Source organism: Dermacentor variabilis, chromosome 3 (assembly GCF_050947875.1).
Source record: "Dermacentor variabilis isolate Ectoservices chromosome 3, ASM5094787v1, whole genome shotgun sequence".
NCBI classification, from domain to species: Eukaryota; Metazoa; Arthropoda; class Arachnida; order Ixodida; family Ixodidae; genus Dermacentor; species Dermacentor variabilis.
Genome location: NC_134570.1, coordinates 122,044,843 through 122,291,821, shown reverse-complemented (window position 1 = coordinate 122,291,821; position 246,979 = coordinate 122,044,843). Strand labels below are relative to the sequence as shown.

The following is a 246,979-nucleotide window of genomic DNA, read 5'->3' as shown; positions in this document are numbered from 1 at the left end:
GAAACAGTTGTGACTGCTCCAAGTCACTCACGACTTGTGAAAAGCAGCATCTGTAGTAATTAATCAATTGCAATTTGCAGCAATCATCTGCATTTACCTAGAAACCACATGCACATCCGCCACCTTGTGCGAGCAACAATTTGATTTGGGCAAGTTGGTTTATCTTCAATGTATGCTGAAGCAGTGCAATAGGATGCTGACTGTCACCTGAACTTCATTCAAAGCAGCACCAGCCTTTTGTTATCTATAGAATAACAAGAATCACCCGGATTGACAGCACGCACGGGAGAGAGGGGAGGGCGGCATCACACATACAGGTATTTAGCCAAAGAAATGCCTCTTCGAATGATAGACACTTTTGCTATTGTTATGCAGTACACCTTCACATTTTTTCTTCTATTTGTCTTTGCAAATTTCAGGAACCTGGTACTACCAAAGAGTGCAGTGCATGCATGTTTCTTACTATTGGCAGCTAGATGGCTACTATACCAATCTTTAACATTGTTATAGTGCTCTCTCGCTCTATCATAGACCATTGCCCATTCTGTACAATGTATACATTTCTGCAGCTTCAACGAATTTCATGGACGACATCAGAAGTGCACATGGTGAATTTGGTATTGCGACTAGCAGAACATTGCGGCTGTATTCGATGTTTATATTGGAGTCTACAATTCTGAAATTTTGCACTGAGCAGAGAACACTAGGTTTATTTGATGTGTGCTGGCTTAAGGTCAACTCATTATTCGAAGGGGACATAACACTGCCAAAGTAAGGTAAGGTAAGCAGACATTGCCAACATAAGCAGATATTCTCTGCAGTGGAGAAGACAATAGCTGATAAACAGAGAGCATTAATGTGCACATAAAACTGAGTGAAACATAAAATATAGTGAATATGCATATACAACAAAAGAATGCCACAACCAAGAAAGTGATTTGCTGGAATAATTTCACATCTTGTGTAACTGATCAGATGTACGGTTTACTGATGTACTCTTTAATATGTGACAGATGGCAAAAATTGTGTGCTTAAATGTGCCTAGTGAGCAAGCTTACCTTGTAGTTGAAATATAGCCTGCCGGAATTTGGAGGTGCAGTGATGGCGACATGCTTTCCATCCACAGCTCCCAAACAGTTGGGAAACTGCCACTGGGAGGCAAAGCCTTGGGCAATTTCTGTCCAGTCTGTCTCAGAGGGCACCTGAATTTATTAAAATGTTTTTCAGAAGCCATTACACAGGCAGTGCATAGGATTACAGTGCAGGGCTTAATACTACTAGATGGTTTTTATTGATGCAGTATATACTATGATCAACACTGACAAGACTAATAATATTATGGTGAAGTATAGGAGTATCCACTAAGTGTACTGGTGTAGATTGTTAAAGAATGGGTTTAGTGTGCTAGGCTGTGCTAAAGAATCTTAAGCTAGGGTGACAATATTGCAAATCATTTTGTACTCAGAATTGCACACTGATTTAAATGAAAGAATGGCTGTTTGGCCAGGACACCACTTAATGGTTTCAAAATAAGTATACATGATTGCATGTATCACAATTAACATTTTATGCACATTACTGCCACCCTTGCTGAAGAACAACTGTTTCAAACAAGCAAGATGAATACATGTCACATGCCTCCTTTACGCACTGCCATCACTGCTCAATGAAACAAGTACAAAAGTGCCAGCAGTGGTAAAAGGCAGTTACATAATGTATGCCTGCATTTAACATGCAAAAAGGTATGTCAGCATATTGTGAAATATGCCGAACAGCATGGAATTAAAATAAGTGCATCCACACTAACACAATCATCAGCAGAATGATACTTTCAGAAAGGGAACTGCAAGGACTAAATGCAGTACATACATCAAGGTAAATAAGGTAATAATAATAACATAGGCACACAAATAAGGTCAGCTGAAAGCCATCCTGCATGTGTAAATGCCAAATAATGATTGGCAAATGAACTGAAAATCCTTTAATGTTATTATGTGCTCCCTACCTTCATGAAGTGATCCTTTAGTCGCGCCCAAATGCTTCGACAGCATAAATGAATGCATAGCCTAGCCGTCTCTACGCCCACTCTATAAGCCAGTGCCACGTCCTTAATTTCCTGGCCAGATGCAAGGTAGCTGAAACAAAAGATGGAAGGCCAGTAAATGTATGCATGGTTAACTACAGGTTTATTAGCAATACTATTACCATTATTTGACAGTAATGATAATGTCAGGGATGAAGTACTCGTTACACAGATGCTCCGACAGCTTGGGAGTTCCTGTTTATTACTCATAATCTTCAATAAGATACTAAGCACATGTTTCATTGCATTAATTGCTGTTGCATAAATAGGAAGTTATAGTACACAGACATCAGTTAACCACCAATCAAGAAATGCAAATCTGACAGCTTACTGAAAGATGGTAATGATTTTTGCAACACCTTGGCTTGTTGTACAGGAAATCAAGTTGTACCACTAGGTTATTTATAGGCAGTGAAAGAGCCACTCAAATTACCAGAGCAGTGCAAACTACACACGTAGCTTGGCTCTTTACGTACAGCAAAATGTACTTGTAAAACTGACTTACACGTCCTATCACCAGCTTCCTTCTAACTAATTATTCTAGTGTTCCAAATTAAATACAAATAAACTGAACTTATACCAACCTTAAGGTTATTGCAAGCCGTTCACCGGGTTCAAGGGGCTCCCTCACAACATACTTGCGTTTGAGGTCTTCGACCACAAATGAAAGTAATGTGTCGAACATTTCTGGGGTCATTCTATAGAACTTAAAGAAAAATTCGTGGTCCCCCTCTCTCATCCGACGCATCTGTAAGTAAAAAATATATGGTGATTAATGCAATGGTGATTAATGAAAGTTTACAAGCTATGGAAAACTGCCAGAAGTAGTTCATGCACATGCCCAATGCGAGTCGTTGACACAAAAATGTAATGAGGACAAAGACAATGCTTGATGTTTGTTGAGGGAAAAATGGTTGGGAGAGGTTGTGAAAAGTGAAGCACATACCCTGTCGCACAGGAATGGGGTAGGTTAAATATAAAAGAAGCAAAGCAGGCGATGTAAAACATGCGCAACTAACTGTTTTGCTAGAAATGTGCTCAATTCTGGTGGTTCTGTGTTGTGAAGTTTTATTTCAAAACATATACTTGCGACGTACAGTGTCAAATTAAATTTTATGCTGACCATTCATGCTTTGAATGGTAGTAAAGCAGAAATATTTGCTCAGATACTTTTTGACAATTGTTATGTAAAACTTCAAAGAAGCACCTCAATAAACGTGAATGCAAGTAATAAATTGATATTTTCAGTATATGCACAAAAAGTAAAAATCTGAAAAATCTGAAGTGCACAAAATATGCGCCTTGCTCCTAGTTCTCCACTTTTGCAAGTTAAACCATGGGGGAAAGAAAGTCGTATTAGGTGGCGCGAATATCAGCCATAGTGAACAAAGTACATGTTTTGCAGGAAAGCTGTTTCTTTGCAGGTATGAAAAGGGGCAGCACCTCTGGTGCAGGGAGCATTTGCCTAGTCTCTCGAAGCAATGGTTCGCAGATTTGGGAGCTTGCACAAGCCTCCTCCTATTTGATTATCGTGTTCAATCAGCTTTTTTGTGCACAACTTGGTCTAATCATGCCCCAAGAACTAGTGCTGGAGCCTTCACACTCTGTGTACAGCAATAGTACTGCACTGTACAGTTATGTACAAGGTTGCACAGTACTGTACAGTAATAAATTAGGGCATCTGCACGGCTAATTTTCTGAAAGTAAGAAATTACACGGCTAGTAAAGCTGCCAAAGGTCGATCTGAAATGGACTCGGTGCTCATGTGCGACGAAATACTTGACACAATGGGAAGGATTGCTCATACTAAGTTTAACATATGCTGTTGAAATGTTGATGGTTAAAAGTAGTCCACAGGGGCAAAAATAAAATAGCACTTCATATTAGGATAACACAATAATCAAAACAATGTACTGCTCAGCATGTACTGTTTGTGACATTGTTAAAAGTTGCGTAAACATCTGCTCCGAAAAATTAGACAGCCTGACAGAAGCTTGTGTGTGTTCCCTGCTGCTGTAATTAAAAAATTATGTTGCATAGCCGATTAAAGCGCTAATTTGATGTTGGTTGTTTGTGGGAGTGCTAGGAGCAGTAAAAGGCTAGTTTTTACGATACCCCCTGTCGAAGTTTTTTTTCTGACTCCTCAGTCTACTTAACACTGTCAAATCTGATCAATAGTTAAAGCGCAGTCATCGCTTCATGCGTTGCATGACATTCCTCATGGAACATTTCTAATGGCAATGTTTAACAGCGTTCTGAAAAACTGTCAATCAAGTTGATCGATTTCTCTCTAATGAAAGAGATAAGATATCGTTGCACTTTAAAAATACCTATGAGCCGACGTTATACTTACATGTTTTATGTACAACTGTGTCTAGTTGCTTAGTCTTTGAAAACACAGAACACTACCCCCTTGGTCACTATTCAATGCTACAAAAACCAGAGCAACTACTTGCACAGTTTTTAAGAATGGAGTAACCCAAATTGTCAAAATCAAGTGAGTTGTTCAGCGTTAAGCCTTGCTCCAATAGGACGCCTGTATTTTACAGATGCTTTCGAGGCTATATTAAATGCAGAAGCATTATGTTGTGATACAGTGTTTACTACACACAACGGTGGTTTGCTCACTGGCGCTACTTTGCAGGTCAACATGCACTGGTATAAGATTCAGTGCGAAGATATAGATCCACAAATATGTCCTGCGAAATAATGAGAAACCGAGCACAGACTTTTTTTTTTGTTTTAGAAGGCGCGTACACAAACACGCACATGCTTTTAGCGGCACTCAGTGACAGCAAATACGCAAAGTCGCGAACATGAATGCACCAATCTTGGAGAAAACCAGAAAAAGAATTACTTAACCTACAACAAGCGGTCCATTTCCGCACTTGGCATCGCGAACAATGCACTTCTGTACAATATACATTTGCCACTTCATATAGCTATTTCACTCGAACACTCTTGTGTCGAAAGCTGGGCCATAAACAAGATAAATTGAGCCCGACGAATAGACTTCAAACAGTATTTACAAGTGCGCAGGAGTTGGCACAACCATAGGGTTGTTGAAAGACACGGTAGTAGCACGTTTTAGGACAATTATTACGGGAAGAAAAACAGCAAATGGGACTCACCGCCGTGTAATACAGCCCTTCTTCCTTTCGGTGCATGAACACAGGTCGCACCCACCAGCGCCGGCGTCGTCGCTCTTGCCTCCTCAAAATAATGAGAAGCAGGAGCTTCTTTTTTAGCAGCAAAAGCTGCTGCATTCTTTCCATGATGTGGCGTATGGCGTCTAGCAATAAAAAGCACCTACTTCTCCCTCTATCATAGAATAAAGAACCCTCGATGCTCAGCTTCGCACGCCGACCCCCGCAGGGGCGTCTGCGTCAGCAGGCGTTTGGTGTGTGGCGACACCACGTACCCGAGCACACGAGGGTTGGACCCTCCCGCGTGTCGCCGTGCGCGGCTTAGCCGTGTCTGGGGAAAGGGGGATCCTGGAGGTTGAGCCAATGCCGGGTGTTTGGACCTTTAAGGCGCCCCGGCGGAGGCAACACGCTTCTTTGGCCTCTGCTTCACATAGACGGCACCTCCAGGCTGACCCACCTGGAGGAAATCGGCAGGCACCTTTTCCTGTCCTTCTCTTCAATCTTCGTCTTTCTCTCTCACTTTAAATCTTTCCTGTCTTCTCTTCGCTTCTTCTTACTTCCAGACTTCCAGGTTGCGAGGGTTAACCTGGTGTAGTTATCCAACCTTGGGTATCGTATATTAGGTTATAGTGACTATGTACAGCTGGCGTCTTCGTAGCTTTTCGGCTTCGCAGCGTCCCCTTGTTGGGCTCGTATCTAAATGGGCAGACGAAAACGGATTTAAAGTGAACCCGAACAAAAGTTCTTGTGTGCTTTTCACAAGAAAGAGAGGCCTCGTTGCAGATCCCAATATCCAAATGTATGGCCAGCAAATCCCTGTGAACAAAGAGCACAAGTTCCTAGGTGTCATACTTGACTCTAAACTAACATTTATTCGACACATAAAATATCTCAAGGTAAAATGCTTAAAAACAATGAACTTACTGAAAATTTTCTCCCATACAGCATGGGCCAGCGACAGAAAATGTTTGATGAATCTTCACAAAAGCCTCATTCGATCACGATTGGACTACGGTGCCGTGATTTATCATTCTGCAGCCCCGAGCGCGCTAAAGATGCTAGATCCGGTTCACCATTTAGGAATCCGACTGGCCACTGGCGCTTTCAGAACAAGTCCCATTGAAAGTTTGTATGTAGAATCAAATGAGTGGTCACTCCATCTTCAAAGAACATACATCAGCCAGACATATTTCCTGAAAGTCCACTCTAATCCTCAACATCCATGTTTCAATACCGTTAATGTTATGACATATGATACACTCTTTCGTAATCGTTCCTCTGTAAGACAGCCCTTTTCACTTCGTGTGAGGGAGCTTAGTGTTGAAATAGATGTCCCAATCCTCAAACATCGCCTAATGCCTCCAGCTAAGCTGCTACCTCCTTGGGAGTGGCAAATGATACAATGCGATATATCTTTCCTACAAGTTAGAAAGGAAGCCCCAGATATCGAAATCCGAATGCATTTCCTGGAACTCCAGTACAAGTACTCCTGCACAGAGTTCTACACAGACGCATCGAAGTCACGCGACGGGGTGTCCTATGCAGCCGTCGGTCCATCCTTCTCGGAATCCGATGTACTGCATCCGGAAACTAGTATCTTTACGGCTGAAGCCTACGCACTGTTGTCGGCTGTAAAACATATAAAGAGATCAAAACTCCAGAAATCGGTTATATATTCGGACTCCCTAAGTGCTGTGAAGGCCTTAACGTCATTTTCTAAGCACAAAAATCCAGTAATCAATGAACTATATTCCGTCCTATGTAAAGCGTATATATGCAACCAACATGTCATCATATGCTGGGTGCCGGGTCATAGGGGCATCGAAGGTAACGTTCTGGCGGACCAGATGGCCACATCAATTGCATCGTATTCTGTTAATCCTACCGCTGCAGTCCCTGCCACAGATCTGAGGCCCTTTTTGCGCAGGAAACTGCGAAACTACTGGCAACGCTCGTGGGACATGGAAAGAAATAATAAGTTGCACGTAATAAAGCCACAATTAGGGTTCTGGCCTTCTGCAACAAAATCACGCCGAACGGATGTCCTATTCTGTCGTCTAAGAATAGGACACACATTTGGGACCCATCATTTTCTATTAACTGTAGGTGAACCTCCAACCTGTGGTAGATGCGGTGAGAGGCTGACCGTCCTCCATGTCCTCCTGGAGTGTCGGAAAGCCGAACCTGAAAGAAAGAAACATTTTGCGCTTGCATACCGTTATTACATCCCTCTACACCCAGCTATGCTTCTTGGTAAGGAACCGCTTTTTAACACCAAGGCAGTCCTCGACTTCTTAAAGGATGTAGTTCTACACGTTATAAGCCCAATAAATTCGTAGAGCATCCTCGCTCCAGAGGATGCCGCTGCGATAATTGTTCTGAATAGCACATGCCTCCAGGCCCTTGTGTTTTCAAGGGCCCTATGGAAGCAGTAGTGCTCTAGCATTTCTTATAATCTGCTATATTTTACCTATCGTATCATTCTTTTTAAATACATCTAAATATTCATAGTACAAGTCATACGTCATCGCCATAATTTTATCATACAGATTTTACGCACTTTAGAGCGTATATTTTAAGGCCTCTTTACAGCCACCTCACACCAACGCCATAGTAATCATAAGTACACTGCAAACTCATTAGCACAGACATGGCGCTCTTTGGCCATAACTGGCCCTTGCGCCACAAAACGCCATACATCATCATCACCGTACAATGAACACCACCCGTGGTGTTGTGTCAGATGATGATTTGCTTGAGCTGACTGAAGCGGAACTCCTGGAGGGCTTCAGCGAACAAAATGTGATCAACGTCAGAAGAATTAAGATGAGGCGGGATGGTAAAGAGATTCAGACGAAGCACCTAATAATTACTTTTGGATCAAGTATCTTGCCCGAGTCAATCGAGGCCGGGTACATCAAGCTCCGCGTTAGGCCGTACGTGCGAAACCCACTGCGTTGTTTCAAATGCCAACGCTTCGGTCACAGCTAGCAGAGCTGGCGAGGCCGCGAAGCTTGTGCTAAATGTAGTGCCCAGGAACACACCTCTGAAACATGCGAAAACGCTCCACACTGCGTGAACTGTGATGGCGAGCACTCCGCGTACTCGCGGTCGTGCCCGTCTTGGAAAAAAGAAAAAGAAATAGTTACAATCAAGGTTAAAGAAAACATATCTTTCAAAGAGGCACGCAGGCGGGTGGCATACCTACCTAAGGCTACCTTTGCCGAAGTGGCGCGTCAGGGGGCAGCGTCACAACGGCCTCCGGCGGCTGTCCGACCCACAAGCCGTGAGTCGGCAGCAACGCCATCTGGCCCCGCGGCGGTTGCAGCTAGCGCTGCTCCGTCAACACAGCAGACGGGGCCACCGACCCCGAAGGTGGGCGCAGCCGAGGCTGCCCGAACCTCCCCGGCCCCTTCCAGCGCTGGCAACGGCCGGCGCAGCCAAATCCCCCAGGGAGCCCCATCGACCTCCGGGCTGGTGGGCGCAGGCGTCTTGCCCTCCAAGGCGGGACCCTCGCTGGTAATTTCCCGCTCACAAAGCACGTGTCCGGAGCCTCACAAGAGGCAATGGACACTACACCTATCCCCAAGGCGCACCAAGCGCCTAAGGAGCGGCGAGGCTCACTCGAACGCTCCAGAAAGGGCAGAACCCCTGTTACAGGGCCTCGAAAGAGCTCTGTAACCTAAGGCATCACCTGTTTCCATACACACAGCACTTTTAACCTTCAATATGGATACACAAACTATTCAATGGAACGTTAGAGGTCTTCTTAGGAACCTTGATGACGTGCAAGAGCTTATCCAAAAACACAATCCAAAAGTGCTGTGTCTATCGGAAACACACTTAAAACCACAACACACTAACTTTCTCCGACCTTATGTTAAGTTCCGCAAAGACCGCGATGATGCTGTCGTATCATCAGGCGGTGTTGCCATTTTTATTCATAAAAATTTCTTGTCAACTTTTGCAGCTACAAACGCCTCTCGAAGCAGCGGCGGTTCGAGCTGTACTCCTAAACAAACTCATTACCATTAGCTCTCTTTACATACCCCCACATTACAAATTCACGAAGCATGAGTTCCAATCCTTTATATATCAATTGCCAGAACCTTATGTTGTTCTTGGCGATTTCAATGCGCACAGCTCTCTATGGGGCGACTCTCGTGTATATGCGCGAGGTCGTCTTATTGAACAGTTCCTTTTTTCTTCTGGTGCGTGCCTTCTGAATAAGAAGAATCCCACATATTACTGTCTTGCAAACAACACCTTTTCTTCCCCGCAGGGGCGTCTGCGTCAGCAGGCGTTTGGTGTGTTGCGACACCACGTACCCGAGCACACGAGGTTTGGACCCTCCCGCGCGTAGCCGTGCGCGGCTTAGCCGTGTCTGGGGAAAAGGGGATCCTGGGGGTTGAGCCGAAGCTGGGTGTTTTGGACCTTTAAGGCCCCCCGGCGGAGGCAACACACCTCTTCGGCCTCGGCTTCACATAGACGGCACCTCCAGGCTGACCCACCTGGAGGAAATCGGCAGTCGCCTTTTCCTGTCTCTCTCTTTCTACAACCTTCGTCTTTCCCTTACTTTCCACCTTTCCTGTCTCCTTCTCTCTTCTATTTACTTCCTTTCTCCTTGGCGGCAAGGGTTAACCCTGTGTGGTTATCCAACCTTGGGTACACCATATTTGGTTATAGTGGCGGCGTACGACTGGCGTCGTGCAGACTTGCATGCAAGTTCTGCCGCGTCCCCTCGTTGGGCTCCGTGGTGGGCGGTCGGCGCTGTTGCCGAATGTATACATTTTTTCATGGAAACTCCTTTCCCCAAACTCCCTGATCGCCCTCAGAAACGAGGGCGCACCGAAGATCTCTTTCAATTTTTCGGACGACAAGTCCACAACTTTCCTCGATTCCACGTGATTCACTCAGAAAAGCCAGACAAACTAGTGCGATCCATTTCACCGTTCCTTGTTTCCAAGTCTTTGACCGAAGTTTTCGGTACAGGATATAAGGTGTCGAGAATGTCAAGTGGTGATCTCCTTTTGGAACTCCAAAATCAGAAGCAGTATGAGAAGCTGCCAAAACTTGTGTCATTTGGGGAGACCCAAGTAACAGTAACCCCGCACCGTACCATGAACACAAGCCGCGGTGTTGTCTCGGACGATGACTTGCTGGAGCTCACTGAAGATGAACTCTTGGAGGGCTTCAGTGACCAGAACGTTATCAATGTTAAAAGAATTAAGATCAGGCGTGACAGCAAAGAAATCAAGACCAAACACCTTATATTAACTTTCGGCTCAAGTATTCTGCCCGAGTCTGTAGAGGCCGGGTACATCAAGCTCCGTGTTAGGCCATATGTGCCAAATCCGCTTAGATGTTTCAAATGCCAACGCTTCGGCCACAGTTCGCAGAGCTGCCGAGGCCGTCAAACCTGTGCGAAGTGCAGTGCACACGAACATAATTCTGAAGCTTGCGTGAACACTCTCCATTGTGTAAACTGTGAAGGCGAGCACGCCGCATACTCGCGGTCGTGCCCGTCCTGGAAAAAAGAGAAAGACATAGTCACAATCAAAGTAAAGGAAAACATATCATTCAAAGAGGCACGCAGGCGGGTCGCATACCTGCCTAAGAACACATATGCCGAAGTGGCGCGTCAGGGGGCAGCGTCACAACGGCCTCCGGCGGCTGTCCGACCCACAGGCAGTGAGTCGGCAGGTACGCCATCTGCCCCCGCGGCGGTTGCAGCAAGCGCTGCTCCGTCAACCCTGAATGAGGGATCATCGACCCCGAAGGTTGACGCAGCCGAGGCTGCCCCGGCCTCCCCGGCCCCTTCCTGCGCTGGCAACAGCCGGCGCAGCCAAATCTCTCGGGGAGCCCCATCGACCTCCGGGCTGGTGGGCGCAGGGGTCTTGCCCTCCAAGGCGGGACCCTCTCTAGTAACTTCTCGCTCGCAAGAGCACGTGTCCGGCGCCTCACAAGAGGCAATGAACACTACACCTATTCCCAAGGCGCTCCAAGCGCCTAAGGAGCGGCGAGGCTCACTCGAACGCTCCAGAAAGGGCAGAACCCCTGTTACAGGGCCTCGAAAGAGCTCTGTAACCTAAGGCATCACCTGTTTCCATACACACAGCACTTATTAACCTTCAATATGGATACACAAATTATTCAATGGAACGTTAGAGGTCTTCTTAGGAACCTTGATGACGTACAAGAACTCATACACAAACACAATCCAAAAGTGCTGTGTTTACAGGAAACACGCCTAAAATCAAAACATACAAACTTTCTCCGACAGTACATAACTTATCGCAAAGATCGCGATGATGCTGTCGCATCATCGGGCGGTGTTGCCATTCTTATTCAGAAAGGCATAGCGTGTCAACGTTTGCAGCTACAAACGCCCCTTGAAGCAGTGGCGGTTCGTGCTGTTCTCCAAAACAAACTTATCACTGTGTGCTCGCTCTATATACCCCCGCATTACAAATTAACTAAGTATGAATTTCAGTCCTTCATAGATGAATTGCCAGAACCTTATATTGTTCTTGGCGATTTCAATGCACACAACTACCTGTGGGGCGACCCTCGTATAGATGCCCGAGGACGACTTGTTGAACAGTTCCTTCTCTCTTCTGGTGCGTGCTTGTTGAATAAGAAGGAACACACATATTACTCTCTTGCAAACAGAACATATTCTTCAATAGATCTTAGCCTAGTTTCCCCGTCACTACTGTCTGAATTTGAATGGGAAGTTAACAACAATCCTTACGGAAGTGACCACTTCCCCATACTACTAAGATCACCTAAAGATATCGAATATCCACCACAGGCTCCTAGGTGGAAGGTTGACACAGCTGACTGGGAGAAATTCCGCACCCTAACTAGTATATCATGGGATGACATGTCCTCGTTAGAAATTGATGCTGCTGTTGAATATTTTACAGCCTTTATAATAGATGCCGCATCAAAATGCATATCAGAAATAAATGGCCTGGCATGCAAACGGCGTGTGCGGTGGTGGAACGACGATTGTAGAATCGCTCGTAAGAAACAGAACAAAGCGTGGGGGTTGCTACGCGCGTCTCCAACTACGGAGAATCTTATTAACTTTAAGAAAGTAAAGTCCCAGGGCAGGAGAACCCGCCGACAGGCTAAAAGGGAAAGTTGGGAAAAGTTCTTATCAAGTATAAATTCCTATACAGATGAGGCCAAAGTATGGAACAAAGTTAATAGGATAAAAGGGCGACAAACATATTCACTTCCTCTGGTAAACACACAAGGTGAAACACTGAAAGATCAGGCCGACTCACTTGGGGAGCATTTCGAGAGCGTGTCGAGCTCAACCCATTATTCTCAGTCCTTTCTCAAATATAAACAGATAGAAGAATGTAAGCCAATAATTAGGAACTCCAGACAGAATGAACCCTATAACCGGCCTTTCAGTATTGCCGAGTTGAGAGCTGCCTTGAACACATGCAAAAGCACTGCACCGGGACCTGACAGAGTCATGTATGATATGATCAGAAACTTACATGCTGACACACAAGTTACACTACTCACATTTTACAACACTATTTTAGCTGCGGGATACCTCCCATCTACATGGAAAGAGGCGATTGTCGTTCCTGTCCTGAAGCACGGAAAAGACCCCTCCTTGACAGCAAGTTATCGGCCAATAGCTCTTACGAATTGTTTGTGTAAGCTCTTTGAAAAAATGATTAATCACAGACTCATACACTTCCTTGAATTCAACAATATACTCGATCCCTATCAGTGTGGCTTCAGACAAGGGCGGTCAACAACAGATCATCTTGTGCGCATTGAAGGACGTATTCGCGATGCCTTTGTACACAAACAGTATTTCCTCTCCATATTCCTCGATATGGAGAAGGCATATGACACAACATGGCGCTACGGGATCTTGCGAGATTTGTCGGGAATGGGCATCTGGGGAAATATGTTGAAAATAATTGAAAGCTATTTGTCCAATCGTACCTTCCGTGTAAAAGTCGGCAATGAACTGTCACGTCCCTTTACCCAGGAAACTGGTGTACCCCAGGGAGGCGTGCTCAGCTGCACTCTCTTTATTGTTAAGATGAACAAACTACGTGCTTCACTACCACCTGCCATCTTTTATTCCGTATACGTAGACGATATACAAATAGGCTTCAAATCCTGCAACCTCACAGTATGCGAAAGACAGGTACAGCAGGGCTTAAACAAAGTGTCCAAATGGGCAGACCAAAACGGATTTAAGCTCAACCACCACAAAAGTTCTTGTGTTCTCTTCACAAGAAAGAGAGGCCTGGTCGCAGATCCTTGTGTAGAACTGGGCGGACAAAAAATTCCTGTCAACAAAGAACACAAATTCCTAGGTGTTATTCTTGACTCCAGGCTCACTTTCATTCCTCACTTAAAACATCTTAAAGAAAAATGCCTTAGAACAATGAACATACTTAAGGTACCATCCCACACAACGTGGGGTAGCGACAGACAGTGTTTATTGAATATTTACAGGAGCCTAGTTCGATCACGGCTAGATTATGGTGCCGTAGTATACCACTCTGCCGCACCGAGCGCGCTTAAGATGTTAGATCCCGTACACCATCTGGGTATCCGTCTGGCCACTGGCGCATTTAGGACAAGCCCTGTTGAAAGTTTATATGTAGAGTCAAATGAGTGGCCACTCCATCTTCAGCGAACCAACATCAGCTTAACGTATTTTCTCAAGGTTCGCTCTAATAAGGAACATCCCTGTTTTACAACCATTAACGACTTCACATGTGAAACACTTTTTAATAACAGACCCTCTATGAGACTTCCTTTCTCACTGCGTGCAAGAGAACTTAGCAAGGAAATGGATGTCCCAATTCTCGAACAACGCCTAATGCCTCCAGCTAAGCTAGTACCGCCCTGGGAGTGGCAGATTGTGACACACCCTTTGTAGAGGTCACTAAACATGCGCCAGAGACACATATCAAAATGCATTTCTTGGAGCTCCAGCACAAGTACTCGTGCACAGAGTTTTACACAGACGCTTCTAAGTCGCATGCCGGGGTGTCCTACGCAGCCATTGGTCCATCCTTCTCGGAATCCGGTGTACTGCACCCTGAAACAAGTATATTTACGGCTGAGGCCCATGCACTATTGTCGGCTGTGAAACATATTAGAAAATCAAATATTCAACAAACAATTTTATTTACAGACTCCCTAAGCGTCGTGAAAGCCTTGAAGTCACACTGTAAACAAAGAAACCCCGTAATTACTGAGCTCTATTCCATTCTCTGTAGAGCGTATATGTCTAACCAGCATGTCATTGTATGCTGGGTGCCTGGACATAGGGGCATTGAGGGTAACGTTCTAGCAGACCAGATGGCCACATCAATTTCATTGCATGCAGTTAATCCTACCGCTTCGGTCCCTGTCACAGACCTGAAGCCTTTTTTAAGAAGGAAACTGCGATACCACTGGCAACGTAAGTGGGACGCAGAAGTAAACAACAAACTGCACGTGATAAAGCCACAATTAGGTTCTTGGCCCTCCGTAACAAAATGACGCCGGACAGATGTCCTATTCTGTCGTCTAAGAATAGGACACACATTTGGCACACATAACTTTTTACTTACCGGAAACGACCCTCCAACCTGTGGTAGATGCGGGGAGAGGCTGACCGTCCTCCACGTCCTTCTGGAGTGTCGGAAAGCCTAATCTGAGAGAAAGAAACATTTTCCCTTAGCATACCGCCATCACATCCCCCTTCATCCAGTAATGTTACTAGGCCCAGAACCGCTCTTTGACTCCAGCGCAGTCCTGGGCTTCCTGAAAGATGTTGTATTACATGTTATTAGCCCCACATGTTCATAGCGGGTCCTCTCTTCAGAGGATGCCGCTGTGATAGCTCTTTCGTATAGCACGCGCCTCTAGGCCCTTGTGTTCCAAGGGCTCCGGTGAGCCAGCAGTGCTCCAGGTAATTTTACTATCTCTTATATCTTTTATTCTGCATCATTCATTTACGATGGATTTTAATGTTCAAAGTATTCGTCATGAGTCACTGCCATAATTTTATAGCACGTAGATTTTACGCACTTTACAGCGACAATTTTTAGGCCAGTTTACAGCCAAGTCACATCTCCATAATACATCGTCAACATCACCACTTGTCATGGCGCTCTTTGGCAAAACCTGGCCCTTGCGCCATTAAACACCACATATCAACACCTTTTCTTCAATTGATCTGAGCATAGTTTCCCCGTCCATACTGCCTGAACTCGAATGGGAAGTTACGAATAATCCTTACGGAAGCGACCATTTCCCCATACTATTAAGAACACTTAAAGAAGACGAATATCCACCACAAGCTCCTAGGTGGAAGATTGAGACAGCAGACTGGGAGAAATTCCGAAACTTAACCAGTATATCATGGGATGACATGTCCTGGTTAGGAATTGATGCTGCTGTGGAGTATGTTACAGCGTTCATAATAGATGCCGCATCTAAATGCATATCTGAAGGAAGTGGTTTGGCATGCAGACGGCGTGTCCCGTGGTGGAACAACGAATGTAGGATTGCTCGTAAGAACCCCGCAGGGGCGTCTGCGCAAGCAGGCGTTTGGTGTGTTGCGACACCACGTACCCGAGCACACGAGGGTTGGACCCTCCCGCGTGTAGCCGTGCGCGGCTTAGCCGTGTCTGGGGGAAAGGGGATCCTGGCGGTTGAGCCGATGCTGGGTGTTTGGACCTTTAAGGCCCCCCGGCGGAGGCAACACACCTCTTTGGCCTCTGCTTCACATAGACGGCACCTCCAGGTTGACCCACCTGGAGGAAATCGGCAGTCGCCTTTTCCTGTCCTCCTCTCCAATCTGCGTCTTTCTCTCCCACTTTTCCATCTTTCCTGTCACTCTTCACTTCTTATTACTTCCGTATTTCCTGGCGGCAAGGGTTAACCGTGTGTAATATATCCTGCCTTGGGTATATATATATTAGGTTATAGCGGCGATGCATGGCTGGCGTCTGCAGGTATTCTTCCAAGCTTGTAGCGTCCCCTTGTTGGGCTCGGTGGTGGGTGGCCACCATCGCCGCCGAAATTTCCGATGCTATATGGCAAGCAACTTTCCACCATTACCTGATCGCTCCCTCAAGAGGGGGCGCACCGATGAAACTTTCACCTTTTTCATGCAAACAAAGCAATCTTTTCCCAAGTACCACGTTGTACACAGTCAGCACAATAGCAAAACAGTCAGAATGATCTCACCATTTGTTGTAGCAAAATGCCTCACGGAAGCAATTGGCCCAGGCTATAAAGTAACGAAGATGGGAAGTGGTGATCTTCTTCTCGAACTTCGCGACAAAGCGCAATATGACAAGCTCTCGAAACTTGTAGCATTTGGGGAAATTCCAGTCTCAGTGGGCCCACACAGATCCATGAACACAGTGCGCGGGGTCGTCTCAGAAGATGACCTTCTCGAACTGAGTGGAAGCGAACTACTAGAAGGATGGCAAGACCAGAACGTAGTAAAAGTGCAAAGAATCACAATAAGGCGAGATGACAAACAAATACCGACCAAACACAATCATTACTTTCGGAACCAGCGACCTGCCTGAAACAATAGAAACCGGCTACTGCAAGCTACGTGTTCGACCATACATCCCAAATCCGCGTCGATGCTTCAAGTGTCAGCGTTTTGGGCATGGATCTCAAACCTGCAGAGGACATGCTACTTGTACTAAGTGTAGTTCTTCTGAACACGCTTCTGACATCTGCACTTCACCAAACCACTGTGCCAACTGTGAAGGAGATCACCCCGCCTACTCGCGATCGTGCCCCTCGTGGAAAAAGGAGAAACAAATAATAGAACTGAAAGTCAAACTAAACCTATCTTTTCCAGAGGCACGTAAACGTTTCGCTTTCCACAACCACTCTAGTCCTTCCTACACCGATGTGGCGCGCCGGGGGGCAGCGCTACATCCTTCGGCGGCCGTCCAAGTCACACGGAGTGTGACGACGGTTACGCCATCAGCCCCCCTGGCGGGAGCAGCCACTGCGCTTCCGCCCCCTACCACGAAGGACCAGCAGACCTCCGAGCCTGCCGGTCCCAGGGCCACTGCCCGTGCAGACAGGCCCGAAAAACTCCCGAGAGTGCCCGCTGAGCGGGCGTCATCCAGCACCTCTGACGAGGCGATGGATGTAACAAAAACTTCGCCGGCGTCTCAGACGGCGAAGGAACGGCGTTGCTCCCTGGAGCGCGCCAAGAAAAAAGAAATACCCCGCATCAAGGGGCCTGGAAAGGTCCCTTGAGCCAACCTAATTCATATCTCTTGACACACAGCACATAAACACAAACAATATGGATACACAAATATTACACTGGAATGTGAGAGGTCTGATCCACAACCTCGATGATATCAAAGAACTCTTACACAAATACAATCCAAAGGTGCTGTGTGTTCAGGAGACACATCTTAAATCTACGCAAACAAACTTTCTTAGGCAATACGCTATTTTCCGGAAGGACCGAGATGATGCTATTGCATCGTCCGGCGGCGTAGCAATAGTAGTAGACAGAGGCGTTGCTTGTCGGCAACTGCAACTTCGAACTCCCCTTGAGGCAGTTGCTATCCAAGCAGTACTATTCAATAAACTAGTTACTATCACGTCCGTATACATCCCCCCAAGTTATCAACTCTCTAGCACAACATTTCAAAGCTTTATTGATGAGCTGCCTCACCCTTACATAGTCGTCGGTGATCTAAACGCGCATAGCCCACTTTGGGGCGACTCTCGCTGTGATGCGAGAGGACGGCTTATAGAAAACATCCTATTCACTTCAAGTTCCTGGTTGCTTAACAAGAAAAACCAACATTTTACAGCTCTACACATAAAACGTTTTCTTCGATAGATCTAAGCATAGCGTCAAGTACAATTGTGCCATATCTCCAGTGGGATGTCATTAATAACCCTTATGGCAGTGATCACTTCCCCATCGTCCTAAACCTTAAAAAACAAAGTGAGTGTCCTGCACATGTTCCTCGATGGAAAGTTGATTCAGCCGACTGGACGAAGTTTCGCGAACTAACGCAGCTGCCCTGGAATAATATCTGTGAACTTAGCCTAGACGACGCAGTAGCATACATAACAGCGTTCATTATTGATGCTGCATCAGTATGTATCCCCCAAACAAAAGGGTCGCCCTCGAAACGACGTATTCCATGGTGGAATGAGGAGTGTAGGGAAGCCAGGAAAAAACAAAACAAGGCTTGGAATCTCCTCCGTAACTCACCAACCACAGAGAATCTAATCAATTTCAAGGCGATCAAGTCGCAAGGGAGAAGAACACGCCGCCGCGCTAAACGGGAAAGTTGGAAAAACTACATAAGCAGCATCAATTCATACACAGACGAACAAAAAGCCTGGAACAGGGTTAACAAAATAAAAGGCCGCGAAACTCATCCCTTACCTTTATTAAATACACAAGGAGACACCCTGGAGGATCAGGCAGATTGTCTAGGAGCACATTTCGAGCACATTTCCAGTACATCTCACTACACAGATACATTCGTAAAATACCAGCGACTAGCAGAACAGATGAATTTGGATCAGAAAAGCACATCCAACGAAGTATACAATGGTCCATTTGGAATGGCTGAGTTCCAGGCCTCACTGAACTGTTCCAACAAGTCCGCTCCAGGAAGTGACAGGATAATGTATGAGATGATCAGACACTTACACCTCGAAACCCAAAAAAACACTACTGTCACTCTTTAATTCCTTGTTCTCTGCAGGCTACATTCCTTCTGTTTGGAAAGAAGCAATCGTAATCCCTATCCTCAAAGAGGGCAAGGACCCTTCCTCACCCAACAATTATAGGCCCATAGCTCTGACAAGTTGTATATGCACGACACCACGTACCCGAGCACACGAGGGTTGGACCCTCCCGCGTGTAGCCGTGCGCGGCTTAGCCGTGTCTGGGGGAAAGGGGATCCTGGCGGTTGAGCCGATGCTGGGTGTTTGGACCTTTAAGGCCCCCCGGCGGAGGCAACACACCTCTTTGGCCTCTGCTTCACGTAGACGGCACCCCCGGACTGACCCACCCGGGGGAAATCGGTAGTTGCCTTTTCCTGTCTCTCTCTCCCTCCAACCTTCGTCTTTCTCTCGCTTTCCACCTTTCCTGTCTTCTCCTAGCTTCCGTTTACTTCCAATTTTTCCAGGCAGCAAGGGTTAACCTTGTGTGAATAACCAACCTAGGTTATCTCATATTTGGTTATAGTGATAACGTACAGCTGGCGTTTGCAGGACCTGTTTTTTACAGTCCTTGTAACGTCCCCTTGTAGGGCTCCACGGTGGGTGGTTGGCGTTATCGCCGAAAATTACATTATTTATGGCTAGTTCCTTCCCTTCCCTTCTTGATCGCCCTCAGAAAAGAGGGCGCACCGAAGATGTATTCAAGTTCTTTGGTCGTGAAAGACCCAACTTCCCACGATTCCATGTGATTCACTCGGAAAAGTCAGAAACACAAGTGCGTGCAATCTCCCCATTTCTAGTATCAAAGTCTTTAACTGAGGCCCTTGGACCAGGTTACAAGGCGACAAGGATGGCAAGTGGTGATCTCCTTTTAGAACTTCATAATCAGAAACAATATGAAAAATTGCCCAGTTTAGTGTCATTTGGGGATGTGCCCGTGACAGTAATTCCACACCGTACTCTGAACACCACCCGCGGCGTTGTCTCGGATGATGATCTGCTCCAGCTGACAGAGGCTGAGCTCCTGGACGGCTTCAGTGAACAGAATGTTGTCAATGTCAAGAGAATTAAGCTGAGGCGGGATGGCAAAGAAATTGCGACCAAGCACCTAATACTCACATTCGGTTCAAGTATTTTGCCCGAGTCTGTAGAGGCCGGGTACATCAAGCTCCGTGGTAGACCATATGTACCGAATCCCCTAAGATGTTTCAAATGCCAGCGTTTCGGCCACAGTTCGCAGAGCTGCCGGGGCCGCCAAACATGTGCGAAATGCAGTGCCCTTGAACACGCCACTGAAGCTTGTAAGAACTCTCTCCACTGTGTGAACTGTGACGGGCATCACGCCGCGTACTCGCGGTCGTGCCCCTCCTGGAAGAAGGAAAAAGAAATTGTAACCATAAAAGTAAAAGAGAATATATCGTTCAAAGAGGCACGAAGGCGGGTAGCAAACCCGCCAAGGAAAAGCTTTGCCGATGTGGCGCGTCAGGGGGCAGCGCCACAACGGCCTCCGGCGGCTGTCCGACCCACAAGCAGTGAGTCAGCAGTTACGCCATCTGCCCCCATGGTGGTCGCAGCTAGCGCTGCCCCACCACCCGAGCAGAAGGGACCATCAACCCCGAAGGTGGGCGCAGCCGAGGCTGCCCCAACCTCCCCGGCCTCTTCCAGCGCTAGCAACAGCCGGCGCAGCCAAATCCCTCAGGGAGCCCCATCGACCTCCGGGCTGGTGGGCACAGGGGTCTTGCCCCCCAAGGCGGGACCTTCCCTGGTAACTTCTCGCTCACAAGAGCACGTGTCCGGCGCCTCACAAGAGGCAATGGACACTACACCTATCCCCACGGCGCGCCAAGCGCCTAAGGAGCGGCGAGGCTCCCTCGAACGCTCCAGAAAGGGCAGAACTCCCGTTACAGGGCCTCGAAAGAGCCCTGTAACCTAAAGCATCACCTCCATTTCCATACACACAGCACATATTTACTTTCAATATGGATACACAAATTATTCAATGGAACGTCAGAGGTCTGCTTAGGAACCTTGATGACGTGCAAGAGCTCATTCAAAAACACAATCCAAAAGTGCTGTGTCTACAGGAAACACACTTAAAACCAAAACACACAAATTTTCTTCGACAGCACATACCTTTCCGCAAAGATCGCGATGATGCTATGGCATCATCTGGCGGTGTTGCCATTGTAATTCAAAAAAGCATAGCGTGTCAATGTTTACAGCTACGAACGGCCCTCGAAGCAGTAGCGGTTCGAGTTGTCCTACTGAACAAACTCGTCACTATTTGTTCGATTTACGTACCCCCGCATTACCAACTAAACAAACATGAATTTCAGTCCTTGATAGATCAATTGCCAGAACCTTATCTTGTTCTTGGCGATTTCAATGCACACAGCAGCTTGTGGGGAGACTCTCGTATTGATGCGCGAGGTCGTCTCGTTGAGCAGTTCCTTTTTTCTTCTGGAGCGTGCCTTCTCAATAAGAAAGAACCCACATATTACTCTCTTGCAAACAGAACCTTTTCGTCAATAGATCTTAGTATAGTCTCCGCGTCTATACTACCCGAACTCGAATGGGAAGTTACGAGCAATCCTTACGGGAGCGATCACTTCCCCGTACTGCTAAGAACATCCAAAGAAAATGAATTTCCTCCACAAGCTCCTAGGTGGAAGATACATACAGCTGACTGGGAGAAATTTCGAACTCTTACTAACATCTCGCTGGCTGATATGTCTTCTTTAGAAATCGATGCAGCTGTGGCGTACTTTACAGCTTTCATCATAGATGCCGCAACTAAATGTATATCACAAGTAAATGGATTGGCAGGCAAACGGCGTGTCCCCTGGTGGAACGACGATTGTAGGATCGCTCGTAAGAAACAAAATAAAGCGTGGGGGTTGCTACGCGCCTCCCCCACTGCAGAGAATCTTATCAATTTTAAAAAAGCAAAATCTCAAGGCAGGCGAACCCGCCGACAGGCCAGAAGAGAGAGCTGGCAGAACTTTTTAACAGGTATCAACTCGTATACAGATGAGGCCAAGGTCTGGAACAGGGTTAGTAGAATAAGAGGGCGACAAACATACTCCCTCCCTTTAGTAAACACACAAGGCGAAACCCTGCAAGACCAGGCAGATTCACTCAGGGAGCACTTTGAGCGTGTGTCAAGCTCAATCAATTATTCCCAGTCCTTTCTTAAACATAAAGAAATAATAGAACGTAAGCCAATCATACGAAAATCCAGGCAGAATGAACCGTATAACCGGCCTTTCGGTATTGCCGAGTTGAGAGCTGCCTTGAACACATGTAAAAGCACTGCACCGGGACCAGACAGAGTCATGTATGACATGATCAGACACCTACATACTGACGCACAAGTTACACTTCTTACACTATACAATACTATTTGGGCTTCGGGATACCTCCCATCCACATGGAAAGAAGCGATTGTGGTTCCTGTCCTAAAGCAGGGAAAAGACCCTTCCTTGGCGGCTAGTTACCGTCCGATAGCTCTAACTAATTGTCTGTGTAAGCTTTTTGAAAAAATGATAAATCGCAGACTTATACATTTCCTTGAGCTCAACAATATACTCGATCCTTATCAGTGTGGATTCCGAGAAGGGCGGTCCACAACCGATCACCTTGTGCGCATGGAAGGAAATATCCGCGATGCCTTTATACATAAACAGTTTTTTCTATCGATATTCCTCGATATGGAGAAGGCATATGACACGGCATGGCGTTACGGGATCTTGCGAGACCTGTCGGAAATTGGCATCCGTGGAAATATGCTGAACACAATTGAAAGCTATTTGTCAAATCGTACCTTCCGAGTAAAAGTCGGCAATGAACTCTCACGTCCCTTTACGCAGGAAACTGGTGTACCCCAGGGAGGCGTGCTCAGCTGCACTCTCTTTGTCGTCAAGATGAACACGCTACGTGCTTCACTACCACCTGCCATTTTTTATTCCGTATACGTAGATGATATACAAATAGGCTTCAAATCCTGCAACCTCACAGTATGCGAAAGACAGGTACAGCAGGGCTTGAACAAGGTTTCCAAGTGGGCAGACGAAAACGGATTTAAGGTCAACCCCCACAAAAGTTCTTGTGTTCTTTTCACTAGAAAGAGAGGCCTGGTTCCAGATCCTTGTGTTCAACTGAGTGGACATCAAATACCTATCAACAAAGAACACAAATTTTTAGGTATTATACTTGACTCCAAGCTCACTTTTATACAGCACATTAAATATCTTAAAGACAAATGTCTAAGGACAATGAACTTGCTTAAAGTTCTATCCCACTCAACATGCGGTAGCGACAGGAAGTGTCTGATGAATGTTTATAAGAGCCTAATTCGATCACGATTGGACTATGGTTCCGTCGTATATAACTCTGCCGCTCCGAGCGCACTAAAGATCCTAGATCCTATCCACCATCTAGGTATCCGCTTAGCCACTGGTGCTTTCAGAACAAGCCCGATTGAAAGCTTATACGCGGAATCAAATGAATGGTCGCTCCATCTACAGAGAACTTACATCAGCCTTACATATTTCCTAAAAATACACTCCAATCATCAACACCCATGTTTTAACACTGTTAACGATATGACCTGCACTACACTATTCCATAATCGTCCTTCTGTAAGAAAGCCTTTCTCGCTTCGAGTGAGGGAGCTTAGTGATGAGATGCATGTCCCACTCCCCGAGCTTCGCCTAATGCATCCAGCCAAGCTGCTACCTCCTTGGGAGTGGCAGCTGATACAATGCGACACATCTTTCATTCAAGTTACAAAGCACGCTCCTGAGGCCGAAATCAGAATGCATTTCCTAGAACTCCAGCACAAGCATTCCTGTGCAGAGTTCTACACAGACGCTTCGAAGTCAAATTCTGGGGTATCCTATGCAGCCGTCGGCCCATCCTTCTCGGAATCCGACGTACTGCATCCGGAAACAAGCATATTTACGGCTGAGGCCTACGCATTACTTTCTGCTGTGAAGCATATAAGAAAATCAAAACTTCCAAAAGCAGCGATCTATACAGACTCTCTAAGCGTCGTGAAGGCCTTGATGTCAGTCTACACACACAAAAATCCTGTACTTAGTGAACTCTACACCGTCTTGTGTAAAGCGTACATATCTAATCAGCGTATCATTATATGCTGGGTGCCTGGCCACAGGAGCATTGAGGGTAACGTTCTGGCGGACGAGATGGCCACGTCAATCGCATCGCAAACTGTTAAGCCTACCGCTGCGGTGCCTGTCACAGATCTGAGGCCTTTCTTGCGAAGGAGATTGCGGGACCACTGGCAACGCATGTGGGACGCGGAAAGGAATAATAAGCTCCACCTGATAAAACCACAGTTAGGATTCTGGCACTCTACAACAAAATCGCGCCGAACAGATGTCCTATTCTGTCGTCTCAGAATAGGACACACGTTTGGCACCCATAATTTTCTACTGACCGGAAGTGAGCCTCCAAACTGTGGTAGATGCGGGGAGAGGCTGACCGTACTCCACGTCCTCCTGGAGTGTCGCGAAGCCGAATCTGAGAGAAGGAGACATTTTTCCTTAGCATACCGCCAACACATTCCTCTTCATCCTCTAATGTTTCTCGGACCAGAACCGCTTTTTAATACACACAGTGTCCTAGGTTTCCTCAGAGATGTCGCCTTACATGTTATTAGTCCCATGAATTCGTAGCGCCTCCTCTCTCGAGAGGATGCCACTACGATAATTGTTTTGCGTAGCACATGCCTCCAGGCCCTTGTGCTTCAAGGGCTCTAAGGAGGCGGTAGTGCTCTGGCATTTCTTATAATCGTTATATATTTTACCTATCGTATCATTCTTTTTATATGCATCTAAATTTTCATAGTACAAGTCATACGTCATCGCCATAATTTTATCACACAGATTTTACGCACTTTAGAGCGTATATTTTAAGGCCTCTTTACAGCCACCTCACACCAACTTCATAGCAATCATAATTACACCGCAAACTCATTACCACAGACATGGCGCTCTTTGGCCACACCTGGCCCTTGCGCCATAAAACTCCACACATCATCAAGTTGTATATGCAAATTATTTGAGAAAATGATTAACTGTCGCCTCATCCATTTTCTTGAAAGCAGCAAGATACTCGATCCCTTACAGTGCGGTTTTACCCCCGCAGGGGCGTCTGCGTCAGCAGGCGTTTGGTGTGTTGCGACACCACGTACCCGAGCACACGAGGGTTGGACCCTCCCGCTTGTAGCCGTGCGCGGCTTAGCCGTGTCTGGGGAAAGGGGGATCCTGGGGGTTGAGCCGATGCTGGGTGTCTGGACCTTTAAGGCCCCCCGGCGGACGCAACACACCCCTTTGGCCTCTGCTTCACATAGACGGCCCCCCCGGACTGACCCACCCGGGTGAAATCGGTAGTTGCCTTTTCCTGTCTCTCTCTCCCTCCAGCCTTCGTCTTTCTCCCACTTTTCATCTTTCCTGTCTTCTCCTTCCTTCCGCTTACTTCCATAGTTTCCAGGCAGCAAGGGTTAACCTTGTGTGATTAACCAACCTAGGTTATTTCATATTTGGTTATAGTGATGACGTACAGCTGGCGTTTACAGGACCTGTTCTTAAGCTGGAACCGCATGGCGCGTTTTTCGCGAGCGAAAAACGCGACGGGCGGCAAACGCCCGCGTTGCCGCCGACGCGCGAGCACCCGTACGAAAAAAAGGAGCGGCGCTTTCGCGCCGCGTTTTCCGGGTTGCCAGACAACATAACTCCCAAAGACCTGTATTGTCTCTGTTACCGCATATATAATATGCCCTTAAACTTACAGAACACTACAATAAGAATAATCTGAGTGTAACTAGACAGCGACATTTCTTTCCGAAGTCTATTTATCAAGCTTAATTTCAAGCAGCAATATTGTGTGCGAAACTGCGACTATGTACCTTCCGCATGCTGAGAAGCCGCTGCTTGTTTACAACTTCACATATAAAAAGGAGGGTCGGCCGCTTACTACCGAGCAGAAGAGGCGATTGCTACTATTAACGGGGATGCTGATACTGAAGCAAGAAAAAATGCGGGTCAGGAGGTACATGTGGGTGCGGCCTGCTTGGTGAGAAGAGAGCTAACACCATACACTGGTAATATTATTAGCAAATTGTCTTGCCAGTATTAGCGATGAGACGCGACGCTTTTCCACTTCAGTTATTAGGGCCTCGTTGAAGGTTGCTTTGTTCATTTTAGGTGAACACGATGCGCGAACGAAATCACGGTAGCACATGTTTTCCTTGACGCGCGCGCCAGTTCTGCCGAGAAAAAAAAAAAAGTTCCGCCGAGGAGGTTCCGTCGAGATGCGCAGAGAGCAAGGCCATCTGGTGGCAAAAAAAGAACCAAAATGCCACGTGACCAAATGCCACGTGACTTACCTGAACTCTGATTGGTGGACGCGCCGCGCGACGCGTTTTTTTCTACTCCGAGCAGCAGCACGCGGCGGCGCGATTTCGTGGCGGATCATGCTGGGCACGCGTCAAAATGACGCGCGCGTCCCACCATCCGCGCGTCAATCGCGCCTGAAATCGCGCCATGCGGTTCCGCCTTTACAGTCTCTGTAGCGTCCCCTTGTAGGACTCCATGGTGGGTGGCTGGCGTTATTGCCGAAAATTCAATTCCTTTATGGCAACATCCTTCCCTCCACTTCCTGATCGCCCTCAGAAAAGAGGGCGCACCGATGATTTATTCCAGTTTTTTGGTCGACAAAAAGAATCCTTCCCTCGTTTTCACGTGATCCACTCTGAAAAACCAGCTAAACAAGTGCGAACAATCTCCCCGTTCCTTGTATCTAAGTCTCTTACCGAAGTTTTTGGTCCAGGATATAAGGTGTCGAGGATGGCTAGCGGAGACCTCCTCCTGGAGCTCCGCGATCAGAAGCAATTTGAAAAACTGCCTCAGCTAGTATCATTTGGGGAGACCCAAGTAGTAGTAACCCCGCACCGCACGATGAATACTTCCCGCGGCGTTGTCTCGGACGATGATTTGCTGGAGCTCTCTGAGGCTGAGCTCTTGGAGGGCTTCAGCGAACAGAATGTCATAAATGTCAAAAGGATCAAGATAAGGCGAGACGGTAAAGAAATTCCGACCAAACACCTAATACTCACCTTCAATTCAAGTGTCCTGCCCGAGTCAATCGAGGCCGGGTACATCAAGCTTCGTGTACGCCCGTATGTGCCAAATCCCTTGAGATGTTTCAAATGCCAACGTTTTGGCCACAGCTCGCAGAGCTGCCGAGGCCGCCAAACATGCGCCAAATGCAGTGCCCTTGAACACGCAACTGAAGAATGTAAGAACTCTCTACACTGTGTAAACTGTGATGGGGATCACGCCGCGTACTCACGGTCGTGCCCATCCTGGAAGAAAGAAAAAGAAATCGTAACGATCAAAGTGAAAGAAAATATCTCATTTAAGGAGGCACGCAGGCGGGTTGCATACCTGCCAAAGAAAAGCTTTGCCGAAGTGGCGCGTCAGGGGGCAGCGTCACAACGGCCTTCGGCGGCTGTCCGACCCACAAGCAGTGAGTCGGCAGTCACGCCATCTGCCCCCGCGACGGTTGCAGCTAGCGCTGCTCCGTCAACCGAGGAGAAGGAACCATCGACCCCGAAGGAGGGCGCAGCCGAGGCTGCCTCAACTTCCGAGGTTCCTTCATGCGCTGGCAACGGCCGGCGTAGCCAAGTCCCTCTGGGAGCCCCATCGACCTCCGGGCTGGTGGGCGCAGGGGTCTTGCCCTCCAAGGCGGGACTCCCTCTGAAATCTTCCCGCTCGCAAGAGCACGTGTCCGGCGCCTCACAAGAGGCAATGGACACTACACCCATCCTCAAGGCGCACCAAGCGCCTAAGGAGCGGCGAGGCTCCCTCGAACGCTCCAGAAAGAACAAAACCCCTATTACAGGGCCTCGAAAGGGTTCTGTAATCTAAGGCATCCCGTCCGTTTCCGTAAACACAGCACCAATTTATTTTAAATATGGATACACAAATCATTCAATGGAACATTAGAGGTCTCCTTACAAACCTTGATGATTTGCAAGAACTCATCCACAAACATAATCCAAAAGTGCTGTGTTTACAGGAAACACATTTAAAATCCAGACACGCAAACTTTCTCCGTACGTATGTTACGTTTCGTAAAGATCGCGATGATGCCATCGCATCATCGGGTGGTGTTGCGATTCTCACACATAAAAGTATAGCATGTCAACCTTTACAGCTTCGAACGCCCCTTGAAGCAGTGGCGGTGCGAGTTGTTCTGCTAAACAAACTCATCACTATTTGCTCGCTTTATATACCCCCACATTACAAATTAACTAAACATGAATTTCAGTCCTTTATAGATGAACTGCCAGAACCCTATGTTGTTCTTGGCGACTTCAATGCGCACAGCTCCCTGTGGGGCGACTCTCGTATAGATGCGCGAGGTCGTCTTGTTGAACAGCTCCTCTTCTCTTCTGGTGCATGCCTGCTGAATAAGAAGGCACCCACATATTATTCTCTCGCCAACAGAACATTTTCATCAATTGACCTCAGCCTAGTTTCCACGTGTATACTGCCTGAACTCGAATGGGAAGTTATGAACAATCCTTACGGGAGCGACCACTTCCCGATACTGATAAGAACATCTAAAGAAAACGAGTGTCCTCCACAAGCTCCTAGGTGGAAGACAGACACAGCCGACTGGGAGGAATTTCGAACTCTCACAAACATCTCATGGGCCGACATGTCTTCTCTAGAAATTGATGCTGCTGTAGAGTATCTTACATCATTCATGATGGATGCCGCATCAAAATGCATATCCGAAGCGAGTGGTCTGGCATGCAAACGACGTGTACCGTGGTGGAACAGCGAATGTCGGACCGCCCGTAAGAATCAGAACAAGGCGTGGGGGCTGCTGCGAGCTTCTCCCACCGCTGAGAATCTTGTCAACTTTAAAAAAATAAAATCCCAAGGTAGGAGAACCCGCCGACAGGCCAGAAGAGAGAGCTGGCACAGGTTTCTATCGAGTATTAACTCGTTTAGGGATGAGGCCAAAGCCTGGAACAGAGTTAATAGGATTAGAGGGCGGCAAACACATTCACTCCCCCTGGTGAACACACAGGGCGATACACTGCAAGACCAGGCAGACTCACTTGGGGAATATTTTGAGAGCGTGTCAAGTGCAACAAATTATACACAGTCCTTCCTCAAATACAAAGAAACAGAAGAACGTAAGCCATTAAGAAGAAAAGGTCGAGAGAATGAGCCTTACAACCGTCCTTTTTGTATTGCTGAATTAAGAGCTGCCATGAGCGTATGCAACAGCTCCGCACCAGGATCTGATAGAATCATGTATGAAATGCTCAAAAACTTACAAAATGACACGCAGGTTACACTACTCACACTTTTCAACACCATTTGGGATGCAGGGTACCTTCCAACCGCATAGAAGGAAGCCATTGTGGTCCCTGTTTTGAAACAAGGCAAGGACCCTTCCTCAGTGGCAAGTTACCGCCCGATAGCCCTCACAAGTTGCATCTGTAAGGTGTTTGAAAAAATGATTAATCGGCGACTCATCCATTTCCTTGAACTGAGCAAAATCCTTGATCCCTATCAGTGCGGCTTCCGAGAAGGGCGCTCCACAACTAACCATCTTGTACGTGTAGAAGCAAATATCCGGGACGCATTTGTACACAAACAATTCTTCTTATCCATATTCCTCGATATGGAGAAGGCGTACGATACGACGTGGCGTTACGGAATCCTAAGAGACTTGTTAGAAATGGGTATTCATGGAAATATGCTTAACCTAATAGAAAGCTATCTGTCCAGTCGTACCTTCCGGGTAAAAGTAGGAAATGTACTTTCGCGTCCTTTTACGCAAGAAACTGGTGTACCGCAAGGAGGCGTGCTCAGCTGCACACTCTTCATCGTGAAGATGAACACACTTCGCGCTTCATTACCACCGGCAATCTTTTATTCTGTCTACGTGGACGACACACAAATAGCTTTCAAATCCTGTAACCTCGCAGTGTGCGAGAGACAGGTACAGCACGGCCTGAACAAAGTCTCAATGTGGGCAGACAAGAATGGATTTAAGATCAATCCTAACAAAAGCTCTTGTGTTCTTTTTACAAGAAAGAGAGGCCTGGTTCCGGATCCTTCCTTAGAACTGTGTGGACAACGAATACCTATCAGCAAACAGCACGAATTCTTAGGTATCATACTTGACTACAGACTCACTTTCATTCCACACCCCCGCAGGGGCGTCTGCGTCAGCAGGCGTTTGGTGTGTTGCGACACCACGTACCCGAGCACACGAGGGTTGGACCCTCCCGCGTGTAGCCGTGCGCGGCGTAGCCGTGTCTGGGGAAAAGGGGATCCTGGGGGTTGAGCTGATGCCGGGTGTTTGGACCTTTAAGGCCCCCCGGCGGAGGCAACACACCTCTTTGGCCTCGGCTTCACATAGACGGCACTCTCGGGCTGACCCACCCGGGGGAAATCGGTAGTCGCCTTTTCCTGTCTCTCTCTCCTCAAACCTTCGTCTTTATCTCTCCCTTTTTGATCTTTCCTGTCTTCTTCTCTCTTCCATTTACCCCGCAGGGGCGTCTGCGCAAGCAGGCGTTTGGTGTGTTGCGACACCACGGACCCGAGCACACGAGGGTTGGACCCTCCCGCGTGTAGCCGTGCGCGGCTTAGCCGTGTCTGGGGAAAAGGGGATCCTGGGGGTTGAGCTGAAGCTGGGTGCTTGGACCTTTAAGGCCCCTCGGCGGAAGCAACACACCTCTTCGGCCTCGGCTTCACATAGACGGCACCTCCAGACTGACCCACCTGGAGGAAATCGGCAGTCGCCTTTTCCTGTCTTCCTCTCCATTCTTCGTCTTTCTCTCCCACTTTTCTATCTCTCCTGTCTTCTCTTCACTTCTTATTACTTCCTTATTTCCTGGCGGCAAGGGTTAACCTTGTGTAATATATCCAGTCTTGGGTATATATATTAGGTTATAGTGGGATTGTACCGCTGGCGTACGCAGAATAGAATGTTTCTAATCCTGTGACGTCCCCAGGTTGGGCTCCGAGGTGGGCGGCGGGCATTCCTGCCGAATACAGTAATTCTATATATGGCTTCAAATTTCCCCCCACTCCTTGATCGCTCCCTGAAGAGGGGGCGCACCGATGAAACATTCAACTTTCTCTTCAAACCAAAAGAAATATTTCCCAAGTACCACGTAATACATAGCCAACACGAAACAAAGACAGTCCGTACAATATCCCCGTTTGTGGTCGCAAAATGCCTGACAGAAGCAATTGGTTCTGGTTACAAAGTAACTAAGATGGGAAGCGGCGACCTTCTTCTGGAAGTACGTGACAAGCTCCAATACAGCAAACTGACGAAACTTGTTGCGTTTGGTGACATCCCTGTATCTGTGGGCCCCCACCGGTCTATGAACACTGTACGTGGTGTCATTTCTGATGACGACCTCCTTGATCTTAGTGAGAGCGAGCTGTTAGACGGATGGCAAGACCAAAACGTGGTGAAGGTGCAACGAATTTAGTTAAGGCGTGACGACAAGGAAATTCCAACAAAGCATCTAATAATAACATTTGGAACAAGTGAACTACCTGATTCATTAGAGACGGGATATTGTAAACTACGCGTACGACCGTACATTCCCAATCCGCGCCGATGCTTCAAGTGTCAGCGTTTTGGGCATGGGTCTCAGAGCTGCCGAGGCCGTGCCACTTGTGCAAAATGTGCATCTAAAGACCACGCTTCAGACAACTGTTCTTCTCCAACCCACTGCGCTAACTGTGACGGAGACCACCCCGCCTATTCGCGATCGTGCCCGTCATGGAAGAAAGAAAAACAAATAATCGAACTCAAGGTAAAACTAAACATCACTTTTCCAGAAGCGCGCAAGCGTTTTAGTGTCCACAATCAATCGAATCCGTCCTACAGTGATGTGACGCGCCGGGGGGCAGCGCCACATCTTCTGGCGGCCGCGCAAGTCACACGGAGTGTGACGGCGGTTACGCCATCCGCCCCCCTGGCGGGAGCAGCCACTGCTCTTCCGCCCCCTACCACGAAGGGCCAGCAGGCTTCCGAGCCTGCCGGTCCCCGGGCCACTGCTCGCGCAGACAGGCCCGAAAAAACCCCACGCGTGTCCGCTGAGCGGGCATCATCCAGCGCCTCTGATGAGGCGATGGATGCAGCAAAAACTTCTCCGGCGTCTCAGACGCCGAAGGAACGGCGTTGCTCCCTGGAGCGCGCCAAGAAAAAAGAAATACCCCGCATCAAGGGGCCTGGAAAGGTCCCTTGAGCCAACCTAATATCTCTTGACACACACCATAAAACACTTCCAATATGGACACACAGATAATGCATTGGAATGTGAGAAGTTTAATACACAATCTTGATGATATTAAGGAACTCCTTCGCAAGTTTAACCCAAGGGTGCTGTGTGTGCAAGAGACACACCTCAAACCTTCACATACTAACTTTCTGAAACGATATGCCATTTACCGCAAAGATCGCAGTGACACTCTCGCCTCGTCAGGCGGTGTTGCTATTATAGTTGATAAGGATATCGCCTGCCAACATTTACATCTGCAAACGCCCCTTGAGGCAGTGGCAATCAGAGCCGTGCTATTTGATAAGTTAGTCACCGTTAGCTCTTTGTATATCCCTCCATGCAATCAACTTTCTACAACAGAATTCCAGAGTTTTATCGAAGAACTCCCCGAACCTTACATTGTAGTAGGTGATTTAAACGCACACAACACCCTCTGGGGAGATTCTCGTTGTGATGCAAGAGGGCGTTTATTAGAAAAGTTCGTTTTATCTTCCAATGCATGCATATTGAACAAGAAAGAACCTACATTCTACAGCGTGGCAAATAAAACATTCTCATCTATTGACTTAAGCATAACATCAAGTACACTAGTGCCATATCTGGAGTGGAACGTGATCAAAAATCCATATGGTAGTGACCATTTCCCAATTCTCTTAAAATTAACACAAGGCGATAAGTGTTCTCCACATCTGCCACGTTGGAAGGTCGACTGTGCTGACTGGAAACAATACAGAGAGCTGACGCATGTGGCCTGGGATAACATCTGTACCCTCTCAATCGATGATAGAGTATCATATTTGACGGCATTTATAACTGATGCTGCATCAATATGTATCCCTCAAACGAATGGATCACCCTCTAAACGGCGTATTCCTTGGTGGAATGAGCAGTGTAAGGAAGCCCGCAAAAATCAAAATAAGGCTTGGGGTCGCCTTCGCGACTGCCCAACTACCGAGAACTTGATCAGCTTTAAGAAAATAAAATCACAAGGTAGAAGAACGCGCCGCCTTGCCAAAAGGGAAAGCTGGCAAAAATACATCTCTAGTATTAATTCTTATACAGACGAGGGAAAAGCATGAAACAGGGTAAACAAAATAAAAGGCCGCGAAACTCATCCTCTACCATTGGTAAATACACAAGGAGACACACTCATTGACCAAGCCGACTCTCTAGGGGTACATTTCGAAAGGATTTCTAGCTCATCCCACTATTCAGACACATTTCTGAGATACCGGCAACAAGCGGAACGACTGCCTCTGGGTCGGAAAGGAAATAGCAACCAACCTTACAACCGCCCATTTAGCATGGCGGAATTTCAGGCTGCGCTGAATGGCTGTAACAAGTCTGCTCCAGGAAGTGACAGAATATTGTATATAATGATCAAACACCTGCACCCTGAAACCCACAACACACTACTGTCACTCTTCACCTCTGTGTTCTCCGCTGGTTACATTCCATCCGCCTGGAAGGAAGCAATAATTATTCCAATACTAAAAGACGGCAAGGACCCAACTTCAGTCAACAGCTATAGGCCTATAGCGTTGACAAGTTGCCTATGTAAACTCTTTGAAAAAATGGTTAACCGGCGTCTCCTTCATTTTCTTGAAAGTAACAAACTATTAGATCCCCTACAGTGTGGTTTCAGGGAAGGTAGATCCACAACTGATCACCTTGTCCGCATCGAGACGATTATTCGCGATGCTTTTGTGCACAAGCAGTTCTTTTTGTCAGTATTTATTGACATGGAGAAGGCTTACGACACCACGTGGCGGTTCGGAATTCTCCGTGATCTGGCCGAAATGGGAGTCCGAGGTAATTTGCTGAATGCCATCCAGAGTTACCTGTCTAACCGCACGTTCCGCGTCAGAGTTGGTAATGTGCTATCTCGTCTATTTACACAGGAAACAGGTGTACCACAAGGTGGCGTGCTTAGCTGCACTCTATTCGTTATAAAAATGAACTCACTCTACACTATCATACCACGTACAATGTTTTATTCTGTGTATGTAGATGACGTACAAATAGGTTTTAAATCATGCAGTCTTTCCATCTGTGAGCGACATGTACAGCTTGGGCTAAACAAATTGTCAATGTGGGCTGACGAGAATGGGCTTAAATTAAACCCGCAAAAAAGTACGTGTGTTCTCTTCTCGAACAAGAGAGGCATATTTCCTGAACCCGCTATTTACCTTAATCGACAACAGCTCCCAGTGAGCCATGAACATAAATTTTTGGGCATCATATTAGACACTAAATTAACATTTATCCCCCACCTGAAATATCTGAAGGCGAAGTGCATGAAGACAATGAATCTTCTGAAGCTCTTGTCCCGTACATCCTGGGGAAGTGACAGAAGATGCCTTTTGAGCATATATAAAAGTTTGATAAGGTCACGCCTTGACTATGGTGCTATAGTGTATAACTCTGCTACGTCTAGTGCCTTGAAGATGTTAGATTCGATTCACCACTTGGGTATCCGTCTTGCTACAGGTGCCTTCAGGACTAGTCCTGTAGAGAGCCTGTACGTTGAATCCAACGAATGGTCTCTTCATCTACAAAGGGCATATCTATCTTTTTCTTACGCCTTGAAAGTTAAATCAGATGTTCAGCATCCATGTCATTTTGCAATTAGTGGCTTGTCCACTGCCAGGCTATTCCGTAACCGCCCAGCCATCAGGCCTCCTCTATCCCTCCGAGTGAAAGGACTGTCAGAAGAAACAGGCGTCCCTTTTCTAGAAAATATCCCAATGGCTCCTACTCGGTTCCCAGCGCCTTGGGAGTGGCAAACTATCCAATGTGACATATCTTTCTTAGAAATATCGAAACGAGCGCCTGAGGCCCACATACAATCACATTTCCTTGAACTACAAGAGAAGTATTCCTGTGCTGAATTCTACACGGATGCTTCGAAGTCTGCTGATGGTGTTGCTTACGCAGCTCTTGGGCCATCATTTTCAATATCTGGGACACTAAACCCATACACAAGCATCTTTACAGCGGAAGCATACGCTATACTCTCGGCTATTAAACACATCAGGCTCACAAACATCGCTAAGGCTGTTCTCTTCACAGACTCATTAAGTGTCGTGAAAGCACTAATTAGTTTACAAAATCATAAGAATTCCGTTTTGAATGAGCTGTATAATTTATTGTGCACCCTATATATGTGCAAACAAGTGATTGTCATATGCTGGGTACCCGGTCACAAAGGTATAAAAGGGAACGAAGTAGCTGACGAAAGTGCTACATCAGTAACCTTTAGCGACAGAGATAGAAATATTCCCATCCCTACCACAGACCTAAAGCCTTTTCTACGCCGTAAATTAAGGAATTATTGGCAAGGCAAGTGGGATACACAAGCAATGAATAAGCTTTACATAATAAAACCAAAACTGGGGAACTGGATAAGTGGGAAAACAGCACGTTACAAGGAAGTACTTCTTTGCCGTTTAAGGATAGGCCACACATACGGTACCCACTCTCATCTCTTGACTGGGGGCGATCCTCCAACTTGTGTTAGGTGCGGCGATAGTCTCACTGTCCTCCATGTTCTTATTCAGTGCCCTGCAATAGAAACAGACAGGAAAAAGTTTTTCCCTGCTGCATATCGCGAGAATTTACCCCTTCACCCTGCATTTTTTCTTAGCGATGAACCGCTTTTTAATCTGCAAACAGTCTTAGAGTTTTTAGCCGAAACAGACACCCTGAAAATCATCTGGCCAGGCAACTTTTAGCACACGACTAACAGCCCTGCATTCAAGGGCCCTCTTGAAACTCTCTTGTCAGTGTTAAGTTTTATTGCATCATGTTTTAACGAAAATCCATTGCCATAGCCCATATCACACCCTAGTCATCGTCATTATTTTAGCACCTATGTATTCTACTCCACTTACAGCGGAAGTTTTTAGGCCCTTTTACAGCCATATCTCATCTACCATGACGAGTTCATTGTGCATGTCATCCACAATACATCGTCAACATTACCACCTGTCATGGCGCTCTTTGGCCAAACCTGGCCCTTGCGCCATTAAACACCACACATCATCATCTCTCTTCCATTTACTTCCTTTCTCCACGGCGGCAAGGGTTAACCTTGTGTATGTGCCCTCCCTTGGGTATAATATATTAGGTTATAGTGGCAGTGTACGGTTGGCGCCTGCAGCCTTACCCGTTTAAGTCCTGCAGCGTCCCCAAGTTGGGCTCCATGGTGGGTGGCCGCCACTGCTGCTGAAAACATACAAAACTACTATGGGAACACCCGCATTTCCCCGCCTACTTGATCGTCACCCTCAGAAGAGGGGACGCACCGAAGACTTAAGCACTTGTTTCAACCGCACGAAAGAGACCTACCCAAGATACCACGTAGTACACAGTGAGAATCCTGAAAAACAAGCTAGATTTATTTCTCCATTCACAGTAGCAAAATCTTTGACCGAAGCCTTAGGGTCAGCTTATAAGGTAACGGAAATGGCTAGCGGAGACCTTCTTCTTGAGATCCCTCAGAAACATCAGTACGAGAAGCTTGGCAGTCTAGTGACATTTGGTAACATACCAATCTCTATTTCACAACATCGTACAATGAACAGCTCACGGGGAGTCGTGTCAGAGGCAGACCTCCTAGACTTGACAGAAACTGAACTCCTGGAAGGGTGGAAAGAACAAAATGTTACTGACGTAAAACGCATTAAAATTAGACGAGACAACAAGGAAATCCCCACTAAACATCTTATCCTAACATTTTCATCCAGCGTACTGCCAGAAACAATCGAAACAGGATACATCAGGTTAAATGTTCGACCATTCATCCCCAACCCTAGACGGTGTTTCCAATGTCAGAGGTTCGGCCATGGCTCGCAGAGCTGCCGTGGTCAAATAACTTGTGCAAAGTGTGGAGTTCAGGGCCACCCCTCCGACAACTGCAGTGGCACACCTCACTGTGTGAACTGCACTGGTGACCATCCCGCTTACTCACGCTCCTGTCCAAACTGGAAGAAAGAAAAAGATATAATCACCCTTAAAGTCAAGGAAAATATTTCGTTTAAGGAAGCCCGTAAAAGGTGCTCTCCTTTCCACAACACACCTTATGCTGATGCGGTGCGTCGGGGGCCGGCGTCGCAGCGGCCAATCCAAAGTGCCATGCCCGCGTGCAGCGAGCAGGCACCTTTGGCTCCTGCCCGCAGGGTGGAAGTAGGTAAGCCTACTCCATCCAACCAGCAACCAGGCCCGGCTACCCTTGGGTTGCCGGTCCCACAAGAGTTATCTGCGGAAACCTGCGCTGCACGCAGCGATCCCGCAGGACCGATAGCGGCCACGAAGGTAGGCGCAGCTGAGGCTGCCTCGACCTCCCCGGCCCCTCCCAGCGCTGGCAACAGCCGGCGCAGCCAAATCCCACAGGGAGCCCCATCGACCTCAGGGCTGGTGGGCGCAGGTGTCTTGCCTTCCGAGGTGAGACTCTCACGAAAAACTTCTCGCTCGCAAGAGCGCGTGTCCGGCGCCTCACAAGAGGCAATGGACACAACACCTATACCTACGGCGCAGCAAGCGCCTAAGGAGCGGCGAGGTTCCCCCGAGCGCTCCAGAAAAAACAAAACCCCGGTTACAGGGCCTCGAAAGAGCTCTGTAACCTAAGGCATCAGCTCCCTTTCCGTAGACACAGTACTTATTTAAAATAAATATGGATACACAAATTATCCAATGGAACGTCAGAGGTCTTCTTAGAAACCTGGATGACGTACAAGAACTCATACACAAACACAATCCAAAAGTGCTGTGTTTACAGGAAACACACCTAAAATCAAAACACACAAACTTTCTCCGACAGTATATAACTTTTCGCAAAGATCGCGATGATGCTGTCGCATCATCGGGAGGTGTAGCTATAGTTATCCACAAAAGCATTGCGTGTCAACATTTACAGCTCCAAACGCCTCTTGAAGCAGTGGCAGTTCGAGCTGTGCTCCTAAACAAACTCATCACCATTAGCTCGCTTTACGTACCCCCACACTACAAATTAAACAAACATGAATTCCAGTCATTTATAGACGAATTGCCAGAACCTTATGTTGTTCTTGGCGATCTCAATGCGCACAGCTTCCTGTGGGGTGACTGTCGATAGATGCGCGAGGTCGTCTTGTTGAACAGTTCCTTTTTTCTTCTGGTGCGTGCCTTTTGAATAAGAAGAAACCCACTTATTACTGTCTTGCAAATAATACCTTTTCTTCAATTGATCTCAGCATAGTTTCCCCGTCTATACTGCCTGAACTGGAGTGGGAAGTTGCGAACAATCCTTACGAAAGCGACCACTTCCCCATACTATTAAGAACACTTAAAGAAAACGAATATCTACCACAGGCTCCTAGGTGGCAGGTCGACACAGCCGACTGGGAGAAATTCCGAACCATAACTAGCATATCATGGGATGACATGTCCTCGTTACAAATTGATGCTGCTGTGGATTACCTTACAGCTTTTATTATAGATGCCGCATCTAAATGCATACGTGAAGTAAGTGGCTCGGCATGCAAACGGCATGTCCCGTGGTGGAACGATGAATGTAGAGTCGCACGTAGGAATCAAAACAAAGCGTGGGGGTTGCTACGCGCTTCGCCCACTGCAGAGAATCTCGTTAACTTTAAGAAAGTTAAGTCTCAAGGCAGGAGAACCCGCCGACAGGCCAGAAGAGAGAGCTGGCAAAAGTTTTTATCGAACATCAACTCGTTTACAGATGAGGCGAAAGTCTGGAACCGCGTAAATAGAATTAGAGGGAGACAAACATATTCACTCCCTCTGGTAAACACACAGGGTGATACGCTGCAACATCAGGCAGACTCACTTGGGGAGCACTTTGAGAGTGTGTCAAGTTCAAAACATTATTCGATATCCTTCCTGAAATATAAGCAAATAGAAGAATGTAAGCCACTCAAAAGAAAATGTCCACAGAGTGAATCCTACAACTGCCCATTCAGTATTGCTGAGTTGAAAGCTGCCTTGAGCTCATGCAAGAGCTCCGCACTCGGATCTGACAGAATCATGTATGAAATGCTCAAAAACTTACACGATGACACGCAAGTTACACTACTCACACTTTTCAACACCATCTGGGATGCAGGGTACGTTCCAACCGCATGGAAGGAAGCTATTGTGGTCCCTGTTTTGAAACAAGGTAAAGACCCTTCCTCAGTGGCAAGTTACCGCCCGATAGCCCTCACAAGTTGCCTTTGTAAGGTATTTGAAAAAATGATTAATCGGCGACTGATCCATTTCCTTGAAATGAGCAAAATGCTTGATCCTTATCAATGCGGCTTTCGAGAAGGGCGGTCCACAACCGATCATCTCGTACGTGTTGAAGCAAATATTCGGGAGGCATTCATACATAAACAGTTCTTCCTATCGATATTTCTCGATATGGAAAAAGCCTATGACACAACGTGGCGTTACGGAATCTTAAGAGACCTGTCAGAAATGGGCATCCACGGTAATATGCTTAACATAATGGAAAGCTGTCTGTCAAATCGTACGTTCCGGGTAAAAGTAGGCAATGCACTCTCACGTCCTTTTACGCAAGAAACGGGTGTACCCCAAGGAGGCGTGCTCAGCTGCACGCTCTTCATCGTGAAGATGAACACGCTTCGCGCTTCATTACCTCAGGCCATCTTTTACTCTGTCTACGTGGACGACATTCAGATAGCTTTCAAATCCTGTAACCTCGCAGTGTGCGAGAGACAGGTACAGCATGGCCTGAACAAAGTCTCAATGTGGGCAGACAGGAATGGCTTTAAGATCAATCCTAACAAAAGCACTTGCGTTCTTTTTACAAGAAAGAGAGGAATGATCCCAGACCCTTGCTTAGAACTGGGTGGACAACAAATACCTGTAAACAAAGAACACAAATTTCTAGGTGTCATACTTGACTACAGACTCACTTTCGTCCCCCACATTAAACATCTTAAAGAAAAATGTCTAAAAACGATGAACATAATGAAACTCCTATCCCAGAGTACATGGGGTAGTGACAGGATGTCTTTATTGAAGCTCTATAAAAGCCTCATTCGTTCACGCCTAGACTATGGTGCCGTGATTTATCACTCTGCCGCCCCGAGCGCGCTAAAGATGCTAGACCCTGCTCACCATCTGGGTATCCGTTTAGCCACAGGAGCTTTCAGAACGAGTCCCGTACAAAGCTTATATGCAGAATCGAATGAGTGGTCACTTCATATCCAGAGAACATACATCAGCCAAACATATTTTTTGAAAGTCCACTCTAATCCTGAACATCCCTGTTTTAACACCATTAACGACATGACATATGCTACACTGTTTCGTAATCGTCCTTCCGTAAGACAGCCTTTCTCGCTGCGTGTGAGGGAGCTTAGTCATGAAATGCATGTTCCACTTCTCGAACTTCGCCTAATGCATCCAGCCAAGCTGCTACCTCCTTGGGAGTGGCAGTTGATACAATGCGATACATCTTTCATGGAAGTTACAAAAAACGCCCCAGAGATTGCAATCCAAATGCATTTCCGGGAACTCCAGCACAAATACTCCTGTACGGAGTTCTACACAGACGCATCGAAGTCACACGACGGGGTGTCCTATGCAGCCGTCGGTTCATCCTTCTCGGAATCCGACGTACTGCATCCGAAAACTAGTATCTTTACGGCTGAGGCCTACGCAATATTGTCGACCGTGAAGCATATAAGGAAAACAAAACTCAGAAAATCAGTTATTTTTACGGACTCCCTAAGTGTTGTGAAGGCTTTGATATCGTTCTGTAAGCGCAAAAATCCTGTTTTAATTGAACTCTATTCCGTGTTATGTAAAGCATATGTATCTAACCAGCATGTGATTATATGCTGGGTGCCTGGCCACAGGGGCATCCAGGGTAACGTTCTAGTGGACCAGATGGCCACATCAATTTCATTACATGCAGTTAGTCCTACTGCTTCGGTCCCTGTGAAAGACCTGAAGCCTTTCTTAAGAAGGAAACTACGAAACCACTGGCAACGCACGTGGGACGAAGAAATAAATAATAAGCTCCACGTGATAAAGCCACAGTTAGGATTCTGGCCTTCCGTAACAAAATCACGCCGGACAGATGTCCTATTCTGTCGTATAAGAATAGGACACACATTCGGCACACATAACTATTTACTCACCGGAAACGAGCCTCCAACCTGCGGTAGATGCGGGGAGAGGCTCACCGTCCTCCACGTCCTTCTGGAGTGTCGGAAAGCCGAATATGAAAGAAAGAAACATTTTCCCATAGCATACCAGCAGCAGATCCCCCTTCATCCAGTAATGTTACTCGGCCCAGAACCGCTATTTGACACCGTCGCAGTTCTAAGTTATCTGAAAGATGTTGTGTTTCATGTTTTTAGCCCCACATGTTCGTAGCGTCTCCTCTCTTCAGAGGATGGCGCTATGATAATTATTTTTGAATAGCACATGCCTCTAGGCCCTTGTGGTTCAAGGGCTCTGGCGAGGCAGCAGTGCTCCAAGTAATTTTACCATCTTATATATTTTATAATTTGCATCATCCTTCTACGATCGATTTTAATGTTCATAGTACTCGTCATTAATCATCGCCATAATTTTATAGCACATAGATTTTACGCACTTTACAGCGACTATTTTTAGGCCACTTTACAGCCAAGCCACATCTCCATAATACATCGTCAACATCACCACTTGTCATGGCGCTCTTTGGCCACACCTGGCCCTTGCGCCATTAAACACCACAAATCATCATCATCATCATTCCACACATTAAATATCTGAAAGAAAAATGTCTAAAAACAATGAACCTAATGAAACTCCTATCCCAGACTACATGGGGTAGTGATAGGAAGTGCTTAATGAACCTATACAAGAGCCTAATTCGGTCTCGATTGCATTATGGTGCTGTAGTATATAACTCTGCCGCCCCGAGCGCACTAAAGATCCTAGATCCTGTCCACCATCTAGGAATCCGATTGGCCACTGGCGCTTTCAGAACGAGTCCCATACAAAGTCTATATGTAGAATCAAATGAATGGTCTCTCCACCTACAGAGATCATACATTAGCTATACATATTTCCTTAAAGTACGCTCTAATCCTGAACATCCATGTTTTGATACCGTTACTGATATGACGTGCGCTACACTTTTCAGCAATCGTCCCTCCATAAGACAGCCTTTCTCGCTGCGTGTGAAGGAGCTTAGCGATGAAATGCATGTCCCACTCACCGAGCATCGCTTAATGCACCTAACCAAGCTCTTACCTTCTTGGGAGTGGCAGATGATACACTGCGACATATCTTTCATGCAGATTACAAAACACGCTCCAGAGATTGAAATCCAGATGCATTTCCAGGAACTGCAATACAAACACTCCTGCACGGAGTTTTACACAGACGCATCGAAGTCACGCGAGGGGGTGTCATATGCAGCCGTCGGTCCATCCTTCTCGGAATCCGATTTACTGCATCCGGAAACTAGTATCTTCACGGCTGAGGCCTACGCAATATTGTCGACCGTGAAGCATATAAGGAAATCAAAACTCAAAAAGTCAGTTATATATACGGACTCCCTTAGTGTTGTGAAGTCTTTGATGTCGTTCTGTAAGCACAAAAATCCTATAATAATTGAACTCTATTCCGTCTTATGCAAAGCATATGTATCTAACCAGGATGTGGTTATATGCTGGGTGCCTGGCCATAGGGGCATCCAGGGTAACGTTCTAGCGGACCAGATGGCCACATCAATTGCATCACACACTGTTAATTCTACTGCTGCAGTCCCTGTCACAGACCTGAAACCCTTCTTAAGAAGGAAACTGCGAAACTACTGGCAACGATTGTGGGATCTGGAAACAAGTAATAAGTTGCATTTAATAAAGCCACAATTAGGTTTCTGGCCTCCTGTAACAAAATCACGCCGGACAGATGTCCTATTCTGTCGCCTCAGAATAGGACACACATTTGGCACACATAACTTTTTACTCACTGAAAATGATCCTCCAACCTGCGGTAGATGCGGGGAGAGGCTGACCGTCCTCCACGTCCTCCTGGAGTGTCGGGCAGCTGAATCTGAAAGAAGGAAACATTTTTCCCTAGCATACCGGCAGCACATCCCCCTACATCCCGTAATGCTACTCGGCCCAGAACCTTTATTTGACACCAACACAGTACTAAATTTCCTGAAAGATGTCATCCTGCATGTTTTTAGCCCCACATGTTCGTAGCGGGTCCTCTCTTCAGAGGATGCCGCTGCGATATCTCTTTAGTATAGCACATGCCTCTAGGCGCTTGTCTTTCAAGGGCTCTGGCGAGGCAGCAGTGCTCCAAGTAATTTTAACATCCTACATATTTTTGATTTTGCATCATTCTTCTACGATGGATTTTAATGTTCATAGTAATCGTCATTAGTCATCGCCATAATTTTAGAGCACGTAGATTTTACGCACTTTACAGCGACAATTTTTAGGCCACTTTACAGCCAAGTCACATCTCCATAATACATCGTCAACATCACCACTTGTCATGGCGCTCTTTGGCCAGGCCTGGCCCTTGCGCCATTAAACACTACATATCATCATCATCAGTGCGGTTTTAGAGAGGGTAGATCCACGACAGATCACCTTGTCCGCATCGAAACAAATATCCGCGATGCCTTCGTCCACAAACAGTTTTTCCTGTCCGTATTTTTAGATATGGAGAAGGCATACGACACAACCTGGCGCTTTGGAATCCTCCGCGATCTGTCTGAAATGGGAGTTCGAGGCAATTTGCTACACATCATTCAGAGTTACCTCTCCAATCGCACGTTCCGTGTTAGAGTCGGTAACGTTCTGTCTCGTCCATTTACACAGGAGGCTGGTGTTCCACAAGGAGGTGTGCTGAGCTGCACTCTCTTTATTGTCAAAATGAACTCCATCCAGACTGCCATACCACCTAGTATGTTTTATTCTGTATATGTAGATGATATCCAGATAGATTTTAAATCATGTAATCTAAGTATCTGTGAGCGACATGTACAGCTTTGCATAAATAAATTGTCTAAGTGGGCGGACAAAAATGGTTTTAGGCTAAATCCGAGAAAAAGTACGTGTGTCCTGTTCTCTAATAAAAGAGGGATACTGGCGGAACCCGTAATCAGTCTCAATGGAGAACGGTTATCTGTGAGCCATGAACACAAATTCTTAGGGATCCTTCTAGACAGTAAGCTAACTTTTGTGCCACACCTGAAGTATCTTAAGGCAAAGTGCCTCAAGACTATGAATCTTCTGAAGCTGTTGTCACGCACAGCTTGGGGAAGCGACAGGAGGTGCCTAATAAAGCTGTACAAAAGTCTAATATTAACACGCCTTGACTATGGCGCCATAGTCTATAATTCTGCAGGACCTAGTACTCTAAAAATGCTAGATCCTGTCCACCACTTAGGCATCCGCCTTGCTACAGGCGCCTTTAGGACTAGCCCTGTGCAAAGCCTCTACGTCGAATCAAACGAATGGTCATTGCACTACCAAAGGACATATTTAACTTTCTCCTACGCCCTAAAAGTTAACTCAGATGTTGAACATCCTTGTCATTCCACTATATGCGACCTGTCCACTGCCAGGCTGTTTCGTAACCGCCCAGCCACTAGGCCTCCTCTGTCCCTCCGGTTGGAAGCACTCTCAGAAAAAACAGGGGTCCCTCTTTTACACAATGTCCTAATGGCTCCTACACGGCTTCCACCGCCTTGGGAGTGGCAGACTATCCAATACGACATCTCTTTCTTAGAAATATCGAAACGAGCCCCGGAGGCGCACATATATTCGCATTTTCTGGAACTCAAGGAGAAGTACTCATGTGATGAATTTTACACAGATGCTTCGAAGTCTCCAGCTGGTGTTGCTTATGCAGCTCTGGGACCCTCACTTTCAACATCAGGACCACTAAACCCACACACCAGTATCTTTACAGCGGAAGCATACGCCATTCTTAAGGCTATTCAACACATACGGCTCACAAATATCGCCAAGGCTATTGTCTTCACAGACTCATTAAATGTAGTGAGAGCCCTAATTAGCTTCCGAAAGCATAAGAACTCGGTTTTTAATGAGCTGTATAGCTTGTTATGCTCCGCATATATGTGCAGCCAAGAGATTATACTATGCTGGGTACCTGGCCATAGAGGCATAAAAGGCAACGTAGATGCTGACGAAAAAGCTACGTCAGTGAGTTTTAGCACCACAGATGGAAATATCCCCATTCCTGCCACAGAACTAAAGCCCTTTCTGCGCCGTAAATTGAGGAATCATTGGCAAGAAGAGTGGGATACACAAACATTGAATAAGTTACACATTATAAAACCAAAATTGCGGAATTGGATAAGTGACAAAACAGCACGGTACAAGAAAGTTTTTCTATGTCGATTAAGAATAGGACACACTTACAGTACTCACTCCTACCTCTTGACTGGCGGGGATCCTCCTACCTGTAGTAGGTGCGGCGATAGCCTGACTGTCCTCCATGTTCTTATCCAGTGCCCTGCAATAGAAACAGAGAGGAAAAAGTATTTCCCTTCTGCATATCGCGAAAATATACCTCTCCATCCTGCATTTTTTCTTAGTGACGAACCGTTTTTAAAACTGCAAACAGTCTTAGGTTTTTTAGATGAAACTGACATCCTGAAAATCATTTGGCCAGGCAATTTTTAGCACGTGACTAACAGCCCTGCATTCAAGGGCTTGCTTGAAACTCTGGTGTCAGTGTTATGTTTTATTTCATAATGTTTTAACGAAAGCCCATTGCCATAGCCCACATCACTGCCTAGTCACCGTCATTATTTTAGCAACTATATATTCTACGCCATTTACAGCTACAGATTTTAGGCCCTTCTACAGCCATGTCACATATACCATGAGGAATTCATTGTGCACGCCATCCGTACTACATCGTCATCATTACCATTTGTCATGGCGCTCTTTGGCCAAACCTGGCCCTTGCGCCATAAAACACCACACATCATCATTGCTCGTAAGAAACAGAACAAAGCGTGGGGGTTGCTACGCGCCTCCCCCACTGCAGAGAACCTTATCAACTTTAAGAAAGTAAAATCTCAAGGCTGGAGAACCCGCAGGCAGGCCAGAAGAGAAAGTTGGCAGAACTTTTTATCAAGTATTAACTCGTTTACAGATGAGGCGAAAGTCTGGAACCGCGTAAATAGAATTAGAGGGCGACAAACATATTCACTCCCTCTGGTAAACACACAGGGTGATATGCTGCAAGACCAGGCAGACTCACTTGGGGAGCACTTTCAGAGCGTGTCAAGTTCAACAAATTATTCAGAATCCTTCCTCAAATACAAACAAATAGAAGAATATAAGCCACTAATAGGAAAATGTCGAAAGAATGAACCATACAACTGTCCATTTAGTATTGCCGAGTTCAGAGCTGCCTTGAGATCATGCAAGAGCTCCGCACCGGGTTCTGACAAAATCATGTATGAAATGATCAAAAACATACACAATGACACCCAAGTTACACTACTCACAATTTTTAACACTATTTGGGCTGCAGGATACTTTCCAACTGCATGGAAAGAAGCAATTGTGGTCCCTGTTTTGAAGCAGGGAGAAGCCCCATCTATGGCGGCAAGCTATCGTCCGATAGCTCTTACAAGCTGCCTGTGTAAGCTTTTTGAAAAAATCATAAATCGGCGAGTCATTCATTTTCTTGAACAAAACAAAATGCTTGATCCCTATCAGTGTGGCTTCCGACAAGGGCGCTGCACAACCGACCATCTTGTACGTATTGAAGCACATATTCGTGACGCGTTTGTACACAAACAGTTTTTCTTAACAATATTCCTCGATATGGAGAAGGCGTACGATACGAGCTGGCGCTACGGAATCTTGAGAGATTTGTCAGAAATGGGCATTCATGGTAATATGCTAAACGTAATAAAAAGCTACTTGTCCAATCGTACCTCCCGCGTGAAAGTAGGCAATGTGCTGTCACGTCCTTTTATATAAGAAACCGGTGTATCCCAGGGTGGCGTGCTCAGTTGCACACTCTTTATTGTTAAGATGACAACACTTCGTGCTTCCTTACCACCGGCCATTTTATATTCTGTCTATGTGGACGACATTCAAATAGGCTTCAAATCCTGTAACCTCGCAGTATGCGAGAGACAGGTACAGCATGGTTTGAAAGGTGTCAGGGTGGGCAGAGAAAAATGGTTTTAAAATCAATCCTCAAAAGAGTTGTTGCGTGCTGTTTACAAGGAAGAGAGGCCTGGTTCCGGATCCTTGCTTGGAAATGTGTGGACAACAGATACCTGTAAACAAAGAGCACAAATTTCTAGGTGTTATACTCGACAATAGACTCACTTTCGTCCCACACATTAAACAGCTTAAAGAAAAGTGTCTAAAAACAATGAACATAATGAAACTTCTATCCCAGACGACGTGGGGTAGTGACAGGAAGTGCCTAATGAATCTCTATAAGAGCCTCATCCGGTCACGATTAGATTATGGTGCCGTGGTATATAACTCTGCCGCCCCAAGCGCGCTAAAGATGCTAGACCCGGTTCACCATCTAGGCATCCGTTTAGCCACAGGAGCTTTCAGAACGAGTCCCGTACAAAGTTTATATGCAGAATCGAATGAGTGGTCACTTCATATCCAGAGAACATACATCAGCCAAACATATTTTTGAAAGTCCATTCTAATCCTGAACACCCCTGTTTTAACACCGTTAATGATATGACATATGCTACACTGTTTCGTAATCGTCCTTCCGTAAGACAGCCTTTCTCGCAGCGTGTGAGGGAGCTTAGTCATGAAATGCATGTTCCACTCCTCGAACTTCGCCTAATGAATCCAGCCAAGCTGCTACCTCCTTGGGAGTGGCAGTTGATACAATGCGATACATCTTTCATGCAATTCACAAAACACGCTTCAGAGATAGAAATACAAATGCATTTCCGGGAACTCCAATACAAACACTCCTGCGCGGAGTTCTACACTGACACATCGAAGTCACGCGAGGGGGTGTCCTATGCAGCCGTCGGCCCATCCTTCTCGGAAGCCGATGTACTGCATCCGGAAACAAGCATCTTTACGGCTGAGGCCTACGCACTGCTGTCGGCTGTAAAGTATATAAAGAAATCAAAACTCGAGAAATCAGTTAAATATACGGACTCCCTAAGTGATGTGAAGGCCCTAATGTCACCTTCTAAGCACAAAAACCCAGTCATCAACGAACTCTATTCCGTCCTATGTAAAACGTATATATGTAACCAGCATGTCATCATATGCTGGGTGCCCGGTCATAGGGGCATCGAAGGCAATGTTCTGGCGGACCAGATGGCCATATCAATTGCATCATATTCTGTAAATCCTACCGCAGCAGTCCCTGTCACAGATCTGAGGCCCTACTTGCGCAGAAAACTGCGGAACTACTGGCAACGCTCGTGGGACATGAAAACAAATAATAAACTGTATGTAATAAAGCCACAATTAGCTTTCTGGCCTCCTGTAACAAAATCCCGCCGGACAGATGTCCTATTCTGCCGTCTAAGAATAGGACACACTTTTGGCACACATAACTTCTTACTCACGGGAAACGAGCCTCCAACCTGTGGTAGATGCGGGGAGAGGCTGACCGTCCTCCACGTCCTACTGGAGTGTCGGGAAGCCGAACCCGAAAGAAAAAAACATTTTCTCTTAGCATACAGGCACCACATCCCCTTTCATCCTGTTATGTTACTTGGTCCAGAACCACTCTTTGACACCAACGCCATCTTAGCTTTTTGCAAAGATGTTGTGTTGCATGTTATTAGCCCCACACGTTCGTAGCGCTTCCTCTCTTCAGAGGATGCCGCTAAGAAAAATTTTTTTGAATAGCACATGCCTCTAGGCCCTTGTGGTTCAAGGGCTCTGGCGAGGCAGTAGTGCTGTAAGCAATTTAACGTCTCGAATATTTTAAACAATGCATCATTCTTTTACGATGGATTTTAATCTTCACAGTCTTCGTCATTAGTCATTGCCATAATTTTATAGCACGTAGATTTTACGTACATTACAGCGACTATTTTTAGGCCACTTTACAGCCAAGTCACATCTTCCATACTACATCGTTAACACCTCCATTTGTCATGGCGCTCTTTGGCCAAATCTGGCCCTTGCGCCACAAAACACCACACATCATCATGTCTTCTTTAGAAATCAATGCTGCTGTGAAGTACTTCACAGCCTTCGTAATAGATGCCGCATCTAAATGAATACGTGAATTAAGCGGCTCGGCGTGCATACGGCGTGTCCCGTGGTGGAACAATGAATGCAGAATCGCACGTAGGAATCAGAACAAAGCGTGGGGGTTGCTACGCGCTTCGCCCACTGCAGAAAATCTTGTCAACTTTAAAAAAGTAAAATGCCAAGGTAGGAGAACCCGCCGACAGGCCAGAAGAGAAAGCTGGCAAAACTATCTATCGAGTATTAACTCGTTTAGGGATGAGGCCAAAGCCTGGAACAGAGTTAATAGGATTAGAGGACGGCAAACATATTCAGTCCCCCTGGTAAACACACAGGGCGATACACTGCAAGACCAGGCAGACTCACTTGGGGTATATTTTGAGAGCGTGTCAAGCCTAACAAATCATACACAATCTTTTCTCAAATACAAACAAACAGAAGAACGTAAGCCATTAACAAGAAAAAGTCGAGAGAATGAGCCTTACAACCGTCCTTTCAGTATTGCCGAATTGAGAGCTGCATTGAGCGCATGCAAGAGCTCCGCACCAGGATCTGATAGAATCATGTAAGAAATGCTGAAAAACTTGCACAATGACACGCAAGTGACACTACTTACACTTTTCAACACTATCTGGGACGCAGGGTACCTTCCGACCGCATGGAAAGAAGCCATTGTGGTCCCTGTTTTAAAACAAGGGAAAGACCCTTCCTCAGTGGCAAGCTACCGCCCGATAGCCCTCACAAGTTGCATGTGAAAAAATGATAAATCGGCGACTGATCCATTTCCTTGAACAGAACAAAATCCTTGATCCCTATCAGTGTGGCTTCCGAGAAGGGCGCTCCACAACCGACCATCTTGTGCGTATTGAAGGAAATATCCGGGACGCATTTATACATAAACAGTTCTTCCTCTCGATATTTCTCGATAGGGAAAAGGCCTATGACACAACGTGGCGATACGGGATCTTGCGAGACTTATCTGAAATGGGCATTCATGGTAATATGTTAAACATAATAAAAAGCTACTTGTCCAATCGTACCTTCCGGGTGAAAGTCGGCAATGTGCTGTCACGTCCTTTTACACAAGAAACTGGTGTACCCCATTGGGGCGTGCTCAGCTGCACACTTTTTATTGTTAAAATGACAACGCTTCGTGCTTCCTTACCACCAGCCAATTTCTATTCCGTCTATGTGGACGACATTCAAATAGGCTTCAAATCCTGTAACCTCGCAGTATGCAAGAGACAGGTACAGCATGGATTGAACAAGGTGTCTTGGTGGGCAGAGAAGAACGGTTTTAAAATCAATCCTCAAAAGAGTTCTTGTGTGCTGTTTACAAGGAAGAGAGGGCTAGTTCCGGATCCTTGCTTACAAATGTGTGGACAACAGATACCTGTAAACAAAGAGCACAAATTTCTGGGTATTATACTTGATTACAGACTCACTTTCATTCCACACATTAAATATCTGAAAGAAAAATGTCTAAAAACAATGAACTTAATAAAACTTCTATCCCAGACTACATGGGGTAGTGACAGGAAGTGTTTAATGAACCTATACAAGAGCCTAATTCGGTCTCGATTGGATTATGGTGCTGTAGTATATAACTCTGCCGCCCCAAGCGCGCTAAAGATGCTAGACCCGGTTCACCATCTAGGCATCCGTTTAGCCACGGGCGCTTTCAGAACAAGCCCGATTGAAAGTTTATATGCCGAATCAAATGAATGGTCTCTCCACCTACAGAGATCATACAACAGCTTTACATATTTCCTTAAAGTACGCTCAAATCCTGAACATCCATGTTTTGATACCGTTACTGATATGACGTGCGCTACACTTTTCAGCAATCGCCCCTCTATAAGACAGCCTTTCTCGCTGCGTGTGAAGGACCTTAGCAATGAAATGCATGTCCCACTCCTCGAGCATCGCTTAATCCACACAATCAAGCTCTTACCTCCTTGGGAGTGGCAGGTGATACAATGTGACATATCCTTTATAAAAGTTACAAAGCACGCTCCTGAGGCCGAAATCAGAATGCATCTCCTAGAACTTCAGTACAAACACTCCTGCGCAGATTTCTACACAGACGCTTCAAAGTCAAATGCCGGGGTATCCTATGCAGCCGTCGGCCCATCCTTCTCGGAATCTGATGTACTACATCCGGAAACAAGCATCTCTACGGCCGAGGCCTACGCATTACTCTCTGCCGTGAAGCACATCAGAAGATCAAAACTTTCAAAAGCAGCGATCTATACAGACTCTCTAAGCGTCGTGAAGGCCTTAATGTCACCCTACAAACATAAAAAGCCCGTATTCAATGAACTGTATTCGGTATTATGTAAAGCGTACTCATCTAACCAGAATATCATAATATGCTGGGTCCCTGGCCATAGGGGAATCGAAGGTAACGTTCTCGCGGACGATATGGCCACGTCTATCACATCGCGAGCTGTAAACCCTACCGCTGATGTGCCTGTCACAGACCTGAGGCCTTTCTTAAGAAATAAACTGCGAAATCACTGGCAGTGCACGTGGGACGCGCAAACAAATAACAAACTGCACGTTACAAAGCCCCAGTTAGGTTTTTGGCCCTCCCCAACAAAATCTCGGCGAACAGATGTCCTATTCTGTCGCCTCAGAATAGGACACACATTTGGGACCCATAACTTTTTACTCACGGGAAACAATCCTCCAACCCGTGGTAGATGCGGTAAGAGGCTGACCGTGCTCCATGTCCTCTTGGAGTGTCGGAAAGCCGAACCTGAAAGAAAGAAACATTTTCCGCTAGCATACCGTAATTACGTCCCTCTACACCCGGCTATGTTCCTTGGTAAGGAACCGCTTTTTAACACCAAGGCAGTCCTGGACTTCTTAAAGGATGTAGTTCTACACGTTATAAGCCCATTAAATTCGTAGAGCATCCTCGTCCCAGAGGATGCCGCTGCGATAATTGTTTCGAATAGCACATGCCTCCAGGCCCCTGTGCTTCAAGGGCTCTAAGGAGGCAGTAGTGCTCTAGTATATCTTATATAACCTGATAGATTTTTAGACATCGTATCATCCTTTTTAAATGTGTCTAAATGTTCATAGTACACGTCATAAGACATTGCCATATTCTTATTATACAGATTTTACGCACTTTAGCGCGACCATTTTTAAGGCCCCTCTACAGCCACGTCACACCAACTTCATAGAACTCATGATTACACAGCACACTCATAAACACAGACATGGCGCTCTTTGGCCATACCTGGCCCTTGCGCCACAAAACCCCATACATCATCATCATCATCACAGATGAGAGAAAAGTCTGCAAGGGAGTGAAGAAAGTTAATGGGCAACAAACGTACTCCTTACCTCTAGTAAATAGCCACGGAGAAAGCCTTGAAGACCAAGCCAACTTTCTCGATGCACATTTTGAATGCATATCGAGCTCTTCACACTACTCCGAAACCTTCCTAAAGTACAAAACGCAAATAGAACAGCAAAAGTTAGAAAGAAAATCTGCTAAAAGTGCGGCGTACAACGAACCATTCTGCATAGCATAACTGCAGGCAGCACTGAACTGTTGTAATACATCCGCCCCAGGTTCAGACCGCGTAATATATGAGATGTTAAAACAACTACCATCCGAAACACAGAAAACCCTCCTTTACCTATACAACGTTATATGGTTTTCCGGCGAGATCCCCTCTGTTTGGAAGGAGGCTATCGTAATTCTAATTCTGAAGCACGGGAAGGATCCTTCCTCTGTATCAAGTTACCGACCTATAGCGTTAACAAGTTGCCTCTGCAAAGTATTCGAAAAAATGATTAACGGTCGCCTACTACATATCCTCGAATCAAATAAATTTCTCGACCCATAACAGTGCGGTTTCGCGAGGGTCGATCCACCAGTGACCATCTCATACGTATCCAGGCACGTATCCGTGAAGCTTTTGTTCATGAGCAGCTTTTTTTATCAGTATTCTTAGATATGGAGAAAGCTTATGATACTACGTGGCGGTTTGGGATATTGAGAGACCTCTCACAGTTTGGTATACACGGCAATACGTTTAGTGTTATTGAAAGCTATCTGTCTAATCGCACATTCCGTGTTCGAGTGGGCAATGTTCTGTCACGGAAATTTGTTCAGGAAACAGGAGTGCCGCAGGGCGGTGTGCTCAGCTGCACGCTCTTTATAGTAAAAATGAATTCTCTTCGTCTACACATACCACGTAACATCTTCTATTCAACATATGTTGACGATGTGCAGATAGGATTTCAATCAAGTTCTTTTGCAATCTATGAGCGATAGGTCCAGCTTGGCCTTAACAAGGTCTCCAAATGGGCTAATGAGAACGGTTTCAGACTGAACCCACAAAAAAGCACATGTGTCACTTTCTCTAGAAGAGGAGGCCTGCACCCTGATCCTGAAATTGTCTTGCATGGAGAGCATCTGCCTGTAAATAGGGAACATAAATTTTTAGGCATAATCTTAGACGCGAAATTAACCTTTGTACCGCACATAATGTATCTTAAATACAAATGTATGAACACAATGAATATCTTAAAGGTGCTCTCACGCACAACCTGGGGCAGTGATAGAAAATGTCTCATGAACTTGTATAAAAGCCTCATATGCACACGACTAGACTATGGAGCCATAGTTTACCAGTCGGCTACTCCAACTGCTCTGAAGATGCTAGACCCTGTCCACCACTTAGGAATTCGCCTATTAACAGGGGCTTTTAGAGCAAGCCCAGTGGAAAGCCTTTACTTTGAATCGGATGAGTGGTCACTTCATCTGAAGAGAACATATTCGTCTTTCATGTATTTTCTGAGAGTGAACACAAACAGTGAGCACCCCGCGTATTCCACTATAAATGATTTGTTCAGTTCTCAACTTTTTCGCAACCGGCCCACAGTGGCAAAGCCTTTCTCACTGCGGGTTAGAGACATAGCTGAAGAAGCAAGGGTTCCACGGCTTGAATACCACCTTATGCCCCCTGTTATACGGCCCCCGCCCTGGCAGTGGCAACCTATACATTGTAATACATCTTTCGTAGCTGGTACAAAGCGCGTGCCTGTCGCGCATATCCTAATGCACTTCCTCGAATTACAGCACAAATACTCCTCTCCTGAATTTTTTACAGATGCATCGAAGTGTTATTCTGGCGTGTCTTACGTGGCGGTCGGTCCATCCTTTTCGGATTCCGGTGTTATGCACCCTAGCACAAGTATTTTCACGGCAGAGGCCTACGCGATATTGGCCGCCGTTAAACACATTAAAGAATTTAATATCCAAAAGGCAGTTATACACACAGATTCTTTGAGCGTCGTCAACGCTTTGAAAACTGTCAAAAAGTATCAAAACCCTATCATTGTATCTCTTTACTCAGCATTACTAACCACCTATACGTCTAAGCAGCATATCGTGGTATGCTAGGTGCCGGGGCACCGAGAGATAGATGGAAACGTGTTGGCTGACCAGCTAGCCACATCCGTCCACACGAACGCTTCCAACGCTTCCATGGATGTCCCTGTAATGGACCTCAAACCATCAATAAGGAAAAAGCTAAGGGCTTTCTGGCAGCGCTTGTGGGACAGAGAATTGGAAAATAAACTACAGGTTATCAAGCCGCACCTTGTCAACTGGCCGCCGGTATCAAAGAACCGCCATGCAGAAGTAACACTTTGCAGACTCAGGATAGGACACGCATACAGCACACACGCATACCTCTTGTCCGGTGGTGATCCACCTATGTGTGATAAATGTGGTGAGCCACTTACTGTGCTTCACATCCTGATGCAATGCAGGGAATTAGACGCAAATAGGAAAAAGAATTTTCCTTTACCACACCGGCAGCGAATTCCACTCCATCCTCAAATGTTCATAGGCATAGAACCTCTCTTTAAATACCAATCCCTGCTTCAATTTTCAAAAGATATACATAGTTTTCGTGTTATAGCCCCAGGAAATCCGTAGCACAGCCTCTGAACAGAGGTTTTTGCTGCGGTAACTGCAATAAAAGAAAGCATCTGCCTCCCAGCCTTTGGGCTTAAAGGCCCCCCGGAAGCATAGGGGCTATTTACATATTCTTGGATTTTAGCTCCATGATCACTTATCACGCGTACTATATCCACAGACTACTACATGTATTAAAATACACCTGTATTAAAAATACAATCATCGTAGTTAGAGACAAAGACAACACATTCAATACCTAGCACATTTGTTGTTGCTGTTTAAGTGGTTTGTTTAAAAAGTGCTAAGGATACCCCCCAACGAGGATCTGTATAAATATATTTATCACGTGATTTGTGAGCATTTTGTCATCGGTTTGCCAAAGTTTATAATAATAACCTAATATTTGCAGTGGTTTCTGAAACGGCAACAGAGTGGAGCCCTGAGGTTCTCAGGAAATGCGTGTTCGAGTCCCGCGCTGCTTATGCCCATCGTGTGAAGCACGACAGCCATTGAGCTGTGTAGTGAAGTGGTGGCAAGAAACTATGCCGAGTGTGGATCAGGCGGCCAACTGAATATTCGTAATATCTCGCTTAAAACAAGAAACAAAATGGGATAATGACGGAAATGAAACGCCGACAAACAGGCATGTCTAATGTTTTTTGTGTCATGTTCTTGCATGGAGCGCTTCATAGCGAAAATTAGGGCGGAATGTGAATAAAAACCCTCTTCATGTTCTTTTCAGGAAATTCGTACAGTGTGCAGGTGCAACAAACATATTGCTGTAAAAATCAGCTTTAGGAAGTTCAAGTAAAATAATCACGTTGAACAAATTTATAGTCAATGTGGCTTGAAAAATGGTCGATTTCGCAATTTTTCTCTCAATACTAACGGCTCTGAGCATTTCTTATAACTGAAATGGCCAATGAGCACCATTACGTGTATACTGAAGACAAACTTTACTAGGTTCTGCAGGTGAAATTGTGCAGCTATACACATCAAAATAACTGACATTGAAAGCATGTTTAGCGCCAACGAACAAGGACAGAAGAGAGACGACTCCACAATGCGCTAACTTCAACAACTTTATTTTCAGGAAACAACCACCTATTTAACCCATGCAGAGTGGCGCCACATCATCCAAATTTTTAACCATTCAAAAAAGCCGCCTCCTTATCTAACAAGTCGACCAAAGGGGCGCTGACACACGCATCACTATTCCAACAGATAGCCAGAGCCTCAATAATTTCTCGTACTCTTTATCTTAGTGCTTCGCAAGAACATGGCCGGACCCATACACCGGCGCACAGAAGCATTCCTGACAGTGAGTTGACAGATGACCGTACTGCTTATGTCATATATACAAACGTATGGCAATGCAAAATAACATGTCTTTTTTTTCGCAGATCCGTGTTTCACGCATTTCAGCAAACTATGGAAGCACGTAACTTGACAATTTTTTCCAGCAGAAATATACAGTGAAATGGGTCTGAAAGAGGACAGTAAATAGCCCCGATTCTTTTACAAGGCAATCTGAAATTCTCGAGCGACACGTATTGGGTATCTTGCGTGGTCTATATCGTTTATATTCACTACTCACTTGGCCTGGTGCTCAAATCCCCTGAGCGCACCCCTGATATCCTGCAGTGGAACTGCCGCGTTCTACGCCAGAGTACGACAGAGCTTCCGCCTTTTGGGGTGGCCGGCAGCTCTTCTACTGCAGGAAACAAAGGGAACGGAGCCAGGTGTCAGAGGCTATAATGGGCCGTTTTATTCTACTATTGGGCTTAAACAACGGGACTCTAGACAAGAAACTGTAATTGAGGCTCAAGCAGCGGTGTCCATCCTTCTTGACTTTCCGCAAGCGCGGGTTGATACCGCGGCCTACATCAACACAGTTTAGGGAGTGGTAGCTGTGCGATGCACCTTGGACAAGTGTGGGCTACTCTTAGTGTCGTACTACAGCCGACTAGAACCCAGCTGTTGCAGACGTGGTGGGGCGCGTCGTGCAAGCTTTCATGGATAATGGACTCCCGGCTGTGCTACCCCAGAGACAGAGTGCTTGTGGTGGGCGACTTCATTGCCCAGCAATGCGAATTAAAAAATATATATATATATGGTATTTTACGCGCCAAATCCACGACCTGATTATGAGGCCGGCCGTAGTGTGGGACTCCGGAATAATTTGGCCCACCTGAGGTTCTTTAACGTGTATCTAAATGGGGTGTTTTCGCATTGCGCCCCCATTGAAATTCGGCCGCCGTGGCTAACACCAGGAATAAAACTGCCAGAATATAAACGCGGAGGTCCTTCGAATTCGGGAAGCGACCGCTGCAGCTCGTTCAACGCTGGTCAACAATCTGGACTATATCCGACGTCATGTGCTTGGACAGATGAAGTTCTAGTTACGAAATGGGGGTGCGGTCCAGACTCTGTTGTCGGACAGTATAGCTCCGGCTTTAAAAGGTTGGTACGCTCACTGGTATACTGCACGCTCACGGCTAACCAAGGCAGTCCATTCCGAAAGGGAATGGTGAAGCACCGTGGACACACTTCCGTCACAATGGGACTCTGTCGACCGGCGCAAGCAACGACATGATACTTAGAATTGGATGAGACAGTCCCAACTCCTGACAAGCGTCTGGTAAACATATGCGCTGCGCGCGAACGTCTTGAAAACATAAGCTCAACGGAAGACGTCAGAAGGACCTTATCCGGTGACGCAAGACGACAGTGCAAGCACGTCGGTACGCGAAGCAGCTCGGCCGTATCATGACTGGAGCACTGCAAAGTTTTGATAGACGCATTGGCATCTGCAAACTGTGGCAGACTCATAGATCTCGGGCAAGCGCAAGGCACCGAACACCGCGCTCAGCATACAACTGGTAGCTGACATGACGCCGGGAGAGTTTGAGGAAGCAACTTCCAAAGCGTTCTTTCTGGAGCACACCGCTCCGCCAGATTCGTGCCTACATAAAGCAAAGAACCCGGAGAATAACATAGTACCCGAGACGCCTTTTATCATTCAAAAGATTACCGGTGCCTTGGACACAGCCAATATGCACAGTTTTCCTGTCAAAGACGGCATAACCTGACGCTCCACGATCTTGTCGAACCATAGAAGCTTAGACTGCTGGACGACCTGAACAGCTATTGGCGTGCCGGTGACCTCGCCCTGGAATGGAGGCATTCTGTTGTGCATCCCTTTACGAAAGCAGGGAAAAAAGTAAAAAAAAAACAGGCAATATTCGGACGATGTCGCTGACATCAACGTTATGTGAGCTCCTCGGGCGCATATTGCGGTCGCGGCTCCGCACTACCTCAAGGAAGAGAACTACGCCTTTCTCAATCCGGTCCATGCAGGCTTCCGTCCGCGCCGACGCCCACAGAATACCATTCTCCTATTGCGCCGGTTGATGGGAGACGAGCGCCATGGCCTCTGGTGTTGCAGTGGCGGTAGACATAAAGCACACATTCGATACTGTGGAACACTCGGCGGTTCTAGAAGGTCTGGCGAATGGCGAGATCAACACACGGATTATAAACTTAGTACGGTCGTTCCTCGCAGCGTGCACGTTCGAGATCAACTCCGGCTTGAAACAACCCAAGATAGTTACGAATGCCGGGGGTGTACTGCAAGGATCCGCCCTACTGCCGGTACTCTTCAACCTCGTAATGAGAGGCGTGGCGGCATATTTCAGGCAAATTTCGCACCTCGGCCTAACGTTCTACACAGACATCACATTGTGGGTGGACCCCAAGGAGGTGAACCCCATGGAGGTGGACCACAAGGACACGACACTAACAATACAAGATGTTCGAGACATCATTCAACGCTCCTTGCATACCATTGATGACTGCTTGCCCTACACTGACATGCCAGAAAATACCAGAGAAGACCAACTTTCTCCTCGTGGGAGGCTACGACCTTGAACGTGCAAAGGTGAGCCTTTCAGTAGAATGTCTGCCGATCTCACAACCAACCGAGCAAAGGGTCATGATCCTGGGGGTTCCAGTATGTGGAGAGGGCGGACCAAAGGAATGGATACGACAGCTGAAGCCGACGTGGCGCCAAGAGCTCCATCTCATTTGCGGTATCGGACACCGTTTCGGCGTTGCCGGTGCGCGAACCATGAAGATATTGTGCCAGGCGACTTTAACATCGAAACATGTTACCGAGCGGCGTGTTTCGCGTTGAACAAAACTTATTACATACAGCCGGAAGTTCTCCAGCTAGAATGAGTGCGAGATATATATTCGGCCTGCCGAAGCAAACTTAAGTTGAACTGCACAAGTATTCTGGTCTGCCAATACTGACAGCCTTCATCGAAGCATGCAACAAGCGCCACGAGCTGTGCCGACAAAATACGAGAAAGTTTCTTAGCCTCATTCCCTACCCACCAGCTCTAGACGCGTCGGTTTTTCCTTGACTACTGGAACCAGGGTGAGACGACTTCGTTAAATTTCCAAAACCTCTTTCAAAAAGGTGCACTACTGCAGATTATGACGAAGAGCGTAGAGCAATGACTTCCCGCACAAATATTAAGAATAATGCAGTACTTACAGACGCAGCATGGCATAACTTATGCCGACTGGCAGTACTGGCCGTTGTTACGGCTGGCGTCTAGCACCTCCTGCAGAAAGAACTTTCACCCACCATGCCTCGTCGAAATGAAGCGTGACTTCCTAATTCGTCATGGTCATCTCGAGTGTCTGCCGGTCTGGCGGGAGCCCCGCAGTGTTTACAGGCCTCTTTTGTGTGTGTGTGTGCGACTTCAGAGGCACCCTTTCCTCGAACTGTCGAGCTCTACAGGGTAACTTCCGCGAACCAGCAACGCCCAAAAGAGAAGGACAAGCGTCTGCAGTTCCCGGACCTGAGGCTTGGTATAACCGCAGGCGGGACGCCCTCCTCCTTGCAGCAGGCACGATATAACCAGAGGCTCGGTATGACCGGAGGAGGATGGGCCCTCTTTTCGCGAATCACTCTGTGCCGGTCACGTGACGTCGACGGAAGCAAGATCCCTCCCACGATTGTATAGAGCCTATTTAAGGGGCTCCCGAATGTATTCTTTTAGAACACTTCATTCTCTTCTCTTCATCTTTCACCAACCTTCGAATAAACCGTGCAAGTTTCGCACTAGAAATCGTCTCGTCCTTGCCCGGTCGCCATGGTCTACCGGATGCCTGCAGCCCGCCGACAACGCCATGCTACCCAACAGTAATGTCGGTCGGGCTTCGATAGGCAGGCGTCGCTACAACTCGGCAGCAGTACGATACGCTACCCTGGAGTACGCAACACCGTGCTGTCACCGCACGGTAAATACAGGTACATACAGCAGTATGCCTGAACCTAGCTCGGGTCAGCACGAACTGTCCGCTCTCATACACTGTTCATAAGGTGCATAAGGTGCACTGGAGAACGTGTGGTGACAGACAGCAGGAGAAGCGAGTGTGTGGCTCAGCAAGACGCCCAGAATTGGCACAATCGTCTGTGACATGAAGATAGTGACCTTCACGCTTCGACGAGAGAACGGGTTAGATGTGAGTATAGTGTAGACTGTGTGCCGGAACACGCTGCCAGCACTGGCAATGAAGGTGCACATGCGTTGGTGAGCGAGAGTTCTGACGACCACTCCCTCTCAGCACCCAGGTGCTGTCTGCACCGGATGACCCCGACCCTGCGGCACGAAGTACTGCAGCAAAGCAAAAACGATGCTGCACCCTCGAGTCACAAGTTCCCTTCAACGAGCATGCGCTACCACAGAGGCTGCCACGCGGCGTTTAGGTACTAATACATAAGCTCCGGACAGGAACAAGAGACACACAAGAGACGCCAGCCTGGCACAGCCGTCGACAGCGACGACGAAAGCACGCAAGAAAGCGAAGCCATTGACCCTGTAGCCTGCTCCACGTGCACAACTGCAGCCCGGCCTACGGATAGGCACATGCTAGGGGACTGTTCCGGGTACAGAGATCTCCTGGAGAAATACCCGAGACCAGATATCACCTATTTTGAAAACTGGTTCTACCTAAACAATAGCAGTCGAGCCCGAGAAACGTTGCTCTGCCTCTTTGAGTTCGCACATGATGCTGGCATGTATTGTCGTACGTGATTCGTTTCCCTGAGCCCTGCCCCTATTAGGCTGAAGAGTCGTTCCGTTTGTAACAACGATGTTGCATTCATTCATCTAGCCGAGAGCCCGGTTGAGAGCGCTCAGGAAGCAACACAGGCGTCGACTTCGTCGGGGTTGTGCCAAACAGCAAAGCGGCGATACTGAGACAGCTCAGCGCGATTTCAGACGGCGCCTTGCGAGCAGCCCCTTCAGCTGCGCCGTTGTTCCAAGTATGCAGTAAGCGTACGGCAGTACGTAATCCCTGTGAGCAAATAAAGTTGTTCAGCGGTCTGAGCATAGGCAAGATTGGGCCATTGCTCCATACTTTCTTTCTTTATTTCTTTCTTTCTTTCTTTCTTTCTTTCTTTCTTTCCTTCTTTCTTTCCTTCTTTCTTTCTTTCAAGCAAGCAAGAAAAGACTGGAAGAGAAATGTACGAGGGCTACTTGCACGTCCTGCAGCCTGTGCACCGATAGAGAGGACCGAGTGAGTATACATGCGTGCGCTATGCTTTGACTCGTTTGTGCATCCAGGTGTTCTCGGTGCAATAATAGCCAAGGTCCATACAAACAGGTCGCGAAGCTTCGGGCATAAGAAGGTTCAGAACAAATTGTCACCGACATCTGCAAGGGTGGTTATGGGAGCAGCGATTGAAGTGGGACTGTGTTTGAAAGGAACAAACATTAGATAAGAAAAAACGTTTTTTAATCAAAACGAGACACAGTTAGATTCATACAATGCAAATATTACTCCTGGTCAATTTTATATACGCGTAACGAGTAAATACAAGTTTATTTTACTTTGTTATTATCAATAAATACATTTTTTCAGCGCCCATCGTATGAGGGGGCGTGAACGCCGCTATCACTTGCAAGACAATGCAGCTCTTGAAGAGTGCAGACAGGCGCACTCGTAAAGTTCACCGGTTACAATACGCACCCCTGGCATGTCGTGATGATTTGCTTGTCGACGTATGTATGAAATTGGTGACGCGGGTAGCTTCATCGTTTCTTAACCTACTTAGTGAAAAGTAGCGAGGTACGACCGCCAGATAATTGTTTAGTTTTTTCGTGCGACTGAGCTGGCCGACGGGCTTGGCGTCCGATGATAGTACAAGCACCCTACACCTAAAGCTTTTGTCGGCCTCCAAAGAAAGTACGTTCTGGGCAGGGGTGCGATTTCGACAACCGTACGGCTGCGTCGCTTACCGCGCTGAAAGCTTGTAACGCCCGTCAAGTCGAATGGCGGGGCATCTTAAAATACAGCTCTAAAGGCAGGCCATCAAAACAAATTTCGCGTCTTCGAGAACAAAATGACGTCACTTCTGTTTTTAACGGATATGGCGTCACATAATTTTTTTTCCGACGGAACAGTTCCCTGGTCACAGAGATGGCGCTGAGCCAACATCCTCTAGAGAACTTAAGACCTTTTGGCTATACCCTCTCCCCCTGAGCTTCGTCACGCAAGAGATGCCCACATGCATATAAATTTCAACTTCAACTTCAAGTTCAACATGGAAGTTCCATCCAGCGTGCTACGAAGCTACAAGCGGTGCACCTGTGTTGAAAATGAAACGCGGAAGACCAAATGGGCGACGATGGCGATAAGAATTCGATTAGTTCCGGGAACCCTGCCGCTCCTTGGATAGCTTCGGGGTACGAAAAGTCCTGGCATGCTGCGACATGCTTCCGAGCGCACTTTTTTTCTGGACGTGATCCGTGCCTGTAGTCGCTGCGCTTGTGCTGTGATTGCGGTTGTGTGTCCGGCAAGCCTTCATTGCCGCGGAATGTAGATTACGTTCATGCCAGAATATGCCTAATAATTGTTGCGTGCCCAATTGCTGGAGCAATTACAAATCGGCCGAAAAGTCATGCGTTCATATTTCCGCAAGATCAATGACAGAATATTGGGTGCCAAATGCTAAGGCAAATAAGAGAAAAGCTGGAGTTCTGCGGAATAAGGCAGTTGTTTCTTTGTAAATAGTTGCACGAATGTTTCGTATCTCCATTGCTAAGCTCATTTGAGGCGTTGTAAATATGTGGACTGCGGTACTGTATGTAATAATGCCTCGAAAGCAAAATTATTCGTTTAGGGCCTAATCTAGACTGGAAAAAATACATGTGTCCCGAATGTGAAGCGCACCAGTGAAATTGTCATGAGATATGTGTTTTATGGTGCTGTGCTAACATTTTGTTGAAGAACTTTTGTAGTTGCATGAACGGCAAACTCTTTGACGCCGACGATAAATTAAGGCAAGGAAGCTACTCTCAAGAAGAGGGCAGCACTATGACTTTTCAATTTAAGTCATGCTCCCTGTCATCATTTACCCGAAATTCTTTCTTTTTCATAAGGCTGAACCATTCCAAATTCTATGGACGGGTTTTTTAATTATACAGCGCGTAAATAGTTTTGCATAATTAAAGTAATCTTGAAACACCCTCTGTTCTCTGCTGGCCATCTGCTCAACAATGCCTAAATAGAAAACAATAACTGCGTTCTGGTTAACTTTGCCCATAAGGGCGCGATCCCTTCATTCAACCCGTATCCCCGAGCCCGCCGCCGGCCTCTTCTCCGTGATGTCACTCGCAGAGTGCTCAGGCCTTCTGTTGTCTAGGTAGTGTTGGCTACGCCCCATGAACCGCCAGTGTCCCTGTATATGCTCCCGCAGGGAGCAGAGTTGCGCATAGGTCCACCAGTATGTTCCAGACATGCAGTGAAGCCACTTCTCGCGCGCACAGGAGGCAAATGCCGCGCGGTGTTCCATTTGCTTTTTTGTCTGCTGGTCAGGAGCTACGTGCGCCAATTGCTCGCAAGCGCTGAGAAAGACGGCGCTTCTTAATGTAGACTACGCTCGAACCATTGGCGTAGCCGGAATGGGGTAGGGTCCCAACCCCCCAGAAATTCTGTTTGTATGTACATATATGCGCGCATATACAAACACACTCACGAACGTACATACAGTAGGCAGGACCCCCTGATCCCCCGAAATAAAATCCTGACTACGCCCGTAGCTCGAACAGCTCAAAATTTCGCTTCCACCCAAAAAGCGGTGCAATGTTTTCCACCCCCGCAGGGGCGTCTGCGCAAGCAGGCGTTTGGTGCGTTGCGACACCACGTACCCGAGCACACGAGGGTTGGACCTTCCCGCGTGTAGCCGTGCGCGGCTTAGCCGTGTCCGGGGAAAAGGGGATCCTGGGGGTTGAGCCAATGCCGGGCGTTTGGACCTTTACGGCCCCTCGGCGGCGGCAACACACCCCTTTGGCCTCGGCTTCACGTAGACGGCACCCCCGGACTGACCCATCCGGGGGAAATCGGCAGTCGCCTTTTCCTGTCCTCCTCTCCAATCTTCGTCTTTCTCTCCCACTTTTGCATCTTTCCTGTCTTCTCTTCACTTCTTTTGCTTCCGTATTTCCTGGCGGCAAGGGTTAACCGTGTGTAATGTATCCAATCTTGGGTATATGCATTAGGTTATAGTGGCTGGGTACTGCTGGCGCTGCCCCGCAGGGGCGTCTGCGTCAGCAGGCGTTTGGTGTGTTGCGACACCACAGACCCGAGCACACGAGGGTTGGACCCTCCCGCGTGTAGCCGTGCGCGGCTTAGCCGTGTCCGGGGAAAAGGGGATCCTGGGGGTTGAGCCAATGCCGGGTGTTTGGACCTTTACGGCCCCTCGGCGGCGGCAACACACCCCTTTGGCCTCGGCTTCACGTAGACGGCACCCCCGGACTGACCCACCCGGGGGAAATCGGTAGTTGCCTTTTCCTGTCTCTCTCTTCCTCTAATCTTCGTCTTTCTCTCACTTTTTATCTCTCCTGTCTTCTCCTAGCTTCCACTTACTTCCAATTTTTCCAGGCAGCAAGGGTTAACCTTGTGTGAATAGCCAACCTAGGTTATTTCGTATTTGGTTATAGTGGTAACGTACTGCTGGCGTTTACAGGCCGTGTTTTACGGATCCTGCAGCGTCCCCTTGTAGGACTCCACGGTGGGTGGCTGGCGTTACTGCCGAAATTACAATCTCTTATGGCATCTTTCCCCCCATTACCTGATCGCTCCCTCAAGAGGGGGCGCACCGATGATGTCTTTGAATTTTTTGCCCGCCAAAAAGAAACTTTTCCTCGTTTCCATGTAGTGCACTCTGAAACACCAGGCAAACCCGTGCGAACAATCTCTCCATTCCTCGTGTCCAAGTCTCTTACCCAAGTTTTTGGTACAGGTTATAAAGCATCCAGGATGGCAAGCGGCGATCTCCTCTTGGAGCTCCGCAACCAGAAACAATATGAAAATCTACCCAATCTAGTTTCATTTGGTGACGCCAAGGTAACAGTAACTCCTCATCGTACCATGAATACCACCCGTGGCGTAGTCTCCGATGATGATTTATTGGAGCTGACTGAGGCTGAGCTCTTGGAGGGCTTCAGCGAACAGAATGTCATAAATGTCAGAAGAATCAAGATGAGGCGAGACGGAAATGAAATTGTGACCAAACACCTAATACTCACCTTCAACTCCAGTGTCCTTGCCCGAGTCAATCGAGGCCGGGTACATCAAGCTTCGTATAAGACCGTATGTGCCGAATCCCTTGAGATGTTTCAAATGCCAACGTTTTGGCCACAGCTCGCAGAGCTGCCGAGGCCGCCAAACATGCGCCAAATGCAGTGCCCTTGAACACGCCACTGAAGCATGTAAGAACTCTCTACACTGTGTAAACTGTGACGGGGACCACGCCGCGTACTCGCGGTCGTGCCCCTCCTGGAAGAAGGAAAAAGAAATTGTGACTATAAAAGTAAAAGAAAATATATCGTTCAAAGAGGCACGAAGGCGGGTAGCATACCTGCCAAAGAAAACCTTTGCCGATGTGGCGCGTCAGGGGGCAGCGTCACAACGGCCTCCGGCGGCTGTCCGACCCACAGTCAGTGAGTCGGCAGTCACGCCATCTGCCCCCACGGTGGTTGCAGCTAGCGCTGCTCCGCCAACCGAGCAGACGGAGCCATCGACCTCGAAGGTGGGCGCAGCCGAGGCTGCCCCAACCTCCGAGGCCCCCTCCAGCGCTGGCAACGGCCAGCACAGCCAAATCCCTCAGGGAGCCCCATCGACCTCCGGGCTGGTGGGCGCAGGGGTCTTGACCTCTAAGGCGGGACTCCCCCTGAAAACCTCTCGCTCGCAAGAGCACGTGTCCGGAGCCTCACAAGAGGCAATGGACACTACACCTGTCCCCAAGGCGCACCAAGCGCCTAAGGAGCGTCGAGAATCGCTCGAACGCTTCAGAAAAAACAAAACACCTATTACAGGGCCTCGAAAGGGCTCTGTAACCTAAGGCATCTTTCCGTTTTCCGTACACACAGCACTAATTTGCATTAAATATGGATACACAAATCATACAATGGAACGTCAGAGGTCTCCTTAGAAACCTTGATGATGTACAAGAACTAATCCACCAACACAATCCAAATGTGCTGTGTTTACAGTAAACACACTTAAAATCCAAACACACAAACTTTCTCCGACAGTACATAACATTTCGCAAAGATCGCGATGATGCTGTTGCATCATCGGGCGGTGTCGCCATTGTTATCCATAAGAGCATTGCGTGTCAACTTTTACAGCTACAAACGCCTCTCGAAGCAGTGGCGGTTCGAGCTGTTCTCCTAAACAAACTCATCACCATTAGCTCTCTTTACATACCCCCCCCCCATTACAAATTAACGAAACAAGAATTTCAATCCTATATAGATCAATTGCCAGAACCTTATGTTGTTCTCGGCGATTTCAATGCGCACAGCTCCCTCTGGGGCGACTCTCGTACAGACGCGCGAGGTCGTCTCGTTGAACAGTTCCTCTTTTCTTCAGGTGCGTGCTTACTGAATAAGAAGGAACCCAAGTATTACTCCCTAGCAAACAGAACCTTTTCTTCAATAGATCTTAGCATAGTTTCCCCGTCCATACTGCCCGAACTCGAATGGGAAGTAACGAACAATCCTTACGGGAGCGACCACTTCCCTATACTGATAAGAACATCTAAAGAAAACGAATATCCTCCGCAAGCTCCTAGGTGGAAGATAGACACAGCCGACTGGGAGAAATTTCGAACTCTCACTAACATCTCATGGGCCGACATGTCTTCTTTAGAAATTGATGCTGCTGTGGAATATCTTACATCATTCATAATAGATGCCGCATCAAAATGCATATCCGAAGTGAGTGGTCTGGCATGCAAACGACGTGTGCCGTGGTGGAACAGCGAATGTAGGATCGCCCGTAAGAATCAGAACAAGGCGTGGGGGTTGCTACGCGCTTCTCCCACTGCAGAGAATCTTATGAACTTTAAAAAAATAAAGTCCCAAGGCAGGCGAACCCGCCGACAGGCCAGAAGAGAAAGCTGGCACAAGTTTTTATCAAGTATTAACTCGTTTAGGGATGAGGCCAAAGCCTGGAACAGAGTAAATAGGATTAGAGGGCGGCAAACACATTCACTCCCCCTGGTAAACACACAGGGAGATACACTGCAAGACCAGGCCGACTCACTTGGGGAATATTTTGAGAGCGTGTCAAGTCCAACAAATTACACACAATCCTTTCTCAAACACAAAGAAACAGAAGAACGTAAGCCATTACCAAGAAAAGGTCGAGAGAATGAGCCTTACAACCGTCCCTTTAGCATTGCCGAACGAAGAGCTGCCTTGACCACATGCAAGAGCTCTGCACCGGGACCTGACAGAGTTATGTACGACATAATTAAGAACGTACACACTGATACACAATTGACTTACTTGCACTTTTTAACACTATTTGGGCTGCTGGATATCTTCCACTTGCATGGAGAGAAGCGATTGTGATTCCCATTCTGAAGCAAGGTAAAGATCCTTCGTTGGCGTCAAGTTACCGCCCGATAGCCCTCACAAGTTGCATTTGTAAGCTGTTTGAGAAAATGGTTAATCGGCGACTCATACATTTCCTGGAATTAAACCAAATGCTTGATCCCTTTCAGTGTGGCTTCAGGGAAGGGCGGGCTACAATTGATCACCTTGTGCGCATTGAGGGAAACATTCGCGACGCCTTTCTACAAAAGCAATATTTCCTATCCGTGTTCCTCGATATGGAGAAGGCGTACGACACAGCGTGGCGCTGCGGAATCTTGAGAGACTTGTCGGGAATGGGCATCCGTGGCAATATGCTCGCCCTAATAGAAAGCTATTTGTCCAACCGTACCTTCCGAGTAAAAGTCGGTAATGCACTGTCACGTCCTTTTACGCAGGAAACTGGTGTACCCCAGGGAGGTGTGCTCAGCTGCACTCTTTTTATTGTTAAGATGAACACACTACGTGCTTCACTGCCACCGGCTATTTTTCATTCCGTATACGTCGACGATATACAAATAGGCTTTAAATCCTGCAACCTCGCAGTATGCGAGAGACAGGTACAGCAGGGCCTGAACAAGGTTTGCAAGTGGGCTGACGAAAACGGATTTAAGATCAACCCCCACAAAAGCTCTTGTGTTCTTTTTACTAGAAAGAGAGGCCTGGTTCCAGATCCTTGTGTTCAAATGAGTGGACATCAAATACCTATCAACAAAGAACACAATTTTTTAGGTATTATACTTGACTCCAAGCTCACTTTTATACAGCACATTAAATATCTTAAAGAAAAATGTCTAAGGACAATGAACTTGCTTAAAGTTCTATCCCACTCAACATGGGGTAGCGACAGGAAGTGTTTGATGAATGTTTATAAGAGCCTAATTCGATCACGATTGGACTATGGTGCCGTCGTATATAACTCTGCCGCTCCGAGCGCACTAAAGATCCTAGATCCTATCCACCATCTAGGTATCCGCTTAGCCACTGGTGCTTTCAGAACAAGCCCGATTGAAAGCTTATACGCAGAATCAAATGAATGGTCGCTCCATCTACAGAGAACTTACATCAGCCAAACATATTTTCTGAAAGTCCACTCAAATCCTCAACATCCATGTTTTAACACTGTTAACGATATGACCTGCACTACACTATTCCATAATCGTCCTTCTGTAAGAAAGCCTATCTCGCTTCGAGTGAGGGAGCTTAGTGATGAGATACATGTCCCACTCCACGAGCTTCGCCTAATGCATCCAGCCAAGCTGCTACCTCCTTAGGAGCGGCAGCTGATACAATGCGACACATCTTTCATTCAAGTTACAAAGCACGCTCCTGAGGCCGAAATCAGAATGCATTTCCTAGAACTCCAGCACAAGTATTCCTGTGCAGAGTTCTACACAGACGCTTCGAAGTCAAATGCCGGGGTATCCTATGCAGCCGTCGGCCCATCCTTCTCGGAATCCGACGTACTGCATCCCGAAACAAGCATCTTTACGGCCGAGGCCTACGCATTACTCTCTGCTGTGAAGCATATAAGAAGATCAAAACTTCCAAAAGCAGCGATCTATACAGACTCTCTAAGCGTCGTGAAGGCCTTGATGTCAATCTATACACACAAAAATCCTGTACTTAGTGAACTCTACACCGTCTTGTGTAAAGCGTACATATCTAACCAGCGTATCATTATATGCTGGGTGCCTGGCCACAGGAGCATTGAGGGTAACGTTCTGGCGGACGAGATGGCCACGTCCATCGCATCGCGAGCCGCTAATCCTACCGCTGAGGTGCCTGTCACAGATCGGAGGCCTTTCTTGCGAAGGAAGCTGCGAGCCCACTGGCAACACATATGGGACGCGGAAACAAATAATAAGCTGCACCTGATAAAACCGCAGTTAGGATTCTGGCCCTCTACTACAAAATCGCGGCGAACAGATGTCCTATTCTGTCGTCTCAGAATAGGACACACGTTTGGCACCCATAATTTTCTACTCACCGGAAGTGAGCCTCCAACTTGTGGTAGATGCGGGGAGAGGCTGACCGTACTCCACGTCCTCCTGGAGTGTCGGGAAGCCGAATCTGAAAGAATGAAACATTTTTCCTTAGCTTACAGACAGCACATCCCTCTTCATCCAGTAATGTTCCTCGGCCCAGAACCGCTTTTTAACACAGACACAGTCCTAGGTTTTCTGAGAGATGTGGTCCTACGTGTTATTAGCCCCATGCATTCCTAGCGCTTCCTCTCTTTAGAGGATGCCGCTGGGATAGTTGTACGGTATAGCACATGCCTCCAGACCCTTGTGTTTCAAGGGCTCTAAGGAGGCAGTAGTGCTCTAGCATTTATTATAATCTGATATATTTTACCTATTGTATCATTCTTTTTAAGTGCATCGAAATGTTCATAGTACAGGTCATATGTCATCGCCGTAATTTTATTACACAGATTTTACGCACTGTAGAGCGTATATTTTAAGGCCCCTTTACAGCCACGTCACACCAATTTCATAGTAATCATAGTTACACTGCACACTCACTACCACAGACATGGCGCTCTTTGGCCATTCCTGGCCCTTGCGCCATAAAACCCCATACATCATCATCATCATCAATGTTTTCCAGCATGCATATGAAGTTTTTTCGCCGAAGTCGGAAGGCAATGAATGTTTTAAAGGATGTTTAAAGAAAACTTCACACACGTAGGGTGGACAATTATGTGAGCGCATTTTGGCTTCCGAAATGAGTCGATTAATGATCGTTGCCAAGAAAACTATCCTGCCGGCAGTTATGTCAGGGACCGTTACCAGAGCATCATTTATCACGAATCACGGACGGTCGTTCACAGCATTGCAGCTACATGTTTTCGATATATGCTGCGCCGACACGTATATTTAAACGCATTTCAAATGTTCACATGCGCACATTTTACGCAAAGATTATTTTTACGATTCATTCATATCGCAGACTAACCAGATGCCTCGTAGCAGCAACACTTCAAGTGGAAAAAGATTCAAGATTGACGAGCGTCTTGATCAAATTTATTTCGTATATGTATACAAGGAAATGGATGACCAATGGCTGCAGGCAGAAGAGCGAGAGTGCTGGTTCTTGGAGCCTTGGGGGGGCAGAATGCAACGTGAAAGGCAACAGGTTATAAGAGTAACAACAGGTTATTTTTGTTGCACTGATCAAGTCAATATGGCCAACTTGCAAAGTAATTATTAACACATTGCAGACCGTGGTATGACAACACATCTTTCTTGATCTTTTCATACTACTCGGGTCAATTTACCATAACACAGCGCTTACTAAACATACAGGCATAATTTTACATTGCTCACGTCGACTAAGACCAATCGAAAAAGCAAGATATTGCGGGCGGTAAATGCTGAAGCTATCACAGCTTTCTCACAAGCAGGAGCGCGTGAGGTTATCGCTTACTATAAAACAATGAACACTAGCGCATCAACCAACGTTACATAAAAATCATAACGCCGACTAAAAATAAAAAAAACAGAGGAGAGAAAAACCAGGGTGCAACATGCAGGCAAATTGTATCCACTAGTATTTACTCTGTTCTGAAAACATTGCTCTAGGGCCGCTTTGTCAGAACAATCGTACAAGCAACACAGCGAATTGGGCGAGCTGGCAGGTTAACATTCTTGGCGTATACGTGCAGTGCGACACAGGCGTGCCGTTTGTTCTTTGTCTGGCGTTTGTGTCGCGCTTTACATATACGCCGAAACTCGTACAAGTGAACAACCTTTCATACTACCCGTACTCATCTCAGCGTTAACAGGCCCGTTACTCGAGATAAATGTTGCTTTAGTGCAAACAAGGCAAACTCACCTCTGTAAACAAGGCGAACGCATTTCGGAAGGTGGCATCTTTGCCACCTTCCGCGTGGTTTGTGCATTTTGGTGCGCTGCACCGAGTTGTACTCGAATACAAGTGCCAATAGACCTCAGACTATACCCGGGCGGCGCTCCGGAAAAACCCGTCACCAGCGCCCCCATCGCAGCCTTGGCGCTAACTGAGTAGTGCAAGGAGAGCTGTCCGCAAGCGAAGGTGCATAGGCCACAGTGGACCCTTTCGTTTGTGTTGAGGCATGGTTTCCTAAAAATCAAGGACCTGGAAAGCTTCTTCCGCTCATCCACGCTTCGGAAAGGAAGCTCGGCAGGGCCAAGTACGTGTACAATGTAAAATAAAGTCTCAAGTGTTATTTCGGCGTGCTGGAACTCGCAAGTACAGAGAGCATCATGTTTGTTTATAGGCATATCAGCATAAAAATCTAAGCATTTCAAATTGTTTCATATTGAATATGTCCTGAACACAAGACTTAAGTATCGCAGATATTTTTATGTATTTTATCGTAATGTTTTGTCTCGCAATTATTTACAGAGAGTAAATTCTTTCATAGCCTTTTCCAGGGCAGCAAACAGAAAACGCTTTCCGAGGCAGCAAACAGCGTGCGATCATAACAAAAGTAAGCTTCCTACAGTGCCTGCGCGCTGCATCTTTCTTTCTCGCAGGAGCGGCAGCATCGCTCAGTACCTTAATTTGAACTTTTCGCAGACGCTTCGAGCAACAAGCGCGCAGAAATAAATGCAAATAAACGCGACATTTTTTTCTTTACACACGTGCGTTACTTCTCAACTACTCATACAGTGCTCCTACAGCAACTTTATTGTTCACATTTGAAAAACGCAGTCGAGCGGGCTCAGCACATTGCGAAGCGGGCTTTTGTATCAGTGCAGGACATACAAAATACCGAAAGTAGAAATGAGCTCGCGATACAACGATTCTCTACAACAGAATTTTGAATTCATAAACGAACAAAAATGTTTGGTTAAGCTGACCTGCCAAATCTCTCCGTTCCCCTTGTTGAGTCAAGCTGAGGCGGACGTCTGTTACAAGGTGGAGATATCGATGGCACATAAGCAGGACGGTTCGCAACGTTGTTTTTTTATTTCTGTTACCAACGAAGTGGCGGCTGCAGATTCTTGAGTTTTCGCTTGATTACCACGGTCCTCCGTCAGGACTACGCAACACAATTACAGAAGAACAAAATTGTCGCACTTTCCCATGCGAGCTGCTGTGTTGTGGGGAATGCAAGTAATGCGATTACCCAACAGGTTCAACGGCCCCTATCCAGCGCTCTCGCCTTTCCCCTTCATACGATCGCGATGGAAATCAGTAAAACTAAACTTTGTTATTCCGTCCTTCACGTTCATGGCAATTTACAACACAACAGTAGCGTCGATTGCGGCGTTTCTCCGTAGCGCGCGGAGCTATCGCGGTTGCCGTCGTTTCCGCCATCAGTCAGAATAGTGAGCTAGCAAGCGCTTTATGGCAGTTCGGCGGCGCGTCTGACTAGCGTACAAATTCATAGCTCTATGTTTGGGTGTTAAATGCGCAAAACACTCGCCATATGGACCAAAATCTAGTTAAATCGTCGTTTCGCAGTCGCTAGCTGCATAGGCAACTTGGCAAGGGAGTCGGGCTTCGCACTACTCAATTACTGCCTCTTCGCAACGGCAGGTGGCGCTACGCGTGTTGCAAAACTCCAGAGTCTGAAGTCCATAGGATGCGTTTCGTAGCACTTCACCAATGTCCATGACTTAATATTGTTACGGGGACGTTAGAAGTATAGACAGACTCTATTGACCATCTATATACAAGCAGAGTCAATGTGGTTAAGATGGCTGACCAGCAACAACACGCAGCAGCCAGCGTCTCGCGATCTGCTGCTTCCTTTCTCTTCTTTGATCCTTCTGTAACAATATCGTCGAATGCCGTACCTAGAGCCCGGCGCCGATGAATGCAACGCTCGCTCGGCGGTCCGCTGATTGCAATGTCGATGCCACTGACGGAAACGACAAATCGGCATCGCGCCCGTGAAGTTGGCTTCGCAGAGGCGCAGTAGAACATTGACGTCATTTTGCGCCACGTGATAGCGCTCGGCGATTAGCGGTGCAAGCGGCGCCGGAAAAGTTACGCGCATCTCTGCTTCCTGCGGGAGCATATATAAGAACACAATGAACCGCCGATGAACCGTCATGTTTATAACGTATGGGCTTCAAGAAAAGCTTCGCTACCAGGTATATTTACCTTGTGATAGCTATGGGTCGCGCAAGCCAACACGTGAGCATTGTAATGCCCATAGACAGATCCGCATCAAGAAAAATTGGAATCACGTGCTCTTCATTTCTGGTTACGAAGACTGCCTACGACTGGCAACTCAACCTTGACTCAAGCATATGACAAGCACAACCAGCGTCGTTGCTGAACCATGGACTTCACGGCCGAGTGTTCGAGGTTTAGAATGTGAATTGAATACTACACACTTATGTGTTTCGATATGTTCGAATACTCGAACCTAACAAAATGTTATGTTAATGCCTGATTACTGCTGTCCGTTCGCTAAATGAAATATGGCAAGTTAGCAGGATTGAATCAACGGCAAAAGGTGTCGAAGCAATGTAGGAACTAGATGTGTAACGCAAACTTCGTTTTAAGTTTTCAGTTGTGAAACTTCGTTTCCCAAGCTGTTTCCAGAGCTGTGGAAAGTAGGGGGCCGCTTAACCAGTAAGGCAGGAGCGCATCGGAAAATTCTGTCCCTACGAATCTGTCGCCCCGTGGTAATAATGACAGGTGGCTTCATCTATGTTAAAGAAGTGTACTAAATTTAGCTTCTTTATTTTTGTAGCAGGTCACGATGGTTTGATCTGTTTTTTTTTCTTTTTGGGCGGTGACGCCCTTTCCAAAGGGACTGGCTCCATTTATTTTTCTACACACAAGCAGCCAAAATTAACGCCGAGCCCTCCACTACGGCGTCTGCCATATAGTTCATTGGAGCCGTTCTCGTCATTATTTTGGCGTTACGATCTGGACTTGAGTGCACACAAAAAATGAATCAAGTTGTCCCGTTAGAGCGATGTCTTGCCTAACCAGAGGCGCGTCTAGAAGCTTAAATGGCCTTTGACGTCTCCAAACAAGCTCTAAGGGTTCAAACACAACGAGGTGACCAGCAGCTACAGCGATACAGTCCACACGGTATCGGTCCCTGCCTGTGTTTAGGCTGATGACAAGCTTCATGAGCTCCGCTTTCACCATGCCGCTACTCCACGCAGCACGTGCATTGAAACGCTGCATTACTTTGGCGAGAGTCCTGGAAGCAGTTGTGCTTCCAGAGTTGCGCATCAGAGGACCTCACCTCCACCTCATAGACTGCTGGTTTGTTTCTGTGCGGGAGAGGAGTCACTTGAATAGCCCTCACCTCACCGAATAACCCTCAGTGACACAAGCTGGTAGGCAACTCGGGCCAATTCTCACTTGGGTCACTGGGCTGACGTAAGATTAAGATTCAAGATGCCCCTTAAAACGTACATGGATCGCAATAAAGGAAAACGGCTCATCGAATGGCTTGGAGTCCGCGGTGGCGCCAAAGATCACCGACACCCAACGGCGGTTAACCGGAGTGCTCCTGCGGAGCGCCATTTCCAACAGGCCTCGAAACGCACTTGGTCTGGCTGAAGAGTTACCACGGTGGCGCCAATCACCTACACCCTTGAGGCTCTCGCCTAAGGTGCTCCTGTGGTCTGCGCCGCGTAGGGTCTGGAGTGAAGACAAGCGAGAATTGGCATGGAGTCCGCGGTGGCGCTAATCACCGACAGCCAGGCTCTGCCGCTCCTGCGGGTAGCCGTTTCTTTCGAAGCGGCCATGGTTCAGCTCGGTACCCACGGTGGCGCTAGTCACCGGCAGCCAGGGGCCCGCCCTGCTGCTCCTGTGGGCCGGTCGTCTTCAACCCGGGCCCGACACGCGCATATCTGGCTCGGAACGCGCGGTGTCGCCACTCACCGACACCAGAGACTTTTGTCCATTGTGTTCCTGCGGCGTGCTTGTTTGGAGGACACCATTGGAAACGCACATTAGCTCGGAGTCCGCGGTGACGCTAATCACCGACACGCGTACGCAAAGTCGTGCTCCTGCGGCTGTTGCACCTGGGACCTCGTGTGGACCCGCAATTTATGTGCGAGACAACAGACGAAACAACCTGGATCATAGACCAGGTTGTGGGTGGCGCAGCGTTGAATCACTTTATTTGTGCGCCTTAAACATTCGCCTACGGTCTTAACGATGTTTGAGTGGTTAGGGCGTACATATATGCATTGACATTAATGCCAACTGTTGGGTGTTTTCTCGTTTGTCCGGTGAGCTTCATGTACTAAAGGAAAAGGATTTGCCTTCATTCATAGCAGCTTCAAAAGGAGCCAAAAATAATATCAGCCCAACAAGTTCTGGCTTCGTGATATTTGGTATATAAAGTGTTTGCGACAATATTTATCTACAAATGGGAGAGAGATACGCTCATTACACACAATGAAATTACAAAACATTACTACATGGAAAGGGGGGAGTTTCCACCCCCTCACTATAGGCTAAACAGAGCACAAGCAGTTACACTTAGGCAATTACAAACACAGTCTTATTATTCACCTGCAAAAATAAAGGAATGGTATGACATTAAAGACATGAATATTTTATGCAAAGAATGCGAAAAGGAGATATGCACGCTTAAACATCTGCTCTGGGAGTGTGGGTCGCTCGGCCCTGGCATTTCCCGGAATCGGTTTTTAGGAATGATCAGATCTTCAGATCATATCCGTCATGTCCTGGCTATCCAGTACGCCCGTGATAGGGCTAGGAGGCTTGACCTCCCGGTCCCGACATGGGACTTGCCAGGCAGGTGGCAACATCTTGTACAGGACCAGAATACAGTTTTTGCCTCCTCCTCCTCCTCGATCTACAAATGGCAACACGGTCAATTTTTATCGTGGGTGCATCGGTGTTACGGATATGATGAAAGAGGAATATGAAAAATTAGTGAATCACCCATCCTTTAGACATGATTGGTGACATTAATGTTATTAGCAATGTATCTTATGTTTAGCGCATTATATGCATGTTTTATGTAATGATTAGAACTGCTACGGATGATTGCGTATTTCTTTATAGATAAAGGCTATAGTAGAGACGATCGATTGGGAAGATAGCCGTTTAAAGGGAAGCTGAAAGGTTTTCCCTGAAAAAATGAGTGAAGAGCAGTACGCCGTGGTTTTCGACCCTCTGAATTCGAATATCGCATCGAAACTGAGTGAAATAAAGCGCAAACATATTTTACTTCGACGAAAAGTGCAGCAGCAGACACGCCCAGCTCGCGCGCCTCGTGACGTCAACAATGGTGTTCGTCCGGACCGACTGCTGCCGCTACACACGAAGCACGGTGCAAAGTAGTTTGGTGGTGTTTTGCTGAGACGGTCATGGAAATTTTCGAGAGCCTGCGTTTCTCTGAGGAGTTCGGCGTTAAGTCCAAACTCTACGAGAGCGATTTTGCGCGTGACGGTGACGGGCGACGGCTTCGAGCGACACAACGGGCCGTCGCTTGAACAAATCGCTCAATGTTGTCGCTCGATCGCTCGTTTCTAGAAATCTAGAACTCGTCGCTCGTCGCCCGGAAATGCTATCAGCGACTAGCCAATTATGCGAAGCCGAAACTGGATGTACATAACTCAAATACTTCTGTTTGTCGCACGGAAAGAGCAAACTATTGAATTTTACACGTGCAAGAATAAAAACCTAGTGCAGGACCTTCAGAAATATGTTATGCTCCTTCTTCAGTAAAATACATCAACTTAAATTGATAAAGCATGCGTCACGCTAGTTTTGGCGCGTATATTGCTGCCCTCATACCGGGAAGTCGTCGCTCAAAGCCGTCACTCGCGTGGAGTTCGGCTTGCAGACGACGAGTGAACGCGACAGCCATCGCCTCGCTCGTAGCGCTCTGACTGTCGCGTGCAAGATCACTTGTAAGGGGTTTATACTTGTAGTACATACTACACGTACGTACATACTTGTACATACTACATGTACGAGCCGATTGCGAAGAGCCGGCCTCTCCAAGAAGCAAAAATTTCTGGTGCAAGCACTGCTTTCCACGCGAGCGAAGGCGAAGTGTTAGCATCTCCTTGTGTTGGAAATGTTCTTTGGCAAGTATGTTTTTTGCTAATCTGCATTCAGCGTTCCAGTGAGTACGTTTCCGGGCAAACAACCGTAGTGTTATGTTACTGCATGCCTCCTCGTAGAACGTAAGCGGTGATGCGATCTTCAGCATTTGTGCGCTGCCCCAAAGCTGTCGGCAATCTACACAGACGGTTTAAACGCGGGAAAAGTTTACCGGCTGTTGTAGCACGTGTAGTATAGAACCTTCATCAGCGCGCCATCCGCACGCTACTCGTAACCGGCGAATTCCGTCGGCTACGTGAGATGGTCGGTTTCTTATGTGTGCGAGAGAAGGGGGAGTGCAGCGTCTTGGCGTGAGCAGGCTTTCCAACACTTGCAAACTTTACGCTTGCACGCTTGCACGCTTGCACTGCGTTATGGTAGCTGCATGCAGGGTGTTTCACAACACACGTGCGAATAGAAAATACGCGGCGCTTGGCGATGAAAGCTGCGTTAAGAGTGGGCGATAAACATGCACCTTCCGTTCAGCGTGCTAACTATTTCTTTAGGAGAAGCCAAAGCACGCATTATTGATAAACTCCGGTAGTAATCGTCACGGAAGTGGTTAGAGCACTACACTTGTTCTTGAGCGCTTGAAGTTGTTTCGCTTCACAGCAGCATCCCACTTAGCTGAAGGCTTCTTCTCTTGCAGGAACTAATGGAACATCGGAACATCGTCGCGGCCGCTGGTGTTCATGCAAACGTAGGCTGCACAGAACGCCGGCATGCTGGGCCTACAAGTTCAATTGATGCTGCGCACGTCAACTACCAGTCCTATATATACACACAAATAAAGGAACGCAGGGTCGAGCGAAGCAGATTAGGACTAAGCAGATTAAGAAATAAGCCCGGTTAGGCACGGTCGCGGAGACTGCGAAGGAGCGGAACACCAGTGTTGACGTCACTATACGCCGCCATTTCCGGTCTCCGCTCGCATCGTCAGCGTCAGCAGCAGCGCGCGGCGCTCGACGGGGGGCGGAGCTACAGCGCAATTTGAACCGACGATGGCGTCGCTCCTAAGCGAAAAATCCCCCCCCCCCAAAATTTTACCTTCGTGGTTTACAAGTTTCCCGCATCCGTATATGAGCGTCTTATTGAATTCGACAGACTCTTCAGCTTCCCTTTAACTGCTGCCGCTCGCCCAAGGAACCGTCATCGTCTTCCTCCTCAAGATCTTTTTCCGGACGGTGTTCATCAAACACGCTAAAAACAAAAACCAAAGGAACACATGCGAGAGAAGAGAACAGTCTGCAACGCCACGCGACGTTCGATCGCTGCATTGGCGTTTCTTGTCTAGGATGACGTGACGGCGGCCCAGTGAGCCGCGCCGTCGTCCCTACAATTATTTCGGCAGGCTTCCCGGACGACTCTGCGCGTGCCGAGCTTGCGCCTCGAGCGCGCCCCGCCCGACTTTATTCTTTTCCGAACGCCGAAGAAAGCGCCCCATGGCGTCTCGCGCTGCGGCGTCGGTGGTCGCTACTAAAGGTCGCTACAGGTCTCCACGCCGCCATACAGAACGGCGATAAAGCAAGGTAGCGAAAGCGGATTTCAGAAGGGTCCATGGTCAGTCCAAGTATTCAGCGTGAAGGGCATCGCAGCTCAGCCAGGCGGCACTGCGTCTTACGTAACGGACGAAGCTAGGACCCGATGATCGGACACTGGTGGGACGAACGCGCCATCTGTACGAGACGGCGGACGACAGATTTGTCCCGAGGATATAGGAACGACGAAACCCGTAGGTTGCGCGACGAAGTGGGGTGCGCGCTCCAGCAATTCAGTCGAAGCACTGGACGGGCCACGAAGCGTGCATTGCGTGTGGACGTGTCACACTCTGTCGGAAGGCGAGCACGATCGGTCGCCGCCGGCGACGGGGCGCACCGTGAGCAACCCGCAGGCCGGCCGGGCAATGGGGAGTCAATGTCCGCAGGATTGTCCTGTGGTTACGTGAGGACGCTAACAGCCTAGCCACGTGTACTATGCTGTCTGTATTGTAGGGGTGCGCGTATACTAACTTTTGACACTGAATCGAATACTGCCAGAGACGAATCGATAATGATTATTCAATTCAACAACCGAATCGAATAGGACATAGTTATATACTCTATTCAAATTCTGCACACCCATACTAATATTTTATTTCCGGGAAACTTATCCCCACGGTACACCTGCAACCGTGGAATCTATAGCTGCTGTCCCGTTTAGAGATTGTAAGAAGTGTTGAAATTGTAAGACATCGATTATATATCGTATACCCTTATCGTGTGGGAAGAATTACGTCGGACAGCCGGGCAGATGCATTAATGATAGACTGCGCGAACATAAAAATAAAGTCGACAAACTTGCATCAGATGGCTTTCTCTCCCCTCATTGTAAGCAACATAAGTGTTCCCCTCTCTTCGAATGAGCAACCATTACTGGTAGAAGCAAGTGCGAACTCAATAGACTTATAATAGAAGCCGAGCAGATTGATGCCCTAGGGGATTCATGTATCAGTAAACCGTCATTGCCTCTCTCTGAAAAAGGATTGAAATTTTTGCGCGTTGCTTAACTTATCACTTAAAAAAAGGTTTCGCTCTAATTGTTTATCGGTTCAAGTGGCTGTGACTCATGTTGGCTGAGTGCATAAGTACGACCTGGTTTTCGATAGTAAACATTGTTGAAAGTTAGCGCTGTATGTGCCCCTGTGTGTCTTCTTTTGTCCCGTCGTTTAATCGCGCTACCGTACACTTCTTAAAGATGTCTGCACTAGTTAAATTTTCTGTATTCCGCACTTCGCCGCGAGACGGATGGCCAAAGCGGCGCGGCCACGGAGAGCAAGCCGCAGAACTACTGTTCGGCGCCATTTTTTAGAGCGCTTCCGCTAGTTTATCTCGGAGTCTTTTTCGAGAATGTTCGTCAGCATGACATAGTGGAAGTTTACCACAGTCGTGCCAATCTCATTAGGTGACGAATGCCACAACAACGCTTCAAACGACTGGAACAACAAGCGCGCGCATTGATTCATCCGCGGCGCCCGGCGGCCACAGGAAAAGCGTGGCATGCGCATAACGCCGGTCCGTGGGCGAGTGAAATCCGAGGAGAATTGAGGAGAAAAGCACGCGCGCGAAGGGAAATGTCGCTACTCTCCAGAATAGAGGGTTTTTACAAGCGTATCCTCGTTCTTCCGCTATTTCTCATCGCGCCTTCGTCGCCACACTGGCGTCGTCATTCCACCGTCGTCATCACGTGTTCGTCATTCCGTCGCGTCATGCCGTTGCCATCGTTGCATCGTCGCCGTGCCGTCGTGGCCATTCCTCGTCGTCATTGCTTCGTCGTCGTGCGTGGCATGTACATTATCGAACGCAACGAGTTTGCGTTTGGCGAGCCGGTTCGCAGTGAGAATCTGTCCAACTGGTTTGTGTGGTCTCTGCACTTGCACACAGTCGCTAGGCAAGAGCAGCGTTCTTCACAAAGTGCAATGAAAGTTATATTCCCATAGTGGGTGCGGGATGAAAGGGAATGCGGGGCGCAGCGGCAGATGAAAGACGGCGATAGCGAAGAAAGTGCGAGAAAGAAGTGTAGCGAAATCTTGAGGTGGAAAGCAGAGGAGGAGGGTGTGGCGAAAGCTTGAGAAGAACGAATGCCGCGCAAGACGGGCTCTGCGGCGCCTCTTCCTCTTCACAACCACTCTCTCTCTATCCTTCTCTCTGCGGCGACGGTGGCTAGAAGACGGCGCCAGAGTAGCACGCGTCCTCGGGGAGGCCTGACTGCGGCCCGGCTGCCGTTGCACCACACTCACTCCGCTTGCGACGTGCCGCACGAGACACATTGTCCGCGCCAGCCAATATATCGCGAAATGAAAACACGTACAAAGCTGCGCTCAAATTTCGCATTAGAGAGTATTGCCGCCAGCATTGCGAGAACACAAGTCGACCGCCACATCCCAATTGCGTTTAAAAGAGCCGCCACACCGCAAGGAAACGCTGGGCCGGTGCTGACAGACCGGCGGCTCGTGCACGAGAATCGGACTGGCACGCGACAGCAGGCGATAAAGAGGAGAACGACGTTAGAAGTAGCGAAGTTCAAGGGACGTTTTGTTGACGGGCATAGGTTCGCCCAGAATAAACTAGTTTTCATAGAAACGGCCGTCGTAACTATTGGTTACATATCTGGTGGAGGTGCGGGGTATGACTTCAAGCCCCACACGCGCCAGGGAAGGTAGCCCGGATCCCCGAAGTTTGGAGCCAACGGAATTAACGCCGGTCCACCAACGCACGAGCCGCCGCATACGAGGTAAGGCCCCCGAGTTTGGTCCTCTCGCCGATTCACCAAGGGCAGCAGCAGCAGTCAGCCTAGGTACCAGTGCGATGGCTACTCAAGTGATGCCTCCTCACGTAGTCGTTGATTCACCCCGGACGCCAGAATCCTTTCACGGAGACACATTCGAGGATGCCGAGGACTGGCTCGAAAACTTCGAGCGTGTCGCCAGATGTAACGGTTGGGACGAAACAAGGAAACTCCGGTATGTGTACTTCGCCCTGGAGGAATCTGCGCGCACGTGGTTTCAAAACCATGAAGCGTCGTTATCATCGTGGAACGACTTCCGACGAGAGCTGCTTGCTACGTACCCTAGCACGGACCGCAGAGAGAGGGCAGAAGCCGCTCTTCAGACGAGGAACCAGAGAAACAACGAAAGTGTGACCATGTACATTGAGGATATGACCCACCTCTTCCGCCGAGCTGATCCAAACATGGCTGAGGACAAGAAATTGCGGCACCTAATGCGCGGTGTGAAACAGGAGCTTTTTGCCGGCCTGGTTCGTAATCCGCCCCGCACTGTAGCCGAATTTCGATCAGAGGCGACGACGATGGAGAAGACGCTGCAGCAGCGTGCGAGGCAGTACAACAGAGATGTAAGCCTCGCATCATTTGACGTTGTGTCAGGAGCCCTCTCCAACAACATGGACATCCTACGCGAAATGGTGAGGTCCGTCGTAAGGGAAGAGCTGCAGAAACTGCAGCTGGCTCAAAGCCCTCCGCCAGTGTCCTCACTTGCCGATGTCATACGCGAAGAAGTCCGGCAAGTAATTTGTGAGCCAGAGCCTCAGGTACGGCCCCGCGCACAGCCAGAGCGTCAGCCGCGGATATCGTACGCCCAAGCTTTACGCCAGGACCTAGGACGCGCCGACTTTGGACGAACGGCCACAATACCCCAGATACTTCCTCGCAATGTGCCGCCCATGGCAGAAGGAAGGCCACGTAAAAGCGATGTATGGCGCACTGCAGACCGGCGTCCCCTTTGCTACCACTGTGGAGAGGCTGGTCACCTATACCGGGAATGCCAGTATCGCCGAGTAGGACTGCGTGGTTTCTCTGTGAATGCACCTTGTCCTCGAAATGGTGAGCGCCCTGATGAAATCGAAGCATTTTTGTCCACACGCCAAACTATTCGAAACCCCCCGCAACATGAACCTCGATCGGCAGCGCCCATGCGTTATAGGTCGCCCAGTCCGCGCCCCTCTTCCATTTCACCGAGGCGTCGCTCACAAAGTCCACGACGGGAAAACTAGAGCCAGCGACCTGTGGAGGCAAGGCCGCTGACTCCCGGAACACCGAATGCCCTCCATCGCCAATCCGACAAGACGACGGCAGTGACGAACCGACGAACCAGCGCAGTGATGAAGCCGTTACTTCTGAGTTGCGCGTCATCATCGACGACTTTGAAGTGACTGCGTTGATAGACACTGGTGCGGACTATTCAGTTATTAGCAGTGTACTCGCCAGAAAATTGAAAAAGGTATTGACCCATTGGACCGGACCCCCAATACGTACAGCGGGGGGACACTTAGTCGACCCCGTTGGAATGTGCACAGCAAGAATCGGCATTAGAGGCTTTACATACGTCAGCAGCTTTATTCTTCTCCCCGAGTGTTCCCGTGAGCTTATACTGGGCATGGACTTTTTGCAAACGAATGGCGCAATTATCGACTTACAAGAATCACGCGTGTTGTTTTCCACAGAAAATGCTGTTAACATTTCTGATACAGAACAACCACATATTTCCTCTCTCCGTATTGTGAATGAACACGTGACGGTGCCGGCACGGTGCAGTGTGACTGTCGTTGTAAGGAGCGACGTATTCCGTGACTATGAGGGACTTGCAGACGGAAATATCGGGCTGCTACTGGAAAAGCAAATATGCGTGGCAAGAGGCCTAGTTCACCTGCGTAACGGATGCGCGGACGTCCTCTTGACTAACTTTGGCAATGAGGCACAACACGTGGCGAAGGGAACAGTCATAGCGTCTCTTCATGACTATGTACAACTCGCGGATGTGTCAACCCTCCATGCAACATCACCAGCTTCTGTCACTTTAGACAGTGTCCTTACCTCCATCGACATTGACCGAGAGCTGTCATCACCACAAAGAGATAAGATTGTGAGCTTGGTCACAGAGTTTGCTGAATGCTTTTCGACTTCATCGAAAGTCCGCCGTACTCCCGTCGCAAAACACCGCATTGTGGTCGAAGAACCTGCAAGACCAGTGCGCCAACACCCGTACCGAGTGGCTCCAAAAGAAAGAGAAGCGATAAGAAGTCAAGTACAGGAAATGCTCAAAGACGATGTGATACAGCCATCCAATAGCCCGTGGGCATCTCCGGTAGTCCTGGTCAAAAAGAAGGATAACACCCTACGATTTTGTGTTGATTACAGGAAACTCAACCTCGTCACGAAGCGAGATGTTTATCCACTCCCACGCATCGACGACACCTTGGACAAACTACGCAATGCTTGCTTCTTCTCTTCTCTGGATCTCAAAAGCGGATACTGGCAGATAGAAGTGGACGAGCGAGATCGCGAAAAAACAGCATTTGTGACACCGGATGGTCTATACGAGTTTAAAGTGCTCCCATTTGGTCTGTGTTCTGCGCCCGCCACCTTCCAGCGGATGATGGACACTGTTCTCTCCGGACTGAAATGGCAGTCGTGTCTCGTCTACCTGGATGATGTGGTGGTCTTCTCCACTACATTCGAGCAGCACATGCAGCGACTGAGAGCAGTTCTGGATGCTATTCGCACGGCGGGATTGACCATAAAACCCGAAAAATGACACTTCGGCTTTCGCGAGCTCCGCTTTCTCGGACACATTGTCAGTGCTGAAGGCGTCCGCCCCGATCCTGAGAAGATCATTGCAGTAGAAATGTTTCCGAAGCCAAGAGACAAAAAAGCTATTAGGCGTTTCCTGGGACTGTGTGCCTACTACAGGCGTTTCGTAGAAAATTTCTCTAAGATTGCCGAACCACTCACGCGACTGACAAAAGAAGATGTCCCTTTTGTGTGGGAGAAGGAACAAGAAGACGCCTTCTCTGAGCTACGACGACGTTTGCAGAGTCCTCCTATACTTGCCCATTTTGATGAAAATGCCGAAACGGACATCCACACCGACGCGAGTAACGTTGGTCTCGGTGCCATACTTATTCAGTGGCAGAATGGAGAAGAAAAAGTTATTGCCTATGCGAGCCGTACCTTATCAAAAGCCGAGACAAATTACTCAGCTACAGAAAAGGAATGCCTGGCGGTTATATGGGCCATCAGTAAGTTCCGGCCATACTTATATGGCAAACCGTTTCGAGCCATCAGCGATCATCATTCATTGTGCTGGCTGGCGAACCTCAAGGACCCTTCTGGGAGACTCGCTAGATGGAGTTTGCGTCTGCAGGAGTATGACATCACGGTCGTTTACAAGTCCGGTCTCAAACACAATGATGCTGATTGCTTATCACGTGCACCAATCGAATCTACGTCACCTGAATACGAGCAAGATTTCCCATTTCTTGGGGCTGTAAATATGGCGGAAATGGCTCATCACCAGCGTACAGATCCGGAATTACTCCTGCTCATCGAGTACCTGGAGGGTCGACAAGTGAAAGTGCCCCGAGTTTTCGTCCGCGGATTGTGTTCGTATGTCATCCGGAACAACGTCCTCTACAAACGAAACTTCGAGCACACTGGTGAGACGTTTCTACTTCTCGTACCATCATCGCATCGAGCTATGATCTTAGAAGCTTGCCATGATGATCCTGCAGCTGGCCACTTGGGCGTTAGTAGGACTCTGGCGAGAATCTGCCAGAAATATTACTGGCCGAAGTTGATGAACTCAGTGCAGCACTATGTCAAATCAAGCCGAGATTGTCAAAGACGCAAAACACCGCCACTCAAACCAGCAGGTTTTCTGCAACCGATACAGCCACCAGCAACACCCTTTGAACAAATAGGAGTGGATTTACTTGGACCATTTCCCGTATCAACGTCAGGAAAGAGGTGGATTGTTGTAGCAACCGATTATCTGACTCGGTATGCTGAGACATCTTCTCTTACAAAAGGAACCGCCATTGAAGTGGCTCAGTTTTTTGTCACACACATAGTGTTACGACATGGCGCACCTAAAGTACTCATAACAGACAAAGGAACAGCTTTTGTTGCCCGTTTGATGCAGTCTGTTATGAAACTAACACATACTGCTCATAGAAAAACCACAGCGTACCATCCGCAAACAAACGGCCTGACTGAACGGCTCATTAGAACGCTCGCTGACATGATCTCAATGTACGTGGACATCGAGCATCGGACATGGGACAGTATTCTACCGTATGCTACCTTTGCGTATAATACTGCACTACAAGAGACGACACATTTCACGCCATTTGAACTTGTTTACGGTCGGACAGTAACAACGACACTAGACGCGATGTTACCTGTAAACAACAGCAGTGAAGACGACCCTAACGTTAGTGAGTACGTAGAAAGGGCAGAAGCAGCACGGCAGTTGGCCAGGCACCGTATCATACAACAGCAAAACGTCGACGCCAACCGGTACAACCTAGGGCGAAGAGTGGTACAGTACAACCCCGGAGACAAAGTGTGGGTATGGACGCCAATACGTACGCCCGGTCTTTCGGAGAAGCTACTGCGCCGTTACTTTGGCCCCTACAAAGTACTTCGCCGGCTAAGTCCCTTAAATTAAGAGGTAACTCCTGAAGGCCAAGTCTGCTCCACACGACGCAGGACTCGCCCAGAGGTCGTACACGTAGTACGAATGAAGCCTTACCATGAAAGGCATTGACAACCGGAATTTGCACGTACGATCAAGCCTAGCACCAGCCATCCCCTGACCACTGTCCTTTTAAAGCAGTTGGCTTCTCTATAGGCCTTTTCTACGCATCGGGACGATGCTTCTTCGGAGGGGGCTAATGCCGCCAGCATTGCGAGAACACAAGTCGACCGCCACATCCCAATTGCGTTTAAAAGAGCCGCCACACCGCAAGCGTCAAGAAAAGCACCGCAAGGCAACGCTGGGCCGGTGCTGACAGACCGGCGGCTCGTGCGCGAGAATCGGACTGGCACGCGACAGCAGGCGACAAAGAGGAGAACGACGTTAGAAGTAGCGAAGCTCAAGGGACGTTTTGTTGACGGGCACAGGTTCGCCCAGAATAATCTAGTTTTCATAGAAACGGCCGTCGTAACTGTTGGTTACAGTATCGTAATCGCTTTCCGTCGCTTATCCGCTATCTTAGCTAATTCACCTATAAAGGTTAAATTTACGGCCAGTTCTTTCAGTGAGAGCTGCATCTCAAAACATATGTTAGTTGTTTCCAGTGCGCTATACCTTTAGAACAGAGTGTACTCTTTAGAGTAGCGCTTTCGGGGTTACGACTTTCAGTAGAAATACCGCCAAATTTGGGGGTGGGGAGAAAGAAGAGAGGCGCGGCTGCCCGCTTGCGTGCTGCAGCAGTGCGAAGTGCGTGGTGCTCTTGGGCACCTTACTTACTCAAGAATTAATTCCGCTCTTGTAATGACCGGTGTCGACAATAAATATGACATTCGTGTCACTGTTTGGACGGGCGCCTGACGTGGCGAATCGACAGCCTATGCTGTCATTACTTATTGGCTCTCGCAGACAGCCGTCGCCTGTGTGCCGTGCTCGTGCTAGACGCGAGACTCGGCTAACGGGAATTCAGCGACCAAACCAAGATAAATGCTGCGTTAGTTGGACTCATACGGCGTACGGCAATACGGCAGTACGCATACGGCAGTACGTAATCCGTGTGAGCAAATAAAGTTGTTCAGCGGTCTGAGCATAGACAAGATTGGACCAGTGCAGCACACTTTCTTTCTTTCTCTCTCTTTCTTTCTTTAAAGCAAGAAAAGACTGTGGAAGAGAAGTGTACGAGGGCTACCTGCACGGCCTGCAGCCTGTGTACCGATAGAGAGGACCGATTGACTACACATGCATGCGCTGTGCCCTGGCTGGTACAATTCCTCGTATGTGCAGCATCCCGGTGTTCTCGGTGCAATAATAGCCAAGGTCTATACAGACAAGTGGCGAAGCTTCGAGCGAAAAAAGATTCAGAACAAATTGTCACCGACATCAGCATGGGTGGTTATGGGAGCAGCGATTGAAGTGCGACTGTGTTTGAAAGGAACAAACATTGGGAAAGAAAAAACGTTTTTCAATCAAAACGAGACACAGTTAGATTCATACAATGCAAATAATATTCCTGGTTAATTTCATATATGCATAACGAGTAAAGACAAGTTTATTTTATTTTATTATTATCAAATAATACTTTTTTTTTCACATCGTAAAAGGGGACGTGAACGCCGCTATCACTTGCAAGGCAATGCAGATCTCGAAGTGTGCAGACAGGCGCCCTTTTAAAGTTCACCGGTTACAATACGCACCCCTGGCATGTCGTGATGCTTTGCTTGTCGACGTTTGTCTAAATTGTTGACGCGGGTAGCTTCATCGTTTCTTAACCTATTTAGTCGAACGCAGTGAGTTACGACCGCCGCATAATTGTTTAGTTGTTTTCGTACGACTGAGCTGGACGACGGGCTTGGCGTCCGATGATAGGACCAGAACCCTACACCTAAAGCTTTCGCCGGTCTCCAAAGAAGGTATGTTCTGTGCAGGGGCGCGATTTCGACAACCGTACGGCTGGCCTTTTCCTGCATCGCTTTCCGCGCTGAAAGCTTGAAACGTCTATCAAGTCGAATGGCGAGGCATTTTAAAATCCAGCTCTAATGCATATCATATTGACCGCAAATAAAGACGGGGACAAAGGGAGAGAACACATAAACAGCACGGGTGGTACTCTCCCTCTGTTCGCGTCTTTATTTGCGGTCAATATGATATGCAGTGAACACCAACTAGGCCAAAGTGAAGTTCTTCTGCAGCTCTATGGCAGGCCACCAAAAGAAATTTCGCACCTTCGAGAACAAAATGACGTCACTTCTGTTTTTAACGGATATAACGAATAGCGTCACATTAGTTTTTTTTTTTTTCGCCGGAAACGTTCTCTGGTCACACAGATAGCACTAAGTCAACACCCTCTAGAGAACGTAAGGCCTTCTGGCTATACCCTCTCCCCCTGAGCTACGTCACGCAAAAAAGGCCCACATAGAAGTTCCGTGCAGCGTGCTACAAAGCTACGAGCGGCGCACATGTGTTGAAAATGAGGCACGGAAGACCGAGCGGGCGACGACGGCGGTAACAATTAGATTGGTTCAGGGAGCCCTGCCATTCCTTGGATAGCTTCAGGGTTAGAAAAGTCCTAGCATGCTGTGACATCCTTCTGAGCGCATTTTTTTTTCTGGACGTGAACCGTGCTTGGTAGTCTGTGCATTGCAGTTGTGTGTCCGGCAAGCCGTCATTCCCGCGGAATGTAGATTACGTTCATGCCAGGATATGCCTAATAAGTGATGCATGGCCAATTGCTGGGGAAATTACAAATCGGGGCCGAAAAGTCATGGGTTCATGTTTCCGCAGTATGAATGACAGAATATTGGATGTCAATGCTAAGGCAAAGAAGAGAAAAGCTGGAGTCCTGCGGAATAAGGCAGCTGTTTCTTTGTAAATAGTTGCACGAATGTTTTGTATCTCTATTGCTAAACTCATTTGAGGTGTTGTAAATATGTAAACTGCAGCACTGTATGGAATAATGCCTCAAAAGCGAAATTATTTGTTTATAGCCTAATCTAGACTGGAATAAATACATGTGTCCCGAATGTGAGAAGTGTACACCTGTGAAGTTGTCATGAAATATGTGTTATGGTGCAGTGCTTACATTTTGTTGAAGAACTTTTGTGGTCGCATGAACGGCAAGCTCTTTGACGCCAACGATAAATTAAGGCGAAGAAGCTACTCTGAAGAAGAGGGCAGCGCTGTGACTTTTCACTTTAAGCCATGCTCTCTGTCATCACTTACCCGAAATTTTTTCTCGTTCCTAAGGTTGAACCATTCCATATTCTATGGACGGGTTTGTTAATAATGCAGCGCATAAATAGTTTTGCATAAATAAAATAATCTTGAAACACCCTCTGTTCTCTGCTGGCCATCTTCTCAACTATGCCTAAAAAGAAAAGAATAACTGCGCTCTGGTTAACGTTGCCCATAAGGGCGTGATCCCTTCATTCAAACCGGATCCCCGAGCCCGCCGCCGGCCTCTTCTCCGTGATGTCACTCGCTGAGTGCTCAGGCCTTCTGTTGTCTAGGTAGTGTTGGCTACGCCCCATGAACCGCCAGTGTCCCTGTATATGCTCCCGCAGAGAGCAGACTTGCGCATAGGTCCACCAGTATGTTCCAGATATGCAGTGAAGCCACTTCTCGAGCGCACAGGAGGCAAATGCCGCGCGGTGTTCCATTTGCTTTTTTGTGTGCTGGTCACGAGCTACAAGCGCCAATTGCTCGTAAGCGCTGAGCAAGACGGCACTTTTTAATGTAGACTATGTTCGAACCATTGGCGTAGCCGAAATGGGGTAGGGTTCCAACACCCCCCCCCCCCGAAATTTCGTTTGTATGTACAGATATGCGCACATATACAAACACACTCACGAACGTACATAAAGTAGGCAGGACCCCCTCGATCCCCCGAAATAAAATCCTGACTACGCCCGTGGCTCGAACAGCTCAAGATTTCACGCGCACCCAAAAAGAGGTGTAATGTTTTCCAGCATGCATATGAAGTTTTTTCGCCGAAGTCGAAAGGCAATGAATGTTTTAAAGGGTGTTTAAAGAAAACTTCACACACGTAGGTTGGACAATTATGTGAGCGCATTTTGGCTTCCGAAATGAGTCGATTAATCATCGTTGCCAAGAAAACTATCCTGCCTGCAGTTATGTCAGGGACCGTTACCAGAGCATCATTTATCACGAATCACGGACGGTCGTTCACAGCACTGCAGCTACATGTTTTCGATATATGCGGTACCAACACGTATATTTAAACGCATTTCAATTGTTCACATGCGCACATTTTACGCAAATATTATTTTTACGGTGCATTCATATCGCAGACTAACCAGCTGCCTCGTAGCAGCAAAACTTCAAGTGGAAAATGATTCAAGATGGACGAGCGTGTAGATCAAATTTATTTCATACTACAAGGAAATGGATCACCAATGGCTGCAGGCAGAAGGGCGAGAGGGCTGGTTCTCGGAGCCTTGGGGGGCAGAATGCAGCTTGAAAGGCAACAAGCTATAAGAGTAACAACCGGTTATTTTTATTGCACTGACCACGTCAATATGGCAAACTTGCGAAGTAATTATTAACACATTGCAGACCGTGGTATGACAACACATCTTTCTTGATCTTCTCATACTACACGGGTCAATTTACTATAAAACAGCGCTTGCTAAACATACAGGCATAATTTTACGTTGGTCACGTCGACTAAGGCGAATCGAAAAAGCAAGATATTGCGGGCGGTGAATGCTGAAGCTATCACAGCTGTCTCATAAGCAGGAGCTTGTGAGGTTTCGCTTACTATAAAACAATTAACACTAGCACATCAATCAACGTTATATAAAAATCATAAGGTCAACAAAAAATTAAGAAAATAGAGGCGAGAAAAACCAGGGTGCAACAGGCAAATTGTATCCACTAGTATTTACTCGGTTCTGAAAACATTGTTCTAGAGTCGCATTGTCATAACAATCGTACAAGCAACACAGCGAATTGGGCGAGCTGGCAGGTTGACATTCTTGGCGTATACGTGCAGCGCGACACAAGCGTGTCGTTCGTTCTTTGTCTCGCGGCTGTGTCGCACTTTACATATACGCCGAAACTCGTACAAGTGAACAACCTTTCATACTACCCGTACGCATCTCAGCGTTAACAGGCCCGTTACTCGAGATAAATGTTGCTTTAGTGCAAACAAGGCAAACTCACCTCTGTAAACGAGGCGAACGCACCTCGCATATCCTGGTCCCTTTCAGAGCCTGCCGGTCTCGGCTGATGCACAGTATTTATTTATTAATTTATTTATTTATTTATTTATTTATTTTACCCTCAGGGCCGAAGCATTACAGAGGGGAGTGGGTAGAGAATAAACACAGTGCATAGTAACATAATATTAACAAAATAATAATGAACATAATAAACATAATATCACAAAGCATGCTAAGGTATGGTAAATCCTAATTATACAATGTTAGCTAAGGCATGTTTAAGTCGGGTATTATCATTAATGGAAACAATGTCGGAAGAAAGGTGATTCCAATCTTGTGAGGTTCGAGGTAAAAAAGAGTAAAGAAAGGTTTTAGTATGACATGGCTCGATACCAACCTTAAAGCGATGGTCAACACGGTTGGATATATAATGTGGCTGAAGAATGAATTCGTCACGAAGGGTAGGGTGATAGTAAAGCCGATGGAAAAAGTTCAAGCGAAAATTTTTTCGGCGGGATGCTAGGGATCGAAGAGATATATCAGACTTCATAGAAGTTATACTAGCAGTGCGGTTATAACAGCAACAGATGAAGCGAGTAGAGCGATTCTGCACCATTTCTAGTGAGGCAACCAAATTGTTAATGCTTGGATCCCAGACTGGAGTGGCGTATTCTAATTTAGATCGAATGAGTGTTTTATATAATAAGAGCTTTAAAGACGAAGGGGCTGCAGAAAAGTTACGGCGTAAGTAACCTAACATGCGGTTAGCGTTGTTAACGATCTTCTCTATATGCAGAGACCAGTAGCCACAGCAGTCGCCGGCGCACGTCTGTCCGTCTGCGCGGCACCACGTAAAAATCTTTGCCACCTTCCGCGTGGTTTGTGCAGTTTGGTGCGCTGCACCGAGTCGTACTCGAATACAAGTGCCAATAGGATGCGTTTCGTAGCGCTTCACCAATGTCCATGACTTAATATTGTTACGGGAATGTTAGGAGTATAGACAGACTCTATTTATAATATATGTACAAGCAGAGTCAATGTGGTTAAGATGGCTGACCAGCAACAACACGCAGCAGCCAGCGTCTCGCGATCTTCTTCTTCCTTTCTCTTCTTTGATCCTTGAGTAACAATATCGTCGAATACCGTACCTAGAGCCCGGAGCCGATGAATGCAACACACGCACGAAAGTCCGCTAATTTCAATGTCGATGGCACTGAGGGAAACGACAAATTGGCATCGCGCCCGTGAAGTTGGCTTCGCAGAGGCGCAGTTGAACATTTGACGTCATTTTGCGCCACGTGATAGCTCTCGGCGATTAGCGGTGCAAGCGGCGCCGGAAAAGTTATGCGCATCTCTGCTTCCTGCGGGAGCATATATATGAATACTATGAACCGCCGATGAACCGACATGTTTATAACGTGTGGGCTTGAACAAAAGCTTCGCTACCAGGTATATTTACCTTGTGATAGCTATGGGTCGCGCAAGCCAACATGTGAGCATTGTAATGGCCATAGACAGATCCGCATCAAGAAAAATTGGAATCACGTGCTCACCTTCATTTCTGGCTACGAAGAGAGTACATTTGTAGAAAAAAAAAATTGAATTTTGCTTGTGCCGTCACTTAATTATGAAGTACGATACATTCGCACTTCGTTTGTAGAACGACTGGCAACTCAACCTTGACTCAAGCATATGACAAGCACAACCAGCGTCGTTGCTGAACCATGGACTTCACGGCCGAGTGTTCGAGGTTTAGAATGTGAATTGAATACTACACACTTATGTGTTCGTATTCGTATTTCAAAAGGAACTAACTATTCGATATGTTCGAATACTCGAACCTAACAAATTGTTATGTTAATGCCTGATTACTGCAGTCCGTTCGTTAAATGAAGTATGACAAGTTAGCAGGATTGAATCAACGGCAAAAGGTGTCGAAGCAATGTAGGAACTAGATGTGTAACGCAAACTTCGTTTTCAGCTTTGCGCAGGAAGCGTACATGAGAACCTGTGATTTCTTGCTCGTAGTCTGTAACTTACTGTTTTTTAACTCTCTACTTCGTTTCACAAGCTGTTTCCAGAGCTGTGGAACGTAGGGGCCGCTTAGCCAGTAAGGCTGGAGCGCATCGGAAAATTGTGTCCCTACGAATCTTGACAGATTCATCTATGTTAAAGAAGTGTACTAATATTTAGCTTGTTTATTTTTGTAGCAGGTCTCGATGGTGCCTTTCTTATCTGTGTCTTTTTTTTTTTCTTTTTGGGCCGGTGACGCCCGCTCCAAAGGACTGGCTCCATTTATTTTTCTACACACAAGCAGCAAAAATTAATGCGGAGCCCTCCACTACGGCGTCTGCCATATAGTTCATTGGAGCCGTTCTCGTTCTTATTTTGGCTGCTCTCACTGCTGCAGTAATGAATGATCTGGACTTGAGTGCACACAAAAATGAATCAAGTTGTCCTGTTAGAGCGATGTCTTGCCTAACCAGAGGCTCCACGTCTTGAAGCTTAAATGTATTATTTCCACTCGCCACGAAGCACTTGACGTCGCTCCAAACAAGCTCTATAGGCTTCAGTTGGCAATGGTACATAGAGTGGCATGCGCACAACGAAGTGACCAGCAGCTGCAGCGATGCAGTCCACACGGTATCGGTCCCAGCCTGTGTTTAGACTGTCAACAAGCTTCATGAGCTCCGCTTTCACCATGCCGCTACTCCACGCAGCACATTTTCCCGTATGTATGTCCTGTATGTCCTGTATGTCCTTTTTGAAGCTGCTCATGGGCGGCAATTTACCCTGCTTCACAGAACGAACTGGCCCGTTATCCATGACGATAACACTATCTGGTGGTAGTTGTGCAAGACGTTTCTGTGAGTACCACCTTTCGTAGTGGTCTCCGTTCGTTTCGTCGTGGTAGTCGCCTGAGCTGCTCAGAAGATTTCCCCAGCGCCTTCGACAAAACCGCGGTCGTCGCCGCAATGCGTCACGTTCTGAAGACAAGTCGAAGCCCGGATCGACGAGCTTCTTGCGCAGACTGGATGACACCGTCAATCCGCACCCGACTACGCGTGTGGCCGGCGTTGATTCACGTTTCATCGGTGAAAAAAATTACCTACCCATGGCGTCGCAGCTCCGCTATCTGGCGCAGGTGCCGGCGGCGACTGCGCCAGATAGCGGAGTCGGCTTCTGCAGCATCCTTTGCAACGTTGCTCTGGATCGGTAGCGCGTTTCTTCGGCCGAGAGAACCACGAATGCCTCCATAGACTGCTGGTTTGTTTCTGGGTCCCACTGATACAGCCATTCTCATCCCCTGTCACAAGGCGGGAGAGGAAATCGTCTGGGTCACTTGAAGGGCCCTCATATACCTCACCGAATAACCCTCATATAGCTAGTGACACAACAAGCTGGTAGGCAACTCGGGCCAATTCTCAGTTGGGTCACTGGGGTGGCGTAAGATTAAGATTCAAGATGCCGCTTAAAACCTACATGGATCGCAATAAAGGAAAACGGCTCATCGAATGGCTTGGAGTCCGCGGTGGCGCCAAAGATCACCGACACCCAACGGCGGTTAACCGGAGTGCTCCTGCGGAGCGCCATTTCCAACAGGCCTCGAAACGCACTTGGTCTGGCTGAAGAGTTACCACGGTGGCGCCAATCACCTACACCCTTGAGGCTCTCGCCTAAGGTGCTCCTGTGGTCTGCGCCGCGTAGGGCCTGGAGTGAAGACAAGCGAGAATTGGCATGGAGTCCGCGGTGGCGCTAATCACCGACAGCCAGGCTCTGCCGCTCCTGCGGGTAGCCGTTTCATTCGAAGCGGCCATGGTTCAGCTCGGTACCCACGGTGGCGCTAGTCACCGGCAGCCAGGGGCCCGCCCTGCTGCTCCTGTGGGCCGGTCGTCTTCAACCCGGGCCCGACACGCGCATATCTGGCTCGGAACGCGCGGTGTCGCCACTCACCGACACCAGAGACTTTTGTCCATTGTGTTCCTGCGGCGTGCTTGTTTGGAGGACACCATTGGAAACGCACATTAGCTCGGAGTCCGCGGTGACGCTAATCACCGACACGCGTACGCAAAGTCGTGCTCCTGCGGCTGTTGCACCTGGGACCTCGTGTGGACCCGCAATTTATGTGCGAGACAACAGACGAAACAACCTGGATCATAGACCAGGTTGTGGGTGGCGCAGAGTTGAATCACTTTATTTCTGCGCCTTAAACATTCGCCTACGGTCTTAACGATGTTTGAGTGGTTAGGGCGTACATATATGCATTGACATTAATGCCAACTGTTGGGTGTTTTCTCATTTGTCCGGTGGGCTTCATGTAATAAAGGAAAAGGAGTTGCCTTCATTCATAGCAGCTTCAAAAGGAGCCAAAAATAATATCAGCCCCAGCAAGTTCTGGCTTCGTGACATTTGGTATATAAAGTGTTTGCGACAATATTTATCTACAAATGGGAGAGAGATACGCTCATTACATACAATGAAATTACAAAACATTACTACATGGAAAGGAGGGTGTTCCACCCCCTCACTATAGGCTAAACAGAGCACAAGCAGTTACACTTAGGCAATTACAAACAGAGTCTTATTATTCACCTGCAAAAATAAAGGATTGATATGACATTACAGACATGAATATTTTATGCAAAGCATGCGAAAAGGAGATATGCACGCTTGAACATCTGCTCTGGGAGTGTGGGTCGCTCGGCCCTGGCATTTCCCGGAATCGGTTTTTAGGAATGATCATATCTTCAGATTATATCCCTCAAGTCCTGGCTGTCCAGTACGCCCGTGATTAGGCTAGGAGGCTTGACCTCCCGGTCCCGACATGGGACTAGCCAGGCAGGTGGCAACACCTTGTACAGGACCAGACTAAAGTTTTTCCTCCTCCTCCTCCATCTACAAATGGCAACACGTTCACTTTTTTATCGTGGGTACATCGGTGTTACGGATATGATGAAAGAGCAATATGAAAAATTCGTGATTCACACATCCTTTAGACATGATTGGTGACATTAATGTTATTAGCAATGTATCTTATGGTTAAGGCATAATCATATGCATGTTTTATGTAATGATTAGAACTGCTACGGATGATTGCGTATTTATTTATAGATAAAGGCTATAGTAGAGACGATCGATTGGGAAGGTAGCCGTTTAAAGGGAAGCTGAAAGGTTTTCCAGAAAAAATGAGTGAAGATAATAAATAATAATATTTGGGGTTTTACGTGCCAAAACCACTTTCTGATTATGAGGCACGCCGTAGTGGAGGACTCCGGAAATTTTGACCACCTGGGGTTCTTTAACGTGCACCTAAATCTAAGCACACGGGTGTTTTCGCATTTCGCCCCCATCGAAATGCGGCCGCCGTGGCCGGGATTCGATCCCGCGACCTCGTGCTCAGCAGCCCAACACCATAGCCACTGAGCAACCACGGCGGGTAATGAGTGAAGAGGAGTACGCCGTTCGTACGCCGTTCGTACGAACGCTGCACCGCACGCAAGAGCGCTTTTACTGGCACAAGATGTACGAAACAACCAAGCGCTATGTCGCTAGTTGTGAAACATGCCAACGTCACAAGCGACCGACCACTGCAGCCCCGGGTCCCCTTCGGCCGTTGACACCGTCCAGTACGCCGTTCGAGCAAGTAGGCATTGACCTTCTGGGTCCATTCCCGTTATCTAACAAGAACCGTTGGATAATTGTCTGCGTAGACCATCTTACACGGTATGCAGAAACTGCAGCCATACCGTCTTCCACCGCTGCTTGCGTGGCGGTCTTCCTGCTGCGTTCCGTGGTCCTTCGTCATGGCCCACCACGTGTCATCATCAGCGACCGTGGTCGCCAGTTCACTGCTGATGCCATTGAAGAGTTACTTCGTTTGTGCACTTCACAGTTCCGTCATTCCACGCCGTATCATCCACAGACCAATGGCCTCGTTGAAAGGACGAACAGAACGCTGACCAACATGCTTGCCATGTACGTCTCCTCCAATCATAAGAACTGGGATGACGTGCTTCCATTCATCACTTACGCATACAACACGGCGAAACACGAAACCACGAACGACAGCCCATTTCATCTCCTGTATGCAAGGTTACCACGAAGAGCTCTGGACACTTTCTTACCCTTCGCACTGCACAGTGACGATTCTGTATCGAAGACATTGTGTCTCGCCGAAGAAGCCCGTCGAATAGCTCGTCTTCGTACTCTGGCCTCGCAAGGTCGCTCAAAAGAGGGATACGACGACCGTCACGTGCAAGTATCGTTGGAAAAAGGTGACTTGGTCCGTCTTTGGACACCGCAACGCAAGCGTGAATTGTGCCAAAAGTTCTTGTCACAATATTCAGGCCCATTTGTAGTTGTGGACTGCCTGAGCGAACTCACGTACGTCATAGCTCGCCTCCTGTGCAATGGTCGGCGATCAAACAGAACTCAGTTGACTCATATTGCTCGCCTGAAGCCTTTCTACCCTGGTTGTCCATCCTGACTCGCCCCACGGACTTCGTCTGCTTGCGGGGAAATGTAACGGATACGAAAGGCGCGGACAAGAAGAGAGAAGAGAAGATGATGATGTTTGAGGTTTAATGGCGCAAGGGCCAGGTATGGCCAAAGAGCGCCATGCTAGTGGTAATGAATATGTCGTGGTCTGATGGGATCTGTGAATTTAATGTGACGTGGGCTGTCAAGGGGCCTAAAAGAGTTTGTGTTGTTTCATAAAAAATACACGTAATAAAATTATGGCAATGATTAATGACGTGAACTATGATCACTAAAATGCATTAAGAAAGAATGATGCTATATATAAAATATGTGATTATCTAGATGTATTATATAGTCTAGAGCACTACTGCCTACCCGGGGCCCTTAAAACCCAAGGGCCTAGAGGCATGTGCTATACAGAGAATCTATCCTAGCCATATCCCCTGGAAAGAGGATGCGCTACGAAACGAATGGGCTTGTAACATGTAGTACAACATCTTTTAAGAAAGCGAGGACTGCTTTGGTCTTAAAAAGCGGTTCTTCACCAAAAAACATAGCCGGATGCAGGGGAATACAATGGCGGTATGCAAACGGGAAATGTTTCCTCCTGTCTCTTTCGGCTTCCCGGCACTCCAGGAAGACATGGAGGACGGTCAGCCGGTCGCCACATCTGCCACAGGTTGGAGGCTCGTTACCGGACAAGAGAAAGTTGTGAGTGCCAAATGTGTGTCCTATTCGCAGTCTAGTGAATAGGACATCTGTTTTTCGTATTTTCGTAGTTGGAATGGAACCCTAGGGACGGCAAAAACGTGGAACATCCTCAGAGGAATGATTGACCCGCTCAAAACCAGACGCGAAGGACAAAAGAACTTGGAGAGATTGCTACACTCGTACCCAGGCACAAAAGAAGAACTCCTTCAGGCAGTCCATAGAAAATGCTTCGGTAACAAAGCCCCGATACCCCCATACCAAGCTGATTACACCGGACACCCAAACCCAGAAATGGATGAACTCTTCACGGTGGCAGAAGTTAGAGCAGCGATCGCCAGTACAAAACGGAACACAGCGGCAGGGGCGGACCAAATATCAAGTACCATGATTAGAAACATGAATGATGAAACCATAACAGCCCTTACGAACTTTATAAATGACCATTGGGTCAAAGGAACGATACCACAGCAATGGAAACACGCTGTGATAATCATGATTCCGAAACCAGGGAAGAAATTTACTTTAGACAACCTTAGGTCCATCTCTCTTACATCATGTCTAGGAAAGGTGTTCGAAAGATTAGTAAACACTAGACTCCAACGTCATCTTGAAGAAAACAACTTAATACCTGACACCATGTTTGGCTTCAGACCACATCTGTCAACACAGGACATACTCCTGCTTTTAAAAGAGGAAGTATTGACGAACGTCCCCAAGGCAGGAGAACACATTGTCATGGCTGTCGACATAAAAGGGGCCTTCGACAACGTAAGTCACAAAGGGATACTGGATGGACTTGCAGAGACCAGCTGCGGTCAAAGGACGTACCAATACATCCGAAGCTTCCTCAACCAGAGAACAGCTGTTATCAAAGTAGGAAACGATCAATCTGAAGTCATCCATCCTCCTAACAAAGGAACGCCCCAGGGTGCGGTGATTTCGCCTACACTCTTCAACATAGCCATGATTGGACTAGCTAAAAAACTACAAGAAATCCCCGACGTCCGTCATTCCCTGTACGCGGATGATATAACGATATGGATAACCAAGGGCAACTTGGGAGAGAAGGAGGAAAAGCTCCAACGGGCAGCCAATATAATAGAAAACTATACGCAACAAAGAGGACTGCAGTGCTCTGCGGAGAAGTCAGAACTCATTCGCCTCACAAAAACCAAAAAACAAAGAACTGACCCGAGACTCAAACTCGAGATCAGGCTGGAAGGGAAAATTATTCCTGAGAGGTCAATAGTAAGAGTGTTGGGGATGTGGCTGCAGTCTAATGTCAGATGTTTACACACTTTAAACACGATCAGAAAAACAACGCAACAAATTAACCGGATGATAGCCCGTGTGGCTCATAATCGGACAGGAATGGGGGAACAAGACACCCTCAGACTTGTGAAAAGCCTGGTCATTAGCAGACTAATGTACTCTCTACCTTACCATACCATGAACAGGGAGGAAGAAGAGACGGCTGATAAAATAATAAGGATGGCATATAAGACAGCCCTGAGGTTGCCACGCAACACTTCATATGAGAAACTTCTAGCCCTCGGCCTCCACAATACATTTGATGAGCTGGCTGAAGCCCAACTCATAGCGCAGAGGAGTCGATTGGCGCAAACGACAGTCGGCAGAGCTCTTCTTCAAAGAATCGGCCTTGGAGAATGCATACAAATATATCAAAACGCCAAAGTTCTACCTTGCCAGATTAGAGCTTTATATGGGGTATCACCAATACCACAAAACATGGATCCGACATTACACGCAGGAAGGAGAAAAGCTAGAGCAGAATACATAGACAAAACTACAAAATACTCGGACACTGCACGATTCACGGATGCTTCACCATATCAGGCCAACGCAAAGAACATGGTGGCAGTTGTCGTAAACCGTAAAGGGAAAATCACGGCCTGTGCTTCGGTTTCCCGAGCAACCATTTTAGAAGCCGAAGAGATAGCCATCGCCTTAGCTATAAGAGAAGGCATAGAGCGCAATGCTCCACTAACAATAGTCACGGATTCTCAGGCCGCATGTAGGAACTATCAGAGGGGACAAATCGGCGCGAAGGCACGCCGGATACTTACCGAAATCAACAGAGACCTTGACATCAGGTATACCCAAACGATAACATGGGCCCCGGGATACGAGGGTGTTACTGGGAACCTCCATGCAGATGAGGCGGCTCGAGGTTTCACTCATTGCCGAGCTGCCCATGGCAACATCGTAGAGGACCCGACACCCATCGATCCAAATTATAAAGCGATCTTGCAACACTACAGGGAATTCAGAAGGCTCTACCCAGCCCCGCATAGGAACCTTTCAGCCGTGGACTCAGCGATGTTACGCAGGCTCCAAACGGACACATACATAAACCTACATAAGTTGCACATATACTACCCAACAGCATACAAGGACATATGCCCGTGGTGTGGGAGCACACCAACGCTCTACCACATCACATGGGAGTGCACAGCTCACACAGAAGAACAAGAAGATAATAACACGAGAGCAAGGTGGGAGGCATTGCTATCCAGCTCCGCCCTCGGGGATCAGCTCAGGCTCGTTCGGAGGGCAGAAAGGATGGCGAGGGCCAGCGGTGCCTTGGAATAGGGGCCCGACCACACGGCGTTACCCCGTTTTAGGGGCAACGAAGTTCTTTCTACTAATAAAGTTTTGTTCTTCTTCTTCGTAGTTGGGTGCCAGGGACCTAACTTCGGCTTAATTAGGTGAAGCTTATTACTTGTTTCTGTGTCCCACAAGCGTTGCCAGTGGCTTCGGAGTTTGTGTCTTAGGAACGGCTTCATGTCTGTGGCAGGGACAGCAGCAGAACGAATACCTTGCGATGCTATTGATTTGGCGATCTCGTCGGCAAGCAGATTTCCCTCGATTCCTCTATGGCCAGGAACCCAGCATATTACTACATGTCTATGTGACAAGTAGATGTTACATAAGAGTGAGTAGAGTTCATTGAAGACAGGATTCGTATGCTTTTGAGAAGAAATAAGTGCTTTTACAAGACTTAACGAGTCTGTGAATATGATGGCTTTCTCAAGTTTCAGTTTCTTTATATGTTTTACTGCACACACTACTGCGTAGACTTCTGCAGTGAAGATACTTGTTATGGGGTTCAACACGTCAGATTCAGTAAAAGAGGGACCCACAGCAGCGTAGGATACGCCAGCATGTGATTTTGATGCGTCTGTGTAAAACTCGGAGCAGGAGTACTTCAATTGAAGCTCCCGGAAATGCATGATAATTTCAAGCTCAGGAGCGTGCTTTGTGACCTTTACAAACGATACGTCACATTCTATCACCTGCCACTGCCAGGGCGGTAATAGCTTAACAACAGGCATTAGGCGATGTTCGAGAAATGGGACGTCCATTTCTTCGCCAAGTTCTCTTACATGCAGTGAGAAAGGTAATCTCATAGAGGGCCTATTACGAAAAAGTGTTTCACACTTCAAGTCGTTCACGGTTGTGAAACACGGATGCTCCTTATTAGAGCGCACTTTCAGAAAGTAGTTAAAGCTGATGTATGTTCTCCGAAAATGGAGTGACCACTCATCGGACTCGACATACAGACTTTCAACAGGGCTTGTTCTAAATGCGCCAGTGGCGAGGTGGATTCCCAGATGGTGAACGGGGTCTAACATCTTTAGTGCGCTCGGGGCGGCAGTGATATACTACGGCACCATAGTCTATTCGTGGTCGAACTAGGCTCCTGTAAAGATTCAACAGGCACTTCCTGTCGCCACCACATGTTGTGTGGGATAGGAATTTAAGTAGGTTCATTGTTGTTAGACATTTTGTTTTTAGACATTTTAGGTGTGGAATGAAAGTAAGCTTAGAGTCAACTATAACACCTAGAAATGTGTGCTCTTTGTTAAAAGGAATTTGTTGTCCGCCCAGTTCTAGAAAAGGATCTGGGACCAGGCGTCTCTTTCTTGTGAAGAGGACGCAGGAACTTTTGTGGGGGTTGATTTTAAATCCATTTTGGTCTGCCCACATGGACACCTTGTTTAGGGCCTGCTGTACCTGTCTCTCGCCGACTGTGAGGTTGCAGGATTTGAAGCCTATTTGTATATCGTCTACGTAGACGGAATAAAAAATAGCTGGTGGTAATGATGCACGAAGCGTGTTCATCTTTACGATAAAGAGTGTGCATCTGAGTACGCCACCCTGGGGTACCCCAGTTTCATGTATGAATGTACGCAACAGTGCAGGACCTATTTTCACCCGAAATGTACGGTTCTCTAGGTAGCTCTCTATGATAGTTAACATATTGCCGCGGATGCCCAGCGCCGAAAGGTCGTGCAGGATTCCGTACCGCCAGGTTGTGTCGTATGCTTTTTCCATATCCAGAAATACAGATAAGAAGGATTGTTTGTGTACGAAGGCATCGCGAATGCTCGCTTCGATGCGCACGAGATGGTCGGTTGCAGATCGCCCTTCCCTAAAACCGCATTGAAATGGGTCAAGCATTTTACTAGACTCTAGGAGATGTATCAGACGGCGATTGATCATTTTTTCGAAAAGCTTACAGAGGCAGCTTGTAAGCGCTATGGGACGGTAGCTAGTGAGCAATGAAGTGACTTTACCATGCTTCAAAACAGGGATCACAATAGCCTCCTTCCACTTCGATGGGAGATAACCAGCAGCCCAGATAGTATTGAGAAGTGTGAGTAGCGTGGTTTTTGTGTCGGAGTGCAGGTGTTTAAGCATATCATACATGATTCTATCGGGGCCCGGTGCAGAGCTCCGACATGCTGACAAGGAGGCTTTAAGTTCAGCAATGATAAAAGGGTGATTATAAGGATCGTTTGGCGTGCATTTCCGATTCAGAGGCTTGAGTTCTTCTATTTCTTTATATTTAAGGAAGTTCTCTGAATAGTGAGTGGAACTAGACACTCGCTCGAAGCGCTCACCCAGTGCATCAGCCTGGTCTTGCAGGGTATCGCCTTGTGTGTTTACCAAAGGTAGGGAGTATGTTTGTCGCCCTCTTATGCTATTTACCTTGTTCCAGACTTTGGCCTCATCTGTATAGGTGTTGATACCCGATAAAAACTTCCCATTCAAGTTCAAGCAGTACACACGGGGAGACTATGCTAAGATCTATGGAAGAATAGGTTCTGTTTGCAAGAGAGTAATATGTGCGTCCCTTCTTATTCAACAGGCACGCACCAGAAGTGAGAAGGAACTGTTCAACAAGTCGTCCTCGCGCATCTATACGAGGGTCGCCCCACAGGTAGTTGTGTGCATTGAAATCGCCAAGAACAATATAAGGTTCTGGCAATTCATCTATGAAGGACTGAAATTCATATTTAGTTAATTTGTAATGTGGGGATATGTAGAGCGAGCACACAGTGATAAGTTTGTTCAGGAGAACAGCACGAACCGCCACTGCTTCAAGGGGCGTTTGTAGCTGCAAACGTTGACACGCTACGCCTTTCTGAATAACAATGGCAACACCGCCCGATGATGCGAGAGCATCATCGCGATCTCTGCGAAACGTAACATATTGTAGCAGGAAATTTGTGTGTTTAGATTTTAAGTGTGTTTCCTGTAGACACAGCACTTTTGGATTGTGTTTGTGGATGAGTTCCTGCACATCATCAAGGTTTCTAAGGCCTCTGACATTCCATTGTATTATCTGTGTATCCATATTTGAAGTAAATAGGTGCTGTGTGTACGGAAACAGAAGTACTAATTACAGAGATTTCAGAGATTAGATTACAGAGCTCTTTCGGGGCCCTGTAATCGGGGTCTTGCCCTTTCTGGAGCGTTCGAGGGCACCTCGCCGCTCCTTAGGCGCTTGGCGCCCCTTGAGGATAGGTGTAGTGTCCATTGCCTCTTGTGAGGCGCCGGACATGTGCTCCGGAGGTCGATAGGGCTCCCTGGGGGATTCGGCTGCGCCGGCCGTTGCCAGCGCTGGAAGGGACCTGGGAGGTTGAGGCAGCCTCGGCTGCGCCCACCTTCGGGGTCGATGGTCCCTTCTCCTCGGTTGACGGAGCAGCGCTAGCTGCAACCGCCGCGGGGGCTGATGGCGTAACTGCCGACTCACTGCCTGTGGGTCGGACAGCCGCCGGAGGCCGTTGTGACGCCGCCCCTTTACGCGCCACATCGGCAAATGTTTTCTTGGGCAGGTAAGATACCCGCCTGCGTGCCTCTTTGAAACTTATATTTTCTTTTACTTTAACTGTTACTATTTCCTTTTCTTTTTTCCAGGATGGGCACGACCGCGAGTACGCGGCGTGCTCCCCATCTCAGTTTACACAGTGGAGAGCATTCTCACAAGCTTCAGAGGTGTGTTCGTGGGCACTGCACTACGCACATGTTTGGCGGCCTCGGCAGCTCTGCGAACTGTGGCCGAAGCGCTGGCATTTGAAACATCGCAGTGGACTGGGCACGTGTGGCCTGACACGGAGCTTGATGTACCCGGCCTCGATTGACTCGGGCAGGACACTTGAACCAAAGGGGATTATTAAGTGCTTCGTCTGAATCTCTTTACTATCTCGCCTCATCTTAATTCTTTTGACATTGATCACATTTTGTTCGCTGAAGCCCTCCAGGAGTTCCGCTTCAGTCAGCTCAAGCAAATCATCATCCGACACAACACCGCGGGTGGTGTTCATTGTACGGTGCGGGGTTACTGTTATGTGGTTCTCCCCAAATGACACTAATTTCGGTAGTTTTTGATATTGTTTCAAATCGCGGAGCTCCAAGAGTAGGTCATCGCTTGCCATCCTGGACACCTTGTAACCTGGGCCAAAAAGATCAGTCAAGGACTTTGACACAAGGAATGGTGAAATGTTTCGGACTGCTTTGTTTGGCTTTTCAGAGTGAATAACATGGAACCGGGGAAAATTCTGGATTTGGTGTCCAAAGAACAGAAATACATCTTCGGTGCGCCCTCGTTTCTGAGGGCGATCAGGAAGTTTGGGGAAAGAAGTTTCCATGAAAATATTTAAAAATTCGGCAACAGCGCCGACCGCCCACCACGGAGCCCAACGAGGGGACGCGGCAGAGCTTGCATGCAAGTCTGCACGACGCCAGTCGTACGCCGCCACTATAACCAAATATGGTGTACCCAAGGTTGGATAGCCACACAGGGTTAACCCTTGCCGCCAAGAAGAAGGAAGTAAATAGAAGAGAGAAGGAGACAGGAAAGGTGGAAAGTAAGGGAAAGACGAAGGTTGTAGGAAGAGAGAGACAGGAAAAGGCGACTGCCGATTTCCTCCAGGTGGGTCAGTCTGGAGGTGCCGTCTATGTGAAGCTGAGGCCGAAGAGGTGTGTTGCCTCCGCCGGGGGGCCTTAAAGGTCCAAACACCCAGCATCAGCTCAACCCTCAGGATCCCCTTTTCCCCAGACACGGCGAAGCCGCGCACGGCTACACGCTGGAGGGTCCAACCCTCGTGTGCTCAGGTACGTGGTGTCGCAACACACCAAACGCCTGCTAACGCAGACGCCCCTGCGGGGGGAGAAGACGAAGAGAACGAGGAGTTTGAGAGGCCGGGCTGCGCTGCGATCACGCTACGATCATCGTCCAATTCTCCTGTAAATAAAACCATTTCTTCGCAACTCTTCGTAACAATATGTTAGTTGTTTCCAGTGCGCTATACCTTTAGAACAGAGTGTACTCTTTAGAGTAGCGCTTTCGGGGTTACGACTTTCAGTAGAAAAACCGCCAAATTTGGGGGTAGGGAGAACGAAGAGAGGCGCGGCTGCCCGCTTGCGTGCTGCAGCAGTGCGAAGTGCGTGGTGCTCTCGGGCACCTTACTTAATCACGAATTAATTCCGCTCTTGTAATGACCGGTGTCGACAATAAATATGACATTCGTGTCACTGTTTGGACGGGCGCCTGACGTGGCGAATCGACAGCCTACGCTGTCATTACTTATTGGCTCTCGCAGACAGCCGTCGCCTGTGTGCCGTGTTCGTGCTAGACGCGAGACTCAGCTAACGGGAATTCAGCGACCAAACCAAGACAAATGCTGCGTTAGTTCGACTCAACTACAGGGCTAGGCACGCAGCACGTTTAGATAATTCGCTGCATACTTGAGAGCTAGTGGCGATGACATGGCGCGTGAACGGGAAGCCGTGACATTTTTTCTTCTTTTTTTAGTTTTGAGATATTTCTTGTCTAACTGAAACGCGTGCTTTCATGCGTGCTCTAAAAGCTCGTATTGTCATACTGGCTGTGAAATTTTAGATTTTAAGCAAAGATGTTTACTTACTGGTTAGTTAACTATAATAAAGATATTGCAATGTATACTGGAAGCTTCATCAAATTTCTTTTAACAAGACATGGTCGTTCATTTTCTTTTTGAGCTCGCTACATATGTAGCTGAAACTGTTTCTTGTGAGCAGTTAGAATAAGCATTTCAGTTGCTCCTAATTAAATCACATACTTTAACATGTTGCCCGCATATGACCGGTCCGTTGTAAATCTCGGCCACATATAACTCGCTCGAGCACTTCTTAAGGAATTTCTGCGACGGCCAGTAATTTATCCATACATAATCCACTACCCAAGAACTTATGGCCATAGTGGCACCTTCCCCCTCACCACAGCCTCCTTCGTGATTTCCAGTAAATCTGATGTCGGTGGCGTTTACGGAAGAGCGTGACAATTTCTGCGTTGTTCGTAAAACACTTATAAAGATCCGGATTGCTTGCATACGTATGGTACCACTACAAAGGCCGTGATTCGTCCGCACACTTTCAACTATATGCCGACTCCATTAGCCATAACGTGCCCCTTATTTTTGCCAAATGTAAAGAAGGTGCCGGGCCCGTCGACAGTCCATCCACACCAATGCGGCTCGTGCAGCGAGCCTCGAAGTAGGAACCTCGAGGCCGGCGGTTGGCGGCGTGAAATGGCGCGCGACTGGCCGCTCCAGCCACTTTGGGTGTATTCGCGGGGTCCTTTCACGCTCGGAAAAACACACTTTTATGTAGCACGTATTCAGGAACAGAAGATAACTCCCGATACAGCTAACGGGAGTTTCTTATGGTGGTCTACAATTTTGTAATTGACACTTTTCAGCTAATTATAAGATTTGAGAAGATGTTGGATTAACTAAGGCTAATTATGTAATTAGGCGGAACGCAAGATATAATCTCTGAGTATTTCCAAGCGACGGCAAACAACATTACCTTTGTTCTGTCCAGCTAAGCAGCATTTGCATCTTTAAATCTTGGTGCACGATAGTTGGAACGCCCTGTATACCATGCACCGTATACGCCCAAACAACTCCAATGCCGCTTATTCATCATCATCATCATCATCAGCCTAGTTACGCCCACTGCAGGGCAAAGGCCTCTCCCATGCTTCTCCAACTACCCCGGTCATGTACTAATTGTGGCCATGTTGTCCCTGCAAACGTCTTAATGTCATCCGCCCACCTAACTTTCTGCCGCCCCCTGCTACGCATCCCTTCCCTTGGAATCCAGTCCGTAACCCTTAGTGACCATCGGTTATCTTCCCTCCTCATTACATGTCCGGCCCATGCCCATTTCTTTTTCTTGATTTCAACTAAGATGTCGTTTACCCGCGTTTGTTGCCTCACCCAATCTGCTCTTTTCTTATCCCTTAATGTCACACCCATCATTCTTCTTTCCATAGCTCGTTGCGTCGTCCTCAATTTCAGCAGAACCCTTTTCGTAAGTCTCCAGGTTTCTGCCCCATATGTGAGTACTGGTAACACACAGCTGTTATACACTTTCCTTTTGACGGATAGTGGCATCCTGCTGTTCATGATTTGAGAATGCCTGCCAAACGCACCCCAGCCCATTCTTATTCTTCTGGTTATTTCAGTCTCATGATCCGGATCCGTGGTCACTACCTGCCCTAAGTAGATGTAGTCCCTTACGCCTTCCAGTGCTTCGCTACCTATCGTAAACTGCTGTTCTCTTCCGAGCCTGTTAAACATTACTTTAGTTTTCTGCAGATTAATTTTCAGACCCACCCTTCTGCTTTGCCTCTCCAGGTCAGTGAGCATGCATTGCAATTGGTCTCCTGAGTTACTAAGCAAGGCAATATCATCAGCGAATCGCAAGTTGCTAAGGTATTTTCCATCAACTTTTATCCCCAATTCTTCCCACTCCAGGCCTCTGAATACCTCCTGTAAACATGCTGTGAATAACATTGGAGATATCGTATCTCCCTGTCTGACGCCTTTCTTTATAGGGATTTTGTTGCTTTCTTTGTGGAGGACTACGGTGGCTGTGGAGCCGCTATAGATATCTTCCAGTATCTTTACATATGGCTCATCTGCACCCTGATTCCGTAATGCCTCCATGACTGCTGAGGTTTCGACTGAATCAAACGCTTTCTCGTAATCAATGAAAGCTATATATAACGGTTGGTCATATTCTGCACATTTCTCTATCACTTGATTGATAGTGTGAATATGGTCTATTGTTGAGTAGCCTTTACGGAATCCTGCCTGGTCCTTTGGTTGACAGAAGTCTAAGGTGTTCCTGATTCTATTTGCCATTACCTTAGTAAATACTTTGTAGGCAACGGACAGTAAGCTGATCGGTCTATAATTTTTCAAGTCTGGCGTCCCCTTTCTTATGGATTAGGATTATGTTAGCCTTCTTCCAAGATTCCGGTACGCTCGAGGTTATGAGGCATTGCGTATACAGGGTGGCCAGTTTCTCTAGAACAATATGACCACCATCCTTCAACAAATCTGCTGTTACCTGATCCTCCCCAGCTGCCTTCCCCTTTTGCATAGCTCCTAAGGCTTTGTTTACTTCTTCTGGCGTTACCTGTGGGATTTGGAATTCCTCTAGGCTATTCTCTCTTCCACTATTGTCGTGGGTGCCACTGGTACTGTATAAATCTCTATAGAACTCCTCAGCCACTTGAACTATCTCATCCATATTAGTAACGATATTGCCGGCTTTGTCTCTTAACGCACACATCTGATTCTTGCCTATTCCTAGTTTCTTCTTCACTGTTTTTAGGCTTCCTCCGTTCCTGAGAGCCTGTTCAATTCTATCTATATTTTAGCTCCTGATGTCCGCTGTCTTACGCTTGTTGATTAATTTAGAAAGTTCTGCCAGTTCTATTCTAGCTGTAGGGTTAGAGGCTTTCATACATTGGCGTTTCTTGATCAGATCTTTCGTCTCCTGCGATAGCTTACTGGTTTCCTGTCTAACGGAGTTACCACCGACTTCTATTGCGCACTCCTTAATGGTTCCCATGAGATAGTCGTTCATTGCTTCAACACTAAGGTCCTCTTCCTGAGTTAAAGCCGAATACCTGTTCTGTAGCTTGATCCGGAATTCCTCTAGTTTCCCTCTTACCGCTAACTCATTGATTGGCTTCTTGTGTACAAGTTTCTTCCGTTCCCTCCTCAAGTCTAGGCTAATTCGAGTTCTTACCATCCTATGGTCACTGCAGCGTACCTTGCCGAGTACGTCTACATCTTGTATGATGCCAGGGTTCGCGCAGAGTATGAAGTCGATTTCATTTCTAGTCTCACCATTCGGGCTCCTCCACGTCCACTTTCGACTAACCCGCTTGCGGAAAAAGGTGTTCATTATCCGCATATTATTCTGTTCTGCAAACTCTACTAATAATTCTCCTCTGCTATTCCTAGAGCCTATGCCATATTCCCCCACTGACTTGTCTCCAGCCTGCTTCTTGCCTACCCTGGCATTGAAGTCGCCCATCAGTATAGTGTATTTTGTTTTGACTTTACCCATCGCCGATTCCACGTCTTCATAAAAGCTTTCGACTTCCTGGTCATCATGACTGCATGTAGGGGCATAGACTTGTACCACCTTCAATTTGTACCTCTTATTAAGTTTCACAACAAGACCTGCCACCCTCTCGTTAATGCTATAGAATTCCTGTATGTTACCAGCTATTTCCTTATTAATCAGGAATCCGACTCCTAGTTCTCGTCTCTCCGCTAAGCCCCGGTAACACAGTACATGCCCGCTTTTTAGCACTGTATATGCTTCTTTTGTCCTCCTAACCTCACTGAGCCCTATTATATCCCATTTACTACCCTCTAATTCCTCCAATAACACTGCTAGACTCGCCTAACTAGATAGCGTTCTAACGTTAAACGTTGCCAGGTTCAGATCCCAATGGCGGCCTGTCCGGAGCCAGGTATTCTTAGCACCCTCTGCAGCGTTACAGATCTGACCGCCGTCGTGGTCAGTTGCTTCGCGGCTGCTGGGGACTGAGGGCCGGGGTTTGATTGTTGTATTCATATAGGAGGTTGTGGCCAAGTACTGCACCAGGGTGGCCAATCCTGCTCTGGTGAGAGAGTGCGTTACCGGTTCTGGTCACCGGGATAAGGCCGCACTCCAGGCCTGTTTGTGCAATTTTCTCAACACACGTCATTTTTTCTTTTTTTTTTGTATTTCCCGGTGGAGAATTGCGCGGCACCGGGATTTGAATCACGGTCCTCTTGCACTGGAGACGGATACTCTACCGTCCCCGCAGGAGTTAAATTAAAAATTGAATTATGGTGTTTTGCGTGACAAAACCACTTTCTGATTATGCACGCCGTAGTGGAGGACTCCGAAAATTTCGACCACCTGGGGTTCTTTAACGTGCACCTAATTCTAAGTACACGGGTGTTTTCGCATTTCGCCCCCATCGAAATGCGGCCGCCGTGGCCGGGGTCCGATCCCGCGACCTCGTGCTCAGCAGTCTAACACCATGACCACTGAGCAACCACGGCGGGTCCCGCAGGAGTTGTACGCCTCCTTTAACCTACAGTGGTGCCCTATTTGATCAGTCAAGGTGGACCAATCTGAGCTCGGTTATACCGCATGGATGGCACTCGGCTAGAGAACCTGGTATTTATGACCTGCACATGTGTGGCCACACATAATTGAGGATATATATATATATTTTTTTAGGAGGGTTTCCGTACAGTGATAAAAGGAAGGAAAATACATTAAAAGAAAAAAAAGGAAAAAAAAAGGAACATAACATGTGATTTGAACTCGTGATCCTTCAATGTTGCCCGGAAAGGTAGCTCAGTCGGTTGGTTCGTCAAGCCAACGGTTACATTCAAGCGCCAAAGCTCCTGCTCCGAGCCTCATACTTATGTGGAAAGGGACTGATGTCCGCGGCAGTCGATTTTTGCTGATTCCGAGTGGTTGGAAGGTATACTTGGAGAAATTGCCGCCCGAGGAGAAGAGCGGACTTGAGCGGCTTTAGAGACTAGGAAAACTGCCTTAAAATATTTAGACTTGAGGGAAGCTTCGTTAACAAACTATAACACGGCAATCAGCACTCGAATACGACAAGAGAAATTATTGAGACGTGGAAAATTCCCTTGAAATAAATCTGGTTTGCGAGACAAATGCTTGTATGTATTGAATCTCTTAAAAGATGAGGGGGGAAATATGCGCTCACCGAGAGGGCATCTTCAGCACGAGACCACCGCGAGGCACCTTACTGAGATGTAGAGAGCTTCGCGGCCGGAACGAAATCTCCCCTCTCCGCCGGCCCAGGGTGGAAAACGCGCTTTCCGATCGCTCAAGGTTGCGCGGATATTGTATATTGTATGCGCTTATTCAAGCGCATATAACGCGCAGAAACGGTTTTCTGAGATAACCACATGGTCGATTTTAATGAAATTTGTTGCATTTGAGAGAGAAAGTTAAATTCTAGTGACTGTTGGAAGGAGTATTGTGATATAAGTCCTGAATTTCTTAAGCAATTTTCAAGAATTGGTAAGTATGAAAAAAATAGAAGCCCGAAGTTTGCAAATGCACAGCTCTGAACTGAAAACAGATATCGCAGTTCTGTAAACTGCATCAGTTAAGAGCGTTCAAAGCAGACCAACTTGGTTTATCAATGTTTATCTTACATGGACATGTTACAGTGTTTACAAGAGTTTTGCAAATGTCTTATTCACATATCAATGGTGTACTTGAGAGCCATGCATAATAACTACATCAAATTTGTCCTCTTTAGATGCACCATCAGATGCAATTAACAGAATTGTGATGTCGTTTTTGATTGCTGAGTTACAGAGTTCTAAACTTGATAGTCACGTTTCCTGAAAATCTCATTTTCAACATTTCTCTGCCTCTTCTCCCTACCTTCTCTCTACCGTTCTATGTAGCTCCCCTCCGGGCTGTTGCGCGTTAGTACAAAGGTAAGTGCTCCAGTTTCTGCAATGCTTTTGCGGTGGTCACAGATAATTACAAAAATCTAGAGGGTACTGCGGCGACGTGATGAAGAAGACCAAACGAGTTTCTCGCGTCGCCTTTCCTTTCTGCCGCGCTCCTGCCATGTATGAGGAACCAGCGCAGGAGTTTCGAGCTAGGGTGCCTCAATGTCCTCCTCCTCCGCTGCTTCTCGCGCGCATTGTTTAGCCATATAAACAGAATAAATGGCCCCGCGGCCGCACGTAGGGGACGCGCAAAAGCTGTGCAAAAAATAGTTTGGATGCCGTCGTTATTCCTGCATGGTTAGTTACCGCAACTAGAATATCCATAATATAGCCCTATCATATTGGTATTTTTCTTGAGAACTATACGAGCATGCCCTAATGGTCTAACCTGCGCATGACCTGCCCGGCTCCATTTTTTTTCTTAATGTCAATTAGAATATCGGTTATACCTGTTTACTCTCATGCAAACCTCTCTCTGTCCCCTAACGCTATGCCTAGCATTCTTCGTTCCGTCGCTCTTTGCGCGGTCCTTAAATTGTTCTCAAGCTCCTTTGTCAGTCTCCAAGTCTCTGCCCCATATATCAGCATCGGCAAAATGCACTGATTGTACACCTTCCTTTTCAATGATAACGGTAAGCTTCCAGTCAGGAGCTGGCAATGTCTGCCGTATGCGATCCAACCCATTTTTATTCTTCTGTGAATTTCCTTCTCATGATCAGGGTTCCCTCTGATTAACTGACCTAGGTAAGCGTACTCCTTCACAGACTTTAAAGGCTGACGGGTGATCCTGAACTCTTGTTCCTTTGCCCGGCTGTTGATCATTACCCTTGTCTTCTGCACATTAATATTCAATCCGACTCTTACATTCTCTCTGTTAAGGTCTTCAATCACTTGTTGTAACTCGTTCCCAGTGTTGCTGAACAGGACAATGTCATCTGCAAACCGAAGGTTGCTAAGATATTCGCCGTCGATCCTTAGTCCTAAGCCTTCCCAGTTTAATAGTTTGAATACTTCTTCCAAGCACGCAGTGGGCAGCTTTCAAGAGATTAAGGCTATAGAGTGGGTACTCGGATAAGGAAAGCGCAGTCGAGGACGGCAGAAGTGTAGGTAGGGCGACGAAGTTGGGAAATTCGCGGGCGCTAGTCGGAATCGGTTGGCGCAGGACAGGGGTAATTGGAGATTTCAGGGAGATGCCTTAGTCCTGCAGTGGACATAAAATAAGACGATGATCATGATGATGATGATGATACGTGCATAAGTGACGGCGCCGTTCTATTCAGGCAGGCGCGATCGCACGCAGTTTCAGCTATTTCTACAGCTTCTCCGGCCAAATATTATCCGTGTGCATATTATGGCATTCAAAAAAAAATGGCAATGCCTCTATAGTACAGATATATATGCACGTATGTAGTACCAGAATATACACAGCCGGCATTTTTTCTGCGGCGCTGAGAGTAATATTAGTGCCAGCCGCCGTACAAATGCCCACTGGGTTTCCGGTGGTGCTCCCGTCGACAGTGCCTGGCGACATTATGAAAAGGAAGAAAAAGACGATGCTAATCATACAATCTCGCAGCGAACAAAAACGCTGAGCAGTTCGTGTTTACTGCAGAAATAGCGCATCGACGCTGCACCAGAGCGTTGCCGCGACCGGCGACACGAACACATTACGGCCTGTCCCGCTTCTATGCCAAGCAAGATGATGCCCTCTGGAATTAAGTGACGCCTAATCGCTTTATTAAAAACCACGTGCACGATTAACCGTACGTTCAGCGACGTTCAACTGCAGTGAATGCTGTATACCGACGGTGCACAGCGAACCGCCTCGGCCGTGCTCGCATCGCAGCTGGCGGCGCCGCAAATAGCAGATGTTTTCTTCTCCGGCTGAAATTATTGCGAGGAGGGGGTAAAGAGGCAGCAACGGTAATAAAACATTGCGGCTTGGGAGCGCACGTCGGCTCGATCAGCTACAGATTCGAAGTGAATCGGAAAAGGCTTATAGCGACTGGTGGCAAGCGATCAGCGGCGTCGAGGCTGTAGTGCACAGTAGTGAGGCTGCCGGCGACGCGAGAGCGTAGCCGCGACCACTCGCTGACCACGTCGCTGTGCCGTGTGTGACGGGCAGACCTCGCCGTCTGCCAGCAACGCCGGGCGGTCCGCGAACTGCAAACGGTGAGTGGCCGTGTCGCTATAGCGGGGACGCGCCGCCTTCAATTCCGGCGCCGTGGACACCAGAATTGAGCGGCTCCAACGAAATCAACGTCGCTGTGCTTACGAAGAAACTGTCATTTGCGTCTGGAATATGCACAAGTGGAACGAGTGATCATTTGTTTGAATTCCGACAGCGTTTATAGCTTCTTTTCACTCGTAAATTGTATTTCACTGAAACAGCTGAACCGCCGTTGTCAGGTGCAGTTTTCTCAAACTAGAAAATCTAATCTATGCAGTCCTCGCCCTTTTCGAGTTATTTCGGTCAAGGAGTTCTTACAGCGAGTCGATCCTTTTGAAAACGTCTACGGCAACACGCGAGCGGTGGTGGACGCTTGCTGCTGCTGTTGCACGGCTCTAATGCAGTTTTCTGCGCAAGACATTTCTGGGGCGTTTTTCGCTAATAAATTCGTCCTCGGTGATCGTAGCCTCTTCACTGTTTTGAATAATCTCACTGAGAGAAAGAAAAAAGGAAAACAGGCCGACCTCGCTAAAGTTACAGTTTCGTAAAACGTAAAAATGTGCTCGCTGCGGCCCCGCAAATACCGTAACCGCCACACGAGCGCCCTCGACGGGAAAGAAGACTACGACGGCCAAAAGAGCAAATGGTGAGGCACAGTCAGAGCATGTGAATGATCCCCGAATCCAATCACTTGAGGCGGAAAATTGACAGCTCAGCTAGACGCGAACTTGCAGCGCTTAACGAGGCCTTAAATAGCATTATAGGGCAAATCTCAAACCGCCATGACGATAAAATTAAAGCACTAGGCCTGCTTCCCGACAAATCCAAGCGTAAAGCTCCCAACAGCCTACAACAACAACAAAAACAACCCAGAACCGGTGAGCGAGACAGAAGACGAGGATCAGATGGCGGAACTTAGCGAAGCCCCAGCTACAGATGCCGATCTTCCTGCCAAAATAAAGAGCAGAGGTAAGCTTGCTTCCACAGAAAAGACCCTAGGACGCATGGTGGAAATGATCTCCGAGATGAAGACGAGATTAACTCAACTAGAGAGACCCAAAGCCCAAGCTAAAGGCAGGCTTACGGTGTCGGCAGTACAAACTCAGGCAAACCCGAATCCCGAAGGTGGGGCTAAAGAGCTAATTGATCATCCTCAGTAGGCAAAATAGCGAACGCGGACAACAACAATCTGAAAATCTGGCAGTGGAACTGCGCAAGTTTCCAGAGGCGCAAGGCCCCATTTGGACAGCTTATCAGGTCTATTGCGGACAAGCCGCAAGTTATGTTGTTATAGGAAACGCAATGTAGAGCAGAAATTGCTCTCGCCGGGTACCGCACGGTAGCATACAGGGGAGAAAAGGGCAGAGGTATCGCACCCTAATCAGAAAGAACATATCGTTCGTTGAGCACGAGGTCCCCGCGTACAAAGCGGGCCTCGAGGCCCAGTTAATAGAGGTCGTACCCAATAGAACAATCAATTCTAACGTTTTCATTCTCAACGTGTACAGCGCACCATAGGATAGGAAAAGAGACTTCAAAACATCACTACGCACCGCGTCTAGGGCGGCGAGAAACACGCCTCTCGTTGTGGCGGGTGACTTTAACGCCACCAATACGGAATGGGGGTAGGGTTATAAATGTGAACAAGGGACGAACTAGGTCTTCAACGCTCCAGAGCTCGGCTAAATACTAGTCACAGACCTAAGGCTCCCTATCAGATCCGGTAATTCGGTATGTCGACATAGGACCCCCGATCTCACCTTCCTCTGAGGTATCGAAGGCACGTAAGACAACCCCCAGGAGGGGCTAGGCAGTGACCATCACATACTCGAAATTCTGTTGCGTGTCAAACCCAGACCGCCCGCGAGATATGAGTATGTGGACTGGGACCTTTTTCGAAAAATTAAAAATGAAACAGTCCCACCAGACGCGACGTATGAAGATCTGTTAGAGAATCTCAACATGGCAGTTTAAGGAGAAACCAAAGAATCATTACGGATCTGGAGGCTTCCTAAAATGGGCTGGAGACTCGCTCACCTTCAAGAGTCAAAACACGCTCTCTCGGCCAGGTGGAGGAACCAAAAGCCTAATCGTAGACTCAGAGCCAAAATCGCGCGTCTTAACAAGGAGATCGAGTCCTATTCAGCCCAGCTCGCCCGGCAGCAATGGGATGAGACGTTTACCGAAACGGACGGGCGTATGCAAAGAGGTAGCAAATGGAGCTTATTGAAAAGTCTCCTCAACAATAAACAGTGTAAGGGCACCTTTAGCCTTGCGACAGATAGGCTCATAAAGAAGCAAATCGCAATCGGTCTCAGGGAAAGGGAATTAGCCAACAACTTAGCACATACTTGTCTCCCCCTTGCCAAAGACGGCGATGGCCCGGTAGAGCGTGTAACCTACATGGACTCTCGGCACCTGATCTAAACGAACCCTTCACCGTGTCAGAGGTCAGACATGTTCTCTTCAATCTAAATGGCAGATCAGCCCGGGACCCGATGGAATCACGAACAAACTCCTCACGAACCTAGACGATAGGGCAATCGAGATAGCCGCGGCCGAAATTCATGAGGTATGGAACACTGCGCAGGTCTAGGTAGATTGGCGTACAGCAAAACTGGTATTCATACCCAAACCAGAAAAAACACCCACATATTGATAACCTGCGCCCAATTTCCCTTACGTCATGCATCGCCAAGGTTGCGGAGCACGCGATACATAACAGGGTCACTGAACATTTTGAAAACAAGGAGCTCTTTAGACACATCCTAATCGGCTTTAGACAGGCGCTGTCCACACAGGACGCTATGCTTTTGCTTAAGAGAGCAATCTTTGATAACCTTACTTGCGACGTGAGAGGGATCCTCGCACTGGACCTCTCCAAGGCCTTCGACAGGGTCGCGCATAAACACATCTTGACGGAGATTTTCTCTCTTAACCTGGGTCAGTGGTTTCATGACTACACCAAATCTTTCCTCGCGAATCGCAAGGCACACCTCCGACTAGGCAGGGCCTCGGGAGTACCCCACGAGCTAGACACCTGCTGCATCCCGCAGGGCTCGGTCCTCTCCCCACTCTTATTCACTATAGCCATACACAAGCTCTCCACTCACCTCGATGCAATCCCGAACGTGGGTCAGGCCATCTATGCGGACGACATCACGATCTGGGCGCCAGGCGGCTCACTTGCCATGCTCGAACACTCGATACAAAGCGCGTTGGAAGCCACGGAAGACTTTCAAACACGGGCCTTGAACTCTCCCCAGCTAAATCATAGCTACTGTTATACCGACAGTCCAGACAAGGGGTCAGAAAACCTTGCTCCTCTGGAAACTCTGCCGATAGAAATTCGAGCTAAGAGTGGACATCCCATACCGAGGACGGACTCCGTCAAGGTTCTAGGCCTCCTCATTGATGCCAAGGACTGTCACTCGACGGCCCTCAACAGGCTCACTGGTCAGGCTAGTAATGTCCTAAGACTTGTAGTCTTCGTCCCAAATCGAAGAGGTGGTCTCAAAGAGGACAATCTGCTCAGAGACTATCAGGCATTCTTCCTGAGTCATGTTATCAACATCGTATCTTACCTTAATTGGGGTCAGGCGGAAAAGGTCAAACTCGTCTCCTAATGAGAACCGGTCCGCAGTCCTCGAGCACCGAGCAGCTGCTGGAGCTAGGACTGAACAACACCATCGATGAGCTAATATAAGCTCACACACCGGCTCAAGTAATGAGACTATGATCCACTAAGCCAGGGATCAAGATTTTAGAAGAAGCGGGTGTCCAACCGAAACATAAACTGGCGACCAAAGTTAGCTTGACCCGGAGAACCAGAACTCGCATCATGGCTGACCCTGTCCCGCGAAAGATCCACCCAGTGCACAACGAGGGTAGATTGGCGACAGTCAAGTCCATCCTTAAAAAGATCAATCAGCAGAAACTAAATGTCCTCTTTGTTGATGCTGCCAGATATGACAGTGGGGATAAGTTCGCTGTCTCGGTTGTAGACGCGGAGGAGGGGGGGGGAACCTGCTTAATGCAGCCTCTGTCTATGTGAAGTTTGCCCATTTGGCGAAGAAAGTGACGATCTCACTGGTTCTTCACAGCTCAAAATCGTCTTCGTCTATCGTCTTCTAGCGCACGGCGGTTAGATCCTTCTCGTCCGCCCTCGTGTCTGAACAGGCGAGCAGTATTACGAACAAAGCATTTCAAAGAACTCGGGAGAGCAGCGAAGGAGTATACGACATCTCGTCGTTCCCAGCCCATCTAGATGGCTCAGTTAACCCGCTAAAATGTAATCCTAAAGAGCAGGCCCACCGGAGAGCGCACGATTTCACGTACTGTGCTGTCGCCGGTAGCCAGGCTTGGAACGAGGTCAACATCCACAAAGATCCATTATGTACTTTCCAAGAAATTGTATCGCATTATCGACTGGGCAGGAGGACATTTCCACCCCCCCACCCCGAATTGAACAAACATCAGGCTAGCACACTCAGACTTCTGCAAACCCGTTCCTATCCCACTACACGGTCCCTTAACAGGATAGACCCTGACCACTCACAGTAGTGCCCCAAATGTGGTCATGACTCATGCTCTTTTGAACACCTGCTCTCGTTGCGCCCAGCCCTTAAAGGGACCCTGAAACAATTTTGACGATTTTGTACAAACGTAGTGAGTCGTTAGAGTAGGTCCTTCTGATCATTAATGGACGCATCTAAGTGCTCCACGTAAAGCGTGTAATTTATTATGAGGTGTTAAAAATCCACATCGCTGCCGATCGCAGCACACTGCTCGGCGGAATTTTCAGCCGCCCCTACCCATATGACGTAAATCACCCAATTGACGTGAGTAGGCGAGCTATCCAATTGGCTGCCCAGGGCGCGCCATCGATAATTTTTCCACCTTTATGGTGAACAAATGATGTTCGTAATAGTTGGATTGTTAATTTGTTTCTATCAAAAGAAAGTAACACAAACAGAATGCACAAGAACAATTTCTCACTACACTTAAGCACTTCCGGCACACCGCAAACGTCGTCTGCTTCTGTTACAACGTGCTCCATTTTGACGAGAGCTCCGTGGTCAGAGTCGGTCTCAGTCTTTTTGCGAGCACCATGATTCGACTTTGTTGCGTTGTGGGCCGCAAATGTAACGACTGGCAATACGTCAAGCTGTGACATCGTGCCCCTCTGCAAGGCAGCAGACAAGCGGACTGGCTGCAGCTCATCGGACTGGCGCTATCCGGTCGGCGCCAGGATTTGCGCGTTTGCGGCCGTCACTTTACACCGGAGGATTACTACCGCGCTGCTGCGATACTTGAAAGACACGGGACTTTCTGACAAATTGTGACTGTACACTCTGTGACGTAGGACTGTACGGTGACACTGCGTAAGACAAGGAACGCCTTTGCGGGCTGCGTGACAGCGCCCACAGAAATAGTTCGCGTGCACGTGCGTGTGTGTGCTTAGGTTTTTTTTCCCTTTTTTTATCCTTCTTTCTTTCTCATCTATTGCATCCCCTTGCCCCTCCCCCAGTACAGGGTAGCCAACCGGAGTAATCTCTGGTTAACCTCCCTGTCTTTCCTTTGCCTTTCTCTCTCTCTCTCTCTCTACTACCGCAATAGCCTTTCGCGAGTCCGGTATTAGGGTAAACGCAAGCGCAAGGGGACATGGCCTGGCCGTTTCACCGTGCCGTTTAACGGGATGAGCAGAAGTGCAAATGTGAATGGTCTGCACGGTGTAGCCACCTGGTGGCACAGAGCTCAACCACACGCAGTAGCAGTCACGAAATGATTTCTTCTTTGCTGCTGGTGTGAATTTTTCGCAGGATTGTAATCATCAACACGTTGTTTTTGTAAATGTTTAAAATGTTCCACGTTTGGTTAGAGCAATATGAGCGCTTTGTTTGGCTGGTTAAGCTCTGCGCCAACAAGTGGCTGGACTGTGCAAACCAATCAGGCCATAGAGTCTAATGTAAATATAACCAACTCTAGAGGAAAAGCTGGCCCGAAAAAGTGGGAATCGCTAAGGCGCCGCCCTGTTGCTACTAGTCAATGTGGCCAGCGCAGTTACTATTGAAATAGTTGAAAACAAGTGCAGGTCCACTTATGATTTGTCATTTAAAAACGTATACCTGGTGGCTTTATGAAGGTGATGCGTTAATAAGTTTACAGAAAGTACTTGCTAAGTGCGTGACTTATGCGAATCACGATGTACGCATTCATGCACTAAAGCATGGCGTGAATTTCGGTATCGAATCTGTTTTTTGGACGCGTAGTAGCTTCGTACATTTTAGGTTTGACATGTGATCGCGCGACATCGGAAGCTGTGGCACATCCATCCCTTTTGTGCCACCCAAGCCCCGAATCGCTCTGGCGTATACCTTCACATGTAAGTAAACGAATGTATCTTCTTGTTCAGAACATCACGCGAGTAGACAGCTCTCGTGATGCATGACAATCGTTTGAGAAGCGTCACAGTAGAGCATTTTTTTACATGCGGAGTGGTGTTTTATTTGCAGGTTTTCCTTCGGTAGGGAATTGCTGGACAGGTGGACCAGTGCACTGGAATTGTACTGGCGAATCTACAAGCAAGTCAGAATCTGTTTAATTGTTGCATATTGAACAATCATGCTTCTACAAAGGCCACAGCAGAAAAACAGCTTTATGCCGAGTATTTCTGTGTCAGGAAGCAATAAAGAGGCGAGTGCCTAATACGGACGAAATCGAGTGCATGAACCTACATATTGATAGCGTAGGCGTTTTGTTAAATGTGCAATAGTTTCAACACTTCCTTGCATACCATTTCATGTGTCACATCTTTTCTGGTCACAAATGTGTGCAGCGAATCTATTTGCATGAGCAACTACGGGCCTGTGCGACCGTTCACTTGCACTTGATGCTGAGTCTTTTACATGCATCCATACACTGCAGATATGCATATCAGGTTCCTACGAGCATTTTCAAAATTCAATTATTTTAGACAACACGCACATATGCGATACCGACATAATCTGAAATACCACTAAGCAGCTGGGAAAAACATTTTTGTTGAGTATACTCGCAAGTAAAATAAGTAGATCATGCGGACAGCTCCAGCTCATTTTCCTTAAATCAGTGTGCACAAGGGGTACGCAAAACTATTTTTTTTTCGGGCACCGATTATTTTGCTGTATAAGCAAGAGAACCTACCACATAAGTGTAACATATATTGTACGTCACGCTAATATGTGTTTTTATTTACCAAGTGAGATGAGTTACTTTTATGGCTCGTTCAGTCAAATCACACTGCAAGCTGCATTCATCAAGGAATAAAGCTGGGCAAGTTGGTGTGTCATCATTATTCAAAAGACTAGCGCAAAATGCGCTAGTCTTTTGAATAATGCATTCATCAATCTTCTATTGGATTTTGCAAATGTTTAATAAGACATGTTTCCTTGTTATGCAGATATGCAATGGCAATCCCTTCTATGTGTTTCAAAGGTAAAATTTAAGCTCTAAATTAAAGAAGACATTTCTAGTCAGAAACAACAAGCAAAAATGGTGAAGGCATAGTGTCAGAAACGCAAGGTACAAGAATTATGAGAAGTGTCGAATGATTTTAAGGAAATAATGGTATTTGAAAATGCAACACTCTTTAGTGGAGGTCAAGCAAGTCAATATAGGTAGAATACTGCGCAAAATTATGCGAGTAATTGGATAGCAAACAATGGGTCAGGAAATGCGTTGTTTTTCTGTAAAACAAAAACTGATGATTGTCATTACATGAGTCAATTTAGCATCATGAGACTGCTGCTTGGTAAATTCAGAAACAAACCAAAAAACAAGCCACGCAAAAATAAAAAAGAACAATTTAATGATGCTCTTTCCACACTGGGATAAATGAAAAGAAACGGATCACATCTAATGTGGATATTTCAGACACTATGTGAAACACTAAAGGAAAAATTCAATTTCGAGCTATGGCACTTTCCGCATAGATGTGGGGGGCCTTGTACCAATAGTGATAGTTACCACTGCATTTAGAAATTGAAATCATTCATGCAGACAAGGATGATTATATTTTTGGCTACTACTTCAAATGCCTCCACCAAGTGTTACAATGCTACACGCAGCCATACTAAGGATCTCACAGCAACACCTGCATCTTTCAAAACTTTTTAGGCAAGAACCGAGCAAGAAGCAGACATAAGAACTGCATTTATTTTCAGAATTACCCACTTGAATGGCCTTTTCTTTTTTTCTTAGGCGATGCCTACGCCTAGCCACAGCAGCTCCATCATGCAGACTCCGCAAGCCAACAGGTCATTGAGGCAAATGCAGGTAAGAGGCAAGAAGCAATAGCACTAGTATGGGCAGTCATCCAATTTCTTTCGTTCTCTTGCGTTTAGGCAGCCAGCACACCTCGAACAGCCACCTTGACTGTGGGTGTGTCACCCAAGTCGCCAAGGAAGCAATTGAGGGAAAGCTACAGACAATGTAAACAGCCACTTCTCCGTGTAAACGATACACTTTCTCTCAGATGACTTCTACGCCTCGCCGTGCCAGCTCACCTGTGCAGACTCCACCAATAAAGATGCCGCGGAGGCACGTGCAGGACAGAGGCAAGAAGCAGTGGCACTGGTGTTGACATTAACTCAATTTCTTTCTTTTTCTTACGCTGAGGCAGCCAGCACACCTTGACTGCGGGTGTATCAGCAGATTCCTGTTGTGCATATACTCATAATAAACTTCTGTAAACTAGAACTTGATAATAAACTTGAAGGCAAATGGGACATTGATGCATTGCTTTTTTGAACATTTAGTGTACACATACATGTTATACTTTGCAGTGCTACAGAGCGTATTTTGAAGCTTCCCTCTATATTTTTCACCTTTAATTACGTGTGTGTTGCGTGGCCCTCAATACTGCAGTTTTTGTTGTAGCAGCTAGCTGCTTTGTCTGTGTATTGCACACTGGATTATTGTGATATCCACATGTGCAAAAGGCCTATGCTTCTCTCACATATACAAAATAAGGTTCTGTGTAGTTCTCAGTGTTACAATAAAAAATAAAAGTAACAATCCGATCGTGGAACTGCGTTTATTACAGTAATTCATATAATAGTTATTGACAAGTTGACAACTTGCAATGGTCAATCTGTCCTGGGAAGGAACGGTATGTATACATACAGAAAAAAGAAGGGGTATGTGTGTGTGTTTGTAGGGGGGGGAGGGTATAGGATTAGGGCGGTACGAAAAAAATGTACCAACACCGTCCTCTAGACCCATTCCTCTAAGGTACCGTAACAAAGCGTATTATGCATAAAGTTCATGCAACTAACTCTGATATTATACATACGCCTGCCGACGGGAGCTACACATGCCACGACTCGCATTCGCGACTGCACCGGATTCCTCCATATTATTCTGGTTATTAGTGCTCACTGCACCGAGGCAAAGGATAGATCATCGGCGCAGGTGCCTTTAAAGTATTTCGACCTTGCGAGACACCACTGCGCGTGCCAGGGGAGCTGTCCGTGCGAACGCTCCCTGGTACACACCGGCCTCGGCGGCCCCAACCTCCGGACCGCCCTGATTCGAGCTTTGGTCCCCCCATTGCCCCTTGGGTGCCCTGGAGATCCTGCGCCGCCTGCTTTATTATAATCTGAGGTGTTCTCCTGAGACTCGTTTGTCGGTTACATGTGCCCTACCAGCTGGATCAGTACCTGTAAAGAAAAATAACCCGATCTATCGTCGTGACTAGAAAAGCACCCCGCAACGAAAAAGCGCGCAGCGGCTTCTGCAACATACCGCGCCCGTGCGAAGAGAATTACGGAACGCGAACGAGGAAGAAGTAAAGAAAGCATGGGGAGCTATGCAAAAAGGGAAGGCAGCTGGGGAGGATCAGGTAACAGCAGATTTGTTGACGAATGGTGGGCAGATTGTTCAATAAAAACTGGCCACCCTCTATACGCAATGCCTCATGACTTCGAGCGTACCAGAATCTTGAAAGAACGCTAACATAATCCTAATCCATAAGAAAGGAGACGCCAAGGACTTGAAAAATTATAGACCGATCAGCTTACTGTCCGTTGCCTACAAAGTGTTTACTAAGGTAATCGCAAATAGAATCAGGAACACCTTAGACTTCTGTCAACCAAAGGACCAGGCTGGATTCCGTAAAGGCCACTGAACAATAGACCATATTCACACTATCAATCAGGTGATAGAGAAATGTGCGGAATATAACCAACCCTTATATATAGACCGTTTTTTCGTAGGCGCCGCCATATTGTGAACGCAGTGGCGCCGCCTCTGAGCAGCGCCACTGGCTTGGGTGAAAGCGGTCTTTTGCATGCCAGGTATACGCTCGGTGGTAGGTTCTGGCGTTTGTTTTCGCGGTCGTGCGGTCTGTTTAAGTATGACGTGCGTCTTCTACGTGGTAAACGGTTCTGTGAGACGTGCTGAAGTGGTTTAAGCCGTCATGGCCGGAATTTCTGCTGGCGTTGAGGTGGACGGAACACGCAGCGCGATGTGCGCGCGCATATTTGAGCGTACGATCAGCCTCGGAGATCAATTGTGTATTTCCGAATGTTCCAATCACTAATGCGACCAAATTGCAGTACTCTCCGCTATTTCTAGGCTGCGGTTTAGGAGCCATGAAACATACTCGACGACCGTAACAGCGTGGGTACCGTTCTGCTACGATAGGAGCTGTGATGTTATACTGTGACAAGCGTTCAAACTGGTCGCTGCAGGTTGCATTGCGTGACTACTTGGTTCGATGGACGAGGTTTCCGCCCCTGAATAAAATAGTTTTGGCAAGTAATAGCAGCATACCTTACAGTCTGAATTAAGCTTGTCCAGCAAAGGGACTGTTTAGGAACTGCGCGAGCGTCCTAAGCAGTGGTAGGTGCTGGATTACACATATCTTCGTTCTATATACCGCATGGTCCAAGCATACCGCATCAGCGGTTATATATTCATGAACGTTGTGCTGCGTGACTATGCGAGGTCGTATTGCGGCGTTAGCCCGTTTTCTCTTGCTTTTTCGAGAAAGACGATGATAACCAAATTTTTCTTTCAGTTGTGTTCGTTCCGTTCTCTACGACGCACTCACACGTATTAATTATTTATTTATACACGTACCTCACAGGCTCAAACTGGAGTATTGCGTGAGGGGGGGGGGGGGTAGGAGAAACAACATGTAGCGAAAACAGGAGCAAAAAACATAGCTAACAACAAATCAAACAAGTGAAAAAAAAAAGAAAATTGAATCGAATAATAATATTTGGGGTTTTACGTGCCAAAACCACTTTCTGATTATGAGGCACGCCGTAGTGGAGGACTCCGGAAATTTTGACCACCTGGGGTTCTTTAACGTGCACCTAAATCTAAGCACACGGGTGTTTTCGCACTTCGCCCCCATCGAAATGCGGCCGCCGTGGCCGGGATTCGATCCCGCGACCTCGTGCTCAGCAGCCCAACACCATAGCCACTGAGCAACCACGGCGGGTCAAAAATTGAATCGAAAGACGCCGAGCAACATCAAGCAAACGAAGAACAACAACAACACTCTGGACGATCAGAAACGCGCATGGCTCATCGAACTGCTGCAAAGAACTGCAGACGCATGTATATTTATAAACTGCTTGCAAGGATAGAGAATGACAGTCAAGTGACATGGTACAAAAGAAACGTATGCGCATAACTACGGAATCAATTTTTTTTTATGTTTCTCTAAACGTGTCCAGATTATTAATTTCAACAATGTGGCTTGGAAGATCGTTCCAAGCTGCTATTGCCAGAGGCAATGCAGATTTCTTAAATGCATTTGTGTGTCCAAAAACACGTGTGAAACTGTGTGCGTCATATAAGCGGCGAGATGTGCGAAATGGGCGGGAAAGGGGTAATGTAGTTGCGTGTTGACTGCGAGTGATTTTGTGCAGCAAGCAAAGCAGAGCTATCGTCCTTCTATAGATTAAAGAGATGGGATCGATAGTGATTTCTTTATCGCAGTTACGCTAGAATGCCTACTGTAATCTTTCGCGGTGAAACGCGCGGCACGGTTTTGAACAGATTCGAGAGAACTTATTAAATATTCCTGATGTGGCGACCAGATGGTGGAAGCGAATTCGAGCTGAGGACGAACAAAGGTTCTGTACGCTATTTCACGAGTGGCTGAAGGGGCTTCATGTAGGTTTCGTTTTAGGTAACCAAGTGTGCTAGATGCTTTTGCTGTAACATGTTTTATATGCGCCTACCATGATAAGTTTGTTGTAATATAAATACCGAGATATTTTTACAAAGGGGTGACAGTGACAGCACTGTTATTAAGCGAGTAAGTGTAAAGAGAGTTTTCTTTCGGCTGACAGTCATTAATTTGCATTTTTTTCTGTATTTAGTGACATTTGCCATAGCGTGCACCAGTTTGTAATCTTATCTAGATTTTTGAAGAGCGATGTGGTCGTCGGGTGTCTTAATTTGGCGATAAACTACGCAATCGTCAGCAAATAATCTGATTGCTGATGTTATGTTGGATGGCAAATCATTTATGTAGATGAGAAACAATAGCGGACCCAGCACGCTACCTTGAGGTACACCAGATGACACATCGGCCAAGGAAGAAGAATGATTGTCAGTAAACGTAAACTGTTTGCGGGATGTGAGGAAGTTCCTTATCCACGATATTGTAAGGCTGTCTAAATGTAATGATGATAATTTGGCTATTAATCTAGAGTGGGGAACGCGATCAAAGGCTTTGGCAAAGTCAATAAGTATACTATCAATCTGGAAACCATTGTCTATGTACGTGAATAGCTCGTTAGTGAATTCGATCAGTTGAGTCTCACAGGAAAGTCCTTTCCTAAAACCGTGTTGCTTCGGATAGAAGAAATTGTTAGCTTCTAAGTGCTGCACAATAGTAGATGCTATCACATGCTCTAGTAGTTTACATGGAATGCTTGTTAATGATATGGGTCGGTAATTACTTATCTTACTTTTATCGCCCGACCTAAAGATGGGAATGATTTTCCCGATTTGCCAGTCACATGGTAGTTCCCCTGTGGCTAAGGATTGCTCAAGAATGCGTGATAGAATGGGGGCTGTATATGTGGATGTATGCTTTAAAATTTTATTATCTATACCACCAACGCCGACTGAGGTAGAGACCTTTAGTTTCTTAATTAGGGATGAGATGCCGGAGGCATCAATCTTTATTGGTGCCATATAACTGTAGTTTACGTCTGTGATTGCGGGAATGGTAGAGTAATCTTCGCGCGTAAACATCGAGATACAAAATTATTAAAAGCAACTGAGGATTCTTTTGAAATAGGTGTCGTCTTGGAGTGAAATTCGGGTCGAGTCTTTTCAAGGGGAAATCACTGCCAAGAATTTTTTAGGGTTATTTTCATCATGGATTGGAGGTCATGTGAAAAGAATTTGTGCCTAGCGCTACGAATGTTACAGCAATAATCTTTTTCGGACTCTTTATGTTTTAACCACGCCACTGCGTTCCTTGCCGCTTAGCAATTCTGAACAGACGTTACTTCTTATTTTTTAATGAGCATAGCGTCCTGTGATACCATGGTTTTGAACTATTTACCCGGAAGTGAATTAGTGGAATATAAGCATGTGTAAGCTGCATTAGTGTTTCCTTAAAGAGCTTCCAGTTTTCCTCAACAGGTCAGGAAACAAAATTACATATGAACGAGCTGTAGAAATTCTCCAAACCTATGTTGATCGCAGTGAAATCAGCCTTCTTATAATTAAATATGCGCTTAGGTGTCGTAGTCCGTTTGTATAAGGGTAGTTCTATTGTGAGGTTAACGAGTAGATGATCACTAAAACCAGGCATCAAAGAAGCTGATGCAACTGTTTCAGGGATGGATGTGAAAACGAGGTCAAGAACATTATTGCCACGAGTGGGTTTCTGAATCATTTGCACTAGAGAAAAGTCTAGTGCAAGCGCTACGAAATCGTTGGAATGTTGGCAGGGTGACGTTAGGTTAGCCCAGTGAATTTAGGGACAATTAAAATCACCAAGTAAGAATAAGTTAGCTTTAAAATATTTCGTAGTAATTTCGCAAAGATTTTCATACAGATAAGACGTGAACGTTTCTGTACTGTCTGGTGGTCGATAAGATATTCCAAATACGTTCTTTGAATGCGAAGATGGAATGCAGACCCAGGTTATTTCAAGTGGGTTTGAAATTTCAAGTGGAAAGGCAGTAATGTCTTTTTACGGCTATCTATACCCCGCCGCCCCTTCTTCCGTCCCTGTCTTTACGATAGATGCTGTAGTCAACTGATGGTTGTAAGACTTCGTCATCAGTGATATCGGAGTGGAGCCATGTTTCTGTGACTAGTAGAATATCACAATTGCTGTTTTCTAGATGCGAGCAAACTTCGACACATTTTGGGAGTAAACTGCGCATATTCGTGAAAGATATCGAAATCTGCGCTACTTCATTATGGACACTTGGATTACGAGGTAGATAACAATCAGATGAGACTGCCGGCCTTTGAAACTGCTATCTAGATGATTGAATAGCACTGTCCGTGTCAGCGCAGTAAGTGAACACGGTATTCTCTGTGTGCAGTTTATCGACGGCTAGTTTAAACGGCACATTTTTTGGACTTCGCAAATTCTGTTAACTTTCTTCTGGCTACTCGTGTTTGCAATAAAAAGTCTTCGCGCACAGCAAAATTTGTATTTTTGAACTTATAACCTTCTTCTATTACTCTTTGCTTATCCTTGAAGAAGGTGAATTTAGTAATAATCGGTCTACATTTACCCACTTGATATTTGCCAAGACGATGCGCACGGTCGACTTGCGAACATTCGATTGTAACACCAAGCTCTTTTGAACAAATATCAATGACTGCCTTCTGACGCTGACCATGTTTCATTGGAATCGTCGGGGATGCCAAGAAAGAGGAGATCACATCGCCTTAGCCGATTTTCCGTATCATCGCATCTTGATTCAATAGTCTTAATTTGCTCAGATATTGAATTAATAGCTTCAGGCGAGCGGAGTGGCAATGCACTTTGTTCTTTTTTTTCAGCGATGACGTGTCAACCTCAAGAACACTTATTCTTGAAGATAGCTGTTGCAGTTCCTCGTTGACAGATGCTTGCCAGTGCTTAAGTGCGGGTAAATCACTACGCATATCTGCCTGCCCGCTCTCAATCCTTGTTACGGTTTCCAAAACAGTAGTTAACAATTCTTCGGTAGAAGGTCCTGGATTTGTCTCGACATCGCCAGATAGAAGCAGAGCCATTTTTTTAACACACATTGCTACACAGCTGCTACAACGCTTACTCAAGTTAGATAGCTCAGTGGGGCACAACACCACGAATAGGCAACGGTTGCTACTCCGAACGGAAAAACAATCAAGGTATCTAACCTGAAACATTATTAAGGGCGAGTGCGCCATTCCTGCAGCGGTGTTGTGCCCCAGTGAAGTGCTTGCCGAGGAATCCTTATGTAGACTGAGGCCACGATTGATAGCGGAAGCGGTAGATGTAGATACAGGTTGCCAGCTAACGTGGGAAGTCCGGCCAAAAAGCACTGGTGGCGTCCAATAGCCGAAAAGTTCCGCGGGAGGCCAGCTTGATGATGCATCCGCAGTGCATGCAGTAGCAGTCATTGAAGCTGCCGGGCACGCAGCCACGGGCACAATCGTCAGCACGGCCACCTGAAACATTATTAAGGGTGAGTGCGCTATTCCTGCAGCGGTGTTGTGACCCCGGAAATTTTGTCCTAAAAAAATAGGCATCGCATTCTTTTTATGCGATCCCTCTAATGTATTATGGCTGCATACAGGCCAAAAAGGCAATGCCGAAGCGCTCAACTTACATATGTATCGTGCTGGTTAACCAACCGCACTGATCGCTGATTTGAGCTGCGCCATCGGCCTCATGCAGGAAGGCTAGCGTAGGCATATGGTAATTTGAAGCATACTAGGCTTGAAATGCGCGAGAACAATGTCGTTGCATCACAAACATTTGATAGCGCCTGCCGCTTAGATGTTTCGTGGTTGCCTTAGGTTGGCTGTGCACGAGCATGCGCTCTTATGCTTTGTTTTACTCCCTACGTCAAGCGATCAGATAGTGAGCAGATTTAGAATTTCATGCTGCTAATACAGAGACACCGGTTTTCTTTGTTTAATTAATACCGATATAAGCAACATAGTTCACAAGACATACACACACCGCGGCTGATAAAGCGCGTCACATTTTTGCGCCCCCGAGAGATATTGCTTTTGTTAGTAACTCAAGGGACCAACTGCAATGCATGCTCACTGATCTGGAGAGGCAAAGCAGAAGGGAAGGTCTAAAAATTAATCTGCAGAAAACTAAAGTAATGTTTAACAGTCTCGGAAAAGAACAGCAGTTTACGATAGGTAGCGAGGCACTGGAAGTGGTAAGGGAATACATCTACTTAGGACAGGTAGTGACCGCGGATCCGGATCATGAGACTGAAATAATCAGAAGAATAAGAATGGGCTGGGGTGCGTTTGGCAGGCATTCTCAAATCATGAACAGCAGGTTGCCATTATCCCTCAAGAGAAAAGTGTACAACAGCTGCGTCTTACCAGTACTCACGTACGGAGCAGAAACCTGGAGGCTTACTAAGAGGGTTCTACTTAAATTGAGGACGACGCAACGAGCTATGGAAAGAAGAATGATAGGTGTAACGTTAAGGGATAAGAAAAGAGCAGATTGGGTGAGGGAACAAACGCGAGTTAATAACATCCTAGTTGAAATCAAGAAAAAGAAATGGGGGCATGGGCAAGGCATGCAATGAGGAGGGAAGATAACCGATGGTCATTAAGGGTTACGAACTGGATTCCAAGGGAAGGGAAGCGCAGAGGGGACGGCAGAAAGTTAGGTGGGAGGATGAGATTAAGAAGTTTGCAGGGACAACATGGCTGCAATTAGCACATGACCGGGGTAGTTGGAGAAGTATGGGAGAGGCCTAAATTTACCCTGCAGTGGGCGTAACCAGGCTGATGATGATGATGAACGAGGAATCTGACCACAGCTTCGAGCTCCTAACTCGTAACCTCGTCGAGTGACACTCCTGCAACAGGCGTGACCGCTGAAAACCGAATTCCGCCGGAAACTTCAACAGGATCTTCCTTCGGTTGCATAACTGCCACCTGCACGGCCAACATCGACCACACCCACACCATCCCGCAACATAGAATAAAGAAGCAACTTATAAAGCACAAACACACGGCTGCACGCACATAACATCACTACACTACAAGCGGGACGCCGCTACGTGGGCTACGTGGCTAACTGCTAGAAGTTATCGGTTGCCAGATTAAAACTAACTACTGTCGCCAAGTCTAGCAAGCATCACAGGAGCTGGCAACCTCATCGCGTAGTAAGATGGCGGTGCTCTTGCGGTTCCCGATTTCAATACATGGGTAGCCACCTTAACATGGGCCCTATGATTAGCTTGTCCTCTAGAGTCAGTATATTACCTCTATGGATCAGGCCTCTCACGTACGTCTACGCTAAAGTTCCTTCATCATCTTGAGTTTATGCCTCCAGTCATCTGTCGAAACGCCCAGCTCGCCTGCGGTTACCGGAATACCAGGCACGTTCGTCGCTGCGATAGAATGCTCGCAACGCACGCTGCTCTGATAGCTCTCGCTTGGGGTCGACTGCCAAGCAACTAGCGGAGAGTTTGGAGAGGTGGCCGAGCAAGTGACCATTGCACTCGCGGTGCCAGACGGTCGGAGAGACAGTGTGCATTGGGGCGAGCTCCACCACTGGAAAAGCTGGCGCCACCGTCGGCGTGACGTGGCATGAGTGATGACGTTGACACAGCGGCCGCTTCGGCTGCTTCGGAAGTGAGCTGAAAACGAAAGTTTAAAGTCCCACCTGCGCCGCGGTTCTGATTAAGTGGTGAGGCTTTACCGTTTTGGGTGTCTGCTTGACAACATTTGAAAGTACTATAATAGGTAGTGGCTGCCTTTGGAGGCGTGCAGCATGGTAGGCTACTGCTCGGTACCGCAGTGCCGGACGTACGCAACGGAGCCCGGTGTCAGCCTTATTCACACGTAGCCGCAAGACAAGGAGCTGCATGAAGCTTGGCTGCCGAAACTTAGAACCGGCAGACAGCCATTGGCTACAACTCGGGTATGCAGCAAGCACAGACGCGATGAACATTTCTGCTACGGCGCCGGGACTGCGCGATGTTCGGTGAGTAGCAGAAAACGTGCACTGAGGCGCTCGCCCGCGTCCGCTGCCTGGCTAATGTCAGGACGGTTTGGTCTATGAACTTGTTGATGCTAGATACTGGCAAGTTCACTGGAACGGAGAGGGAGCGGTAAGACGCACATTAAAGAAGGGCATGGCATATGGTCATGTTTGTGTTATGAATTAATGCACCGGATTACAAAAAAGAAGCAGAGGGAAATCGCACGCTGAGAAGACCGATAAACATACAGTGCGACGCAACTTGAGAAATAATATTGAAATGTCCAAGAATTTAGAAGACAAAAAAAAAGTTTGAATCGTCGCGACGGCACATCACAGTTGCCGTAGGCGTCGAAGTCTCTATAACGAAATTATTTTTGAACAGTCCTGATAGCGTCCACGCAACAATGGTTGCTAGTGTACTGTCGAATGCGCGTATTCTGCGGCCTAAAGCTCACGGCACGGTGCGAAAACGCGCTCACAGCGAAAGCAAAACATCGTGCGCGGACATGCATGCAAACGCGCAGTCAGTCGCTGTGAACCCGTGCGATCGCTGCAATGAGGCTTCATTCTGTTATGTCCCATTTGTTTACACAGACAACCCACTATCAGAACATATTTCACATAGTTTACTTTCAGCGTTTGCCTATCTTTCACGCAAGAAGCCGGTTCGGGAGGCTCCATCACGGCGACCGCGCATAGTGGCGTTCACTGTATGTATTCGGTAAAGAGATATCGTCTGTAAACGATTCTGTGCTTTCAGTTTGCCTTAGATTATTATATCGACAGTCAAAAACTTCCCTCGTTTTGAGAGTACTTACATATATGTCCAGAAGGGCTGCCGCGTGGTGTTTTTATTAGAGAGTTTTAGCTTAGGGGACGCAAGCGGCTTGCGTACGCAAGCCGCTTGCGTCCCTTAAGCTAAAGCTCTCTATTGAGCGCCGTAAGCGAATTCAACCTGTGAGGAGCGCGCCGCGTGATCCCTCATACTACGCAAGGGAGGCGCTTCCGACAGATAGCGACTCCGTTAACTCCTCGCCCCCTATTATATGACTCGCCCCGCGACTTTATTTCAATGTATGCGGCCCGTGCGCTACTGCTCCCACAGAAAGATCTGTGATGTTATTTACAAGGTACATCGCCATAAGGCGCGAGAAAGCTATGATCCGCCACGACTGACAGCACGAGAGCCGCAGGTGCGAGACAGTATGTCCGACACAGCGGTCGTCAGTGCCCGCTGCTTCAGCTATTTTACAGCGCCGGCAGCTCAGCGTCCGAGCGTAAACTTGACCCCACTACGCAATGCCGGCACGCCTAGGGAGACATGCCTACACAACACGCGCTAGGAAACCTCCTCCGTAGTGCCTAGGCAGAGTCATATCATTGAATAAAGAACCAACAATATTCAAGGAGCAAAAGCACCCAGATTTTCTCTCTCGCGACATGCCTACACAACACGCGTTAGGAAACCTCCTCCGTAGTGCCTAGGCAGAGTCATATCATTGAATAAAGAACCAACAATATTCAAGGAGCAAAAGCACCCAGATTTTCTCTCTCGCACCCGCTTTTACTCGCGTCTGCGCGCAAACAGCTGGCGATCCCTCAAATGAATGTTTCATAAACGACCAGAACGAAGCTTATGAATTTAGGCGCTTTATTACGAGCTGCGGACGCATCGGCATGGGCCCTCGGCCTCGGATAGACGGCCGGCGAGCTAGGCCTACACAGTCTCCCAGCGATCGCAAGCTCGCCTGGCATGCTCGTTCGCTTCCGTCGGCGCCAATAAAATCAAATGTGCTGCAATTTAAGCGTGAGATAACTGTGTACATGTTGTGCCGACTAACATAGGCGCTTCGTTATACGAGCTGCAAGCGATCGTGTCACAAGCGCCACCGGTGTCGGATTCTATGGCCGAGCGAGCTATGCCTGCCGGCTCCTATAGCCATCGGCGGCTGTCAAAGGAGCCGTTACAGCTAACGCGGCCTTGCGGAAACACGTCTACAGTGCTTCCATAGGCGTGTTTATATTGTCATCGTTTGTTTCAAACAAGAGAGCTGTGCAAATACGTTTGCTTTCACTTTCTGTTCGAAGTTATGCAGCATTCCGAACTTCCACGCAGGGGCGCCGGTTCTGGGCGGAGCTACCCGCCGCTCGCTCATTCGTACCATGTGTTCCGAATCGTCGCATGCGGCAAGTCGCACACGACGCGCCGTACGACAGATCGCACGGAAAATCGCACCATGTGTCTCCCGTTTTAGACCAGAAACGACCACCTCGCCGCCGCCGGCGCCTTGAAACGTAGTACGTGCGGGTGGCGTATGGCGGCGCAACGGTGAGAACACGCTGCCCGCGCCTCCCGCGCTCTCGGACAGCGCTTGAGTGATCGACATCACGTTTTCATGGCGTCGCGCATGTAGTATCTGTGTGAGCCGTGTTGATTTTGAGAAATTTGATTATACTCGCTGACATTTCGCGAAATGTACTGACAGCTCGCACGTATGACTTGTGCATAGCTGCTCGATCGGTGCCAATCATGAGCCGGGACAAGAAGGTGAAGCGGTCAAAGACCGGTAACGATGTCTCCAACTCCAGCTCGGGGCCGGTGAGTTGGGTGTCTCGTAGCAAAGTATACGGTTGCTGTATTCCTGTCACCGCTGAAATTGCCGTTTTCGTTTGCAATCAGTAATGCTGGTGTTAGAGGTTGCGCACTGAAATCGCTTCTCTTATTGTACTAGAGATACGCTTCTGTTACAATCCAATCAATGCTAAGGGTAGCTATGATGTCCAGATCGAGAACCCCGCCGCTTCTAACATGCAGCAACAGCCTACAATGTACCACCGCGTTCTCCGACTGCATCTCCTAGAGGCTATTCTATAGCGTGGTGCTCTAATTGAGGTACTGTAGAGACGTATGTTGAGGCTAGCTCTCTGTCTCTAATATGCTGCAAGGGTGTTGGTTCGGGGCAGCTTGTCTCGTACTTTGGTTTTTATGCGCAGAGGAACCAGAGAAAGTTGCTCGGTTCTGCCGTGGCGTACGTGCTACACCACATCACTCCAAGAGTGTACGTCCTGTAGTGCTGAGGGCTGTGCTCGCGGATAACTTTCTGTGGTTATGAAGGGAAAGCTACGGAGGCAAAGCGCACGCAAGTGAGAGCGCTTCTGAAAAGAGTCCCGCGTTTTAATCCACGTTCGTTTAGGCTGGGGAAGACAAAACGTTAACATCTTATTAGCAGTGGTTAAATAAGATAGAACACACCACTGAGTGTAAATGTTTGCTTATTTTGCGGCTTTTCTCATCCGTGCCTGGGGAGAAGCGAAACCCTCGCACGTGGAAGCTACGTCGATTCAGCGTCTGTTCCTAACAACCAAAAGCACTGTAAAACGCTGGCGGACTATTCGGCACGGTAACGCATGTGCACCAGCCACGCGTCCGTAGCTTTCCCTTCTAGCCACGGAAAGTTGTCCGCAAGTATAGACTGCTTTCAACACAGGGACAATCTGGTCATCTAAAACACATATCATGGTGATAATACTCGAAACATTAGGGAAAAACTGCGAAAACCGTCGATAATGATTATCAAATAAAGCAAGTGAATGAACGCACTAGAAAATTATTTGCTTTATTAAAGCATTGATGTTGTGGAAGGCATACGTTGGTTACAGTGAAGATAATTAGGTACCATTTGTTGTTTCATTGCTTTCTTAGAGTATAGAACCATTAACCAGTACATCTCTAGCGGTATCATAGGTGGACAGCATGTCCAAAGTGAAGAGATATCAAGGTTCCATAAGTGCCCCGCAACTCAGTTGCACTAGAGTGGGCACCTTTCGCGTTGGTGCTTTTGTATTTGTGTGGACCACTGGCTTCCAATGCTAAGCATCTTAGTCCTATCATGAACTTGCAAGACTTGTAACTTGTAATCTTCTGCTCCAGTACATTTGTTTATACGCAGAGCTTGCCTGAAGCATATATGTACTGGTAGGGGCAAACCTTGCACATAGAGTACACGCCAAAGATGAACCGAAGGTTTTAGTTTGCTGCGAAGCAGATCTCTTTTTATTTTATGAGTTGATGCTGCATAGCACCCACAATGTAGCCAATAAAAACATGGTATCATTACAGTTCTTATTAGCGCAACAAATCCAGCGGGTTGTGCTGTCGCACACATATGGCAGCAACATGCGGACACCATGGATAGAGGAAGTGGCAGGACATATAGCACAGACGATGTGCTTGGCACCCCTTGGCCCTCACTTACATTCTTACCTTTTTTTTCATTCGCACGTACAAGCACCCATTAATGCTTGTATTCGTGTCAACTCACACTGATCAGTACTCCTGTTTATACTAACGCCAACTCACACTCGCTACACATTAACCAGCACTCATCTTTGTACTCCCATACACCCACACTCACTGGCACTCATTCTGCTTCATGCCCCTGTCCAATCATGCCTTTCGTCACTGCTCACACTCTATCCCACATCTGTGGAATCAGTGTGTAGTGAATATGATTCTGAAGCCGAGCGAGTATGTATGCCAACCTATGGAAATGAAATTGCACCAACTGGATTTGCTGTTTGCTACAATACTTCCACTGATGCCACTTGTGGCCCCTCTTTTTGTGCAGAATCTCCACATGGACTACTTCCAAATAGAGGAGGAAGAGGCAAAGACACGCGACCCACAGGATGACGAGGCTCTCTTCCGGAGGACCTGCAGCGAGATTCAGGCAAACATGAGGAAGATCCTCGAAATGAAGCTGCAGCGGAGATCCGTGGTATAAGTGCAACACTTTGACACTACAGTGGTGCCTCGCTCAGTGATTATTTCACAGAGGGAACCCAGTTTCTCTCGATCAAATAGGACGTGTCTGCGCATAAGCACGCCTGCGTATTTCCTAGGCCACCGTTCTTCCTCGCATAGCCTCTCTCTCTCTCTCTTGTCAGCTCATCAGAAATGTGCTGAAGAAAAAAACAAAGCCAGGTGATTTTGGCTCGGTTCTTTGCTCCTGGATATTTGAAAAAAACACCAGAAAGGGACATAAAAGTTCTTCACAGCACTGTCTTTTGCCTAATCTAGCTGAATGAGATTGACTCAGACTGAACTGAGAACTCTTTCTTAAAGTGCAGATGGGTGTAAACTCTGTTGTAAATAGTCTACTTTTGTCCATCCTCCACAACCTCTCTCCAGATCTATCCCGGCCGTGGCGGCCACATTTCGATGGGAGCGAAATGCAAAAACACCCATGTCCCATGCATTGGGGGCTCTTTGAAGATCAAAATTAATCCAGAGCCCCCACGACGGCGTGCCTCATAATCATATTGTGGTTTTGGCATGTAAAACCCAAGAATTAATTCATTCTCTCTAGATCTCAAACGTTATCTTTCCGTAGTAAATAAATTGACAAATCAGTTATAACATGTACGCGTAATTTTTGTTTTCGCATGATCAGCTAAGGTCTTTGTACATATTAATGGGTTTCTCTTGGGAAACAATGTGAAAATGTGTGCCACAGAATGAACTTCTTGCAGAACAAAAACCCACTCGCAAAACAAATTAGGTTTGTTATGCGAGGCACCACTGTACAATGCTTTCTTAGCTGTTTACTTGCTGAATTAGCTTAGCAGTTGTAATAAAGAAAAAGTATTTGTTGGTGTAAAAGGAACAGTAATGAGAAAATGTGAATAACAGTGGAACTGCAATTGAGCCTAACATATGCTTGGCAAGCTGAAAAAATTCAAAAATGCATTCCAGCGTCCACGAATGTTTACTACTTTGGCAGGGCTTGCTTGGCACTGCTTAATTACTGATCAGTGTAGATGCACAATGCTGCTTTTAAATGTAAGTTAAATGCCAGCTGCAACAAAATTTGTTACCATGTAAAGGACTCAGTTTCAGAAAGTGCAAGGTTTTGTGTTTGAAATTCAAGGGGATGGAAAAACAGCGAAAATAGGAATTTTTGATACCAAAACTCATAACATCTTCATTACTGCTGTCTGAAAATGACGCAGAATCCAGGGCATCGCAAACAATAGAGGGTGCCATGGTATCGCCTCTGAGATCTCTTCGTTCTGTTTTTCTGTTAACTCAGTGGGATCATGCGCTCGTTTTTTTTTCTTTTTCAATCAGGCTGACATTGAAAAACTTCGGGTGGAGACGTCCTTGCTGTTCCTGGGACTCAAAAAGATCAACCGCCTGGACAAGCATCGGCTCAAAGTGGCAAAGGATGCTGTCAATGAGGTGCTATTTCTCTCTTTGATCTGAACAGCTGTGCTAACTATGTCAGGATTTAAATATCCTTGTTAGCGAGGTGCTTCGTATTGTGTGTTTGGCTGGCCAAAGAAAGAGTGTCACTGCTGGTCAGATGAGCAAAATGAGAACAAGGTAAAAGTGGGAGCCAACGTTTCGACAAGTGGACTTTTCTTTACCAAGACGACGTATACCCTTTTAGAAGAACCCTACCTATGTATACTGTGCCAAGGAATGCATATGTAGCCTTGAAAAAGACAAGCCCACTTGTCAAAACTTTGGCTCCTGCTTTTACTTTGTTCTCGTCTTGCTCATCGTCTTCAATTTCCATCTCCTACCTTGGGGCCCTATTTTTTCTCTGGATTACTAGTCACAATAGCTTAGTTGCAGTTAGGCCTGGCAATTTTTGTGCCGGTCACTCCTTCTCAGAGAGTGCTTCTTAAAACTCTTGAATACAGTCGGATCTCGATAATTCAAGTTCAGAGGGGCCCGAAAATATGTTCAAATTAAAAGAAGTTCGAATTAAAGGCAGCTAATAGTATAGAGGACTTGCAGTGGTGCATGTGCACTGAGCTAACACGTGAATGGTAAGTTCCACATGGTTTATTCACATGTATTTGCAAATTAAAGTCAGTTATTAGGCAGATCTGTGCTCGTGCCGTGATAGGAAACTGCGGGTGCACGCATGTATAATTAAAGCAAGCACACCATGTGCCGTGACAATGGGCCCTTCGAAATTTTGCTATGCTTTACCGCGTAAGATTACCGCGTAAGACTGTTGTATTGCGGCGAAGTTGACTTTTGGGAACCTATATTATGCAACGTGCCATGCTTTCCCCGCTCTGAAGCCATTGGCGAAAATTACATAGGCGGAGTTGGCACCATTCCTAACAGCATTGAGTTGGTTCAATGAAAAACACAACATCAAACAGCAAGAAGCATAGTAGCGAGTGTCGAAGTCGCTAGGTTTAGCGTTGCCACAGTGTGGCTACGGCTGCCAGCGAATCTGCGTGCGAGAACACTGGCTCGAGGAGGCGTGATGCTCAATATGGCGGTGGTGATGGCTTCGAATAATGCCGTTTTGGACCTGCGGTCAGGATAAAAAGTCCGGAAAATCAGACGGTGAAGGTTTTTTGCATCTGCGATTTCAGATGTCTTATATGTACATGGACTCTGTGGGGCACATGGCAGTGTCGCAACACTAACAGAACTCGCTAACCCATCACTAACAGAAGTAATCGGTGATGCGCGCCTGCATATGTCTGTGCACAAATTTCCGGCACGGTCTTTCCGACGAGTCTCTCCTAAGCTCTTCCTCTATTGCGGAGTCAGAGGAATGCTGGTTGGAGGTGCCACCGCGGGATTTCGTGCGCTGCTGAGAGCATTGTCGGAGTGCAGTATGATTGAATTAACCATCACAAATGCTTGCACGTTCAAATTACCGGGTGTTTTTGCTCATTGGAATACACATAACTTTGACGGGACCGCGGTGCCAGTTTGAATAAACCGAATGTTTGAATTATGTTTGAATTAACAAGATTTGACTGTAGTTGTAAGATAAGCTAGCACACAGCACGTGACCCTTGTACGACCGGGGAACTACACAGGGCAGAGCGGTATGGAACAGTAGCATCGTAGTCTAACACGGGGCTTGCTGAGTTGTTGTCATGCATGCTCTGTTAACACTGTGATGATTGTTTGAATGCCATGATAATGCAGCAGAGTTGAAGGCTCTCTTAGGTAGACTTGCTAAAGACAAAAACTAAATCAATATAGATTGTTATGCTGCATTTCTAGAAACCTCACAATGTTTGTTTCATGACAAGTGATTCATTGATTGATTCTTTACAAAATGAGATGACCTAGTCACAGGAGAAATTGCCACTGAAAGAGCCATACAATTTTTCCACAATACCAATTACTTTCATTGTATTTGGTCTCATAATTAACTCCACTGGGAGTCTCAGCGGTCATGCTCCGCTGGGTACTTCTACAGTCGCCGACCGATTTCCCGGACTCCAAAAATTCGGACATGCCCGATTATTCGGTCAGCTTCGCGGCACCGCCATTCTCCCCATAGATCATAATGTATAACAACTGCCGAAAATTCGGACACCTTGCAACCTCTCGTCTGATTTTTCGGACACTCCTTTAGCTAACTCGGTCGAGAGCACCATGCACCGACTCTGACCGGTGCATGGTACAACTTGCTGAACGCCATTTTTGTTTTGAACGGAGCTTCCTTGCTGCCCCACGAAGTGGCGCTACTAGAAATCCCCGCTCATCATCATCGTTTCTGCCTGGTTAGATAGAGCGGCTCTGCAGCTCTATGCAGCTCTGCAGCAGTTCCGGTTTCAGCTTACTAAGCCATGTCAACACAATCCAGCAGCTGATTTGTTTCCTCGCGCAAGACGCTGCGAGCAGGCCGCATTTTTCGTTTGTGCGACTGGTGTCGGCACGGTGGTGTTTGCTTAGTGAGCTGTGTCGAGGTTTCGGTGATCCAACGCGGCATACGTAAACATCGCGTCAAGGGTCTAATGGCGCCGACAGTGCCCGCGCAGACTGCGCTGGGGAATGCCGGCAAGCGGGTGCCGGGAGGCCTAAGATTTGTCGCCTTCCGATGTGCTCCCTACTGACGCGGAAAATGTTCTGCCGAGACCTGCGCAGTGGTGGCATTGCGATCCCGGACACCGTCTCATTTGACAGTTTCATAGGTGCTGACACTGCTGTATTGACATGCGCAGAACTCGACGACGGCAAGATCATTCGTTAGGTTTCTGCTGCACCGCCGGACGATGACTCAGAGTCGGAAGATGACGCACCATGTGCTACGCTGCCGTCGCATGCGGAGCGTGTACAAGCAGTGACTGTGCTTTCAGCCGCCAATAGTGACCGTACGACCCTCTCCGAGATTCAGGCTTATCTGATTGCGCGTAAACGGAACAGCGTGCAACGGCGCATTCACGATTTCTTCCAAGGCTACTGCCGAGCCCGAATAAGTGCGTGGAAATAAAGGATTTCATTTTTTTTTTCTTAATCTGCTTTTTCGGACACCTGTTTATTCGGACATTTTCGCAGTCCCCGTGAGGTCCGAATAAACGGTCGGCGACTGTACTTGCTTTGAGTCAGAGGTCAGCACAAAAAGTGAAAAAAAGAAAGAGCACAAACAGAGCAGCGTCAAAAGGTAGCTCTTCTGTGAGTAACATCTTCCACAATAAGTTTGGGTAAATTTAATCATGTTTTCTTCGACGTTCTAAAGCAACATAATAAATTTTTATAATATGAGGTTCACTTTGGTCCCTTGCAAAAGCTCTGATCTCCTTAAAGGGCCCCTCACCAGGTCTGGCCATTTTGAGCAGACAAGCGCAGAGCATACAGTGTGCGATAACAATTGTGTCTGCAAATTATTACATCATCACAAGCCGCGAAAGATCTGAAATTTCAAACCAAACGCCGTTTGCCCTTCTACTCGCGGCTGCCACACTCCAAGCCGGAGGATGACGTACACGTGCTAGTGCACCTACATACACGTGTTTGTGCAGTGACGTCGCTTGTGGTGATGCACGCCTTCGAGAATTATTCAAGGCAACATCTCTTATTTGTATAATATGTTGCTTTAATAGACGAATTAAAGCTTAAAGTAATAATAAAACGCACAAACTGAATGGCTGCGTGCTTTTTGTTTTACTTCGCGCTGCAGCAAGAGAGATGCAATTCCATTTCGTCTGCTTGTACCCACGTCCTGCAGTTGCGTGCGCAGACACCGAAAGTATGTTATTTTTTACCGTGTTCCAGCACCTGATCGTGCTCTATGATCCGCTTGTGTCTGCCTCAGTGTTCATGTAGCACTGACTTACGCCGCTAGTCAAGTGTCCTTGTGCACAGCGCACTAAATCGCGCACGATGCCGTCAGCGGAAGTGCGCCGCACCGCAAAAAGCGAGGAGAAAAAAAAAACTGAAGATGGGGTCCGTGATGTATGCATCATGCGATCCTTGAGCTCAGATATGGGGGAATGCAGGGAAGAAATTTCACTTGTAGAGGCTAGACAGAGCGTCTATGTTTGCAGTGAAGCTCAGCTCTTGAAATAAAGGGTTCTCAGCACTGAAATACTTCTATCTCAGCTAATAATGAGCCCATTAAAAAAATTTTTGTGGCGGAACACTCTCTAGAGGACACGTAACAACTTCCAGCGTATAACCGAAGTTTGCTGTGTAGCCTGGTGAGGGGCCCTTTAAAGGTGACTCTTTGATAACTCTGGAATGCTAATCTATCACTCTAGCTTGACTTCACATTTGCCTTTAGGGCCCTACTATGTGTAGGGTGGCTTTGCACACAAGTTGCAATTGATGTGGTGTTTCCATGGGGGCACTTCATAATGAGGAGGGAAGTGTCCCGGCTCTTCGAATTCCTGCATGACTCATAGCGAATGGTGAGTTAGAAGGAGGTTGGTCATGGAAGTTAAGCCGCATGGTATGGTATGGTATGAAGAACTTTATTTAGGTCCTGAGGGATCAGTCTGGGACTGATGCAGGCCGCTCCCACGTCGGTACAGAGGGGCCGAGCCCCTCTGCCGTCACGCGGGCCCTCTGGACAGCCCTAAGTTGGTCTGCCAGCACTTCGCTGTGTAGCATCCGCTGCCACCACTGTTCACGTCGAGAGCCACCACCGGCCAACGCCAAGCAGCGCCAAAACATGTGTTCTAAATCGAGCAAACCCCCACACTTACTACAACGGACTGAAACCCCGCAGTCTGGATTAATTTTATTCATGATGACCGGGTTAGGGTACGTTTGTGTCAGCAGAAGCCTTAACGTAACCGCCTTTGGCCTATTTAATTTAGAATGTGGCAGGGAGAATGCCCTGCGCCCTAAGTAATAGTGCTTGGTGATTTCGTTGTAGGTTAACAGTTGGTCCCTGTACTCAGGAGCGGGACATCCAGCCCCTTCAGGGAGTGCACGGCATGCTAATCCTCGTGCCTCCCTGTGCGCCACCTCATTGAGGTTATGCGGGGCTCCCTCGATTGTCCCCATGTGCGCCGGGAAACGAGCAACTATGTGAGAAGTGATATCCATACCCTGCAGCAGTCTGTTAGCTCGTTCCGCAACAAGTCCTCTCGAGAAGGCTTTAATCGCAGATCGCAAGTCACTAAACACCAAAACTCTTCTTCAATCAATTAGTGCTAGAGCAATAGCCACCTGTTCGGCAACCCCTGGATCTCTGGTATAAATGGAAGCGGCATTTCTAGCGCTCCCATTGCCATCTACCACCACCACCGAATAAGCATTTTTACCATTAATCCAGGCGGCATCAACAAACGCGGACTCCTCCTCCTGATCCTTTGCCTCTCGCAACAAAGCCCTAGCTCTCGCGACCCGCCTCCCTACATTGTGCATGGGGTGCACATTCTGCGGAAACAGCGGCATGGTGAGCATATGCCTTTACCATTGGTTGGGCCATTGGACCACAAGTGCTTTTAGGCATATACAGCTTCGCTGAAAAAAGAATGAACACTTTTCCGCTAGAGACCAAGACGATCATAAGGTGCACTAACAAATGAAAGTTTATTGAACATGCCGAGTAAATGCTGGTTGACAAGCAATAAATTGAAGTTACACAAAAGGGAGAAGCAAAAGCTGATGTCTGTCCATACAGATCCCAACAGAAAACACATCCATCTCTGGAAGTGTAACAGAGGCCATGCAAACACAAGATTCCCCCAGCATCTTTACATCTACAGCTTCCATAATGCTCCTAGGCAGCTGATCTGCACAGAATGCCAACTTCTTCTACAATGCACTCTCCATATCTGAGCTTGCATTGTAGAGGAAGAAATTTGCATTCTGTGCAGGCGAGCTGCCTAGAAAAATTATGGAAGCTGTAGATGTAAAGAGGCTGGGGGCTCTTGTCAGGATGGCTAGAGATGGATGCATTACTTGTCAGGAAACAAACATTAGTTTTTACTTCCCATTTTTGTGTATGTTTGGTTCATTTCTTGTCTACCAGCATTTACCTGGCATGTACGGTAAACTTTGGGTGCTTAGATCAGCTCGGCTTTCTTGTTCGTCCTATGTGTTTTCTGATGCCGTTTGCCGCCAGGTGATTATTTTTTAGACTGCAACAAGTCACTTTAATGACCCTAATGATGATTTTGTTTACGTTATATAATTTTTTATTTGGGCAATGTTGCAAGAGCGCATAGTGTGAAGCAGTAAGGATGGTACGCTAACTTATAATTCAAAGGTTTATGTGAAAATGCAGTGATTTATAAATGTTACCAGAAAGTAGTACAGCAAGAAAGCCTGTTAAAAACTAGTGCTTGATGAAACCAAACATAATAAAAAACAGGAAAGAAGAAAATACAAATAAATATACAAGTCCAGGGGAAAAAACATTGTGATCACCAAGTGCGCATGCAACTACCTTCCAAGAAACTCAAGTTTTTTTTCCAATGGCATGGAACTAGAAGAGTGTGCATGCATAGGCAAGCTGTCAATCTGTCTATTGTAATAAGAACCATGTTTCTTGAATTGTGCTGGCATGCATGATTGGCGATTGTAGTGATTTTTTTTTTCCTGCACATGGCATTTTTATCTCTAATTTTTTTTTGAAATGTTTTTATTTATGTTTGGTTAAATCAAGCACCAATTTTTATCTAGCCTTCAAAGCTGTCTTCTTTTTTCTTTTTATCTGGTGAACTGTATAAATCGCCACATTTTTACAATGAACCTTAGTTAGAAGTTAGCCCGCATCCTTCTCTAGTGTCATACTGCTTAATGCTATGCACCCTTGCAACGTGTGTGTGTGTGTGCGTGTGTGTGCGTGTGTGCGCATAGATTTGGATGTGAAATAGGGGACTTGGGCAGGGGTTCTTCTCTTGGGCAGCCTCATGAATTCATTTACAGTGTAACAGAAATACAATGGGACGAGAACAAAGTGAACACACAGAGCACTTCATTCTTGACCATTGTCTATCTGTTGTGCTGTAGTTAATGAATACATGCCAACTCGTCCAGTTTTCAGTTTTTATGTCGGGCTCATGAGCCTGGTTGTGTCCTGGAATATCTGCATGGCTATGTATCCTGTAATTTAATTTTTGGCCATGTGCTTGCAAGTCACGTGTCATGTCAATCTCACAATTTTCCTGACAGTCTTGTGTGATGTGCAGGCCCCAACAGTTTCTGGTGAATCCATGCAGGCATGCAGCATGTTGTAGTCTGCAAATTCGCACTGCAAGTTCTGCTTTAATTGCTTTTAGTTCAGCTTTTCTGGTTGTAGGGCATTTCATATTATGTAGTGTCATACTACTGTTACACTGCTATTGCCACATCAGTGTACTATATGTGCCTGATGTTTGTTTGTATCCTCATGATTAGCAACCTCCTCTGTGTGTTTGGCAGTTTCACATAGTCTCCTGGCCTAATTGTTTACCCCCATATTGTGTGGTATGGGCCTGTTGTGTTTCAAGTTCAGGTGCTCCCGAGGTTGTGTTTCTGAAGGAAGGGTAGTCGTCTTTGCATCTCATATCCTAACTGGCATAGTATCTTGGGGCCAGGTTCCGAGCTCTTGAGGCAAAGAATTTGTGCGACAGGCTGCAACTCTACTCTGTCTAGGTGCTTGTTCGTTTTCTCTTTCTCGTAGAGGTCTTCAAGCATGGTAAAGATGGAAAGCCATGTCAATACCCGATGCCTGTATTCGATGAGTCGTCTTTTTTGTGCGACGCTGGTAGTTCATACCGTACAATACCGGGGACACAAGCATAGCATCTGCGACTTTCCATAGTATGCACTCGTCCATCCCCATGCTTTCAAGATTATTCTTTTCACCAGGTGTAGAATTTGTGTACACGCATGGCATAATTGGTACCACGTGCTGCTCATCCACGTGTTGGCTCTGCCGTCTTGGTCTTAGGGCTACCTGAGGATTTGTAGGTGTTGGCTTGTGGGTATATGTTTCCAGCTATGTGTAGCACAATGTGCAACCTGGGATATTTCTTGATTCTAGTCTTTTTTTCCAACGTCGATGTAAGCGGACTTATCGAAAAGCGAGAGCCGAGACTGGCCAAGAAAGTCTGTAGTGTTGTCGAGAGCTTGTTACATCATTCTTGATTCTGTATAAAATAGCTTTCCCATAGATTGTAGTACTCCATAGACTAGTTCTTCCTGTAGTAGGCCTGTGTTGTTGGTGTGGGTGAGCCGCACTCTAAAAACAGTTGCACCCTTTGGGGTGTATATTTGCCACACAACAATAATTGCCATCTGTCTTGTCTGCATTTCCTTTCTTTAACGTGGCGAGCCCAGTACTTTCCAGTAACGAACAGCATCCGCGTTATCAGCATGACATAGCATTCCCAACAGGAAAGTAATGGGCGCAGCGTTTTCAAGAAAGTAAATGCGGACAAGGTAGATGACGCTTATTGTTGTGTGGCAAATATGCACTCCAAAGGGTGTAAACTTTTCTTGGAGTGCAAATGTACCTCCAACTCTCACCTGGAATCTTTCAAAAATCTTTCAAAAAGTTACGGTTGAACTTAAGCGCTGTACCAGAAATTTTCTTGCTCATCATTCCTCCTATTATAGTTGTATGAGGTAGGTAACATATTAAAAGCCTCTTCACTCTCTTTATTCTTTCATAAGTGGTATTACACAATGCCCTCTAATAAAGTTTCTGCTGCTTATGACCCACTCATATCTGCAAGAAGGAACAACTCTTGAAAAAGGTTTTTTTTTTTGTGCTGTGTGCATGAGCATTCATGCCTTGACATTTATACATCTGTAGAACCAGCTTCCTGATAGAGTATTTACTATGCTTGATCATGCTTATTTGTGCAGTACTGTTGAACAATACATACTGATGCAATGAATGTTTGCACACTCGAAGTATCATGAAAGATGCGTTTTACAACTGTGCCCTTTGCTTTTGATTGGTGTTAGTATTGCTATGTTAGATATTGCATAAGCATGCCCCCCCCCCCATGCAATAGTCTTCGGAAGTTGAAGGGTTCAATAAATGATGATGAACTAAATCTAAGTACAACCACTTTTTTTTTTTTTTTGCCTATGACCCCCATCAAAATGTGACTGCCGCGGCTGGCAATTCAACCCCTCACTTTCTGTTAGCAGCAGAATGCTATAGCCACAGTGGCAGGTGAATAAATTGAACAACAATTTCGTCGTCTAAAGATTCTTTTCTTGCCTGTATGTAGGCAAAACTTGCAATAAGTGTGTCATGGCAAAAAAAGAGTTTGTGGTCTTTTATTGAATAAACCGTATACTATTGTGAATGGTTTAAATGCACAAATTTCTTTTAAAATCCGAGGGTGATATGCTCTTGCAATTAGCATGGTACTTCCTTACTTATGAAGGTAGTAATCACATAGGATATTGTTAATGGGTTTACTCACTAAGAAATGTTATCACAAACTTATAAACTGTTATTAGAAACATACAAGGCACGAATGTTTCTGCACACTTGATTAGCTCTGGACGTGCAAGAACCGTTTGTGCTTATAAGATTCAAAGATTCGCAGGAAGGGATGCAACTGGCTGACTTCACTGCGCAGTTTTGATTTACTTTTCTTCAACGTGTTGTCTTCTACTGTTTCGTCTACGCAAGGACAATCTGTTTGCCTGCATTTCGCATTGTTGCACGAGTTTTACATGACAGTGCAGGAGGGTGCGTTGTCACTGTGCCACTATAATAATCCAGTAATTTACTAACTGTAGAGTTAATTACCGTTGAAAGCAATGGTTAATACAGGTGCAATAAGGATACAGAGTCCACAACATATTCAAGGTTTATTAGTTTCTGCGCAGGAAAAAAAGAAAAATTCTCCATCAAAGAAGAGATGCAACTTAATGTGCATGAAACATTCAAAAACAAATTGACGATGCTGTTTATTCAACAGTTAATGCTATCATACCAAATTCATTAACATAGCATGCACATTTGGCATGTCAAATTTAATAAGCAATTGCGGTAAGATAACCTTTCAAGATGCATCGGGAAATTTATGCGACAGGAAAGAGTGCAACTAAACGGTCCCATGTTCAGCGCAACATTGAAACTTCGGGTACTTTGCCATCTTATCATTTGCCCTTGTCTAGGTTGAAATGATTTAAACTGCTCCGTACGCATGATTTTTGTATGCTACACAACAAAGAAAAATTGTGGCGACTCCAAAAGGCCATGTCGTCTCGTGGGGATTGAACACCTCGTAGTATTGACAACTCGCAAAGGTGTATGAAGCAAACGTGAAAATGCACTTTGTTTGCTACGTAGCATGTAAACGAACGCATACAAATGGGAGAATGGAACCTGCGACACAAGTTTTTTAGTCTCCCTTTGCGTACGTGCCAAATTTGGCAATCCACGTCTCCGTGCATTGCACCTGTAGAGTGAGACGCCATTTGCCAAAACAAACTACAAAATACCTCTCAGCACAATTTCGGCAGAAAATCACAGCGATCGCTGCGATGGTGCAATGCTGCGACCAACCAGTTGGTTGCAGCCGAAAAAGAGAAGGGGATCATCACTGCAACTGCAGTTTTCTTTGCATGCGACAGAAATCGCAGTCGCAGTGCCGACCCTCCCCTTGTTTCGGTTTCTGTCGCATGCGACTGAAATTGCACTTCCAGTGCGACGAAAGTCGCATCATATGAAACAGGCTTGACTGTCATAATGTGTTCTTAAGTTTTTCCAAGCAGTATTATACCTCTGTCACACGGGTACCCGCGAACTTCATTTAACTCCTTCGTCTTTACGTCAAGGGAGTTGCGCTCTGTGTCACACGGTCTCCCTTGCGCCAAGGAAATTCAATGGAGATTTGGCGACTCACTTACAAATTTAATATTTTTTTTTGCCTTGGTTTATGCGCCACGTAATGGGAGTTTTAACTTGTTTTTAAGGGCCTGTGCACTCTACACCAATGCTCCGCCATGCTGCATGGGGAAATGTTGTCCCACCATTTCTTTTGTTTATCTGCTTCGTCACTCATCTGGAAGCAGTTCAGCTCACCGCGAACACATGCACACACACGATTACACAGCACAGAACCACAACTCGAAGCACACCGGTCAACCATGACCCACGCTGCCCACGTACAAAAGCAAGAGTGCAGTGTGGCCAGCGTCGCTTTCAACTTCGCTATGCTTAGAAAGCAAGTCTTGCGGTAACGTACAGCAAACTTTCTTGCTGCGACTTTGTTAGATTACATACTGCGCTAAAAAAAAAAGAAAAAAGAAGAGCCATGTTTAGCGGCGACTGTATTTGTGAGCAGTTGCACGCGAAAGTAAGTGCAGAAACACCGTTTCTGTCTATACGGTGCCCATCAGAAGCTCGCACTGTGCCGTGTAGCACGGCCGCAACTCCATTGTTGTCAATCTCCATTAGGGAGTTTCATGTCAACAGAGTTCGCGGGTGTCCGTGTGACAGGGGTGTTACAGTGCGTTTTTGAAGCATTCCTTCAACCTGTGTCAGCAGGCTTGAGGCACCTGCTTCAATGCTTTTCCCGCATATTCAGGGAACACATGGCTCCTTCGTTTCTTCTCTGTGTTTTGTGGTTTCCCAGACTTCCTTTCATGCAACCTACCTGTCCCTTCCATTTTGAGGAAGACGGGCAGGCAGGCACTGTGCCTCTTCCAGAGGTAGTTGCCAGCATTTTAAGAGAAGCAGGAGCACATTCTCGAAACCCTTCAAAATCCCTGAATTAAAAAAGAAAGATTCAAGGGCCCTTAAAACTCCTTGAAAATAAGTGTGCTCCTCGAATCCTTGAAAACTGAAGCTGTGGGTGACTTTTGAACATTCGAAGTAGCAAACTGCGCATAGGGACTATGCCATGGACACTGTCTATCGTGAAACAGTCCTAGATGTTTTCTTTTGAGAGTGCCGCTGAACGGCTGCAATATGGGTATGTCCACAGCCACCCACGATAGGCCTGTTTAAACCACTTCTGCCGTTGTGAAGCTAGACAAAGCCACATGGCGCGACCTAGCCGCCATTTTGTTATCCTATTCGGTTCACACTGCAGCCGTCATGGCTCCATTTTAGAGCTGTATGCTCTGAATATGCCTGGTGGAAAGTAAATTTCAGCAATATAACTTTAACAGAAGTAATAACTGGCTAAAGTAAAGTAAACTTTGAGAAGCCACCTGAAGAGAGCTTGGAGTGTGTGTCCAATTCAGCAGCTGCTAGAAATTGCACCTAAGAAAAAAATTTTACTACTTCCCAGTGTACATGTGCGAATAATATTTGTTTCCCTCTCTTTCACTTTATGCCTTTGGCATTTTTGAAGTCCTTGAATCCTGAGTCACATGTTCTGCACAAGTCCTGCTTAACTTTTTAGCATATGCACTTATCTCACATATATACGTATGTATGCGTCATTGTAAATGAAGCTTTATTAATGAGATCAGCACACATTCTTTTTCTCTCACAATCTTGTTTAACCTTCCTTGATGGTTTCTTTCAAGATTTATGTGTGCCCACTCGCTGTATTTTCTTTGCTTCTGCAGTTTCCAGCCTGTCCTTGGTACTTTTTCTCACATTACAATATTTTAAGAAAGATAGGCATATCATTCCTTTGCAAGTTTTTACTCAACAAAGCTCCTGCTGCTGCTCACTTTCCATTACAGAAGAAGCAGAAAGTGGACAACTTCCACCTCCAGCTGCAGAACCTGACATATGAGGTGATGCATCTGCAGAAAGAGGTCACCAAGTGCATGGAATTCAGGTGAGGCACGCATTCCGTGTTTCAGATTCTTCCTAGCTTGACTTAATTAAGGCTGCCACAAGCTATACACCACATATATTATGTACTTGGTGCTCGAGGTATTTGTGAACATAATGACAACATGAATAACAACAATGTTTCAGATGGGAATGAAAATATTCGTTCCAAAATGTTTAGGTATTATTTCTTTTACCATTGTTTTCTGAGACTGTTAAGTTAAACCATTATCAGCATCAATTATAGACTAAATTTGATTTCAATAACAGCTACATGCTCAGATCAGATAGTGCAGGTTAATGTTGGGTATCGGTTCCACAATAGCAACTTTTAGCACGTTTTTAGCATGGTGTGGCTGTTCGTTGGTATCTCTCTCAGTCTTGCAAACCATACATACATACCATACAGGACAGAATGGTACTTAGAGGTAGCAGCATTGATTCCTGCAGGAAAAAACATATATATGCATATATTTTATTTGATCTTGAAATGTGATGCAATTGGTGCTTTTTTTTTTCCTTTCTCTTTCATCTATAGCCTCACTAGTTGACTAAATGTTAAGAATCATAAGATTATGTTACATAATGGGCCCTGCTAGCATACTGCCAGTGGCACCGTCAGTCGTGACTTATGTTAACTTCATTTTTTAGCTCGCGAAGTGAATGTATGTTTGTACACCTTGGAGCACTTATATGCCATATTGGCTTGATTATACTATTTCCCTTTAGCGTGTCTTTAACAGAGCAGTGAAGTGGCGTTCAGTAACCATCGTTCAGTTTTTCACCGGTCCATTAAGGCTAAAAGCAGGCCATAAGTATTTTTGCACCACAGTTTACAGTAATGCATGAACCACTACAAAGTCAGTAAAAGGGATTTTCTAGTCATCTTGCATGTCATGTTAAAAATTAATGTCGAAGGTGAACAAATGGCACAAAACAACAAGGACTGGAATGCGGAGTGACAGAACTTACAGCGCTCAGCAATTTAAGGGCAATAATTGGCCCTCACGGAGCCTGGAACTTCTTGTGCCATCGGCAGGTGCTGGGGACACCGAGCTGTTGCAGTACAGCGTACGAGGAAAATGAAAACATTTGTGATGCATTGTGATGGAATTTGGCCAGCCAGCAATTACCCAGCTCTCACTGGTGGTGCAGAAAGTGTTGACCGCAATGTGGGCCAATTAATATGTTTAAATTGTTGAGGACTGTACACTAAAGGCGTGTTGGCTAACTTCCTATGTCTCCTTTTCTTCTTGACAGCAAACAAACACTCATCAAAGTTTGAGGGAAAAAAAAGAGTTCACGACATTTTGAGTCCCCTACAGGTCTCTTGTTCACATAAAAGCGAGACAGGTTGCGCCGTGCCAATTTGTCTCGCTTTTATGTGAACAAGAGACCCATAGGGGACTCGAATCATCATAAACTAATTTTTTTTTCAACTTTGGTGAGTGTTTGTTTGCTGTCAAGAAGAAAATGTACGCCCCTCACCAGATAGTGTTCCGTCGAACCCGGGACTATTTCCTATGCCTCTGTATTTTAGTCCTTGTCATTTGTGCCGCACGTTTCCTTTCTAAAGCCTAGTTCCTCCGGCACTTAAAAACTATCTCTTGATGAAAAAAAGGAACATGTGTTTACTTGATTTATTGCTTTAACAAACTATACTCACTGGCATGAGCTTATATAATCTGATTATGATCTCTTGTAAAAGGCGCATGCAAGCAGCGCTTGTGCCTCTATAAAACAAGTCATGGAGGTTGCCCATCTAGCTGAAGTTGTATCCTCTGTTTTGCTGGAACGGTAACATTTGTACTACACTGGCTTTTCTTCTTTTTGATTTGAGAAATGTTGGCATATGCATTAGCTGCCTGTCCAAAATAGGGTCCACTGAGTGCTGGTTTTTGGTGAAAATGTCGCACTATGTTCTAGGGCTGTCACTGAAGGATGTTTCTATCAGTCCTCAATTGTCATGGTGCTTACTGCATCTGTATGCCAGTTGATATTTCTTTATAGAGCTAAATTTCATTTCTTTTTCCTACTTGTTGGTTAAGCTTTGTACAAAATGTGACTGAATGTGTGACAGCATGACATGTCTGAGAGTCTAACTTTTGCCTGTCTACCTCTGAAGGTCCAGAGATGAGGAGATTGATCTCGTACCTGTAGAGGAGTTCCGCAGGGAGGCACCGGCAGAGGTTCGCAAGAAGGTGAGAGCAGGCATTGCCACTTCATTTATTTTGCAAATTTGCTTTTGCCTTCAGGTCATAAAAAAAAGACAATGCCGTGCAAAGCGACGAAAATTTTTTTTTAAACACTCTGAAAGGCATCTTACAGCCATTGAGATGTAGCCAATGGACCGTGGTCTTAAACACCATGCTTGTGCAATGGAACAGATCATCAGAAAGCAGACTCCTCACATTTATCTAGCAGCTATGACCACAAAAAGAGTTGGTTTGCTTGCTGGCGAGCCATAATCGTTACCAAAATTCATTCCATTCAGATATTTTACGTCATTATGAAGCATTTCACACTGTTGTTACTCTTGATAGCCACTTACACGACTGTCAGTACAAGGAAAGCACTGTCAACAAGTCGCGGTGGCAAGCAGTGTAAGAGAGTGCACTGTTAGTGAGCTTGCACTTTGTTGTGCATTGTGAATGGGTCACTGCCATTGCTTTGGTCAGTCAGACAGCACTCCTCGGCTATCGGAATCAAAACACAGCCTCCGCTTGCACCATGTGTCATGAATGTATGCTTGTCAAATTGCCTGTCAAGGGTCGCTACTGAGTGTCGTTTTGTATAAGTGCAGTACGAAATGCATTACTCTGATCACTCTGGTTCCCAGGACCTGACTGATGGTGACCCACATCAACTGACCCTGGCAAGGCTTCAGTGGGAGCTTGTACAAAGAAAAGAGTAAGTCTGGCATTGAGCATAGGTGGACAATCTTATGGTCAATTGCCTTAAAGCAAGGGTCTGAGGCCCAGGTTAGGTTGGGGAGCCACATACATGTCATGTGGCTCCCCATGGGTTGTAATTTGATGCTCTGATGAAAGGACAGGTTAATAAAGGAGCCATAACAGATTTTACAATGCTTTCACAAAGTGTTGGTTGCCGTCGCAAAAATAATTGTATGACAATTGTTAGATTTTGGTTTGTTAAACTTTTGTCCATTACACTCCTTACTGTTACTAAATGTTAATTAATATCACCCAGACGTTGTCATGATCTATAATGCCTTAGCAGACTGGTAACATAGTCTGTCTGTATTCTCCCTATGTTTCTCTTACCCAGCTTCATTTACTTGTACACAGGCCCTTTCATTTAAATTAAATGTCACAAATTTGATATTCTCGTAACATGACCTGTACGAGACCAGATTGACCTCATATATGTTCCTCATTGTTTCTTTAGATGCGCCTGAAAGCTTAAAACTCATAAGTGTGCCGTGTTTGCAAACGGCACTCATGTGAACAGTACACATAATAGGTGGAGGTTACACAAAGACTATGAAAGACCAGAAAAAATGGTGCAAAAATGAAAAAGAGTGAAATGAAAACACAAGTGAAGGGCATGCAGATGCTTTCAGTGCACGAGAGTTAGGAAAAAGTGTGAAAAGAAAAAAGGAAAAAGAAACACCGCTAACTGCAAAATTGTGCAGAGCAAATGCTGCCCCACGTGCATAGCTTTGGGAGAATATTTTAATGTTGTATTACACTGGTGCCAAAATTAAATGGAACATGATTTGGCGATCAAAGCGCATTGTTGTGCAACCTTGCAGAGCTTAAAGACGTGGCCTTGTTCTTGTGTGAGAACAAAAATGGCACAGATGTAAGTGAGCAGTGAGCATCTTAATTCCCATTAGGCTGCATGACAGTGCACCAAGTTACAGGAATTCAGCTCCATTTACTTTCATTGTGCATAGTGTAACAAACCATGAACTTCGGTGTATGAATTGCATTCTGTACTCAGTACACTGTAGTGAAGACAGTTGATTGCGTGCCACATGTAAATGCTGCACTATTTAAGGCATTCAATGAATGTCTCTCTGCCTTAGGCTGAGAACCAGGCATCTAAAAAGTTGTGTCTATGGCTGCTGGAGCTCATCAGGCGAGAAGGCCATTGTAGGTATCTTACAAAAGGAGAAACCCAATGTGTAACTCTAAGGAGATATTTATCATCAACATTCTCTTCCTTGGCTTATCTTTCATCCGCACGTAACCAGCACCAAGTAGCTGGCAACGATACTTTGATCCAGGCTGAGCTCCTGGCTTTTATCTAACAATAGGTCTCCTTCTCTGGAGAGCATTGTCCATAGTGTGGGTCTCACTGGAATGGATTTGGTCGTGATGCTTTACCGATGTGATGTGTTGCTCTTGAGCGGCAGTTGGAAGGCATATGCCCTCACTTGCTCAGGCTGTCCCAGAAGCTGCGGGGTCTGGAGTCGATGCGCGAGCAGTACGAGCACGAGATTGAACGAAAGCGCGAGTGCCTGTCCGGCATCCAGCCAACGCTGCAGGCCGTGCTGGAGGCAGCACAACCCTTGCAGGCTGACCTGGGCCTCCCGCTGCAGGCTCGACAGGGAGAGCACGCCAATGCCCAGTACCTTGCACGACCCCTGTACGTGCTGTACGTGCAGGCAACCGCCTACCAGCATGCCTACGGTGAGGGCGCCAGAGCCAGTTCTGATCGCAGGGCCGCTGCACTCTCATTTGTACTTATATTGCAGGCAGCTAGTAGTGCTTTGTTCGGCCACGTGACCACCACCACCACTTACTCCTGCGGTGAAAGTTATGGGCTGCTTCATACTCAAACCTATGCTTTACTTGGCAAGCGTCTTGAATAGGGGAGTGTGAATATTTGAAATTTTGAAATATTGCTCGTATATTAAATTTGTAATATTTGTATTCGTTTTGAAAACTACGTATTTGAAAATTTCGAATATTCGGATATCGTAGAATATTCAGAGCAATTTGATAATGTGATTTTGTGAAACTTACTGAATAAGCCGACAAAGCCCAGTTTGTCGGCACAAAGGCAGGTAGAGGAATACCAAAAACAAACAGGCAAGGATCCCCTTTGTCTGGTGCAAGATGGGGAAACCAGAGGGAAGAGCCAGTACCTGATGCTGCTGCGCCTCTTGGACTTGAAGGAAGCAGTCACTGTTGAGCTAGCCACATCGAAAAACAGCATTGATGGCCTAAGCTCACTAGAATGGAAGGAGGCCTCTGAATACATCAAAGTACTGAAGCCATTCTATGATGCTACTGTGATTGCTAGTGCAGACAGATAGCTGTCACTTTTTGCTCAAGTACCAATTATTTTTGGAAGGCTTAACTGTCTGAGCAACTTCAGTGGCGTAACTGAATTGCCTAGAGAACTAGCTAGTTCCATCAAAGCAAGATTCCCTTTGTATGCAGAGGACAAGGAAGCACGCTTGGCCATGTTTTTTGACCCACGTCTCAAGTCCACAATATCCAAAACCAACAAACAGAAGATGATGTGTTTAAAAGGTCTGGTGCATCAAGATCTGTCCTTATGTCCTACTGGGGATACGACTAAACCAGAAGCTAGAAACCAAGAGCCAAAACAGTCTGAGCAGGCCTCCTGTGATGTTTGGGATGCTTTTGATGAACTTGCAAGTAGCCAAGCGGGAAATAGTCTTCATCAGAATGGGAAAAATCTGCATATTCTGAGGAAGTGTAACTAAGAAAAGACAGAGATCCATGTAGCTGGTGGCAGACTGTGGGCTCCTTCAGGTACCCCAGTCTAGCCAAGCTTTGCCTTAAATACTTGGCAATACCAGCAACTTCGGTTCCAAGTGAAATAGCATTTTGTGTGGCAGGGGAATTTGTGTCTGCTAAAAGGGAGCGGCTGCTTCCTGACTACATAGAACAACTCATCTTTCTGCATGACAACTTTTAATGCTTGTTGCCAATTGTATTGAATTAAAATTTTGTGTGCAATACATTTGTGATTTGAAAAGCTAGTGTCAGTTGTCTGTCATAACAGTAGTTTTGCAGATATTGATATTTTTGTGCAATCACATTTTATTCTAGTAACACACTGTTTTCAGCGTAAGTATATGGTGAAATAAAAGTTTATTAGCGAATTAGTCAAAGAAGCTTCTGTCTTTGATTATTCAATATTCGAAGCTAGATATTCGTATTCAATTCGTATTCGAAAAATTTGACATTCGCACAGCCCTAGTTTTGAACTGTTTCCTTTGGAAGACGGTGCTATCAATTCACCATCAACTCGTATGAAAATGCCGGCACACACTGTTTGCTTTTCCAGCACAGTGTGTGTATCTTCGTTCCTTGCTTTTGCTGTGTCTTTTACATGAAGCGTTATATGCGATAAGCATCTTCAACTATCTGTTTCACACCATGTGTGGCGTAGTGCCGTTGCATGCATACTGCACACTTTTAGGTGATAACCCAAATGCCGCCATTCCCTGTTGCAAGAAGTGTGAAGTGAGTGTCATGTTTCGATCTGGTGGCATTGTTGTCTTAAACAATACACAATAGGCAAACGACAAGGCATGTCTCAGGTTGCTCAGGCTGCACCAGCTCGAGACGCACGTCTCCTGCTGCAGTGATTTTTGCCGAATGCTGTTGGAAACCAGCACCGTATCCATACTGTTGTTTTATTTATGCTAAAGTCTTTCTCTTTAAGACTAAGCAGTGGAAATGTCTCAGATGTATAGTTTATATCTAGCCCATCTTTATGCCTTGAATAAAATAAACCCGGGCTTTATGTGCAAAAACCACGATATCATTATGAGGCACACCATAGCGATGAAATCCGGATTAGTTTTGACCACCTGTGGTTCCTTGACATGCACCCAGTACAGAGGCATTCTTGCATTTCGCCTCCACCGAAATGCGTCTGTTGCAGCTGGGATTCGGGCCCGCGCCCTCCAGCTTAGCAGCGCAACGCTGAAGCCACTACACCACCATGGTGGGTCTTCCTACCGCCTAAATGAGGATGTCACTTTATTGCAAGAAGTGTCTTGCTTAAACAGTCGTCCAACTGGTGCTGGAATTGCCTGGAGTATCATTGCAGTGTGTAACATCCATTGCATTCTTTTTTCCTCACACGAGCGGGTTTTTGTGGCCTACCCCATGCAGGCGATTGTTTCGAGGTTGGCATGGAAGGCAGCGTGGAGGAGTCCAAGGCACTCCTCGAAATGACGCAAGAAAATCGAGGTATGTACTTGCACGAGGAATCCATGAACCCATTGAGAAAGTTTGCTTTTCTTTATTGGTGATCTTCAGCTGCCATATTTTTAGTGACCTCTTGAAAAGTCGTATAACATCGATACATTGATTGAAATTTGTTGTTGATACTGCATTTACACCTATGTACAGGGTGTTTCGACGAACACTTCAAGAAAAATTTGAAAAAAATTGCGTGTGGCAGATAGCACAAATGGATGGTCTGCTCAAAGAGGCAGAGATTACTTGCACAAGAAATTGAAATGCACAATCGACTAATTAATGATGATGACTAATTATGTTATTAATTAATCATCTTATGACGCATCTTGCAATTTACAAATGCTAGCAGGTGAGACTGCAAGGCATATCCACTTGGAAGGAATTGCCTAGATGAGACCATCTACGAGATATGCACAGTGAAACTTGTGGTCAAAATTCACTGTTGTTCCACTTACTTTCATAACGAAATGTCGTTTTATGCATTGAAGCACAAAATTAACTGAAACACCAATGCATTTCTCTGCAAAATTCTGGAATTAATATCCCGAAACTGGTGTCATCCTGAGAATTCATTCCAAGTGGATCCGCCTTGCGAACTGCCCAACTATAATCTCTAAATTGCAATACTATGTGCCATAAGGTAATTAGTCATAACATAGTTAGTACTTTTTTGTTAATTAGTCAAATATGCATTTCAATTTTTTGTGCAAGTAATGTCCGTCTTTCTAAGTTGACGAGCTCATGGACTAGAATTGCGCTATCCGCCACAGGCAGTTCTTTAAAATTTTTGAAAGTGTTCACTGAAATGCCTTGTATAGGAAAGGATAGTTGGCTACTGTTGACTTCCATTAATTTTATCCGGACGGGACCGACGAAATTTATCTAATTATCTAGCAGAGTGAATTGAACAAGATGTAGAAACAATGCCAAAAGAGTATTTTGCAGTATTTGCCTGAATATAACATGTTCCCAAATCAAATGCATGCCCACTTTCTTTGTGTGTGTCCAAAGTAGGAACCCAACTTAGAAATAACACTAAAGCTCCTAAACGAAGTATAAATCTAACGTACACTCGACTTTTTAGCTAGAAAAATGGGCAGGGGTCTAATGTGTTCTGCTACAGTAGCCAGTGTCTTAGTCAACTTTGCCACGCGGTATTTTAAAGTCAGCTTTGCTGCTGTACAGTGGTATTATGCGGGAAAGCATACGAACGCTGCGAAGGTGGTTCTTTTTCATATCCGATTGTACGGTGCAGACAATTTTCAGACCAGCTTCCTTGAAGAAAAAAAAAAGTGTGCGTTACAATTAGATAAGTACCATAATCAGACATTGTGAGCTACGGTTTCTGCTTGAAAATTTTCCCAGGGCCGACTGGTCATGTTCGAGTTATCCGTCGAAAGCCAATTTTAGTAACCAAATGACAAAACTTTATGCCCATAGAAATGCATGGGTGCCGACCGAAGCCTTCAGTCGGGTTCGAATTAACCGAAAATTTGAATTAACCAGAGTCGAATTAACGGAAGCCTACTGTATACCGTAATGGAGTACCCTTGATGGCCATTCAAATGTTTAATTGCAGTTATAACTTGGTTATGCATACAAAAATATTACAACACAAGTAGTAATAGAATATACTAGCACAGCATAGTGTCTGATGTGCTATGGCCTCTGTAAACCCAGCTGCACATGTACCAAGGTCGTTACAGATGCGCATCATGGTGCGCATCTGCATTTGTACTACAGACCTCCCATTCACAAGTGTTGTGTCATGACCAGTACGCAACAAAAGAGGAATGAAGGGGGAAGCTTATTCCTGAGTATTTATCCATGGCCGTATACAGTGGAGCTCATCTAGGGACAAAGAAGTGCAAATCCGCCCGGGTCCTTAGTACCTAGGCACAGTTCCCACATTTTTCTCTCGCAACTCGCACATGCACACGTGAGTGAGGAAAATGCAGCGCATCTCTCTCTTGTCTGGGCCTTTGACAAAACGGAAACTTGGTAATCATCACGGTAATATCATGCTCATTGCACTGTAAACCTCATTGCAGTTAAACTTCAACCCAACGAAGTTGGTAGAATTGGCAGTTTGCTTTGTTATATTGAAATTGGACCTTTTATACAAATAGCAACAGTGGTAGTTGCAATATGACTGTGATCCATATTCCAAAGGTGCCAGCTGTGCATGTGCAGGGCACCTGCATTTGGGCCGGGAAGGCTGCCCGGCTGCAGCATCGGCACCTCTGTCTTTGATTGTGCCCTCCTTGCTTCCGAGCAGACACTCGTCCTGCCCCATGCCTGTGTTCCACCTAGGACCTTTTGAGCGCAGCTTTTTGGTGCTCGTTTTCGCGTTTCACGTCGCCGTTGGCCTCGCCGTAACCTAGGTCATAATCAGTGCGCTGCTGTAGCTGCGCACGCTCTTGCTGCCATCTCTCGCGCACAGTGCGACGAGCCTTGTTCTCCCCTTGTCCTCCGAAACCAGATCACGTGTTCTCGCCTATCCTCTCGCCTCTTTCCTCTGCACCGTGCTGTTGCGGTGACTTTCGCTGCTAACGCCCACTCTGCCTTCGCCGTCCCATCTACCGCTGTCACGTCACTGCCACGGTGCCAGCGGCGGGCGCTCCTTGCCGCCTCGCACGGGATCCACAGCTCTCCGCTCCTCCGTCTCCGCGTCACGTGGCTGTACGGCTCTCAGCCGTGTCTCTCACTTCCCCATTTGCGGCGCGCGTTCCTCAGTGGCATTTGTCGCCTCTAGCAGTGCTTGCACCTGGCTATTTTGCTTCCGCCTCCACTCTTGCCCTATACCTCCCCTTACCTGGTGCAGTGCCAGTACGGTGACTCGAAAGACAGTTATAGCATTTCGTCCGCTTACTTCTACTTCCCATCCCAACCTTGCGCGGCCACATTGAGGGCTGTCTGTGAGTAAATGAGTGTGTGACCTCTACTCAATGCCCCTGTTCTCCACCCGTTTCCTCATCTTACCTCAGAAGAAACATTAAATAATAATTGCTAATCTCCCCCCGCCTCTCCGCGGCGGTGACCCACTATAAGATGGCGCGATGGCACGTCGCCAGAGCGCCAACTCAATGGCGGCAGATTGCGGTGTGTGCTGCCCAATCCGAAATGCAGAACCGCCTCCGTACAGCACTGCATGTTCTGTACAGTCGAACCCGACTATATCGAACCCGTTTACATCGAATTATTCTATATATCGAACAATTTCAGGACACGATATAGTTACAATGAGTATATATCGCAAAAACTACGCTTACATCGAACAAAAATAGCAGCGACACCCGATATATCGAACGTCAAGCGGCGGAAAGTGCCCCCGGAAGTTGGCTTTCCCTCGCGGTAGCGGAGAAAACTCGGCTGCGCGGCTTCATCCAACCACTCTCCCTACCGTGACCGTGCCCGACCGCGCTGCCTCAGACGAGCCGTCGGCACCCCCCCTGCAAAAAATGATCCTGGCCCGCCCACAGCGCTTGCTCAGACAGCCAATCAGATGCTCTTGTGCCCTCGTCGTGCAAGATGGCGAAAGTGCGAATTGTCTCGCTGTTTTTGTGTGCGCCTTGTAGGCCTTCTCCCACAGTGTTGCCATGATGAAGCGGCAGAATTTGCCTTTCGTCGTGAAGCTCGCAATCATAAATCGTGTCGAACGCGGTGAGAAGCCGGATGTCCCCGCAGAGCACAAGATGGATGCTCCACGGCCATTGCCTATCTCTTGAGGCTGCAGCTGGTTGTTCATTTTTTTGAAGCTCTCGCTCTCGGCACGATCTTGAAGAATAAGAGGGAGATTAGGGCTAAAGCGTCAAAACTCGCGACCCGGTGCCCGTGGCGCCCGACCCGTACGCACGGCCGCGTACGAGTGGTTAATCTGAAATTGCTTCAGCCGTGCCGACTTCCATGTGCTCGGTGATGACCGTAAATTTTGATGAATGCGACGAAGCCGTTGCCAGTGTTGCCGAAGTTTGGAGCGAACTGTCAGAATTTCCGGAAGCTGTTGACGAATCAACGGTGGATGAGTTTGTGAGCGCAAATGATGTGTCGCGACCACGGGAGAGCCCGAAAACGAAGACTACATTGCCAACATCGTACCGAGCACAAGTGAAAGTGTGCACAATGAGGAAAGCAACGACGGTCCCACATCCTCCGAAATGATTGGTGCGCTCGCAATAGTCCGGTGCTTCTGCGCGAATGCGGAAAGTTGCGGCCTCAGCTGCTCCGACTCCTTAATGTGGAAAAGTGCGTGCGTCGCAGGCAGCGAAATTGCCAAAGCAGAAGAAAATGCAGGACTATTTCGTGCGAAACTAAGCTAGTTTAATCAATAAAGTGATTTTATAAATGGTATGTGCTTTTATGACATCCAATTATTTAGCAGGCTTATATCGAATTATGCTCTATATCGAACTGATAGGCGTTTTTTTGCGAGTTCGATATAGCCGGGTTCGACTGTATACGATTCCCTGTTGTTGAAATAAAGCAGCAACCGTGCTCAAAGATTGCATTACCAAAAAGCGGAAGGTTCAGCTTTTTTTTTTTTTTTTTTGTCAGCTTTCTAGTCAAGCTCAGTCGCCCTGTGGTGCAACTTGCCACATTTCTTATGTGCAGATTCATCTCACATTGTATTTGGAGTGCCTGTCCTGTCGTCTTTCTTCCGTGTCGTTTTCATCTTCTGCACTGTTAGAATGCAGTAAAAGCACTGTTTGCCGTATATAATAAATAAAAAGGAAACCATCGCAGTAGTCAAGATAGCTTTGCAGGGCAACAAATGTCCACCATGACTGAGCAGTTGCTTCTGTATGACATCTTTTGTGTGTCGCCTGTCAATATCTCATGTGCTTTATGGTGCTTCAGTTTGCTGTTTGATGTGTTGACAGAAATTGGAGACATCTTATTCTTTCTTTTTCCACGATAATCTTCCTCACAACAGAGGAGGACAGCGGGGAGTCGGACCAGGAGGAATCAAATGCTGGGGTGAGTAAGCTGTTGTCAATGTGCACGTTCTGACCAGTTATAACGATTTTCATGCATAACACTTTATGACTGTGAATATAAAATGGGATGCTTAGTACAGAGAAACCTGCCATTCTGACTATGTGTTGTTGTCCAACGAGAATACACATCAACATGTGACCATGTGTCTCTTGGACAACAAAGCCTTATTCATCGATTTTTCAATGAGGTGTACGTCATTGTAAGGCTCACTTCTGCAGTACCAGATGCTGGGTGTGAGAATATGCATTTTGCAAGATCTCGGATATATTGAACTCGAAGGGGATCATGAAATATCATATTTACTGTATTGTAACTCGAGTTTCTTTAATGATTTTCATCGCTTCAACTTGATCCTCGCGTTACTCTGCAACTGCAAAATTGACCATTTTAAAAGAAATATTCTAAATCCTGCTACCTGTGCCTGTTTAACGTCTTGATCCAAACCATAGACAAGTTGACCAAAGTCAAAACTTGCTGTTTTTTTTTAGCACTCTTTTTGCTGTGCTTGGGACTGGTGTCATGGTTATGGTGCCACGGTACCCTGCAGCCTTTCACACTTTGACCACGTTCATCTGCAAAGTTTTGGAAACGGAGCGCTTTCAATATAAGCACTACAACTGTATTGAAATTTACTTCCTCGCCGTCACCAAATAAGTAGTCCACTGGTACAATTGTTTCTTGCCTCACAATTCTGCTCAAGGTTGCCTCGATTCTGAGTGTAGCTAATAGGCAGTCAGGAGAGCTGCTACGGTCATGCCAGCAAGACGTATGCATGCATGCTCTGCGCATAGTGGTATCGACCTATTAACCGCACATTATTTGCTGTGAGTCAGCTGTTTGTGCATCTTACTGTGTCTACGGAGGAAGACGGTGTATTCATCAGCTCCTGATCCTTGTTACTATTAGAGAGTTTTAGCTTGCCCAGTATTCAGCTAAACGCGGGTGGACTGGGCGTTTTACCGGAGGGGCGGAGGCATAAACACGAGTGACTTGCACAGTGCAGCCACCCGGTGGAGCAGAGCTCAACCAGACAAACACAGCTAATATTGCAGTAATTGCTGCCAAAAATTTACACCAGCAGCAAAGTAATATACATTGGTTACTGCAGTATTAGCTGTGTTTGTCTGGTTGAACTCTGACCCACCAGGTTGCTGGCGCTGCGCAGGCCATGTGCGCTTACATCTCCACCCCTCCGGTAAAACGCCCAGCCCGCCTGCTTTTACCTGAATACTGGACATGCTAAATCTCTCTATTCTCAGAAGAAAATGAATGTCTATCACACTGACTTTTTTTCCCAATTTTGTGTGTTTCCAAATTACACTTTTGGAAGTACGAGAAAAAAGGGGGTTTGCCGAGGAGCCCGATTTTTATTAATCATATCGTGAGAAGCCAAGAAACAAAGACACAGAGGAAAACATAGGGGAAATTACTTGTGCTTACTAATTGAATTTAAAAAATTATGAATTAGTGGCAATGAAAGTGGATGAAAAAGCAACTTGCCGCAGGTGGGAACGATCCCACATCTTCGCATTAGCGTCTCATGCGTAATGCGAAGACGTGGGATCGTTCCCCCACCTGCAGCAAGTTGTTTTTTGATGCTAATGCGAAGACATGGGATCGTTTCCCACCTGGGGCAAGTTGTTTTTTCATCCACTTTCATTGCCATTAATTTATCATTTCTTTAATTCAATTAGTAAGTACAAGTAATTTACCCTATGTTTTCTTTGGTGTCTTTGTTTGGTCGCTTCTCAGTATATACTTTTGGAAGTAGTACTAAAGTAATTAGTTATTTGCCCTGTTTTTAGTTTCCTTTGCACTCTGAGGAAGGCCAGCCAGGCTGCTCTTTCAGCCCCTTCCCCTTTTTTCGCTCATTTTTGATGGGAACAGCAGAATAAAAGCAGTCTGTTGCTACTGCAAGCTTTCCGCCATTACAAGTTGAGTTCTGCCTGCTCCTGCGCAGAAGCGACATAGAAGGCTGACCCGCAGTGGAACTGGCACATCCAACGTGGCCAAGTGTCTGCAAAAACATCCACTCACCGTGGTGCTCACACTCCAGCACAAAGGTTAGTCAGAAAGTCACCTGGATCCGCCCATGCTTCATTCTGTGTGATGGGATCAAGGGTGCGGTGCTTAGGGAACCACAATGTCGAAGGAAGCATTGTGCTAAGCAGGTTGACAGCTGAAATGTTACTGTGCAGAAAGATTGCTTCTATCAAACTACCGTGAAATCCTGAGCAAGCACCCCCCTCCCCCCCAGCCAAGCAAGTTTCACTTACCAGCAAGCGGGGGGGGGGGGGGGGGGCTATCCTGGAACAGCACCAAAATTCAAGATGCCAATAACAAAGGTTTCCCACCATAATATAGAATGCAGTGGACATGGATTTCAAATTTCATTTAACATGAACTTTATTAAGCCAAAGATTAGTGCTGTTCTTCACTCTCAAATTCACTCTCTTCCTGGAACGGTGTGGAAATTTGACAGTAGCAGCCAAGTTGGGGATGGGGGGCCACTGCACGGATGGGGATGCTTGCTTGGAATTTTGCGGTAGGGTGTTTTGAAATTTGGTGTACTCAGTCCAATTAACTTATAACAATTCCAGATATAATGAATTATAGATTATAACTACCACATATAAGTGCATTAATGATTTCCCAACCCTTCCTATTGAAACTGCGTCCAGATATATAACTAACATTTTCGAATGCACCAAACTGTTACAACAAATACTTCAAATCCAGTCGTGGTACAAGGAGGACGCATGCGAAGTTCTGAAGCACGGAAGCACCCCCCGAACTGGGCAAGCACGGCAGTGCCCCCACCACCCTCATCAACTCTCCCCATTCCAGCCCAACTGCAACAAAAAATGTGACCACCACAAGAAAAGTTACTAGGGTGACCATGCTTTCAAGGCACGTGTGCGCATTTTGAAGGGCAAGTCTACGTATAAAACTGCTGATATAATCACTACCGCTCACGTAACTGTCGAGTTCATTGTAAACGGGTTCGACCTTACTGATCAGTAGAAATGGTGCCCTTGAATGTTGCATACACAAATATGTAATCGTTATGCACGAGTATCTGATATCATCTGCCAACTTAGTCGCTTGATGCATAGAATGCCTTTCTAATACAGCAGACTTGCGGCAGTTTTCGCTCTGGTTAATTCAATATTTTGGTTCATTCAATCCTGACCGAAGGTCCCAGCTGGTGCCCGTACACTTGTATGGGACAAACATTTCATTATTTTGATCCTGAAATGAGCCTTCGCCGAATAATTCGAACTTGGCTGGTTATCACGCACACGACTGACCCCAATGGTTACAGCAGTGGTGACTACAATAGTGGCAGAGTCCGTCTTGGCAGCCCTTAGAGTACAGTCAATCCATCGCACACAAATAATCTCCTGTTGAAAATGCCTATTTTCGGCCTACCCCAGGAATATTTTAAAGTGTAAATGGTAACCAAGGTTAAATGCCGCGCATTGAAATCCGTGAAAACCCTTGAATTTGAAAAAATAAATTCAAAGGCCCTTAAAATTTCTTGAAAATAAATGTGCTCCATGATTTCCCTGGAAACAGGCTGAGTTGCCAGTTTTGAACATTCAAATTAACAAACTCCACATCAGCGCTATGCCATGGACTTTGTCTATTGGAAAAGAATCCTTGATATTTTATTTCAAGTGTTAATGAATGATTGTAATGTGGCATGTCCACAGCCACCAACGACAAGCTTGTTTAAATCACCGTTGCTAATGTGGAGCGAGACAATGTCAGCTCAAACAATCAAGCCATGCCACCATTCTCTTGTTTTGCTACAAACAAAAAAAGCTTTGGTTTACACTGCATTCATCACGATTCCATGTTTGAGGCTTAGGCTTTAGAAATGCCCATTGGAAAGTAACTTTCAGCTATTTGGCTTTCACACATCTTTGGCTGGAGTCACACACTACAAACCATCATGCCAGGATGTGTTGACATCATTACAAAGTTACCTAAAGAGCTTGAAGCACGTGGCCAACTTGGCAGCTGGTTTTACAGCTAAGAAAAAGATTTAACTGTTTTTCAGTGTATATGTAAGATTGAGGATTGTCTCTCCCGCCTTTAATTTTGGCCTTCAACATCTTTGAAGTCCTTGAATTGTCATTGAATTTTAGTCAAATGTTTTGTACAAACCCTGGGTCACTCACAATTAATTGTTACCGCAGTTAGCTGGCTCTAATGACTGTCTTACTTAAGAAGATTTGTCTAAACATTGCGTGGACGGTGCAGTCTGATACGAAACAAAAACTGGGTTCGCAACAGCCTACTGTCAAAGCCAGCCTAGCCAGTGTCATTGCTAGTGCAACCACAAGATGGCAGTCCGTGCATTTCATTACCACAGCGATGCACCGCTCTCACTCTGGTTACGAAAGCACATCCAAACGATAAGTGTTTTTTTTTTTTTTACATGCTAGACTAGTGGCAACAAGTTGTGTCACATGTTCTTAGAGTACTGGAAAATTGCATGTGTGAGAGGATGGCCTAGCGAAGTGGTTAGTTAATCTAGGCTTGGGCCACCATTCGGTTACGAAGTGCTTTCAGAGTGGTCGGTGTGCATCTCGGTCGTGGCTGCGCATGGCTTTGCGCTTCACATACACAGCGATGCACCCTGCTTTAGAGGTAATCTGCCACGTGTGCAAAGAGTGGGTGTGCTGAGACGGCGTGGCATCACGTAAGCCGTCTTCTCATGCATTTATTATTGAAGGTTGCATAATCTCGAGTTTCAGTGACCCGTTGGAGTAAGCGGCTGATGACGCATTCACTTTCCGCTGCCGGCACTTTTCATGATAGCGTCGTCCCATTGTGGGCAACGCTATTAGCCGCTGGGGCGGAGTGAATGCGAAAGCGTGGCTGGCGTCGCCTATGTAAAGATGTCGTCGACGTGGCGTGAAACCGTATCATTCGTTGCGAACTCCCATATTCATCAAAACAAGCTGTTTTCTCATTCAAATTTGCTTTTTTCGATTGCCCGATAATTAGGAAAATTCTGCGGCCCCTTACCGTGTAAAAAAAATCGATCTGCAACTGTGCTTATTTGCATAAAATGTCAAATTTCAATACAACGAAATTTCGATATAACAAAGCAAATTGCTGATTTTACCTGCTTCATTATATCGAGGTTTAACTATATATTGAAATCTTGAAGGACTTGGAGCAACAAGCACAGACACACTCGTCAATAGTTTGTTTACGCTAGTGCAGCGTAAGATATGCATTCAAGAGAATAAGTGAATACTAAGAGACTGTTTGCGTCATAAAAAATTTGCATTTTTTTTTTACACCTGCAATGAAATGTTTCATGCCATAACAGTAACAGGGCAGTCAACGGTGCTGCCAGAGCACCTAAAGTAAACAGACAACAGTCAGTGAAGAATGTACAGATGCGACAGTAGCATAACTAAAAATTGTATATTATTTCAGCGGGTCAACTGCAAAGCTTGTAGCAAATTCTAAACATTTAGAATAATGTTCCAGGCTGGTCACTTTCTGGGATGCAGAATTGTCGCTCGCACCGGTGACGCCACAGGTGCTTGGGGTTAGATTATGGAAATGTTTTCATGGCCATTGGGCTCACCTAATAAAAGCAATGCAGCCCATTTGAGTTCCGTAATATTTGTGAACCTCAAAGGCCTTCAGCTCGGTAGGTTTGAAACATGCCCATTTGGCACATTGCATAACATCTGCTTTCCCTCGGTGTTTCTTCATTCACATCGGTGCTGTGACAGGTAATCAATTGCTTCAGCAGCATTCCTTTTCTAATACACTCAGGCACTCAGAGTCTTTACTCCAGACATGCGCATACTTGTTACATTGTGTGGCTGAAAAGATGAGGGTATGGTGAGGGGAAAAACGTTGCTGCTTGTTGCTATATCGTGGGTGCCCACTAAGTGTAATTTCTTTTTTTTTTATTTTGCTGTGCCACAGACAATAACCAACCGTCACTTTTTTCACTGCAAAGTAAGTTGTTTTTATGACTAGTCTCTGTTTTCCTTGTTTATTTCCCAAGCTTAACGATTACACAAGCAGATTGTACAAGCAGATTACAGAGAATACATTACTGTGCCTTTTAAGGAGAATAACATAGAAGTTTAGCAGCAAGTTATGGACCTTGCAACAAGCAATAAAACAGAAAATGGCAGGCATAACATTAAACGAGGTAGCAAGAGTATGGCTGATTGCACATGAATAGATATTCTAGCTGAGGAGGAGGAAGTGCGCCACACAGATAGATGGACTATCATGTCCTTCTGAGATCCCTTGCACACTATACAGTCAAACCTCCCTATAATGTGTTATCTGATATGTATAGCGAAATAAATGAAAAATTGTCTCACCACTGTATAGTATGCTGAAATATGTTTGTAACACCTACCAGATATTACGAAGATATTTTTTGTGTGAGATGCAACTTCGGTTCAACTTTATTGGCCATTCGGTTTGGGGCTTTTTAAATTTAAGTTGCAAGCAATCATGTACAGTGGAACCCCGTTCATACGTTTTTCACCGGACCGGGGAAAAAAAACGTAACAGCCGGGAAAACGCAACAGTGAGGAAAGCTCCGAAAATGAATGAAAAAAAGTGCAGCTTCAACTATAGACAATTTATTTCGTCAGAGTGCGCTTAGGACCTAAAAAAAAGTCCAGAATTGTGGCTTGCCGTTTCTTTCGCTCGCTAGAAATCACCACACGTTTATCAATAGCCTGGAAGGCCGCATTGCTGTCAGCGTCGCTGTGAGGTGCGACGTACCTGCGGAGGAGGTCCAGAGCCGCAACGGCTTTTCGAAAGCTACGATTTGGCAACTCCCCGGCATCATGCGGCTCGTGCATCGCAGTCTGCGACTTCACTCGCGACCGAGATCCCAACGATCTCGGCGATGCTCTGACACTCTGATGTCCCGACAACAACATCCACGGCGACGTAGTCGTCGTATGTGACCGCCATTTTGGCTTTTGGCGAGTTTTGGCCGGGCTTGGCTATGGAGCTGGCTGCAAGAAGCCGCACGCCAGTTCGATGGCGGCCTCTCGAACTGGCGTGCGGCTTCTTGCAGCCAGTTCCATAGCCAAGCCCGGCCAAAACTCGTCAAAAGCCAAAATGGCGGTTGGAGCGCGTTGCCTACTTTAGCCCAGGCGGGTTCGGGGGGCTAAGTTGCGACGTATCATGCGGGAACGTTTTCACAGCTACGACGTAACAGCGGGGTTCCTTATACATTGGATCCTATGGAAGCTATGCCGGGACCGGATGAAAACGACGTAGCAGCCGGGAAAACGCAGCAGTGAGGAACGTAACAGCGGGGTTCTACTGTAAAATGTTTTTCCCAGATATGAAATCATTTGCATGTGGAACTGTATGGAAGTGGCTCAGTCACTTTCTGTCCCTCAGCTGTCAGGAAAATTGGCACTAATTTCAGTCATCATGGATGACAAAAAGTAACCTTGAAGTGCCTTTAGAACAATTTGGAATGACAGGAAAGTCCCGGATGCAGCCTAGCAGCAGCAGCAACATGAAAACTGAGCTCACAATGTTGCATCTTCCTACTCAGTCTTCAGGCAAAGAAAAGCATTTTTTTACTACCATATTTACTCGAATCTAGGCCGACCCCGATTCTAAGCCAACCCCCTAAAGTCCGAAGCCAACAAAAAAAAATATATATATGTTACCTCAAATGTAGGCCGAACAAAAAAACGAGGACAGCGCTCACAAAATGCAAACAGCATTTATTGAATCTGAACGTGCAGAGCTCATTCAACGTCGTCGTCGCTGCTAGACTCGTCGCTGTGTTCCTTGCCACTGTCACCTTCAAACAGTGCACTATCTTCGGTACCGTCAAGCGCATTAGATATGCTGCACTTTTTAAAGGCGCGCACGATCAAAGTACCTGGGTTGTCATCCCACACTGCAGCTACCCAGCCCGCCAGCTGCGATAGCGATGCACGTTTGATGCGGCCCATTGCCGTTAGCATGTGGTCTTCGTCAGTCAACCAGTCCGTGTAATATTTCCACAGACGATCCTTGAAAGGTTTGTTGATGCAGACATCAAGTGGCTGCAACTGGCCTGTCATGCCACCCGGTATGACTGCAAGGTCTGTGTTCGCTTGGGCGAGCGCAGCCTTCACGTTGTCGGTCAAGTGCCCACGGTAAGAGTCGATGACAAGGAGCGAGTTCTTTGTCAAAAGGGCTCCTGGACGCCATCGCCACGCAATCTTAACCCACTCTTCCACCATCGCACCCGTCATCCACCCATTCTCATTTGCCCGCACAATGACATTTCTTGGGAAAGTTTCTCCAGCAGGCAGTGTCTTCCTTTTAAATATCCTATAAGGAGGGAGTTTATGTCCTTCAGCTGTGCAGCACAGCATCACAGATGCGCGCTGCTTCTCATAGCCCGCAGAGCGCATCTTCACCTCCTTGGCACCTTTTTTCATTCACGGTGCACGCCACTGGCATATGAAAATACACAGCCGTCTGGTCGGCGATGCCGATTTTCCCAAGGTTGTAGCCTGCCGCTTCTCTCTTTCGCAGCACATTGCGCTGAAAAGCTATCAGCTTCTTTTTTATTTATATATTTTTAAAGTTGCTTGGCAGCTTCTGGGTCATTGAAGTGCGACGTCGGAGGCTGAAGCCAAAGTGCTTCATGAATTTCTGAAGCCAGCCCCGGCTGGCTTTGAAATCCTTTGGCGTTAGGCCTCGCTCCCTTGAATGTTCCCTAGCTTTCGCTTGAAGTACTTCTGTTGTCACTGGAAGGGCAGCTGCTCTCTGCGTCCTAACAAAGTCGGCCAAAACTGTCTCCACTTCGGGGTGACAGCCTTTCTTTGGTCCACTAAATGCTATCCTCGTTGCGGCGCACGCAAAAAGCTGCTGTCATTTTCTCCTCCAACGACGGACGTTTTGCTCGTCAACGCTGAAGTCCTGCCTGGCTTGAAGGTTTGACGATGCCTCTGCAGCTATCACAACTTTTCGCTTGAAAGCAGCACTGTAGTAGCATCTCCTGCTTGGTGCCATCGCGATAACACCACGCTGCACACCGACACGGCCGACACGACACAGGTCAAAATGGCGATCTCGCTTGTGTACGGTTGGCTACTGGCACGGCTAGTAGCGGCTGCGATACTGACTTTTCTAGATAACACTAGCTATGCACCATATTTAGCAGTTTCAATGAAAAACTGGCGCGCTTTTTAAGATCCTCAAATCTAAGCAGACCCTAGAGTTTGGAATGTGATTATTTGAAAAAAAAACTAGCGGCCTAGATTCGAATAAGTACGGTATATCAAATGCAAGGAGACAGTCACTTTCTCCACATACAATGGCGATGATGCTTTACATATCTAACCGTGGCATATGAGCTAAAGATAGCTTTTCTGTGTTCGTAACCTAACAATCGGTAATAAGAACCAACTTGAAAAGCTGTTATGTGCCTGAGCTGCCTTCAGATTTCAGGAGGATGTGAATGAAATATAACGCATGGATAGATATTCTAGCTGAGGAGAAAAGGGGAGTAGGGCAAATTGTAGAACACACAGAATTAGTGATCCATTGGAGTGGTGGAATAGGTGCTGCAGGAAGTAAAATGCAGTTAGCGGCACCAGTGGTGAGATTAGAGAATGAGATTAAATCTCAGTTCAAGCAGAACAGTACATCTCTGTAGCTTGTAGGTTTTAAGGATGTGCCTCTATGCCTGCTTTGCATTACATGTAAATGGACTTTGTTAGTTCACATGTTTGAGATGATGACTCCTCACGATAAATACGGTGTGAATTGTGTTTTTCAAAGCTCTGAGCTTACTGCGTCAATTAGTCTTGCCAATTTGCACTTGATTTGTAATTTGCTGCTAAAGAGACAAATCATCTTTGTGTCTTTCATTCGTACTTCAAGGCTACTTGCTGTCCTTCGGTCCTCTGTTTTGGGTTCAATTCTGGGACTTGCCTTTGTCTTCGTATATTCCTGCTTATTGATTAAGAATTGGTCGATTGATTTGATCAATTGACTTTATGTGTTCCAGGGTACAAACTGCAGATTACGTTTACGTACATCATCCCCCTGCACATTGTCACCGTCACGGCCAAGGTCACCGAACCTCACGGTGTCTCAAGTGGTGTCTCTGCAAGGTAGGCTTTTTTTTTTTTTCAGTGCCATATTAGAGAGTTATAGCTCAGCGGGTTTACGGGCCAATGGGCCCAGCAGGCGTGTGGAGACGGCAGCGGAGCGCCGCACGAGAGGAAGAGTTTTAGCTCAGCAATCCCTCGCTCGGTCAAGTGGAGCGCCTTGCTGCTCCACCTGTCGAACAAGGTTGGGGTTGCTGGGGAAAGATCAGTAGACTCAGCTCAGGTTCTTTATTGCGGTCATCCACTTCAAATCGTCGCCAAATGGCCTCGTTGCTGAAACCTCTCGCAGGATACGGAGATCCGCTTCAGTGCTGAAACATCTCCGAGGCCTTTTCGCCTACAGGCGAGCCAGCGCCACGCCTGAAGACTACGCTGACGAAATGCCACTGCTGTTCGTGCGCATAATCGCCATTCGTTTCGCAAAAATGCTGGTCCGCTGTGCACGCTCCGCTGTGGAAAGGATATCAGGGAGCAAGCGACGCACTCCGTAAAAATGATGGCTGCCCCAGCATACCGCACATGCGCAGTTGTGTCTAGACTGGCCTTCTGGGCCCACTGAGCTATAACGCTCTATTAACTGTGCTGCCATAGCAACTCATTATTTTTAACCATCTTCTTTTTCTTTGTGTAGTGCCTTAGTCTATTCTGCAATAATGACCCCTTCGAAAGAAATGTTCATCTCCTGCAGATGACATTGTCACTGTTACATTATGTGAGATAAGTGAATTTGCTCAACATTTCCTCGAAGGGGAGGTATAAGCACTTCTACATATCCTAGAAATGGAGTCGCACTGTCGCGCACGTTAATGTACCATTTTTAGCCCATAACAGTCGATCCCAGATATACCAAACCTGGTCATATCGAGTTGTCTTAATACAACAATCGTAACATCCTATGCAAAAGTTTAGTGCTGTGCTACGCGTGTATTGAACTCCCTTTCACCATCGCATTCGACATATAGAACACCGCATCGTGTTGTGGCAAAGAATACTTTGCATTAAAAAAGTGTTCACATGTCTCTGCCTTTGTCTGGGTGATCCTAAATACATATATTGTCACATAAATATGTTATCTGTAATCTTCTGTTCGAAAATAAGAAGGTGCTTACAATGCGCATTGTTTCTTTGCCCTTCCTTGCCAGCCCAGCTATGTCCCCGTCCACGATTCTTGACAACTTGTTTGGTGATGACAACGGCCTCTGTTCTCCGAACCCTGCCAACCATTTTCAGCTCAAGAAAAATGGGTGAGATGTCATAAACGCTTCACGTTGACTTCTCATTGCTCCTTATAATCTTATAGTCATAACGTGGGATGGCATTTTTCAAGTCCATAATCTGTGCATTGGTGCTTAGAAAAGCATTTGAAAATGAGATAAGGGTTGCACAGCAAGTGATTGAAGAGAAAAATAGACATGTAATGTTTTGGGACAGGGAGACAGTGTTATGGATGAGAGAGAAAATGTGGGCAACTGATATTCTAATTTGAGATTGCAAGGGAGGAGGGCAGTTAGGCAAGTCATGTGATGTATAGAGCTGATAATTGGCGGTGTGCTACCATAACAGATTGAGGGCAAAGGAAAGGTAAACATAGTTGAGGGTGGCAGAGGATTATGTGGTGTGATGCAATTGGTAAGTTTGCTGCTCCCATGTAACTCTACACCCTTTAGATCATGTATAGTAAGTCTGGCCGTAGCCTGCCAGGCCTTAGAACAGAGTGTGCTACTAATATATCTGTGCATCTTCAGCACAGGTGTGTCAAGGGATGCCCATAGAGAGGGGCATAACCCCTCTGCAGCATCCTCTCTACCCCTGTATGTCTCTTCAGCCATGTAACGTTCACCTGACATGAAGGACAAGATTGTGTTCACCTTTTCATGCTTATTAAGGAGCACTGACGTCATATTTGGAGCACTTCCTTTTTCTTTTTTTGTAACTGAAGATTTATGTCCTGGAAAAATGCTGGCAAGCATTGAGCACCCTAAATAGTTTACTATAACATACTTAATTCTTCAAATCACTTCTGGTTTCAGCACCCAGGAGGTGGGTGTGTCATGACACCATGATATACAATTAAACCTCATAATAACGAACTTCAATATAACAAAATTCTGGATATAACGAAGTATTTTACATTTCATAACCTCTTGTCCATAGAACACCATGTATTTAGTACCTCAATATAATGAATTGTGTTTGTATACGATTTCAGTATAACAAAATTTCACTGGCACCGCAAAGTAATGCCGAGACAATAAATTGAAACTTCTGCAGATGCAGATACTAGTCAATTAATTTAATTACAAGCAACGGCTTGTAAATGTGCCTCTCAAATTATGCGCCGTGCAACAAGAGCGACTGCCAAAGCGGAGACACATCATATTCCGTATAAGGCCCAAGTGCAATAGGATCCTTTTGCACCCAACGCACTGTGTGCTTTAGATGCGAGTGAAATTGTGCGAGGGTGAGACAAGAAAGATGTTGGCTTTACGAGTGCCGCCTTCCTGTGCAAACAAAGGAAAAAAAAGGGGAAAGGGAGCGAGCTCTTAGTAACGCAGTGAAGTGCACACAAGGGCACTAGGAATAGGGGGGGGGGGGGGGTGTAAGTTTCTGCATGTCTCGATTTGCGGCGCACATCTCTGCTGTGGCTGCGCATGATTGTAAGCACGGCTGAGTGCACACGCAGCTGTGCACCCTGCTTTTTGCACCTGTACGAAGAGCGGGCGTGCCGAGACAGCGTGGCATCGTGGAAGCTGTCTTCCAGCGCATTTAGTATTGGAAGTTGCGTAATCTCAAGCTTCCCATTGCGGGTGATGCTATCAGCCGTGGGGCAGAGTGCATGCGAAAGCGTGGCTGGCTTCACTCAATTTATAACGCCTATTTAAATATATCGCCGACGTGGCATGAAACCGCATCATTCGTTCCAGACTCCCAAGTTCATCGAAATGAATTGTTTTCTCATTCAAGTTTGCTTTTTTTCAATTGCCCGATACGTCGGAAAATTCTGCAGCCCCTTCCCATTTAAAATAAGATCGATCGGCGACGGTACATTATTGCATAAAAGGTCGAATTTCAATACAACGAAATTTCAATATAACAAAGCAAATTGCTGATTTTACCGACTTTGTTATATCGAGCTTTAACTGTATTGTCTTGCCCCATTCCTGCAATTGCTGCAGCTGCCAGATGCGAACGCAGTCAGGACAACTGTTTGTAGTAGAGCACTGCATGTGCCCGGGCAGACCTGAAATCCTGGGCCCGGCCTGTGGGCCGGGCCAGGCTGTCCGAAGCTTTCTTCAGCGGGCCCGGACCAGGCCCAGGATTGAAGCCATGGAGCTGGGCTGGGCTCGGGCTTGAAGCCATGGGCCCGGGCCAGACTAGGGCTCGTGAATTGGCCTATATATATACATACATACACACACACACACACACACACAGTCGAACTCACTTATAATTATACCAGTTTTAACAATATATCGATTAGAACAATGAAAAGCTGTAGCACCATCAACTTTTGTGCGTTTTTTATAGGGAAATAACCCGCTTACTACAATGTCCCCATGCCGCATTATTGGTTATAGTGATGAAGTCTGGCTGTTGGGTGTCCGGGCTGGAAGGTAAGGGAATGCGAAATTCTTGAAAAGAAAAAGGAAAATGTGAGCCACTGCACGATCGCCCACCACCCCAGCTGCCTCCACGCACTTCTCTCCATGAGAGATGCATGCCAGCCTCGTGCGCGTCTCTCCCATCACCCTTCCACCCCTCCGAACACGAATGGGCTGCGCCCATAGCTCTGCGTCACACCAAGACACGAATGGACCACGCCAACTGCACTGACAACACTGCCGGTACTGCATGGCACTGCTCCCAGATTGCTTGTAATTGCTCACTGGGCCATCGCTGTTGGTTCTTTATTCTATGGTACTCATTCTGCACAATTGTGCTAACGGATTAAGTCGCTCACGCTTGTCTTAGTTCGTTGCGTCGAAGTCGTTCTTGGCCACATTGTTTCTCAGCCTCATTTGACTTGCCGCCATAAGGAAGATGGCTGATCCGCCCGCTGATCATGGGCAATGCACGACGTTGCCAGTGAAAAGAAAGCGCACTGCTATAGATTTAAAAAGTAAGTGCTTTTAACCAATGAGGCAATCGTTGCGAGTGTGCTTGCATCGGATAGCAACAGTGATGGCCACGACAGCAGCGATGATGCGGTAGGGCAGGTTGCCTCAAAATTGTCTCCGCAAGAGGTCCTGTAGACAATTCAGTCCCTCATGGGCTTGTTTTCGTGAAGGACCTTCCGCTTCACTACGTGGAACAGCCGGATGCCTTGGAGAAGGATGTCGGCAAGCTTCGCGTAAAGAAAGCAAGGCGGCTTTCTCGTGCAAGCCAGTGGAATGTATGTAGCGAGATGCTTGTGGCAATCACGTCCCAGCATTTCTTTTGGATTTCTCAAGCTGAGATGCTGCCATGGCAACCTTCCCGCATCTTTTAAAAGGCACCTTTTGGGGCCACCAAAGCGATGCCTCGGCAGAGCTCGTATGTCGCTTGCCGCCCGTGACTCCTCTTTGCAGTTATAGCAGTGCCATTCTTGAGCACCGACAGCCGCAGCTTGTTAACAACACGCAATCGGAGTGCGCAGGAACCAGAGTTAAACAGTTAAACAAGTCAACACAATCAGAAGATGGATGGAGGAACGTGGTGGGGAGGAGAGCTGGCCTCTTCGCCATTATAGTTTTCTGGGAACTGCTATGCCATCGCCCATTTTGATTTTTTTTTTTCATGCGACCCAGTTATAACAATTATCAGTTATAACAATGTAATTTTTGGGGCACTTGAATATTGTTATGTTTGTTCGACCGTATATACTCATAAATTCACATGCTAATTGTCCTCATAGGACGAAATTGTGCTATCAAGGAATTTGCATGCGCACCAGCAGAGAAATAACACCACAGGCAATGTGCCAGGTCACTGATGTTCCCATGGGAGAAACAAAAATTTTGGTCTTTTATTGTTTATAGATTGTAGCTGATAGACCTCAAGTAGGCAAGGCTGACACATTCGGTACATTCTGTATGTAAAATATATATATATATATATATATATATATATATATATATATATATATACGTAAAGGCCAAGCCTGGTCATGTACACGCAGGCCCTGGCTGAGCTTAGTTGAATTGAATTGTGGCGTTTTATGTGCCAAAACCCCAATATGATTATGAGGCATGCCATAGGACTCAGGATTAATTTTGATCGCCAGAGGATCTTTAGCGTGCCCCCAATACACCCTACATGGTCTAAGCTTAGTAAAGAACGCCCGGGCCTGGGTCGGGGCCCGGGCTTGGGTCAGGGCCCAGGCTTGGGTCGGGGCCCGGGCTGGGCTCAGTCATGTACGCTTAGTTTGGACTGGGCTTGGTATCATGGGCCTGGGCTCGACTGGCCCAGCCTTGGGATTCATAAAGTGGGCCGAGCCCAGGCCGGGCCCAGGCCAGGCCCAGGCCGGAAAATCAGGCCGTGCAGTGCTCTAGTGTGTAGTACTAGCTTTTTCATCAGCATTGTCACACTTAGTTGTAATGCTGCACAGTGCCAGAAAATTTTGCCTTGTGTTTTGATGTCAATATAATGTCAATGCCAGGTCGACACTTTCGAGACCAAATTTAGTATCAAATTTTTTATCTGATAAGTGTTTCTGTCACTCATGATTGATTAGTGTGCGAGAAGTGTGTAGTAGATGTTCAACAACTCTGACAATAAGAAGGGTCAACATTTCTTTAATGCTCTAATGCAACAGTATTTAAAGGTCTTCCTTAAGTTCGAGCAGCAGCAAACTAATACAGTTAAACCTCAATATAATGAAGTCGGCAGTTTGCTTCGTTATATTAAAACTTGATCTTTCATGCAATAGGTGCAGTCCCGTCCCCCTCCCACGATGGATTTTTGTTGTATTGCAGAGGCTGCAAAATTTTTCAAATTATCAATCTGTTGGAAAAAAAGTTAATTTCAGTGATAAAGTACAACACTTTGTTGAATTTGAGCACCAGTGACAAAAGGTACGGTTTCATGCCGTGTCGACGATATCTTCACATTGGCGGTACCAAGCGGAGCTTGCCACCCTTTTGCATCTGTACCGCCTCTACGGCGGATTGTGCTGCCCGCAGTGGGACAACGCTATCATAAAAGTGCCGGCAACGGGGAGTGAACTCTTTGTCTGCCACTTGAGGTTACACAGCCTCTGGCACTGATCACACAGGAAGACAGTGCACTGTGCCACACCACCTCAGCTCTCCCAGTCTTTTCATACGGGGCAGATTACCTCCAAAACAGGGCGCGCGGGCTGTGTAGGCTCTCAGCCACACTGACAGCCACACTAGAAAAAGAGGTGCACATCAACTTGACAGCCCACTTCCTCACTCCCCCCCGCCCCCCTGCCCTTGCACATGCTTGACCATGTTACTCACTCCCCTCTCCACCATTCCCCTTGCTCACGTGGGAACGTCATCAAGCCACCATCATTCTCGAGTGCACACTTTCACGTGCACTCGAAGCATACAGCAGTGCGCTGGGCGCGATAGGATCCTTGCACACTTGCTTAGATATTGTATGGAACATGACACTGCTCCCCTTTGGCGGTCGCTCCACTTTGGGGTAGCATTGTGCAAACTTGGTGTGACCATGAAGACTGTTGAATCTTTGACAGGTGGCCAATCATGTTGCCCCTGACAATGAAATGGAGTGGACGGCGCCTGCTCTTTACTGTTGGCACCATGCGCAGGCCTTTTTTCTGTTGCGCAGATTGACCTTGCGATAACCCACTTGCCGTAAAGTTGGGATTGCCATTCTGCATTTTGGAGAAAAGCTAGAAAGCAAAATTTTGTATTCAATAAATAAAATATTGGCACAAAATACAGCTTTACTATTAAACTGAGAGCATCACTAATTCGTTAGTAATTCATTAGTTTTAGAGGGAAAAAAGCACTTGATTCTATTCAACAGAAATTCTATTGATAAAAATAATATTTTCCAGATCTTCATAAACTAGAACTGAGCTGTAATCATTGCTGACATATTAATTTGGTGTTTGCTTTAATAAGAGTATAATGTACTGTATGTATTGATTTCTATGTATCTATGCTACTGATAGCTTGCTATAGTCTAGTTATGCAATGCTAGGAGAATCCCAAGCATATGCAGCACCATACTTTCTTGCCGGAAATTTGTAAGCGTCAAGCTTTGTGAAAAATTTTCTGATATTTCACGTTTGATTCGATATTTGGCCTTCTTTTTCTTTATTCGATTCAGAATCTACTATTTAGTATTCGCACATGCCTACTAATGACCATTTTGCAGGTTGGAGGACTTCTCCACAGTAGTGGCCGAGGTGGGCAAGGCTTATCGCTGGGCACAGCGCCTCGCAGGCCTGGAGTTCCTGCAGGGCTCCGGAGCCTCTGTGGTGGCCAGCCACGAAGTTGGACGGGCTTTCGTGGAAGAGTTTGCGCGCTCCATCACAGCCCGCTTTTCAGCCCGTGTTAGCCTTTACGAGCAGCTTCTTTCCCTAGGTGAGAAACACAGCCGTGGCACTGAAGCCATCTGTTTATTCACAATGCTTCTGAGCAGAGCTCTGTTAGGTGAGAACGAAAGGATTCATACTGTGCATGGCAGGGTTCTTAAAAAAAAAACTTGTGTGGTGACTAACCAATGCATAAGTGCAGGTTATTTGAAAATTTTGTACAACTTGAAAGAAAGAATTGTCGTCTGCCTGACTGAGGCTTCAAATAAAATCCATATTGGCAACTCTGAAAGGAAGCTTTGCAGTCAAAGAAAAATTCGCCCTGGTCAGAGGATCAAACCAGGGACCAATGCCTTTCCGGGGCAGTCACTCTCTACCATCTCATATAACCAGGAGACGAGCAGGTCACACAGTGAGGGCAAATTAATTGTCAACACAAAGAACAGAGACACTGGATGGGGCCAGTCAGTTCTGCAAAAGCTTCCACGGAACTGATTTGCCATATTCAGAGTCCTTGTGATAACTTAACCAGTGTTTGTAAACAAGAATTCAAGATGCTTAGTTTGCTTTAAATGAACACTGATCAAGCAAAGATGTTTCAAGTATCGTGCATGAGTTAGACACAAGTACTTTAAGATCCCACTAATGTGAAGCTGTACAAAAAAGAAAAAATTGCAAGATAAGCGGAATTTCAAGATAAGTGAAATCACGAACATATAAGCCCGCTGACCACAAATAGACCGCATGGAGCCTCTTCTAAAGGCCACTAGTAGTTTTCTTTGTCACTTTGTCACAAATTGTGAAGCAGAACCATTCAATGCTGTGCTTGTAGTCTTCAAGGGCCAAGCTCAAATGTCCAAGAGGCGTTCTGAGTGCAAAAAGCGCAAAAGTGCAGTCTGTGTTCTTGCACATCTTAAACTTTTTTATGCGCAGTTTCTAGTTTTTTTTATTTCCTCTGACTCGGAAGTCTTCCGTGAACAAAATAAATCTGACATTTTGTCAATGTGATGTCTGTAGCAGATTTTAGAGCAGTTTTCTTACAATGCGGAACACGTTGAACGCAGAACCCTCAAAGGGCTAAAAGTAAGGTGGCCAGTACATTCGAATGCACATAGCGTTTGTCAGTATAATGGCTGCATACTTTTGTACAGTCTAATAAGCCCGTACAAAATTCAGAGACGGAGTACGCTTTGATATGAATGACAAAGTGAAGCTGTTTGATACTGTAACTAATAAGCCTGTGCAAAATCCAGAGACAGAATACTCTCTGATATGAATAGCGAAGTCAAGCTGTTCAATACTGCCTTTTACGAGGGATTAGGTAACCGAAATTTGCGGTTAGGGTCAAGGCATTTAGCCACCTCCCCTAGAGATCTGTGCCTGCTGTCATGCTGTCCTAAGTACTACGTCCCGTTCGTTGCACTTCTCACATTTAAACTCTCCGGTGAACTGCTTGTAGTGTTCCTGTTACTGAACTCCTGCCTCACACTGTTTGCCTGTACAAACTGCGCAGAAAAAGGCCTGGTGCAAGTTCCTGCGTTGCTGGCAGATCATTTTCCCAGCAAAGTGACCTCGGTGCTGAAGCAGTGGACACAGGTGACCCATGCCGACGTTGAGGTGAGCAGTCAGCGTCCCTTGAACTCTGGATGCGTCTCTTCTCGCTACTTAGTTTTGCCAATATAATCATGAAGTCTGGCCAGCATGGTGGGGTTTCTCGTGACTGATGCTTGGTGGCAGGGCACAGGCATTGTTTTGACTCATGCCCTCGTGGAAAATGTTCTTTGGTGAGAGTAAAAGAAAGGAAATGGCTCACATGCGAGATTGCGCATCATGCTTTTGAACAAAAGTAGAATGCAGAATCAAGTGACAGAGTGTTGTTCACACCGTGCTGTAATTTTCATATGCCTATTTACCACTGGTGACTCTTTCCACTCATTTAGCTATTTTGCATTACCGCTGATGATTTTCTCTGATTTCATTGTAGTATTGTAGTGTTGCCTGTATTGTAAGTTACCTTGTGACTAAACTCCTTGTGTAGCATTGTTACTGTTCACACTTTGAATAGCCTTTCTATGTATTGTTCTTGAGTCTAAACCTTTGTATTCCACAACTGCTTGGGCCTAAAATATTGGCTTGCGCAATTCTATACATAAATACATGCAATCAGTCAATAAATCATTCCATCTAAATACATAAATGAAGAAACGAAGGAATAGATTTTTCTTTAAAATCTATTGGGAAGAAAATATTGGGAGGTCAGCTGGCCCCTCTCGCCCCTTATAGAGCTAGCCATGCATCACATTCATTGTAGTTATCTTATTGTTATCACTTCTTGGCTACTTTACTTACCAATTTATAAATAGGAGGTAAGCTCTCATTATATCATACATCTTCAAATTGCTAGTGCCAATCACATGCCATATTTAGGTACATCATTTTCTCACTTCAGAAAAGTCTTTGTTCAGTAAAAGTAATGCTTTTTGCATTCTGGAACAACAAATGTAGTTTGACTTGACATTTGTGTTTAGTGTGAGCCCAGTGTAAGCCCTCGTTCCCTGATACTCATTTTCGCTGTGCTAGTCGTTGCTGTGAGTTTTGCTTTATAAGTACGCTGGAATCTTGATAAGCGGAAATCAGTGGAACAGAACTGCTGCTTGAACTGAACACCATCCTCAAGGTTGGTTGGTTTTGTATTCATGCAATGCTCAAGCATTGTTTCTCAGTAAATAGAACTCTCTATAAACAAAACCAATTTCCCTGGTACCTTGAGGTTCCGTTTAAAGAAAGTCCACTGTACAGCCGGACCTTGATGTAATGAGTGTAGTGGACACAAATATAAAGAATGATCAAATGTATCACAGTAATCCTGAAATTTGGTCAGCCATGCATATTCTACTGCTATAATGAAACTGAAAGCACTTGATACAAGGCAACATTGGTTATAACAGAGCAAATATTTGTTCACATGCAGCCTAAAATATGGCTTCCGGTAGTGAAAATGTCAAGTACTTGGAAAGATAAAATCAAAATGGCACATTTGGACACACATGCACGTCTTAGGTGGCAGCTTGGCTTGCATACAGTCAGCAAAGTAATGTGCCAATCCCATGGGATCATATAGTTGCATGTTAACGCCAGTGGAAAGTACATGTTTGTAGGTGCACACGTGCTACGTATTGGCGCGGCAAGCAACCAACAGGCCATCAAAATCGACAGGAGTTTACCTGCCTTTATACTTTGTTTTTCTTGCACTAGTCTGATTGTGAATGTTTTTATTAATAACAGTGTATAGAAGTGTGATAAAAATCTGATATAGTGAAGGTATTTTTTACCAGATGTGACTTTGTCACAATGAGGCTTGGCTGTATAACTTTAGGCGGAGTGGGTCACACTGGGCTGCGCTGTGGTGAGGTTTCGACACGAGTGAAGCAAAGGAGCTGTCAGAAAACGCAAACCTTTACGCATGTTTTTTTCCCGGATCTGTTGAAGCTTGACACTAGAGACTTATTATTAGTAGTAAAGGGGCATAGTCAGAAGTTGCGAGCACAGGTACTTGCTGGCCATGGCAAGGGAGCATAGCCTCTCTTTAAAAAAACTTTTTTCTTTTGTGCTGTATTCTCAGGTACTGCACATATCCACTGGTCGTTGAGAAGATGTCGCTTTGTCGTTTCAGAGCCACCCATCGCACAAGGAGATGGAAGAGCTTGGCCTAATACGAGGGGATGAGCTCGTGTACCAGGCTGTGCTTCGCCGGGGATCTGGTATGAGGACATGCTTTGCAGAAACAAGGAAAATGCTCCATATCAGCAATGAAATGCCGCCGTCCTGTTCTGCATGGTCGTTTAGTTAATCCTGAAAACCAAAGGGCTGGATTCAGCAGAATTACAAGAGAAGCTAATGTGTGCGGATGCAGTCGGCTGTAACATCCGGTTCATGTTCCAAGTGCATAAAAAACCTGTTTTCTTTTTTCTTTTCTTTTTTTTTTCATTGGCCGACTGTTTGTGCTGTGCAAAGTCCAAGGATGGCTTCACCTTTAAACAGTGGGCTACTTGTAAACCATGCTCCAGCTGCTTCAGCTCTGAGGCTACATTCCAGAAATGATGACTGAAGTTTCCAAACAAAGCTGGAGATTACTTTCTAAAGTCATTGCATATAGCAGCACAAGCATTTGTTTTTTAAAGGAAATATGCATTTATTTACTTTTTGTTTTCGTATGGGCTGCAACTGATAAATTTGGACCCAAACATTAGAAAAAAGGTTGTGACCCTTGCTTATTAATATATGGTGTTGCTTGAAGCCAGCTTCGAAAAAATACGAGTAAGGGCCACCGAACAGGAGTCCCAGTGCTGTCTTTAATAGAAGAAGATGCTGTTCTTTCTGGCTTCTAACTATGCACGAGGTTAGCAATGAGGTAACCATAACAACAAGTTATGGCAACAAGTCATATAAAAGCAGGCTGTTTCAAAGTACATGTACACCTGCCAACTCTCCCAAACATTTTGTAAATTTGTGAATTTGGGATCATTCGATGATTTTTCAAATGTTATGTTAATCCTGTGAAAAAGAAATTCTGTTTGCAAAAATGTTTTGGAAGATCTTGAAAGATGGGACAGGTGCAAAATTGCAAAAAAGAAAATGCATATAAGAATGAAATTGCAATGGCATCTGCACCACCCTGTTGTTGCCACGCAAGGCACTGTATAAAACACAGATGACTTGCAGTGATAGGTCTATTTCGGAAAATTGCCGAAGCAGGTGAAATCAGCAAGAGCTAAGTCACTGAAAATGTCACTGTGATCTAAACACAATGTGTTGCTATTTGTCAGTAGCTGCTGGTGCAGGATGCGTCCCCCTCCCCTCCCCCGCCATACCACCACTTCTCTAATGCTCATGGAATTTTGATGAATTTGGGAGTTCACAGGTTGGCAGGTATACAAAAGCCATGGGGCAGAACTGCTGCCGCTGTTAAAAGGGCCACCAAGTTTCTGCTTCGGGGCCCTTTATTAATGCAGTTAAACCTTGATATAATGAAATTCCCATATAATGAAGTCCTACTTAACTTTTTATAACTTGTTTGTTCATAGAATGCCATGTATACTGATCTACAGTGTAATGAAGTGTGTTTATACACGATTTTAAGACAGTTGACTTCTGTTAATTTGACCCTGACAGTACCAACGAAGCTGATAGAATTATCTGGTGGGTCAAATTAACCCAGATGCAGAAAAAAATGTCACACCACACCGCTAATTCATTTGGCATTATTTTCCCAATCCAAACGTGCCCTCTGAACCAAACATACACCCACTTTTTGTGTGTCTAAAGTGGAAAACTAACATAGAAAGGGCAACTGAGAGCATACCCTGCCTGTGTGCCCTGATATTAATTTAGAGGTGACCAGCAGTGCCGAGATGTCCATGGCTTCGTGTGCACTGTCTTCCCGCACATTTAGCGCTGGAGGTTGTGTAATTTCCAGTTTCAGACACATGTCGAAGCAAGAGGCAGATGAAGCATTCACTCCCGCTCTGCCTGTGCTCTTCATGATAGCGTCGTCCCACTGCAGGCAACACTAGTAGTCACGGCAACAAAGTACACACGAAGGTATTGCAGGCCTCGCTTCGCAACTCCAATGTGAAGACATCGTAGACACAGCATTAAACTGTATGTTTGGTCGCCGACTCTCGAATGCAACAAAATACTATTTTTTTTTCATTCAAATTCGGTTTTTCCAATTGTCCTATAATTTGAATAATAATATGGCCCTTTTTGCGTAAGACATATTCGTTGGCAGCTGTACTTAAAGGAACACTAAAGGCAAACATTAAGTCAAGCTAAAGTTATAGATTAGTGCTTGGGAATCTCTAAGGCGTTAATAATATTGCGAACAGGGACTTAGTAATCGAGAAACTGAGGTAAATGCAGGACATGATTAGAGACTCCCCTGGGACATTCAAGCACTTGCGTGATGACAGAAGCACTCCTCAGTTAAATTCTCTCACTAGTACTCAACCACTCGTTGGAAAAAAGATCATTGTATTGTATTAGAAGATGAAATAAAATGCTACTTATGCAGTCCTATTTCATTTTTAGAAGAAAGAACAAATTGAAATTACCCTTGACAATGACACGTGCGGTCGAAGTGTTTAGTTTTCGCTCGACTCTGCACCACCCACGTTTTCGCGTTCCAGTACTTTCCCGATAGCGCACTGCTGCACTGGTTTTGCTGGCTCGCGAAACTCGCACAAACTGCAAGTAGCAGAGAATTCAACTTCCATATTATGCCCGAACAGTCTACGCCACTTGACCAAAAAGCAGCTGTGGCGGCGAATCCATCTTGGCTCGGTGCGGCTGTCTGCAGGGCGCTGTTTTACTCACAGACGGCAGCAAAGGGCGGTGATGGCTTATGCAACATCACCACTCCTCCGGTTGGGTGGCGGGAGATCTGAATTTCTAAAAAGGTATTCGGACCCTTCAGATGCAATTTTCTTGTAAACTAAATCCTTTCTTGGCCGAAAACAAGCGTTGCAAGGTTTCTGGAATGGTATTTAAACAGTCCACGTCGACTTCTTATTTGCCTTTAGTGTCCCTTTAATTTAACAAAAGGTTTAACTTCAATATAACGAAGTACCGATTTTACCGACTTCATTATATCGACGTCTAACTGTATACATATATTTTCTTTGTTCTTACAACCCCTTCTCTCTTGCGTGCAGCCATGGTGAAGGCCTTGGTGCTGTTACGTGACAACTACCCTAGGGAGGCACCCCTATTTCTGCTGGTGCTTCAGCTGCGAGAGGAGTGCTCCAGCCGCGATGATGATGCGGTCAAGGTAAGCAGCACATTGTTTATCGTGCACTGAGCCTCGCACAGACAAGCCTGCACATGCGAGCAGCTCTTTATCTTAAGGTAAGATAGGGAGTGGGAGGTAATTACAAAGCAGTTGTTATTAATGGGAAGCATTCTTGTTCGAGTCCAGCCACTTTTTGGCAGGCAAGCCTATCTCGCCATTTTCGTAGGCGGATCTCGGTGACAGTTCAGTCTTAAGTTTTGTGCTCCTGGGGCCACTGGATATGTGTGACTGGGTTTTAGTGTGATTTCAGTCTTATTATCTTGCCATTGCAAACATGCTGTCTTGCTTAAGGTAAATATAAACACTACAGCATGTAATCTCTACTTAACCATTTGCTTCACAAAAGTTACACTGTGAATACAACCGTTCTCTGCAAATCATAATGCTGCACATTACGTAGGTGTCACCTACAGTTGAGTCTGCCAAATTTTTGTGTTGCATTGCCAGCAAGTAAAAAGAAAGACTCGCCTGAAGTAAACAAAGCAGCCCATCCACTTTATTTCACAATGTGTTTTTGTTACAAAGTAGAACCCCATTCAGCAGACAAAGCATGGCCCCACGTGTCCTTTTTGGCGCTGTTGCTTACATGCATTTACAGTAGAACCTCGTTCATGTGTTTTAGAAAGTGTCGGAGATGTGTTGAAACAAGACAGACGAAGAATTCGCTCCCCACTATTGACACTTTTCATGATAACGTCCTACTGGAGGCAACAATATCAGCCATGGAGGCATTGTGCAATGAAAGCATGGGTGGCTTTGCTTTGTACTGCCAAAGTTAAGATACAGTCGCCGACCGTTTATTCGGACTTCACGGGGACTGCGAAAATGTCCGAATAAACAGGTGTCCGAAAAAGCAGATTAAGAAAAAAAAAATGAAATCCTTTATTTCCACGCACTTATTCGGGCTCGGCAGTAGCCTTGGAAGAAATCGTGAATGCGCCGTTGCACGCTGTTCCGTTTACGCGCAATCAGATAAGCCTGAATCTCGGAGAGGGTCGTACGGTCACTATTGGCGGCTGAAAGCACAGTCACTGCTTGTACACGCTCCGCATGCGACGGCAGCGTAGCACATGGTGCGTCATCTTCCGACTCTGAGTCATCGTCCGGCGGTGCAGCAGAAACCTAACGAATGATCTTGCCGTCGTCGAGTTCTGCGCATGTCAATACAGCAGTGTCAGCACCTATGAAGCTGTCAAATAAGACGGTGTCCGGAATCGCAATGCCACCACTGCGCAGGTCTCGGCAGAACATTTTCCGCGTCAGTAGGGAGCACATCGGAAGGCGACAAATCTTGGGCCTCCCGGCACCCGCTTGCCGGCATTCCCCAGCGCAGTCTGCGCGGGCACTGTCGGCGCCTTTAGACCCTTGACGCGATGTTTACGTATGCCGCGTTGGATCACCGAAACCTCGACACAGCACACAAAGCAAACTAAAGCCCCACCACCGTGCCGACACCAGTCGCACATACGAAAAACGCGGCCTGCTGGCAGCGTCTTGCGCGAGGAAACAAATCAGCTGCTGGATTGTCTTGACATGGCTTAGTAAGCTGAAACCGGAACTGCTGCAGAGCCGCTCTATCTAACCAGGCAGAAACGATGATGATGAGCGGGGATTTCTAGTAGCGCCACTTCGTGGGGCAGCAAGGAAGCTCCGTTCAAAACAAAAATGGCGTTCAGCAAGTCGAACCATGCACCGGTCAGAGTCGGTGCATGGTGCTCTCGACCGAGTTAGCTAAAGGAGTGTCCGAAAAATCAGACGAGAGGTTGCAAGGTGTCCGAACTTTCGGCAGTTGTTATACATTATGGTCTATGGGGAGAATGGCGGTGCCGCGAAGCTGACCGAATAATCGGGCATGTCCGAATTTTTGGAGTCCGGAAAATCGGTCGGCGACTGTATTGGCGACACAACATGAAACTGTATCTTTCATTGCAGACTCAAATTCAGTTCTTTTTTTTCTTTCAGATTTGCTTTTGCTGATTGCCCAATAATTTGCAAAACTTTGCTGCTTCTTCGATATAAGAAAAATCAATTGGCAACTGCACTTATTTGCATAGAAGGTAGAATTTCAATAAAACAAAGTTTCAATATATAATGAAGCAAATTGCCGATTTTCGTGGCTTCTTTATATCAAGGTTTGACTGTAACATGCAATTACGTGCTGCACTCTTTGCAAATTGAAGCTGCATACCGAGATTACTGTGCGCTGCATTGCACGATTAACGAAAAAGCCAGCCATTTCTTCTATAGAGACCTCTATCTTGGTTATGTCAAAAAGCACCAGAGCCATGACTTCACGTGCAGGAGCTGGAGCGCGAACTGAACCTGCACTGCGTGGAGCAGGAGCAGGCGCAGGCGGGGGACCAACTGCTGAGCTGCCAACTCCAGCAGCTTCTGGTCTCCATGGACGTATTGCTCGAGTCACTGTGTGACCACCTGGATGCACCGCGCGAGTTCTCCAGGGACAAGGTGCTTGCCCGGACGGCAAGGCGAGTGCTGTCGTGTTCTCGCGTCTGCCACACATGGATATTTACTTGCCTGTCTATCAGTCGAGCTGATGGATGCATTTGCATTGCTCTTAGGGCTTTGCGACAGGGAATGAGAAAATATGTCAAGACAGACGAATAAAACAATTCTTGTTTACGTTTAAATAAAGCCTCTTTGAAGAGCACATATTGTGCCATGACGGCATAACAGTTTTGCGAACTTTTTTTTTTTTTTTAAGCACAGAAAAAAACACAGCTATGCAAACGGTAATTTGTGACAAACAGCTGAGAGAGCTATTCTCAAATGTTCTTGACAAAGCATGTATTGACATTGTGGCACTTAAATTATTAATTGAAAAGTTTGTTAATTATTCAGTGTCAATTACGTAGTGAAAATACAAATACTCTAGGCTTCTGTTAGGAGGTTACTGGCCATATGGTTGGTAAACCCACTGGTAAAACCAACCATATGGTTGGTTTTATCCACACAAGAGACTTCTGTTTGTTTAAAAGCTTGCTCCAAGTTAGCTCGGGCACTTGGTATGTATGGGAGTGCTGGGATGAATAGTATGGTACGAAAACCAAATTGATCGACCATGTTTACCCAAATCAAGTGCGTACCTTTTTTTTTTTTTTCCGAGAAAAGGGGTCCGCAAATTGCCTGTGCGTTACAATCGGATACAACACCAGAACCACATTTGCTGTGTTGGCAACAGCCTACCATCAGAGGCCATCAGACGCAGCATCAATTCCATCACAAAAATGGTGACAGCATACTTTTGTGAAAGTGCTGTTGGTTCGTTTTGTGCTCGACTGCGATCTAGCCAGGCTAGTAGATCTACCGCTGCATTCTCAGTCAATAACTTTCGGGGATAGTGCTATCACTGTTGCAAGGTTTCACACAACTCAGCACTGGATGCCTGGGTGTATACAGAAGCTGCCTGTGTTTCTGGCGTTGTTCCAAGCTCTCCATCTGCAGACCGTACCGGCAACGTTGTCGGCCGTATACTTAGAGGAGTCTGATGCCAAGCATCGTGAAGGGGATAGCACTATCGCTAAGAGTGATCAGTCAAGAATTACTGTCCTGCGTGCATAGTATCGTGGACAGTGATGTGCAAATGGCAACAATTATGTGCTCCTTTCATTATGAATGCTCATTTAAAAAAGAAACTGTCAGCCCAAACACTCCGTACAGATAGTCAACCAGCGAAGCTGAAACGTGCGGCCCTGGTGTTTGTCACTGGGTAAATGCCGACAGTTCATTAAAGTATTTCTCAATTATTGGTTATGTTATTGTGTTTGTTAATTAATTAATTAATGAAAATGACGAACGCGGGAGCAGTGGCACGAGCGCGTTTGCATGGTAGTGCCGAGGGGCTCCAGCGAGCCAGCTATGGGAGAAGATGACGAAGCTGGAACCGATGCTGATGATAGTTTTTTTTTCTACACACAGACATTATAGTTGGGAAAGTAGCCCTTAACGTTTCTCCCTGTAAAATTTTTCCCCTTTGTGAAGGTCAATTCTGCATGTCTTGTTTTTTTTTCTGACCGTGACCATGGGTGGCACGCTAAATCTTTCTTTTATATATCAGCAACATGTTCCATTCAGGTCCACTTTTGCTTTCTTACTTTAAACCCACAAAAGTTGGGTGCGCGTTTAGAGTTGAGGGTGCATTAGGATTGGGTAAATACGGTACATATAAGTAGATAGCATTGTGAAAATTATCTTGCATTGTATTGTCTTGTGAAAAGACAAATAAAAATTTGGTATCCCTCTGAGCTCAGACAAAGGGTACCAATGCAGTATGCTTCACTGGTGATTAATGATTACTTTGCTATGTGAGCTGTCGTCACTCACCCTTCACACTTGTGTTTTATTTTACTTTTTTTTCCAATGCAGGGGTCCAGGCAGAAGTCGGCCATACAAGTTCCTTCCAAAGCCAGGCATTTTCACACAAAGGACATGAGCAGATGTCTATTCCTCATAAAAATCTGAATAAAAAAGACTCAATATCACCAAACTTTATGGATTTTTTTTTTTGATTTTGCCTACCAGTAACTGCACACTTGACACTCGCTGTAACAACACCCCCCCCCCCCCCTTTTTTTTTCTTGGTAGCAATGTCTGTTTCACTTCTCTGGAGTGCCTCCATACAGAAAATCATGCACGATTATGCCAAATTAGATGATTATTTTTGCATCGCTGTCTCGACGAAGTTTGTCTTTTTGGTAGCCTCTGCAATAAGGATGCATGTTAAAGTGGCTGGCAAAGTACATCTCCTTAATTAAGCAGGGGACGCATGTTCAACATGGCATTTGATAGAATGCGTGGCATGTCTGAAAAATGGCTGCTTAGGCTGTTGGAAAATGATTGAATCGGCCAGATACCGTTGTATGTGGTTTGTGCAGCAGGTCATACATTGGCTCACACATGGAATTTTACAATATGTCTTATGCTTTAAGGTTTCCAGTCGTCCTGTATTTCCTTGACTTGACCACGAAGAGGCAGTAGTATGTGACGTACCAGCATTAATGTTCCATATAACATACTGGAGTTCATGCTTTCTTTTCCAGATTGAGCTGCAGTAAGATTTTCAGCCAGAATTCCTCTCAAAGTGCAGCTATGCTACATTAATGTTCATCAATGTTGCTCACAACTTTCTAAACATATTCAGCTACTCTGTTCGTCCTTTTCACGTCCGCAATGTTTTACCTGAGAGAACGCTGTCTCTCCTTTGCTTGTTTTAAACATTCTTTATTCAGTTCATGCTGATTGAAATTCACAGTGAACAGTTTATGATGGGAGCTTAAAGCCAACGGGTTAATCTGCTTTAAAATCTCAGATATTTCGCAATTACATTTTGCAGGAGCATCATCTTTATGGTGCTCCAGGAATTAGATAGCTCAAAGAATTACAAAAACAAAAGTAGAGCTTGAGATGAGCAAGACACATGTTTGATCACACATTTTTGATCAGTAAATTCATCACGTAAACATTAACCCATTAGCCCCCCCCTCCCATGATGAGTTCTTGTAGAGTTGGCAGCTTCAGTATTAGTGTTCCATGGGCCATCCTGGAATCTCAGTAGTACCTGCACTGGTCGCTTTCTGTCAATGTTTAAGAACTCGTGAGTGGGACCACATCGAGCTTCAACGAGCTGACAACCAATCCTGGACGTGGCTGCATACGGCGTAACATAAGCGGCAGAGTAGTATGTGACATAGCAGGCATCGGCCCATCGCCCAATCTGTAGCAGCTGATAGGGAAAATTGTCATCCATCCAACTGCAGCACAAAACCACAAAAGAAACCCATATAGGTCTTTCAGAAAGAAAGCTTTGCAATTAAACATTTGTATTGGTCCATAAATCAAGTTTGGGACCAATGCTGTTACGGGTTGGTTGCTCTGCCCTCTGGGTTAATCATGAGGCTAGCAGATTGCAGAGCGAGGCCGAATGAATCGACAGCTTGAAGTACAGGGACGCAGTCCCAGTGCGCACGACTGCAAACTTCCGTGCACGTTGTTCCGCACGGCCTTACCTGCGGTTTGTTACATTTTTATGAGTATTTCCCGCCTAACCGGAAAGTACCTTTGTGTAACCAGTGTCTGAGCAGGAATGAACTGATGTCTTGGCAAGTTAGAGTCTTCGTGCCCATTAATACAGCAGGTGAATTCGTATTGCCTTCTATTGTCAGGGATGTACGCATAAACAAGCACACAGCATGAACATGCCCTGGGTGCATACCACATGAGGATACTGATCAGCACTCGTATTCTTAAGAGGACAGGTGCCGATATGCTTCCTGATTTGTTACATTTTAAAAGCAACTTCTGAATGCTTTAGCACAAATTACTCTTCAATAAAAGTGAGATAGTCTTGTTTCAAATAAAAGTGCTTGTAACTAACCCTGTCCTTTACCACCTCTGTTTGATTCCGACTGTAATTAACCAAGAGTACATTAGTCTAGTAGAAATCTAGCTAAAGGAAATATATATAGTGTGGAGTGGTGCTATTGTGAAGGACACTCATAATAGTGGTAGGCAAAGCTAGCCCGATGACAATTACAAGAACAGCGATGACAGAACAGTGAAATCTTCAAAGACAGCACAACTGCTCCCTTGTCTGATATATAGGATCAAATCCTCGGTATAAAAAAAAAAGTAAAGCCAGTTCCATGCAGTGAAAGCTGCCAGAACAACGAAGCTGGTGGTCGTTTTCTCAAGTTCGAACTTGTGTTTACTGCGATTTTCATGAAAGCCTTTTGTCTCGTCGTCGTTTTGCTAGATTCGAGCTTCAGTTCCGTATTGTGCACACCCTTCAGTTGTGTGAGGTTGTGATCAAACCATAGTCTGTCACACACCTTGCAGCTGTGGCCGCACTCATGGTCAAGAAATTCTCGAACCATCCATTGGCACCCTCCGATAGAAGAATTTCTCTGCGTCGACGTCTCTACTCGGCCTCCTACTCTCGAAGTTGGGGGTTAGCTTGGCTTGGGTTGCCTTCTCTCGAACGTGGGGGTTGGCTTGCTTCCACTGGCGGTTGGCTTGCGCTTCCCGTTCTCGATCCTCGGTGGTAGCGGCTTCCTTCTGCTGGCACTTTGCTTGCGCTTCTCGCTCTCGAAGCTCGGGATTTGCACGACGTCGGCGCTGCCGCTCTCGCACAAGCTCGCGCCGAGCGGAATTCATGGGGCGAAAGGGGCGCACGCCGGCGTAACACCCGCTCCTATACCCTTCTCCCCCAGCGCGCACTCTCGTTGGTCCGGTCCCGTCCCGGCGGGGCCCCGCTCCTTGAAATCCCTTGATAATTTGAAAGTACCGACATTCTGTGAACTCTGCCGGCGCGCCGAAGGCACTCGCACGCCCTCCTCTCCCGCCTCTTGAATCGGCGCTTTCCTGAGCGATGATTGGCCCCTCGGGCCGTCGCCCGGGAAGCGTGCGTGAAACGACGCTTCGCTTGTGTTTTCATTTTCATCGCGCCATTCGCAGGCCGCCTCCCTCTGTTGTGAGAGTCAAGCTCCGTCGGGGTGCGAGGGGTAAACTCTGCAACTTTCGAAGGTCTGCCTTTTATGTCTTTTTCTATGCCCGGGGGCTGCGTGCTTCAGTGCATCAGTCGGCGTGAAAATGGCTTCACGCTGTTTGCCATCCCTCGAAGCGAAAATGACACCGCGCGTAGAAAGAAGTGGATTCACAGCATCGGCCGTAAATGACTTCGTTTCTACCAGCATACTGTGCTCTGTGAGCTACTGTGCGTTCCTTTGTACTTAAACGGCTGTGTCTACTTAAAGCTCATTGCGAGTTCATGAGAATGCGGACAATGTTACTAAATTCGCTTATCATTTTGCGTCGTGTTAAACGTTATTCTTTTAATTTAATCGCATTGCCCTGTGTGTTGTAATAACGATTGCTGGTGCGCTGAATTCGCCTACAATAGGCTGTTGAATTAATCTCGGTGTGAATTTCCTGCGAAAATGCTTGCAACGCACACGTTTATATTGTTGCTAGCGAACAGGTGCGCTTCTGGTTTGGGGCATGATAACAAACGTGATTGTCAATGCAACAGCAACCCGCCGTGGTTGCTCAGCGGCAATGGTGTTGGGCTGCTAAGCACGAAGTCGTGGGATCGAATCCTGGCCACGGCGGCCGCATTTCGATGGTGGCGAAATGGTGAAACACCCGTATACTTAGATTTAGGTGCGCGTTAAAAGAACCCCAGGTGGTCGAAATTTTCTGAGTCCTCCACTACGGCGTGCTTCATAATCAGAGAGCGGTTTTGGCGAGTAAAACCTCATAATTTAAAAATGCAACAGCATTGGGAGGAGAGTTTAGCTATTTTTAAGGGGCTTTAGCGCTCCTCCCCTCGGTGAGCTCAGGAACCTGCCCCCCCCCCCCCCCCCCCCCTGCGTGACACCGAGCGGCGAAGGCTCACCGACTTTGAACAGCTCCGCCGTTTAACATTAGCTTTTCTTTTACGATTCTTATACGGAACTATCATACTGATAAATAAGAGGACGACAGCTATATATCGCGGTGAACGGTACCACAATAACTGCCTGAAGTGCCTCGGCAGTCGACATTGACAAAAGATAAAAACTGACAGTTTTGATTGACTATTGCACCAACCCAAAACAACAAATGACGACTCCGGCGATTTCCTTTTTCCTGTTGCAATCACTTCCAACCCTCTGATGAACATAGGCTGCGCCGAAAACATTGCGATTAACTAATGTTTCGCAACCATTTAGGATATATGGCGATATCTTCCTGGCCACGTACAATATTGTAATCGTTTGTGCCCATCATGCGGAATTAAAGAATTCAGGCCTTTTTTCACGCGCTGTTCCTGAAGGACACGCATATGACCTGCTCCCCAGTTCCATTTTACGAGAAGGAAAGGAAGCATAGTTCCCTCGTTATTGAGCCAGCCATCGCCGTAGCGCCTGTTGTCCACAACTTACGTCCGCCCCCCATTGAAGTATGCCTCATCCGTTTGGGATCCTCATCAGACCACACCAATTAACGAAATCGAATTAGTAAAAAATCGCTCTGTTCATTTCATCCTAGCTAACTACCATATCGCACTGCTACTGTTACATTAATGAAGAGTACCCTTAAAATCTCATTATCATCTGTTCACAGAAAGGAATCACGCATTTCCCTTTTTTTATGAAATATACTACCACAACGCATCTCTTAGCGCCCTTTGAATCCACCTTGCGCCTTATTCAGCTTGTCGGGATCACGTACATAAAGTCAACGTACCTTGTCATAACACCATCGCATGCTCACAATCCTTTCTTCCTAGGACTTCCGTCGACTGGAATAACCTACCAACATTATCGAATCCCGGCCATCGTGGCCGCATTCCGACGGGGGCGAGATGTGAAAACACCCGTGTACTTTGATTTAGGAGCGCGTTAAAGTACCTCAGGTGGTCCAAATTTCTGGAGTCCCCACTACGGTGTGCCTTATAATGAGATCGTCGTTTTGGCACGTAAAACCCCATATTTTAATTTTTTTACCTACATTATTAGTAAGCATCAGTGACCCGACTTGTTTTAAGAATGCACTAGTTAACGCGAAATAATGTACGGTAGCAAATGGTACAATTGCGTACTTATTCGTGGACATTGCTTGGTAAAGTGTACTCTTTGTGTACTTAATTACTTCATATTACGTGAGTGTTTTTTTCCCGGTTGTTATGCAAATATATTACTAGTTTCTTTTTTCAATATCTTCTTTTGTTCCCTGCATCGTGAATTTCTAGAACTAATCCTGTATTTTTTTTTACTTTTGCAATGTATTCTCGCCCCTCCCCTCTGCAATATACAACTATGTACTTTTAGGGTCTCGCAAATCAAATAAATAAATGGCAGAGCTCCGGTAGAGCGCCTGCTGCAGTTTAGCGGAAGCACCGTCGGCCGTGGAAGTTGTAGAGGCAAGTGCAACGACGCACTACGGTTCAGCGACTCCCCATGTCAGCCGCGGAGACTCGAGACACGAGTGCGTCTGAAGCGGGCCCAGTGCAAGTTCGCCGCTCAACGCAACCAAGATTCCCACCGGAGCGACTGGGCTATTGAAGGGGGAAAAGGTGCAGCGTCGAGGATGATCAGCTATTAGGAAGAAACGATGCAGTTAGCCGTAGCGGCTGTCGCTACCCACGTGGTTTTCAGTTACTTGAAGCTCAAGTGAAGAACAATAAATGGTTCGCCACTATTGTCGCTATTTAGCTGCGTCACTTGACTTTGTCCTTGTCATTTTTTTTTTTTTTTTTTACGCTGCGTTCTCAGTAGTATGCTAGAAGATTGTTGCAGTGCAAATATAGGCACTCGATGATTACGAGCAGTGCTAAGTTGTCCGAACAATTGAGCCCGGCTCTGTTTGCAGCGCTGAACTGCACTTTCGAATGCTAAAACAACGGCCTTCAATGTAGCGTCATCGTGATTCGCGCGGTCTTATAGCTAGTTGTCAAGGGAAGTCGAACGGCTCTGAAGCTTGCACGCCGGAAGCTGCACATATCGTTCGCTACCTGTATGGGTGAAATACGGCGTGGAAACCGGGGCAGAGGCAGGTCGTTTCGCAAACCTAATCTAGCATTTGCTGTAAAGCGACCGCTTTGAAGCTAAATCATACGGGAACTTCGGCTTTTAAATCACATGTCGAAATAGTTTGGCAGCACTCCTTCGAAGTTGGCTTTTTCACAAGCATAGGCTTTCTGTGGAGAAACGACATTAGCAGGAGCAGCCCAGCGGTATCGCTCGTTCCTCATGTTAATCGGCGGCGAATAAGCATGCTCTCCCGTATTGCACTCTCATCATCAACAACGTTTTCCTGACGCTCACTTTAGTTTTTGTCGCGCATTACTGAGAGCCAGTGGTTTCAAGGCTTTCATCTTTGTTTTCTTGCACAAGCGTGCGACTTTTTCTTTTTTTTTTGCTGCATTGTTTTCCATTTTTTGTCTATTTCGAGACAGTGCCGCCTTTTTTGGTCCTTGGTGTTGCCCAGACGGGTCGCCCATGGATTGCGTGCCTGATTGTATTAACTAAAGCTTTGATTGCACCAGCTGCGTGATGCGCCCTCTGTCGGCTAACAACAGACCCAACACTCGCAACGAAGGCTGCCCGAAAAATGGCACAAGATAGAAAACCTAAACGTACATAGAAGAACAAAAGCGTTCGATGGAAAACTGAAACGTTGGTGAGAATGGCTTAAGGTCGGGTAGTTCGGAGGGTAACGCAAGATATTTCCAGCTTTCGTTTCCAGCGTCTTCGGAGCCCGGAAAAAGAACAACCGCAAGAATATTACGTCACGTTTAGGGTGCAGGGCGTTCACAAAGTGCACAAAGCGTGCAAAGTGGGGACAATTTTGTTAATTATGTAGTTATCGGACATCGTTACTGACTGCTACGATACTGAACGTCTGTTTTCGTTGTAACGCTCGTGTTTGATGTTTGAGAAGGTGGTCACGTGGTAGAGGTAGACTAGGGATCATTGGGTGCTTCTGAGCGTGCACTACAAGTTTCCAAAACGAACTCCGCCCCCAAACGAATAGGAAAAAGTGCACAATGAAACCTTAATTACCAAACTCGTCGCACTCAAAGAGCTCCCGCAGAAGCCACGTCCCGGTGAATGTCGTCGTTAGTGCGATTAGCATTGAAGTAATGTATGCACAGCGACACACCGTATAGCCGCCGGGAGGACACGTCGTGTTTCACTTCCTTTTCTCCGTTTGCTGGAAGGTAGGAGGAGCATGCGCGTGCGTGCGTGAGCTTTCGCTCGGGATTTACTTATGTAGTCACGAACAATCCCGCAATGGCTGGCATCTACGGGCTGTCGCACGGACCTATGACAAAACAGAAGCGGCAAATTGGAAGAGGCCTTGAAAATCGCAGGAGAGAGTGAGCGATGTACATGCAGCAGAATATTTGCAAAAAAACACTCGCCTACCGTGCTTTCGGTGTACGTCAAAGAAACCCGCGTGGTCAAAATTCATCCGGAGGTCTTCACTATGGAGTTCCTGACGAACAATTATCCATTTCCGGGAAGTTAAAAGCCCACAGTTTAATTTAATTTTAACGCTACACATTATTACAGATATAGGAACGTAGGTGCAATCTTTGCTGCAGCAGCCGAAAATTATTTTTTTTTCTTAAATTTAACTACCTGCGCGTGCGTGCATTCGTTTTGCACGGCGGCTTCGGAATTCCGGCCTCAGCGTGTATCTGTGCTTGGTCCCCGAGATCAGACGGCGCCCAATATCAAGAGGTTATTATCTGTACATCGATGTGGCCGTCGGCTGAGCTCCCCAGTGCATCGCATATCTACGTTTAGTGTTGTGTGTGCGCGTGTGTGTGCGCGCGCAGTAAGCGCTCTCCGCTCCCACGCCCCATTTTATATGCGGCCCCTCGTGGCTTTCGTGCGCTCGGTACCCGGGATCCGTTCAGTTTTATTTTTCCCTCTTGAACAACTTAACTGCATGGCCTCGACTTAGCTTGTGCGAGCCGTAACTAAGAAATCTGCTAGGTTATGGTGAGGCCAAACTAGACTCGGGACAAAGCCGCGACCTTTTAAAAAAAAATTTCGTGCTTCCGTCAAGGTAAATATACCTGGTAGCGAAGCTTCCATATGAGCCCATACGTTCAAAACATGGCGGTCCATCGGCGGTTCATAGAGTTACTGTATATGCTACCGTAGGTAGGGTAGCACATACAGTAACTCTAGCGGTTCATGGGGCTTAGCGCCATCTGTATGTGGTGGGAACACTTCCGGCGGAAGAAAAAATAATGGGACGCCATGTCCGTTAAAAGCAGAAGTGTCGTCATTTTGTTTTCGAAGGCGCGAGATTTGTTTTGTTGTCCTGCCTTTGGAGCTATATATTCAAATGCCCCGCCATTCGACTTGATGGGCGTTTCGAGCTTTCAGCGCGGAAAGCGATGCAGGAAAAGGCCAGCCGTACGGTTGTCGAAATCGCATCCCTGCCCAGAACATACTTTCTTTGGAGGCCGACGAAAGCTTTAGGTGTAGAGCGCTGGTCCTATCGTCGGATGCCAAGCACGTCGACCAGCGCAGTCGCGCGAAAACTACACAATTATCTGGCGGTCGTAACTCGCTACTTTTGACTGAACACGTTAAGAAGCGATGAAGCTACCCGGGTCACCAAATTCAGACAAACTTCGACAAGCAAGAAAGCACAAACTGTGAGGGGGGCGTATTTCAACAGGTGAACTATACGAGTGCGCCTTTCTGCCCATTTCAAGACGTGCATTGCATTGCGAGTGATAGTGGCGTCAACGCCCCCTGTAGCGATGGGCGCTGAAAAGAAATGCATTTATTAATAATAATAAATTAAATAAACTAGTATTTTCTTAACTCTTAACGAATATATAAAATTGACTAGGAATTTTATTTTCGTTGAATGAATCTAACTGTGTCTCGCTTGAATTAAAAAAACGCGTTTTTCTTTCCCAATGTTTGTTCCCTCCAAACATGGTCGCGCTTCAATCGCTGCTCCCATAACCCCCCTTGCTGATGTCTGTGACAATCTGTACTGAACCGCTGTTCGCCCGAAGCTTCGCGGCCTACTTGAATCGACCTTGCTTCCGTCATGGGCGTATGCTTCTGTTACATAGAGCATTTAGGCCGTTTTCAGAGGATGAGAGTCAACTAGCTGACTTTGGTCGCCTACCCATGAAGTCGCACTAAAGATTATTTTGGGTAAGGACAATATTCAGATTTTACGAACACGGAAATACACGCTACGTTTTTATTATCTTTGTTATAGCAAAAGCGTGGCAGTTTGGGCGAGTTGGTATTTCATAACTGTTTAAGGCTATTAGCGCAGCTCAGGACGAGCAAAAAAGGAAAGGATTACCCCTACCTCTTTCCTTTTTTGCTCGTCCTGAGCTACGCTAATAGCCTTAAACAGTTTTGTTATAGCACTATTTTATTGCGATGCTGATTATAAGGACACTCCAGGCGAATTTCCGCCACCGTGGTGTTCCGTATAAAGTCTAGGTGCGATAACACCACGGTCACGCGTCGTATGCTGTGGGTGCTTGCGAGGGTTGAGCCGAGGAGGAAGGCTGCGAGGGTGCACGCCGTTTTCTCACGAGCGCGCAAGGTGGGTGGCGGAGATGTGCGCGCGCTAGGCGATGGAGGAGCTGACAGGTTAGTGGCGCACCTCATCTTCTTTTAATCGTTTTTTTTATTGCTCTACTTTAAGCGCTGTTATTCTAAAGGGTGACACACCAGCCCATGCTCGAAGAAAATCAGGGAGGATGATGGCTATGTATAGGTACATATTAAAACAGAAGGTTCGTAGTGCTTACAATATATATATATATATATATATATATATATATGTATATATATATATATATATATATATATATATATATATATAGAAGTGCAGGCGAACGTATAAAAGCATAAGGAAACATTTAATTTCGATGTTTAAGCCGGGATGCGGTCTACATCAAGAGTACGACTGCAAGCACCCAGAGCTCAATTTATACATTTTGTCTGATGTGTGGCCTGATGGAAGAACTGGCTCGCGGCCTGAGTTTGAAGATGCTGTTGTCGCTGCATGGTGGTAAGTAAAAATAAGATCTCTTCGTTGCCTGCTCGCAAATAAAACTTGTCTGTCCATACGCGAGCTTTAGTGAGAACTAGGCAGTTTTAGTTTAGCGTCAGCGTAATATTGGGGTTAAGGGAAATGGCGTTATCCTTCCGCAAACTTTGCAGAAAGCGTTTTTCTTCTTCTGCTATAGCGTGATAGCGAGCTTACGTGCGGGACGATATTCCATTACGCTTTCAATTTTTGCATACGTAGTGCACGTAAGTCTATTCTCCTAGCGCTGCGTATCCGTCCGAAAAACTGCCAGAGGCAGTGCAATGGCAGCAGGGAGCGCGTTGCATTTGTATTTTCCATGTCTGCCGATCCGCGGCGAAGTCAGTACAAGCCAACTAAAAATCATTGGTACAAGCTGTACAAGCTGTCGACCAATGGTCTCTGACATCTCCCAATCTCAGAGGCCATATGCCGACTCGCCTATGTCCCTACTTAGCCGAAGGTGGCGCTATCATCGCGCACATTTCTCTCACTAGGTCCCGACGTGTACGAAACGGGAAGCGATCTTGGTAACTCTGCAAGGTTATCCATAATGCTATTTCGTCGAAGAGGCCTGAGACTAAGCGAAAGTAGTTTACACAGTCACTTGCGACGAACGAAGTGAATTCCACAAAACCAACGCCAAATTCAGTTCCAAGCGGCGGCCGGGACCACCGACATGTTTTACGCAAACTACACAGCGTGCGTACGCCATGGGTCGTTTAGCGTTCTGCGCATGCTCATTGCGATCCCGCTGTTCCGCTTATTAAAGGGAAGCTCTATAGCTCGGGTTAAAGCCCCTTGATGATTTGAAAGTAGCGACACTCTCCTGCCCGCGGCGCTTTCCTCCTCGATTCTCCTCACCCGCCGTCTGCGCATGGCACGCTTTTTCTCCTGGGCTCCCGCGGACGTACCGCAGGATTCTGTGGAGGCGCGTTATTTTGGGCCAGTTGCGCGCCCCAGTGGCGTTGAAAAATTTGAGAAATCCTTGTTCATGACCTCAATCCTCCTTTGTACACCTTAATCCCTTAATCTGCCCTAATCCTCCTTAATTCACCCTGATTGGTCTTAATACCCATTCATTAACCCTAATTCACCTTAATCCCCCTACTCAATTTTATTCCACCCTAATCCACCTTAATCTTTATTCAGCGACGTTAATCCACCCGATCGAATCCTCCTTAATACACCTTAATCCTTGATATACCTAATTATTAATACACCCTAATCAACCTTAATCCTCCCTAATACGCCTTAATTTAATCACTAACGAATCATTAATTAACTAGGCTAATCATTAATTTCTTAACACGGCTGGACATCCTTTAGGCCGCTTCTAGGCTTGCTGGGTCACGTCATATTTTCTGTTCACAACGCGACCTTGAAACGGAGGCCTACAGCTTTCGCGTTAAAATTTGAAAAAAAAAACGCAATGTCGACTAGCTAGCGCTCATCACCTGCAATACCACGGGTATACTTGCCACTAATTTTGTCAGGGCCTTAAGTCATTGTATGAGTGACGCACAAATCAACGCAAGCTGAAAATAATAGCTCCTCTACAAGCCGCTATTGAAGTTTTCGGTAAAACAGACGAAAAGTTCGATCGAGAGGCTGTATCTTCACGCATAAATGTTTGCAGCGGAAAGCAGAATCCATAGTGCTGCATTTCCGACTGACTAACAACAGTTAGCGATGTGCGAGGTGATGCAGACCCAGCAGAATGCTAAGCATACTACAACGTACAAATTGCGACAGCAAAAACGCTGGTGAGCAGGCCGGAATAATTTTTTTTAAAAATGTGGCATTAGGGGATGCTTTTATACGAGCAATAAGAAAGACGCCTCACCTCTAAAGCAACACTGTTCTTTGTTGGAACAAAGTTTTTTCGGCCAATGTTCTGCAGTCACTGCTTCCTGAGCAAGCCGTCACGCTTTCCTTGTGGTATCATAAAAACGGCATAACCATCTTCAGGCTCCTAGCGCTATGTCATGCACAACAGCATGGCATAGCGCTAGCACAGAGATCAGGAAACACAGCGTATAACGTTCGCTACGCCGAGCTAAAGCGCCGAGCCAGCCGAGCTTAGGAGAAAAATGGCGCGGACGAAAAAGAAAAACACAAGCAAAACACAATACCCGCGTGTTTCCGAGAGCAACGGCAGGGAGATCAATCGTCGTGCAGAAAAACGGGCGCAAGACCGCTTCCCGCGGGGGGTGGGCGGGGGGAGGGTGGGGGGTTGAGGGGGGTTGAGGACGCGCAAGGGGCGAGGAGGTCGCGCAGCGGCGACAGAGTTCAAAGAGTGGCGGTATCTTCAAATTATCAAGGGACTTTAGCTCGGGCCAACTCACGCGCCGCCTATTGAAATACATGTAAAACACAGAAACACTTATCTGAAATAACCACTTCGCCGATTTTAATAAAATTTGTTGTTGCATTTGAGACAAAAAGTTAATAGTGACTGTTAGAAGCGGAATTTTGATTTAAAGCCGAAATATTTGAAAAGGAATCTTTAAGTAAGTTTTACTAAAAATAGAACAAGAAGTTTACAAATTATTAGCTTTGCACCAAGAATAGATATCGCAGTTCTGTAAGCTGTACCCGTTAGAGCATTTAAAGCGGACAAGTTTGCTATATCAACTTATATCTTACGTGAATTTGTTGCATTGTTTACAAAGGTATTGCAAAAGTCCTACTCCCATATTAGTGGTATATATGAGTAATAGAGTAAAGTAAGATACATCAATTAGTTGCAATTCACAGAATTTTGGTATCAATTTTCATTGCTGAGTTACAGAGTTGTAATGTTGATAGTTTCCTTTCTGAGAATTTCCTATTTTTGAAATTTTTTATTAAAAGCATGACGGCCTAAATAAAAAAACCGCTACCAACCACTTTATTTCATCGTTCTTTTAAACGCAACAAACCTCACCAAATTTGGTGCAGTGAATACCGAGAAAAACGATTCTCCTTTCACGTGTATTTATATAGGAGCCTCCGAGCTAAAGGCCCCTCACCATGCCTCGCCATTTTGAGTTGACAAGCGCCGTGCATACAATGCGCGCTAACGATCGTGTCTGCAAAGTATTGCATCGATACGTATCGCGGAAGGAGCTGAAATCTCAAACCGAACGCCGTTTGCCGTTCTCCTCGCGGCCGCTGCGCTCCTAGGAGGAAAGAGGACGTATCTCGCGCTAGTAAGCCTACCTACATGTGTGCTGTGACGTCACTCATTCTGACACGTGACTTCGAGAATTATTTCAAGCAACATTAGCTATGTGTTTAAGCTGTCGCTAAAATAGACGATTTAGAGAAATAATACAACATACAAACTGTATGTCTTTGTGATTTTGTTTTACTCCTTACTGTAGCGAGAGAGATGTACATCCGTTTTGTCTGCTTGTTGCCACGTCGTGCAGTCGCGCGCCCAGAGAACGAAGCCACGTCGTTTTCTACCGTGTTCCAGCGCCGCGATTGTGCTCTTTCATCCTATCAGACATGCCTCATTTCTCGTCATTGTAACACTGACTTGCACCGGTAATCGCGTGTTCTCGCGCAGAGTGCGCAAAATCATCAGCTGCGCGAAACGAGAAAACAGCAACAGCTCGCGCGCGATAACATCACATGAAGTGCGCCACACAACAAAAATGCGAGAAAAAGAAAAGAAAAAAAAAAGTCGGGGCCCGTGACGATTTCGCCACGCGATCCTCCGGCTCTGGTATGGCAGAACACAGGGAAGGAATTTGGCTTGCAGAGGCTAGACGGGGCAGGTGGAGACATTGTCTATGCTGATGGCGACGCTCGCCTTCTGAAGTCATAGGTTCGCGGCCCTTCAAATATTTCTACATCTGCTATTAATGAACTAATTTCGAAATTTCTTGTGGTGGTACACTCCTCAGAGAGCACGCGAGAACTTCCAGCGTGTCACGAGAAATTTGCTGTGGCCTGGTGAAGGGTCCTTTAGCTACCATATTAGTTTTACAGATTTAAATCAAACCTCCGTAAATTTTTGCACTCGATCTAATATGCCATATGTTACTGTTTTTTGTCGATTTTCTGTGCAATACCATATATTCTGTATTGTGTGTGTTGGCTAGTGACATCAACAGTACGCTGCTTGATTTTTTATAGTCATGAATAGTTGCTGCATGCATTTATGCTTTCTAGTTAGCACTAACGGGAGGTGCCCTCTACACTTTGTTGACTCTGTGACCTCAATCTGTATGTATATATAATCCATATTTGTAACCTTCTTGTATACAATAAACTGAAAATGAAAGTGATACAAAATTGTATCCTATACACTATTCGGGGAGGGGGGGGGGCTCCAACGCTATTTTTATATACCATGGCAATACAACTCCATACCTCGAAGCTGAGGTTGTTTTTCACCACGTTCCTTTATTTCATCCTGTAATAAAAAATTATTTGAGATGAGGCAAAATACGTGGCTTATGCAATGTATGATGTCGTGACTAGGAAAGTATGAATATATGACCTGGCCGAGAAACAAAAGAAACAAATAATAGCAAATTTGGCTATTACACCGAAATTCCCCGAGACGCTGTAGAATCTTCGGATCGCCTGTGTGTCAAAAAAGGCCCCTAATTTCTTTTTATTTTTTTACAGTTTATTGTGGTCGACTCGGCCAAGTGTAACCATTTTTTGAAAGATTCATAACTGCAAGTTCACATGAAAAAACCAAAAGTAGATAAACCATTTGTAGCTAGAGATTCACGTCGGTGCGAATCAGAACGGTTTTATTTTTGTCATAACGCCCGTGTCAGCGAGATATTACGACTACCAACGGAACAAACAACATCAAGATTGCAAGGTTCTGGTTGTTTCGAGGACAAAACGTATTTGATTATTATGATTATTTTCGCTTTTATCCGCAACTTTACCGTTATCCCTTTTTCAGTCTGACAATATGTGCAGTAGGTGAACAAGTGAGAACTCATATGATGCTGCACTTCTTGTCTTGGTAAATGGCGAGGTTGTCGTTGCACGCGAAGTACTTTCCAAACTTGTCAAAGTGGGCGAGTGCTGTTTCCACCCTGCAAGAGAGAAAAACAGCGTTCGTAAAAGTATCCGCATTGTACGCATAGCCGTATACAAATGCCAAGTGCGCATTTTGAAGCCATTCCACTGGTCATCCACAGAAAACAAATGGATTTCAGTCGCAACGGACTCCTCGATTCGTCATGCCGAGACAAGGGCGCTTCCCTGTGGCACGGCTTCCGAAGTAATCCAGTTCTTCGTGCACCACGTCGATCCGAGGCTCGTCGCCCAGTCACACGTCACAGATACAGGATCGGCATTTATACAGCGCAGATTATGGAGGACGCTTTCAAACCGCGTTGTACCAATCAGCGCAAGAAAACCGCCTACCGTCCGTAGACTAATGGGCTAACAGAGAGTTTAAATTGTAAGTTGTTTGCCGACACGCGATCACTGTAGACGTACAACAAAGAACCTATAGGGCGAAATCCTCCCCTGTGTCACGTTTGCGTACAATAACGCTTATGCAGGAAACAACTTGCTTTGCGCCGTTCCGGTGCACTGTACAAACTATGCTGGACGCTATGCTTTCTTGACAAGGACGAGGAACTTGAACATTATGCCGAGCAACTTATTCGAAACGCCGACGAAGCCCGTCAAAAGGCCCGGGTGTACATCAACCACCAACGAAATGCAGATTCTCGCCCCTACGACGTGCGCCACCGAACCGCGTCCTATCAACCTGGCGACTGAGCGTGGATATGGAACCCCCTTCCCCGATCTGCCGCCTAGGACTGTCCGCGAAACTGCTAAGCGGGTATTTTGGGCCGTGTATGTAGTCGTCGGAAGCCTCAGTGGCGTTACGTACAAGGTCCTTGTGGAGGGCGCCGTGTGTACGCCTCGACAGCATCGTCACACATTTGCCCTGGTCGTACGCCTCAAGCACTACATTGCACAGTATAGCGCTTGTTTGTCTGAGCGTGGGACAGCTTGTCATTTTTTTTTTCGTTCCTGTTCCCTAGTGTGGGTTAACTTTTATTCCCTCGTGTTACACGCACGCACTCACACACACACCTTTCGAAGTAGGTGCGGGGTTTTCAAGCGTCGAGTAGACGCTTTTCAATGAGGGGGCTAACCAACCGCTGTCACGAGGCAGCGCCATACAAAGAACAGGAGCGGAGTTCGCGTGTTTTGGTACACCAAACGAGTGGGAAGATTTGGTAGTATGGGACGCCCAAACTTAAGACATGCTACTTCTAAAGTTGAAGCTAAACATTTTGACAGAATTCCCTGTCTAGTTGGGTAAATAATTATGACTTTCAAGTGGCTTTAAAAAAAGAGGTTGGAATTACATCGAAGTCATGCTGTTAAATTTGCCTACAAAGTCGCGCGTCGAGAAAATTCCCCTCTCTTCCACTACCATGATTAAGTGCATCTACAACAGAACTCCGCGACGATTCTCTCAAGTTTCACTAGCTTGTCGTGGAAGACCTGGTGAACACAAAGCTGGGAATGAATCACTACGCATGAGCAAGAGCATAATCGCCTACGTGTCGCCACCGCAGCGGTGGCGTAACAGGGAGCTCACACTAGTGGGCAATAACAGCGTTTCGCTGAATATACAGTGGGTACATATTCAGGCGCTGGAAATTGAGGTGCTCAATGTCGCAGAGACCATTGCACACTCGTTCATATATGCTGCGCCCCATATTTAGCTGAGAACGTGAAATAAATGTTCCAGTAGAAATTCAATACATGTGGCAGCTTACAAACACACTTCAGTGGTGAGAAGATGCCAGGTGCCTCACCTGTATTGCGGATCCGGCTGTGACGTCACAAGATTGACGATGTCTCGCAGCTGGGTCGGCACGCTTTCGCACCACGTCTGTGGAAGTAATAGCCCACACACAGGATCTCGCGTTACCACTCTCGACATCAGCCGAAGCGATCCAACAGTGCGAGTCAGTGTCCGCATTCATCAACAAACATATCAGGCTGGAATTGTTCGTAAGAGAATATTCTACCGAACCCTGATGCTGCACATATCATTTACAAAGGCGATCGACCAATGGCGACGAGCACTTATTCAGCTGATTCAACTGTATTCGCAACAGCTTTGCGAATACAGTTCCAGAATCGTAATTCGTGGTGTATAAGGAAGCCACTTTTACGTTGACCGTGGGATATTATTTCGTATTTAAATATTTAACAACCGGCGTCAGTGTACAAACCATTGCGAATGAGATGAAGAACAGTTGATTCTGCGTGAGATCCAGATTCTTGAGGCTGCTGTGCTCGAATTCTTCCTCGAATTTGCGCATGAACAGACGGAAGCCCTGCGGGAAACAAACACAGTTGAAGGTTTCAGTGTTCTCGACTCATAACTACGCGTGGCGCTTGGTTCCAGCCGTTGGCGCGGTCGCAATGAATATTATTCGTGCAATACGCTAAACTTATAGTTTGGTGGTATAGCAGGAGCTTGAAACCTTCGTTAATCTTACTGGCGACAAACTTTGACTGTGATGCGAACAGCTGTTGGGAGCAGTGGCGACAACTTGATTCAAGCGAGTTGGTTCACGCTGAAGATTGAAGCAGCCTCATGGGACGAGGACAGAAAACATGTGCTACAGCATCACCACTGACTAGCGACTAAATTTCATTGGAAAAAGCACCAGTCATTTAAAGTAATATCAAAAACAACAACTGAAAATAATTCGGTTTGACAGGCACGCGCATAAAGCGACGCTGCAGCTTCAAATGTTGTTACAGAAATGACGTGTCTTGTTTAGGTAAGCTAAGCATCGCCGCACTGATCCACTTTTTTTCTCGGTTTATTTTTACAGCATCCCTCTACAATTTATTTCAGGTCTTCTTTTTATTATTGCATATTCGGAAACCTGCCCATACGCATTAATTGCCAGGGGCGGCTAAATGACTACCGTAGCCCCCTTTAACATTGTTTTAATGACACAGTAAGACAACGCAAAAACTATGAGAAACAAATTGTTTACGGTAGCCATTTAGCCTCTTATCGTGAAAAATACGAATGCACTGTTCGTATACTTATACAATGCTATAGTTCCAAAGTAACCACGGAGGGCTCGTTTAAAGAAAGGCTCGCGTTATTTTAATAGCAGATATCTCCAAGAAGCTTGAACGAAATCGGGTGCCAAGTTCCCCACCCTGCTTGCACTCACGGTTTTGTTAACCCTGTAGACATTTAATGAATATCGTAGTGCATATTGTATGGTTATATGAGGGAGGGAGGTGAATCTGCCGTTGTTTGCAACAGTGAAACTAAATTTTTACTGCCAAAAGAGCAAACTTTATTGCGACGTCCCCTCCCTATGGCACTTTCCGACAGCTCGCAATCATAGGACGTCAGGCGCCTCTCACGTCAAGTATATTCAGGACGCTAATTTTATGTTCACTGCTCGTGCACGTGAAAACCTTGGCTCATAAATTTCATGTCAACGCGCTAACCACGACTTCCCCTTACGTTCTGCACTTTCGCTGCGCCCCCCTAAAGCTGGCTTTTTTACGGCCAGAGTTGAGCAGAGGCGAAGCTACATCAGCGGGAGCAGTTCTGTAAGAGTTGCTTGTTCCTCCTCTCGACCGACCAGATGCGAAAAAGAGATGCTCTCTCATCTTTCGCTGGCTCCATTATCGACGATGACCACAACGACCTCACGTAAGACACAAGTCTTTCCCGTAATAAAAAACGGAAAAATAAAAAAGCGATTGCCGTTAATTCTGTATTATATTATCTCATTCAATATCTGCAGGAAGGGCAAGGCGCACCTTATAGGCGAGGCCCACGGCTGCCATGCTCGTGACCACTTCCTTTCGGAACGTGTTGATTTCCGTCTGCAACGCAAACGACAAACAACGGTTACCAGAACTTTCCGGTGCGCATTCCGAAGCGAGCTCGAAACACGTCCAAGGCTACTCGCATCAGTGAGTGTGTGTCGCATATTCTCTTGAACTCGCAACGAGTTGCGCTAAACAAGAAGTTAATTACGTTCTGGGGGTTTACTCCAAGCCACGACCTGCCTTTGAAGAGAGCTTTAATTGGGGCTCTGGATAAATTTTGATCAACTGGGGTTGCGTAACGTGCGTGCAAAGATTGGCATATGAGGGTTCCTTTTTCTCTTTTGTTGCGATTAGTATTCTTAGGATACTTTACACGCTTTCCGGTATGTACGCACATATGTATGTATGTATGTATGTATGTATGTATGTATGTATGTATGTATGTATGTATGTATGTATGTATGTATGTATGTATGTATGTATGTATGTATGTATGTATGTATGTATGTATGTATGTATGTATGTATGTGTGTGTGTGTGTGTGTGTGTGTGTGTGTGTGTGTGTGTGTGTGTGTGTGTGTGTGTGTGTGTGTGTGTGTGTGTGTGTGTGTGTGTGTGTGTGTGTGTGTGTGTGTGTGTGTGTGTGTGTGTGTGTGTGTGTGTGTGTGTGTGTGTGTGTGTGTGTGTGTGTGTGTGTGTGTGTGTGTGTGTGTGTGTGTGTGTGTGTGTGTGTGTGTGTGTGTGTGTGTGTGTGTGCATGCATGCATGCATGCATGCATGCATCTACGTACGTACGTAACCGTTTCCCTGTCAACTCCGGTCCCTGGGTAGTTCATGGTCTAATTTTAGAACATTAGCTGCTGTGCTCACGTAGGTTCGAAACCAACCGTCGGACGAACTTGTGCCATTGGGCATGTGCCACCGGGTATGTCCCCCTCTTCAATGACTATTCATATGTTGCGGCAAATGAAAGTCGCGGAGCTCTAAACGTTGGGAAAAACCGTGCCAAGCCTCAGAGCGCCGTTATAATTTAACGGTTTTTCCACAGTCAGTTTCGTTTTCGTTTCCCAGGTGGATACTGTGTCGTGACGTTACGGCACAGTATGTGGTCACGTGGGGGAAGTTTACTGAAACGTTGTAACATTCGCGCCGGCTCGATCGGTCGGCTCGTGCGTTGCTACTGGTCGTGAGTGCCGATGCACCAGCATAACGGACGACCGAGCGAGACAGAGAGAGCGTCAAAACGTGCAATGTCTGCTATGTTGCTACATCAGGCCTCACAACGAGTAGCAGCGTGCGAGGCGACTGAGCGAGCCGGCGCGAGTGTCACAACGTCGCGAAGTCGTGCTCCCGGGTGCCCACATACTGTGTTGTGACGTCACGACATAGTGTCCTCCCAGGAAACGAAACCGAAACTGGCTGTGCAAAAGTTGTTAGATTATAACGGTGCTCTGAGGTTTGTCACGTTTTTTTTTCTGGTTTAGAGATCTAGAGACTTGATTTAACGCAATAATAATAATAATAATAATAATAATAATAATAATAATAATAATAATAATAATAATAATAATAATAATAATAATAATCATCGAAAATATTATGTTGAGTAGAAATACCGCACACGTTGAAATTGCGTATTACCTGTTTGTGTAGTTACCGAGAAAATGCGGCACTGTCTTATGTTTATAAAAAAACAGTGGTCGCAATTTATTTATGGAACACAACCGGTAAATGAACCATACTATTCCCTCTTCATAGAAATACAAAAAAAAAGAAACAGAAGAAAAGGTCAGAGGTGTTTTCGAAAAGTAACCGCCGAATACTCTGAACTACCCTATATACATGGAATACCTTGTTGACGGGCTTGAAGAGGCTGTTGTAGCAGCGTTCCACAGTGTCGCTGTAGTTTCGTATCGTGGACGAGTCCCACCAGCACATGTACGTGCCGTTCTGGTCGAAGCAGCGACCTGGAAGTTAGCGCAAGACTAGTCATTAGGCTAGTCATCATCAAGACTAGTCACTTAAGCGATGCACTCTCCTACCGCGGAACGATGGAGAAATGCAGTTAGACAGCGTTTTAAGAATTTTTATTTTTTTCAGACGGACCACTGAGTGCAAAGGCATTCCCAAAACCGTTGTTACTACCAGCTGTTCAAAAATAATGATCTGCGTTTTACAGAGAAGCTGTTTATGGTTAGGGTTCCGCGAAATTTTAATGTGTGCGAGCAAAAACTATCATCATCAACGGATCGTGCCACTGCTCGCGCATTCGTCGTCATCTTCCTCCATAGCTGCCGTTATTCAGGTTAGGTCGTTATACAGGTCACTTCATTGTAATGTTCGCGCGCAGCATCGCTCGTACTAGAACCGGGCCATAACTATTCCTTCGTTATACAGCTCATTTCACTTGCAAAGGCGCTCAACTGAAGAGCGCAAGAGTGTCTCAGGACGCCTATGTACCCTCATTCGCAATTCACCTTCATGCGTCACTTTCTCTCCTGCGGGCACGCAATGTTCCAGTGGCAGATATCAAGGGGTACGTCCGATACCTTCGCTTCTGTGCGCGCACTGGAATGCGCCGTTGCAGTTGTCGATCCCGTTTGTACCGTCTAGCTAATTAGTCGGTAAAGAAAGTATTATAATTCTGCTGATAGAGCTTCGAAAGGAACGCACTCAATAATCGCTCCCATGTGCCCCTATGTATACTGCCGCGTTGCAGCGATGGTGAAGAAGTAGTCAGTGGCAAACTGTCAGTCACAATTGTAATGGCGAGCACACTCGTCGGTCATCGAAATCTGATTCGTGCACGGGTCAAGGGCACCGGCTATTTGTACCCGACTCCATCGTGCATTTCAGTGTAATCGCTGGCGCTCGCGTATACGTTCCACAACGTATACACCGATACTCACGTAGCGCGCAATCTGATTTAGATAAGATTCTTTCGGTATACAATCGGCGACAGCATTCGGAAATGTTCCAATATGCGCAGGTGCGCCTTGCGCTGAGCAACGAATTGCTATATGCGGTAGGTCGGTGAAAAGGATCCCCGGAAATAGCCAAACAATGCATACGCGGGTCAATATAAACGCTTCGCGTGATATCCGAGTTAATACCTGAGTTTATTTGTGATTGCGGACCTTCTTTTTTTTTCCCGAGAAGAAAGCTTTTTTTTTAAGGAGCTAAGTTGTCAACGAAAATATGCGTTACGTGGCTTGGCCAGCGAGTTCGGAAACGCCGTTGTTGGTTATAAGATACGATTTTTCGTCACACTCTCATCCCTGGAGAAACAACTGCCAAAAAGAGATGCAAATAACCAGGTCGGCATAAAGTTCATGAGTCTGCACAGCCATAAAAGGCGCACTGTGTCAATATTGTGCGTGTACTATGTACAATTCTATATTAGCTTATTAGTATATGCTAACGATATAGTATTTTACGGTTAGCCCGTACTTGCGGTAGAGGTTGCATGCACAGACTGCAGGCGTATGCAACATTTTCTCGAATTCGGCAGTCCGTGAACATTTGACGCCGACTGCACGCGGCACTCGACACTGAGACGCGCTATTTCGGGGCGGCTGAAACGTGCGGCACTCGCCACGAGAGAAGCAAGCACTCGCCTTCGAATATTAGGGAGCTCATCATCTTCGAAGCGATGAGAAATCCAAGTGACCCGAAGTTCAGCGCACTGCACGAAGAAAGGAACAACCGTGTATACACTTACAGTTCCCTAAAGTGGCTGTTTGGGCGTGTTGGCAAGATACGAATAAAAAATTCAAGCGCAGCCAGACTAGAGATGTAAGCGGTTGAAAAAAAAAAAGCATTGAAAATTTCGAAAACTTTTTTTCATTTTTTTTCAACAAGGATAAATTTGTAAATGAAATAGAGCTGCCCGGTGGAATTCCTCTGTTGCGATGCGACTCCTTTCGACGTATGTAAATGTTTATTTTTCAAAGGCTGTCGTCAGCACTGTCATGCCGAGTGAGCTAAACCTCTGGCTACACTAACTCGATTCGGATTGTTAGACCGTGTAGCGGCGGTCGTGACATGAAATCATGCCTAGATTTTGAGCGCGGAAGCTGTTTTGAGAGTTTTGTGATGCAATAATGTTACAGTTACATTGTTTTCAGTGTTAAATAAATGAATGCGTCTGGTTTTTCATAGCTCTGTGCGCAATCGTCTGTTTCTTTTTTCGATTTTCCGTATTTTTCCGAAAAGCAAACATGAAAGAAACCAGTTTTTTTCACGTCTCTCAAAATTTCAATGTATTTTACTTCTCTGTACCAGACGAGGACGGTGACCGAAGACGAGAGACACACGAACGCTAACTTGCGACAATTTATTGAGAACCGCAAAACGCAATACGAAGGCAGTTCGTGGCCCTACATCACGCAAGCGCAGACAGGAAAAAAACAATTAGTGGCAACGCAAGTAATGCAGTTCTGTTGAAGACAAAGCAGTCGACGGCTGGGACACGAATTTATTCCCGAAACTATCAATCATCTCTGTCTCGATGATTTCACGCGTCAGTTGGCAGCTGCATGTCGTGACAATGGCACCCTTTTGATAGATTAGTACGCAGCTCAATCTTCTAAAACGCATAATAAACTGCTACAATGTGGCGGCAGCAGACAGCTAAGTCACGTTTATGAGGGTTCCAGTAAAACTCGTGCGGCAGTGCTTTTCCTCTATCTTGTGATCTTCCGTCCCTTTGGGCCAGAGTCCCGGTACGACACCTCGTCATTGCTTAAAGCCCGTCGACTGGGTGTGAAAGGCACGGTCAGCAGACTGGTTCCTTGAACAAGGATGGCTAAACGCGTTTGCAGTAATATCGGCGAAGCGTTGAAAATTTCGCAAATCAGACAATACGTATTCCCGCACGTCTGTAGCTCATGATCGTGCCTGGCACAACCGTTCACGGGAGCACTCTAAGACTCCAAGGATGGTAAGTTTTACAAAGATGCATGTTTTGACAACGTTGTATAGGTAACCGCAGTACAATCGTGTATACGCCCACAGTGCCCTAACGTGACTGTTTGGGCGTGTTGGCAAAATAGGACAAAAAATGTAAGCGCTACCAGACTAGAGATGTAAGCGGTTGAAAAAAAGAAACATTGGATATTTCGAAAACAGTTTTTTTTTCGTCTTTGTTTATTTTTCGGCCGAGATAAATATGGAAAAAAGAAAGAGAGCTTCCCCGCGGAACGATGGCACTATCCAACCTTTTTTTCTTGTGTGTGCTTAACATTCTTCATCAGTCCATCAGTCGGAGCTAAACTCACAGAAAACTGTATGCAACCACATCACCAGCTTTTCTACGGCACCATGCCTGGCGCAGAGGTGCATATATTGGACCTTGTAAATTTGATGCCACCTTGGAACTTGACAAAAATAAGCAAAAACTTCCAAGCGTGCACGACTGTGCAATTAATCAAAGTTCGGGAGAGCGTCCGTTTCTTAGAATTCAAGATTTACACCTTGATAAACGTGACTGTGTTCGGACTGCTATGTATACATATAATTGATGACGGTGGCTTTCGTATTGAGTTTTCATTCTAAATACTCATCTCGATGCCATGATATATGTGACGAAACGTTTGGTGGCGTTCCATTCCCCAAAGCTACACCATGGACTTCAGTGGAAGGTTTCAGATCGCTCATCGGATAGGCTCCTCCTCAACGGTTCTAATTATAATCACACTAATCGTGAAACTAAATTCGGTAGCGTGAAAACATCGGCTAGTTTGGTTACTGTGTCGCTTTCGATGTGCCTTCACCTTTGTCCGCGTCTTTAGCGCGGTTCCCTCCTAAACGACAATCCAAACGCACGAATGTTTTGGCATTCCGCGCTCCATCAAAAATAATGTTACTGCCGAAGCAGTAGAGATTTGAAATGGCATACTCGTTCACAACGGTACAGTCACTAAGCCGCGCAGCCTTGGTGCACAGAAGGGACGCTTAATGGTTCGCGCGATCTATAGCGAGGTGGCGCTTTATAGAAGTGCTTTTGGGTGACCCGAAGCAATGGGTGCCGGGAAGGTATGCAGCAGTTCGACGTAGGTTTCCTGGGTGAAATTGGTCTAAATAAATTGCTCGGCAGAAATGAGCAGCTCCTGCATTTTGCGTGTCCGGAGCCGGTCATGATGACCTCACGGAGCTCGGATGATGACCTTCAAGTCTTGCATTATAACAAATTGGCTGACCATCTTACGGGTAAAAGGTTAATAATTTAATAATTGCGTGTCTATATTTACAACTTCGCGTATTTCATGTATGTTTTCTTTCAGTTAACCTAGCACAAGCTACATAAGCCAGCTCGCGTAAGTCCTCGTGTGATGATCGCTGAACAAAGCCTCCATGGGTTGTTCCTCCACTGGTGGATCTTAATTTCGAGCCCTGATAGTGCTGCAGGACGATAATATGATGCAACTTATAGCTTGTCTGTGGAAACACCTTGATATGTTTGTGCAAGGTATACATCCGTTCCCAACTGCCTCCTTTTTGGAGTCGACTAGGGAATGCATTGAGGAAATTATTTCTCGCGTGGCATAGGGAATGACTTACGGGCTGAGGCCGTCCGTGTAGAGAGGTGGTTCAAGCATCGCACCTGGAACGACTGCGATGAATGAAAATAAAAAGAAAGGTGGATATGGGCATCTTACTTGCTTCTGACAGGTCTCCAGTACAATTTCACTGCTGTATAGGCTTTATGACGGAAAGTATTTCACATTTCAAGGTAAGACATTGCTTCGACACCGTGTTTATTTTTTTCTCGCCGTCTAAAAGGAACGATAAAGGGCAGCACCAAGCTGCAGAGTAAACACACATGGGTTTCCCAGCAAAATAAAAAAAATAAAAACTTCGCAGTTGAAGAAAACATTCGTCCGGGTCCGGAACTCAAACAAAGGACCAACGTCTTTCCGGGGTGGTCGCTTTACATTCAGAGCTCAGTATTTTTTTATTTGTATTATTTTTTTGCTTCAACTGCGAAGCTTTCTTTCTGGAAATCTTGTGTGTGTTTATTATGCAGCATTGTGCTACAGCCAGCGGATTACAATTTTCCCCTCTTCTGAACTTTCCTCCATCTAGCGGACTTCCCACAGATCTAATTGGCCATAAAAGCAACACAATTCTGGAGTGAAATTGACAGAAGCGGTTTATAGGTAAGCTTCACACTAAGCGTCGTACTTTGTGTACGATGACATGATGCCTGGCGTCACAGGCACCTATAAATAACGCCTTTAGATTACATTCCTATCGATGTTATGTTTGAACTTTAGAGTGAAATAACGCACGAACGAAAACTAGCTCAGCCGTTACTATAGAGAATATTCGAAAAATAAACGCTTTGTAAAGGTCACCGAGCCAAAAATGCACTATAAACCTCAACGCCGTTCTGCGCTAAATGCAATGAACAATAAGTATTTTCTTTTAACAGTGCACAAATTGTAACGAGGAAAACTCCAATTTGTGTGGGTGCGTATCGGAAGCCTGTAATTCGGATAGCCAAAGCGCGAGTGTTCTCGGTGCGATAACAATGGATAAGGCGCTGGTAGTTTGATAAGTGTATAGCTGCAATGGGCAAGTCATTTAAAGCACAACAGATTGGGAAGTTACAAGGCTTATGGCGTATTCAGAATACGGAACCGACCGCACTGCGCGTGCGCAGACACATCTGCTATGCGCCGAGCGGATCCCTTGACGCATAATGCCAGCAATTTGTGAAAATTTGTAATATGTTTCTGGCACTACGTACATCGGGATTCGTTAAAAATGTACCCTCGCGCATAGTATGAAACGGAACACTTAAAAGTGCTTTCGAGAAGCCTCGGTGGCTAAACGCACATGCAAAACAAAAGTGCCTCACAAACGTGCTCAATAAAAAACACACAAAAGTGCTCGATGATACTAACGACACAGCATACTTATTACTTATTACCTTGTCAGATATGAATTCATAGATCTCGAGTAATTGTCGTTTGACAACGAATTCAACGTTTCCGCTCGTATTACTCGCGACTGTAGTACGTGTATGTTGTCGACAAACGTGTATCACACCGTCCAACAGAAGGAGAGTAACTTACCTACTGTGTTGTATATTGGGTCGTAAGAAACTTCTAACGAAGAATACGGCACATCGCTGGAATGAAAGACAACACAGTTGGAGATGAACGTTAAATGCGAATGTGCACTTCTGCATACAGTTGACTCCGCTTAAACGGAACTAAAAGATACATAAAAATGTGTTCTGTTTATTCCAACTTTCATTTAGGCGAAGGACGAAACAATCCCCAAGAATTACTTCATTACAAAAGCGTCCGAGTGTGTTGATAATGATGTGGTGAAAAAGAAAGACATTACAGCGCTCTGATCCTAATATTGTAACTTCTTTCGCTCAAGGCAGCGCTTGTGCGCGAAATAAATTTCCAGTAACTTTCCTCAGTCTTCCAGCTCAAAATAGCGCAGCAGACTTTCAACTGCATATGTCTTGCCATCAGGCCTGATGCAGTAATGCGCGCTGGAACAGTAATATCTGTGCTTTCGTTAACAGGAGCATAGCTTTCGCCACGAATTTTACCGATTATATTTTCACCTGTCTCTTCAAACCAAGCAACAAGGGCATCATCTGAGGTTTCATATCGCTACTGGGTGAACAAACAGCATTGGCAGCCTGACTATAAGGTCCTACTATAAGGTCCTAATTTTCGGTGAACTGCCTGGTGGATTGCATTTCCTTCGTTATTTATGGCACGTCGGTTTGGGATGTCTGGCGGATTTGCTGTTGCGTGCGCTGATGCTAGGGGATATTTCCAGTTAAAATTCCGTTTAACCAAAATTTACAAAACGATTGGATCCGTTTGTCCGAAATTCGCCAGCGTTTGGCCTTTGGGCGGCCAACCAAATTTGATACCATTGTTCCGCTTATCCGGCATTATCGTTTAAGCGGATTTCGTTTATCCGGAGTTCACTGTATTTTTAATAGCATTGAATGGCGCTTGAGCAAAGACACCAGACCAACAACGAAAACAACCATACATAAAACTCAAACAGCAATTAAGACAACAACGACGATAACAACTGTAAAGTTGATCCTCGTAATGAAACAAAAGCAATACCTAAGCGTTTATATATTCGTTTTTTTTCCTCATAAAGAAATGGCTGTTCTTTGTATTTATTTGAGGCTATTACAAAACTTAACAGAAGCGTGCGCGAGGTGACAGACGAGAAAACTGCCGCCATATTGGTGCACGTACCTGAATATAACGCGAGTCTGAAGCCGGAAATTTCGGAAGGGAGGGAAGGGGTGCAGATTGAGTTATAGTTAGCGCAAATGCGGTGCGTTATTACGAAACATACAAACTGGGACACATAGCGCATCAACATAGCGCACCATCAAACATCGCACCAAAACGCCCAAACTTCTTTCCTGCTATTATGAAACGCCGAGAGCACAGAACTATGCCGCAGTGTTTGTAGATACCGTAGGTATACGTGCATGCCACTCATGACAACCCCCTGCCAAACACACACACACAGAAAGAAAGAAAAGAACAAACCAGAAAACTCAAAAAAATTATGGGGTTTTACGTGCCAAAACCACTTTCTGATTATGAGGCACGCCGTAGTGGAAGACTCCGCAAATTTCGACCACCTGGGGTTCTTTAACGTGCACTTAAATCTAAGTACACGGGTGTTCTCGCATTTCGCCCCCATCGAAATGCGGCCGCCGTGGCCGGGATTCGATCCCGCGACCTCGTGCTCAGCAGCCCAACACCATAGCCACTGAGCAACCATGGCGGGTAAAGCAGAAAACTAGCCATGTTCGTGCATAAGAACAATGTGCTCGCTTCGATAGTCATGACAGCGCCTACTGTTCTTTGTGGTTCTTCATACGCTAGCATTCGCACTGAGGCCAACGAGCCATCCTTGGATATATGAATGATTACTTATTTAATGCGTGCATTCACCGCAATGGGACATTAAATGCTCGACTCGTACACCGTGTGTATGACCATCCACACCCTCACTGGACTCACTCGATGAACTCTGGTCGGTTCCATGCGAGCTTCTGCCACTCTCGTTCGGCTTCGGAGACCATCAGCTTGACGACAAGAATGACGTACGTGTCCTGGTATTCGGTCTGCAGCGAGAAACAAGTGGTTAGGTGGTATAGGCCGTTGAAAAAAACGTCACGGTATGGTGTTTTCCCGACACCGCTCCACAAAAGGTCAGCAAACTGAGCGACTCGTCGTGTATACGCTTGCTTAAAGAAATAAGACTAGGAAAAAAAAAAAACGTTGTGAAAGGTCACACGTGAAACCCCGACGCATTCGTGAAAGTATTAGCAACCAGTATTAACAACCAATTAAGACGTGATAATGGTAAATAATGCTGGCTGCCTCCGTCGGTTGCTTGGAGCTCGCCGCCAAAGATCACGAGGCTCTTCTTGGTTTAACAATATATTTACGAAAATTATATACAAAAAGAAAAAGAGGAAAGTGCGCTCGATATGCAGGGGGTACGTCTAGCTCGCTTCGCCAGTTCGCCGAACCTACAATAGAGCTGACGGGTGTGGCTTGGGTATACCCATTCCAAAGCTCTGTAGTAGAGAATTGGCAAACAGGGGACCCAAGCCACGCCCAAACATTGGGGGAGGCAACCTCCATTGTGGGTCCCACGTGCTCTGTCGTGCTTGACGCGTGCTGTTTTGTACACGCCCGATACGGTGTGCGTCCGCCAACGCCTGGACGCCCTGGTCTAACTACAGCTTTCGCGAATGGATTCCCGCGATAACGTCGCGATATTAGGCACTTTTATTGCGCCATATCGAGTCGGGAACATCGAGGGCGACGGCCTCTCGAGGCGTAATCCAGCCTCCCCTGATTTCGATTCTTTTTTTTTTTATTGTGCACCTAAATCTGGTTACACGAGCGTTTCTTTATTTCGCCCCGTGGGAATGCCGCCGCCAATGAGTAATATTGAAGTGGCCACGACCTAGCTCTTGCTGTAAGTCGACGCACCATACATGCAGTGAACTGTACCACTCCGGCTGTTTCCTTCTAGACTTGGTGGAAATTAGTTTTCCAGCGCACCGCTAGGAAGAATTCATGCATGCGATGGTCGGGTCGTTTGTTCTGCCTTAATTGGCTTCCGCAATTGCTGAGTTGCGCGGGCTACCCATTAACCTAATCTTCGCGAATCAGCCCTATCAGGTCTTGCGGTAGGAGCAGAGTCCGTACTTACGAAAGGCAACTCAATCGACATGATCTAGTCAAAAGAAGGAAATGAATTTTCTGTAGAAAACCGAAAATTCACGACAATTAAGCAGACAAAAGAAAATTTTTTATAGAGACAATATATCACTACAAGTACTCGTACTGGTGTCTTTAAATTACTGGTAGATTGAGTTCTCCGTCCGAGCAAACGAGGAAATCGCGGGAAAAAAACTTTCCATGCAGCATCGGAGCCGTAACTTAATCACCAAAGAGCTTAATTTTACATTGCAATGGAGTGAGTCAGCGGTTTTCGTGCTTTCGTCCCTGCTCACGACTTTGTGCATTGCCTGCCGTTTCGGCGGCGTCTGTATGTGATATTGCACAATCAACGAATTGTATTTTTTTCTACTTGTTCGTTATTAACCGGGGCATTACCTGGGCAAACAAAGGTCACAAAAGGAGGCGCAAAACTTTAACGGGGCATTTTAAGGATGCATTACCAAGAAAAGCATTTATTTCACTACGGGAACTTAGCGTGAAACGATAGAAGTGAAACAAGTGTCTAAACAACTACACACGTGTTCGATTTCAGGTAGATGTATTTTTGTTTCTTTTTTTTTCGGGGCGTGGCCAGACAGCGTGCTGACACACGAGTCACTACTCAGTGCAATGCAAAAAGTCGTGCAGCTCGCGCGTGTACAAACTGTTAGTCAGCACTGGTAATGTTACTTGATCAAGGACTAACTAGAACTACTGCACATTTCGCTAAATTATTATCATATTAACCAGCAAATTATATATCTGCCACCTGTCACTAAAGACTCTGGGCCGTAGTCGCCAGACTCGGTAATAATCAACGCCGAGCGAATTAAGGATACTGTTTTGAAAGAATAGTTTACCAGTCTGAGCAGAATAAGTTGCCTTCTAGTGTCCTTTTAAGATAAGGGAATAGGTGACGTCCAAGACGTGCTTCCTGTTCCTGCAACCGATTCCGGCGCTTGAAACCCGAAAAGCATAGCCTTCGAGATTTGTTTCTGTTGTTCCGAGGGAACTGACGTTAGGGGCTGGACTTGGACATCACCTATTGAGCTAAACGGTAAGACATACGTAAGAAGGCATTCCTGTTGCACATTTGTGGCACGTGCTGAATAGCTTAATTAAAAGCATGGAAGTGAACTGAATGCTTCCTGAATGTGAATCAAAACTGAAACTACGTGTAAAGGCTTTGGATTTTGGTGACGTCTACCGGAATGCAGACGCTTAGGAGATTGTAACGAATTTCTGGTACGTCTAAAATCAAAATTTTACGAACAAAGTATATTCAGTATTTAAAAACAATGTAAGATCATACTATATCGAAACATTTAACAGGCGTTCAATGTGCTTCCTGAAAACCACATTCTCTCTCTCTCGGGGTGGACATGAATCTTAAGATACCTTCAGCTTTGTTTTTATTGCGGCGGCATTGTTTGAGGCGACGTTCAGTTTCGTGCCATAGCCGAACAAGCCACAGGCCGGTCAGCTCGCAAAACTTACGTCTTCCACGAGGGCCTCGTTCTGGTCACCGACAACGAACTTCATGCGCTGAACCTGTGGGAGAGAGCGTGAGGCACGCGAGGGTCACGCGAGGTGTTGCCACGTTGCTGAGACATCAGAACACGGCAGTGTACACGCGTGTGTTGTGGGGAAACGCGACTGAAAGCGCTCATATTTTCCGAAAGCATCATTTTTTTTTTCTTTCGTTGCGTATGGCGCGGGCCATCATCGGATCCCTGAAATAAGAACCGCGTTAAATATAACGTCGCGAGAGCAACTTCACTGCGTGTTTGTGAACACGTTCTAGAACTTTTCAAATACAGCTTACGCCCTAAAACGAAAATTCAAAAGATTGCACGCGTAAATGGAACTAATAAACTAAAAAATTGTATTTCGAAAAAAAAAATTGCCTCGGGTAACTAAAAACGACTGCGCACAATATTTCGTCGGTCCCATTTCAAGCTGCACCACTATATTTTTATAGTTGGCATTAGTTATGTGAAAAAAAAAATCAGGTACACTTGCTTACTGTATGGCCTTTACGTCAGCTTTGTGGCCTCAACTTTTTCCGACATCGACAATTACGGATGGCGAAGGTCTATAAGGCGAAGGTCTAAACGCTCTATGATTCGGAGTGACGGGACCTGGCGTTAAGAACGCATACAAAAATTGGAGGACGCTTAAGCTTCGCCTTCAAGAGTGGAACGCGACAGCGTTCCCATCGACCCGCCAAGGGGTCTAAGACAAAGCGCTACGGCGCAGGGATCACTTACGAGGCGCCCCGCATCGGACTTCGCGCCCACCTATCACACGGAGAGCGTCGAGCAACGCAGCGTTCTGCGCAGCAACGAAACGTGCGCCTGAGCAAACGGAACGAACCAAAGAACTCGGTGTCTCGGAGGGGGAAACGATCTACGCCAGCCAAACGTCGTGATCGGCACGGGCAGAGAGATAGACAGATAGTAATCTAAAGAAAGGAACGGCGCTTGATTCTGCAACCCGCGTGGGAGCACGGCGAAGCGTCGCCAGGGGAGAGGGAGTCGGGGCCGCAACGCGCCTGGCACCGGTCCGCGCACAGCACAGCCCCAATGCGCGCATGGCGCGCCCCCTGTCGGGGCAGCGCCGTACATTGAGAGGAGGGGTCTTCTGTGTTTGCCGCAAGATGGCTCTCCGTGTGTGGTAAGCGCAGAAGAAATGTAGCGGAAACGTACTTCGCTATTCGTGTAAATGCGACTTCTGTAAGTTACGTGCTCATAATTACCGATATACACCGCAGTATAACATTCTACGGCACGTTTTTAAGGCAACACCGCGTTCACTAAAAGCGCGTTTGTACCGATTTCAAGCATCGAACTCGTGGCTGAGTGGTAGCGTCTCCGTCTCACACTCCGGAGACCCTGGTTCGATTCCCACCCAGCCCATCTTGGAAGTTGCTTTTTATTTATGAAGTGCCTGCCATGATTTATCGCTCACGGCCAACGCCGCGGACGCCGACACCCGACGCCGACGACACCGGCTTTTCTGCGACACGAGCTCCTTAACGCTATCGCGTTAAAAAGACCTGTGTAAGCGCTCACGCGTTACGGACTCGCGCCCGTAAATCTACCCTCGCCTGGCGCAATAATGCGATGCGCCTTCCTAGCGCATTACTGCTGTTTACATGAATGTGATGCGCTAGAAATGCGATGCGACGCTGCCAGGCCTTCCATGTGGCATAAGGAAGTTACTGAACTCATTGCATTGGCGCCTGGAAAAGCGTGGCGCGAGAGAGAGTGGCCCGTGGCGTGAGCAGTGCGCGAGGTTCAGCGTTCGACGGCAAAGAGCTTCCTCGTTGGGCGTCCGGCCCGTAGGAGCTATCGCTGGCCGCGTCACTACGCCACACCCGAGTCAACGCTGTCACCCGCTGAGGGGCTACCTCGCCCCGCTCTTCCGCTGGGCAACTGGCCCAGGAGGGCTGGCGGTCCTGAACCGGGGCGATCGAGCCGACATTGCTGCCCGATCCCGCTGGCCGACATCGGTTCCACGAGGTCTCCGACACGGCGACACGCGCTTCCGCCTGAACTGTAGGCCGATTATAATTGACCGATATATATATATATATATATATATATATATAGCTGCATGTCGTCTGAGAGGTATTTTAGGGTACTGTCGCAAGTCTGTGCCGTTTTTTTTAACGCGATAGCGTTAAGGAGCTCGTGTCGCAGAAAAGCCGGTGTCGTCGGCGTCGGCGTCGGTGTCGGCGTCGGCGTCCGCGGCGTTGGCCGTGAGCGATAAATCACGGCAGGCATTTCATAAATAAAAAGCAACTTCCAAGATGGGCTGGGTGGGAATCGAACCAGGGTCTCCGGAGTGTGAGACGGAGACGTTACCACTGAGCCACGAGTTCGATGCTTCAAAGCGGTACAAAAGCGCCTCTAGTGAACGCGGTGTTACCTTAGAAGGCTCAGGCGTGCGTTGCTTGCTGAGGCGCGCATTTCGTTGTCGCGCCGAACGCTGCGTTGCTTGACGCTCACCGCGTCCGATGCGGGGCGCGTTGTCTCTGCGCCGTAGCCCAATACCCATTGGCGGGTCGACGGGAACGCTGTCGCGTTCCACTCTTGAAGGCGAAGCTTAAGCGTCCTCCAATTTTTTTGTGTTATGTGCGTCAATACAAGTCTGATGTGCGTTTGCACTTCTGCGCGCTGCTTCTGCCTCTTTCTGGAGTGATCCTGCACCCAATAACATCACATATATACCTTAGACAGGGCGTGCTGCCTCGTGGCCGGGGTCATCCACTCGTTGTAGTCCAAGTTGTGAGCCATTGTGGCTTTCAGTTCCTCGCACATTCTCTCGACTTGTTTCTACAATAACGAAGAAGAGGAAAAAGCCATCGATGTAAGCACAGTTACCGGCGATGTGATCCAAATCTGAGCCTTCAAAATGCGGGGCCAGCGAATGACAGTATATTTAAGGGCCGATTCACGCTCGAGCCGCCCGTAGCCGCAAGCCGCACCGCACGCTTGCGGTCGCGCGAAAAATTTCACGTATCCAGCACTTGTGCAGAAATTACCATTTACACTGTGTGCACAGTGTATGCCTTGCACATTGTAAAGCGAAATTTGTGCACAAGTGTTTGATACGTGCAATCTTTATCGCGACCGCACGCGTGCGGTGCGGCTTGCGGCGATGGGCGGCTCGAGCGTAAATCGGCCCTAAGGCAGTGTTTTTTTTTTTTTTGTCCAAACTGATACAGATAAGTTGTCATACTACCTTATGCCCTGCGGCTGTAGCATTGCTTTTTTTCCCTTGGCTTTTTGTTTGTTCTTGTTGTTGTTAGTGTCCCCTCTTTCAAGACAACCCATTTTTCAAAAGGAGCATGCGGTGATCTCTATTACGTGCACGCCAGGTTGCCGTTAATGTAAAGCAGCAATGTCCCATACGGATTCAAAGAGTTCTTGCAGGCAAGAACGTTTCAGACGTTGGGCCCGCTTCTGTGTAGGTGCATGCTAGGTGCATATTGTCTGCAGAAATTTCGTAACCACCTTATTTGCTTGGAAAGTTCTTTTTGTTTTATTCTACGCTAATGCGGGCTGACTGTGAACATATGCAGTCAAGAACTTGAACATTTGTCTAAAAATATTCTCTGTAAATAAAAGAAGAAGAATAAGGGATAATGAATTAAGCTAGGACTAGCGAACCAGGGACGACGAAGGCGAAGCTACATTTTTTTTATTGGCTTTTGACGCCATGTTTAGGGTATCTTTTGCGTGCGTGTCTGAACATTCATGCCTGTTTCTGCCACGTAAAATAATATATATATAGATTAGCGAATATGGCATGGTTGAATGCTGTCCCACTTAGTCTAGCATTGCAAAGCATCCTTAACTGCTGCTTTCTTTTATTGCACAAGTATCCTTGTCGAAACAATGTACCCAGCGACATTCCCTGTTCGACCACTGTTCATCTCATCAAGTCCCCACCTTCCTGCGAACGACTGTCTAGTCTGGATTCATGAGCGAGTATAGTGTATACACATGAACGGACTCTCCCGCATGTACTAAATTATTTTCCACGTTCTAGCATTTTATTTTGTAGTAAAAGATCGAAGCCCGCGCAATCGACTGCTCGAACGGTTGCATTCTCGCTTGTAATTTGCGTTCACTTGCAGCAGCGCCGAACAGCTTGTTGGTACATTGCAATAACACCTAGAAACCGCGCGAACAGATTGGTCAAGTATAGACTTCAGGAGCGAATACTGACAACTTTTGTGTGAGAGAACGTGTATGCCGTGTGAACATGCGGCAGAACAGTTAAAGTCGGTATTCAGTGCGACACCATATTAAAGCAAAGTATGAGCCGCGGCACACATTTAAGTTACCCGGTCAGACGACCAAATAATTGAATGCATGTTTAGCGCCAGCAAACAAGGACGGAAGGGAGACGACAACACAATGCGCTGTCGTCTCCCTTCCGTCCTTGTTTGCTGGCGCTAAATATGCATTCAATTTACCAACACGCTGAACAAATGGCAAGACCAAATAATCTTGATAGTCGAAGACGCAGGTGGCACTTGTTGCATCAGATTCAGAGTGCGTAAGAAGAAGGCCACCCGCCGCGGTGGTTATGGTGTTGCGCAGCTGAGTAAGAGGTCGCGGGCTCACTCTTAACCATGGCTGTGGTTAAGAGTGAGCCCCCGTCCACGTCCCCACGTCCCATGCGACGGGGGCGCGTTAAAGAAACTCCCCGGTTGTCGTTGAAACTAATCCGGAGTCCCCCAACTACGGCGCGCCTCGTAGTCAGATCGCAGTTTTGGCCCGTAACGTCCCCGCAATTCGTTTCCGCCTTGAAGGGCGAGGCCGAGACCTGCGAGTTCCGCAGCGGGCCGGACTCGTTCCTCAGCAGCCAGCCCGCCGTGTGCGGCAGCGCGGCGAGCAGGTCGTGCAGGCAGTGCTCGGAGCGGGGCGCGTTCGCGGCGAGCCCGACGCGACGCAGGAACTCCTGCCGGATGTCCAGGAACAGCTGGCTCGTGTACGGACCCAGCTCCAGGATGACGCGCCACGTCATGTAGTTGATCAGGTGGCGCCTGCGGGTGGCCACGCCCGGCAACTTTTTTTACCGCGGCGGCCAACTGGCGCTTTCGGACCTTTTTTTGGGCGTGTCACCATGGCTACGACAATTTCGTCTTCGTCCTGTACTGGATATCTTACGGCCAATTATATGTCAACGGTAGTATAGAGTATGTTAATACAGGATATATTTTTTCTTAAGATTCCGAGCAATGACGATTCTTTTAGCACACCTGCACTCATAACATCAGTTATAGAGGAGTCGTGTTTGACCCGCGTGGGCAAGTTTCATGAGAGGGGTGGGGTTAGAGTAGAAAGACAGGGGCGCCTTCTCTCCCCATCCCCTCCCTCGAACTTGTCTACGCGGGTCAAACTCTTTCTCCATGACTTACAAAATTTGGCCAAGTAGTGACTAAGTTATCTTGTGTGCTTACCTAAAAGCACAATTAGTTGGGTTTCTACACGAGTCCCGCCCGGCCAAAAATGGGAACGAAATACAATGAATTCTTGGTGTCCCCTTCCGAACGGGGCGGTGGAAAATAGTCAGCTAGCCTACTTCAGTTAATCAGGTAATCTACAGATATTTATCAGTGCAGCATTTGGCTGTGTCTCATTAACCTTTTAACTCTTCCTTAAGACCTCTGTATCTACCTTGTATAGTTACCTGTGCCTGTAACGGATGCGGTCGTATCAATTTCTTTCCTGCTTTTTTTCCACCAATACTCTAAACGTCTCTTGCTTATCTCTAATGCAGCCGGTTAATGCTTTCATTCACTTTAGATCTCAACGCTTTTGGAAAGTCGACGTTACGTACGGGTGAATCCGATCGCTTTCAATAGGATGTGCTGCGTGGTCGCCGGATTTCTGCTACATCACACACACGCCTAATACAGTTGCGAATATTTGCTCTGGTGTATGCAAGGTGTTTCAGCAAACACTGTCAATTAAAAAAAAATTAGCTGTAGCGTATAGCAAAATTCTAGTCCATGAACTGGTCTACTCGAAGAGGCGAACTTGCACAAAAAATTGGAATGCATAATCGAGTAATTAATAAAAATAAGCGTTTAAGTAATTTCCTTATGGCACATATGGCAATTTACAAATCCTAGCGGGTGAGCCCGCAAAGCATATACACTTGAAAAGAATTCTGCGGATGACATCATTTGCGAGATATGCACCGTCAAACATTGCGGTAAAAATGCATTGTCGCTCCACTTACTTTCTTAAATGAACGTCGCTTTATGCACTGAAGCACAAACGTACCTGAAAGGCCAGTGCATTTCCCCGCAAAAATAGGGACCTAATATCTCGAAGCTGATGTCCTGAAAATTCGTTCCAAGCGGATCCGCCCTGCGAACTCCCCAGCTAGAATTTTTAAATTACAATATGTGCCATAAAGTAATTAGTTAAAACTTAATTACTGCTTTTTTGTTAGTTAGTAGATTTCGCATTTCGTTTTTTTTTTTTTTGCGTAAGTAACGTCCGCCTCATCGAGTGCACCGGCTCACGGACTACAATCTTGCTATACGCCACCGCCAACTTTTAAGAATCTTTCGAAGTGTTCGGTGAAACATCCGGTATGTTTTTGTCCTTAGGCAACTAGGTCGGGCCTCAAACAGCAAGACGCTGCCTTTTGTGTCACCGAAAAACTGTTCCCTTATAAATTTTTTCTTGCCATTCCTGTAAATATCCATGATCCTCTTTGTTTCCATTCTTTACATCCTATTCACTCCCTCTGTTTCTCTCACTTTCTTTCTGTTGACTCCCTGTTGTCTGTTTACACTTTCAGTTACCCTGTACTTGGTTGCCAACTTTCCTGACCTGTTCCTTCATTCTTTGTCTACGTAGAGATACTTGCGCACTTTAGCAGCCCATTTACTTTCGTCCGTGTTCCCGAGTCTTCCTTTAAAACTAATTTTGCCCTGCGCTTCTCTGGCTTCCAACGAGGCCCAACCCACGTCATCCCTGCACTGCCTCATTTGCGTTTTTAGCGTGGCCGCCCAAAGCCAAGCGGCCTACTGATCTTTGGCCACCTTCCGCTCCCGACACGATGTATGATTTTAAACAAAGAATAGCATTTGCGAACGTTAGCGCTGGCACTATTGCTCCTTTCCTCGTGCGTCTTCATATTTATTGTAGCCCCGAAGTGATCTATGTGTAATATTTGCTGCGTTCCACTACGCCTTCATTCTCGGATTATCTTGGTAGATGCTTGAGTAGGTATTTAGTTCGCATATGTATGCATTAAGGTATTTACATTCCTTGACTATGCGTATGACTTGCTGTTGAATTGGTACCGCACTCATTATGTGGATGCCATCTTGTGAGCGCATACACGCACCATGAGTTAGCGAACTTGAGAGCACGCACAAGGTCAGCGACATAACTAAAGACCAGCGTCATCCTCCAGTCAACACTGCAGTCGGTCGGATACTGGACAAAAATTTGTAGTAGTCGCAGACGGAGCAAGGTAGTGAGAAGCCGCGTGACGAAATGTCATATACGTGGCATATTCTGTTGTCGCCGCTGACAAATGGTCACTAAACCTCTGCGACGTAGGCCACACGATTTGGCTCCAACACCTGAGCGCGCAATATTCTGAAGGAATCTGACAGTCTCTCTGAGACATCGAATGCACCGACTTTTAACCGCGGTCTTTGTTGAAAGTCCAAGGCGGTTAAGGTCATGTACATTTGACATGTCTATATACCGTGTGTATATAGGCGCGTATACCGTGAATTCCTGACACGTGCGAAAAAAGAAACAAATTCTCTGCTCCTCTTTTCCTTTCTCAAGACAAGTGCGACCGCCCCCCCCCCCCAACACACACAGACACCAGAAAAAAAAGATTTCTGACTACACCACTGTATTGTATGCCCGGTATATTCTACAGTGCTGTATAAGCGAAACAGTTTTCGCATCACTGCAGCAGATCAACGAGTGTTAGGCAATCATACAGATCACGTAATGATGTTATCAATTATCTTGGTAGATAGATGCTTGAGTAGGTATTTAATTCGTATATGTATGCATTAAGGTATTACCAGGTGTAAATACCTTTAAATACTTAGGAATTCACACAACCTGTGACCTTCGATGGAATGCGCATATCTCGTATATTGAAAAAGAAAGCCCTAAGACAACTGCATTACTTGAGGAGAACACTAGCACAATCTACTCAAGAAATAATGCTTTTAGCCTATGAAACCTATGTACGACCGCTATTAGAATATGCTGCGGCGGTATGGGATCCCTGAACCGAAAGTAACAAACTGAAAATAGAAAATGTCCAACGCAAAGCAGTCAGGTTTATATTTAATGGTTACAGCTGGAATATAGGCCAACAGCCCTGCTGCACACCGCAGGACTCGAACAGTTGGACATCCGACGCCACCGCGAACGACTAAAATTGTTTTACTTATATTATCATTATAAAATAAAACTAGAGGAAGGCATTTCAGTTGGGCCCCTTACCCACCGCCCTGCGCGTTCCTATCATTCTAAAAAAGTCGGCGCATTTTTGTGTAAAACAAATGTTTTTAAATACTCATCTTTTCCCTGCACCATTCTTCAATGGAATGATCTGCCTGAAAACGTGGTCAGTTCCGAAACGGTGAACATGTTTTTACAAGCCCTGAGTGAACAATAGGGCACACAAGTAATTGGTTTCGAGTCGAGCGTTTTATTTTTTGTACTTGATTCTACTGCGTTTTGGACTCTGGTCGAGTCTCGTTGTTTGCTTCTTCTGTTGCAAGGTACGTTTTCTCTGTATTTATTATCTGTACCCAACACCTGCCTAAGGCTTGTAATACAGGCCGGCAGTGTTTGCTAAATAAATAAATAAATGAATAAATAAATAAATAAATAAATAAGTGCGAAAGGTGGGACAAGATATACAGAGCGAGTAGGACACGACGCCGAGCTCTTTCCTTATCCCGTTTTCCCTTCTTTCTTGTCACGCCCCTTCCTTTGAGATGCTTTCATATTAGGCTTGAAGACGCACCACCAAGCCTCAGGTTAAGATGTTATAACACATGAAAAGATTTTGACTGTGAATATGAGCACCCTTTTGCCTTTGCTTCCAAGCTTGACAATGTCATACGGACGTGGCAATAAGCAAACTGACGCAGTGAGCGCTTGTTAGTGCTCATACTACTTCAAGCATTTCGTATCCGACGTTTGAAACCTATCACACGCGTTAAGTCCATTCCTATCAAGTTATAAGTTCTCACCAAAAATCTATGCCACTCTGATTTAGCGGAGTTCATGTTGTCAACTGATCGGATCATCGCGCGCAGCAAGAAAACTCCGTGAACACCTTCACCATCTGTTGCGATATTCGAAAACAATTATGAAAAAAAAAACGGTACAAGATACGATTTTAAAACCTATACGGTGTTCAGTTGTCAGAATGCTGGCGACAGAGCACCGTAGATCTTATCCTTGTATCTTGCATCGTGTCTATGATTTTTTTTTTTTTGCTGTTGTTGCTGTTGAATAGCTTGGATAACGTTAGCTGGGATACCCTAGATATCGGTTAGTTGGTTCTTCATTATAGATGCGAAGTTGCTCTGCGTATTTCTCTAAAAAGCCGTACACAAAGGAAACACGATCACACACAAAATGACGCGCATCATCATGTGTTGCGATGGCGTTTTCTTTCGTTTGTTTTTTCGTGTGTGTTAATTCGTCTTCGCTATATGCGCCCCGGAAAAAAGCTAGTGCCAGTATAGAAAGAAAAATAACCATCAGCGGTTATTTTCCTTTTGCCTCAAATAACAGTAACTGCCCCTAACCAATGCTCCTATGAAGCATGAAGTGTAAAGTGAGGCTTAGCGTTTGATAGTAATAAAGTGTACAGGAGTCAGCCTGGCGCTTAATTTAGGTGTACATTGTCCTTACGAATCGTAGTAATCTAGAGAATAAATTACGTCAATTTCTTCCCCACTTTTTTTTTTCTTTTCACAATAACTGAATATCCGCATATGCGCACGGTGCTCATGAACCAAACTACGGGGCTCTCCACGCTATGCTGAGTGAGCGGCATACCGAAGCATCGCATACAACTCAGCCACGTGCCCGACGCACTCCCCCGACGTGATTTCCAGATGCTCAGAAGGTCATTGCAGAGTAGCATTTGTAGGTATACGCTTAATTATGCGCCATCTATTATTTACCTTCTTCTCGGGACATTAGGATGCACGACAAGGCATCGCAGAATTTGCCTCGATCTCCTTACGCATCTGTTCCCGCTCTTCGAGCGCAGCCAGACGTGCCTCCCGCAGCTCGGTGAGCTTTGCCGCACGACCGGGGCATCACCACTACGGCCGCACGCAGGCGCGGGTCGGCGACATCGGCTACGGTCCCGTCGGCCGGAATCATTTTAGGCCGAGATACGTACTCGCGTCGCTCCCAACGCTGCTGCAGCGTCTGCCTCGGAAGTCCACGGGGTGTGGCGTAACGTACAACGCTGCGTCGGCACACGTCGTTCCACGCAGCGTTGGTTCGGGGTTCGAACCAATCGGCGCCACCCCAATGCCTTGTCCACCCTCCTTGTTCCTCCTCCTCCTCCAATCAAACAAGGGCGCTCCAGGGACCTCTCAGCTTCGGCGGTATACACGTCCGTCAAACAGTGCGCGCTCACCTTTCATGTGTGAGTTTTCCAACCTTTCTATTTAAGGCTTTGATAAGAGAGGGTTTTTTTTTTTTCATACACCCCGATTGCGAAGCGCAAATCCTTTCCTCGCCAGCAACCCCTTCGTACCGTTAAAGGAACGAGAAAGAATGAAGTAATGAAAAACACGCGAGGTTCTCACCTGATGACGGGCTGGTGAAACAGGTGCGAAAGGTACTGCAGGTACTCCTTGCTCCAAAGCACAACCTCCGGAGTGGCTCGGTAGGTGCCACTGAGGCGTTCCGTGACCTTGCCGATGATCTCGGTGAAGGGAGTCTGCGAGTTTCCGGCAGAGGACGTTATCTTCTCAAGCGTCTTATATATACGTGCAAGCTGCCGCCTTCGTATCGTGATGCAAATTAGCGGATCCTATAGCTATTCACTGTTTACGAAAGTGTATATCATAGTTGGCAAATGTGACCGACAATAAAAGGTTGGTTAAGAAATTGTTAGTACATGATTACAATTCTACGATGTAAAACTGCGCTACTTAATATGAGTCAATTATTTCCATTCCCTTATCTCTCTTTCAAATGGCCATGCGACAAAACTGTCCACCGTTTCCTGCGTTTTGCTCCGTCGCAATTTCTCATGCAGGTTAACGCTGATTATTATGCATTAACTAATGTGCACAATATTGTGCGTAAACGTGTAATCTTGCTTTACTTAAGCTAAGATGAGTTTTGGCAGTTTCTTTTTTAGCACGAAAGCAAGAAGGCGTATGGTGCACAGAGTCGAAAAGTAATTATCACAATCTATTGATAACTTGTCAATAACTTGCACAGGTATACGGCCATGATGCAGTCATCGATGCGACCTCAATAATTGGCTCCGTCATTCCGTTTCAACCACATTTCGTGTCGCCAAGGGCAATTTGTAGGGCTCATAAGGTCAACACAAATCCGTTGCGCGAATACTGTCAGGGAATTGATTCAAAATATTCAAATTTGCGCAGAATGGTTGACCGGCAGAAACTTAGATACAAGCGACACAATACAATGACTCTCATATTCCATGTTTGTTTGTTTGTTTGTTTGATTGATTGTACTGAAGGCAGTGGGCAGTGGGCATGGTGTTAGCGTAAGAGAAGACAACGAGAAGTGCTGGCTTCCCCGTTTTGATATAGCGCCGACCTGTTTAAGCCTAGCGCTACAACCTAAAACTAGTGCTGCTAGGCCAACACCCCCGTTGTATTTGGTGGAGGTGCGGGGCATAACAAGCAACCACTTGCGGCCATTCGAATTGTAGTTGTGGCGGTACAGCAGGTTATCCCGAATGATGAAGTGCGCGGCTTGACGACGAACCGTCCGAGAGATCGGCGCTGGCGTCTGGCTAGACAGGAAGTCAATAAGCGAAGAGATCCATGGGTCTTTTCGCTGCTCTAGTGATGTCGGAAATGTTGAGGGCGAAGGCTCCGCAGGTGGAAATAGACGAGGGGACAGGACCAGAAGGCAGGGGCGACCGGGATAGAGCGTCTGCGTCTGAATGCTTTCGGCCTGAGCGATAAACAACGTGGATGTCGTTCTCTTGTAGGCGCAGTGCCCAACGGGCGAGCCGACCAGTTGGATCTTTTAGTGAAGATAACCAGCATAGGACATGATGGTCGGTCACGATGTCAAATGGACGCCCGTACACATAAGGGCGAAATTTTCCGATAGCCCAAATGATGGCCAGACATTCCTTCTCAGTAACCGAGTAGTTCGCCTCGGCTTTGGTAAGGGTGCGGCTGGCATACGCGAAGACGTACTCTTCGAAGCCATCCTTACGTTGTGCAAGAACAGCGCCGAGCCCGACTCCACTAGCGTCCGTATGGATCTCAGTTGCAGCAGAGGGATCGAAGTGGCGCAGTACTGGAAGCGAGGTGAGAACGCGTCGCAGTTCTTGGAATGCGTCGTCGCACGCCGGGGACCAGGCTGATAGGTCAGAACTGCCGGTGAGAAGCTGCGTCGTCTTGAACATCCATGGTCGCCCTTTAGGCCAGATTTTTATTGCCACTCGCCGAATAAACACCGGTGATGTCAATTCCCCTTCGGTCTTATCGTGTGTCCGAGTCACAGCGCGATTGAAAAGGAAGTGAACAAGATGCTAGCTAAGGACATGATCGAGCCACCTAGTCCATGGGCGCCCCCCGTCGTATTAGTCAAAAAGAAAGGTGTTACGTGGCGGTTCTGCATCGATTATTGCCACCTCGACAAGCTCACTAAAAAGGACGTGTACCCTCTTCCTCGTATTGACGACGCCCCTGACTGCCTCCACGGTGCCACGTATTTTTCGTGCCTGTACCTCCGGTCTGGCTACTAGAAAATCGCTGTAGACGATATGGACCGTGAGACGATCGCGTTCGTCACTCCTGACGGCCCTTTACCAATTCAAAGTCATAGCTTTCGGCCTGTGCAATGCGCAAGCAACCTTTGAAAGAATGATGGACAGGCTGCTTCAAAGATTCTAGTGGTCCCCTTGTTTATGTTACCTGGACGACATGATAGTATTCTCCACCACTTTCGCGGCGCGCCTCGTCTATAGACCATTATGGCTATATTCCAGTGAGGTGAAGTTCAGCTGGATTCCTCGAAGTGCCGCTCCACTCTGACAAATTATAGTGTTTGGCCATCTTGTTGACGCTTCGGGTGTCCGACCAGACGAGGAGAAAATTCCCCGCAGGGGCGTCTGCGTCAGCAGGCGTTTGGTGTGTTGCGACACCACGTACCCGAGCACACGAGGGTTGGACCCTCCCGCGCGTAGCCGTGCGCGGCTTAGCCGTGACCGGGGAAAGGGGGATCCTGGGGGTTGAGCCGATGGCGGGTGTTCGGACCTTTAAGGCCCCCCGGCGGACGCAACACGCCTCTTTGGCCTCTGCTTCACGTAGACGGCACCCCCGGACTGACCCACCCGGGGGAAATCGGTAGTCGCCTTTTCCTGTCTCTCTCTTCTCAAACCTTCGTCTTTATCTCTCACTTTACATCTTTCCTGTCTTCTTCTCTCTTCCATTTACTTCCTTTCTCCACGGCGGCAAGGGTTAACCTTGTGTGGATATCCTACCTTGGGTACACCATATTGGGTTATAGTGATGGCGTACGGCTGGCGTCGTGCAGGCTTGTACACAAGCTCTGCCGCGTCCCCTCGTTGGGCTCCGTGGTGGGCGGTCGGCGCTGTTGCCGAATCTTATATATTCTCATGGAAACTCCCTTCCCCAAACTTCCTGATCGCCCTCCGAAACGAGGGCGCACCGAAGATGTTTTTCAGTTTTTCGGACACCAAATCCAGAATTTTCCCCGGTTCCACGTCATTCACTCTGAAAAGCCAAACAAAGCAGTGCGAAACATATCGCCATTCCTTGTCTCAAAGTCCTTGACTGATGTTTTTGGACCAGGTTACAAGGTGTCCAGGATGGCAAGCGGTGACCTCCTCTTGGAGCTCCGCGACCAGAAGCAATATGAGCAACTACAGAAACTAGTGTCATTCGGGGAGACCCACATAACAGTAACGCCACACCGTACAATGAACACCACCCGCGGTGTTGTTTCCGATGATGATCTGCTTGAGCTGACTGAGGCGGAGCTCCTGGAGGGCTTCAGTGAGCAAAATGTTATCAATGTTAGAAGAATAAAGATAAGGCGAGATGGTAAAGAGATTCAAACGAAGCACTTAATAATCACCTTTGGTTCAAGTGTCCTGCCCGAGTCAATCGAGGCCGGGTACATCAAGCTCCGCGTTAGGCCGTACGTGCCCAACCCACTCCGCTGTTTCAAGTGCCAGCGCTTCGGCCACAGTTCGCAGAGTTGCCGAGGCCGTCAAACTTGTGCTAAATGTAGTGCCCAAGAACACACCACTGAAACGTGTGAGAACGCTCCCCACTGTGTAAACTATGATGGGGAGCACGCCGCGTACTCGCGGTCGTGCCCCTCCTGGAAAAAGGAAAAAGAAATAGTAACGATCAAAGTGAAAGAGAATATATCGTTCAAAGAGGCACGAAGGCGGGTAGCACACCTGCCAAAGAAAACCTTTGCCGAAGTGGCGCGTCAGGGGGCAGCGTCACAACGGCCTCCGGCGGCTGTCCGACCCTCAATCAGTGAGTCGGCAGCTAAGCCATCTGCCCCCGCGGCGGTTGCAGCTAGCGCTGCTCCGTCAACCGAGGAGAGGGGACCACCGACCCCGAAGGTGGGCGCAGCCGAGGCTGCCTCAACCTCCCAGCTCCCTTCCAGCGCTGGCAACGGCCAGCGCAGCCAAATCCCCCAGGGAGCCCCATCGACCTCCGGGCTGGGGGGCGCAGGGGTTTTGCCTTCCGGGGCAGGACTCTCGCAGAAAACATCGCGCTCGCAAGAGCGCTTGTCCGGCGTCTCACAGGAGGCAATGGACACTACACCTGTCCTCAAGGCGCACCAAACGCCTAAGGAGCGCCGAGGTTCGCTCGAACGCTCCAGAAAGTGCAAAACCCCTATTACAGGGCCTCGAAAGGGTTCTGTAATCTAAGACATCCCTTCCCTTTCCGTAAACACAGCACAAATTTAATTTAAAATATGGATACACAAATCATTCAATGGAATGTCAGAGGTCTACTTAGGAATCTTTATGACGTTCAAGAACTCATCCATAAACACAATCCAAAAGTGCTGTGTTTACAGGAAACACACTTGAAACCAAAATACACAAACTTTCTTCCACAGTATGTCACATTTCGCAAAGATCGCGATGATGCTGTCGCATCATCGGGTGGTGTTGCAATTATAATTAAAAAAAGCATAGCCTGTCAACGTGTACAGCTACGAACGGTCCTTGAGGCAGTGGCGGTTCGGGCTATTCTGCTGAAGAAACTTATCACTATTTCCTCGCTTTATATTCCCCCACATTATAAACTAAGCAAACATGAATTTCAGTCCTTTATAGATGAATTGCCAGAACCCTATGTTGTTCTTGGCGATTTCAATGCGCATAACTACCTGTGGGGCGACCCTCATATAGATGCGCGAGGACGTCTTGTCGAACAATTCCTTTTTTCTTCTGGTGCGTGTCTGTTGAATAAGAAGCAACACACATATTACTCTCTCGCAAACAGAACCTATTCTTCCATAGATCTTAGCATAGTCTCCCCGTCTGTACTGCCTGAACTTGAATGGGAAGTTGCCGACAACCCTTACGGCAGCGACCACTTTCCTATACTGCTAAGATCACCTAAAGAAAATGAATATCCACCACATGCTCCTAGGTGGAATATTGACACAGCAGACTGGGAGAGGTTCCGAAACTTAACTAGTATATCATGGGACGACATGTCTTCTTTAGAAATCGATGCTGCTGTGGAGTACTTCACAGCCTTTATAATAGATGCCGCATCTAAATGCATACGTGAATTAAGCGGCTCGGCATGCAAACGGCATGTCCCGTGGTGGAACAGTGAATGCAGAATTGCACGTAGGAATCGGAACAAAGCGTGGGAGATGCTACGCGCTTCGCCCACTGCAGAAAATCTTGCCAACTTTAAAAAAGTAAAATCCCAAGGTAGGAGAACCCGCCGACAGGCCAGAAGAGAAAGCTGGCAAAAGTATCTATCGAGTATTAACTCGTTTAGGGATGAGGCCAAAGCCTGGAACAGAGTTAATAGGATTAGAGGTAGGCAAACATACTCAGTCCCCCTGGTAAACACACAGGGCGATACACTGCAAGACCAGGCCAACTCACTTGGGGAGCACTTTGAGAGTGTATCAAGCTCAAATCATTATTCGCAATCCTTCCTAAAATATAAACAAATAGAAGAATGCAAGCCACTCATCAATAAATGCCGACAGAATGAACCGTACAATTGCCCTTTTAGTGCTGCCGAGTTGAAAGCTGCCTTGAGCGCATGCAAGAGTTCCGCACCAGGATCTGATAGAATCATGTATGAAATGCTCAAAAACTTACACAATGACACGCAACTTACACTACTCACACTTTTCAACACCATCTGGGATGCAGGGTACCTTCCAACCGCCTGGAAGGAAGCCATTGTAGTCCCTGTTTTGAAACAAGGCAAAGACCCTTCCTCAGTGGCAAGTTACCGCCCGATAGCCCTCACAAGTTGCATTTGTAAGGTGTTCGAAAAAATGATAAATCGGCGACTCATTCATTTCCTTGAACAGAGCAAAATGCTTGATCCTTATCAGTGCGGCTTCCGAGAAGGGCGCTCCACAACCGATCATCTCGTGCGTGTTGAAGGGAATATCCGGGACGCATTTATACATAAACAGTTCTTCCTATCGATATTTCTCGATATGGAAAAGGCGTATGACACCACGTGGCGTTACGGAATCTTAAGAGACCTGTCAGAAATGGGCATCCACGGTAATATGTTTAATATAATAAAAAGCTATCTGTCAAATCGTACCTTCCGGGTAAAAGTCGGCAATGCACTCTCACGTCCTTTTACGCAATAAACGGGTGTACCCCAAGGAGGCGTGCTCAGCTGCACGCTATTTATCGTGAAGATGAACACGCTTCGTGCTTCACTACCACCCGCCATCTTTTACTCTGTCTACGTGGATGACATTCAAATAGCTTTCAAATCTTGTAACCTCGCAGTCTGCGAGAGACAGGTACAGCATGGCCTGAACAAAGTGTCAATGTGGGCAGAGAAGAATGGGTTTAAGATCAATCCTAACAAAAGCTCTTGTGTTCTTTTTACAAGAAAGAGAGGACTTATCCCAGATCCTTGCATAGAACTGCGTGGACAACAGATACCTGTAAACAAAGAACACAAATTTCTAGGTGTCATACTTGACTACAGACTCACCTTCGTCCCCCACATTAAACATCTCAAAGAAAAGTGTCTAAAAACAATGAACATAATCAAACTTCTATCCCAGACTACGTGGGGTAGTGACAGGAAGTGCTTAATGAATCTCTATAAAAGCCTCATTCGATCACGACTAGACTATGGCGCCGTGATTTACCACTCTGCGGCCCTGAGCGCACTAAGGATGCTAGACCCAGTCCACCATCTAGGAATCCGACTGGCCACTGGCGCTTTCAGAACGAGTCCCATACAAAGTTTATATGTAGAATCAAATGAGTGGTCACTTCATCTGCAGAGAACATACATCAGCCATACATATTTTCTGAAAGTCCACTCAAACCCCCAACATCCCTGTTTTAGTACCATTAATGACATGACATGTGCTACACTCTTTCACAATCGTCCGTCCGTAAGACAGCCTTTCTCGCTGCGTGTGAGGGAGCTTAGCGAAGAAATGCACGTTCCACTCCTCGAGCTTCGCCTAATGCATCCAGCCAAGCTGCTATCTCCTTGGGAGTGGCAGCTCATACAATGTGATATATCGTTCGTGGAAGTCACAAAGCATGCCCCAGAGATTGAAATCAAGATGCATTTCCGGGAACTCCAGCACAAATACTCCTGCACGGAGTTCTACACAGACGCATCAAAGTCACACGACGGGGTATCCTATGCAGCCGTCGGTCCATCCTTCTCGGAATCCGACGTACTGCACCCGGAAACTAGTATCTTTACGGCTGAGGCCTACGCAATGCTGTCAGCCGTAAAGCATATAAATAAATCACAACTCCAGAAATCAATTATATATACGGACTCCCTCAGTGTTGTGAAGGCCTTGATGTCTTCATGTAATCACAAAAATCCAGTATTTAATGAGCTCTACTCCGCACTGTGCAAAGCATATATATCTAACCAACATGTGATCATATGCTGGGTGCCTGGACATAGGGGCATCGAGGGAAACGTTCTAGCCGACCAGATGGCCACATCAATCTCATTGCATGCAGTTAATCCTACTGCTTCGGTCCCTGTCACAGACCTGAAGCCTTTCTTAAGAAGGAAACTACGAAGCCACTGGCAACGCATGTGGGACGAAGAAATAAATAATAAACTGCATGTAATAAAGCCACAATTAGGTTTCTGGCCTCTTGTAACAAAATGCCGCCGGACAGATGTACTATTCTGCCGCCTAAGAATAGGACACACTTTTGGCACACATAACTTTTTACTCACGGGAAATGAGCCTCCAACCTGTGGTAGATGCGGGGAGAGGCTGACCGTCCTCCACGTCCTACTTGAGTGTCGGGAAGCCGAACCCGAAAGAAAAAAACATTTTCTCTTAGCATACAGGCACCACATCCCCCTTCATCCTGTTATGTTACTTGGTCCAGAACCACTCTTTGACACCAACGCCGTCTTAGGTTTTTTGAAAGCTGTTGTGTTGCATGTTATTAGCCCCACACGTTCGTAGCCCTTCCTCTCTTCTGAGGATGTCGCTGCGATAATTATTTTGAATAAGCACATGCCTCTAGGCCCTTGTGGTTCAAGGGCTCTGGCGAGGCTGTAGTGCTGTAAGCAATTTAACGTCTCGCATATTTTAAACAATGCATCATTCTTTTACGATGGATTTTATTCTTCACAGTCTTCGTCATTAATCATCGCCATAATTTTATAGCACGTAGATTTTACGCACTGTACAGCGACTATTTTTAGGCCACTTTACAGCCATGTCACATCTTCCATAATACATCGGTAACACTACCATTTGTCATGGCGCTCTTTGGCCATACCTGGCCCTTGCGCCATAAAACACTACACATCACATCATCAGGAGAAAATTCGTGCGGGTACTAACTTCCCCGGCCCCCTCTTTGCTGGAGATGTCCGCAGTCCTGTGAGCCTATGCTCCTATTTCTGTGGTTTCGTGAAAAGCTTTGCAGCCCTCGCATGCCCTCTTAACGACCGTCTCAAACATGGCGTTTCGTTTTCTTGGGGTCCTCAAGCTGTTGCATGCTCTCAGCTAATCACCGTTTTAACTACTCCAGCAATCCTCGCTCATGTCGACCCCGCTGCTCCTAAAGAACTGCGCATTGACGCCAGCGGCCATGACATCGGCCCAGTCTTGACCCAACAACAACGAGGCATCGACCGCATTATTGCGTACGTCAGTCGTCTGCTATCAAAATCGGAATGCAACTACTCTATTACAGAGCGGGAGTGCCTTGCTCTAGTCTGGGCAGTCGAAAAATTCCGCCCGTACTTGTATGGCTGGCCTTTCCGTGTGGTCCCTGATCACCGCGCCCTCTGTTGGCTTTCTTCATTGAAGGATCCCACGGGACGGCTCAGTCGTTGGGCGTTGCGCCTCCAAGAGTACTCTTATTGAGTGGTGTACAAGTCTGGCCGTCTGCATTAAGACGCCGACTAGTCTCGCTACCGAATGTCCAGTCTGACGGCCCTGATTTGCTTCTCATTATGCCTAAACACCTGCGTTCGACTGTTATGCATCAGCTTCACGACGAGCCAACCAACTGCTGCGCACCGCGGCATATGCCGCACATATGACCACGTGCGGCGGCGCTTCTTCTGGCGCGGTCTCGCCCGTTCCGTTCGACGTTACGTCGCCCCTTTGGAGAAATGCCAATGCCGGAAATGACGACCATGCGCCGTGCTGAACCCCTTCAGTCGATTGCCATACCAACCGAAATCCCCTTACGCGTTGGCTCCGACCTTGTCGGTCCTTTTCCTGAATCAGCATCAGGCAACAAGTGGGTCGCCTTGGCAACTGATTATGTGACTGGATACGCCCCCCCGATCACTCATGCCCTTCACCTCAGCTCTGCTACTGACGTTGCCGGTATTCTCCTGCACAACGTCATTTTACACCACGGGGCCCTACGCCGGTTGCTCATGGACCGCGGCTGCACCTTTCTGTCAAGAGTTATTGACGACACCTTGCGGTTCTGCTATACGCAGCACAAGTTGACCACTTCCTAACAGCCTCGAACAAATGGCCTCACAGAGCACTTAAATGGCACCCTCACAGACACGCTCTCCATGCATGTTTCATCAGACCACCGTGACTGGGACTTTGCGCTACCCTACGTGACGTTTGCCTACAATTCATCCCGCCATGACACCTCCGGATATTAGCCCTTCTGCATGCTTTTTGGCCGTGAACCCACGTTACCACTGGACACGCTATGTCCTGCTGCTAGAGCACCGCCCAACGAGT

At 46.5% G+C, this 246,979-nt stretch overlaps 2 protein-coding genes across 4 annotated transcripts; one reads left to right on the top strand and one right to left on the bottom strand.

Moving 5' to 3' along the window:
- Positions 1-116,049: 116,049 nt before the first annotated feature.
- Positions 116,050-194,615, top strand: thoc5 (THO complex subunit 5). Of its 3 annotated transcripts, none has more exons than XM_075686289.1 (19): positions 116,050-116,225; positions 139,048-139,197; positions 140,550-140,660; positions 153,300-153,397; positions 155,519-155,594; positions 156,233-156,303; positions 157,804-158,051; positions 160,521-160,598; positions 165,544-165,587; positions 167,569-167,671; positions 171,573-171,605; positions 175,648-175,753; positions 176,893-176,994; positions 183,101-183,309; positions 184,774-184,877; positions 186,934-187,021; positions 189,974-190,089; positions 192,412-192,596; positions 194,494-194,615. In XM_075686289.1, exons 2-19 carry the CDS (start codon positions 139,057-139,059, stop codon positions 194,558-194,560), a joined length of 1,980 nt encoding a protein of 659 aa, XP_075542404.1. In that variant the 5' UTR covers positions 116,050-116,225; positions 139,048-139,056; the 3' UTR covers positions 194,561-194,615. The 3 variants fall into 3 exon arrangements, with proteins under 3 accessions (XP_075542404.1, XP_075542402.1, XP_075542403.1); XM_075686287.1 differs by lacking the exon at positions 116,050-116,225 and adding an exon at positions 136,793-137,018; XM_075686288.1 differs by lacking the exons at positions 116,050-116,225; positions 171,573-171,605 and adding an exon at positions 136,794-137,018.
- Positions 194,616-213,465: 18,850 nt separating this feature from the next.
- LOC142574715 (neprilysin-11-like) lies at positions 213,466-237,240 on the bottom strand. The gene is made up of 7 exons (XM_075683740.1): positions 237,124-237,240; positions 228,998-229,102; positions 226,260-226,313; positions 223,545-223,648; positions 217,128-217,195; positions 215,362-215,477; positions 213,466-213,564 (listed from the first exon to the last, which is right to left on the bottom strand). The coding sequence occupies exons 2-7, from the start codon at positions 229,085-229,087 to the stop codon at positions 213,466-213,468; spliced, it is 531 nt and encodes a 176-aa protein (XP_075539855.1). The 5' UTR covers positions 229,088-229,102; positions 237,124-237,240.
- Positions 237,241-246,979: the final 9,739 nt, after the last annotated feature.

Excerpts from the sequence above, each read along its gene's own strand:
- thoc5 (XM_075686287.1), top strand. The coding sequence starts at position 136,950 with ATGAGCCGGGACAAGAAGGTGAAGCGGTCAAAGACCGGTAACGATGTC. Across the intron at positions 160,599-165,543 it reads AATGACGCAAGAAAATCGAG|AGGAGGACAGCGGGGAGTCG; the intron begins GTATGTACTTGC and ends TCCTCACAACAG. Across the intron at positions 187,022-189,973 it reads TGTGCTTCGCCGGGGATCTG|CCATGGTGAAGGCCTTGGTG; the intron begins GTATGAGGACAT and ends TCTTGCGTGCAG.
- LOC142574715 (XM_075683740.1), bottom strand. The coding sequence starts at position 229,087 with ATGTGCGAGGAACTGAAAGCCACAATGGCTCACAACTTGGACTACAAC. Across the intron at positions 217,196-223,544 it reads AACCGACCAGAGTTCATCGA|TGCGCTGAACTTCGGGTCAC; the intron begins GTGAGTCCAGTG and ends TTCTTCGTGCAG. Across the intron at positions 215,478-217,127 it reads GAGCTCCCTAATATTCGAAG|GTCGCTGCTTCGACCAGAAC; the intron begins GCGAGTGCTTGC and ends GCTAACTTCCAG.